Source organism: Haplochromis burtoni, unplaced genomic scaffold (assembly GCF_018398535.1).
Source record: "Haplochromis burtoni strain Fernald_Lab_line unplaced genomic scaffold, NCSU_Asbu1 Contig_10, whole genome shotgun sequence".
Classification (NCBI taxonomy): domain Eukaryota; kingdom Metazoa; phylum Chordata; class Actinopteri; order Cichliformes; family Cichlidae; genus Haplochromis; species Haplochromis burtoni.
Genome location: NW_024582371.1, coordinates 4,277,562 through 4,494,137, shown reverse-complemented (window position 1 = coordinate 4,494,137; position 216,576 = coordinate 4,277,562). Strand labels below are relative to the sequence as shown.

The 216,576-nt window shown below is 40.8% G+C and overlaps 16 protein-coding genes and 2 long non-coding RNA genes across 28 annotated transcripts in view; 8 read left to right on the top strand and 10 right to left on the bottom strand.

Annotated features, from left to right (window-relative positions):
- Positions 1–6: 6 nt before the first annotated feature.
- LOC102291818 lies at positions 7–1,827 on the bottom strand. Its single transcript, XM_042213406.1, has 5 exons — positions 1,823–1,827; positions 1,383–1,634; positions 1,093–1,293; positions 858–974; positions 7–524 (listed from the first exon to the last, which is right to left on the bottom strand). Exons 2-5 carry the CDS (start codon positions 1,582–1,584, stop codon positions 334–336), a joined length of 711 nt encoding a protein of 236 aa, XP_042069340.1. The 5' UTR covers positions 1,585–1,634; positions 1,823–1,827; the 3' UTR covers positions 7–333.
- A 3,384-nt stretch (positions 1,828–5,211) lies between these two features.
- Positions 5,212–11,072, bottom strand: LOC102293922 (homeobox protein CDX-1). Its single transcript, XM_005921127.3, has 3 exons — positions 10,489–11,072; positions 9,201–9,349; positions 5,212–7,052 (listed from the first exon to the last, which is right to left on the bottom strand). The coding sequence occupies exons 1-3, from the start codon at positions 10,946–10,948 to the stop codon at positions 6,867–6,869; spliced, it is 795 nt and encodes a 264-aa protein (XP_005921189.1). The 5' UTR covers positions 10,949–11,072; the 3' UTR covers positions 5,212–6,866.
- A 4,425-nt stretch (positions 11,073–15,497) lies between these two features.
- Positions 15,498–44,953, top strand: pdgfrb (platelet-derived growth factor receptor, beta polypeptide). The gene is made up of 23 exons (XM_005921128.3): positions 15,498–16,080; positions 26,861–26,935; positions 27,532–27,849; positions 28,102–28,359; positions 28,508–28,638; positions 29,020–29,185; positions 31,071–31,251; positions 32,470–32,585; positions 32,770–32,893; positions 33,031–33,242; positions 33,526–33,620; positions 33,698–33,830; positions 34,834–34,938; positions 35,273–35,383; positions 36,612–36,768; positions 37,024–37,190; positions 37,520–37,632; positions 37,959–38,081; positions 38,306–38,417; positions 40,593–40,692; positions 40,789–40,894; positions 42,086–42,375; positions 43,183–44,953. Exons 2-23 carry the CDS (start codon positions 26,887–26,889, stop codon positions 43,328–43,330), a joined length of 3,315 nt encoding a protein of 1,104 aa, XP_005921190.1. The 5' UTR covers positions 15,498–16,080; positions 26,861–26,886; the 3' UTR covers positions 43,331–44,953.
- A 385-nt stretch (positions 44,954–45,338) lies between these two features.
- Positions 45,339–56,595, top strand: csf1ra (colony stimulating factor 1 receptor, a). Of its 3 annotated transcripts, none has more exons than XM_014333269.2 (22): positions 45,339–45,651; positions 45,901–45,963; positions 47,391–47,669; positions 47,783–48,070; positions 48,419–48,555; positions 48,652–48,817; positions 48,949–49,150; positions 49,484–49,599; positions 49,721–49,832; positions 49,978–50,177; positions 50,451–50,542; positions 50,674–50,800; positions 50,935–51,060; positions 51,206–51,316; positions 51,455–51,617; positions 51,697–51,788; positions 51,883–51,986; positions 53,222–53,344; positions 53,435–53,546; positions 53,628–53,727; positions 54,753–54,864; positions 55,166–56,595. In XM_014333269.2, exons 2-22 carry the CDS (start codon positions 45,918–45,920, stop codon positions 55,304–55,306), a joined length of 2,949 nt encoding a protein of 982 aa, XP_014188755.1. In that variant the 5' UTR covers positions 45,339–45,651; positions 45,901–45,917; the 3' UTR covers positions 55,307–56,595. The 3 variants fall into 3 exon arrangements, with proteins under 3 accessions (XP_014188755.1, XP_005921191.1, XP_014188754.1); XM_005921129.3 differs by having other exon boundaries at positions 45,340–45,540; positions 50,935–51,039; XM_014333268.2 differs by having other exon boundaries at positions 45,340–45,540.
- Positions 56,596–61,529: 4,934 nt separating this feature from the next.
- Positions 61,530–75,384, bottom strand: hmgxb3 (HMG box domain containing 3). Of its 4 annotated transcripts, XM_014333272.2 has the most exons (22): positions 75,187–75,384; positions 74,475–74,488; positions 74,234–74,385; positions 73,938–74,112; positions 72,298–72,804; positions 72,072–72,179; positions 71,827–71,961; positions 71,496–71,740; positions 70,298–70,407; positions 70,130–70,210; positions 69,846–69,928; positions 69,634–69,741; positions 69,379–69,519; positions 68,838–69,145; positions 68,051–68,178; positions 66,478–66,609; positions 66,202–66,386; positions 65,853–66,075; positions 64,015–64,148; positions 63,682–63,801; positions 63,278–63,487; positions 61,530–63,151 (listed from the first exon to the last, which is right to left on the bottom strand). In XM_014333272.2, the coding sequence occupies exons 3-22, from the start codon at positions 74,371–74,373 to the stop codon at positions 62,558–62,560; spliced, it is 3,867 nt and encodes a 1,288-aa protein (XP_014188758.1). In that variant the 5' UTR covers positions 74,374–74,385; positions 74,475–74,488; positions 75,187–75,384; the 3' UTR covers positions 61,530–62,557. The 4 variants fall into 4 exon arrangements, with proteins under 4 accessions (XP_014188758.1, XP_014188757.1, XP_014188756.1 ...); XM_014333271.2 differs by having other exon boundaries at positions 74,475–75,384; XM_014333270.2 differs by lacking the exon at positions 74,475–74,488.
- Positions 75,385–75,525: 141 nt separating this feature from the next.
- LOC121811813 (SLC35A4 upstream open reading frame protein-like) lies at positions 75,526–78,720 on the top strand. The gene is made up of 3 exons (XM_042213252.1): positions 75,526–75,916; positions 76,259–76,357; positions 78,428–78,720. Exons 1-3 carry the CDS (start codon positions 75,902–75,904, stop codon positions 78,623–78,625), a joined length of 312 nt encoding a protein of 103 aa, XP_042069186.1. The 5' UTR covers positions 75,526–75,901; the 3' UTR covers positions 78,626–78,720.
- A 154-nt stretch (positions 78,721–78,874) lies between these two features.
- slc35a4 (solute carrier family 35 member A4) lies at positions 78,875–80,510 on the top strand. The gene has a single exon (XM_005921131.3). It carries the CDS (start codon positions 79,149–79,151, stop codon positions 80,124–80,126), a length of 978 nt encoding a protein of 325 aa, XP_005921193.1. The 5' UTR covers positions 78,875–79,148; the 3' UTR covers positions 80,127–80,510.
- A 26-nt stretch (positions 80,511–80,536) lies between these two features.
- On the bottom strand, positions 80,537–87,117 carry LOC106633169 (uncharacterized protein At1g10890). Its single transcript, XM_014333273.2, has 7 exons — positions 83,803–87,117; positions 83,657–83,722; positions 83,219–83,551; positions 82,420–82,539; positions 82,083–82,250; positions 80,740–80,890; positions 80,537–80,655 (listed from the first exon to the last, which is right to left on the bottom strand). Exons 1-7 carry the CDS (start codon positions 83,866–83,868, stop codon positions 80,579–80,581), a joined length of 981 nt encoding a protein of 326 aa, XP_014188759.2. The 5' UTR covers positions 83,869–87,117; the 3' UTR covers positions 80,537–80,578.
- Positions 87,118–87,937: 820 nt separating this feature from the next.
- LOC121812096 lies at positions 87,938–88,745 on the bottom strand. Its single transcript, XR_006052867.1, has 3 exons — positions 88,222–88,745; positions 88,070–88,137; positions 87,938–87,988 (listed from the first exon to the last, which is right to left on the bottom strand). It is a non-coding gene; the product is annotated as an uncharacterized LOC121812096 (long non-coding RNA).
- Positions 88,746–90,764: 2,019 nt separating this feature from the next.
- Positions 90,765–95,607, bottom strand: cd74a (CD74 molecule, major histocompatibility complex, class II invariant chain a). The gene is made up of 9 exons (XM_005921138.3): positions 95,414–95,607; positions 93,568–93,737; positions 93,014–93,108; positions 92,820–92,876; positions 92,648–92,731; positions 92,463–92,541; positions 91,915–92,115; positions 91,755–91,817; positions 90,765–91,637 (listed from the first exon to the last, which is right to left on the bottom strand). The coding sequence occupies exons 1-9, from the start codon at positions 95,500–95,502 to the stop codon at positions 91,621–91,623; spliced, it is 855 nt and encodes a 284-aa protein (XP_005921200.1). The 5' UTR covers positions 95,503–95,607; the 3' UTR covers positions 90,765–91,620.
- A 2,714-nt stretch (positions 95,608–98,321) lies between these two features.
- ndst1a (N-deacetylase/N-sulfotransferase (heparan glucosaminyl) 1a) lies at positions 98,322–151,829 on the bottom strand. Of its 2 annotated transcripts, none has more exons than XM_042213200.1 (15): positions 151,484–151,829; positions 114,043–115,060; positions 111,065–111,547; positions 110,222–110,309; positions 109,674–109,828; positions 108,658–108,843; positions 107,369–107,497; positions 105,178–105,360; positions 104,636–104,732; positions 104,193–104,316; positions 103,152–103,326; positions 102,862–103,032; positions 100,938–101,047; positions 100,294–100,396; positions 98,322–100,207 (listed from the first exon to the last, which is right to left on the bottom strand). In XM_042213200.1, the coding sequence occupies exons 2-15, from the start codon at positions 114,586–114,588 to the stop codon at positions 100,088–100,090; spliced, it is 2,670 nt and encodes an 889-aa protein (XP_042069134.1). In that variant the 5' UTR covers positions 114,589–115,060; positions 151,484–151,829; the 3' UTR covers positions 98,322–100,087. The 2 variants fall into 2 exon arrangements, with proteins under 2 accessions (XP_042069134.1, XP_005921199.1); XM_005921137.3 differs by lacking the exon at positions 151,484–151,829 and adding an exon at positions 148,624–151,019.
- rbm22 (RNA binding motif protein 22) lies at positions 151,112–156,861 on the top strand. The gene is made up of 11 exons (XM_005921136.3): positions 151,112–151,236; positions 152,355–152,408; positions 152,515–152,544; positions 152,684–152,816; positions 152,915–153,015; positions 153,215–153,387; positions 153,523–153,723; positions 154,564–154,728; positions 155,103–155,191; positions 155,884–156,012; positions 156,166–156,861. The coding sequence occupies exons 1-11, from the start codon at positions 151,183–151,185 to the stop codon at positions 156,318–156,320; spliced, it is 1,284 nt and encodes a 427-aa protein (XP_005921198.1). The 5' UTR covers positions 151,112–151,182; the 3' UTR covers positions 156,321–156,861.
- Positions 156,862–156,981: 120 nt separating this feature from the next.
- On the bottom strand, positions 156,982–163,481 carry LOC102296145 (myozenin-2). 3 transcript variants are annotated; one of them, XM_005921134.3, is made up of 6 exons: positions 163,352–163,481; positions 161,503–161,596; positions 159,409–159,557; positions 159,010–159,163; positions 158,239–158,422; positions 156,982–157,467 (listed from the first exon to the last, which is right to left on the bottom strand). In XM_005921134.3, the coding sequence occupies exons 2-6, from the start codon at positions 161,582–161,584 to the stop codon at positions 157,284–157,286; spliced, it is 753 nt and encodes a 250-aa protein (XP_005921196.1). In that variant the 5' UTR covers positions 161,585–161,596; positions 163,352–163,481; the 3' UTR covers positions 156,982–157,283. The 3 variants fall into 3 exon arrangements, with proteins under 3 accessions (XP_005921196.1, XP_005921197.1, XP_042069151.1); XM_005921135.2 differs by having other exon boundaries at positions 159,082–159,163; XM_042213217.1 differs by having other exon boundaries at positions 161,503–161,590.
- A 12,120-nt stretch (positions 163,482–175,601) lies between these two features.
- Positions 175,602–179,607, bottom strand: arl3l1 (ADP ribosylation factor like GTPase 3, like 1). Its single transcript, XM_005921146.2, has 6 exons — positions 179,327–179,607; positions 178,095–178,238; positions 176,891–177,007; positions 176,584–176,634; positions 176,299–176,484; positions 175,602–176,076 (listed from the first exon to the last, which is right to left on the bottom strand). The coding sequence occupies exons 1-6, from the start codon at positions 179,342–179,344 to the stop codon at positions 176,029–176,031; spliced, it is 564 nt and encodes a 187-aa protein (XP_005921208.1). The 5' UTR covers positions 179,345–179,607; the 3' UTR covers positions 175,602–176,028.
- A 75-nt stretch (positions 179,608–179,682) lies between these two features.
- LOC102299029 lies at positions 179,683–182,406 on the bottom strand. Its single transcript, XM_014333276.2, has 6 exons — positions 182,324–182,406; positions 182,088–182,193; positions 181,732–181,770; positions 181,048–181,296; positions 180,814–180,912; positions 179,683–180,439 (listed from the first exon to the last, which is right to left on the bottom strand). The coding sequence occupies exons 2-6, from the start codon at positions 182,125–182,127 to the stop codon at positions 180,357–180,359; spliced, it is 510 nt and encodes a 169-aa protein (XP_014188762.1). The 5' UTR covers positions 182,128–182,193; positions 182,324–182,406; the 3' UTR covers positions 179,683–180,356.
- Positions 182,407–184,510: 2,104 nt separating this feature from the next.
- Positions 184,511–198,618, top strand: rgs14b (regulator of G protein signaling 14b). Of its 2 annotated transcripts, none has more exons than XM_005921140.2 (15): positions 184,511–184,708; positions 187,829–187,850; positions 188,010–188,161; positions 188,280–188,372; positions 189,794–189,937; positions 190,034–190,207; positions 191,324–191,405; positions 191,536–191,600; positions 191,782–192,000; positions 192,238–192,314; positions 192,672–192,798; positions 193,761–193,842; positions 194,665–194,714; positions 196,653–196,752; positions 197,472–198,618. In XM_005921140.2, exons 1-15 carry the CDS (start codon positions 184,583–184,585, stop codon positions 197,744–197,746), a joined length of 1,788 nt encoding a protein of 595 aa, XP_005921202.1. In that variant the 5' UTR covers positions 184,511–184,582; the 3' UTR covers positions 197,747–198,618. The 2 variants fall into 2 exon arrangements, with proteins under 2 accessions (XP_005921202.1, XP_005921204.1); XM_005921142.3 differs by lacking the exon at positions 184,511–184,708 and adding an exon at positions 185,316–185,453.
- Positions 198,619–198,685: 67 nt separating this feature from the next.
- On the top strand, positions 198,686–204,306 carry LOC106633170. Its single transcript, XR_001336254.2, has 5 exons — positions 198,686–199,537; positions 203,557–203,667; positions 203,744–203,821; positions 203,907–203,960; positions 204,045–204,306. It is a non-coding gene; the product is annotated as an uncharacterized LOC106633170 (long non-coding RNA).
- A 2,464-nt stretch (positions 204,307–206,770) lies between these two features.
- slc34a1b (solute carrier family 34 member 1b) overlaps positions 206,771–216,576 on the top strand; it is a 22,404-nt gene continuing 12,598 nt past the window's right edge. The window contains exons 1-11 of one of the 2 annotated variants that reach the window (XM_005921147.2): positions 206,771–206,877; positions 207,924–207,997; positions 208,072–208,257; positions 208,613–208,759; positions 209,039–209,182; positions 211,821–211,932; positions 212,400–212,595; positions 213,267–213,362; positions 213,810–213,873; positions 214,251–214,418; positions 216,189–216,305. In XM_005921147.2, the coding sequence (XP_005921209.1) occupies positions 207,937–207,997; positions 208,072–208,257; positions 208,613–208,759; positions 209,039–209,182; positions 211,821–211,932; positions 212,400–212,595; positions 213,267–213,362; positions 213,810–213,873; positions 214,251–214,418; positions 216,189–216,305 (1,291 nt within the window). In that variant the 5' untranslated portion in view covers positions 206,771–206,877; positions 207,924–207,936. Of the gene's footprint in view, positions 206,878–207,835; positions 207,998–208,071; positions 208,258–208,612; positions 208,760–209,038; positions 209,183–211,820; positions 211,933–212,399; positions 212,596–213,266; positions 213,363–213,809; positions 213,874–214,250; positions 214,419–216,188; positions 216,306–216,576 lie in introns of both variants that reach the window. The other variant, XM_014333277.2, reaches the window with a different exon arrangement.

Below are 216,576 nucleotides of genomic sequence, written 5' to 3'. Positions count from 1 at the left end.
CGAATAAAACTATTACAACATCCTATAAATATAAAAGCTAATAGAAAAATATGAATAATTATGTTTAGAAATGTTAAATAGCTTCAAAACTACCGCAGCTTGTGTAGCGTCATATGAAATGATAACCCAGATGTCACCTAAGTCTGAGTGTGCTGATGCTCTTTTATATAACAGAATCACAGTGAAAGCAAAGAAAATCAATACGTATGAAATCTGAAGGTTTTTTTATTTTTCTGATGGGAAATTGAATTAAATAAAAGACCTTTTGGCATCTTGACATCATCTCCTCTCTCCATGGACCTTCAGTCTGTGTGAACACACCAATAACCTAAATCACCGGAATCTTTGGACCTTTGCATACATACAATCATCTCCTGTTGGTTCAGTGTGCCGAGATCGCCTCGAAAACTTGACTTGGCCATACTCCACGTCCACCTCCGCCTCTGTTGTTTGCACCGCTGGCTTCCCCTGTTGCTTCATGATCCTGACATCAGCATAGGTTACATCTTGGTCACATTCATCCTCTGCAGAGTAGCAAGAAGATTGTTACAAGCAGAGTATTACAGATGGTTAACTTTTAAAGGTTTTAATTTTTGTGAAGTCTTTTTGCTTTCTTTATAAGAGTTTCAAAAAATATTTTCACAGTGATATCTGCTGCAGAAAGACCTGGTTAGCTTCAGCTCATGGACTGGAGAAAATGAGTCAGATACAAAAATCGGTTTTAAAATGAGTTCTTTGGCAATGCTTTAAGACAGACTTTGTTACCTTTGCACACAGCGGTCTTCTCGGCTTTTGTGTTGAAGCTTATTAGTTAACAATACCCACAGATTTTATATGTGACAGAAGAATTTTTGTACCTTTTGGTTTTGTAGGTTTGTTGTTTTGTTTTTTCCTCTGAGCACAGATGACTGCCACACCCACAAGTAAGAAAAATACCAGTGCTGAGAGAACACCACCGATCAGTGGCAAATTGGCTGTTTCAAAAGTAAAATATATAAAAACAGATGTTTCAGTTATCAAAGGTATGTTTTTTGTAAAGGAACATAAAGAAAGAGAAAGTGACATCAGTGGATCTAGTTAGTTTTCACTTACTAATGTACCATTGGTCATCACTGTTGGAAGTCACAGTTTCATTGTTGAATTGTGTAATTGACACTGTGCCAGTCTCCTTACCCACAGAAGTTGGTGTGACTGGGGTAGGTTCTGTTGTTGGTTCAATACACAGGCCGTTACTGTCCACAGGCACCCACCCTAATATCTGTGTCCCATTGATTGACGTGCAGTTAATGAAGCCTGGCAGAAAAAAAACAAATAATTCGAGAAAGATGTTCGAAGTGAAATAGTTGTTATTATTGACTTTCATTCATAATGTTGTTACTCACGACAGGTCTTCTGTTCTTTGGAGACATTACTGACGTTGTTCCTGACTGAGCAGACCAGATGTCCTGACACGTGCTGTTTCAGAGTGATGTTGTTAGTCTCATTATTTCCAGAAAGGAGCTCAGCATCTGTCAGTGTGCGTCCATCCAGAGTCCAGCTGTACTGAGGACTGTCCCCTCCCTTAGAGGAGCAGGACACCCTCATCTCTCTCTGGGACAGACACTCAGAGACCAGCAGGACAGAGGACACAGGAGCTGAGAGAAACACACACAGATGACTTAGATTTCAAATTTAAATCTTTGTCATTGTTGATACTCTCTAATGGAGAACAGGGAAAGCATAAAATACATGTAGCTTGTGTATTTTGTGCTATATCACTAAAGTTATCAAAACAATGTTAAATTGATATCTATTCATCTGTTATGAACAGAGAAAAAAATACCTTGAATAACACTGTAAAGTCGCTCGCCTGATGATTTTCCATCTGAATCAAAGGTTTAAGGGTATAATACCACTGTCATTCCTGCTCAGGTTATTGATCCTAAATGTTCCATTACTGGGAAAAAGTAGATCTATGTCTATGGTATTAGAAATACCTTATTATTTCTCACATTAGTATTTTAATGAATTCTTAACAGTTGGTATCTAGGTATTTCTGGGTGCTGTCCATCAGCTGGATGTCCACAGTTCCTCCAAAGCTCCATAACACTGAGCTCCATCCTGTCTGCCATCACAGTAAGTTTCCACACCTGCAAATTGAAACAAAAGCAAAAACTAAAAAACATTGTATTTCAGCTAACAGCTCCATCTGACAATTAAGTTTAAATGTTTTAGAAGAACATTTAACAAATCATCTTAAATCAGTTATATCAGTAGAAGTACAGATAATTAACTGTATGTCTGAGTTTTGAATTTTGCAAGTCGCCCAGTGTTTTTCTAAAAACAAATCCTTTAGTGAATTTTTCAATTTTAGCGTTTTAAAAATATATTTAACTCACCCTATAATTATGATATTGTGTTGTTTATGAAAATGATTGATGTTAAAGCTAGAATGTTTTCATTTTTTAGTTTTTGTTTGCATACTGTCTGTATAATACATTTTACTGTAGTAAAATAACCCTAAAAATTTGTTAGAGTGCACATTCATGTTAAAATGTTGAAATGATATTAGAACGTAGCATTATTGTAAAGTTAAAGACTTCAGAAAATAGCACTGTTATTATGTTCGACATGTCAGAATGAATTTATTTAATAATTTCTTTTTTAAAATGTCTGTCATTGACAGTCTTGGATCCTGTAATTGCAAAACATGCTATTTATGCACAGAAACGAAGTATGATGAATTACAACATGAAAAGCTCACCATGAGAGAATCCGAGCACATCTAGTTATAATTTATGGATATGTTTTATCTTATTTATTGTCTAAACACTGATAAACTGCATTATTACTATAGTTTTAACAATACATGATGCACTCATTTATCCTAAAACGGCCAATTTCAATCTAATGCCACAAAAAAAATTCCATTTAATTAAAGTGTGATTATTAAACACATGTGGTTAATGACTTGTGGTTTACACAAACCTAATTACTAACAGTTCAGTGTAGTTTGTAGGTGGAGGTTGTCTTCCTTTGGCTCTTCAGTCCAAAGATAAATTTACAGCAAAGTGTTTCAGGAAGTTCACAGTAAGCAGACGAGAGAGGGGATTTGTTTCCATGATGCAAATACTTCTGCTTTTTTCTCAGACGTTGGTTTTCATTCTTTCTTCTTTTGTTTTCTGCTCAAACCGTTTGGATAAGATCAAAGTTCAATAACCACTTAGAGCAATAATACAGTGGAGTGGGCTGTGTAGGTTTAATCGTGACACTGGTTGTAAAAAAAAAAAAGGAATATGTTTTGTTTCAGTGTATCAAGACCAGCAATCTTATAAATACTGTCTCCTAATTGCCTTCAAATGTAAAATTGATTCAGAAATTCAATTTTAAAATGTAAATACTCCTCTACTTTTCATATTTAAACAGTACTTTAAATGTTTGTGTTGATGATTTGTGACTACACTAAAAGGAGTTCAGTGAACTAGCTGTAGTTTGAGGAAGAAAGTTGTTTTACTGCATGTGAAATTCTGAGCTGAAGCCACCTGTTTATCATTTAACAGCATCAACTTATGTTTTCTATATTTAGTTCAATTACACTTCCTACATGTTTGCGGTTCGAGTTTAAGTTGTACCTGTCAAAAAAACAGAGATTATATCATCAGTCTCTTCAAACAGTGCATGGTTTTTAATCAAATATAAGGTTCTAACTTAGAGGTTTGAAGAACTGCTGTTATCCATTCAAATGATTTTAAATTAATAAAAGGTCAGCTGAACAAAAATCAGCTGAAGCAGATGTTTCAGCGTTAATCAGGAGGTAGAGTGAGAGTCATGGATGGAAAATTATTTTAGCCTGTGTTAAAACTAAAACTAAGTAATTATGTTTAAGATGAATAGCTGTTAAAAGGAGAATCACAGTTGAAAACAGGATAATGCACATGTTTAGACCAAGTCATTAATCAGAGATTACAGAGATTCAAGATTCAAACGTTTCATTGCTGTTTGAGTCTCAGACAGATGCACGTGCAGAGCACTGCACGGTGAACCTTTTCTTACAGATGCAGAGTAATTCTAAATAGGGTCATTCACAGTACCGGCATCCTTGGTGTGGGTGTGAACACGGTCAGACCGACTATCGCGTCTATTTGAAGCACAGGAAGGCCGATAACACATTTGTATAAACCATATTTAAAATGAAATGGCGCCGAATGAGTTTGGTCCCGTTCGGTTTACTGTAATGTTTGCCCATTTCAGTTCCTCTTTTCTGCATTTAGACTGTTATATAAAAAGAAGAAAATACCTTTCATGGTTGAGTGTTTGCTCCAAAATACTGGTAATATTTTTGTCACCTGACAAATGCAGAAGTTGCAACTGTTGGCACAAAACAGATGAAATACATTTGGTTAGATATGGGGTTAAAGGTTGATAACCATGCACTGACTTTATGCTGATTCATACTGCCATAAAATTGGTGTTTATGGTCCATTACAGTTGTAGTTTCCTCAGAGTTTATTTTTTGATCATGTGATCAGTCAGCAAATGCTGCTTTATACATCAGAGCGCGCCAGTATGAGCAACGTTGTTTTTACCTTTTAATGCGTGTGTGGCATAGGAAATGCAAACGAGTGAACTGTTGCACATTCACTATAGAGAAGCTGAAGCACATACACACCAGGGGATTTTATAATTGTCGTGACATGATCATGTGATGCTGCCTCGCAATGCCAAAGCTGTTAAACTATAAAACCAGACTGGCGCCAGTTCTCTGGTCTTTAGCACTTCAGTTTTTAAATTGATAAAAGCCTTGAACTATAAATACTTTTCAAACAGAATATCATTTATATTTTTAATGCAAGAGAATGAAAACATTTTTACATGTTTTTTTCTTTAGTATTGTACAGTACAGATTTTGTAGTTTAAAATTGGTACTTGTGTCTTACATACAAAGTGTGTATGTAAAGACTTTGTTTTTCCACAGACAGTTATAGACACATGCACACAGACACTCAGCCATACATACAAACCGCATTCACGCATGCATGCACAAACAGCACAAAACAAACACACACACTTGTGCCTTAAAGTGGCAACTGCCTAATAAATAATGCAAATTACAAAACCGAAAACCAAAATAGTCCTGTGTCTTTCCTCTCTTTCTGTAACCTTTAATACACCTTGTACAAATTGAAAATTGTTTTCCTTTTTTCACACAATAAAAAAAGAAGAAAAAAGATTGTTAAGGAATGTAAATGTGTTTATTTATTGTTATTTTTTTGTAATTTAAGGATATACAATTGAGGTCATCTTAGGCTTTATTGTGATGAATTTCATGTCAAGGTCAAGGTCAAGTTTATTTATATAGCACCTTTAAAACAACCGGAGTTGACCAAAGTGCTTCACAGGCAGCCAATAATAAAACATAACAAAAAGGAAATGTCAAGGTTTAGATCGAATTAAAGGCCAGAGAGTAGAAATGAGGCTGGAGCAAAGACTCAAATCTAGAAACAGATTCTGCAGTTCTAGTGTGAAATCGTAAGTCACCTTTATTTTTAAGTCTAGTTTATGGAAGTCACATCTGATTGGAAGACCTCTGACAGGAGTGTGAACATAAAAAAAGATCCAACAAATAAAGCGTTGTAGGCTCATTTAGAGTCTTAAAAGTGATGACAGGAAGCCAATGTATTAGTTTTGCGCATTTATAGATAGAACTTCATACTAATGTTATATTTCTTCATCAAGAAGCCTTTTCCTGTAGAAACTGTGTTGTATGAAAAGCAAATTGACCCACGTGAATGTGGCTAGAGCAAATTAACAGAAAATACAACTCTAAATCAATAAAACCTCAGTGCTGAGGAGAGGGTTTAAGCTGCAAAGCCAACATAAACTCCACTTGAAACACACAAAAGCATGCACAAACACACTGAAGAGCTAAATTAGAAAACAGTGACTTTCTTACACTCTAAACATTTGTGATTACACAACTGCACTGTTGATAAGTCAGTCATTTATTTAGAAATGGAAAAACCTTTAATCGTTAGATGACTCATACCTACTGAATTTCCACATCTTTTGTTTCTCCTTTCTTTTCTTTAACATTACAGTGAAGAAGTATCAAAGTGTGTCAGCATTTCTTGCTTGTACAGCACATCCTTTAACATTTCATATATACAGACATTGGGTTCTAAAAAAATAGAGAAGTGTAGACATTTTTTAAAATAAAACGAATATATCCAGCTCCATGCCAGAGCTGAATGTCTGTGCCACAGCGACTGTAAATCACGAGTCATGCAGTTGAGCAATCTTCAGCAGTTTTTCAGGATGTGGCTAAACTCTCCCGTCTGAATGTCTAAAACCAGTGACACTTTTAATAATGCTGCCCTTGCTTTGCTGCAGCTAAAATGTAGAGTAAATGCATGTTTTCAGAAAAACAAAAAGAACAATTTAACCACCTTTCGAATTAGATATCTGCTTTCCCCATCTGATTTCCTGTAACTTCAAGTTGTCATAAAAAAGGCGTGTTAGTGTCACGGTACTGCCTTGGAAACAAGAAGAAGGGCTGTCAGTTTTTTTTCTTTTTTATATCTGCATTTGCATTATATTCCTGTTAATGGATACATATACAAGGAAAAGACAACAAGAAAGACACTAATCCTCTTTCTTGGGCACGCACTGTTAAAACGCTATCTTGACGTTGATAATGATTAACACAAGCAAGTGGAATAAATGCCCACTCGACTCGATCCATGTGACAAACGTGTGGTGGTGACATTGTAAAATAGAGGTGATCTTCAAGTGAATCTTTTTCATTCGTTCTGTGGTGAACTTGTACAACTATTAAAAACATTATTTACACACACAGATACAGTGCCAGTCTTTCACATAGACTTCACCTAGTACTCCTCCGATACTGCATCTGACAAAATGTTCCTGCTGGGGCTCACGGGGTTGTGGGTGTCACTGTGTGCACACAGTACAGGTGGAGTGGGTGTGGTTGTTGAGGCCTGCTGGGAATGCTGCAACTTCTTCCTGTTGATCTTCCTCTCCTTGGCACGTCTGTTCTGAAACCAGATCTTCACCTGAGACACACATGCATGAGATATCAGCATCAAGAACGTTTCTCAGTTAGGGAGCATTATGGCTTGTTCCCTAAACAACATCAAAAGAAACAGCACATCATTATCGTTTTCATTTCTTCTATAAATCGCTTATTTGCTGCATTAAAAGGAAGTTGAAAACTGCAGCGACTTTGCTTTCTGTGGTAACGTTCCCTTGCCTTGCTTCATCTACTTGAAATTTAGTAATCTCTGACTTTCCCAGAATTACTCTGGGAGCTACAACAATTGCACTCAGCTGTGGTTTTAAGAAGCTGCAAGGGCAAGCAGAAGAAACAACAAGAACAGCATAATAACAGTAAGATTGAGGGTTTCACCATTAACACTACTTATGCGTTTGGCCACATATGTTAACATTACGGTTTGCAGAATTTGTTTTTTTCTCTGGAGCTCGTTTCTCCAGAGGGGATTGTTTGAGAACATTGTGCTCACATGTGCTGCATTAGTAGAAACCCTACACTTAACCATGGGAATAAGTAAAATACAGCACAGTGGTAATAGATGGCCTGCAGATGCAGGGTTTTTTTTCTAATGCACAATAACATCAACAAAATAAATCCAAGCTCCACCTTCCCTGTTATCTCACTTCACATAAGAAAAAAAAAGAAACCCACAAATGAGATAATAACCCCGTAACACAAAGTTAATGCCATATTTGAGATCTGTGCATCATCAGTGGTACACTGTTTACAATCAGATATCTGCAGTATATGCAGATTTATGCGGTGAGCATGAAATTCCACAAAAATGCCAAGATCATTTTTGTTATACCCCATGTGTGTTTATACACATGGGGTATAATAAGTATTGAACACATCACCAGTTTTCAAAGCAAAATATATTTCACATGGTATGAAATTCTGACCAGATGTCAGTAACAACCCAACCAGTCCGCACATGCAAAGACAAATTAAACTGCGGATGTCCATAAACGATGTGTAATAATAAGAAGTGACACAGGGAAAAAGTATTGAACACATTTACTGACATTTATTTAATACTTCGCACAAAAGCTTTTGTTGGTGATGACAGCTTCAAGATGCCTCCTGTGTGGAGAAACTAGTCAGAAATTCAAATCCTGAAGGCTCTGTGGGCCTCTTCTATGAACTCTGGGGTTTAGTTCTTTCTATAGATTTTCAACTGGATTCGGGTCATGTGATTGGCTGGGCTATTTTTAGCAGCTTTATTTTCTGTTTCTGAAACCAGTCAAGAGTTTCCTTGGCTTTGTGTTTGGGATCATTGTCTTTCTGAAACGTCCACCCCTCGTTTCATCATCATCATCCTGGTAGACGGCAGAAGATTTTCATCAAAAAAGTCTTGGTACATTTTTCTATTCATCCTTCCCACCTCTTAACTTCCCTGTTGGTGTTTTGGGGTGATATGCATTGCCCTATTGACCTCCTAACATGGCGTGTATTTTGCCATCCAAAGAGTTCATTTCAGTCTTATCTGACCAGACTATATTCCCCCCAGTATTTCACAGGCATGTCTAAATATTGTTCAGCAAACTTTAAACATACTTCAGCATTTTTGGCAGTTAAGTGGATTTCTTTGAGATAATGATAGAGATAAAGGTTACGGTAAACTCCGGTAACTAAAAAAAATTTAATTATTTTGTGGTTCTGGCTTTACAAGGTTAAAAAAAATTAGGGCATATTTTTTATACCCCTAACATAAACATGTTAAATTTGCAGTGACCTTCCTTATTATTGTCACTCACAAAAGGGGGTATCAAATATATACTTCTTGGCCTTGGCCTATAGATTTGTTCATGCAAACCATGGGGGGTTTGCACTAACAAATCCCACATTCTGTTTCCTAACTGAGTTTCAACAGTAACGAAACACACTCTGTCTCATTGCTTCATGGGGGTTTTCTGCTGTGAGTTTAGTTTATCTCATTTGTTCCTCCTAAGGAGGAACCTAAAAAAAGAAAAACAGAACATGTGGTTGGCTACTTTGAAAGGGTTAGGCGTTTGTAATTCTTTGAATGTGAAGAGAGAACGCAAAAGTTACACAGTCTCACTGTCCTAGACAGTTTCTATATATTTTCTACATTCAGTTTTTCTATATAATTTCTACATTGACCGTTTATTTACTCTAATCTTCTCACCTGCCTCTCGGAAAGGCTGAGTGCCATTGACAGCTCTGACTTCCTTCTCATTGTGATATAGCGGTTGAACTGAAACTCTTTCTCAAGCTCCATCCTTTGGTGGTCAGTGTACACCACCCTGTACTTGTCCTTAGTGCGAGTCTTCCCACCTAAATCAGACAAAACAATTGCTTTTTAGTAAAAAATCAATAAATATTAAGAATAGTAAACATAAGCACAAAAATAAAGACAGTGAATGTAAGTAAATAGAGTCAGTTTTTATTCATGTGTATGGCCCACATCTTTTTCAGGAACTAATAATTTTGTGTCAGTGAGTCACGAAATGTGTGTGTCGTGACCAAACAGTCTGGTGCCACGTTCAAGTTCAGGCGCCACTTAAAACCTCATCAATTCTACTAATCGTGCTCACACTATAACGAAGGCAAAGACTCCCCACTGCATTGCATCAGTGCTTCTCCTTATCACCGTGAGTGCTGTCTACACAGCTCTTTACATAGGCAGCTATTCATTGACACGCATGTTCACATACACACTCAAGAAACTAGGAGTCACAGTTATTGATCAGAAAACTAGCTCATGTGACAGCATTGATCCAGCCACACCCACACACACAGATACACACAAGAGGGTTAAGAGAGGGTTAGCCTCTAGAGGAGACTTCGTTTAACTTCTGCAGACTTCCTGCACTTCCAGTGTTATCTATCCAGTTTGTCACCATCTCACACCCACCCAGTGGACAGAGAGGGTGGGGTGTGAGACTTGTGTAGACTTCATGGCCTCCACTGTTAGCTTTGCATTGACATCTCACAGCATGATTGTCCAAAGAGAGGCGAACACCTTGATGAATGTGCGCCTGCTGAAGTTGGGTTTGTTTTTCACTTAAAACAGGTTTGCATGTGTTTCTCATGTGTTACCCATACTTGTACGGTTTTTTTAGGTTTAGTTAGTCATGCAACCACAGTGACAGCTACAAAGGTAACCCAGGAGGTTGTGTAATCTCCTTCCCCTATAGGATGTGTCTTATCAAGATGCTGCATTTCCTGTTTGTGTCACTTGTTAACATTTAAGACAGCTAATATGTGATCAGTCGCGAGAATGAAGAAGAAGAAGAAAAAAAACAGAGACAAGTGCGTTTGAAGTACTCCAGATAACAGATATTTGTATGCACGAAGCAACTTTAGATGAAGATGTTACAAATGTTCTTTATATCTGTATAATTCACTGAATACATTATGCAGACCAAAATAAGCCTATGATTAAGAATAAGTATGACAAAGTAAAGTCCCACCTGAAGTTGTTTGTTTAACGGGCTCCTGTGGTCTTTTCCTGGGAATGAGGGGATCCTGTCCAGAGATGAAGTTGTAAGGGGTGAGCGATCCCCCTCCAGCGGCGGAAGGAACGTTGCTCAGATCCGGGTAGGTGAAGTTGACCTGCGCGGTGTTGGGGCTTGACCCCGGGAAGCTGTAGGGATACTCCTCCCGGGGCGCGTAAAGGGGGTTCCAGGTACTTGCCGACAAATCACCGACTCCCGTGACGTGATGGTGGTAGCTGGGGAAGTCATACGGAGGCGGAATGTACTGACTGTTCAGTGACAGAGCCTGAGCCGTTTGTCTGATAGAAGCAGAGCTCGGGTACATCCCGGTATCCTCGCTCGACAAGTAGGGTGAATCTCTGGAAGACCTGGAAAAATCAAACCTCCAAGAGCATGTTAGGCCCCCGAGTTTATCTTCAGCAAGCTCTGTTTTCATTTCAGTCTAAGGTTCAGGCTACCTGTGCAGTAAGACTACACACCTTTATAGATTTACTGGCAAGGAGTTCGAAAGTATCATCCTGACGTCACGCTTTACCTGAGACTCACCTGCCTGCTGGTCTTTGCGACGTCAGGGCAATGACCCCGATTTGCCAGGTTTGCCCTGATGAATCATTTTGATAAGGCGGTACAATGTGTGGAATGCGTGGGAAGTCCATGTGCCTCCGCGTGCATGTATATAGGGGCTTAGATTCAACGCAGAGACTACAGGCCAACACCAATAATAATAATAATAATAATAATAATAAAACGGACAGAGGTGGAAGGAAACAAATACACAAACAAACAAGCAGGAAAACATACCACTATATGTTTTTGTTTTTTTCAAAGCAAGGAAAATTTTAAAATATAAAATTACATATGTTGAAAAATAATCAGGTCAGGATTTCCGGTTACCCATAAAGACCTCGCCATGCCGAAGATTAAAAAAAATGCACATTCATTTATTAATTTATATTTTTATTTTGATATAGTTTAGCTTCTTATTTTAAAGCTTAAATATTGTTTTTCTTCACTGTCAACTTAATCTTCATACACTAAAAATAACTTAATTATTCAACCCCAATAAACATGCAAGTAAAACATTTGAGTAAGATACAACTTAAATATATAAAATTAAAGGTTTATTTACTCAAATAAGAAATCGTGAGGAAAAACGTGCATTGTATGAACTAAATGTAAACCAATCAAGCAAATTACATTTGCATACTGTATTGAAAAAAACATGGAAAATGTACATGTAATTAAATTAGTTAAAGTCCATATTTTAATTCTATACATCACAGGAACATTAGAACATGTAGAAAACATAGCTGTAGAAATGGGCTGCTTCCCTTCAGTGGCAGCTATGGCTCTGACCAGATAATACACTTCAGTATCATCATTATGGCAAATATAAAGAATTTTTTATTCTCTTAAGCTGTTTAATATACATTTGTAGTCCTTCAGACTACATAGGTTTTTCTCCTATTTTGTCTTTTTCTTTTTTAGTTTCTCACAAAACAAAATCGAACATGGTTCTCCTTTGTAACTCTTTGTGTTGTGAGCTTGATTAACCAGAAAAACACATGATAAAAATCCTGAAATACCACTCCAGTGCTCTTTATCATTTATAGTCTGCTCTGATGTAAGACCAATAGTGACATAGGTCAAGCAAAAGCAAAGTTGCTTTGCTCCCCGCTATGTCATTCCTCAAAACGTCCATATGAGGGCAGCAAAAAGCTGAATAATAGCAGATAACTTTCCTGGTTTGGAGTCTTTCAAGTTCAGTCATACAACTGACCTGTCGTTAACAAGATGCACACAGTTTATTTGTCATCATCATTCTCACTGTTAGCTTTTTATTCTTTCCATCTTCTGTTGACACTGTGCCTTATGCTATATATTGCACTTATCAAGTCCGTGCATGAGGTCCTCTATATAAAACGATCATAAAAGATTCATGTCACTATCAAGATAATCATTCTCAGCTACAGTGCCTATCAGCTGTTAGCAGGAAGCTGGCTGAAGTTAATGGAAATGGCCTGATCATTAAGGAAATTGCAACATAAACATGAAAACATATCATCCAACGCTTGAAATACATTGATGGCGACCACAATGCAAGCCAGCTTGCCTGAAAATAAATAAATGTGGTAAAAGCACTTATGAGGGTATGTCTTAATGTACAAAGTAAAGTTTGACCTCGATAAACCCTAAACATTTCTATTACTGTATAGTTATAATTCCATATATAGAGATTTAGTTTAAATCTGTTTAACCTTAAGATGCCTGTTTCCTATTTTAATCTATTCAAAAATCACCGCTCCAAAAAGAGAGCTGGTATAAGGAATGTTTTACCCTTTACAGTCAGCATCGTGGTAAGTTATATATTTAGTTTAAATTTAAGCCAACCACACTCCCTAAATGCAAAATAGATAGCAATGCATTGTTGTTTTGTTGTCTGTCCCACTTTGTCTTCTCTTTTTTGACAATGTGTTAGACACCATGCAACTAAATTGCACTAAGATGTGAGTGTAGAGAGAGGGCGCGGATGCAGTTTCTGTCATTTCTCCTCCAGTAATCTCATTCATTCCCATAGCTAGTTCTTGAAGTAACAGATCAAACAAATCGTTCCATTTGAACAGTAGCCCTAAACTAAATATCTGTAAATTGATCACAACATTTGGCTAAGACAAGCAGAAACTCTTTTGCACTGGAGAAGCTGGAACCATAGAAGGTTTTCTGTTTTTGGTTTAGTTTATAAACTAGTTGATTAACCAGTGTTCAGTGTTGTTGATAACAATATTGCTTCACGGAAGGAAACTCTGGGTTTGAATCCAGCACCCAGCTGGGGCCTTTCTTTGTGGTGTTTGTAGGTTTTCCTGTCGTTGCATCATGGGTTCTCTGTGGGTACACAGTTCCACAATCTAAAGTCATGCATCTCATGTTAACTGATGATTCTAAACCGGCTTTAGGTGTGAATGTGAGCTGTCTGTTTCTGTGTCTTAGCGAGTGATAGCAGCTTCACCAAGTTGTATGTCGTCTTTTGGTGTATATTAGCTGGGATAGGCTCCAGGGCCCCTAACACCCCAAACTAGATAAGGAGAAGAAAGTGGATGGGTGTGTGTTTGCGGCGGGGTGTAGTTTGCAGATCAGCTGCAGTGGGGGTGGGGGGTGGAGTAAAGGGTTCAGGAAATGGCGTTAGGGGGAGGTTGACCAACACAGCTAGCCGTCCCTATTTCAGTAGGTTGCTGAGACTTGACAGGAGTTGTTGTGTGTGGTGTGGAGCAACAAAGGCAACTGGAAGGCTGCGCTAATAAAAGCCCTGCAAATAAATATCAGCTGACTTGTAAGGCTGTGTTCTTCGGGTCCTTTTGTTATCGTGTTTTATTATCTCATATGTGATGATGCTGTTATGATGATGTTTTATGTTATATTGCTTCTTCTTGATTTTTGCTATCTCGTCTATCTCGAATGTCTATCTCGAATGTCTTATAACTGTGGTTCATTCTCAGATTTAGTCCCATCACATTGCCGAAATCAAGCTTTAAGGTGCCCCAAAGTCATATATCCTTTATCGGGACAACTTGAAATAGAGGCAGCCGTAGTTCAAACATTTCCGTCAGTCTTCATCTATCAGAGGTCCAGCAGGTTCAGCTCCAGGTCTAGAGTATATATGCTCCCTGCCTCTCCAGGTCTTTGTCTCAACTCTTGTATGGCCTGTGCTTGACAAACACAGCGGTGTAACTTTTACCTTTTCCTGAAACCCAGCAGGAAAACAAGCATATAGTGTGTTTGCACTGCTTTGCACTCAAGCTATAACACTAATTCAGATCAGCAGTGAGAGAAACTACTTGTTAGCTGCTGACAGGCTGAAGAGACTCAGTATTGTTGAGGCAGAATATTTTGGAATCCCACTTGTTAAGAGCTGCTCCACTCTGTGGGGGTAAACAAGGACTGCTGCCATATATAGAGCAGTAGACATCCCGTTGTGGACTCTCTCCAGCACTGCTTTGTAAAAAGATGCTAAAATTATACATCTCATGCTGATAAAGAATCGTGTGTTCATGAGTGTTTACATACGTGACTGACGAGCACGTTATTGCTGTATTACTGCCTTTTTATCTTTTGGGTCTGCAGTTTTATTGACATTACAAGCAATGAAACACCTACAAATAGATTCAAGAGTTCAAATAAGTGGATTTAGAGCAGGTTTATTGCAAGTAGGTGCTAATTACATAGGTAGAATTAGAAAGATGTAAAAGGAGGAACTGTCCCTGTGTGGTGTTGCTCCCCTCCTATCTAATAACTGGAGGGGGCTTGCTGGCACTCTAATTAGTGCGAGCAGGTCTTTTAGATTTGCCCTCTCAATTAAAGGAGAACATGTTAGTTTCCAATTTAGCTCCTGTTCCCCTCCCCTCCCCCCATCTGCCCCAACCTGCTTGTTAGATAGAACAGGTCTTTATTCAGCTGCAGTGTTGCGTAGCGAATCTCAGATCATCCTCTCATATCCTGGGAAAGGATTGAATTAGGAAGAAAGCTAGTATTGAGAGCAGACATATTTACATGGTTTTGCTTGTGTTTATAAAAGAGAGGATAAAAGGCCAAGGGAAAAAAAGGGAGAAAGAGGGAGTGGGGATGGTGGGAGGTGTTGAGTTATTTCATGCAGGGGAAAAAGAAAACACGTGAAAAAAATATGATATAAAAAGTGATGTAAAAAAAAAAGTTGGTTCACTAAAGCTAAAGTCCCCACTTTTAACCACTTTTATACCTGTTTTTAAGAGTGTGATTATGTAAGGGAAGTTATTTTTCCTGAGAAACTGAGACTTCCATGTTTGTTTCCAAAGCAGGGTGCAATCAGCGCTGCCAAAACCTTTTTTTTTTCTCCTGGCTGGACCACTCACTCACTCTCTCACTCTTTCTCCTCCTTTTTATTGTGTTTGTTGTTTTATGGAGGGGGTTAGATGCGGTCCAGATTGCCGTTGCCAATAGAGACAGTCTCAGTTCACCTCCACTCCATTCATAAACAAATCGCTCCGGCTCAGACCTCTGAGCCTCTACCTTAGAACAACAAGCAGAACTGGATTTGTATTTTGAAGTTTCGTCGCCCTGCTAGAAACTTCTTGCTTTCTGCTTCAGCTCTGTTTCACTGCTCCCTCCCTCCTCTCCCTCGTCCTGCTCTCTCTCAGCTTCAGCAGGGGTGGACACTGGCGCTCTGCTTAGTGTGGATCTGTCAGGGGTGGAGTGTGCACAGTTTGTGTGTGCGTGTGTGTGCATGTTTCTGTTGGGAACTTTTTTTTTCTTAGAACACTCTTTCTGAGTGTGAGAGTGGAGAGAGAGAGAGAGAGACACCCGCGGTGATGTGATTTGACTAAACAAACAGCCGGGCTCACTGCAGTACCTCCTCCAACGGACTCCTGGGACAGGAGAGATTAACCTCAGAGTGAACATCAGAGGGATCTATACATTTGAAGCAGCAGCCCCTGTAGAGACATCTCACTGGAAGTCTCTCCAATTTCCTTCTGCTGGCCGGCAACCTTCTTGGTCAAAGAGGAAAGATTCTTCTGTGTTTCTGGGGTTCGTCTAAAGGTAAGAAGCATACTTCTCTGTCACCGTCAAGTATTTTAGTATAAGTTCCAGCTGCTCGACAGCTGCTGGCAGAAGTAAAAAAGGGCTGTGCAAAGTGGTGAAAATTCACTTATCCTGTACGGGAAGCCCACTGTGACAGATTGACTTTCACAGCCATCTGACATAGACGCACTTCATCCTGAACACTGGACCCAAGTTTCTTATAGCTTTTTTAAACAAAAAATCTAATTCGATTTGACAAGAGAACAACTGTATGTCTTTGTGATGTTGTTGCTGTCTCTTGGTGGTGTTCGTTACCCACATACTTGTGTGTGTGTGTGTGTGTGTGTCTGTGTATACACAACAGCCATTGCAACGCTGCGTGAAAGAGCGTAAGCAACCTGTTCAAACATCAGCAAAGTGATGGCTTGCATCTCTGTACACAGCAACTGTTTGACACTTTGACATTGGACAACTTTAACATTGTTTATTTTCCCACTAACAGAATGCATTTGACAAGGTGTCCCGGGGTCTAGCGTACACACAAACACAGTAGGGTTTATAGTACAAGCTGTTTGTACGCTCTCCACTTTGTGCTTCGCTGCTAAAGGGCTTGTTTGTACAGCCCTCTTCAGTCACCCAGAGTGAACCGGGGGTCCTCTACACCAAACCATTGGTCACTTTCCTCCTTTTTCAATCTTCTCTGCATTGATTCATGGAGAAGCTCATTGAAGAGCAATGGCTGTGAACCGATATCAGCATCTATCACTGTCAACAGCATCCTCTTTGGAGGAATTCCTTTTAAGTGTTAACACATACCACCCTAAATTTATAGTTGTGTTACTCAGTCTCCCTTTTGTAATGTAGATATGTCGTAAAACCAGCAACCTGGTCTCATCTCAAGAATGCCGAGTCCAGCCGACATAATTAGTTGAATCATCGCTTCCTGTTCATCAGAAGATTTTAGTAGCTGGAACGAGTTATATTATAGCACTGTGAGCCATTTTAATGGCTGTGACACATGTGGCATACATGTCTTTTTAGTATATTCCAACACATGTTTTGCACCTGAAAGCCTTCCCGCCTGACTGTTGTGTATGGTGACTTTGGTATTTGTTGTTGGGTTCGTTAGCTGCACATTCATCTTCTGCATACAGGGGACCTTTTTGACATCTGCTGTAATCAAAATGTTGTTGGCATGTGTTTTGTGGATGCTCTTCTCCTCCTCTACAGACAGGAGTGTCCTTTTGAAGTTTTTGATCTTCTCTGGCGCTGTGGATGTTTCACTCCAGGCACTGTCTGGCATTGTTTTTGTAGATGAACCGCTGGAAGACTGCATGCATGTCATACTTTTACCATCAATGGTGCTAGACTGCATTGCATTCGTTTCATAGCTTTAAAGTCGGCTTCTACTTTCACGGCACCAACTTATAAAACACTTGATCAGCTGTGACAAATCTTTATTGTAAGATTTGCAAAACTTAGTTTAGTTTTGACTCTGACAAGTGGGGATTTTCCTGTCTTGCGTCAGGCTGCTGGTATGTACTCCAGCGGAGTGCTCCTCTCCGGCCCCGATGAAGTGCAGCCCAGCCGGCTCCATTCCCCCTGGCCCGGACCTAATCCGTCGACATCAGCTGTTTCCTGGCTCTCTAGGCCTTCTGCATGCCAGCAGCTTTGAGAAAATGTGCTTCACATTATGACCATGCAGAAAGCATGCCAGGAGTCTGATTTAACTCACATGTGCAGATATGTAACATTTTGAGCTCAACAGCAACTTTTGAAAAATACTGATCCCATTCTGTCCTGTTTTCATTTATCCTCTGTGACTTCAACTCAAAGTTGAGCAACCCTCATCTAAAAAAACTTGTTTACAGAGGAAACACTGAGTTAAAATACTTACACACTCTCACATCATGTTGTCGTGACACGGATTGGTTCGTTTTTCAGATTCACAGAACAAACTCTGACTCATCCCCTGGTGGACACTCATTGGCTTACTCATTATCCACCACCAATATTTTTTGAATGAGCTGTTGCTTTTCTTAACACTATCAGTCTAGAGCCTCTTTTTACGTTGCTGGTTCTTTCATGCTGTACTTAGATTTTATACTTGAGTCACACAGCTTTAATGAAAAGCACCAAGTGGTGCTGCAGTAAAGCATCCTGTATGGCTGTCCATCTGGCCTCCCCCTCATTGTTTCCCTCCCACTCGCACAGAGCTGTCAGGCAGCTGCATCTCATCTTAAGACAGGAAGTGAGTTTGTTCATTGAGGAAACATTCATTTGATTTATTATATATATACTCTTGTCGCACAATAACAAACTTTTGAAAGGGGATCAGCCTAAAATCGCAAAGAAAGGTGTCATAATCATGCAAAAAAAACCATTGCACTGTGAATACAGTACGGAAAAATACTAGAAGACTATTAAGAGACTACTTCCTCCATAATGACTTATCTTGTTGTAAACACCCAGTCACGTTCTAGGTTTCCTCAGATCAAGATTTAGTAACATTTTAACTAAGATCTAATAACAGCTGCTGAGTTGTCGCTAAAGGGAAATAACAGCCCGACACAAATGAGCTTGTTGTATCTGTTGTAGCAAAAAGAAAATTTATATCATTCATTTACATAAAACCACAATACACTTTGAATGCGAAACTACACTAAATCCACATATTACAAAAATATAGTGTAAAAAAAGATAAATAAAGCTTAAATAAGTGTAAAACCAAGAAACTGATGAGAAAGGTCCACTACATCTTTCCCTTGTTTTCAGTCTATGTGCTAAGCTAAGCTAATCAGTACCCCCAGAGTTGCATTAATGTTTTCACTGAACTCTTTGCAAAAGATGAAAAATATTTATTTCACAAAATATTGAGCTTTTATTTAAAGTGTAGGACTTTGACTTGTAATGTGGTCTTTTTTATTGATTTTCCTGCCTTCACTCAAGTAAATGACTTGACAGCTGTGTCCAACCTTGTATGAGTATAACATTAGTAAGGTGTTATTATGAGTTCCTCTCTGGATTTATTGCATAAGGATTAATACAGGCTTACTTTCAACAGGAAGTTTTGGTCTCCATCAGATTCGTTTAAAGCACCAGGCTTTCTCCCTGGAGTTTGTTCTGTCCTCTTTCCAACAAAAACATGTTGGAAATGGTGATACAGTGCAATGAGAAAGGAGGATAAAGGAAAACAGTCTTTTGTGAGATAAGAATATTTTGCACAGTTAAAAATGAAGGAGCATTTTGTTAAGTTATTCTGCACAGTTTAGCTTCACTGAAAGCAAGACACAAAAATGTGGGAAACTGCACAGCAGTTAAAATTACAGAATTTATGCACAAATAGCATAAGTTATCCACTAAAAAGAAATTTCCTGTGACTGTTATTCTTCCTTCTCCGTCTCCTTGGTTTTTTTTTTTTTTTTAGGTAAACAGATGGAATTTAAAGTCAGTCAGTCAGTCCTAATTGTATTCAGCTGTTTCAATTTCTTTCTTTTTAGGAGGGAGTGCAGGGACTGGAAGTGTGTGTAGGCGTATTTCATTTCTCATGAGGCAGGGGGTCTCATATCGTGCAGCAAAAAAGGAGGGTACCACAATGAACATGGGTGGAGACGTTTTTGGAGGAAAATCTTTGAAGGATGTTGTGTCGCTTATGCTAGCAAATGTATCTGCATGAGCTGCATGTATCTGTATACCCTATAAGCAATTTTATTGAGTTGACTGGCAGTGACAAAATCACATCCAGCTGATTTGAAAGAGGAAAACTGACTTCAATGACAGAGGCTGCTTAAGTTTGTAAATTGTAATCCCTTTTTCCTTCATTTTGGTTCCTGAAAAGTCATTAAATTGATCTCAAACGCTAGCCACATCTAAGGCTGTCATTCTACATCCATGGGTTTCACACAGAAGCTCTTTACATCTCCCCCGACTGCCACTACACACAGCATTTACAACTCTGTTTAAAAGGCACTGAACCAAAATCCGCAGTCTCCCAAACATGTGTTGCCTCAGCATGAGTATAGAGTTACTTTGGTTTCTGTGATAAGACCTCACAAGCACTGTGTCCAAATACCGAACAGAAGGAAACCTGTTACAGGAGTACTAGGCAGATTTTTCAGTGCTGATAATGCAAACTTGAGATGGTTTCAGTGCAGCTGTAGCTTTTTAAGTTTCAGCGTACAAGCACTTTTTGTCCAGCAGAGACTTTTCTAATAGTCTAACAGTTTTCTAATAGTGTCCTGCTGCATAATAGGTTATGCAGCAGGTCAGAACAAGTGAGTCACACATCTGAAGAAACCTTTTTAGTCATGACCACAAAAACATAAAAAAATGCTCTTTATACAAGTTGGCTGGCATGAAAATACATCATGACACCAAAGGCTCTGGAGTGGAAAGACATGTGGGGTATGACATGTGCATTATTGGCAAATGGCAACTGTTAGATCATCAGTGAGTGAGAGGTTAGAGATTAAATTTGTTTAGTTTGTTAAAGATGCTAAAATTAGATAGATGAGATCAACTGGAAGGACACTCAAAAAGTGCAGTTATATCTTTAAAGAAAGTGACCCTGATTCAGACCAACGTTTAAGAGCTGCTCCCTGTGTGCTCTAAGCTTTCTGCCGAGGCTGAGGAGGGTGTGCAAATTTTCCGGGCAGTAAAACCGCTTTATTCACACGTGGACTCAGTAGGAGATTATATGGACTTTAACCTGGGGAATGATAAGGTAAAGTCTTCTCGTGTCATTTTTATGCAGATGATCTGCATTTACATTTCAGTAAAAAGAAATGATATCAGGACATAAAAGCATCGATATGCTTGATTTATTTTAATATTTCAGTGAAAGTAAAACTAAGGCTATTGTGTTCAGACCCAGTGGTGATTGTGCTGATCCTCTCTTGGACTTGGGCCATATGTAAAACCCACAATAACCAACCTTAAGTGTCAAACCTGAGTCTGATCTTAAACTAGATAAGGAGATGAATTCTCTCACAGAGGCTTTTATCCAAGGTGAAATCTTATCAGTTTTACAACTCATTTGAAGAGTTACACTTCCTTAACAACATTTTATTTGCACAATTGTCAAAATGCTGCTAATCTTTAATCAAATACTTATAAAGAGGAGCGACTTTTCCACTCAGCCTCCTTCCCCTGACTCCCCAGTCGTTTTAGGATTCTTTTAACATTTTTATTTATTTTAAATCAGCACCAAGATATATGGCTGAGCTATTGACTACACATTTCACATCAAGGTCATTGAGATTTGTGGAGTCTCTAAGATTAAACTGAATACCAGTTGCAACTGTGCTTTTTTTCTCTGGAGTCATCTCTGCCCATATTAGGTTGAGAATTAGCTGTTTGATGTTTTGGTGTAATGTACAAAGTGCTGTATGAATAAAACTGGATTGGATTCAGACATCATTATTCTTAGTGGTCTTCCAATGTCTTGAGGAGTTCAGGGGTGCAGTGCATGAATGAAACACTTCTGGAATAACTGAGTAAACATCATGAGTCGCAGCCAGTATGTTTGATCAACGTGCACTGCAAAGTGCAGATCAGACAACTTGAAGCCTTTCAGTGAAGAGTCTTGGCAAAGAGAGTCTTGATAGAGAGACGGGTCCCCACATTTGAAGGGAATCACTGATTACAGGCCAAAGTATTAACTCTGTGTCATTCTAGTATGCCACTTTTAAGCATGTTATGGTATTTTTTCAAGTGCTTTCTGAGACATGAGGACTCTCCTCCCAGTTAAGAACAGGTCACTGACCACCAGATACCCTGGTGGTCAGTGTCCTCTGTGATCCCTGAAAGAAGAGTCTCGTTTCCTTTTTCGGTAATTTGACCCTGGATCTAATGCCTGTAGCATTACAATATCTTTCTCTTTCTTTTTTTTCTTTTTCTTTTTTGCTAGAAGATGATCTCAGAGTTTAAAAATAATATTTTTCCTGCTACTTTGAACTTAAACATTTATTTTTGATAGCATAATGCGACCCCTGTAGACTTTGGTAATCTTTTATTTACAAATGTAGATATAAGATGCACATTTCACTAGAAATTAAGAAAAAAAATTGTTGTATTTTTGTAGCATTTTAATTTGTGTCTTAAGATTAGTTGCACTGCACTGATTTTCTTTTACGTAATCATCAAAGGACATCCTAGCTGCTTGTGTCTAGCTGCTTTTTTCTGCTGGTCCCTGGTTGCCAATAACATTAATTAATGTTACTTTAAATGCAATATATTGTTCCAAGATTATACTACAAATCAAAGAAAAGAACAATTTCCATTGCAGTTGTATTTGTAAATCAAAAAGTATTCAGTTTCACACAATCTCCAAAAGCAGTTCCTGCTAAAAATCAGTTGTATGAGATGTACCCGAACCTTTCATAGGGCTTCACTGTGCTATCATTTTTACAGCTCCTGTAATGTACAAAGTGTGCATTAGTAGAGTTATTGGAGTTGATGGACAATGAGGCCGCCTGGGGTGGGAACAGTGCATCATGGGTCTGCTACAGAGAGACCAAAAGGTTTTCCTCAGGGGGGATGATCAGTTCAAGATGAGTGATAAAAATGGAGGTTTATTTTAACAAAGAATCACTGGGTCAGTTTTTTCCCACAGAGCTTGCCAAGTCCTGCTGTTCAGAGAAACGTCAGGAAAACGTCGCATCCTTCAAAAAACAAAAACTAAAAAAGACAAATGTGGCATGTGCATTTATTCTGCACTGTAGATAGTCTAATGATACACTGCATGCCCTATAAAAATCTTGATTGTCAGCAATAGTTCACATTCTGAGCTATAATTGTTTTCATTGGAAAGATGTGACTGCTAAATTGGAGAAGTTTGTTTTTTTTGTATGGTGGCTTCCTGGGCACTTCAGCAGAGTAAACATCACAGTCTGTGATGCAAGTCTGCGTGTGTGCGCCTTCTGCTGGCTCACTCCGTTCTTTGATGTGGTTTTACCCATAAGGTATATTCCGTATGTTTGCGTGCTCCCTTTGCTGTTTATCCCACCGTCTGGTCTGGTGATGTGTGCAGTTTTTTTTGTGGTGTGTTAATGGTTTGTCATGCTTTGTCATTGGTTTAATTGGTCTATTCTTGCCTGCCGTTGTTTTGTTTCTGTTTCTCTGTTGTTTTTCATATCTGGTGATGAGTTTACATGTTTCGTCTGTGAAGCTTGTGAATCAAAGATGTTTTTTTTCCTCCTTGTAGAAGTCTTATTGCTGTTAGATTTCTACTGATTGTTGTTTCTGAGCCTATTTGGATTGGTGGTTGTGATGGTCTGCTGTGTCCATGACACACATTTGGTTAACACCCACACAGGACCGCAAAATTTCCCAGAAACAGGAAGTCGGAGCCTTCCAGCTGCACTTTGGGAGGCTTTTCGAAAATCCTTCTCTTTTGTTAGAGATTACACTTTCCCCCCCTCCCTTTTTTCCAAGTGCAAGCTTACCCCCGCTCGGGAGACGCTCAAGCAAACAGTTTGCTACAAATGTGGTTCTGACAGTCGTTCCCACCTCATCGAGGACTGCTTTATCATTGCCAGATGTTTAACTGAAACATGGAGCTACAGTATATATAGATAATCCCTGGAGTGGGATTACAGGGTGCTGGGGACTGGCGTTTACACACTTAGCTGAATCCTGAGGCTGAGCGTGGGCTGCGTGCATCCCAAGGAGGTTGACTTTAGCATTCTTCCTCATTAGCTGGTGACACTTTGAGTGTAGCAGGATTGTTTATGAAAACTGGGAAGGGTCAATCAGCCACCAAATTCCCAAGCATCTGTGGGAAACCTCATGCAGAGTGATAAGAATTTATCCCCCATTGTGATTACTATGCCATCACTAACACAAATATCACTTGTGGTTTTTTGTTTGTTTTTTTTATTGTTGTTGTTTTTTCCAGACCTCCAAGATTACTACAGGAATGCAGTATACCATTTCAAAGATTCAAAAGACACCAATAAACATCTGGGTTAGAAAAATGCTTTCGAGATCCTTTAAGATCCTCTACACGTTCTAATTCTCAGATTGAGAAGCCCTTCACTTCGTTTATGGACCTTTCTTACTGTAAATGACTCTTTTGCCTCTGTGGTGCAGACAAAGAGCTGTCCTGTGGTTCAGGGATCAAACTGTTACCAAGTGCTTTATTAACATCTCTGAAAGGTTGCCAAGCATTCTTGGCAGATTCACTAGTGGCCTGACCCTTTTAAGGCTTCATAACACTGTTTGTTCCCATCTCGCACAAAGATCTGACCAAGGCAAAGATGAGCATTAATCTCAGTGTTAAAAGTATCCCTCCTGTGGTAATGTTCACTCTCCTAACTCCTGTGTAAGTGGTCTTCTGACTCCTTTGGGCCATGATCCTTGAGAGCACATCCCACTTTGAGGTCAGTGGCTCCACAGTGTAGTGCTTTACACGTTTGCTTAACAAGCAAAAGATAATTGGTTTGAACCTGGAAGAAAGCACAAAAGGGTTCAGGAAGAGGATCCAGCATAAGAACTTTAACCAATCAAGCACCCACTGTACTGACTCCTGTGAGTATGGGGGCAGCTGAAAGTAGCTTTTCCCTCTCAGTGTTCTCTGGTCATGTTGTCCCAATGCCCATCAACCAGTGTTGGAACAACCAAACATTGTTTTTCTGTCCCTTCTCAAGCCTAATGAAAACACCTCGACTCTTGTTAATCTCAGCATGATCTCTGTTGTTTGATTTTTAGATGTGAATTCACATCCTGTAGTAGCCCTTAATGTACCAGTTTGGCTTGTTTTAGCAAACATATCATCAGCAGCCAGTCACAGAGCTATTTGTTTTGTTTTCATATTGCCAAATGACACATGCCTTTGGCATCTCTGCGTTTGGCTGTTGTCGCTATCGTTGACACTGAGGTTACTAGTACTTGTAGAGTGCTGATGTATGTCTTCCTTGGCGGACCGGACCTTGTCGCATGTTGGCGGGGTCCCCCGGGGATGAGGTGACCCCTCCTCTTCTGCCGTCATCACCAGCAGGGTCCCCGGTGTATCAGCAGCCCTGGGAAAGTTTCAGTTTTTCTGTGGGAACGTGAACTGTACACCCAAATCAGTGACAAAAAGGGGAAAAGGCGGGAGAGGTCTGGGGAGTGTTTCTGTGTGTGTGTGTAAGTTGTATGTATGACAGGACTCTTGTACAGCATGTGTCTGTGTGTACATTATATGCATCCAGTATCCATTATGTGCCACTAAGAATGTTTACGTGCACATCTGAATGAACTACGACACAATAAAAACATAACATCTCTTTCACTCGCTCTTGCTCTCTCTGTCTGTTTCTCCTTCACCCTTTTTTATTGGAAGCAGGAGGCAGGGGAGGAAATGGACCAGTCATGTTTTTGGAGCAACTCAAGAGCTGTGAGCTTTTCGTTTTGGGAGCGGAAGTGCCAGAGGCAGTTAATTTAGAGAGACAACATGTATCTGGTTTGAGTAAATGTCCTTGGGTTAGTCACAGAACTTTTTGTGCTTCACCACCACTATCAAACTAATCAGCTGTGTTGTCTTGTTTAAACCTCAAAACACCACCTTTAGTAACGTTGTGCAGCTCGATGGATACAGCAAAGGAGGTCTTGCCAAAGATATTTAGTTGATGAATGAAGCGTGAAGCCTTTTTGTTCGTGATTAGATGGAGAGATGTAATCTTCAAAACATGTGTTCTATTATGTAATGTAGGAAAATGGCCCAGTTTCTTAAAATAGAGGTGGTGCAATTGGTGTACATTATCTTATAAAAATGTTAAATTGGGGAGCGATTTCTAGAGATACATTTCACAATTTTTCCATTGGCTCACTCCCTCTCTTCCTTCTCCACCCTCGCTCTTCCCAAGAATCAGTCTTCCGCCCTCTCTTTTTCCCACCCTCGTATAGGCCTGTGATCCATCCTTAACTGTTTCCAGACGCCTCTGTGCTGCAGGCCTTAACCCCTATCCTAAACATAACAGCAAACCACCCCTCCCCACTTTCCTTTGGCCTCTCACTGTGCTGTACAATTAGAACTTCAAGGTCTTTGATAACAGTCTCGATGATGGTAAGCATGGGTCAACTTTGACCCCCCCAAGTGCTGAATCCATTGATGCTGACATTGCTTTGCTGTACAACACGATACCCTATTAGTAATGCCAAACCATAGCAACCTTTCAAAACTCCAAGTGCACTCCTTTGTCAGCAGCTTTTGTGACTGCCCTCATTTTTACTTTTGTTTTTAGCAAAACCAATTAATGGCTCAGCATGGCTGTGGAATAGCTCGGACGCAGCATTGTTGCCAGCAAGCGCGTTGCAAAGCCGAACACAGTGACCCGTTTGTTAGCGGGCAGAATGCTGGTGAACCGGGAACAAAAAGAGCCAGACATTGTTGCTCTGTCCTGGTGCAGCGAGGCATCAAATACCTGATGAGTTGCATCGGTACCTCAGTTTCTCTGTGAGGGCCAGTCGCTATTAAAGAAAGCAGCCTGATAACAAACTCAATACTTTTTGTTTCTATTTAGTGGGAGAAAAGCATAGTTTGGTATCATTCTCTTTCATTTGACGCAGTTTGTTCTGAGACACACGATTTATTTTCTCACTTAACCTGACCTTGTGGAGCCTGCGAGAGCAGAAACCAATCCATCATGATATGAAGCTCATCCTCACATGGACAGATATTAAGTCTGTTCAAGATTTGTCTTCATTGATTTGAATAGAAAACAGAATTTTGCTGTTGTGTTCATTTTCACTTAACTGTTGAGGCAAAATACTTCTGAAAAGGATCACTCTTGTTGTTTGTTTGTTTTTCTTTTTGCAGAACAAAGTGACTTGAAGGCCTCCGTGATGAGGAAGGTGACAGCATCCCCACTCCACCTGACAGTCACATTTACAGGTGAGGCCTAAATTTTACTTCAGCAACAAAAAGTGAAACTGTGTAAGAAGAAGCAAAAGTCATTTGCAGGGAAGCAAGAAGCTTGAAGCTAAGTTTGGATGGAGTATTTTACAATTAGGGGAAATAGATACTGCAAGACTAGGACTCTTTTATAACAAATCACAGTTAATATGATTTGGATATCTAATATAACAATTTAATATAAAAAATGGATATAATTGAATGGGTTATAACTTATATCTTATTAAATTTGCAAAACATGTGGTCAGGATTATGGGGACAACATGTTTCAGGTTTTATTAAGTAAGTATGAAGTCATTCTGTTCAGAATGTTTAAAGAATACAGCAACTTCTTCTGTGATTCATTAGCTGTGGGATTTCACAACACAACTGATGCATTCACTCACCTCTTTCAATTTAAATGTATTTATCAGTGACAAGGCGTCGTCGCCCTCCCACTAAATTGCTGCAGACAACTCACATCCTTCATCATTTAAAGATAGCGCAGGACTAACACTGTTGATTTAACCTTTCACCTCCTGCTGCAGTCTCTGTGACCATCCTGACCTTTTTTTGTCTTGCTGTGCAAACTGCAGCTCTGCTGTGTTTCTGCACTGAGCTGCGCTGCCTGGAGATCACGCCCGGTGACAAAGAGTTTGTTCTGGCCAAGGGCTCCTCTCTTACCCTTACCTGCAGCGGCTCAGGGGAGACCACGTGGAAGTTTAAGATGGACGACGTGCCGTACTTTCAGCTGGAACCATCTAAACCGGGTCACCAGAGTTACGAGATCGTGCAAAGCGGAGCCACATCCAGCGTTCTGACGTTGTTCAATGTGAGCTGGAAGCACACAGGCGTGTATCAGTGCATTGATCAGCGCACGCGAGACACCGAGGAGGTGGCTGTGTTTGTCCCAGGTGGGGCCTGGTTTGCTTACCTTTGGTTTACCTTCCTGATTCAGAGCTTGCAAAGCTAACTGTACAGTACAATTGAAAAAAAAACTGTCTAAGTTCCATGCTGCATGTAAATAAAGAGCTTCTGAAAACACTGTGATTTTGAAAGCGCTCTGAAGAAGAGTAAGGTGAAAAACCTCCAGGAAGTTCTTTGAGGAAGACGCAGTAAATCAATAGAAAAATATTTTTTGTCATAAAAAATGTGTCTGCCTGCAGATCCTGACGTGTGGTTCATAGAGAGCTCTCACGGCATGGTAACAAAGACCAGTGAAGAAAGCACCATCCCCTGTGTGGTCACCAATCCAAAAATCACTGTCACCTTGCACGAGAGGGACACTGACATACCCGTAAGTGGGGTGTATGTTCCTAGTGAGGGCTACAAGGCGCCGGTGGAGGACAGGAATTATGTGTGTCGAGGAGAGCTGAACGAGGAAGTGCGAGAGTCTCAGGCTTTCTATGTCTTCAGCATTGTGGGTAGGTGTTCAGGTTGAAGAGCTTGTTTTAGAAATAGTTCTTTCCAACTTAATAACTTGATCAGCCTTAGTGCAGACATTATTGTTTAGTTACATTACATTACCACACCCTTTTCACTTCTCCCCTGTGTTTTCTCTTCTTGTCCCAGTCCCAGAGGCCATTGACGCCTACATCAATGCCTCGAAGACGGTCCTGAAGCAGGGCGAACCACTGACAGTAAACTGCACAGTGCACGGAGTGGAGCTGGTGAATTTTTCTTGGGATATTCCCAATAGAGGGGTGAGTAGGAGTGGAGCAGAACAAGCGCTATTGTTCCGTTTTCCCTTTGTGATCACTCTAAGGCCTCTGGACCAAGCCCAAATTATATCAAGATGTGGAGACACACCTCATAGTTTTTATTCTGCTGTGAAACTTTACTCACAGCTCACATTAGGCTGGTATTGTAATAACTGGGTCTCTGTAGGTCCTTGTTTGGATAACAGCGAAGCTGAAATGTTTCCGTTTTATCTTTGATGATGAAGTTTTATTTTTATGGCTTTATTAGAACATGTTTTAAAACAAACTCACAGCTTTTCCTAATAAGTCTGACTGCAAAAATAAGAGCTCACTGAAAGTCCGATTTCAATAAATTCATATCTTATTCTTGTACTTGTCTCTAAGCTTGACTTCTATGAGCCACTGACTGATGTCCTGTCCCCCACGAGCATGCGCTCCTGCCTGGTCTTCTCACAGGCCACGGTGGACCACAGTGGAAAATATGTCTGCCACGTCCATGAGGGCATACAAGACCAGAGCGCCTCTGCCAGCGTCAACATCACTGTGCTTGGTAAGATAAAACCCCCCTTGCACACCCCCAACCTTTCTCCCACCTTCTTCCCACACACACACATAGACATAGACACAAAAGTAAAACAAACTGATGCTGTGCAGATTATTATTACCTTTTGCTGACATAGGAAAGACTGCTTATTATGTCAACCTCTGGATGTTACGGTGGGAGAGGAGTTACTTTTAAAGGAAATGAAGATCACTTCTATTTGTTTTTCTTCAAAGTGTGAAATAAACTTTTGACACGGTGTGGATCCCTCGAGTGATACATTGAGAAACAGAGCTGTAAATCAGTGGGTACAGCAACTTTATATTTAGACTCACAGTGTTTATGTAACTGGGGTTTGACTTCAAATGTTAACATACAGTAAGTCAGCATCTTAGCTGCTAAGGTAAGCGGGATTCATCATATGTACTCTTAATGCTCTGTCTCCTGACCGTCACTGCATGCCGTATAGGTCAGTTAATGCTTATTCCACCTGCACTGAGGTGTGTTATATTTATACAAGCTCGAAGCTCCATGTTTAGTAGAGACAGGAGGCCAGGACAGTTTAATGGTGGACACTGGACATCTCAGTGGAAAAGATGCATAGTGTCTGACCACAGAGGTTCAAGAATGTAGAGCAGCAGTACTGAAGCAGCTTAATAAATGGTTTTGTACAGAGAAATGGTCACATCAAAAAGCCTTAGACCAAGAAAAGCAGTCTGAATAGAAACACAGGGGAAAGTAGTGCCCAGCTATGTGACACTAGAAAGTATCTTTTAGGATTTTTCTTTTTATTCTCTGGCCTGCAGAGTTTTGGTTTTGGTTCAGTCTCACTGCTCTCCTGGACAAAATCTTTGGTTGCAAAAATATTAGTGGAGTGGAGAGTAGGTATTGTGCAAAAGTCTTGTGCCACCTCTTATTTCTTTATATTTTGCTTCCTAGGAGACAGACTTGCTTTGAATTTCTTTTAAAGTGGTCTTGAGTAATAGTTTTCCAGGCTTCCTTAAGATGAAAATTAAGAAGTTTTTGTTTTGATACTGACTGCTTTTCCAACTCATTTTCTGTCCAATTTTAAATTGTATTTTGAAGCATCATCCTGTTGTTGTTGTTGTTATTGTTGTTGTTGTTGTTGTTGTTGTTTTCTTGTTAAAGCTATGAAAAATTCCAAAGATAAGACAGTTTGACAGACATAAAATAGTATTTTTGCACTGACAAGGTGATTCCCAAAGAGGCTTTAGCCAAAAACTGGGAATACCTAAGCAGGATGTGCAGCATGTCCTTAAAAAAATTGAGGAAACCTGAATAAGAGAAGAATAAAAGAGAAGTCACAGGCCTAAAAAATAACCTAGAGCAGATGAACAGGACCTGAAAGTCATGTCTTTAAGAAATAGGAAAACAATCCAACAAAGACCTGAAGCAGGATCTGAGAGATGCATCTTTGCCTTTATTTGATCCATCTATTGTTCTCTGATGCCTCATCATAATGGTCTCAGTGGTAGAAGCCATTCTTTAGGAAAGGAAATGAGGAAAAGACTCAAGTATGCCAATTTACACACAAACTGGACTGAAAATCAGTGGCAACGGGACTTAAGCAGTGAGAGTCTACAGCCATCTGTAGAATACAGCTGATACTCTGTCATGAAACAAAAAGCGCCAATATCTAAAGAAGAACCTTGAATGTTCATTAAGTAGTCTGAGAGAACTATTCCTGAAGAATACTTGTTGTACCTCTTGGAATGTTTGCACGTGCATCAATGTGTTTTCTATTTTCCTAGGAAAATGTAAAAAAATGAGCTTTGGCAACAGACTTTTTGACAGTACTGTAGTTAAGCTAAAGAGAAATATAATTTACTACATTTAGTGCATTGCATATATACGTTGCTCTTTTTCTTGTTAGAAAACGGCTTTGTGGACATCAAACCGCCTCAGCAACGAAACATTTCAGTCAAGCTACAAGAGAACGTGGAGCTGAGAGTGGCGATGGAGGCGTACCCTCCCCCACAGGTTTACTGGACCAAGGATGGCGCCACCATCAAGGGAGACAAAATCATCAACACAAGACAAGAGCATGAAATAAGGTAGAACATCCAACCAGTATTTAGTTTCACGCACACCACAAAGCACCCAAACACGTCTACGGCCTTGATACATTTAAACAATTAGCACAGGACCTATGATAGGGCGACAGCCTCCACAGGTCAGTCTGCTCTTGTCAGTCATCGCCAGATAAGGGTCTCCACAGAGAGAAACACGATATCCTCTGGAGGGCTGGACGCCATCGTTCATCACACAGGAACCATAAACACCAAATGCTTGTCACAACTTACTGAGTTGTGTCTTTCAAACGGATGTCAAATAAAGCTTAAATTTGAAGGCTATGTTTTCACATTCCTGCCAACACACATTAAATATCTAAGTGAGATATCAACCACAGGGATGATGATAGGTAGCTAGAAAGAAACAACCCATGTTAACGAGTTCCATGAAGTCTCCGGCGTGTAATAAATAAGAAAGAGAAACATCAAGATGTTTTTTTTTTCTAGTAGTTCACAAATAGAGAGAAAAAGTCACCACCTCCATGCTGACAGCTATGTACAACACATGAGACAAAACTGTCATGTCCCCTGATAATGAGGTACATCATAAACTTTATATCTTCTTTTGTGTTGTTTAAAAAATCAAACAACAAACACGATAAAAAAGAAAGTTTAATTCCACTATAGTGTAGTGCAAACTCATCAGCTGGTGCCATCACAGAGTTTCTACCCGATATTTTCATTTAAACCCGTCCTTCTTGTGCACAGTGTTTTTAACCCGGGGTGCTTCTTAATATTTTCATATCTCACAAAGTCTCTTGAAGACTTTAGAAATGAGTTTGCTCTCATATCTAAAGAACAGTTCATTTAGTGTTCAGCCCCATTTCCACAAAAGCTGGAACACTGTATGAAATGTAAATACAAACAGAATTCACTGATTTAGAAATTTTATATAACCACATTTTTTCACAACAGAACATGAAAAACATAATTAATATTTAAATTTACTATATTTTTACATAACAGTGAAATTTAAAAAATGATTTTGCATGATCATTGCATTTTGTTTTTATTTACATTTTAAACAGTGTTGCTGCTTTTTGGTTTAAGAGTGTTGTGTCTCTTATTAAAGTAGATCTGATTAAATTTGTAACTTTTTGCCAGTCAGCTTTGATTTCTCCAGACAAATAGTCAACATTTTCAGTACTGGAAGAAAAAGTGTATATTTTATTTTTTAAAAATGAATTTTTTGTACCTCAGGTATGTCAGTGTCCTCACCTTGGTGAGGGTGAGGACAGACCAGAAGGGCCTCTACACTGTCCTTGTTACCAATGGAGATGACTTAAAGGAAATGACCTTTGACCTGGAGGTCCAAGGTGAGCCTTTTTTTTAAGCTGAAATGTTCCCACGTGTTTTGTGTGCTGTGGGGTTTTGTGTGGTGTTTTATATTTTTTGACCGACTGTCTGAAAGTGGTGTTTGTGAATGGAAAAAAGCTGAGGACAGATTGTGTTTTTCTCCGAGTCAGCAATGATTAATGGCTGCTGCCACCCTGTGTTTAGTTCCCGCTCAGATTAAAGACCTGACCGACCACAGTCTCCCAGGGAAAAAACACTTGGTGACCTGTGTTGCAGAAGGGGTGCCAGCCCCAACCATACAGTGGTACAGCTGTGGCAGCATGCTCAAGTGAGTCCCTACCACCCATTTCTCCATTGAACTGTCACAGAAGGAACACTAGGTGGCTGACCAAAACACGCTTTGCTTTCAGTGCGTCTGTTTTTGACTGGAAATATTTCACCCTCCGATCTAATGTTCTTCTGCAGGTGTAGCAACCAGACAGAGGTGTGGAAGCCGCTGACACCAGAGCCAGAGGTGCTGAGCATCCATACGAACGTGAGTTACAATGAGACAAGAAAGGTCAGTCAGGTTCGCAGCCAGCTGACCTTCCAGACACCTCAGCAGGCCACAGTTCGGTGTGAGACCAGCAATCAAGAGGGGCTCATCAGCAGGCGGGACATCAAACTGGTATTCAGCTGTAGGTGTCATGGGATTATTTATATACACTATGCCACTTTACTATTAAATGGGTGATTGATAATATAGGATTAAATTAAATTGTATTTGGCTTAAACTGCATAAACACTATAGGAAAGTCTGATAAGTTTATAGAGACACAAAGCAAACTTTGTATCCTTTAGTAGACTGCATGTCTTAGACAAAACATAGCTTCATTTATACTTATAAATTAATTTCCAGCATGTGGAGATTCATGTTATTTATATTGTGTTTAATGTTCTGTGTACTCTTGCCTATTGCAGCCCTTTTCTCCCAGGTGGCAGTGTTGGCTGCTGTTTTAGCCTTAGTGGTCATTGTTATCATGTCTTTCATCATCCTCATTGCAATCTGGAGGAAGGTAAGAGAAACTCAAACATTTTTTAGTTTCCATTTTTCAATTTTCCTTTCTTCAAAAGCAATGCTGTTTGTTCTCAGAAACCTCGCTATGAGATCAGATGGAAGGTGATAGAATCTGTGAGCCAGGATGGACATGAGTATATCTACGTGGACCCCATCCACCTGCCGTATGACCTGGCCTGGGAAATGCGTCGTGACCACCTAGTGCTGGGTGAGTCCTCAGTTAAGAGAGATGATGAGCTAAGCTCAGCTAAAAAAAACTAGTCCTGATGGAAATCCTAATATCTTGCATGTGTGCAGTTTAACTTAAATCTGCTCCCGTTCATGCAAATTAGGGAAACCCAACTTAATGAAGATCAGAAATTGCAGTGTTACAAATGATGCTGAAAACAAAGGCAACAACAACATAAAAATATGAATCATATTTTTATGTTGTGAAGCATAATAACAAATTTAAATGGCATAACCAAATTAAATTAGATTAAACTATTAAAAAAAAAAAATTTTTTTTAAAAAGGGAAAATTGTATTAAATTTTCTCCCACTACATTAAACCTTTTTAATAGAGGTTTTCCATAAATGGTAAAATATTATGTGTGGTTAAAAAAATATGAAAAAAAATTATGTGGCACAAAAAACAGAGTTTTAAATCTATTAAAGCATCAACACACTGAGGATTGAACAAATATTTATTATCTTAGGCATTAAAATTAGCCTAGTCAACTGAGGACACTAATTCGTTGTTAGCTGCAGCTAAATTTTCAGCTTGTCACTTTTTATTTGTCTTAATAGACGCATTTGCTTCTAGACATTTTAAACTGGAGCTTTTGCCCGGTAGTGCTGTGGGTGGTTTGTGTTGTCTGGGCACAGTCGACACTGGAATACTAAACAAACCTTGTTAAACGTCTCTTATCGGCTCCAGTGGCACTTCATTTTTAAAGCCCTATTCACAGAGAGCTTTTAAACCTTCATGTCTAACGACTGACATGTTCATAGTCAGCTGCTCACCTACAAATAGGACACATCTCAACATCGAGAAAAACATCATATGCTCTTAATAAATACTATTTATCTGCAATAATCTTCCCTTCTTCAGAAAATAACATACATTTGCTGACACCAATATTTTAGTTAAAAATGGTCTCCCTTACTTTTGCAGGTCCAATGTGGGCCCCATTCAGACTCTGTCCTTCTGAGCTCCTCTTTGTGTTTCAGGTCGCACTCTTGGATCAGGAGCGTTTGGCAGGGTGGTCGAGGCAACTGCATATGGTCTCACGCATTCGCAGTCCAGCACAAAGGTGGCAGTGAAAATGCTGAAATGTAAGCCCTACAATATAAAAACAAAGCAGAAAGCCATGTGCGTAATTTGTGTGAACAGTATATGGACCCCCGCATAGCTGTCAGATGTTGTGACACCAGTGCCATATTCCTGTGGGCTCAGAGAGAGCAGCAGCCCGCTGAGCTTTAGTTTGCTTGCCAGCCTGATTCAAGTCGTAGCTCACAGGTCATTGAGCAGTTTGGCAAAGGCACAGTGTGTCCTGCTCTCAGGGTTCTTAGTTCTCTTGTTCTTGTATCTACTTCCAACTACCCTAAGTTTATGCATCTAATTTTTCCATCTTTTTCTTCCCTTCTTTTTCCCTCTTCTGACATCTAGCTACAGCCAGAAGGAGTGAAACTCAGGCCCTGATGTCAGAGTTAAAGATCATGAGTCATCTGGGTCCTCACCTCAACATCGTAAACTTGCTAGGGGCTTGTACCAAACATGGTGAGCATGCATCACAATGACAAACTGTGGAAAACTGCTTTGATACACATGTCTGTCTGCTCATTTTAGCTTTGTTCAATGCAAAAGGTACCGGATAATAGTGGTGAAGATTTGTTTAAGTCAAAGGCGGGAAGTTCAGTGGCATTTGGTGCTGGATTGGCCTATATTTTTTTTAACATTAAAGTCACAATACATTTACCATCAAAATAATCAGTACAAAAGGTTACAAGTAAGGAAATGTGCTTTTAAGTAAGAAAATGTGACTAATAGGAAATGATTTTTTAAATATAGAAAAGTACAATTTATCATTTTGGAAGTTTGCTTTTCTTGCCCAGAAACAAGTTTATTTCACTGGTCAAAGGAATAGAAAAGCCTTCTTGGCTTTCTTACACATGATTAAAAACAAAACTACTGGAAACTGAAAGCATAATAAAATGGACAAAATTAGTCAACCAAGTAAAAATAAGGTTTTGAACCAGCCTGTTTGTTAGAAATTTGATGTAACCCATTTACCATAGCATGCTTTCTAAATGGACCTTTCTAAATGGCTCTTTATACTACCTCACCAGACTTCCTAAACCCTTGTCTAACTTCTTAAAACAGTGCTTTGATTTACCCTAAAATGGCATGCAATGCTTCTGACTGTGACTCTACCATTCATAGCAAGAGGGTTCTCAGAATAATACCCTAGGAAATGTAAAAGTTTGCTACATCTAATAGTGAATATACTCACATCACTACTGACTACTGACTCTACTGACTCTACAACAGAAAAAAGTATCCATTATTCTACTCCCACCCCACTTTTTTTGGGTAACGATGTGAGAACTCCTGCTCTAGATTATATAATTCACATTACATTGCACTTTGGATAATGAGTTAATGAGTGTTGGCATGTCTTGCACTTTAAATAGCTGTGGAATTTCTTTAAAGAATGCTGAATGAAAGAAAACAGCCAAGTGCATTAACTGTAACACATCAGAGCTTACAAGTGTTTTTTTTTACATCTAGAACAGCTGCTTTTGCAAAGAGAAGCAGCAAAAGAGAGTCCCTCAGTTAAATATGCTCAAAGCATAGAGTCAACCACACAGTGAAAAAAGTACTGTATAAAAGCTGTATATTTTTGAAAGTTTTAGTTGATTTTATGAGGCATATATCATACATACAAGTATAAAGAACATATTGTATTAATATTGTTATTGTTTTACTTCTTGTTCTCTGATCACAGGCCCTCTGTACCTGGTGACTGAGTACTGTCGCTATGGCGACCTGGTGGACTACCTGCACAGGAACAAGCACACGTTCCTGCAGTACTATGCTGAGAAAAACCAGGACTACAGTTGTCTCATCTCCAGAGGAAGCACCCCTCTCAGCCAGAGGAAAGGGTGAGCGAAGCAGACTGGAGCTTTCAGAGCTGCACAAAGGGCGTTTTTGTATGATGTGGGAGGTTCTTTTTATTAAAACCTCCTCTTATGTACTTTGAAACATTAGATAAATATACTTTATGATTCCTAAGGGGATATTTTTCTGTTGTAAAGTTTCAGATGATGAAGGAGCATAAATAAACAAATATACCTTTAAGCTCAGTTTAGTGCACTTTCTCAGACACAATAAATATATATATATCTCCATCCCTCCAGCTATGTGTCTTTCGGAAGTGAGAGTGATGGAGGATACATGGACATGAGCAAAGATGAGCCCTCAGTCTACGTTCCCATGCAAGAGCAGATAGATTCCATCAAATATGCAGATATCCAGCCTTCTCCGTACGAGGCTCTCTACCAACACGGCTTCTACCAGGAACAAGGTTTGATTTGAGCCAGTTTACCACTGTTTTAAAATCACTTTAACCATGATGGATGATGAACTCTGCCACTATAAGCTGTACTTCTGGTTGAAAAGCACAGTGCTTTACATATAATAGACTAATGAATACTTGTTTTCTTAACTGATCAAATGCTGGAGATAATGTACAGACAAATGTGGCAACATATAAAGAGCCTGATCTCTTTTTACCCAGGCAGTCACAGGACAGCCAGAGTTCCCCCATCACAAAAGACAATGTCTTCATTCATGTTCATCACCTTCCTTTTTTTTTTTCTCCTGCTGATCCTTTCACCTTGTCACTGTGTTCAGGAGTCAACAGATTAGACCTGGTGATCAGCGACTCTCCCAGTCTCACCTACGAAGATCTTTTAGGATTCAGCTACCAAGTGGCGAAGGGGATGGAGTTCCTTGCCTCTAAGAACGTATGATATTTTATAAAATACTCACCTCAACCTTCTAGATAACTGCCATTTTGTGCCCATTTAAACAAAGATGAAATTAGAAAATTAGTCTTAATTTTCCGATTATGTAGAGAAGAATTGGAAGCTTAGTTTAGCGTAAAAAAATTTTGAAACAGAGAAAAGAAACTGGAGAAAGCAGGTAGCCTGACTGTGTCAAAAGAAGACAGAAGAAATAGAGATCAGCTAATCAGCATCCAAATTTGCAGCAATATGTAAAAGGAAAAATTGTGCTTATGGGGCAACCTCATGATGATTACAACAGGTATATTCGTTTTCCTCCTCCGCAGTGTGTCCATCGTGACCTGGCTGCCAGGAATGTCCTGATCTGTGAGGGCAAGCTGGTGAAGATTTGTGACTTCGGCCTGGCCAGAGACATCATGCATGACTCCAACTACATCTCTAAAGGCAACGTAAGTATAAAAAAAAAAAACAGTGGTTTATGGAAAAACTTGTGGAAAGTTATTCTATTCTGTTCTGACAAGTTTTCACCTGTTTTGGCTTTTTATCCGCATATAACAGAAATTTAATAGCAGCAAATAAATTCTAGCTGGACTCTTTTAACCCTCCTGACTGTTGCATGTTTCAAATTAGGAACAGTGGTTCTTTAATAAGATGTGTTTCTTCTTTCATTCAGACGTTCCTTCCCTTGAAGTGGATGGCACCTGAAAGCATTTTCCATAATTTGTATACCACCCTAAGCGATGTGTGGTCATACGGCATTCTTCTTTGGGAAATTTTCACACTGGGTCAGTTCAGGCACACTCACATCAACACACAAAAAGCTTTTAGTCCTACTACTGAAGTGCTGTATTCATATTGTAGAAGAGAATCACCTTATTTGTAAGTGATAATATAGGACACTTTGTTCCAATGTTCCCACTAAATTTTCATGTGTCTGAGCGAACACACAAACTCCCTGAGCGATCCCTTGGACCACTGTGAGCAACACCAGACGTGTGCACTGTGGTCATGCCAGCATCCAAGTTACATGGTTTATTATTATATTTATTATTTATTATTAAAATAATCAAATTACAGCATTTACATTTTTGTTAGACTACTTTTAATTAACTGCTTTAACCCACTTCCAATGAAAATTAAAAAAAATCTTGTTCATTTCCTGTGTAGTATGTTAACACTATTGGAAGTAAAAATAACTTGAACTCCAATTTTGAAAGCAAAACTTTTTTTTTTCTTTTTGTACAGTGTATAATGACCAATGTTGGGCAATTAATTATATAGTTACTTCTTCAAAAAAGTAACTGAGTTATGCAAACAGAAAAGTTTTTTGCAGCTATTTACTTAAAAATGCAGCCAAGGTGTTTTTTTAAATATACATTTCAAACTATTTACAGAACAATCAGCTCTTCTGCATGAAATTTGATGCCACACAAATTATTTGTGCCACTCCAAAAAATAATTTCTGTCCACTATGAGATAAAGGAGAACAACAGCCTGATACCTGCAGGCCTGACAACAGGAGATGTATCACTCCTGTAACACCTGTAGCATTCAGTATTCGCCTCATTGTTCTGACACACACAACAAAACTATTGACTACACTACACACTAACTACACAAGATTTGCGCTAAACGTTGCAAATCTCTCACATCTCAAAACACCTCCGTCACTCCTAAAACTTCCCTCTTCCTAAACATCTAAATGCCATGTTGCCATATCATTTTTTGATTTGTCGACATGGTACATTTTTCCACCAATAGGAAAGGGTGGGGGTTTTTGGTGTTGTTTTTGCTCACAGGCGGAGAGCGCTTTCGAGCGTTTTCCTAATAAAACGCTGTTTTTACCGTTTCTTCCTGCAGTAAATATAAACAATGATAATATTCAGGAAGAAAACCAAACATTGCAGATATTTTTATCATAACTCTGGTTTTACGTGGCCTATCAACACAATTTAAAAACTAGTATAAAGTCCACACTTTTTCCGTCAATTGTTCCGTCTGTCCTGCTCACATCTCCAATGATTGTACACGTTGTCATTAAAGTGGCTTCACTCCACATCAGCCACGCCGCTTTGCTAGCTAAAACACAGGTGTCGGCACATAAGGACGCTGTCATAGCCTGTCAACGACGTTGATTAGCTGCGTATATACAAGTGTGAATTGCATTATAGGCTGGACTATGGGATAAGGGGGCATCGTTCTAATCCCATACGGGAGCAGCCAGTCACTTACTGACTAACACTGCAAAACAGAATTGTTAGTGTATTAATCTTAATTTCAATTCAGGTTAGAACTCTCCTGGACTCTTTACACACTTCTCTATCCTAAAGTGTAACCAATAAAGAGACATACAATTTCCATGTGACAGTAAAGGAGAGTATAGGAGGCCACGGCAAATCTTCTGTTCTATGTCTGATTGCAAGTACGTACCAGTTTCTTTGAAGCTTCATATGAGGTCAGTCTTCCAATTAGGCACAGTCAAGCTTTGAAATCAGCATTTCCTTACTCAGAGTATTGTGAGTTTTTTGTTGTTTGTTTTTAAGCATCCTTTCACCATTTTTTTGAAAGTACCATAAAAACAAAGTTGACAGTTTGTAGGATATGCACTTGTAAGCAAGAGTGGTGAAAACATACAATCCACTTTTGGAAGCGAGACGCTTACAAAATTCTCTGTATTTCCTTGTCTAAATGTGAAATAAACTGGACTTTATGGGTCAATTTTTCTCACAGATCTGGGTCAGAATAAATACTTTACTTTACTGAAGTTGAAATAATAAGTCAGTGTTCTGCTTCTTGGAAAACCCATTAAATTCACTCAATGTCTCAGTGTCTCATAGGCTGAAACAATGTAATTCTGTGTGCAAGGTTGCATTATGTTAGATACAGATCTCAATTAGATTCCTAGCCTTTGCTTCCGATTTCTAAGTCAGCTTTTGAATGATCTCAAATGTTCTCTGCAGGAGGGACCCCCTACCCTGATTTGCCCATGAATGAATTATTCTACAGTGCTTTGAAGAGAGGCTACCGAATGGCCAAACCCACCCATGCCTCCGATGACGTGTGAGTCTCACTGTCACCTTGACATTTTCTTGCCTTTTCAACAACTTTTGAAAAGAAACACACTTATTTCCTTATTTCATGTTGCTCATGTTGCAGTTATGAGATTATGAAGAAATGCTGGGATGAAAAGTATGAGAAAAGGCCCGAGTTCTCATTTCTGGTCCACAGCGTGGGGAATATGCTGACAGACAGCTATAAAAAGGTACATAATAACACTTCCTAGTAGCTGGATGAGATATTGGCAAGCATTCAAGTACTTTACATTGGTGCAATTTCACAGTAATTTCACTTTAACCTTAAAATTGTACTGTAAAAAAATTGTAAAAAAAAATTGTACTTCAGTTTTATGGTTCTATTTTTATGCTTCTGCTTCAGCCAAACTCAGATGTAAATCTGGTGTTTTTTAAGTTCTTTTTCAGTCACCTTATGACATTAGCAATAATAGTTACTTGTTTTTTATTCTTTAAAATAAAGCAGTTCCACACTAAACCCTAACCCCTTCTTTTATTCAGTATTTGTATTACCTCCCACCAATACAGTGATTTAAAAATATTTTTACAGTCTTTTACAGTCATTTACCATTAATACATATTTTATAAATAACACATTTTACATATTGACTCCCTCTCCGTATTTAAGACACAGCTCAAAACACATCTGTTTAAACTGGCTTATTCGCTTTAATGCTGATTTTATCTGTTGTCACGCTCTGTTTTGTAATTTTAACTTATTTTATGTATTTTATGACCATTGTTCCTTTTATTAATTGTGTTTTTTGTAAGGTGACCTTGGGTTTCTGAAAGGCGCCCTCAAATAAAATGTATTATTATTATTATTATTATATGTTGCAAGTGTTTTCAGAAAGTGTTGGCAATATAACCTCAAAATAAAATCACAATATTTAAAAATCTTTCTAACAATTTTGATATTTTTGACAAACAGAAAACAGAATAGAAATACTGAATGATTTATTTAGTAATATTTTATTTATTTAAGTAAGTAATAATAAGTAAATGAATGACATTTTCCATGTTTTTATTGCACTCATTATTATAATGAGCTAATGTCATCAATGCCACACTACCTACCTTGAAGTGTGAAGCAAGGTGCCAAAAGCAGCAGCATCATAGCGCAGTAGTTGCACTCCATATAACAGCTCTTCCTGTCATATGGAGTGCAACTAGTGACTTGGAGACTATTGATGTAGCTCTCTTTTGAATATATTAAATCATCATCAGAGGTTGAAGAAATTACCCCTTCCTGAGTTTAGGTTTGTCACAGTCAATAAAAAACACAAGTAATTTCACTAAAATGCTCATCATCATTCTTCTTACAAGCTCATCAGACTGCTCCTACGCTGTTAAGGTAATCAAACTCTCTGTCCTGACAACAGAGATACAACCAAGCCAATGAAAACTTCACGAAGAGTGACCACCCGGCAGTCGCCCGCACCAAACCTCGGCTGACCTCACCCTTTCCAATCGCCAACCCAGCATTTGGCACCCCATCTCCTGTCACACTCCAATCTCCACTGGATGCCTACAACCAAAACTCAAGGCCTAGACAAGACTTCAGACAAGAGGCACAGGAAGTCATACCGTCATACAACGAGTACATCATTCCCATTCCGGACCCGAAGCCAGAAGACGCTTTCACTGACGTGCCATCGGAAAGTCCTGGAAGGTACAGAGTCACTGAAAGGATGCTGCAAATGTGTGCCAAGAGCACGGATTGAGCAGGGATTGAAACTTGATTGAATTCGTGTTTGCTTAACCCAAGCAGTTTTTTCATCCAAACACCCACTCATCCAGATGTTGAGCTGAAACAATAGCCGTACTATGGAGAAGTGTTTTTACTGCTTAGATAAACACACTCAGCATTAATGAGAAAATGAATGTTTGAACCACCAAAGTTTTAGTTTTAGTCACATTTAACTTGAACATAGATTTTTTTTTCCCAGTTTGGGAGTGATCCAAACCAGTGATGGAAATGTTTTTGTTTTATATTTGAAGTCTTACCTTGTAACCTTTGTCCAAGATCACTGACACAGATCACTGATTTTTTTTAGATCATATTTGGTAATAAAAACCAAATAAACATCCACCATTTAGCTGGCATATGAAAATAATATATACGGATATAATAAGACAGCTAGCACCTTGGGCTTTTATACCACCAATATATGTTTTGGTGGTTTTTATGAACCTTTGTCAGTGCGCCCCAGGGTGGCTGTGGCTACAACGTAGCTTGCCATCACCAGTGTGTGAATGTGTGTGTGAATGGGTGGATAACTGGATATGTAAAGCACTTTGGGGTCCTTAGGGACTAGTAAAGCGCTATATAAATACAGGCCATTTACCATTTACTTTTTATGAACAAGTTCATGTTGAAATACTTCATCTAGAACAACACCTCAAAAAGAGCCGTCTGTGTACGACTTTCTGATTAAATGCACTGTGTGAACTTGTGAATGGTTTTTTTCACCTTCAGCTCTGTAGTTGTGGGGGAGGAGACCGACTCCATGTCTCAGGACACTGCTGACACCCTTCCAGAGGAGGACCGGCTGGAAGAGACCAGCGAGAGAGACGCTCTGTTGGGCTCCTCCGGGACACCCGAGGTAGAAGACAGCTTCCTGTAGCCAGATGTAGGAGCCCAGAGGAAACAGATTTCCTTTCTGGGGCTGAAAAGGGAACGTGAATAAACTAAAATGTAGCAAAGTAGAGACTGAGATGGAAATCTCTGTATTTTCACTAAGCACACAGAAAGTTTCTTCTTTTGTTTTTTAACTACAAGTAGTTAACTACAAAATTGTCTTCTGTCATTCGGTTGTATTAGGAAATTTGCTACAAATTAATGCAGTACCCTCCTCACAATTTATACTTAGTTTACAACGTGTAGTGAGGCTTATGAGGCCTTATTAAATAAGTGCTTTATCTTTTAGATAACTAATCAACAACTGTTCCCCATATTCACTGTTCAAAAGTAGGCTGCATTTCCTTTTTTTAAAAAGTACGAAATCATTGACACAATATTGTGAGAAAACCTAGAATCCATTTTTCTGTGTAGAATTCGTCCACGTTGCAACAGGCTTAAGTGGCCGATTGAAGCCAACTAGACTTCTATTTAGGTTTCCGAAGACATTTCACCTCTCATCTGAAAGGCTCCTTGGAGGTAGTCCTAAGAGTTGCTCACCCACCCTGTTATCATGTGAGTTCTTAGGATCACCAGACCCAAGGCATGGGTCAAAGTGTGAGTTTCACCCATGTTTCCCTAATGACTCACATGATGAGGACCACCTACAGGTGACAATCAGGTGTGAGGTTAAAGACCTGCTAGCCCACATCAGGGTTTTTAGAGCTAAAGAGGCTTTTCGGGTAAGAGGTTAAACATCCTCAAGAACCTGAAAAGAAGTTAATTTGCCTTTAAATGACAAGTTTGACAACATGACAACATTTTGTCCTAAAGCATGATCAGATGTGAAATGGCGATATATAAATGAAAACCTTACCTTGGGTACAGTCAAGAGGACTAATCGTAGTAAATACAAACAGGTTCCACATGCACTGTTTTAATGTGAGATATACTTTATTTTTTAGTTTAATATGCCACAGAGTCTGTGTTTTTATTTGTGTATTTTGAATATTATCTTGTATGTGATGTGTGTGTATGAAAACTTTTGGGAGTTTTTTTTGTCCTGTATGCTTAACTCATAGTTCTGTGCCAGATTTGCACTTTATGTAGAAAATGTGGATATTCATAACAAAAAAATAATTTCAATTATGTGAAAGTTACATCGCAGCAACTGGGGATCTAATGTTAGAGTGATTAGGATATGCAGTTTCTGTGACTCTCAAGTGAAAACAATAAATACAGCATATCACTGCCTTAGCACAAGATGGCACAGATGAGTGCCTTTGTATAGACTGATTGTTGTCTCGGGCTGTTGTTGCTTGCATATGAAGGGCTGCTGCTCAAGAAATAGATAGCCATAAATATGTACACATGAAAAAAATCGAAAAAAAAAAAATACCTGTAGTCTTCTGTTGCTTTGGATAACACTAACTGTGTTTCAACGTAATTCACCACTTAAAGGAAGAACACGTCTTTTTATGTCCTGTAGCCTTTCTTACTCTATGTAAAATGCACAAGATCACTGTTATCACAAGCTATGGTACCAAAGCTCTTCTTAACGTTTACAAATGTATTTTTTATATGTGTCATTTTCTATGTTGTAAATGTGACAATAAAGTGTATAATCGTAGTATTGCTTGGATAACTGGTGTTTTCTTTGGTGTCTCTCACTGTCATTACTGCTGTTAATGCAACTCAAGCACATTAAAAAAAGGAAAACTTTCTGTAATATTTCTGTGATTTAATTTTCTCACTGTCCATTTTCACAGTTTATTACCGAGCTGAATTTCTAAGCCTGACGCATGTCCAAAGTTCAGCGGAAATGAAGATGATTGGTCTCACCTCTGCGGATGTTTCGATATTATTGTGCCTTTCAGAGGCCAATTGACACTGCCTCATTAATTTGTTGAGCATGATATGCTGACTGCCCCCCCACCCCCAACACGTCGCCTCTCTCTCTCACACACACACACACACACACACACACACACACACACACACACACACACACACATTGTTCCTCCACCCCTCTACCACTTGCTCTCCAGACGACTTTCTGTTTGCTGTGTGACTTGTGGCAAAAAGCCTGTAAACAAGAAAGAAGAAGGAGAGCGGAGACGCACAGAAAGGGAACGAGGAACTCAGCTGTGTCAGCTCTGGATGCTGGAAACTTCTGACTCAGGGAAGTTATTAGACCCAAGCTGAAGACATCTGCAGGTGAAAACACTGGAAAGAAATATGGGCTGCTTCTATAATTCATAATTCTGTGTTTCAAGTTAGAGTGACTCTTTACTTTTAATACATGCACCAATGAAATTCTTTCTCGGGGTATGTCATTCTTTAATTGTTTTTATGATCTCAAGTTTTAATATTTCAATTCTGGTTTTATTACACTGGTAATAATAATGGAAACAGTTTGTTCAGTGTTTTTCTTGATCATTCAGAAAGAAGTAAAAGATGAAATTCAGTGATAGCAACAGTTGCTTCTTTGGGGGGTTTTGTTTTTAAGCTCGCACCCATCACTACAAATCAGGTTTTTTCTTCCTGCGCTAATAAGTAACAATGTTTAAACTCCAGGTCTGAGTTGATCAAGGATGTTGTCCTACCTTATGCTGTGGCTTGTGGCCTCCACTGCTTCAGGTAAGCTCTGAAAAGCAACAATTTCAATTGCTGTGATTTTGCCCCCTTATATCAGATGTTTGCTTTTCGTTTTTGTCTTGTTTTTGAAAACTAATGTGGACTTACATGTTAAAACCACAATTTGTTAGATGTGAAAGATGACTGGGTAAAGCACGTAACTGTCACATTCCCCGATAGACTTAAAGAATGAAAAGTACTGTGTGAGTAAAGTTTGTGTAACACTAAAAGATTAAGTTAGTGAAATCAAATTAAATGTGATTACAGAAAATAGCATTCATCTGTTTATGTTTTTAAATGTGAGATGTAAACATGTCAACAACATACTCATCATATTTGGAGTGATGCACTCGTACTCACAGCAGAGAAGAGCTGACAGCCTTCTCAGCTGTTGATTGTCTTCAGTTTTGGGGGTTTAGGGTTGTTCTTGTGATAATATTTAACATCACAAATATAAGTATCACCCGACAGCCATCCAATTGCAATTTCATTTATTTGCATTTTAATAGATAAAAGCATCTCTTGTTTCGCTGAGTTAGGTCTGAATGAATTAGCTTTGCTTTCTGGTTGATTATTGTATAACGTTTATATTGGGTCATATTGAGGTTGCATGAATAGCTCTTTTAAACAGCTGAAGGACTTTGGGGCAAAGGTAGCTGTTTACACTGCTGAGCAGGACATCAGAAATAAAATGCTGGCTTCACATGACATTTAATTTTCAGTGTCTTACATTGTGCTATGTGGCGAATACAAAATGCTGAACGTGGAATCTCAGTTCTGCTTCAAGATTCAACACGCACTGTAAGAAAGGCCGAATGGAAAATTTTCTAACTGGAAAGACGTCTCAGCTTCTCCAGTGTCGGTAATTTGGCGTAATGCACTATCCAGTTTTTAAAAACGTCCAGATTCTCACCAAAGTAATCAAAGAAATCAGTGTTCTTTGTTGCAAAAAATATGCTTTATTAACCCCTCAGGGTTTGGCCCATTACACGAAATCCCTTCCTCAGAAATGGCTAATAAATATTTCTCCGCTCTCATGTGTTTAAAATTCTTAAATGTGTCTCTAGTTTTATTTTTGGTGTCAAAGGCAAAGGGTCTAAGCAAAAATTACAGCAGTAATATTTGAAGTTTCCCATAGTAACTGTTTTTTTACCCCCACTGTTGAGATATAACAACAATGTGAAAAGCAGAAGTATCAAGTATAGATGGAGCCAAGAGTCTTCAATCTGTTTCCTGAATCATACTCTTAAAATAATTCTGAGTCACAGAGCAGATGAGATAATGAAATGGCGAGAACAAAAATAATATGCAACACAAAAAAATAAATAAATAAAAACCCTCAGAGACCATCAGGAACAAATTCAGTTCATTAAATCGTTTTACCCTATTTTTCTATGTCATTTTAATTTGTGCCATTTTCTTATTTTTAGCTGAGTGGAGGCGTCCAGTGATCAAGTTAAACTCCAAGGTGGTTAAGAGCGCTGAGGTGGTGGTCAGAGCTGGAAGACCTCTGGATCTGAGGTGTGAGGGTGAAGCGCCTGTAATCTGGCAAACCAGACTACCCAAACACAGACGCTACATATCCAGGGGCAATGGGACTGTCCGTACTTTTAAAGTCGAACGTCCCACCGCAGAATTCACTGGAACGTACAAGTGTTATTACACCAGCGGGTCCCATCGTGACTCCTCGGTGTATGTGTATGTAAAAGGTGAGCTTCTGTTGTTCTGCTGTAAGCTTCCTGAAGTTTGTGCTTAGCTGGATGTTTATTAGTGTTCAGGCTAAGTTTCGCATTAGTTAATTGTTTGAAAATCCTTCTTCCAGATCCAATTCATGTTTTCTGGACCAGCAGCACATCCCTGCAGGTGGTAGCGAAGGAGGGTGAGAGCTACCTGCTGCCCTGCCTACTGACCAACCCAGAAGCTACAGACATAAGCCTGCGCATGAACAATGGCACTTCTGTGCCACCAGGAATGAACTTTACCATCTTCAGAGACCGTGGCATTCTCATCCACAGCCTTCACCCCAGCTTTAATGCTGACTACATCTGCACGGCCAGGGTCAACGGAGTGGAGATGACCTCTAAGGCCTTTTCCATCAATGTCATTCAGAGTGAGAAAAATAATTTCCCAAAGCTTTTTTTTTTTTTTTTAGAATTCCTCTAAACTGAAACTTGTCTGGGGTGGCTGTAACTCAGGAGGTAGAGCAGGTGGTTCAGTCACTGGCTGCTTCTGTCTCTGGTCTGCATGCCTAAGTATCCTTGGGCAAGATGCTCAACCCAAGTTGCTCTCTGATGCGTTTATTGGATTTGAATATGTGTGAATATTAGATAGAAAGCACTTAGGTGTAGAAAAATGTGCTTTGAGTGCTCAAGTAGGCACTCAAAACACAAATATAAGAATCAGCCCATTACCACTTGTGTCTATTTTGACATTTGGGTATGATTTTTCTCTTTTCTAGAGCTGCGTTTCCCTCCATACGTCTTCTTGGAGACAGAGGAATATGTACGCATAGTTGGGGAAGAACTCAAGATCCCATGCACAACACACAATCCCAACTTCTACTACAACGTCACCTGGAAATACACAACCAAATCAGTCAGTACAAGATATTTCTACGTTTTACAGTGATACTAATCAAAATTTTAATTTTTTCTTTTTCTTCTTTAAACATCTTCATGTATTTGTCTTCAGGTCCCAAAAATCACTGAGATAGTTCGCTCCAATGGTGAAAATCGCCTGGACATAGAGAGCACACTGACTATCGCTGCTGTGAACCTGGCAGACACAGGAAACATCTCCTGCATCGGTTCTAACGAAGCAGGGGTGAACACTTCGACCACATACCTGCTAGTTGTGGGTAAGCCACAAAAAAACACCCAACAGCTAAAACCTCTTGGAATTTATAAAGAAGAGCCTAAAGTATTCACTTTATAAACTGTTTAATGATTTCAATAAACTAAAATGTTTGTCTCTTCATTGTTTGAGCAGACAAGCCTTACATCAGACTATCACCCCAGCTGTCGCCTAAGCTGGCCCACAAGGGCCTCTCGGTCGAGGTGAACGAGGGAGACGATCTGGAGCTCAGCGTGCTCATCGAAGCATACCCCCACATCACAAAGCACAGATGGGACACGCCGACATCTCTCAACACAGCCACACAGGAGAACAAGCTCATCCGATACAACAACAGGTGGACCAAAATAGCTTCATGGGAAAGAAACATGCAATACCCCTACTCATCATTCTGGTATCTCAGCAGTACAGTTAGAAAAGTGCGAAAATCAAGTGTACTACAGGAAGAGGAAGTTTTACTAAATTTGAGATTTGCTGTCCTTGCATTCTGTGTAAATCTGACCAGGTCATTATATTTCCTCAGGTCATGAAACTCAAAGAGGGAAGAGTGCTGTTCTCTTTTTATTTCACCAATGATGCATAGGAGCTGTCTGAATTCAAGACACCAAATTAGTCACTTCTGGTTCTGTAGATATTCCTCTTTTTCACCATTTATTTATTTTTGTTTTAGATACCATGCTATTCTGCAGCTGAAAAGAATGAATATACAGGAGCAGGGCCAGTACACCTTCTATGCTCAGAGTGAAATGACCAACGCATCCATCACATTTCAAGTCCAGATGTATCGTACGTGACAGAAACACAAACTAACATCGTTTAATTTTTTTCTTTGCCAACTGGTCGTATATCTCGATCATTCACTGTTGACTAATTATTGTTTTTCCCCCTCATTTCTTCCCACTGGCAGAGAGACCAATTGCTGTCGTGAAATGGGAAAATGTAACCACACTTACTTGCACTTCGCATGGCTATCCTCCTCCCAGAATCCTCTGGTATCAGTGTTTTGGAATCCGACCCACGTAAGTATAACTGCGCATAAAAGACCTCACCCAGTCTCTGACCCTGTGAATGAACACAAACTGTAGTGATTTTAGTGATTTCTCTCTGAGATAAGGTGAAGCACTGACGTTTCTGTCAGTTTATTGCCTTTCTCTATCTGGGCAGGTGCAATGAAAACAATACTGGACTGCAGCTGGCAATCCCTCTCCGAGCTCCTACAGTGGAGGTCCAGAGGGAGGAGTACGGGGCTGTGGAAGTGGAAAGCGTCCTCACTGTGGCGTTTTCCAACAGGAGGATGACGGTTGAGTGTGTGGCTTTCAACCTCGCTGGCGTCAGCAGTGACACTCTTGCTGTGAACGTTAACGGTGAGCACTCGATCATATGTCCATTTTAAGGCTGCTCTCTAAATTTCTAATTTCTCTAGAGTACCATTACTGGATGTGGTTCAGATCTAATCTAATGTTTCTTTCATGGAAAGAAAAAAAAATGTTATTTCTCTTCTTTTCTGAGCATGGTTATTAATTATCCTCAATAAATATGCAAGTGCTAGATAAATTCTGTTTAAGGACTTCAGCTTGTATGTCACACAGCCAGTCTTAATGAGGTTAACTCACATTGAAATCTCTCTCTATGAACAGACTGGCCCTTTACTTCCCTTCTGATTGGAGCGGCAGCGATTTTGACCATCCTTCTTGTGCTCCTCATTTTTCTGTTTTACAAATACAAGCAGGTAGGTTGAGTCAATTCTTAAAAAATAACATCGCAAAATAAACTGTAAGAAGCATCTCCAACATCCAAATATGACGCCCAAAAACATTTATGAAAGCAGTTACTCCATTCTTTACTGACTTTATTTTTAAGAAACCGAGGTATGAGATCCGCTGGAAGATCATTGAGGCGAGAGATGGGAACAATTACACCTTCATTGACCCCACGCAGCTGCCCTACAATGAAAAGTGGGAGTTCCCTAGAGACAAGCTCAAACTAGGTGTGCAACGTGTTTGTCAAATTGACTAAATTCTCATTATATTACATCAAAATAATAATAATTGAATATTTGATTGTAAATTGCAGACTAGGTTGAAGTCAAAATGCTCCTCTGTGTATTTTCTCTACAAACAGGGAAGATCCTGGGTGCAGGCGCATTTGGAAAAGTTGTTGAGGCCACTGCTTATGGAATGGGAAAGGAAGACAATGTGATGCGTGTAGCTGTGAAAATGTTAAAAGGTTTGGATCCACTGTTGCACAGTGAGTTTTTTTTGAGTTGAGCGTGACAGATCTTTCATGGAAAATAGGACCTAACTGAGAGGTTATTGTCCACATGAGGAAGTCAGACTGACTCTGTGTAAAAGACATTATATTTAGACCTCTGAAAAAAAACCTGTTTCTGCAGCCCGTGCCCATTCAGATGAGAGGGAGGCTCTAATGTCTGAACTGAAGATCTTGAGTCACCTGGGTCACCACCAGAACATCGTCAACCTACTTGGAGCCTGCACCTATGGAGGTCAGAGAACGCAGATGAAACGGAAATACTGCAAAAACTTGTGTTAAAATTAGAAGTCATCCATATCATGGAAAATCCTGTTTAACTAAGCATGCAAGCTCATTTCAACGGTCATAAGATAGCGGGTTTCCTCATCAGGTCCAGTGCTTGTGATCACTGAGTACTGCAGCCTCGGCGACCTCCTGAACTTCCTTCGCCAGAAGGCAGAGACATTTGTGAACTTTGTCATGAATATTCCCGACATCATGGAAAATTCTACCGACTACAAGAACATCTGCAATCAGAAGCAGTTCATTCGAAGGTACATCAGCAAACACACTTAATGAAAGAGGACATGTGAAATGTATCCAAGCACTGATATCTCTGTTTACTTTTAACAGCGATAGCGGGATCTCCAGTGAAACCTCGAGCACCTACTTGGAGATGAGACCCAGCCGCTTAGCAGAGTTGCCAACTGTGGAATCATCTGAAGGTAAGCTCGTCATCAGCCTGAGGTTTAAATTGTTGAAAACGATCAGATCAGTGTGCTGATCGCAGGATTTTATTCCTATCTGATTCTTTTCTAGACCTTGTCTGTGAGGAGAGTGGTGACTGGCCGCTGGATATTGATGACCTGCTCAGATTTTCCTTCCAAGTAGCTCAGGGCCTCGACTTTTTGGCCAGGAAAAATGTGAGTTTAACACTCCATTAACAAATTAGAAATTTGACGCTTTCTGGTTTGTGAATAAGAACAGAATGTGATTCACAAATTGTTACAGCACCGCATTTAATTTGAAATAGTACAACACAACAATGCTGAAACTTTGTTGTTTTTTTATATGACAAATTATTTCATGATTTCAATTTCATACCAGAGACAAAAAAAATCATGCATTGGAAAGCAGGATGGGTGTGAGGTTAACTGGTCAGAGGGCCCGGTGGCGCCAGTGTCCGGCAGCCTCGCCTCTGTCAGTGCGCCCCAGGGTCGCGCTGGCTACAATGTAGCTTGCCATCACCAGTGTGTGAATGTGTGTGTGAATGGGTGGATGACTGGATATGTAAAGCGCTTTGGGGTCCTTAGGGACTAGTAAAGCGCTATATAAATACAGGCCATTTAACTGACCGCAGGTGTAACATGATTTCATTAAGAAGCTTCCAGGAAAGGCTCGGACTTTTAGAAGTAACAATGTGGAGAGCGTCACCCCGGGCAAACAGTTTAGGATAATGTTTCTCTGTTTAATATTGCAGATGATGTAGATAGTAGATTATCTAAGATACATAATATCATTATAAAAATCATACAAGGAGCAATGGCTGATCTTTAATCCGTAAGTGACATTCCAATAAAAATAGACAACGAAGAGGAACTGTGGTTTGGCTAATTTAAAAATCTTTATGGGAACAGGGGGAGCTTTAAAATGTACATAAAAATGCAAACCCACATTATGCATGTATTGCTGGAGTATGGCTCCATAGCAAGAATTATGAATATGGGGCATTATCTGATTTAAAAAAAAATGTGACAAAGAAGGCATTTGAAATCTTTTATCTCATAAGGTGAGACAACCTGCTGTGACCAGTCCCCTTTCCATGTTTTTAAAGCTGATATCAAAATCATATATTTCTTTCAGTTTTAAAATCTTTTTTATTTCCTTTTTGCTGTTTAAAAAAAAAGGGGGGGTCTTAATGTCTTACAAAAACATTGCTTTCAGCTTTCATTTGTTTTTACACAGCGTCCCTGTGTGTTAAACCACTCCTCTGGGCTTATGATGGGTATTTCCCATCACATATTTAGTCATAGTTTGACGTTGTACATTTCTTGATGGAGATCTTTCGTTCTAAATTAAGCCTTCCACTGATCTTATTGTCTTTCACTGGGCAAAGCTCTACAAGCAGAAACAAACTGTGTGAAATGTGTGTGTGCAGTGTATTCACAGAGATGTGGCTGCGAGGAATGTGCTCCTGACCAGTCGCAGAGAGGCAAAGATCTGTGACTTCGGTCTGGCACGGGACATCATGAATGACTCCAACTATGTGGTGAAAGGCAATGTAAGCATTTGATCTGATAAGAGCTAAATATTGCTTACATGGTATCCACTGCAAATCACTTAATTTGTTTGTGTGTTGTTTTGTGCAAAGGCACGTCTGCCAGTGAAGTGGATGGCTCCCGAGAGCATCTTTGACTGCGTGTACACCGTTCAGAGTGACGTCTGGTCCTATGGCATCCTCTTGTGGGAGATCTTTTCTTTAGGTAAGAATGCGTAAACATGTGATCTGTGCTTGTATTTATTTCATGGGTTGGTGCTGAAAATCACATGTTATTCACTACTAGGCAAAAGCCCCTACCCCAGCATGGCTGTGGACACTAGGTTCTACAAGATGGTGAAGCGTGGCTACCAGATGTCCCAACCAGACTTTGCTCCACCTGAAATGTAAGTTTGACACTTCAGCAGCATGGCTCATTCAGGGATGAGTCACTGCTTCCCCTTTTTCTCAAACACTTTATTTTGTCTGAGGCTCTTATCTTGCTAACCATCACCTGATTATCAGTTGAGTTTTACGGGCGTATCAAGTGACTATCAGCAGAGTTTTTACGACTGATACAATGACAAATAATCCAATTAAAGGCCTTCGTATCAGCTCCTGACACGTAGTTAAGCAATAGTAGGAGTAATACTATGGTTATGCTTACTAACCAGTGAGATCAGCTGATAACATGCGGTGACTTTTGACTAGTAACAAGTTAATTTAAGATAACAGACTTATTAATGTAGCTGATTGTGAATAGGCGCTAGCCTCCCAAAGTTCAAACAGTCTGCTTTCTAAATGGTCTTTATGAATGAACAAAGATCCTATTTTTTCCCCTTCCTGCAGTCTCGCGGGCTATCTGACATCTGAAATAACCGACAGATGAGATAACCTCATAATGCACTTCCATTATTCATGAATTTCATTTGCTTTTGGGTTCTCCCTTGACCTCAAACCTAAAACTAAATAAGTCCAAACTCCAAACTTTGCAAGCCATCGAAATTAAAAAAAAATAAAGATTTTATTTTTTTGCGATACAGCCCTAACATCTGTGTTTGCTGATTTGCCATGGCATGTCACACTAGCCAGGAATAAATGTGCTGTGGAAATAGACTGAATCTGAGTCAGGGCCAATTCATTTCTTGTTCTGCTGTGAGTCAGGCCTCAGTTCTGCCTGTTAGCCACATGATCTCAAAGCTAGAGAGCCATGTAACTGCTATTTCATGGCAACTAAATGGAACTGGAGGGGCAGGGGTCCTTATAAACAAGTCTGTCTTTTTTTTTAACTGCGTCACCGCCTCCATAAGCCTCTCCTTATTCATCTAACTCGGCTTTACACCACACAGTCTGAGGAGTGAAAATAAGGGTGCAAAACCCCTTTAATGTACACCATGAATTGTTTCTATGAAAGAACTCTTTTTGATTTCAGCTACGGTATCATGAAGATGTGCTGGAATCTGGAGCCGACAGAGCGTCCCACCTTCAGCAAAATCTGTCACATGATTCAAAGGCTACTTGGGGACCAACCTGAGCAGGGACAGGTGAGTTAGTCTGCATGAGCAGTGTGGGAGAAAGCACCCAGGGAGAAAAACATGTGGCGGCCCGGCCAAGATGACCTCGGGAAACCCTGTTTCTTTTAATTTAATGCTCCTTAAGAGACAGCAAATTTAGTTGTGAAGTCCAAGACCAATTACACGATTTAGATTCTTTGCGATAATGTCTGTTTGGGTGTTGTTCCAACTGAAGATACTCACAATGCCACTATTTATGTCAGTCTAAAATATAAACTCTGTAATCATGTTTTGTATAACTCTCACCATCTTGATGATACCTCTTCCGCAGTTAATGTACCAGAATGTGCAGGAGCAGGTCACGGAGGGTGAAGGGTGTGACGAGTGCTTCGACAGCCCCTGTGACCAGTCTTGTGACCACCAAGAAGAAGAGCAGCCTCTGATGAAGACCAACAACTACCAGTTTTGTTGAAAGGCCTTACGCTCAAATCAATCAGCAAACCAATCACTCTTCAACAAGGATCAGAAAACTGGCATGATCTCTAGTTTGCAGCTTGTTTCAATCGCCGGAGAGTCGTCTTATCAGCTATTTTTTGCCTGTCGTGCCTGCTCTCCAGACAGACGAGCAGCTGCGGCAAGCATGTGACCTGCCTCTTTTGCATGCGATCCATGACTAGAAATTGCCACGTCTAAAATGAAAGGAGGAAACAATGTCAACAAGTCACACAAGGTATCAAAGGGTAGTTTATTCTAAAGATTGCTCCATGGCAGACTGTTTATTAGCCCTTCTTCTGTTCTCTATTTGAGGTCAAATCTGTCAGTTTTTCCAAGCAAGAATCCGCCTGATTCTTTTGTTTTATTCTTGTGAGTGTGCTCTTAATTATCTATTGCACACCATGTTCATTATACTTTTTATTACCGCCAAAGGAGACTCAGAATTATGTGTTCTTCCATCAGGATCACTGTCTTTCATTATTTTGGGGGTACAACAGTCGGAAACACAGAATTAAAACAATGAGAGCCTTTCTTCTCTCCAGACAACTTGTGTTATATTAATTATAATCAAAAAATATAAAGCGCTCAAGTTTTTCCCTTGATTAAAACATGCTAAAGGAGCCAAAGAGGAGGCAGATAATGAGTCCAGTGTTTTCCTCGCTGGGCTTTGGTCACAGCTGTATTTCTTGTGACACACTTGCAGTAGCTGTTAGTGGGTTGCAGCATGTGATTGTTCGACTTCAATCTAATTAGTCAGCGTGATTTTAGAACAAGGAGTACGACTGAGCTGAGCAGGGAAATCGGTAGATGTCTTATGGAGCAAAAGAACAATGTTTGGTGTTTGGGGTTGATGGGGTTAGCAGGGTGCAGCTGAATCTTGTACTTTCCTGTAGCATTAGATGATAAGTTTCGTGCACGTGTATGTAGCAGTCAGCCTACACTGCCAAATGTATGAAGATTATATGATCATATAAATATATATATATATAAGCTATACGAGAGACACAGACTGCCAATTTCTGTGACTTTGGCTACTTTAAATGTGCTTGTATCTGAATGAAACAGAAGTGAGATGTCGAATAATGTACATATAACACATGAATCAAGAATGATCTTTATTTTCACTGAGAAGAGAAACATGAATATCTCATAGATGTGTTATGTCTCGTTTTTTTCTTTTGTGCAGATGAGACAATCAACAAAAAAGCTGCAAATTAAGTTGTTGCATAACTGCAGAGGCGTTCATTAAAAGATTTATCACCGAAACTCTGTGTTTCAATGTAAAGTTTTATATTATCCAACTGAAATGTTGTATTTTACACCATTTTTTTTCTTAGTTGTTCCTAACTGTGCCAACAGAAACTGTTTCCTTCGTGTTCTTCTCTCCTCGCTTCCTGTTTTTATTGGATAACATCCAGTCCACATTTCCCACAGTGTCTGTCAACAATTGCGCAACTCTAAAATCGTTATAGGGAAGTAATAATCCGGCTTCAGTTTCTATGTCAGTCTGGACTCTTTTCCTTCTCCGTGTGGGTTCAGTTAGAAACCTATTTCATTCTCTATCAGTTTCAGACACTTTTCAGGAACTATCTTGCTCTACTTTATCAGGTGCTGAAATTTGCTCTATCAAGAAGCTGAGATATTACTGATTTTGAGCAAAGCATGATCATCGTCACTATCGTCACTGGGTTGTACTCTTTTTGTCAGCTGCTGTGTGTAAAACTTTAAAAGAATCTACTCTCATATATGTGACGTGCGTTCTTACTGTGGCTTGAAACATATGACAAACTGTAAAGTATCTGTTTTGTCCACTCAAATTGTTCCTACTTTATTTTAAATGAATATAAATGTTTTATCAAGAAGCTGGTTCAGATTTGAATCTTATTTCTCATGAAAAACGTGAAAGTCGTGGAGTAAATAACAGTACTTCTGTTTACATTTTAGCTTTTAAACATTTGCTGGGACTTCATAGATGCTTCTCTTCATGCCTTGATTACAACAGGAAGTTCATGCGCGTAATGAGGTTCATAATTTGCTGGAAAAAATTGCGGCAATTTTTCTACACAGTCACCCATTTTCTCAGAATTAACTGGATAATTTATTGACAGGGTGTTATTTAAAAAAAAATGAAGCAGACTTAATATCTGTTGATTCCAAGTGTCAAATTTGAATTTTATAGTTTTTCATTGTAATTTTAAATGTGATACTCAAAGAGATCTCAGTGTGAAGAACGACATCATTATACTGGAAAAAAAATGAAGAGAAAGAGTAAAAGGTTTAGGAGTGTCCAAAGCAACAGGAATGAATGCAATGACCAGCTCAGCAACACCAACAGGCCTGAAAGACCTCAGAGGACAACTCAAGTGCATGAAGATCTTCACAACATCTAACTAAAGGAAGTCCTGAGTCAGAAGAAGTCACATTGTTTTCAAGCTCTGCTATTATGAGGGGAAATAGAGGTTTTACACCAACATACAGTATACTTAAAAAAGTTTAAGGTCGAGATATATTTGTTCGTTCATTTTTTAATTGCACTTTCATGAACTTTAACGTCTAATGTGTTAACTGTGCCTGTAGAGTTTGACATTTCACGCTTTTTATTCTTGCAGTTTCTCTGACCTTGGGGTGAACTGACTCTTGGGAATACTGCCAACTGTTTTAAAGCTTCTTTTTTTTCATGATCTTTCTCACTGTAGAATGATGAACTTCAAATTGGTCCCAGATTACAATTATAATCATTCTCTGATGAATAGCAACAGCTGCTCCTTTAACATCATTGCTGAAGTCTAAAGCCTGATGTCCTTAATGGCATTGCGTTAACACTTGAATGTGTCAACCAAGCCAATACTTTTATAAAAGTGCTCACACTAATGCTAATGAGGTGAATCAGGTGCATCTGATCATCAGCACCTTACTGCTAATAAATAAATAAATAAATAAATGAATAATAAATAAATTAAATGAATGTAAATTTTTTAAAAAGACAATAAAGGTCAGGTTATACCAGGGGTGTCAAACACAAGTTCCTGGGGCCAGAATCGGCCCGGCAAAGGCTCCGATCTAGCCCCCTGGATAACTTTGGAAAATGTGAGGGAAGGCGTTAATTTTGGACTTCTAACTACATTTATGTATATGTAATATCTTATACAGCTTTGGATATTTATTTAAAAAAAAAAAAACTTCCTCATGGCTTCCTCAAACTTCCTCATATTACATTAAAGTAATTTTGTAATAGATAAAAAAGGAAATCACAAAAAAGTTCATTTTTTTCCCCAGAAATCTATCGAAATGTGTGTTTTTTAATGAATCCATAATAATAATACTAAAAAATTAATTCACATTATCTGTGAATTAACAAAATCTTTCAATTTTATAGTTTCTGGGCATTCTTGAAAATAAGCTAGCACAACTTTTTTCTGTAATTTTATACATTTATTTCTTGCAATTTAACTCCAAAGAGTCATGCAGATGGAGGTCATTTACTTCAGCAGCATTTCTTTATCATGCAGGGAAAAAAAATATATGGTTGAACTTGCACTTCTTTTTCTAATGTTAAAGAGGACATGAAACACTACACATATCGAGGCTAACACACATTGTGGAGCGCTGCTCTCAAAAACTGAAATAGTTGTAAGTAAGTAAGTAAGTACAAGTAAACTTTATTTATTAAGCACTTTTCACAGACAGACAATCACAAAGCGCTGTACACAAATATTAAAATATTAAAATAAACAATAAAATCAATAGACATTATATACAATGTAAAAGATCAAATGTAAATAATGTAAAAAATATAAAATATGTAGATCAACAAAAGGTTTGTTTGAACAGAAGAGTTTTTAACTGTTTTTTAAAAGAATCCACAGAGTCAAGCAAACGTAATTGTAGTGGTAAACTGTTCCACAGCCTTGGTGCAACAGACTGAAAGGCTCTGTCCCCTTTTGTCTTCAGTCGTGTACGGGGAACAACTAAGAGACTCTGAGTCTGTGAGCGGAGATGACGAGCAGCAGTGTATTTTAAAAGAAGCTTGGATAAGTAATCTGGAGCCTGGCCATTTAGTGCTCTGTATGTTAAAACAAGAATTTTAAAGCGAATTCTAAACTCTATTGGGAGCCAATGTAAAGAATATAAGATGGGAGTGATGTGAACACGCTTGGTAGAGCGAGTTAGTAGTCTGGCTGCTGCGTTTTGTATTGTCTGGAGGCGAGAGAGAGATGATTTATCCAAGCTAGTAAACAGGGAATTACAGTAATCTAAGCGTGATGACACAAATGCATGAATGAGTTTTTCCAGTTCAGCTGAGGAAACCATATGTCGCAGTTTAGATATGTTTCTTAAATGATAGAAACAGGAACGAGACAAAGATTTTACATGAGAGTCAAGGCTCAGAGAAGAGTCAAATATTACTCCAAGATTTCGAATATTTGACTTGACAGATGGACAGAAAGAGGCAAGAACCTGACTGATTTTAGAATGTAGCTCAGGAGGAGCTATGATCATGGTCTCAGTCTTGTTAGTATTTAGAACGAGGTAGTTGCTTGAAAGCCAATCAGAAACCTCGGTTAAGCACTGGACTAGGGTGGACAGCCTATCCAGCTGATGAGGCTTAAAGGACATATGGAGCTGAATGTCATCAGCATAAAAATGATAAGACAGGTTGCTAAAAGATTGAATGATACCAGCTAAAGGAAGCATATAAAAAGTTGTAACACTGTCTGTGACACTGGATTGAAGAAATGCTTAAGTGGTTAAAGTGTAAGATTTGAGAGCATGTGTAGCACCTTCTTATGCCTGTATAAAACATTATGTCACTGGGATGGTCTGTTGGTTGTTGCCGCTAATACATTTAAATTAGTTTATTTTAGCTAATTAGTGACAGAATTGTTGTAACGTTTGGGTTAGTACGGAGCATCTATTCAGTTACTGAAGGCAAATCATCTCAAGGTAGAAGACAGAATTTGTTGATGTCCATGGATTCTAGAGTTAAGGTAGTTATTCACTACAAAGGATTTTCAAGTAAATTCACAACTTTTTTAAACCCCTTCAATTAAAGCTGAATGCTTGCCGTCTAATTGTATACTTAATATTTGATTAAAAATCCAGTGTTGCAAAAAAACAACAGAAACTTGCTTTTTTTCCCTTCACATCTATTCTATTCTAATCATCTAATTATATATTAATTAATCATAATTATATATTAATTCATTAATCCCCCAAAGTACACCCAACATTGACTGAATTAATAACTTAATTAGTAATTTGCTTACTTGTAAACCTCTCTTCATTTCCTCAAGCAATGAATGATGTCAGAAACTATATCCTGGAGCTGTTTCACTTCTTTTACCTTTGTGGGACTTCAAAAACCATCCTGATGTTTGCAGCCCTCTTTCATGTGATGACTTCTTGTAATTCTGAATGTCAGTGTTGCTTGTGGGTGGCTTTGATGTAGAACTGAGTAAGGAAACTTCACAGACAACAGATTTACAGTAGCAGACATTAAACCGTTACAAAGTTTTAGATTTCCTGTTGTCAAGTCTAAGTTTATCAGTTTATACACATGTTATTTATACACAGTGTTGGGGAGTAACGGAATACATGTACCGCCGTTACGTATTTAAAATACAAAATATGAGTAACTGTATTCCGTTACAGTTACCGTTTAAAAAGGTGGTATTCAGAATACAGTTACTTTGTTGAAATAAATGGATTACACTGCGGTACTTTCCTGTTTCAATTTGTCGCGGGTCAGGACTGTTTGGGTTTTGTTTGACAGCTAGTTCTGTTGTTCCAGGCGGCAGCGTTACGGTTGCCATGGTTACAGGGCGACGCTCTCTCTCCCTCTCTGCGACTGTGTTTCCTGGGTGAGAGAGCGCCTTTTCGTTGTTGTTGTTGTTGTTGTGCTAAGCTAACAGGCAGAATGCTACAAGCATAGCTCTAAAGAATGTAGCATCATGGGCAGTGTAGTCCGTGCTGCAGGGAGAATGGACTGCCATACACGTTATGGGTCTGTGAGCGCGAGGAGGGAGAAAAAGGGGAGTGGAAAGGTACGAGTTGTCATCGAGGAAAAACGGGAGCTGGAAGCATGTAAATATAATAATAACCACTTCAGCCAAGAAGAGTGCCTGACGAGTCCAGTTGTAAGTAAGCTATTAAGACTCGACTGTACACCGTGTTCGTGTTTTCCTCCGAAAACAATAAGTTCCGTTGGAGCAGTCTTTCAACGCCTCTCTCTGTCTCTCGCAAGAAAAGTTGACTCACACATTTATTTGTGACAGAGGCAGTTTAATTTACAGACTACTTTTGCATATTACCACTATACACGGCTGCTTCGGTGCCACTTGATCAACAGGTGTCCCTACTAACAACTCTGCAGCCCCAATACTTCCATAGAGATTCTGTTCATCCATTGTTCATTTTAACTGCCAGGCAAAGTCTACGTTATCTTTATCAACACCAGAAAAAATGAAAAAAAAAAACAACTAATACTTCACATAGACAGATATATTACATATCTTTTATGCAGCTGTTTCTTTAAAGGTTGGCTACTTCACTTGATTCAACCCAACTCATTCAGTGTGGCACAAATTAAAGCAAAAACTACCAACAAGGGTCTATCACCACATTATCATATATTACAATTAACATTTTATAATCGCTTCCCAAAATAAACATCAGTCCAAAAGGCAGCGGGTGGCAGTTGAGAGGTAAGAGTGTAAAAATGTAAAGCAGGAACGCCAAAGGGTTATAAATATACCAAATAATTCAAAGCTAAATATTTACTTTCATGTTTGAAGTCGTAGCTGAGTGAATAAAACCCTGCTTACATTCTTTCAGTCAGAGGAAAGCACTCATTTATGAGCAGGACTCAAGGTTACTTACATACATTACATATATGTTCTGTTCTTTTTTCAATCTTTATTTCCTGTTGCTAAAAAAACATATATATATACATAGGTTACATTCATTTAGTCAACTGAGAAGGACAGCTTTGACATTTCATTACCATCAATCTGATCTACTTGTTCTCACACTTAAACATCTCTAAAACTGTTTCAACAACTTGATACAAGATCACCATCTTAAAAATACTACTATTGTCAGGGTTAACCCTACAATCACTACAATCACTAGTAGAACTTGCATGTTTCTAAATTTTTGCAGCCATTATACATTCAGTCCACCTCCCTGCCTGCTTGCTCACATATCTCGCTTTCTAAGCCAAATTAGCTTATTCATCCAGAACAACCTCAAACGTCTCTATTCCTTCCTCCTGTGCCTGTCCCTCCACCCCACTTCCTTCATCTTCCTCTCCATCCGTTTTTATCTGCGCCACTCCCAGTCGGTACAGAGAATCCCTGATCACGACCTCTCCAGGCTGGCAGGCCTTTACAACTTGACTGATCTGCTGGCTCACGATGTCTCTGCTGGTGAGAAAATCCACCAGACGGTTGTACAGGTAATAATAAGCTGTGTTGTTGAAAACAATAGGTTGTTTCAGCGCACGGCTCACAGAAGGAACGCTAGAAGAACTTTCTGTGGAGTCACTCTTGAGTGTATCTGACTGTTCTTTATCCGGAGCACTCTTGTCATCTTCCTCGCCCTTCTCCATCTCTATCTCACCTACCAGGCTAACATAGGGCTCGAGGTCTTTGCAGATGACCATAGAATGATGTTCTGGAGCAGCAGGCTTCTGGGTTTCCTGTGGAGGATGAACCAGCCAGCAGGAAGAGGACTTGGTGATGGGGTGGACCTGCTGGTTCTCTGCTCCGGAGGACAGGTCAGCACTGTACAGCTGGTCCTGGAGCTCCGGACATGACACGAGCTAAAGAAGACAAAGGACAGTTTGTCTGAGGAAGGCACCACACAGAGTGTTTACCTCGTAACTTTTGAATGCAAACTACTATAATAACAGCTTATTTCAATCACACTAAACACTGGAATCACACACCACTGGTTTTTCAAAAGGGTCAGAGAAGCAGCCTTGATTTCTGCCCCACATTTGTTTCGCCAGCTGTGGGTACTGCAGGTCAGTGCAAAGGGCCACCTGACGAGCACTGTCACAAACATAGACTGGAGGCCAGTAGCGAGATGACAGCAGCAGATCAACATGGTCACGAGCCGTCTCTCCTTTCACCAAGTACTTAGACGCGCACATGACCTGGGCACAGGCATCACAGAGAAAACAATTATACTTTTTAAAGTGTGTAAAATCACTTTTGTTTGTTACTTCTTTAAAATACTTTGGTGTGTTTGCGCCAAATGACACTTGCAGATGGATGCATGTGATACAAGTTGATCCATTTAATTCATTTGTTTTGACACATCTGGATAACATCTGGCTGCTGTTTTTACCTTGTGGGGGCAGACTTTGGACAGCTTGCCAGCAGTGAGGTGTGCAGGGGGTTGTGTGGCAGTGGAGAGGCCGCTATGAACGACTGCGTACAAGGAGATCAGAGAGGCCAGCAGCTCATTCTAATTCATTCAAATGGAGACAGAAAGCAGGGTTTTATTATTACAAACTCTCACACAAATATGAGAAAATGAACGAATTAACAAAGCAAATTAATGATCAAGAAAACAGATTTTTGAAGATTTTGCTTCGTAAGTAGTAAATTTAGTTCCAGTTCCAGTTATATAGTAGGAAAAAAGTGACACACACACACACACACACACACACACACGTACCTTAGTGGAACCTGGGGCGATGTTTGCCCCACAGCAGTCCAGGACTTTTCTCAACTCGTCCTCAGTGTGATCTTCAATTTTGTCGAGTCTCAGCTGACTGTCGTGAATGAGGCGTACCAAAACTGATGGATCTCCTGAAGCACATGATGAACAATGCTGTCTTAAAAAATGGCTACATCCCTACTCCATCATCTTAAAGCAAGTTAACATATATTTCAGATCCACACTACTCCAACTTTTGCAAATGCTGCCTTCAGTTTTCATTTGAAATCTGTAGGTCTGTATTCAAGTCTGGCGAGACAAAACTGAGACTTTCCAAAATGATGATGCAGACAACCTTGATTTCTTCTCAGTCATATACAGTCACTAGTAACATTATTAGATACATTTTCCTAGTACTGGGTTGGACTTTATTGTCCAAATGGTGACAGATTCAACAAAGTGCTGGAAACATTCCTCAGAGATTTTAGTCCATACTGACATGAATGATGTGACTCTCCGGTTCAACCACATCCCAGAGGTGCTCTATCACACTGAGATTTTTTACTGCTAAGGCCATTTGAGTGCAGTGAACTCACTGTCATGTTCAATAAAGATGTTTAAGATGATTTGAGCTTTTTGACATGGTATGCTATACATTAGAAGATGGGTACACTGGATGGATCCATGCTTCCATGTTGTTTATGTCAGATTCTCACCCTAAAATCTAAACGTGGCAGCAAAAGTCCAGACTCCTCAGACCAGTCTTCTGTGGTCTAATTGTAGCCTTGGTTTCCTGTTGTTAACTAACAGGCATGAAAACCATGTGCTCTCCTACTAAAGTGGCCCATCTGCTCACATTCACTCCTGCATTCACACCTATGGGCAATTTGGATTAACCAATTAACCTATCCCCACTAACTGCATGTCTTTGGACTGTGGGAGGAAGCCGGAGTACCCGGAGGGAACCCACGCAAACACGGGGAGAACCTGCAAACTTCACACAGAAAGACCCCGGCCTGATGGTGGAATTGAACAGGACCTTCTTGCTGTGCGGCAAGATGATGATGATGGATTTTTCCTCTTCTTCAAATTATTCTCTGTAAACCATCTCTGTGAGATGCTGTTGTTTGGGAAAATCCCAGTACATTACCAGTTTGCAAATTACCACCCCACGTGGCAACAATGCCCCAGTCAAAGTCACTTAAATCATAATTCTAATGATGTGTTTGATCTTCAGCAGGTTGTCTTGGCCACGTCTACATGCTTAAATGCATCGAGTTGCTGTCATATGATTGGTTTAGACATGTATTAATGACCAGTTGAACCAGTATATCTAATAAAGTGGCCAGTGAGGGTATATTAAGCTCAAATATTATGGCTAGGCTACCTGTGAGATTTCATAGTTTTATTTTTTTTTTTTGCAATGACTTCTTCTAGCAGTGGATACCGCTCTAATACCCGTTACTAAATCACCATATTGGTGCAACAATCCCCTAATCTATGTTCTCCCGCCGCTCCTGTGGTTCTGTAACATTTCCATGTTATCGGCAGTCCGAGTAAAGAAATCCTTGATCTCACTTTTAGTATGTTTTTAATCCTCCGTTTCCTGTTTACAGCATCTTACGCACATACAGTGCACATGAATGGTCATGTGAGATGTGTTTACTACAAAACTATTTTTTTTAAACACTATTACGCATTTATGTTCTTTTAGCCTTAAAAATCTCCATTATATTTGCTTGAATATAGTACTTATAGCACTAGAATTTAATCACTGGAACATCGGACACCCCTTAATAAAAATGATTTATGCATGTGGAGATTAAAATCAGCAGTAATTTACAGGAAGAACATACCCGAGGACTGCTCAGGGTGTGGCAAGACCTTGTCCTTCTCTGTGTTGATAACAGTGGGGCTCCTCATCAAAGGTGGAATGAAGGGAGCAATTATGGAAGCATCTACCCGTGTGATAGGGATGTCTGTGGGGAAAGCTGCTTGCTCAATAGCCTCACTCTCCATGGTCAGCCAGAAGTCATCCACATGTACCTCATCTGACACTGAAAACTCAGGCCAGGTAAACTGCAGAAAGGTCACAAGAGGACACAACAAAAGAGCACACAGTCAAACACATATCTAAACAAAGCAGCCATTGCCAAAACAAAAGTTATGTGGCATTAATTACAGTTGTTATCACCAAACTCTCACTTCTACATTCTTGAGCTCCAGGACATTGTTTGTGTGTCTCTGTGCAATTTCTATCTTTGGAGCAACGCCGCAAATTCCACAGATCATATCGTTGTAATCTCGTACGGTGAGGCACTCAAAGGCCCAGTAGCCACTCAGGAGAAGCTCTTGAATTTGAGATGATTCATCTGGATTAAGAGAATGGACTGGGGACCAAAACCAAAGGAGAAAACAGACTGTCAAAGCCATTTTTAAAAATGTAGACCCTTACAAACTGAGTGTAACAGAGGATTTTACCAGGATGACTGGGGACGTGGTCCACTATAGTCTTGGCTGCCTGATAGGGTGACTGGCCTAGTTTGATGCTGGCCCTGATCTTCAGAAAGAGGTCGATGCTCACCAGCAGTCTGTTCCCAATGTTGAACAGACCTGTTAGAATAAAGAAAGATTCATCAACTTGACGCCAGAGAATATGGCTACAGGCTAAACCACACCTTATAAAAAAGATTCCTCAGTAAGAGCTGTTTATATCCACTCAATGCTTTTGGCATGAATACACAAGGAAAATATTGTTTCTCCATGGTCAGCCAGAAGTCATCAACATCATCAACAACCCCATCTGATACTTTGACCATATTGAGGCAGGTTGAAACGTTAACCTGTCCTTATATTATTAAAGGTTAGTATGGAGCTGAAAGACGATGACAACAGTTTTTGAAAATACTGATAGATTTGCATTCACTGGAGTCTTATATGCTATATAAAAGGCTTTTAACCAATCAGTAAAATAATTGCTGCAACTGGTAAATGCAACATTTTACTGCAGAAGCTGACCTTTAAGGGCACTTTTTGAAGAAGAGCTATTCCAGGGCAGGTACCGATGGAGTTAACATTTGAACAAGCACCAATTTCTTTTTTGAAAAAGGAGTGACTGATGAGTAGCAAGGCTAAAAGTAGTGGACTGCTGTCTTTTCTAACATTTTAAGCAAACAGAATTGCAGCACCCTTCTTAGTTTTACTGTTTTGGTCTCACAGAGCCACCGTTACTCATAATAACATTGCTGTTTTGGTAACACTGGAATTTCCATCACGACTGAAGACTTTGCCAACTTATTTTCTGTCCAGTGTACTAAAAACTGGATAAGTCAAATTGGGAGCATGGGCCTATAAATGTACAGATGTTGTCAGAAGTTTACATACAGCATAAATGTCATGGTAGTTTGGGGTATTGTTGATTTTTTAGCTGTTTTTCAGGGTGTAATGATTGTGAAGCATACATCTTTAACAACTTTAGAAAACAAGAACTGGTGCATAGGATTGAATTTATTTTTAATTTTCTCTAATCCACATAGAGTCAAAGGTTTTATGCATTTTAAGCATAAGGTTAGTTCATTCATTTTTAAAAATGTTTAAGCTGGGGCTTTAGGAAGACCATTCCAGAAGTCTAATGTCAGCTTGTTTTATCCTTTCAAAACCAGTTTTGATGTTGTTTGGGATCACCAGCGAGAATTTAATAGGCTTTGGCCTCATCACGTTAAAAAACACAGTAGAACCTCAGCACCACTTATTGAAAGATTTAGATGAGTCTGTGTATGTTTTTGACCCTGTCTGGATTAGAGAAAATCCAGAATAAATTCAGAACCAATACTTCTTTGAAAAAGAACAGTTCAAATAAATAATTAAAATTACCATGGCATTCATGCCTATGATAACTGAATGTAAATTTCTGGTCATTACTACGTATGTGCCAGCTTGTGCCTACTGAGAGCTTCTGCAGACAAAAGGTAGCCAGTCTCCTGAAGAATCTTTATTTAATTCAAACAAATCCCATAATTATATGTGCAATATACCTTCAATTGGCTCTGCTTACCTGGATGAAGGTCAGTGAAGCTGTGCAGGGCCAGACACTGAACATTGAGACAAACCTTGAGCTGCAGAGAGACTGTCTGCATTAGAGTTTCAGTGAGCAGCCAGCAGTTCTCCTGTCCTGCAACAGTGCTAAAATGTACAGATACAGATAATGTAAGATACCAGATATTACAATAATAACTTTTTTAGCATTTTTCAAAACACAGAGTTACAAAGTGCTTAACAGTTTGAATAAAAGCCACAGAGTGATGATAACCACACAGAAACAAAATCAACCATATACGGTCAGACACTCATTCCAACATACAAGCAAATAGTTGCAAATTACGGTCAAAGTCAAGGGGGAAAATATTAAGGGAAAGCTAACCTATAAAAATAACTTTTCAGCAGTTAAAACCAGTAACAGTGAAGTTGACCTGATGAGTGTGGAAGGCTAATCCACAGTTTAGATGCAACAACCTCAAATGCACAATCACCTCTATTTTTAAAACCCTGGTTTAAGGATCGGAGAGGCCGGCTGCAGTGACGAGGTTTCAGAAGCTCTGCTATTTAAGCAGAGGTCAGAATTTTAAAGTGGATTCTCAAATTCACTGAAAGCCAGTGAAGGAATCAGAGAATAGGTGTAATATGTGACTGCTGACTAGTTTTTGTAAGCAGCCTTGCTGCTGTCCTGCTGTAACTGGGGGTTAGATATGGAGGACTGGGAGACACGTGAAAAGTGAACTACAATAATCAAGGTGGGAGAATACTAAAGATATTAAAACTAATCTTGTCATGCATCTTCTTACCTCTGATCACCTTTGAAGAGAGGGTAGTTACACAGGCCACAGTGAGTAGCTGCTGACTCGTAGTACTGAGGCCACCTAGACTGAAGCATGGTCTCTGCCTCGGCGCTGTTTTCCTGCTCCTGATCAGCCACTTGAACAAAGACAACCTGGAAAGTGTTGAGCTCCTGGATGAGGGTTAATGTTTCCTGAAGCTCAGTCTCATTCTCAGGAATCTGCAAAGAGCTGCGCAGCAGCTGCACCGTATTTTGACGCTGGATGTCTTTTTGGGCAGGACTAAGGGGATTGTATGGATACAGCAGAGTCTCAGACTGAAAAGGGGAAATTAAGAAATCAATGGAGACAAATGGATCCGTATTGAAAAATACAAAAATGTTGGTTTTAAAGTAAAAGTAAAGCATTTAATACATTTGTGTTAAGAAGTTGCTATAGGTTTCTGCAATAATTATAGTGAAGACAAGTAAACGAAAGTGTTACAGCTGTAACAGCACCTTACAGCACCTGCACTTTGGAGAAAAATTGGAGGAAGGAAGGTTTTGTGTACCTTTGTTGCCTTGGCATTCTTCTGGGTCAGCTCGCAGCCACATTTCGGGCACACTGCAGGTTTGTGCCTGTTCTTATAAATATAGTCGCAAGATGGGTTCTTACACCGACCCCTGCCTCGTGCTGTGGACAGTCCCAAATCCTTAAAGAATAAAGAAGTAAATTACCTAAATATCAACAAACAAGCAATATAGAGGGACAAAAGTACAGGTTTGTACACAATTACAGCAAAATAAACTGCAAAGAAGATACTCACAAAACTGGAAACTGTTTGCTGTTTGAAAGGCACAACTGACAGGATATTCACTCTCCTGTCAGTCAGAGAAGACGTGGGCTGGCCTCTGTCAGCTGCGCCCGGAAAATCCTATGGAAATGCATGCAGACAGTTAGAAAGAAGAATTAACTCTGCTGTTTTGCAGTTCTGTGTGAGGTTTTTCTCTGTGTGTGTAACCATATGTATGTGTTAACCTGGTTAGCTGTGGTCGTTGGGACAGCGTGGCCGAGCTGCTTTAAAGTGCTGGGTTTGAGACCTGAGAAACTCTCTGGTGGCACTGTGGTTAAAAAAGAACCACATCAACTGAGAGCTAAAACCTCAGAAAATACAGTCACATCGAGACACTTCATGATAAAATTGGTCTGCATGTGTCAAGAACAAGTACAGAGCATACATGTAATAAAACCAGACAGAAGCCACAAATGTGGAAATTGCACAGAATGAAGAATAATTAGAAATACAGTCAAATGATCATTACCATTCGGTGAATTATTGTTGTGTGAATACTGACATTTCTCTTTGTCAGGTGGAACAGTTATGATCTGAAACACAGCACGACCTAAAACACAAACACATATGTTGACGCTGTAAGAGCCCAATTAAACACAGGCACCAAAACATTACTGCTGGCTCTGTTTCATTTCACCTGTGTTGTAGCAGGCAGGAAGGATGGGCCTCACAGGCCTCTTCTGCACAGTGGTACTGCTCTTTTCCTGGCCTTGGATTGAGGCACTTTTAGGATTGTCTTTCACTTGTCTAGAAATAAAAGAGTAAGTATGTCAAGTCAGATACAGCCTAGTGTCAAAACACAGAGGGCAGCAGGCAGCTGTTTTAACAGCACAAAGAGGAAATGAGTATAATTCAACTTCATCCACATTTTCAAAATGGCCTTTTTTTCCACACATTTTTGGCAGTTCTTGTACAGTAAGTTAAAAGAGAAAAAAACAAGATAAGTGTGCATTTTTAAAAATAAACAAATTCACTAATGCACATACAGTGCTGTGAAAAAGCATTGAGCCACCTCAAATTTCTTGACATTTGGTAGGAAAATGACAAATATGGGCATACAATACAATACAAACAAATCTACAAATACAGGTACATGCCACTGATTTTAGTGCCTTTTTATGCTTCAGTTATTCTGATATTATTGTTACATGGCTTAACAAATATTAAAAAAAATTCAAGTAGAAGATTAAAATGAGTTAACGAAAAATGTTGATAGTCCTTCAGAAAGCCCTGAGAATTAATGCTCAAAATGACTTTGAACATTAAAAGAAAGTATTGAAGAAAAATGTAAATATAAATGACAGACTACAAGAAGCAATCTTGAGACTTTTGCATTGTACTTTTCATACTGCCTTCTGCAGCTAAAGCATAAAAGCTTCCATCTGTAAATAACCACCACTTAAACCATGTAATCCAGCGGTCCCCAACCCCCGGGCCTCGGACCGGTACCGGCCCGTGAGTCGTTTGGTACCGGGCCGCGAGAGTTGAGGCTCAGTGTGAAATGTATGGTTTTCAGGGTTTTTATCATTTTTCAGCGTTATTTTGTTATCGTTTTTATCGTTAACTCGGTTTTCCTGGGTCTTTTCACATGTGTTATGAATAAATCTTCTTTTTTTCGGTACCGGTACTAGTTTTATTTTGTTGTATTTTTCCACGACACCTTAAAGGCCGGCCCGTGAAAATGTTGTCGGGCATAAACCAGTCCGTGGCGCAAAAAAGGTTGGGGACCGCTGATGTAATCAACTTGCTTCTTTAAAAGAACGAACACACTTAATATCTGATTTAATGGCCTTGTGAACTCTCAGACAGTAATAATCTGCAGAAATGACACGCACCTTGTTTGAGCCGGTTGTTTGGTGCTGCTGCCCTCTTGTGGCAATCCAGCTGAACGAACAGGCTGCTTTCTGGCACGCCTCAGAACTTGTCCTTCTTTGTTGACTGCAGTAGTATTTATTTTGCTGACAGCAGCACCTGCCTTCTGAGTTGTTGGTTGTGTGGTTTGACAGCTTTTATTAGCTTTTTTTTTAGCTTTTTGTTGCAACTGCCTTGAAGCAGCTTGCTTCTCGTGTGACTTTTTTGCCTATTAAGAAAATGTCAGCCAAAACTAACTGATTAGAATCACAAGTAAATAGTGAATATTTTTTCTTAGGTTTCATTAACACTTACAGCAGGTATCCATTTACCACCCAAGTGGCTCCCACACTCGGGGCATGTTGGTGGCTTGTGGCGGGTAACGTAGACAAATGAACAGCCAGGATTCAGACACCTCCCTCGACCTCTCCGAGTGTATGTCTTCACAGACTGATGAGAAGAAGAAAATATGTAACTTCAGGTCTTTCAAGTCCTAAAAATTAAATGTGTACTCTTCCAGATACAAGATTTTTCTTTATTTGACTAATATGCATGCTTACCATTTTATATGAAGGTTTGACACTTTGCTCTATGCTTGCTCCAACAGGGACCATCACCACCGGGCCCACAGAGCTCACAGTTGCCAAAGACTTGGGCTCCAGTAGGTTCTAGGGTAAGGCAAGAAGTAAGCAAAATACATGTGCTGTTATTAAAATTAGGTGATTATATAAGTTAATGAATATCAGTCTACAACCTGGCAGAAGATGGAGGACATTTAGGTCGTACCTGGGTGGGTATGATGGCCACCACCTGTGTGGTTTCCCCCTGTGTTTGCCGCACCATCGATGCACTGTAACTACTACTGCCAGCTTTTGCCTCATTTCCTTTCAGTATGACCCGATTTGCCGTACAGTCACCAGAGCTCTGTGAGACACTGGAGTCTCCAGAAGCTGTTGCTTTCGGTGAGACAGAGGAGGAGGAAGAGGCGGGTGGAATTCCTTGGAGGGCAGGTGACACTACTGCTGTTTCCCCTGTTATTTCATCAACAACAATGGGGTGTTCAGAGAGTTCAACCTTACCAGCCAACCCTAAAGGTGTCAACCGGGCTTCTTGAATAAGGGAGACTGAGGGCAAGCCATTTTCAGGTGGATTCTCAGTAGACTCAATGCTGAGCTCTGATTGAGAGCTTCCCGGCTGGAGACTTGAGGAGCAGCCTTTGGACAATACAAAGTAACTGGTTCTTGGTAGGATTTTGCGGAAGCCTGGCAGATCTTTGGAGGGACTAACAGATGACTGAGGAAAAAGCACAATCGAGACATTTTTTATGGCCAAAAGAATTCATGATAAAGGAAATAAATTAATCTCACTGGAGGAAGGGCTTTTTAATCAGCTGTCTACCAGTGGCAATGTTTTTAAAAAGACGGGTTGACTTTGTGGAATAATGATTAATTTACTACTAGAGTGTCTACTAGTACAGTATTTATTATAATAAAAATACTTTTTACTGTTAAGTTTTTACTGAACTTTTTAACTCAGAGATGAGGGAAAATCTGGATGTTTTGTTCAGAAAACAGGAGTAATTTAAAATCTGAATCAGTTACCATAGTAACAAATTCTGACTCTTCACGTCCAGCTAAACACAGTTACAGTTGATATTTCAAAGAAGATAATGGAATGCATTTATTTGCTAAAGTTTAGGTATTCAATTCATATTTACCTGGAACATCAAAGTCCCAGGTAAATATTAATTGATGCTGCTGCCCTCTTGTGGCACTCCAGCCAACTAATAAATATTAGTTGACGACTGCCTTAACAAGCTGTTATCCTTGTAAGAGAAAGAGATCTAGCATATCTGTGGACATGCTAGATTTATTCTCAGATCTTCACTGAAAATGTTAACATTACTCACTGTTTAGAAGTTATAAAAAGTGACTGTTTTTCATGATGTGATTGGCTGCAGTGATGGGGCCCTCCTATTATATTTATAAAATCATATTCTACGATCATAGTAAGTCGTCCCTTGGAAATGACTTGTATACTTCTAAGGATGACTGCATGTTCACATATAACAAAAGTAAGGTTATGTACCTGCGTTTATGAAGGCTGCAGACATTTTTCAACGTTCTGACACTATTGTTCACTATGTAGGAATATATACATATTTTGAAAGATAGTCAAACACTATTGAGGAAGGTCTTAAATGTAAATTAAATCTTTTTTCCCATATATTGAACTAAGTATTTTTCTAATTTATTTGTAACAGACTCATATTGCCAGGTGAAAGTGCGCCAGTTTTGAATTCTAGCATAAGTGTTTAAGAAGGTTTAATCTACAGATTAATGGATTTAAATAATATGGTCTTCTCAGCTAATCCGATACGCTGGTTTGTTTACATTTAAAAAAAAAAAAATGAGACTGCAGCTTACTGTATCTATGCCCTCCTTCTCCAACTTGGCTTTTTCCAGGTAGTAGCTTTTCTCAGCCACGCTGAGTCGTTTCCAGCTCTCACTGATACGCTTGTTGATCTCAGACTGTGGCATATTAGAGACTCCGAGTTGCATAATCTGGTGAACATCAAAGTAGTATAGCAGATAGGCAGACCTAAGGCAGACAACACATTCCAAGTCTACAATTAGAACATGACATTTTTAAGACATCTTTAATGCCTTTGAAGCTCAGCCAGTGATGAACGAAGGGTTGAAAACCATTTTATTCATGTTACCTAGGCTTCTTAGGTTTCTCCACACTGTCATCTTGAGGTTTGCTCTTCCTCTTTTTAAAGGATGTGACCTCCATTTGGCTGTAGGCACTCTCCACCTCTTCTGTCACTTTAACAACCTCAAAAAGCTCCACTTTGTCCATGTTTCCAAAGATCTAGGACAAAAATGACACACAGCAGGGGATCCATGTTTGAACTGTCAAGAAGATGGAATTTATTGCAGGGGTGTTGTGTCAAAGCGTACCCATCTCCACTTCACTTCAAAAAGGGAAGCACCAAAAATAGAAGCATTTAGGCTTTATTTAACCAAGTAAAAGTCTCAGGGAGAATAAAGATCTCTTATTCGGTAGTTAACTTGCCAAGAGAGCAATAAAATAGTTGTAAATAAAAACACAAACGGTAAGAACAGACAAAAACACACATTAGACGAGTAAATACAATATCTCGTTCACATGCAGTAAATTCTAAAGCTCAAATTGGAAACAACTTGCAAATTTGTTTTTATGAAATTCCATGTTTGGACATCTTAGCTATTTCATGCCTAATAACACAATAACATGCAACTAAGGCACAAATCATTAGCGGGCACAATGTTTGAACAGTATGACAAGGGTGATTTTACATAGTAACTGCAGTGCTTTTGACATAAAGTTTATTTAACCTCCTTTCCTCGGATGATGAGAGGCAAGCAGAGGTGCTCATAAAGGCTATAACTAATGAAAAATAATACTAATAAAAGTACTGGAGTGTGACTAAAGGTTATTATTTGAATATATCGCTGCAAAAATGCCATGCACTTTTATCCACATTGCTCAGGGAGAGAGATACTAAACCAAACAAACATGTAAAAACCACCGCTCCTTCCTCGTTTTAAAGGTAGGTTTAATGGCGTGTGTTAATACTGCCCGCACGGTCAGTCAGTTATCCAATGAAATGCCTTCTTATTGAAGTCTTACCTACGACGGCCCAAGGTACTACAAACTACTCTGAACAACGTTTAGAAGTCGCCGAAAATGTCCATGCATTGTGTTACTATGCTAAGTAATGCTACGTGTTGCCTGTTCTTTACATTAGATAAAGAATTTCACGACGCCAGTAAAGGCGTAAAGTAGCCTCGTTGCTAGTCGTCTCATGAAAAAAGATGGCGGTTTGTTGCCATTGTCATTAACCAATCACATGCCAGAATGTATACATTAAACCAATCACGTAAGACGTTTTTGCCACGTGAAAGTGCAGTGTGCGTCCTACGGAGTAGTGCTTGTGGACACAAGCAAGCGCAATTGTTTTCCGGTTAAATGCCTCTAGAGGGGCTACAGTAGAATAACAGGGTAGAGAGTGGCTTTGAGTGGGATACATAAATCGGACGCATTTAAAAATTAAATATTCCCCATAAATCCCAAAGCCAAAGAAATGCATTTGAAAAGTTTAAATGACGTGCATCCTGACAATGATTTTCATAACTTTGCACGACAGCGATATGGAAGGGAAACTCCAAACTTTTTCTAACCGTACTTTCTCATACGCCTGCCAACAGCACCAAATTTCCATTTGTATAACTAACGTATTGCAAAGCATTGATTTCCAGGCTATACCAATCGAGCGAAAATCGAGCGGACAAACAGCTGCAGCACAGACTTATGAGCCGAATGCCGATTAACGCACCGAGCAAAAATGGCGGATGACAAGGTTAGTGAGAGTGTGGTCAGGCTTAATATGTTTATGTTGTGCGCTTCATCGTATGTTAGCGACTGCTAGGACAATAAAATATATTTTTCTGTTAACAGCGTTTATTTTGGCGTTTATTTTAACAGGGTAGGGATCACTTTTACATGAAATTGTTCGGCTTTAGTAGTACCGCTTGTAGCTGTGATAACTTCGACAGAAGTGTGGAGTTTGTTGGAAAAAAACAGATGTGCTCTTCGTAAAACCGCTGTAGACAAGTTTAGGCTGTCACCTGTCCTCGGGTAGATTAATTTCGAACTATCATATCATTTCTAATGGGAATTTGATTAACTGCTTTTATTACAGGATCCTCTGAAACAGTTAAGAGATCTAACACAGCTCAAAAATCAGCTGGATGAGATCCAGAGGCGAGTAGAGCACGAAGTATCTGCAGGAATTCCCCAGGTAAGTTATACAGGTGTCCCAGATAAGTGGTCAGTACCTTGAAGCACGTTCTCATTTTCTAATCTTGCTGTAGGAATATACAGTCGGTGGCCACTTTATAAGGTATATGATGCTATTACCGAGTTGGATCTTTTCTGTCTCCATTCTTTATGGCACAGATTAAACAAGCTACTGGAAACATTACTGACAGCTTTTTTTTTTTTCCCCATCTTGACATGTAAGCATCAGATTTGTTGATCAAATGTCACACCACGTCCCAAAGGTGCTCTATTCCATTGAGATCAGCTGACATTTAAGTGGCATGAACATATTGTGGCTTTCAAAAAACCAGTTTGACATGATTTGAGCTTTGTGACATCAGGTTTGAGATACTTTGTCTACCTGTAGGTAGATTTTGTCTGTAATAAGTCATCCATTCCCCACATTTTCATCAGAGACACAACAGATAAGTATAGTTCAAAATACCGAAAACAAAACTGACAATAATTTTGAGAACAAACAGCTTGTCGGACTGGGGGAACCCAAATAGGTGAGAACCGAAAGGAGCGTGTATAGAGGCGTGGTCCCGCTTCTGAAATTCCGATACTTAATCTCCAAGACAAGCTCACCTAGCACCAACAATCATGCCACATTCAAAGTTACTTAAAATCACCTTTCTTCCTTACGCTGATGCTCTGTTTGAACTTCATATATTTGTGTTCATGAGCAGTTGAGTGGGTATACCTAATAAAGTGACCGGAGAGTGTATATGATTGTAAATGTAAAGCATTTCCGTTAGCAGTTGTATTACGACCAGAGATGGGCAGTAACGCGTTACTTGTAACGCGTTACTGTAATCTGATTACTTTTTTCGAGTAACGAGTAAAGTAAGGGATTACTATTGCAAAAACGGTAATTAGATTACCGTTACTTTCCCGTAGGAACACTGCGTTACTGCGTTACTAAAACCGTGATTTCTTTGCGAGAATGTCTCACGACAGTGACGTAAGCGAGTGCGCCGTTAGTGACAACAGCTGTGTGCAGATCAACAATGGATCATATATCGACTTGTGGGAGAGAGTATGAGCGTGCAGCGTTTAAAGCGTGGAAGTACTGACCTTACTTTGAGTTTGATTCCATAAAAAGTGACAAAAACATTAGGTCCGTTGTGCGTGGGAAGAAAACTTCTTTTTACAGCGAAAAAAACCCCTAAACTTCCAAGCAAGCACCGAGTGCGCAACGACGTAATGGGAAATCACAGAGAAACTCGCGGATTCTTCAACTGACCGCGGCACACCTGCACCAGGGTAAACCTCCGCCTACCGCAGTCCTGCTTTACAGGTGAAAATAGAGCAACAGGACCGCTGAGTCTTTGACTTTATTTATTTTCTGCTGTGTTTTACTTGCATCTATTTGAAAGAGTGAGTGTAAACACAAAAAATATTTTATTTTATGTGCTGGAATGTGCAGAAAATAGGTTTAAATGTTAAACTAATTTATTCAACTCAGAGAATGTTGCATATAATTAAATTTTTGCTTGATGCATAAAGTTAAAAGATTAAAACTGATAAAACAAGTTAAAAAAGAGATTTTTTCCATTTGATTACATTTTGTATGATGGATTATGTAGAAAAAGTAGAATTGGGCTGAAAGATCTATCACTTTATCACCTCTTCAGGTTGTAAATCGTGTTTTTAAAAAGTAACTAAGTAACTAAGTAATTACTTATTTTCAAAAAAAACCCCTAAACTTCCAAGCAAGCACCGAGTGCGCAACGACGTAATGAGAAATTCACAGAGAAAGTCGCACGCAAGCAAGCACTCGGTGCTTGCTTGGAAGTTTAGGGGTTTTTTTTTGAAAATAGGTAATCAGTAAAGTAATGGGCTTACTTTTTTGGGAAGTAATCAGTAATTAGTTACTGATTACTTTTTTCAAGTAACTTGACCAACACTGATTACGACTGATGAATAAAAGTGAATACTGGTCACTCATTCAGACTAACGGAAGCTAAATTGTGATTGTGGTCTATGCAGAATATATATTTACCCTTAATGAAATATCTTCATTTGTGTATATTGTTTTGCCTTGTAGGGTGGTTCGGTGTTGGGATCGCCATTTTTGAAAGGCTTTTTGGCCGGTTATGTGGTGGCCAGACTACGTTCATCTGCCTTCCTGGGAGTACTGCTGGGAACAGTCACTGGCATGTATGCAGCGCAGAATTATCAAGTGCCCAACATTGAAAGGACCTTTAAGGAGTACATGAACAACTTGAAGAAAGGACCAAAGTAATCTGGGATGACTGTTTGTCTTTCCAGTGACTTTACAGAAGTACTACTCTTGGAGCTCCCGGCTCGTGATAGATCAGGACTTTTGCGTAGACTGGATTATGGATGTAAACATTTAACTCAAATTTTACTGGGGACTGAATTCTTGCTTCTTCTTTTTTTTCTTGCATTTTTGTTGTGAGGGAAGTTACATGCTACTGTTCCACTTGCATCTGTCCAATGTTAACCCTGACCTTGAGCCTTTAGATTTCATGACCTGTCTTAGTTTTGTTCCAGCTGTTTACACCTGTCAGATTTTGAAGTAGTCATATAAAAAAAAATTGAAAATATTTCCTACATCATTATTGTTCAGCTAAAACACGTAGCTACATAGAGAAATATCTATCTATTGTGCAATTACCATTTAAATGGCTGTAATTTGTTGCTTGTCATTTCAAAGTAACCTTAAGTGGGGGGGGTTGATGCACTTTAGCAAAGCTTGAGGTTCAGATTGTTGGAAAATAAGTATTTATTGTGTGTCATCGATTATGATTGTGATTGATAATGTGGGGCCCAGTCCCCCAGCAAGGATTAAGAGGCAGTTGGTGAAAAGAATTAGGTGGGGGTTTCTCCTGGGGCTTATGGTTCTCATCTATGGTTCTCATGCACCACTCATCACTCTCACTAAGGTAGATGGTAAAGTCCCTTTTAACTCTTCCTCATGTGTTGTAATGATTGAGTTAGCTAAACTGCTCATCTCTCTGATGACTCTTGTTCTCACTGGTGGTACATCAAACTTGTGTGCTTTTCCACGCCTTGCCTTCGTGGCCCCCTATGCAGTCCCTGCTATACTTTACGCCCTCAACAACAACCTGGTTGTTCTGATGCAGGCCTACATGGACCCAAGTTCATTCCAGGTACTGTCAAATCTTAAAATTGCCTCCACTGCCCTGCTTTACTCCCTCTGTTTGGGCAAGAGGTTCCGGCCTGCTCAGTGGTTAGGCCTGGGGCTCCTCATGTTTGCAGGCGTGTTCCACAGTTACAGTAACCTGGATTTGGAGGAACCTGAAAAGGGTGAAGCTGAGGAAGTTGAAAGGCTTCATATCACAGCCTGGGGGCTTTTCCTTGTGCTGGTGTACTGCTGTGTTTCAGGGCTGGCAGCAGTTTACACAGAGGGGATACTGAAGAGCCAGCAGCTTCCCCTGAGCCTACAGAACCTCTACCTCTATATATTTGGTGTGGTAATCAATGGACTGTCATCTTTTTCCTCTGCGGCAAGTGACAAAGGCTTTCTGGAAGGCTACTCGTGGGTGGTTTGGGTCATCATAGCAGGACAAGCAGCAAATGGACTCCTGATGTCTGTGGTTCTCAAACATGGCAGTGGGATCACCAGACTGTTTGTCATTTCCTGCTCCATGCTGGTTAATGCTCTGTTGTCTTGGTCCACCTTAGGTTTGCAGCTGACTGCTTTATTCCCAGTACCCGTTGCTATGATTGGATTGGCAGCTTACCTTTACTACAGATAGTGCAGTCTTTAATAAAAGAACCACCAGCACAGTTTGACCCCACAAAAGCTCTCAGTGGAAGCTACCTAAACTTTTGTTTTTTAGGGTTTTTTATTGCCTTATCTTCCACCTGAAACTTGAAACTCTTCTTTTTTTATTTGGATTCAACACGTGTTTGTGACCATATTACTCATACCTGTTAAGTCATGTTACCTAATTTGACTTTACGATTGTGTTACACTGCAGTAAATTCAGATCAAACAGTAAACAAATGTTATATGGAGTGAATTATTTCCGATGACTGCTGCTATTTTTTTCATTTTTTTATCACCTTCTCTGCCAAGAACAACATCAGAGATAAAGTGTTATGCAGTGTTTTAATAACCAATAAACTGTCAAAAAATAGTTTTTTTTATTTGACATTTATTTCTCATGATTTACAGTCCGCACACTGCTGCATAAAGACATTCAAGTCACACATTCAGTGTTGACGGGGGATCAGCCACGGGATCACCTTGTGCAGCTAGCATATCCTTCAGTTCTCCTGCTGCTGTTTAAATAAAAAAAACATTTTTTTTAAGCATTTAGTTATACAACCACACATCTAGCAAAGGTTACATAATTTCAAACTGACATTTACGGAGTTGCTTATTCTCTGCCTGCAGCTGCTGGTTCTGTGCAGACAAGTAGATGGCATCCTGCACCGCTTCCAGCAGCACACTTCTGTATCTGCCCTCTGAAATCTTTCTCTGCTCTTCGCCTACCTGACGAAACACTCTGAACACCTAGGGAGATAACAGCAGGGGGGCAATGTAGAAAGGATATCATTTAGTAAAGCTTTATACAAGTATTTTGATGAAGCAGCTAACAAAGTAATTTTATATAGAGCATAGTCTTCTCTTTAAAGTCAAAACTGGTATTTGCTTACTATGATCAATATCAAACTGTGGTCTTGTAAGCTGCCTTACAAGCTGTTAACTTCAAAAGCTCATCTTCTGAGTATGTGTGGCTTTCTTTCTGTGGATTTCTCTGTAGGAATAACCTACTCTTTTAAATGTCACGATGGTCTGTCTCTCTTGCATTCTTAATTGCCATGTTTATAGCAACACACCGCTTAGATCTAGGCGAAATGCTTAGTAATTTTAATGTAAGTCTGAAGTACTAAGAGCAGGAAAAGATGCAAAATATGAACTTTATATACGTGACTCCTCCCTCATACAGCTGAATCAGCAAATATCATCACTCGGGGGGGGATGTGTCAGCGCTGCATTATCCATCATCAGAGCATTACGGTCTATGGCAGTGCTTCCAAATATAAATATGTGATGTTTACTGTACATAAATCCTAATGGATACAGGAATATAGTAATCAACCATACAAGGATACATATTTTTAATAAAGTTATACAGTAAATTTAATTGCTGTTAATTTGATTAACTTTCCATAAAACGTTTTCAGGCAAGTTCATACGCATGTTTACAATAACTTGTCATCACTATGTGTTGTCATGCCCTGTGATGACCTGGCTGCCTGTCCTGAGTGTATCCCCCACCTTTCATCAAAAGTTAGCTAACAGGCGCTAGGATATAGATACTGTCTTTTGAGCTCAAGGGAAATCTTGTATTTGATAGCTCAGCTACTATAAAACTTGTTGCACATTTTTAAATCAAAGAGTTAAATGTCAGCTTGTGTTTTACGCAATTGTAGTTATTGAGAAGAACAATATTTACATGCATAGCTACGACCTCTCTTAAATAATCTGGAAATCCAGACGAATTGATGACAGCTAAAAATTTACACATGGCATTGATTTCCAAGACTGAGTCACAAATTCTGATCGTCCTTATGAAGATAGAAATGTAACTTTGGTGTTTTTAATTTCAGAGGCAGTTCGGGCAGACATGAGTTTGTTGAAAGTAACAAACTGATTAAATGTGAATAAGTCCTGTTATTTGAATCATGGTTATTTCTCCCACCTGCAGGCTCTCCTCCCTGAGACAGTGCAGCTCTGCTCGGTGTCTGTCATATTGATCCTGTAGGTCTTTTTCAGCTTGCTGGGCCTCGGCACGCAAGGCCTCTATCTGCAGTACTAGGACCTGTCTCTCTCTGGTCAGTACCAGCAAGTCCCTCTGAGGACCTTCTTTCTAATACAGGAATGCACAAACCATAAAATTATTCAAGAAAATAACATAATTATACAGTGAATTCCACTGCCTGCCATAAATCCAGCCGTGCATTAATTCAAACTGACTCAGCAACCTCAGCTAAGATGGATCACAAACAGAATAGTGTTAGTGTATCTCATTATCTCACCGGTAGGTTTTCCTGTGCCAAGTCTCTCTCCATCTTCTCCACCTCCTGCTGAATTAATCTCCCATGATCCTCCTTAAGTTGCCTCCTCCGTTCCTCTGCTTTGTTGTATTCCAACTGAGACTAATCATTAAATTGGCAAAACAAATGCCGTTGTGTGGGCTGCCCACTCTTGTGCACATAAATAATTTTTAGATGGTGAAAAGATTATTGATTCAGCCTTGCTACTGCATTATCCAACCACATGCATGGTTTTGGAAAATGCCCAAACCCCTTTTGTTCTTGCACATTTTAACATGTTGTCGGAAAACCAAATCTGGACGTCAAGTTAAAACCTAGAAGTCCAAGAAATTCACTGTAGACTTGCGTCGATCAGGGCAGGAGTGTTGAACATCTTCCAACATTTCAACTGTTACCAGGAGCCAAATTGAAGTGGAAGCTTAAAACTTCGATGAGTTGGTGTTTCAACCGAAGTGAGCTGAAGGTCAGCATTACTCCAACATCATGCCTATAGAGAGGCTAGATGGAAGCTGGTCGTGCATAAAAGACAAACACCTACTTGCTTGGAGCTCACTGAAAGGGCTAAGTTCAGATGTTTCAAAAAAAAGAGTAACACTGCTCATCTCATCCCCAAGGAAAAGCATTTCAGTGGCAGAATCGTGCTATGCATATGCTTCACTGCAGCATATGTGGGACTATATTCCCCATCTACATCATAGGGTATTCAAGTAGTGAAAGGGTCTGAGTATTTTCTAAATGATCTGTAATAAATTAGTTTGTAATGCCAGATGATGTGCTTTACTTGTTGACAGGCAGGGGAATTCCCAGTAGCAGCTCCACTCTTAAGTGTCTCCTCCCTGAGAGCCTCCTTCAGCTGCTGGATTCTCGCTACTCTCTCCTGGACCTTTTCTGCATTCTCTTTACCTTCTGGGAATATGAGAAACAAACAGAATACGCCGGCTGTGGTTAGCCATATGGAACCGTGACTTTTGAATCTGAGTATTTTACCTGTAATATGTTCTTCCATTTCCTGCCTCAGCTGGTCCTGTAGACATTTCATTGTATCTGTACCCTGCCTGCTGTTGGGGTGATGATCTCCAGAAAACAGCAGATTGCTATTTGAGGTCTTGCAAGTCTGCCAAGTAATATAAAACATGGAGCTCATTTTATTGTGTTGAAGACACTTTGTGTTCTAGTTTTTGCTACACTTGTGAATAAATGTAATAATTCGGATATAAACCTTTATTTTGACTTTTATCTTTTCTGATTCTTCCCGTCTCTTCTCCCATGATTGCTTTTTCACCATCTGTTGTGGTGATCACAGCACAGACTCAAACTCATTATTTGGGAAGCATTATTTTCCATGAGGCTGATTTTATGAATTACCTGCAGGTTTTGCGTGAGCTCGGCCAGCTCGTAGATGCTGTGAACTTCACTGTCCCCTTGTGACATTATCGCGCTTCTTAGATCAGTGATGCTGTCACGAATCTTTTGCTCAGTTGCCCTTGGACTCCAGCAACCAGTGGTGGGCTTAGTTGCAAAACCTCTCACTTTCTGGGCCAGATTTAAAGCAGAAGGTGTCTCGTTATCTAGAAGACCTGAAAGAAGGAGGGTTATTTTTGTTTTGTAAATCACACATGCATATTTATTTCTTTGTATGTTGATGTGGTGTAGCTCAGTACCTTGAGGGTTAATGCAGTAAATGACGACAGTCCTGCTATTTCCTTTTAAGGCATCATTAAGCAAATGAGGCAGGAGGCTCACACTGATATTAGCAGCAGGATTTGGGATTTGGTCCAGGACCTTCAGCAGTGGGTTCACTCTGAAAATATATATCAAATATCACAAAGTGGATATGCTATCCAACCATCCAGTTATTTATTTATTTATTTATTTGCCATTAATCTGGGTTCAGGTCCCAAAGATGCCCAGACCTCCCTCTCCCCATCCACTTCCTCCACTTCCTTCAGGGGAACACCAACACATTCCCAAGCCAGCTGAGACACATAATGGGCCTGGATCTGGGTCTTCTCCTGGTAGGACATGCCTGAAACACCTCATTCAGAAGGGATCCTAGTCAGAAACCTAAACAACCTTAGCTGGCTCTTTTTAATATGAAGGATTAGCAGCTCTACTCGGAGCTCTTCACCCTGTCTCTAAGATATCAGGACATAATATAATATAGTAATAGCACATAATATCATATCAGAAATTAATCTGGGTATAAAATCAATACATAAAGATATCTAGGCCTTTACAGGTCTTTTAAAATGAGGTAAAAACAACTTGAGCTGAATTACAACACATGACAAATTACATCGTATTATTATTATTTTATCAAAAAACTAAGGCAAAATGCAAAGGAAGTATCTGAAAAACTAAGTACACCATCCACCCATCTTCATGTTGCAGGGGGAGAAGACTTAGCAGAGAAGCCCACACCTCCCTCTCCCCAGCTTATCTGAAAGAACACTGAGCCAACAGAGAGACATCATCTCTCTGGCATGTCCTGGTCTGCCCCGGGGCCTTCCCCTGGTAGGACATGCCTGAAGCATCTCACCTGGGAGGCATCCAGGAGGCCTCTTAGTCAGATACCTGACTAACCTCAGCCAGCTCTCTTTGATGTGGAGGAGTAGCGGCTCTACTCTGAGCCCCTCCCAAATGACTGAACTCTGCACCTTACCTCTAAGGGAGAGAGCAGCCATGCTAAAAGCCAATTCCAAATGACCTGCTGAGATCGAAAAGGCGGTTTGTGTTGTGTTCATGCTCTAGCACACCGACATAAGAAACCATGCTGTAAAATGTAGAATTAATAATTTTTAGCTTGAATAAAGCTTCTACTCATAAAGAGAACTGATATCAAAAAATTACATTTCTGAGGCAAATGCTGTCCTCCCTGTTGATCTGACCTAATTAACAGGACCATATAACTGCAGACATTTTTGACTCATCGCAGCCAGAAAAGTACAGGTTTTACTAATGAGGTGAAGGCTGCAAGATACTTCAGGCAATCACTCTAGTGTACTGCGGCACTCGCATTGGCATACTCCCCTCACATACCCAACACCCTTTTAATCATGCTGGTATAAGCTGTCAGTTCCCTGCTCATTCTTTCACTGCCTGCCTGTGAACACTGCTTTCCCCAAAAGCTATGCCGCTACTTCCTTCCATTGTTACTGAACATATTTCAAAAGGCCATCCCCCACCCCAGCATCTACCTGTAGGCTCTGAGTCAAATTCACTCCCTGTTGAGTTGGATATGTTTTCTTGTAGAGATGAAGATCTGAAGCTGGTTTGCTGAGTGAAATAACATTAGTGTCATATAGATTTTTGTTTGCAATGATGATGGACAGGCTGACAGATGAGGTCAGGCAGGAGTGTCCTTGGACTATAGTGTTTGTAGGCAACATTGTGGTCTTTAGTGAGAGTAGAGAGCACGCTGGATGAGGTAGGGTTAGAAGCAAGACAGAATACATGTGTGTGAATAAGAGGGACACCGGTGGAAAGGTGAAGCTGTAAGGAGCAGAGGTGGTGAAAGCAGATGAGTTAAAAAAATTAATAAAAAAACTTGGTTTGTTTCAACCATCCAAAGAGGTGAAGAAGAGGCAAGTGGAGTGAGCGGAGACAAGGTTCAGGGGTGGTAAAGAAGTGAAAGGGAAGGTTTACAAGATGGTAATGAGACCTGCTGTGATGTATGGTTTGGAGGTGCTGGCACTGACATAAAAAAGACAGGAAACAGAGGTTTAGAGTCTCAGATTTTCAATAGAAGTGACCAGAACGGACAGGATTAGAAATGAGAACATCAGAGGGACAGCTCAGGTTGAGTGGTTTGGAGACAAAGTTAATGAGGCAAGGCTGAGAGGGTTTCAATATGTGCAGAGGAGGGATTCTGCATAAATTGGACAAAGGATGTTGAACATTGAGCTCCCAGATGGGAGGGAAAGAGGAAGACCTTAGATAAGATTACAATCCAAGGGATAGTGTGAGACGGGGGGCAGATGATACACTTTGGCTACCTTAAAGTTGTTTATAGGACAGATATAGAATCACTTTTGACTGGTGTAGATTTGGCCCCAACATCACTCTATTACAAAAACACCTACTCAGAAAGTCACAAGAGGTACATTCCTCAACTACAAGAATCCATCAAGAAAAGCAGTTGTTCCTACAAGAGGATTTTGTTCAGGAATAGCAATATATACTACTTATCTCCTATAATCTATGCCTACAGCCAGAGGTAAAATAAATAAATAAATAAATAAATATAGCACATCTCCCTCCAGATGATGACCACAATCAGAATAATGCTTTATCAGTTTGTGGTAGATCATTTCAAGTTCCACTTGCCCATGTAATAGAGATCTCACTGGCTATGTCACTGACCCTCTGAGGTCAGTCCTACTGGCTCCTCCTGCCAGGCTGAACAGCTGAAATCTGCTGCGGCAGACATCTGACTCCACCTCCTCTGGATGGAGTTTCCACTCAACAGTCACCATGAACAGGGAGCTACATCTGAGAGAAACACAGCATAAACATTTGACAAGTTCATATGGAAATTTATGAAAAAAAGGGTAAGCTGACTGACACCGTGCAGAACAACTCAATCATAAAAGCCAGAAGTAAATTTTTTATCGCTCAGGCACTTGGATTTATTGCAATTAACCAATTTAATGAATGGATCCAAAGTGATTTTGTAAATGGATTAGAGTTCATAAAAGTTGTGCTTTGTATGACCTACCGGCTGGAAATGGAGCCTGTGTTCGCCTTCAGTGTTTCCCTGCATGTTTCGTACAGGTTATAAGCTTCTTCAGCTGAACGCACACACACCTCACATAATCCTCCTATGAGACTGAGAGAGAAAAGCAGGCATGATCATATATAATACAGCTTCAGTGTGTATATGTTTTATATGAAGTCTTTTTTATCATTAAAATGCAAAATTGTGACACACCTTCCAAGCGCTGGATGTGTTACAGGTTGTAGAGTCTGTCTGTTGAGGCTCAAGAGATCCACTGCACTGCCGTCTGGATAAAACTGACATTGAAAAACATTAGCTGTCATCATGTGTTTTATTGCATCTATTATCATTTGGGGCTCTGCTACTGAATACAAGGACAAACCTGAAGGGATGACACAGAGATGAATAACTCGCCTTTCACTCTTGACTCCATACAGCTGAACAGGTTAGCCACGACCTACAAGCGAATCAAGGGTATGATTGAAAATATAAACACATAAAATCTGCAAGTATTAAATGCAGTTTTGTTTAGAGCTCCACCTGTCTGATGACACTGCTGTCAATAAGAGCTCTCGTCGTCTCTGTGGAGGCTCCACATATCAGCAGTGCTCCGTTACACCCACTGGACATGTACTCGGTGAGAGGCTGCAGGAGCTCAGGGTGAAAACTCTGCAGATTTACACTCAAGTCTTTCAGTTTCCAGCCATCAAAATATCAGGTAGTGAAAATATGTGCAGTGGAGCAGAAAAAGGTTAAAATAAGAGGTCAGGAGCTGTTTTGTACCTTTATGCTGTCAACAGTCACGACTTGGTCGAAAGAGAAGGCCTTGGCTGCCTGTTTGAAAGAATGTAAGCAATCTTGAAAGCAAATTAACAAATACTTTCTGAAGCATGTGTGTGAAGTCAAATGACTTACCTCATTATTTGATGATTTGTAGTAAACACTATGTCCTTCTTCATCAATAACAACAGATTCTTTACTCTCTGTGCATTCAAAACCGAGTTACAGTCATTCTCCAGTGACAGTATAGCAAATATTCAGGTATACTCTCACTGTCCCAGCCTTACCTGGTTTTGTTGTAAGTACAACTCCCACTCTCACTGCGTCAGCTCCCTAAAACATTAAAGATCAATGACAGAGACTCCAACAAGAGTGTCTTTAAATTCTGCATTATTCTGATGTAAATATACCCCTGCTTTAAAAAGATGCTATTTATATACTGTGTAGAATATGAATACTCACAGGTGCATCCATGTTAACAGTGGCCATCCTGCGTCTGACAGCCACTGGCGCACCTGGATTTCATTTCAGATGGATGAATTATTAATGATCCAGAGGCTACTTCCACTGGTGAAAGTGAGCAGGGTTCTGTTACCAAGACGGACAGAGCGGTCAGAAATGGGGTCACTGATCAGCAGTACTATCCTTTTAAGCAGGGAAACATAAAATTTTTCTGCTATTGCCCTTTTTATGAGAAGGCACACTTTATACAAGGGTTGTACGTTAAATAATGGCTATACAATGGTTATACCATGGTTAATTATTAATTGCAAGAACATGCTGCTTGTGTTTTACTGACTTAACCTTGTAAGAAACATAAGGGTGATAGCCATTATTTATTTGAAAATATTGCATTTTATATATATATTATATATTATTATATTAGATATATTATATATATATAATGTTATATATATATGTATTATATATATATAATATATATTATAATTATATATATATAAAGATAATTGTTTAACTTAATTTAACTTATATTTCTCTGTGTGTGTTCCAGGAGGACAACTTCACCATTAGTGGTTTCTCTTATATAATACAAAAGACGAGACAGTGAGCACAATGGGGGGGACACTGGTATTATGGTTAGCACTGTTGCCTCATAGCAAGAAGGCTCCTGGTCTGGACTCCATCTGGGGCCTTACTGTGGAGTTTCCCCATGCATTCTGGCTTCCTCCCAAAGACATTCACTTAATAATTTAAGAATCAATTGGGAGAGCAAAAAAGATCCACAAACTCTTTTAATAAATAGTTAATAAGTTGTCAATAGACTTCTCCTCTACTCTGGATGGATTCAAAAGACTTCCTCACAGCCCTGAAACTTTTTGTTATAGATTATTATTATTATGAAACCTCTAATTAGACTCTTTATAAAAGTTGAAAGTAGAACCCAACAAAGATGGATGCTGTAAATGTGGGCAAAAATAAATAGTGTCAAAAATCAAGTGTGATGTTGCATCCCGCTGCTCGGCTTCACATGCTTCAAGACACAAATTCATTATCAGAGTCTCCCGCTGGGCTGCTGGTGTGTCGCATACAAGTTCTCAGGCAAGTCCTCCACTACACACTTGTCTGTGTTATCCAGGAAGATGATGGCATCCCACTAATGGGGCTACTGCTGGCATAAAGAATATCATTCTGCTCCATCATTCTGCTTACACTTTGTGGGTTTCACGACTAAACTTAAAGCAAATCTTATCCTTGCTTAAAAAGCAAACTGAAGTGGCTGCTCTTAAAGTGGTAATGAGCCTCAAATGAAACGGATGACTCAGTGAGTCAGCAGAAGATAAAAAGTATCAGATCTAGAGAAGATAATATGTCATGGTTTCAGCGTTTAAATTTACGGCTTCAAATACAACAAAAAATGTTTTAATAAAGGAAAAGAATTCCTGTTAATATTAAAAAAGGAACTGGAACTAAGAGAAACTTTAATCTCAGAGAATCCTCACATAAAATTTCATTATAATACGTGTTTGCTTTATTTGAGAGTTTGAAATGGTTGTTTAAGTACACATTTTGGTTTTTTATTTATATTTTTTTAAGGGTTTCCTTGTCGTACAGTGAAGCCAAGCAGAGTTATAAACTCTTAACATCCACTTTTTACAGCTTGAGACCTTTTGGTTGCCAGAAGAATATCTCTGTAATAGACTGGCGCCGTGTCCGGGTATATCCTGCGTCTCACTGCATGCCAGCTGGGACAGGCTCCAGCCAGTGGTTAAGATAATGGATGGATGGATATGGGAGAACAAATCTGTAGCTAAACGTGGATCTTATGTGTTTTCATGTCCAGCCAGTTTAGACATGGATGAGTATTTTTTGTGTGAGCTGTTCACCAAGTTGGAGCAGGTATGTGTAACTGGCTTAATCCATCAGTTATTTTCCTTTTCTTCACATCTTTTTTTTTTTTAAAGAGGACTCACTGAGAAAAAACCTAATGTTTTGTACATCTTCACCACTAATGACGAAGAAAATAAATTCACACTTTTGCACCAGTCGTCCCAGATATGCGAGCCTCAAGTGGGCAAATTTGCACTCTTAACATGATCTTGGGTAACTGTCAAAACAGAAGGGACAGAAGCGAGCACCGTGGTTTTCACCTTTGCCTGTTAGATCGTGTTAATTTGATGACTGATAGTGAGAGTGGTGCTTAAAAAAAGATGGGGGCACTCTTTTTTTTTTAGAAAATGTGAGAGAACTCAATTTCTAAAAGAACTAAAAGGATGAGTCGGTGCACTCATGCACATTTCAGGTTCTTTAACGGCAAATGTATTGAGTGTCAAAGTGTCTAATTTTTAAAAAATGCCACAAAATCCAGGACTGAGTGAGCAGCGTCACTGCATCTAATCAGGTTAAAGTTTATTCAGACCTTATTTTGATTACAGCTTAAGCAATGATTTCTCTTAACTGTAGATAATGTGAAAGATGTAATGCAAGCGGTGTTAATAGGAAAACTTTATTCATCAACCTTATTAAAACAAACATGTCATAAAAGAGTAACTTTATCATATTCACATCCTGTGAAGGATAGGTTCGCCCACAGTTTATGGTATGTATTTATGGTATGTAGATTTATACTAGCTAGATTTCTAGTTGGAAATGCAAATTATTCATTTATTTATATGTAAAATAGCAACATCTCTTTCCAGATTGTTCCTAGTTGCTTTGTTTTTTTTTCCTGACACTACTTTCTAGCAAAATATTAGAATCTATTTAAACTGCCCTCTGTGAGGTTTGGATTATCAGACCAGCACGGGAAGAAATTAGGCTGGTTTACATTAATAAATGCAATTTTTCAATGTTCAGAGCATCACAACCAAGCTTCCATTTTCCTGCATTGAGTTTAAGAGAAGGAGATGCAGTAAACCTACCCTTTAAGCATTCATCAGAACCAAACATATTAAACACTCACATAGTTTAATGTACTTATTGTAGATTATACAAATATACCCCAAAACAAATCTGACGTAAAGGCAATTTTTTTTTCAAAATTAAATGCACTAAGGTGTAACAGGCCTCTATTGATCCGATTTCAAGCAGCCACAAAAAAATGGTTAAAATCACGAGATTCCACGCAAAACGAGCTCATCAGGGATAGAAGCGTTAATAATTGAAGTGCGGCATGACGTCTGTCATTTGCAGAGATTGCTGGATGAAATCTTTCTTCAAGATTTGCTTCACTTTTGTTTTTCATCTGGAAAAAGAGATGAAAACAGCAAACAACAAAGTGATCATGATGATGATGAATCCAGTGAAAAATCTCACAAATGAAAAATCATCAAAAACAAAGAAACTAATCTGAAGCGCTCACCATCCATGTCGTATGTCTTCTGCATCAGCCTGGGTGCAACCATCATGCGACGAGGAAATGCAGCTAAAGTTAACAGGAAAAAAACCCATCTGGTGTCATTCACAACAGCCTCACCAAAACTACACATGTAAGAAAAGATCCTTTAATCTGTGTCCTCTACCTCTCTGGCACTCGGGACGGCCACGCATGGTGGTTCCCTCGATGGGATGGCCCTCGCTATCCACGCACCAGCAGTAGCCGGTGGCGTGCCAGCACTGCATTGGCTTGTAGCGGCCCTGCTCGTCACACTGGGGCTTGTATGAACCAATCTTGCTGGGTCCGGGTGCTGCCTCCACCTGGCATTTGGTCTTGATGGTAGTGGCTGAGCGGAGAATATTCAGACATTCATTTTGGTTTTATTTACCAGTTAAAAATTAAAAAGTCGTTAATAAAGACTGTAAAAAAAAGACATTTTGTTGAGAGTTTAATGGGAATACAGATCTCAGATAGCTTAGCACAGCTCACAAACATGAAACACGCATGAACAACATCCAATAATTTTTCAACATTTTGTATTTCTTTCTTTTTTTTAATATAAATCTCTAAAAAAAATGACTTAAATGCCAAACTAGTGCATACTAGTAAAACAGGAAAATCTGTATTTGCTGTTATAGCAACTATTTGGGTAATAAAACACTTAAAAGTGAAGGAAAGAAAAGTTGAGCTAACCTGACTGAGGTGTGGGGGTTGCAGGCTGCTGCTGGGCCATGTTGAAGATAAGCCAGTAGCGCATCCAGGTCTCAAAGCTCTACAATACAGAAAGTGTTAGATAAGCATGGCTAAAAGGACAGTCGCCATTTTTCATTTCTATTTTAGCTACGTTAGCAATGTGATCACTGCGTGTGACGCTTCACCTTCCACTCGCTATCGTTCATCTGCTGCTTCAGGGTTTGCAGGTTGGCCAGGAAGGTCTCGTTGAACTGAGGCAGCTCGGAGTCCTGTTCAGAGCACGTTCGAGAGCTTACCGTCAGCAACACATCAACACGCAGGTAAGGAATGTGAGGCTAGACAGTGTTTGCAACCTACCTGCATGAGATCCATCAGCTGTTTCTCCACACTGACAATGGCAGTGTTCTGCAGTTTCTGGAGGAAGGGAGCATTCAAGTTGAAATTAATTATTCAACTTTTAAATCCAAGCATTAGCAATTAATTTGAAGCCTTAAATGAATCCCAGCTGCACGCAAATATGAACTTTTTCCCAGAAGATGGTGTGCACTTACAGTCAAGGGGGTCTTGGGTGCTGTGGAGTCCTCGGTGAAGTCCATGAGGAGGGGCAGGCTGTTCATGGGCATGGCCATCCTCACTGGAGCCACAGCTGAAAAAAAAAATTAAAAAGAAGAAAAAAAATCAGCGACAACAACAAAAAACTTAAATAAATGCAAGTACAAGAAAAAGTAGCTCTTTTTATGTCTAAATTATTAATGCTCAGCAGAAACAAATTGAAAAGTTGGACTACATAATAAATAGAGAATTAAAAAAGGAATGTGTTTTTGTTTCTTTGTTTAACAGTATCTCTCGAGACGCCTCTGTTTGAAATCTTGTTTTAATGCTATTAACATAAAAATATCACACAGTTAACCTTTTTCTCCCCATGAGTCACAATAAACTTTCCATTTCTCCATCCACCTTCAAACTCAGCTTCTGTAAAGTAAACTCTCACTTCCCTCCTCAGCGTTCCAGCCCGCGTCCGCCTGTCTAATTAAAACTATCACTCAAAATGACACATCCCCTTAGGGCTCTGTGTGGCCATTAAGGTTTTAGCGCTCGACTTTACCGTGAGATGAGCGGGTCAGCTGTTTGTTAATTCTGTCCGAGTTCTTCTGTAGAGTGTGGATCTGCTGCTTTTGGCTAAACACCGTGTAGGCAGTGAAGACCTGGCTGGCCACCAGCAGGCAAGCCAAGGTTGTCAGACCCGCAATTTTCAAGGCACGACTGTTGGAGCCTCTGTAAGAAATAGAAAAGTATGTGTCACTAAAAGGTTGGAGGTAAATCAGGAGGTTTGGGGGAAGAAATGAAGGACATAAAAAATGGTAAAACAAAACATGGGATTCCAATAAAAAAATTCTTGGTATGAAAGTGACGTGAGGGGATTTCTATAAGTGTGTGACATTTTTAAGGCCTGGGTGAGTCATTTGGATTTTGGACAGTCCACACACAAAAATACAATAACAAAAAAAAGGAAAGCCACAGTTTCCTTTAGTCAAACCTGTAGATGATGAAAAATGATCATGATTAGTGTGTAAAATGTTAATTTACCGCACATTACGGGATGTAAAGGAAGGGACAAATCTGTGAAGAAAACAAGGAGGGGGAGGGGGGGGATTGGCCTTTGTCTCTCCTTTGTTTGCCGTTGAATTTCCTTAAGATTTATTTTCTTTTGTTCCTTTTTTTAATTTGAATCTTTAAAGATATTTGTTTGGTTTTTCAGTGTGGGGGGCAGGAGTTGAAAATGGGTAGGATATGTTGGGGAGGAGAGATATAACACACAGCTGTGATCCAGCTGTCTGGGAATCAAATCAGTAAACCATTAAAAAAACAATTATTTTCCATCATGTAAAGAGCAGCAAATCTGGAAAATATATAATTTTTTAAAAAAAAGTTAGATTAGATAAAAAAAAGAGTGATCTCAGATCTAATTACGGCTCCTTCTTTTATTTCAGCCAATAGAATGTGAGTATCACTAGTTACTAGGCAGATACATTCTTCTGGCTTCAGCAGGAAGTCATATTCAACTATGATTCAAGTTCAACTTGCAAATTAAACAAAGGTAGATAGGTGTAAAATGATTTTTCTCAAATACAAACGTATAAGGACAATGTTACTTTTTCATTATTGCTGGAAAACATTAAAAGTGAAAGTCAGAAAGTCATATGTTTACATATCCGCTTTTTAAATTGCGACATTAGTCTGTTCGATGCAATTTATTTTTTTATTTGTTTATCATAAATTCATGTATACCGCCAATATAATCTGTGTCGTAAAGGAAAATATAAAGTTTGTTTATCTATTATTTCCAATCAACAGTCCACACAAAACGTTTATTCATAAATCAGATTCTAATCGATTATTAAGTTGTAATTCTTGTAGACTGTATTTATTTCTAACTTGAATTGTTCCCAAAAAAAGGCATTTTCTTTTCTCTATTAGCCAATAACAACTGCTGCGTCACCAGTTACTAGGCAGACGCCTTGTCCTGGCTGAAAGGGGAAGTGCGGTTCAGTGAAATTAAGAAGTAAAACGAAATGTTTTAAAAGCATTATTTGTTGTAAACATGAATACATACATAAATAATATTATAATATATAATTATAAAAGATAAAAACGAAATAATTTTACTGCTCTTTTAACTAAAAAGGAATAAGTGCAAATCTGAAACAGATGGGCCTACCTTCAAAGTTAAATGTCATAAAATGTATCTTTGCTATTGCTAAATGAAATTAAAGGAAATGTGATACTGCTGCATGTAAGCAACTAACCTTTGGTGAAAAACTTCAGTTTTTTTAATTTATTCTGCTCTATCTGTGTGAGCCAATTTAAAAAGGTGCACTTTATTGAAAATAATAATAATTTTTAAAGATACAGCAAAAACAGCTGCTATGGATAAAGTACACTCTTCTCACCCTCTTGGTGCTGCAAGGGGAAGAAGCGTCTCCTCACTGCCTGCCAGGTTTCCCCTGGCCAGGGGTGCATCGTCTGGAGAGTGGGCCATCTGTGTTAGGAGTTCTTTCCGTTCCTTCAAGCAACAGACTGAACAATGAACAACACGTCTAGAGCATAAATTGCCTACAAAATGAGGAAAAGAAAACCAGACGGGTTCCACAGAAAGCCTCTCTATTACAAAAAAAAAGAACAAGAAGTTGTGGGACGGATCACTAGCGCCAGCTCTGATTGGCTGATTTAATAGCATCATCTGTTGACAGAGGCAGACAGCAGCGACATAAGCGACGGTTTAAGATCTAGAATTTACCATTATTGTTTGATAGTATAGTATTTTCAGTTGCCTCTGCTAATTCTAGCAAGTAAACATTAATTATTTGTAAATATAGATAATGCTGCTAGTAATAATACTACAGTAGTTTATTAGATGACTGAATTACTACATCAATGAAAATACATACTTTAGGTTTCATTACTAAATACTGCACATTATGACATTTAGGTAGTTGTATTAGTAAATAAAATACATGTTATATAATTGAAAATAATATAATAATATTCCCATAATTACAAATAAAGGCTAATATTACTATTATAGCTTAAAGAATAAAGAAACAGTGAATCAAATCATAGTAATATGCAGTGTTCTTTTAAAACAAAGTTTTAGACATTACAATTACAACAATGTTAAGGGAAATGTGGTGAGTACATTTGTCTACTTTTTATGTTGGCCTCTTTTAGGAATAAAATGAGACTTCTTTGTACACTTTAAGGTGTTTTCCCCAATGAGGAAACGAAAAGAAGAAATATGAATTACTTGTAAATCTGGTGGACTTTAGAGTAAAAGACTTATGTAAGTAAGTAAAAGTTTTTACTTAATAAAAGTTAGTGCTGAATGTGCTATCAAGGGATTTGGTTTGTCTGCTTCACGTCTCCATAAAGTGAAACAAAAAGAAAAACAGTTTGTTTTTCAATCCAAACCAGGAGACTGGGAAGCTTCTAGAAATCTCTGCATAATGGTCATCATCACGTTGAATGCTTTTAATTTACAGCTACCCCTAAAATAATAGTTCATACAAACTCCCACCTGTGGACTGTAATATATTTAAGGACTTATTTAGGACTGCAAAATGTACTACCACTCGTTAACATTTTTACAGTCACATGACCTCGGTGCTTATAAGGCTGGGTCAAAATTAGGAGGTCTTTAAGCCAACTAATTATAACCAAAAGATTTTTAGGCTTCTTATACCCATAATAATATTTTCAGGGCTGAAAAACATATTTACGCTCTGTTAAAAACTGCATGCACTTCGTGTCACAATTTAACACTCAAGTCTTTATAATTCACTGGAAAAAAATACTTTCAAATGTACATTTTGGTTAAGAAAGAGTTAGTGGAGTGGAAGTAGAGTGGAAGTGAGCAGCTAGTTAAAACAAGCCAGCATCAGAAAGATGTCCTTTTATAGTAATGCAAAAAAGAAAGTACAGAGTACAGGCCACCTTTGGTAGCACTAACCGTCCGTTGATGTTTGCAGGTGTTAGTTTATGCACAGCTCTCTTGAGGTCCCACCCCAGCAATTCAATCAGATTGAGATCTGAACTTTGATTAGGACATTTCTTTTTTGCCATTCTGTTGTAGATTTGCTGCTGTGCTTGGGATCACTGCGATGTTGCATGACCTAGTTTTGTCCGAGCTTTAGCTGCCGGACAGATGGCCTCTCATTTGACTGGAATACTTCAGTATACAGAGGAGTTTATGGTTGACTCAGTAACTGTAGGTGACCAGGTATTGTGGCTCCAAACCAAGCCCAAATCCTCTTGCCAACTATGCTTGACAGCTGCTATGAGGTGTTTGTGCTAATATGCTACGTTTGCTTTTCACCAAATGTGACTCTGGTGAAACATTTCTACTTTGTCCTTTAGACAGACAAGACCGTTCAAAACAATCTTGTGGTTTGTTCAACTTTCCAAACTTAAGCTGTGGTGACATGTTCATTTTAGAGAGAAGAGGCTTTTGGCTGGCAAAACCTTAAACAAGCCATACTTGTTCAGTCTTTTTCCAATTATACCGTCATGAACATTTAACATGCTAACAGAGGCCTGAAGAGTCTGACATGTAGCTGTTGGCCTTTTGTTGTGTGCAGTTTCTGAGCATTGTACTGACTGACCTTTAGGGTGTCTTTGACGGGACTTTCACACCTGGGAAATTTGTAGTATTGTGTTACAAGACACAAACGAATGCTATAAAACCATCAAAACTGCTGTTCTAGAGGTGATCAGACTGTTTTCAAGCAATTAGCTTTTAGCTAGCAGCAACACAAAGCTGCTTACACTCCTTAATTCCTATGGATGGACTTCACAGGACTGCATCCAACCCTGGAAGAAACGTCCCTTTTCACAAGACTCTGTGAGCATTTTGACACTAGGCTCATCTTCTAATCTCAGGGGTGGATCTACAGGGAGGCAAAGGGGGGCAACTGACCCACTGCTGTAGATCCATGCTCCCCCCACCCCAATTTTCTGTCCCCAACTACTTTTCTCAACCTAATTGTCTGTTTTCTTAGAAGAGATCATGCAATTAATAATTTAAAGTGTTTTGTGGATATTTTGTTGACATATTCATATAAGGGATTTTCACAACCTTCACTGAAGAGGTATGTGCCACCCTGCCCTCTTGCCCCCACCCAAATGTAGAGTTTTCTAGATCCGCCACTGTCTAATCTTGTTTCCATATTCTTATATAATCATAGCATGAGGTAGGCTTTTGCATGACTTTATTAAATGAAAGAGCTGTTTATGTAAAACAAACAAACAAAAACAGCTGGAAGCCAAACAGCAAAGAAAGGAGAGGAAAAAAGATCCAACTACTGAAAAATACAGTGGTGTTTTATTTGCAAATTAAAAAGCACCGACAATATTAGTTACACTGTAAAAATTATTGACAACAATTACAAATCTTTATCATACAGTCCAGGAGATTAGTACCATCGTTGCTGTTATGTGTTATCATTTAATACTTTATATGGAGAGACTCAGTACCTTTGTACAACAGTTGGCAGTGAGAGGACATGAGAGGAAAGAATCTCAGCGACACACCTCTGCACAGTGAGGAGAAAAATAAAATAAAATAAAAATTTCCACACTCCCCCTCAGTAGAGCACTGACATTTCACACAATGGGCTGATGGAGAGTGTAAACCCAAACACATTCAATAATTTAGGTCTACAGAGGGTTTTCGCATTATTTACATTATAAAGTCACCGTCATGTGCATTGTTATAACATCAGAACATCGTACAAAACTATTGCAAGAAGAGCAGCTTTTTGTTACCTACGTTTGACATCTAGTTGCAGTGGTAACACCTTGACCGACAACCAAAATGTCTGAGCGGTCTCTCTGGGCGAACTGTTGGTTTGCCGGGTGACTTTACGTGTTTGTTCTGTTTTTAAATAAGCAGAGTCAGCTTTTAATCTCCCAAACGAAACCTTTTCTATTGAGTGACATGAAACAGAACATAAGAAAACATAAACAGCTGTGATTAAAAAAACAAAACAAAACAAACAAACAAAAAACAACAACAATGCTGACACCAGATTTTGAGATGCACAATCTTCTGAATCTTGTGGGACCAGAGTGTGGCGTTAACATACAGTAGCTAGCTTATGATCTTCTTCTTCACAGATTGTAGTAGGAACAATTTCGTGAGTGTGCTTTCCAGTAACCTTTTATCTTCAAACAATGTGCTTTCATCACCCGTCCTATGTTCCTGCTGTAGCCAATCAAATGGTTGTAAAACTGGCTACAGAGCATGCTAAGCTGAAAACAGTGTACGCAACTGTACTGTACATCTGGCCTATATGAAACCAATGGCGCTAAAGTGTTTAATTTTGGTACATTCTACAGCAATGCATTGCCATCCGCATTACAGAGACGTTAAAATCAAAGTAAAGAAAAAAAAACACTTTAAAAAAAAGAGCCATGAAAAGTCCATGTGGTAATAGTTTAAGGAAGATTCTTGTCCTGGCACTTGTAACGTGATAACTAGATTCTACCAAGGCCTATCAAATAAGGCTACAACATGCAGCCTAAGTCAAGACTTCAGACGTCCCATTCTCCCTTCATACAAACACGTGCATCAAAGGCATTTGGAACCAATGTCTCTCAGGCGATCGGGATATCATCCATTAAGCCTGCTTTAATGTGCTCCTTACGTGAAAATTCATTGGCGGGGACACAGGTGATGCTCTCCATCACCTGTGTCCCACAACTGAAATTTCAGACTTTATTCCCTTCCTCTGATTTCCAGGAAGAAGTTCATGTGATGATAAGTTTGATTGAGGAGAACGGCCATGTGATTATCAAACACCGACAATTCCTCGTGTGCGTCCTCTTGACTCTTCCCCGGTCTCTTCTTCAGTGCACACCGTTAAGGCTTCCATGTTCCTGGTTTGCCCACTGTTGCCTTATTTGGGAAGATCACAGCTGAGTCTTGAGTTGTATGCGGATGTCTCATCCTCAAATCTCAGTCAAAACAAATTGGGATCTTCAACATTTCAGGCCATGAGGCCAGTGAGCCCCAGCAGGGAATATTAGTGGTTCAGTATGAGGAGGTGTGGTTTTCCCCTGTGGTGCTGCTACCTGGTGTGGACCAGCTCTTCTCGGAGCCAGCTTGGTAGAGGCTGTCCCATCCTGTAGAGCAGCTTAGACAGCTCAATGTTATGATCCCTATAGTACTCCCTGAGGAACGCCTGGGACTGGAGAACGCAAAAATAGAGCAAATATTAAACTAAAATATAGCAATTAAAAAAAGATCATACTATAATGTGATAATTCTTCCTACCTCAGGGTCCATATCAGGGTACCTGCGTCCTTTACTCTTTCCTAAACACTTTGTCTTCCCCCCCTCCAGCAGCTGACACCAAAAACCTTTTTTAGGGTCGAACCTGGACGTAAAAAACACAAGAATACACTGAGAAATAAGAAACGACTATTTAGAATTTCAATTCTAATATTGAAAATCTAAAATCTCCCCCCAGTTACTGTGTTTCCGTCATATTTTCTTTGCTCATATGTCCACGTGCTGTTTTCTAGCGCGTGGACATATGAGCATGTTTGACGGCTCCACAAATAATCCCATTCCAATAAGCAACTTAAAGAAGTGTGATGTTCACACTTAGAACTTTCAGCATGTATTTTAGGAGGGTGGGAGAAATCTTTTTTTGAGCTGACAAACCTTCAAATTAACCATGAGACAAACACATTTTTAAAAGCCAAGTGATTTAGATTTTTTTTAATGTAATGATTTTTTAAATGTCTTAATTCTTTACTAGCGGGAGCTGTTGATAGCTAAGGTTTTTTAATAAGCTAATGACTCAAATCCCATCTTTGTATTTACATTTGAAGGCAGGAAAGCTATTAATGCAGCTGCAAGTTCATTTGTAAACTTGGCAGCTGAAAGCAACATGCTGGGATGAAGATACTTACGCTAAGATCTTGTGGTAGTTGATAATGTTAGTGAGGCCAAGAAACTTCTGGATTTTGTCCATGACTGAAGCAGGCTCGGTTTTCAGCATCTGTCCATCCAAAACTAACACCTGGGAAACAGTATGTGAACAGGAAGAGGATAGTTGGGTATGCAGAAAGCTATAAGACACTCTCAATGATGAGCAGAGCTGATAAAGGAGTTTTTAAGACTGATACCAGTTTATTTGCTCATTTAAGAATCAGGTTTATCGTCCGATATTTCCTTTCATATGACGCATAAACAGATTTCCATAAAGTTTGATATGCGTAGTTAATTATGAGTCTTTACTAGGATAATATGGCAATGAAATAAAAAACATATCTTATTTAAACATCACATGAAATTGTGCTTTACGATCTGCCCAACTCTGCTTGGACCAGCTGGTTGTTTGGCGTGTGGAAACATGTCACGGACAGGAAAGTTGTGTAGTTCCCTCTAGTGAGCAAACTATGAACACGAACACTATAAACATGGTTGAAGAGAGATCCTCCAGCCACTTCTTTATTTTTTAAATTCTAATTTCTCAATAGGACTAACATATTGGCCAATATATTAGTCAAGCTTTAGAAGTATTATTTATTATAAATGATCATATTTTAGACCTGCAAGTCTGAATATAATGATCTGTTAGCCAGAATCCACCAGAGCTGACTCTTATGGACGTTCTTGTTCAGTAATGACGCTCACAGTTAATCCCGACTCATTGTGCAGCTTAGAGATTTTGAGCAACAAGTGTTCACTTTGCTGTTGAGTGTCCCCAAAGAGCAGCTCTCTTTCTTCAAGGTCACCCGCATTTGAAACACTATGAGGAATACCAAAGAGAGAACAAGCCACCCTTACCACAAGTGATTTACCATACCTACATTTATACAACCTGAGTGTTAAATTCATTTAAATTCAACTATTAAATTAGTTGTATACTTTGTAATTGTCATGGTCCTGAGTCTGAGGACTCAGTGTTTTGTGTTTCCTTATGCTTTTGTTAATTCCGAGTGTGTTTTCTGTTGTGATTTTGCCATTTGTTAGGTTTTTGTTCTTTGCCTGCCTGATCCCACTTCTCTGCGTTCCCTCTGTCTGTCCATGGTGTTATTGTGTCTGCTCAGGAGTCTGCCTGTCAAGTTCAGTGTCCTGTCTGGTTCTCTGTGTCTGTTAGTTTCCTGTTTTATTCTGAAGGTTCATGTCTGATGTGAGTGTGTTCAGTTTACATTTCCCCTGTCCCGTCAGCTCAAATTCCTCCCAGCTGTGTTGCCCTCCTGTCTCTCATCCCCTGATTACTGGTGTGTGTATTTAAGCCCTGTGTGTTCTCCTGCCTGTTGCCGGTTTGTCTGTATTACTCAGTGTCAGTCTGTGTATCCACCGTGTCTTCTCCCTGCTGTTCATCGTCATCCTCCTCTGCTCGTTTTTCATTCAGGTTTGTGCTCTGTAGTTTAGTCGTTTCCCAGTTTAGTTTAGTTCGAGCCCCGTTTGCTGTTTGTTCACATTCTTTTGTGTTCAATAAATCACCTTCACTCCTCTACGACTGCCTGCGCTTGGATCCTCATTTATTCCACACGGCTCGCCTCGGCAGCCGTGACAGTAATTAGTTTAGCATTTTTATTCTTTGATTTTATTTCAGTTTAGTTTAAGTGTGTTTGCTTGTTTTAGTTTAAAGTTTTGCCAAATTAATAAATAATAGAAGGACAGAAATATTCAATTCTTCTGTATTCTTATTTTATTTTTGTTAGTGTTCAAAGTCCACAAAACCTTTTCAGGTAGTTTTCTTTATTTTTTTTCATAGTAGTGGTAAAGTTTTTTCACATCTAGCATTGTTTTAGTTTGTTATAATGACTTTGGGTGCATCTGCACATTTCCCCCCCACTAAACAAAGCATCCTCCCCTCGGTACCTGGCTGGAGTGGTAGAAATTAAGCCAGCGCTCCAGATGGATGGCATACCAGCCTGGCACCAGACAGCGATTCTGGAGGACCCGTAGTTTGACAGGAGCATCACGCCCTGCAGTGATGACGTCTTTGAAAGAATATTTCAATGCCACTGGGTCATCGTGGGCTCTTTGGTGCTGCATACAGACACAAAAGGTGAAGAGAGTATTTTAATTGGGATGAAATAATTCTCTAACTATAATACAGCAGCGTTTATTCAAAAGTTTGGAGATTAGTGGAGTAGCAGGTCACCAACCTGGTACCACGAGTAAGCTCTGTCTGCTGGGCTGATGAGGATGGTGATGATCTTGGCTTTGGGTAGGAGAGCTGCAGCCCTCTGAGCTGCCACCTCAGAGTCAAAGTAGTTAGCACTCTTCTCAAAGTAGTAGTCTGAGCTAGTATTGGAAGGCAGAGGGAAGTATTCCATATACCTAATGCATTAAAAAAACACAGCAAAAAAATTACAAGCAGCCAGAGTTGATCTGGTCCAATTTGCAACCTGCAGATAAGGATTATTTCTCTGTTCACTGTGTGGGTGATTGACCATGCACAACAGCTTGGCACCCGGAGTACAAAAAAACCATCTAACACTCTATAGTGTTATACAATGTTAATATTTGGACAGCCCACTCATAGAAATTTCCAGCCTGCCAAGTAAATTTTGTGTTGGATTGTTTTCAGATTGTCTGCAGTGGCGCGTGAAGCTTCACTTTAATGCTGCTCGAAGTCAATTAAACCTGCAGGAAACTCAAAACAGTGACATTTTTTTTTTTTTAGATGAATGGGTGTTAATTGCGTTGCTGGTCTTGCTCTCGGCAATGTCACAAATGAGTGGATTTGTTGTTGTGAGGTGGCGTCGTTTGATTTTTTTTTTTTTTTGCTTTTTACTAACAAAGTGAAAATAAATTGTTCACTGCCGTTGCCACTTTGTGTTTTTTTTTTTTTCTTTTGATTTCACTGCAAATGATCTAACCTGTGCTCCTACCTAAACATATGGGAGAATGTAACTCCAGATGCAGGTGCAGCAAAGTTGTGAAGCAACTGTGACTATAATTACAAGTGAAAACTGCCTTTTTCCACTCACAGTCCGGCGTATATGCCAACACGCCGAAGAGGGATGTTAAATTAAGAGCACTGTGAACAGTTGCTGTCAGTTGCTTCGATGCTGCAGCATCACACCAGACAAGGGGGGGTGGGGTGAAAAAATGTGAACATTAATTATATTATGGGGATATTTCTGACTCGTGAAGTGTTACTTCCCACTGCACAAAAAAGAGACGAGTGTAAAAATACATACCAGTCAATGCCTCTGTGGTAGTTATGCCCATTGAAGAACTGGATCTCCTCAAAAGTCTCCTTGCTGGGGTAGTTACTGGTCAGATCAGGGTGCATGCCAAGAAACAGGTAGAGGGCTGTTGTCCCTGAGTGAAGAACAGCACAGCAAGCGTCACTGACATGATGAAGATGGTGAGAGGAAGAAAGAGGAAGTCTCTAACAATATAATTAGAAAGCAGATTTAAGTGTAATGTAAAAGACATCTACAGTCAACCACGGTGACAACCTCTCATAAGATAACTTCTGCTTTTGAACTGAATGGCTGAATGTACTGAGTAAAGCTAAACATGTATATATTGTTTTTTCTGTATATGTCTGAAATAAAGATACAATAACAATGGCAATCGTCACATTTAATCACTTCTAGCTATGTCCTGTAGAGGGTGTTGAAGTACTGCTTCTCACCTGTCTTCTGAGGACCAATGACGAGCAGTTTGGGGAAGCGGTCACATGTTTTCTCTTTGGACCAGATGTCCTTGTGCCTTTTGTCCTCGCAAGGATCCTGTAGCCAACAGAAAACACATTGAAAAAACATCCAGTGTTACAAATTTTTAACAGATATGAGAGCAACCAAATGGTGAAGTGGCCATCATTAAGGTATTACGCACAGGCTTTGCTTGATTTATGACACGGCCTAACTTGGGAAAATCTAACTACACGTTGCAGTGTTGCAAATCTCAACAATTGCGATAGGCCTGTGCGGTGGTGATATATGGTGTATACTGACTACAGCAAGGATGATACCCCCGTAATGGGCTGTAATTGTATCTAGCCTGCTCATTAAGCTATGCAATAGCTGCCACTGTGAACATATGCTGTTTTTCTCATTTTCATAGCTCTAAGAATACGTGCGCAGACTTGGAGCAGGTTCTGGAATCGTCCCTCCTTTGTGAGTTTCAGTAAAATATAAAAAATAAGGAATATTACACTCAGTATGTTCTTTTCACCTGCCAGAGGGGATCTCTCTCAGATGGGAACAGGCTGAAGTACTTCTGAGCCAGCTGGACAGGCGGCAGGGTCTGCATTTTCAGGTTGGTCCATGTTTTGACAAACATGACCAGGCTTTTGAAGGTGTATAGGCCGAGGCGGTCGTTCCCATAGTTGGACAAATGGGTCATGAAGATGCTGATCTGCGAACGGAGAGGGAAACGTGGAGAGAGAGTTATAAAAGGGGAAGAAGACAAACAAAATATGGTCTGAACTGAAAACGTGGTAAACTGTGTACATTATGTAACTGTCTGTGATTATGTGAATTTGACAGGAAATAAAACAATTAGTTGATTAATTGATTAGTTCATGAACAGAAAATGACAAACATTTAGTGAGTCCAGCTTTTCAAGTGAGAAATGTCTGCCTATGTCAAACAAAAGCAAATCCTAACTCTGGTACATTATTATGAGCACACTTTGCCAACAGTACTACAGTACTGTGAAAAAGTCTTGAGCCACCTGTCTTTTAGAAAAATATTTTGCTTCCAAGTAGCCAGATTTCATTGCAAGGTTTTATGAAGGTCTTTCACTTTTTCTTACCATTATCAGAGGAATGACACTAAACACTGACCTATGAATCATTCAAGCACAAAAAGGCCCCGAACTCAAGTGATGAACCAGTCGAGCCTACACATAACATAAGGCAACTTAGCAGTTTTGAAGTGCATCTTCAGGCACTTTGTTACTTTGTGCAAAAATGTGCAAGATAAAAGAGTTTTACAGATGTAAAATAGTATTCTTGCAACACAAATGTGATTTCCAAAGAGCTATCGGCATACCTCACCACAGTGTACAGTGTGTTCTTTGAAAAACCCAAAGCAAAACATAACAAAACAGTTTAAGGAAACTAGATAACTGAAAGACAAAAGAAGAAGTGGTAAGCAAAAATGGTAAGCAAAATTACCCAAGAACTGAACTGAAAAAAGGTGACAAAAGGTCTTATAGGGTGATGAAGTGAAACATAATTTTTTTTAATTTCAAATCACTCTTGAGACGTACGGAGGGGGTCAGGAGCCCAACACAATGGAGACTCTGTCATGGTTCGAGGGGCTGGGCTCTTGTCAAAAGTGAACTATGAACACAGAAATGTATCGACAGATTTGGATCCACCATGTGATAGCATCCAGAAAGCATCTGATTGGCAACAGCTTCCCTTTTCAGCATGACAAGAAACGCAAACGAATGGACCAATGCAGTAAACGGTCAGAAAAACCAAAACAAAAAATGCAGCACTATCAGTCATGGATTGGTCCAGACCTCAATATTATTGAAACAGTGTGGGAACATCTTAACAAAGGACATAGCAAAACACAGCCAACACCCCAAAATGAGCTTTGAATGCCTTTCGAGAAGCCTGGAGAGCTTTTCCTGAAAACTACATAAAAAAAAAAGATGACAACAGAGCTTGCCTAACAATGTTTTGCCTGATGTGGTCAGTCTAAAATTTGACCTCGGCATGTTTTCAAATTGTACAAACTGTGGTTTTGCCCCGGATACTATTTTCCATTTATGCTTTACTGCATTTTCCTAGCAAAATATAAAGAAATGAGGGGTGGCTGGAGACTTTTGCACTACATTATTAAAAAAAAATAAACATATTAATCACAGATGAATGACTCTGACATTCATTACTATCACTATACAGTATAATAGACTTTAAATATTAGAGCATGCTGCCCCAGTTCTCAATAAGCCACTAAAACCTTCAGATGAACTTTTCCTAGATCACAGTTAATTATACGCAGTATGAGGGAAAAGGTTTCGAGCAAAAGAGGAAGTGGCAGTTTAAAAAAAGAAAAAAAAAATGTTGAAACAACACTTTATAATTATGTGACACAAACAAGTCTCACTTAAAAAGTAAAGCCTTGCAAAAATTATCTTCAGACCAGACTAACCCATTTATATCATCTCAAACAAAACATGCTGACAAACACAACGAATTCTCAACACTGTTTTTGCTCCAGCGACAGAAGCTTTCGCAGCAGAGTAAAAAAAAAGAAGAGTGCGCTTGATGCAGACATCCCTGTGTGACTCACCGACTAGTCGTTGTCCCGTCCCTCGTTTAAATTTCAATTTACACCATCAGTAAAACGGTTTTTCCAAGCTCGCAAGACTATCGAGGTGTTGTGCGGATGTGTAATTGACTCACGGGGTTCAGAAGAACAGTGAGGAAGAGCTCTCCACCATTGATGAGCTTGTCCAGCTCATTCGGACTGCCCGGGTAGTCTTTGTAGAAGATAGTGTGCGTGAAAAGACCACAGGTCTGTCTGGGCAGCACCTGCGACACGAACAAAAACACAAAGTCACCAAACCAAGAGCGAGGAAACAAAAAGGGAATGAAGTTACACACTCACGTTAAAAAAAAAAAAAAGGATCATGAGAAGTGCATTGTCACAAATAAATACACACCATCAGCCCTCCGCTGAGAGCAGAGCGAAGCTGTCAGTACTCCAAGCAGTTACCCCACACATTGTTTGCTTCCAATAACATTCATATTATGCAGCTCATCTAGCCAAAGCAAACCTCTTATTCACTCCGAGTCTATATGGAAATTCATGGAAATGCGTTTACAGTTTGGAGTGTCAGGGGAACTGAATATCAATCATCAGTAAGCAGTGGAGACTGTCCATTCAGACTGCTCTATCTCAAGGACAGGAACAGAACTGTGGGACCACACAGGCTGACTGAATGCCAGCACTACAAAGCAACTGGACTGAGGCTGCACTGCTTCTTATCAGCAGTGAAGGTCAACCTGGGAAAGAAATGGATAAGATCCCCCCTTCACCCACCCACCTTTTAAAACCTCCTGAATGTATTCTATTCATCTTTAATTTTGCTCTCTTCAGCTCCAACTCGGATCCGAAGCTGAATAAAGTCAAGTGTATTTTTCTTTCTGGTTTTTTTTTTTTGAGGAGGGAGTGCTGACATTTCAATGATTGCTGTATGCAGACACTCGCTATGCTGTTGCCAAGGATGTCAGTCTCCATTATGCTGCTGAGGCCTCCTAGGCAGCGCAACCTAGACAGGTGTCTCATGCAAGACTGGTTCACTTGACTACATTATCATTTGGCACTCGATAGGAAATACAACCAAGCAGGACTGGCCTTTTGCAGGACTCCTGATTCCAAAGATGGAAAATAATAACACTGTCATCACAATTATCATCTAGGAAAAGCGGGCATGCTGAGAGCAGTAGATGAGGGGCAAAAGAACAGGTTGAAAAGAGAGTTGGTCATAAGAGAGGAATAAATATAAAAGAACTGAAGGAGGAGGGGGGAGTGATAAAATATGTAAATGGTAGAAGAGCCCCCTGAAAGGGATTATTGGCTCAGAAGGTAATGGATGTTGAGAAGCCAAGTGGAGAGAAAGCTAACAAGCCAGAGGTAAGAAGATAACGAGGCTTTTTCGAATGCCTGGGTGTATGAAAAGTTGCCTTACACTGATGCCGCTATGGATGAAACCTCGCCGGAAGCGAGCAGGCTTTAGATGCGGATATTCTTCTGTGCTGGTCACCTTGATGCCCCACACCTTCTTCCAGGCGTCGTACAGCTGTATGTGCACAGGGTAAACGCCCGAGTGGTGAGGAGCCACCGCGTAGCCCATGTTAGTGGGGATCCCCTGCTCCTGGGGATGAAAAAGAAAACGAGGCGAGGTTTAACGACACCCGTCAAGCTCTGGGGATATTGAGAATTGTCTGAATTTGAAAAGGGGGTCTGCGTTTTCTTTGCTGTATTCACACTGACTGTATAAGCAGAAGGAATTCACAGGAAAACAATGCAGCGTTTGCAAATTTATGCAACTAATAACGGGCTCGCTGTTCTGTTGCTCATATTACACCATTTAAGAGCTCTACCAAACCTATAATTTCCCGTTGCTGCTGTGCAGTTAAATCTTAGACTTGTTTTTTAACTGTTAAAGGGGTCATAGAAGATGCGTCGCACGTGCTAACATTGTTAGTGGAGATGGAAATCATTCTTTTTTGAACAAGTTCATTTTTATGCGTCTCTGTTTGAGGAGTGAGTGAGCGAGCAGTGAGGAAGGAAAGAGCAGCCACAGCGAGATATTAGATAAGAGCCGAACGACGCCTCAGCAAGCCTACTTCCACAGCGTCTTCTTGCACAGAAGACATGCAGGTCCGAATCTTCACATCTGATTAAAATTGCACTAGTTTTGCATTCTTAATCAAAACAACGCAAGACTTTTTTTTGGCTACAGGCACAGATGCACCAGATGCCCTTTTGTATTACAGACAAAACAGCTGCTCGAAGCACGTGTGCCGCTAACTGAAGTGAGCTTCAATCTTTATTGTTTTTGTTTTTTTTTACTTGCGAAAACGTCACCAGCTCGTCCGAGACTGCCTATTTAAATCAAAACAGCAGGATATGCAAAAGATAAGGCCGATCACTGTGTTTACTCAAAACAGCGATGTGACCTTTACCCCTAAACTGACTCACCATGGCAAATTTCTTGTTGAGCAACATCTGCTCGGCCAGCACGGACTGGTTATGAAATAGATGGGGCTGCATGTGGCTCCACATGTGAGGAAACCACCAGAAATCCTTCACATAGGAAAGCAGCAGGTCATCTCCCAGGTCCTCCTCATCAGATCCTGGACATAAGAGAGAATAGCATGGGAAAGGAAGAGGGGGAGATGGAGGGAGATGAACGGGGTTAGCGCAAAAATGAGGGGCGGTGGGTTATGAGGAAATTGAAGATATAAAAATGGGAGATGACAATGAAGAGGCAAAGGTAAAATGGAGCCAGTGATGACAGGGAGAGGAAATGAAAGTCAGCGAGGCAAAGGGAGAGACAGAGTTCAAATATTAGAAGGAAGCATTTGAGAAATGAGAAGCAGGAAATGGACAAAGTCAGGGCATGACAGAGAGGACGGAGAGGAGAAGCAAAATTAAAGAATATGAATCACGACTTCACCAGCTTGAAGTTTTATTTATTTTAGTTTATCTCAGCAACTGGCAAAAGTTCTCGTCGGGTTGCATCTCACCAGCGTGAAAGAATTTCCCTGAGAAGCCCAGATTGAAGGTGAAGTTGGGCACATGGGTGCGCAGCTCCCTCTGTGTCTCCAGCAGGGCCTGAAACAGTAGGAGGAGAGGAGGGTGAGTCAATACACGATGCGCTGAAACCGGTGCACGAGCGCATTAATGAGAAAGCGCGAACACCCGTTCGGTCTTGTGCCCACATGCATATTTTATTCTGAAAGTTTCTTTCGGTAAACATCCAGCATCCACTCCCAGTTGCCTCACTCCTCTCCTCCATTCTGTTTGATATTTTGCTCTCCTCTGATTCGGGTGTTTGTTTCATTTGATCTCCGTGCTGGATGAGGCTCCCAGTGCACACCCCCTCTCTCTCGCTCAGATTTCTCCATCATGTCAGGGTGTGATGCGTCTCTAAAAGCTAGCTGCTGCGCTGCCAGTGAGGGGGGCCTTGATGCCTCTTCCATAACTTTTTCTCATACCCTCTGCCTCCACATGTGAGGCGAGCCTGTTCTGCTCTGAGGGGACGCAAGCAAGGAGCTTTTCAACATTCTTTGTATGTCTCTGGGCCCCTGAAATATTCATTGCTGTGGAGCTTCTGTGACAGTGTGAGCAGTGGGGCCTGTCAGCTTTGAGCAGCCTACTGGGACGAATGCATTCAAAAGGAGTAGAGGAGTGAGAAGAAGGGGTTTCTGTATGACTGGCAGAGGGTAGAACATGCTATGTGTGAGGCAATTTTTTATTTTCCAGCAAAGGGCTGTTGAAAAACAGCGGCTGATGAATAGATAAGTGGGTTCAGTTACTATTCTGAGAAGATGTTTTTCTTTTTTTAGCACTTTGAAACACAAACTCACCTTTACGTCAGGCACCTTCATGCGGGTACCCTCTCTGCCCACAAAGATGTCATCTATATCCACAAGGATGTAGCGCTCCAGAGAAAGCGAGAGCCGCTTCCCTGTCAAAAAGGCCACAGCGTCCACAAACACCAGCTTGTGCAGCCAGAAAGCCAGATTGTTGCCGAACAAGACCCTCTGGATGCCGTCGTGAAGCCCCAGGTCCTGCACCACTGACGGCAACAGAGCAGCATTCTGCCCCATCGACGCGACGCTCTCAGCTGATTGGGTCTTGGCCAGTAACACGGGTTCGTATGTCGAGTGGTTGGACTGAAAGACGGTCCAGTCATCTCCGGGGAGAGGACCTGGCAGCGGCTGCCCAGATCGAGTGATAAAGAGAAGCGGGGACTTGGGGTTGACCGTGCAGTCCTTCAGACCCAGGTTAGAGTGAAGAAAGAGGGGGAAGCCTTTCAGCTGTGCACTGAGCAGGCTGTTTTCATTGGCCTGGTCAACACAGAGAGACAGAGACGAGAGAGAAATCACACAGATTCATCATACACTGGAGTGATGAAGACAGAAATGCATTGGAAATAATTCCCCAATTTCTCCAGTCATGTGTGAAATAAGGAATGTCAGGCCTGCTCAAACGTGAAGGCATGAGGCAGCTTCTACCTGCTATGCTCAATCTGCTATGCCCTGAGATTGCAGTCAAAATGAATAACCTCCTGCTGTGTTCTCAAAGACTCTGAGACTGAGACTTCAGCAAAGGCTTAATGAAATTTCCCCGCCAAAACTTGCCATTCCCTGATTCTCTCTTACTTCATCTTGCACTTCAACATAACTCTTCCTTAGAATTTCAACACAGTGTTTGGATGTTAGTTAGAAACATTAACACTAATATACACTGTGCAGTGTCCACATGATGGTGATTATATCTAAAGAAACGTTCATTTGTTACACTCGTTTACCTCGAGGCTGCGGATGTAAATAAAGTGATTACCCATGTCATCTAATTGATTTTTCTTTTCATCACATCTTATCAGAAACTAATATGAAGAAAGTGATACAAATACTAATTACAAATTAGGCCTGCTCTGTGAGGTAGACTGCATTTAGAGCCTGTCTGACATTCGATTTTTGAGATTGACAAAATTACAAATATTTGGTGATTTAAAAGTCAGATTTTTTTTTTCTTTTAGATGCACAAAATATAAACGCCTTTCCCTAACGTTTGGTATGTGCAGTCATTTATGAGTCCCTATTAACAAACCATAAGGAAACCATTTAAATATAATCTTGTTTATGTCGTGGATTACTCGTTTACGCTCCGCCCGACTCTGCTCCAATCAGCCGTTTGCCGTTGTGTTCGTGGCCGATGCCGACAGGGCAGAAAACTTGGCCAACGTTTCAGTCAAGCTCGAATTTCATTGAAAAGGAGCATTTTATTCTCCGCAGACTACACGTGACAAAAAGTGTATTCGCTTGATTTGCTGTATGATTACTTACAGTCACTTCATGTTGCACAACTTAAGTCTTCCTTAGAAATACAAAACAGCGCGTGGGTGTTAGCGAGAAAAGTTGACACTAACACAAACTGCGTGGTGTCATGTCACTGTTTTTCCCATTCATGTGTGCAAACTATACGTTACATCTCTGATCATATTTAGTAGTTTTAAAAATCTAATATAAAACAAATCAGCTGATTTTCTTTAACCATTCGTTCATTCTGGCTTCTTTTCCCCCGCATCATTTAGAGTTAAATTACCCCGAGGCTGTAGTGTAGATAACAACTATTGCAATGCTTAACTATCTAATTGTATTTATTTTTCTTTGTATTTTATCTTATCAGCACCTAATATGTAGAAAAATGAACAAGCACACATGCAACATCAATTTCCTTTTCCATATATCAGGCGTGCTTTACGAAGGAGATGAAGCCTCACTAATACACAGGATTTTTATGATTTCCCTAACAGTTGTTAGATGTAGTTATTTATGAGTCTTTATTAATATGAGAAAACTATATCGATATATTGGGAAAATATCAGCCACTATATCAGTCGAAATATTTTATTTCATTTAAAAAAACAACTATTTTATTCTGCACAGACTACACATGACCAAAAACATACCATATCATGTTTGCTATACGGGAAATTCTACAGTGTGCAAAACTCTGGAGACATGCTACTCGTGTTCACGATCACGTGAACCCTGTAGAGTTTTAACTGTAAACAACACAGAGTTGTAAATCACAAATAATCCAAATAAACTTTGTAGGGCTACATGAAAAAAGTAGCCAAAGCTAATTACAGATGCAGAGCAGATGCAAGTCCACTGCTGTACAGCTGGAGTCTAATTAGAAGCAATGCATCTGCGTCTGTAGTGGACTTCATGTGTATGTAACAAACTCGCTGATATCCATCAAGGAAAGGCCAAAACGGGACAACGACATCAATCATGCAGATGTGTAAGTGTACTGGTTGCTTTCTCTTTCTCCTTGTGGTAAATTCTGCCAGGAAACCATGACCTGCCTAAAATTTCTTCTACATCTCTAGATCTTCTGTACATGGCTCAGAAATGGTGATTAAAACCATAACACCTTAGAAGAAAAAAAAAAAAAAGCTGGCCTTGGGCAAACATAAGCATCTACGGATTTACTGATCTAGAGGAAAAAGGAGAGAGCATGAGAGAAACACAGAGGGAGAAGGAGGCTGGGGAATGCATGTGTAGATTAAAACAAAGCAGAGAAATAAGACACTGAGGAAGAAAAGAGAAGAAGGCCAGATTGCAGAATAAAGAAAAACATTGATACAGAGAACATAAGAGAGACAGAAGACACTGCCGTGGGACAGAGTGATATTGAACCAGGCAGGTCTTTCCAACTCTGTGAATCCCATCTCCTTAGAGACGGTGGAGCCAGATGGACAGGGCAGAAGGTGTGAGTGAGAGAGGGGAGAGAAAGGGGGGAGGCAGAAGGAGTGTGGTGTTGTCCTAACCTTGAAGAAGCCAATGATGCCTACTCCATATTCCACACAGTATTTGTCCAGCAGCTCTCGGTTCCAGGCGTCCAAGTTGACATACTTGAGAATGTTCTCATAAATAACAAGTGTAAAACGCCCCTTTTCTTTGTCCGTCAATGTGGGCATGTCCCCTTTGCCAGGAGAGATTTCAGTCCGGTACCTGAATCGGCCAGACTCCAAAATGGCCACAATCTCCTGCCCCAGTTGAGAATATTGGCTTTCCACAAACACCAGGACAACAGGTTCTGTCCTTGTCCCTCCGGGATCTGCCCCAGGGCCCCCTGAGACAGGCCGCAAAGGCAGCAGTCGGGATGGAGTGACCCTTGGGTCATCGGTGTCGGCGGATGCTCCCTCGGCTCCGGACACACCCCCTCCTGATGGCTCCAGCTCCCGCTTGACGCCATATAGGAAGTAGGCTGAGATGAAGACGCTGACGGTGCAGAAGAGGAAGAGAAGTATCAGCGAGGTCTGCAGGGGGAGGAGACGGACCTGCCGACGGAGGCGGGTCACACATCCCAGCATCGTCTCACGCCACACCGCTCTGCCGCGCCGGCTCAGCAGCACACCTTGGGGGACAGTCTCTCTCTCGGTGTGGATAGAGGACAGCGAGCAGGGGATTCTCAGAGCAAGGTCAGCCTTGTTATGGAGCTAAATATAAGAAGCATTAAGATAGCAGCTGCAGGAGCTACTGGAGAAAGAAATGAGGCGGTTTTGGTTCTCCCTCATATTGCAGCACTGCTTATGTCACCATGGCAAACAAATAAGGGGCCTTGGACTGCTGGTACACACTTATGCCTCGCGGGGAGAGCTGGCAGGCCGAGTCACTGGTGGAGAAAGATGATGGAAGACTCCATCACCTGTCCATCATGTAAACCTGTCAAGCATGTCCTGGCTCGATTTTGCTCCACTCTTTTGATTGGAGAATAATCTCTTGAGGAAACAAAGGCCACGCAGGTCATCTCAACAGCATTCCCCCAGGATTAAATCTCCTGACCTAGAAAAACGGCAAGACAGAAGGAAATAGCGTTAAAATCTAACAGCACAAGCATCAGCTCCTATAGAACAAACAGCATATCACGTTCTTTTGTTGAGTGGGATTAGCCGTGTGTGGGAGATGTTGCATACTGGCAGTGCCAGCACTCCAAAAGTTCGCTCCAAAGTAGTCCTTGCATTCACCTACACAAAGTAAGAGCTGCCAGTTTTCCCCTACACACACACACACGCCTAACCCCTGTGTGTGCCACACAGAAACCATAATAACCAACACACACACACACACACACACACACACACACACACACACACACACACACACAAATCACCCGCTCACGCAGCCTCCACACAATCAATAGGCAAAATTTGAGTGACAAAGCTTCAGGGTGAGCCAATTCCCAGTTCAGCTCAGAATTGTGTGACTGCGTGCAAGTGAAGCCATCACCCATGGGGACATTCGCCTTCTATTTCTCCCAAATCCGCACAGTATCGGAACCAAAACGGAGAGAAGAAAGGAAAAACAAGCCGATGGAAGGGAAGCGATCCAAGAGCAGAGGAGTGGATGGGAGTGACAGACAGACCTGGCAACAAAAGGATCCTTTACTCTTGGAAAAAATCCCTTATCACACTCTATATACATTTCCATACCCTCAGCAGACCTAACATAATATACCAGCCCTTTAGGCAACCTCCATCAAGCCAAGTGTGAAAAGTAAAGCATCCAGCATGAGAATGGTATGAGCGAGTCACTTACAAAAACATCATTTCTCCATTAAGTCTCCTGGTGGAGAAATGAGATGGAGCATCATTACCTTTGCATGGAAAATGGTCTGACCATTAAGCGGGAAGAGCTATTGCAGCGTGCACACATCCCTGTGTAAAAACCATAGATGCTGCATTAGAGACACATACCCATCAACCCGAAGACATTAAACAGTGACCACGAAACCCAGCAAGACACAAAGGGGACATAAAGTAGATGTAATAATGCCATTAAAGGGTTTATTGGTAACCCGATAAACCTAGGTTTAATTAAAAGTAAGCAGTAACGTCAAAAATACACAAGTGGCCGCGCTGAGCTCGGCTCAAACGGAATTCCAAAGTGGAGAAAATCAAGTGCATCCGGTGTCCTTTTAATGAGAATCAAGGTCTGGCAAGTGTCTCTGCCCCGGCTATCCTTCCAGCTAAGCTTAACAGGATGCCTTAAATCTGCCTCCTGCAAGATCTGTGGAAGAAATTGCACGTCTTTTTTCTCTGAGTCGTGTCCAACTTCTCCCTTCATGGGGATGCAGAGACTAATGTAAAGAGAGGCCGTGAAAGAAAACAGTGGGTGTTCAGAGAATATATATCACAGCGGTGCAGACAAAAACCAACAGAGCTGGTTGCTTGAAGATCCCCGGGTACCTTGTTTGTTCCTTTCTTATGGAGCCAGGGTTCGTGCCACAGCATATCAAAGTATGATTAGCCACAGGAAGTGACTCCTGATGGAAACAGTGAAGCAGAGGACATGACCAGGGTGACAACTATTACCACTGTAAAGAAGCACAGTTTTCTTTTTAGGTTTCTCAGCGTCAAGCTGCTTCAGAAATCTACATGGCTCCAATAATGAGGACCAGAATATTAATCAACAAACCTTGTTCACTTGATCTTAAAATTGTATCACGATGATCGTGTTATGGTTTTATGGTCATGGGTTTGTTTTCCCAGCATTTGAGTTTTTGGACTTTCTAGTTTTGTTTATTTACTCGATATATATTGAGATCTCAGGGTTGTGTGAGGTTTAGATTATGTCTTGTATTCCTTCTCCTAGCGAATTTAGTCTAGTTCTCTTTTCCTCCCTCCCGTGTCAAGCCTCTTGCAATTAGTTTATTCATGTCTCGTGTATGATGTTTTCCTCATTAAGTCATCAGTTCCTGTTTTACTTTGAGAGTTTGTAGTCCTGGTGCTTTGTTTTTACTTTTGCTTCCTTTGTCTTGTTCACTGTGATTTGGTTTAACGGTGTCTCGTTCTCCGCAGCTGTTTCCACTCCCCCCAATCACCCTCCTGTGTAGATATACTTGCTGTCCCCCCTTGTCCTCTGTTGTAGTATCTTTTCACCTCACCACAGTGAGTTCCTAGTTTTAGATTACAGTAAGTTTATAGTTTTTCTCCTTTTAAATGCTGTATTTCGCCTTTTGGCATATGCTCACCTTATTTAGTTTAATGTACTATTGGACATTAAACTAAATAAGCAGCTAGCTCTAAGTTGTTTTGTTCAATGAGCATAGAGGCATGATTGCGAATACCGGCTGAAGTTCAAACTTACTATTGAAATGGAGAAGAAAGGTGATTTAAGTTACTTTAAATGTGGTATGGTTGTTGGTGCCAGATGGGCTGGTCTGAGTATTTCAGAAACTGCTGATCTACTGGAAATTTCCCTCACAACCATCGCTAGAGTTTACAGAGAATATATCCAGTGAGTGGCAGCTCTCTGGGAGAAAAATGCCATGATGCCAGAGGTCAGAGGAGAATGGCCAGGCTGCTGTGAGCTGATAAGATGGGAACAGCAACTTAAATAACTGCTTGTTACAACAAAGGTATGCAGAGGAAGATCGATGAATACACAACACATCCAACCTGGAAGCAGATGGGCGACAGCAGCAGAAGACCACAACGGGTATCAATCATATCAGACAAGAACAGAAAAAAATGAGTCTTGATTTCTGCAGCAGCATTCAGATTGTGGGGTCAGAATTTGGCATAAACAACATAAAAGCACGGATATATGCCTTGTATTGGTTCAGGCTGCTGATTGCAGTAAAAGTGTGGGATTATTTTCTTGGCAGTATTGTTGCCAACCATGTCCATCCCTTTATGCATAGTGAAGCAGTCTACTTATGGCTGCTTTAAGCAAGATAAGACACCATTTCACAAAGTTCAAATCATCTCAAACTGCTTTCTTGAACATGACAATGAGTTCACTGTACTGAAATGACCTCTACAATCACCAGATTGTCAATCCAATAAAGCACCTCTGGGATGTGGAGGAATCTACATTACATGATTTATACCGCGGACGTGCAGCTGACAATTCAGCAGCAGCTGTGTGATGCTGTCATGTCAATATGGACCAAAATCTCTGAGGACTGCTTCCAGTTTTAAAGGCAAAAGGGGGTCCAACGTGTACCTAATGAACTGGCCGGTGAGCGTATGTCAGCAGATATGCAGGAAGAAACATTGAAATACACAAGAATATTTGTGATAAGAGAAACAACAATGTAGATTTGACAACAAAGTAACACATTTATAGTGGTCTATTAAGAACATGGACACTAAAGATTTATTTTGTTCTGACGAATAGTCAAATGCCAAAAGATTTGTTTTTAAAACAGGAAGAAACAAAAAAGAGAAACAAATTAATTCTAACCGGTTTGGTTGAACGCTAATTAGTAAAATGTTTCCTCCCCAAATGATAAACCTTCTAATGATGTATATATTTTCAGATTTCTCCATTTCCAGCCATAGTGGCCTGCCCCAATCAGAGCTATATTAAAGTCAATTCCTGTTAATGTGTAATCAGACTGAAGACATGCTATCTTTGGCTGTGTCTGCAGGGAGACAATAAGCACTGCTGTGACTTTAATGACACTGTTAACATGGCTTGGAAGCAGATCTAATGGCAGCGCAGAAAGACTGAGCAGACTCACAGGAAACCACATTTCTTGCCCAAATCACAGTAGAGATGACCGCCTCCCAATGTTGACCTTCACACTGCGATGCAGTGAGCTACAGCTGAAGAAAGGAAGAAGGCAGAGAGAAAGAGAAGGCCTGAGAGGCGGAGTGAGAGAAGCAGACACAAATAAAGGGAAATCTCAAGGCCTTGAGTGCGAAGCAGTGAGGTCAGACCCGTTAAATAGAGAGTACAATACATTAGACCATGATGGGGCTGAAGATAAAGCACCTAAACCGAATAATGGCTAATGGATCTCAAAATGTCTGCATGCCCATCTCACCTAATGTGCTACGTATACCTTGGAAGAGGCCGAGATAGAGCTGGAAACGTGCCTGTGCTCCTTTCTTCAAAATAATAGATTCAAAAATGCAGAGGGAGAAAGCAAGGGGGACATGAATATTTCATGCTTTGCAGAAGCTGATGAGAGGTATAGCCAGCAGACATATTGGGTAAGGTGAAGAGAAGCCAAAAGGGTTCACAGACACCACGGTGTTCCAGTCTGCCAGAGAGTCAGAGTCCTAACTCATGCATAAAGGAGCGGCAGTAGGAGACTAACGCAGATCCCATAGCCAACCTTTTCATTCTTGGTGATGGAAAGAGCTCAGACCAAATATGAACTCTGTAATTGCACATGTGGACTAAAGCCTCCCTAAATAGAGGTGGCAGACCAGAGTAGTAAGAAAGGAAAAAATGAAAGACAATAGCAAATGAAAGGACAAGTTGATCAACTCGTCCAAGACAAGAGAAATTAGCGAGAGATTCATCCCAAAGTATAACCATCAATCCCGACGCTTCGAAAACTACAATTAAAGCACTTTGCTCATTATTTTAGAGCGGCTGATCAACACGAGGCGACAGAGTGAAATGTAGGCAGAAACACTAGCAGGTGACACCGGGGGCAGACTGATGCTTTTCCTCAGGGTGGGTGGTCACTTAAACCTGCTCGCTCTACATCGCTGGAAACAAGCCAGAGCCATAGTGCTAGATTAATGAGAGACAAAGAGGAGCAGGGGGATGGAGGCTAGTCCTCAGCTGTAACAACTCTCTGGAAAAACAACGCTACGGTCGACCATATGCGGCTTCACACGTCTCCCCCCCTTTTTTGCCCCCTCCCCTCCCTCCCCGACACTGCTGCTGCACTTCTTTTAAAGTGTGAATACGACTAAGTGTCTGAGGGATTTGTGAGGACAGTCGGTACATTAACACCAACAAACCAGTGTCAGACTCCGCCGTAGGTGATCCCTTGGACAAATAAACTTTTAAAGGAGATTTAGGCCCTCCACATCCCCTCAGGACCCAACAGTTCCCCCTCTTCTCCCCCCCTGCTGTCCCCTCTCCAATCTGCCCCCTTTGCTCCTGTCAGACAGAAATAAACGATGACCCTCAGCGCTCAATCGCCACAGGACTTGGCAACTGCACATTTCCCATGGAAACGCTGGAGTTGGGTTGCGTTCAGAGGCATGGAAGCTGTGCCGAAGGAAAAACAGTGAGGGCGCTAATCCATAGGACCCTCATCGAAGGGCTGCTGGTGTGACCACATACGCAAACACACACAAGACACTCCAATAGTAGATAGGCTTGTTTGCGTTCAGTCCTGGACAACACTGCCAAGTATTGTGTTCAAACACTAACACTGAAGTTGGTCTTGTGTTTGCAAAGGCCTGAAATTTTTCAGCGGGGCATGCGTCAAGGTTAAATGGGTAAGAATGACGCTAGTGTAATCCATAATCTGTAATCCTGTTAATCTGCAAACAGCACCAAATGTGCTTATGGCAGCTCTGTTACTGTGTGAGATACCTTGAAGGGATTAAGAAACGAGACACAATAGAGCCACTATGGTGAAGTTTTGACAGTACATTGGGAGGGAGGCTGGGATGGCAGCCATGTTTTTGATTTGAGAACTGAGATGTACACGACGCTCGCTCAGAAGGCTCACTCAAAAGCCTGACATTTTCGAAATGCTGACTGTCCGCGGCTACAAGATGCCCAAGTCTCAAGCAGTAAATAGCAAAGCCGGAGCAAATTTCCACATTTGCATTCTGCCTCCTACCCTTTCTTAAGAGAGATTAAACTTCAAAAAGCAAGAATTTTTCATATTTCTTTTGAAGCACATCTAAAAGCAACAAACGGGCACATGAGAGCAGCAAGGACTCGCCTTCTTAAAGAGGTTACGTTTAAAAAAAAGCCACAGTCACAGTTCTTTTTCCCCTTAAGCCAGCCTTGGCATTCGTCAATATAAAATCAATCAATCTGAAATTTGAATTCCATTTTATGCATTCATTGTAGCTGCTGCGATTAAAGGCTTAGGCCGTGAAATAGTGTGGAGCGGAGTACCGTATCCTCGCTCGGGCTACCGCCTCTCACCCTTCAGCCAATCTGAATGCGCGAGCAGGCAGCTTCATTTTAGCTGCAAACATTTACACCGACACTTCCCTCTCCCTCCGTCTCATCAATTCATTTCATGCCACTGCGTGAAGGACAGAGGACTCGGGAGGGAAATGTAGTTTTGCCTTCTAATTCTCCAGAAAGTGCCTTTCAGACAATTTCCCCTTACCAAACCATGTGGCTGAATTATCACATCATTTTTCAGCACCTCAATTTACTGTCCCCAAGACTGAGGCAATTTCGCAGAAGAAAAATGCCTTTCCTCAGTTCGCCCATGCCCTTCCAATTACTTCTCAAGGCCCCACTCGATGACCTCGATCCCAGCGCTGTCATAATTGAAATGATTGCAATGCTATTCTTTGACATAGTAACGGGACAAGGAGGGAATTATCTTCAAATGCGCACGAGGTAGTGGAATCTTTACCTAGGAGCAATTATCGAGAGAATGGGAAGACGGTAACCCTGCCCTCAGACTTCTATATTTAAGAGATCACATCAGATCCCATCAACACAAACATCATCGTCAAGGGAGACAACCTAAGTAGGCGTTGGCATAATGGCATGATTACACATTTATAATATGTGAGAATGATTAAGACCGAAATGAATAAGAAACAGGAGGAGCAGGGAATAAATTATACATGGCACTCGTGAGTCATTTTCATCTTGGAGGCTCACAAACCTGGCTGCCACCTTCCTTTAGTTTTCCAGTGGGTATCTGAGAGCAGAGGGAAGTGTAAAATAGATCACCTCACAGTGGGAAAAGCAGTGCGGAGTTGGGAGCCATGGGAAAACTGTGGCTGAGTGGAGAAGGATCATTAGGGAAGGGTCTAAGTGAGATGTGAAATGGTATTGCACCCCTGGGCAGCAGGATGGAGGGGCCGAGAGTGGAACCGGCATCCTCATCAATGGCCTCGATCACTTCCACGGAACATGTGAAAAGCAGTACACACACGCGCACACACCAGCAGCTCGGTGCCACAGTATATCTATTTATAGACGCTCTGTGTCCCATTTACAGGCATAGGGGGACACTGGATCAGAAAAAGAATATGTATAAAAAGCTGAACGTGTATTAAGATGGACAGTCGAACCACAAACTCGATCGTGCGATTTACACAGGGGACAAATTAACCAGATAATAATTACATAATGAGACGACGGTCTGATTAAGCCAAAGAGAAGAAAATAATTGACATCATTTTGGAAACTGTGCATATGATTACTTCTTTAAGTGACACAGCAGACTATCAGAGGCATTAGCCGCAGGGTAAAGCGATCCTACGGCGTCTGCCATTGAAAATGCATATTAATTTCCTTCATTTGTCTTCCTTAATGCTCTGACATCACGGATATGGGCGTCCTGCAGGGTTGAAATTATACCCAGTGACATGTTTATGTGTGGAAATTACTGCAAAGGTGGTGAACAACCCGCACACCGGCAAAAACTACACTTCAGAGAAAGGGGAAAAAAGGCAAGCACACTCTATTGGATTTCTGAGGGTAGAAAATAGGTTTGTAGAGCCTCGGACAGCCAACGTGAGGCAGAGGGAGGTGGCGGAAGAGGGAGGAAGGGGTTGGTCATTTATCATTTTTGTCAGTCCTGGTAGAAAAGGGAGGTGGGCTGGGAGGGGGGGGGGCTTTCATATAAATTGAGTGTAGGTGGAATCAATGTGGCGTTGTTGGTGAAAGCAGGGAGGGGTGAGCCAGCCAGATCAATGCTGGTGGGAGTGCCTGTTTGTTCCCATTGTTTATCTACTGTCATCTCAGGATGCTAGTGAAGGACAAGAGAGCATGGCGGGCAGCCTGATGTCTCCATCGGGAACTGAAGATCCCTGACGGGTCTCTCTTTATGCAGACAATACACATCACTCAGAGGTGAAAGTCGCACTGTTCGCGAATAACGCACGTCTCCGTGAATGTGAGTGTGGGAGTCGGGGGTTCCTGAGTGGAAGGGGAACGTAGAGACAACAGCACTTAAGTGTCAGCGTGGTTTGATGCTGCAGGGTCTGCTGATCAAATGCCCATTCAGCTGAGAAAACCCTACGTAGTGCCCCGCAGAATGTCTGACTGAAGCACAACGGTTTTATTAGGACCTCCCCACCTGCAGCAGAACAGCAATAAGAGATCTGCTGACCTGACATGAACCAGAGATGCTATCAAACGGCAACAACGCGCATGATGGCCGCAGACGAATAGAAAAGAAAGCGATCAAACTAATAACAAAATCCCCAGGCAGGCTGTTACACGAGTCGTGGCACTCGCATAAACAATATAACTGTCTAATCTGCTCAATCTGAGGGGAAACAGAGGGAAAGCAGCCGAGGTGAGCTTGCATCCCGGCCTGCAAAAAAAGGGGGGCAAGTAAAATACCTGCTTATGAAATGATGATGGGCTAGATTCAAGAGCCGCCGCCCTCCCACCCAAATTTCAGGTATTATGATTCCCAGAGGATCTCTTCCTCTCTCTCGTCTCCTTTCCTCTCCCTCACTTTTACACCTTCCCTCTTCCATCTTCCCGTCCTTCATGTCCAGATAAGAACCGGCCCGCACTGATCTGTCTGTGATTCGCGCAGCAGAAACGCGTTCCCATGAGAATATCGCAGCGCGGAAGAATAGCTGACACAAGAGATGAGATTCTGTTGTGCTGCCCATATTTTTGCCTGCGAGATCAAACAGATATGATCCCACCCACACCCCCGTAAGAAAACACACTCATAATCATCAGCTTGCTTTCAGCGCACAATCAAGAACAGCAGATAAATGGAGGGAAGTGGAAATTTGTCTACAGTATGTTTTACATAAACAAACAGCGCACACTTGACACATCCAACTGCAGAGAAATACTCAGCCTCGTGATTGGCTTATCGCAGTAACAATAACTACACACCGGATTGTAGGCCCAGTCGTGAATCTTATTACAAATCCTATGTGTTGCTTGAAACTGAGCCTGAGACTTTTTTTTTCCTCTCCTCTCTCTTTCTCTCTAATTCTTTCTTCCACGGCCGCGGTTTGAAAAAACACGACCGCAGTCAAGCTCAGCGATACTTCCAGCTTTTCCAACGTGGCAGCACGAGTGTCTCCGCTTGTTTCTTAATTGAAAGAAGAAGAAAAAAGGACCAAATGTGAGCAGTTCATTTGAATGCAATTCCATGACCTTTTTTTTGCATTAGCTCCATATGTCAATATTAACGTAAAAGCTCTCACAATGGTTACATGTTTTGGACCGGGGAGAAAAAATCCAGGCAGTGTTACATCCTAAATGGTAAGCAGCAGTGGAAATACTAAACACGTCTATATAAGCCATCCAGTGATTGAAAAACTTTAATTCAGGGCCATCTTCAAAAACTGAGCATCTCTACATTGGAGGACACTACTTTGAAGCCAAGCGAGAGGTCTGCAGCAACTTTGAAGAACCTACAAGCCTCCATGGCTGAGAGATGAGAGACAATGTACAGTTGCCCGGGTGATTTACCAGCTAGTTTTCTGGTAGACTGAAAAAGAGAGAAATCACTGTTAAAAAAACTGATGCCATCTCAGCTAGCGTTTGCCAGAAGGCATGTGGGAGAATTTGGAACAAAGCTGAAATAGTTTTTGGAATAAGGAGAAAAATGAGCTTTGCTTTCCCCCCCCCTTCTATCACACTAAATGCTATGTTTGGTGTAAACCAAACAGTGTGATGTCATCATAACTCATCCTTCATCCACAAAGCCTGGTTCCTGCAGAATCATGCTTGGAGGGGCTTCCTTGCAGCATAATTTGGTAAAGGTAAAATAAATTCAACAACAAAAGAAGGGGAAAAACGAACTATGGGAATCTCTGTTATGAAACTATAAAGAGAAGGTTTTGATTTCAGCAAGACATAAATCCCAAACACAGGCCAACAGCTACACAGGAGTGGCTTTAACACAGCTATGTTATTCTATTAAAGTGGCTAAGCCAGCTTCCAGACCTCTGTGCAACGCAGAATTAGTTGCAGGACTTCAAAATTTGCGGTAGCTGTGCAACTTACTGTTCACAGCTATATGTGCAGTCCCAACATTAGCTTGTAACCGCTGACTGCAGACTTAAGCTAAAAATATTTAGCACTCATGTAGTTAAACCCTTCTTATTTTTGTGAATCTGTTGATCTGTGTGAACAAAAGGGAGGAAGAATTTACGCAGCGCGTACCACACCTCTGCCGTGGCTTTACGGCTCTACCTGCACCCTGTCATGCTTCCTTTCCCTTGCTCTGGTCTCATCCCAGAGGAGAGCCTGAGCCATGTGTGGGTGTCACAGAGCTGACAGGTCTATCTGGGCTCTGTCTACTGTGCTGGCTATTCCCATTTCCCCTCTTCACCGCCTCCTCCACAGCTGCTGTGTATCCGACTGTGACACCACGCCTGCACGCGCACGCACACATGAGGTATATCAGTTTACAAAAGGGGGAGGCTTGAGGCTACGCACGAGGTCAATCCCAGAACACCTTTAAAAATCCAAACTATATTTTAGCATCTGTTAGATAAAAGAAGAGAATCAGAGAAAAGTAGACATATGTAAGTGGGAAGAGAGACACTGCCAGACCTGTGGATAAACAGCATCCTATATAGACATGCATATCTACTGTTTGACCATTTAATGGAGTGTATATTGCTGTTGTTGTTTATGGGTGTAAAAGTGTGCACGTTTCTGCACGAGTGCGTGGATGTTAATCGGCAGTGGGTTATGGGTTCTAGCACTCAATCGGAAAAGCAGACTGTCATATAGTGTGTTAGCCCTGTAAAAATCTCTCCTGCACGGATCCATAATAAGGCCCAGCAGCTGCTCAAGTCAATGCGGTTCAAGCACACGCCGCCACCATAAACCCTATGTAACACATTTCTCATTTAATACGCCTCTCAGACGTGTGCTCTCCTGAGCACACAAGCAGCCTCTTGCACTGACACACGAGGATTTGCACGCGCAGATGGGCCGTTTGTGTGTGTTCTTGCTAGCTGTGGCAGGTGTGGTGACGGAAGTGGGGGTAAGAAGGAGTAAGCTGATCCATCCACTTGTAGTCCCACTGCTATACTATAGCTCCTAAAGGAAAACTTCCAATCAGCTGGGCAGATCAATACACCCAAGCTTCAAGATATGGTGCTCAAAAGTTAAGTAGAAGCACTTAAGGTGAGAGGAATCGTATTGATTACAAAGGGTTAACGTGACCATATGTTCTTAATACTTTCTCTTTCTGAATTAGAAACATATGACTTGGTCAGCTGATTGATAAAAATTGGTAATGCTTCACTTTTCACTCCGTGGCCTTGTTTTGAAACCTAAAAGTACATCCATCCATCTACAGCCAGCCATGCATTCAGCTGTCATAGGTCGAGAGGCAGGGTACACTTGTGGTAGGTTGTCAATCTGTCTCTTAAATGTACAAATGAACAAATTTAAGCTGAATGAAAAAAGAAAAAAAAAAATATATATATATATATATATAAAACACCCAGCACGCCCCTGCGGGCGGTTTATCCTTCAAGCTCGGGTCCTCTACCAGAGGCCTGGGAGCTTGAGGGTCCTGCGCAGTATCTTAGCTGTTCCCAGGACTGCGCTCTTCTGGACAGAGATCTCCGATGTTATTCCCGGGATCTGCTGGAGCCACTCGCCTAGCTTGGGAGTCACCGCACCTAGTGCTCCGATTACCACGGGGACCACCGTTACCTTCACCCTCCACATCCTCTCGAGCTCTTCTCTGAGCCCTTGGTATTTCTCCAGCTTCTCGTGTTCCTTCTTCCTGATATTGCTGTCATTCGGAACCGCTACATCGATCACTACGGCCGTCTTCTTCTGTTTGTCTACCACCACTATGTCCGGTTGGTTAGCCACCACCATTTTGTCCGTCTGTATCTGGAAGTCCCACAGGATCTTAGCTCGGTCATTCTCCACCACCCTTGGGGGCATCTCCCATTTTGACCTCGGGACTTCCAGGTTATACTCGGCACAGATGTTCCTGTACACTATGCCGGCCACTTGGTTATGGCGTTCCATGTATGCCTTGCCTGCTAGCATCTTGCACCCTGCTGTTATGTGCTGGATTGTCTCTGGGGCATCTTTACACAGCCTGCACCTGGGGTCTTGCCTGGTGTGATAGACCCCAGCCTCTATGGATCTTGTACTCAGAGCTTGTTCTTGTGCTGCCATGATTAGTGCCTCTGTGCTGTCTTTCAGTCCAGCTTTGTCCAGCCACTGGTAGGATTTCTGGATATCAGCCACCTCCTCTATCTGCCGGTGGTACATACCGTGCAGGGGCCTGTCCTTCCATGATGGTTCCTCGTCTCCCTCCTCTTTCTTGGGTTTCTGCTGCCTGAGGTATTCACTGAGCACTCGGTCAGTTGGGGCCATCTTCCCAATGTATTCTTGGATGTTCGTTGTCTCATCCTGGACTGTGGTGCTGACACTCACCAGTCCCCGGCCCCCTTCCTTCCGCTTAGCGTACAGCCTCAGGGTGCTGGACTTGGGGTGAAACCCTCCATGCATGGTAAGGAGCTTTCTTGTCTTTATGTCAGTGGCTTCTATCTCCTCCTTTGGCCAGCCTATTACCCCAGCAGGGTACCTGATCACGGGCAGGGCGTACGTGTTGATGGCCCGGATCTTGTTCTTACCATTCAGCTGACTCCTCAGGACTTGCCTGACCCTCTGCAGGTACTTGGTGGTTGCAGCTTTTCTAGCGGCCTCTTCATGGTTCCCATTCGCCTGCGGGATCCCCAGGTACTTGTAACTGTCCTCTATGTCTGCAATGTTGCCTTCTGGTAGTTCAATCCCCTCAGTTCTGACTACCTTCCCTCTCTTTGTTACCATCCGACTACACTTCTCCAGTCCGAACGACATTCCAATGTCATTGCTGTATAGCCTGGTAGTGTGGATCAGTGAATCGATGTCTCGTTCACTCTTGGCATACAGCTTGATGTCATCCATGTACAGGAGGTGGCTGACAACTGCTCCGTTCCGTAGTCGGTATCCGTAGCCAGTCTTGTTAATGATCTCACTGAGGGGGTTCAGGCCTATGCAGAACAGCAGTGGGGACAGAGCATCTCCTTGGTAGATCCCGCACTTGATGGTGACTTGTGCTATGGGCTTGGAGTTGGCCTCTAGTGTTGCAATTGAGTCATAGGCCTTCTTGTAATCAATCCAGGCAGTGCACAGGTATATCATATCTTATCTAAGATATATATATATATATATAATAATATATATATAATATATATATATATATAAATATATATATATATATATATATATTTATATATATATATATATATATATATATATATATATATATATATATGTAGCTCCTCAGTCACAGTGTAGCATTGACCGCTATGAAACACTGCTAGCTGAAGTAGATGACCAGAAAGCAAACTGGTAAATCTTTTATCTGCACTGCAAGTTAAAACACTGAGCACAATGAGGTTCAGGATGCCACGACATCTTTGCTCCAATATCAATTATTCAGCATTGCCTTTTCTAACCCTTTAATTATACATCAATGTTAAGATAACTAAGGCTAAGGACGCTCACTGTGTTTCTGCTTACAAAGACACTGCCAATGAAACCCGGATGGGGAAACTTTAGCCTTCAGTTAAGGGCTGAAGGAAGACAGAAGCAAAACGGCCTCCAGGATGCTTTTCCCTGCTGTCGAGCTGTCATTTACGATGTGTCCACCTCACCCACTGTGTGATCAGAGATCAAAGGGTTAAATGAAACTCTGGCCTATAGCCCTGTGCTTACATTATTCAACAGCTTGTTACAACAGCCTGTTCACTGATCTCACACACAGGGAGATAGAGCTGGAAACTCCAGGGAGGGGAACACTGGGGACGAACAGCCAGATTTAACAAAAAAGGGATGACAGAGAGACTGCGAGGCTGGAGAGAAGAAAGAATAGAAAGAGGGGTGGACCTCAGGGATGTTTTTTTTAAAGGGTGAGCTGCGGTGAAAAAAGGAGGACTTACTAGGATGAAAAGAGGTATTGAGAAAAGGGGAAGGATGAGAAAGTGGTGAAAGATTGTGAGCACAGGTGGATGACCTGCCAGTGCTCACAAGGTTGCCAGGGGGAGAACTCCTGAATATGGATTTTTAACCTTTGCCCAGAATTTGTTAGCTTTGTGCTCAACGTCCATTTATGCACGTCTCAAATACGGTGAAACATAATGGCGATGAAGGCATTCCGGGTTTTCCTGACAAAAAAAAACAAAAACGTTCCAAATTCTTCCCCATCTTTCACTTCTCATTCTCAATAATAGACAGCAGAGTTTTGTCTGTCTGGCAGTGTGTTCAAACAGATAACAGTATCCATTTGCTTTGGACTGCTCTGAAATAGTCCTCTCAGACGCGCACTTACACACGCGCAAAGCAACAAAGCAAAACAACATCCATCAGTTGAGCACTGAACTGACAGTGACCATGTTTTGGGAGCGCCCTGTTTATAGTCCCAGACTTGCGCTGCTGCTCAGTGAGCGGTCTCCTTTGTTCATTAATTGATTGGCCTCCCCTGCTGGGCCCTCAGTAACTAGGTTACACAGATCCATGAAAAGAAGAGGACTGCCCCCCCCTCGGTGAAAGGCGGAGGATAGACAGACAACTCCGGGGCAGGAATCCGAGTGTTAATATAACTAATGGAGTGAGGACGACGGTAACTTTATTGAAATCACCCTCATCTAATTAGAGCGAGCAGCTGATGAGAGTGAAGAGGGACTGGAAGGAAGACAGGATTCCATTATGCAAAGGGTGATCTCACCATCAATCGAAAGGGTGAGGCTGGGGGAAAGGTAAAGTGATGGCTGGGAGAGAGACGGAGAAAGCACTGACAGGACCTCTAACATCCTATCACTTTGCTCACTGGCACTTCTGCTCCCGACAAAAAGGAAGAGCGGCTTTCTCTAAAACAATACAAGGGTTTTTGGGAAGAACGCATTGGGTGATGTTTTGAACTTTCCTCCCACATCATTAGCTCTGACTAAAGCACCAGATCTTTGGTGGTGCTATTTGAAAGCGAGTGACCTCTGTGGCAAGATGAAAATCTGCGCACGGTGTACTGGCTTTGGGCAGGAAAGGCAGCTAAATGTTAACATTTTGCTTCTCTGTCCTGAGGTCAATGAATTAAAAAGGCACTGGAGAAGCATTCCTCTTTGGAAGTCCTTCGAATATTCACAGACTTTAAAAAGAAAAGGATGCAGTGCCAATAAGTCGCAGATTGCATTCCTGTAACTCACTCTGTATACTTTATACTGTCACACAGAGGACGAAATGTATCAGTGTGATCTCTACTCATAAGGGGCTCATTCTGTGTTATATCTGCGTTAAAAATATATTCTTGGTATTTTGGTCAAAATATAAGCAAGTCTACAGTTTAAGGTAGTTAAAAAAAATAAAAAAAGATGAAGGAAAAACTGTCACCCTGCCGTCAGCAGCACAAGCAGGCTGACCTCAGACCAGCCGCTATAGCCATCAACTAACCACTAACAAATGTTTTTTGAAAAAACTCAGTCATAAGACACTAAAGCCTGGGCTGCTTAGCGCTAGCAGATTTCTTTTTAATTTTTTAACAGGGGAATAAAAGACAACTTAACTTGGACATTTCTTTGCATAAAAACAATGCAAATGAAATAATGCACAAAAAAAAGGGGAAAAAAGGACCGCCATGACCCGAATTTAGATTTAAAGAGGCGTGAAAACCTTCTCGCAAACAGTAAATGTCTCGCCCAGCCCCGTAACTCCTCCAATAACAGAGACGGAGGCCTGCTGTGCCTTCCCCGCCTGTACGAGGCACGACAGCTGAACCAAATGAGGGTCTGCATCTACCCCGCATACCTCAGAGGATACAAGTTTCCACCACACAGTTTATCCCTCAGGTGACAGGCCTGAGCTCTCTCCACAAACGAAGAGGAGCGCAGACAGATGGGGTGGTGGGGAATGTGGCAAACACTGCCGCTATCAGCCTAATGAATATGGGCGCTGTGTGCGCTAGTGGCGGTCAATAACTGGGGGAGGGCGGGGATAAGTGGTGTGGATGACACTGGCAAAAGGTTGGAATCTAAAATAAAATCAAACCGGGCCTAAGGCAGCTTTTGAAATGAGGGCTCATCAGAGCATGACTCTACAGAAATTTTTTTGCCAGCGTAGCGCTTCTCAACCCAAGTGTGGCGTGACAACTCGCAACATAATATTAATATAATATTTGATCCGCCCACCCCCGAGCGATGCAGTCACAATGCATTATGAGCTTCAGAGGTTCAAGACCCTGAGCAGCAGAACAGTTGACCGCTTCTCACGAGAGACGACTTCCAGGTCACATGATTCCCATGCAGCGGAGAGGAGGTTAATATTACTGTCACTAGTAGCTGGAGGGAGAAAGACAGGGGGAAGAAGCAGAGAAAGGGAAATACAAAGCATGCTGCTGGTATTTCTTTAGACTTCAAATTACCTGCTTGGCAAATTGAAAGGAGAGGGAAAAAATGTCCAACTTCTCCTCAGAGCTCCTCTAACGGTGTTGTCTTTAAAACCTTTATCACTAATTCATTGCTTCTGATTTCCCAGCAGAAAGGGTTGAAGCTTTGTCTTCTGTCTAATTGAGAGCCTGAGGCTTCAGGCTCTAATCAGTCAAAGGTACTAACAGCTTTTCTTGGGCGAGGATGAAGTCAAACACGGAATTATTGTACCAGTGTGTGCAACTTCAAATTACTTTAGTTTCAAGCTCTCCAAAATGGTGATGTGGCAAGAGGTAAAAGTGTCAAGCTGTAACAAATGTTGGGGTTTGCTGCTTGTCAGGATGTGAATTCTATCACCGAGCGGCATTCAAAGAATGTGCCACACATTCAAGACATGAGTTTGGAGCAACTTTAAGCACACGTAATGAATAAAAACTTCCAAAACCAACCCTCCCCACCCCTCTGTTTTTGCTAGATCTCACTACACCCCCACCTTTCCCCTCACTTATGGAAGAGTACACTAGTCTAATTAGCTGAGCCGTATCCCTTGATGACTCCGCCATTTCCTCTCACTGGGAAGATTAACCACCACAGCACTCCTATCAGCCTCCACATCAACACAATTAGGTGAAGAGTGAAATGTGAGGCATGTCGTCACATTTCCCCAGCTTCATTAGGGCACACGAAAGACAGCTTGACGACAGACAGACTGCTGCATCTGCAGACCAGGGAGGCTCTCGAGCAGGTATACTTAGCAACCATATCGGCATGGGATGCGGTTAGAACTTGTCCTACATTTGACTGGCCAGATTTATTGTTGATAGCAGAGATTACAACAGGAGCTCAAAGGCCACTTAACATTATAGTCAGCTGCTTTAAGTTTTCACCTGTGTTGCAGCTGATTAGAGCTCAGCAGTACCAGGATGTCAGCCCATTATTAAAATCTACCCATGGGCTTAAAAAGGTATCATTTCCTCAAGAGGCCTATCGGACGACCGGCCAGGGACAGGAGTCTCGTGGTCGGCTGGGAAGCCTCACATATGTCCAATTACAAGCCGGTCTATTTCATGTGTGCGGCGGCACAGGCAAACAGTCATGTACACAATCAGAGCCACACACTAGCATGTGGTTAGTATGGGAGCTCCTCGCTGTGAGTGAAGGCACAAAGTTTGCCAACGGAAATAACTGGGAGACCACCATGCATCGTTAATAACAACAAACCTGGACAGACACTTAAATCACCCTCACCAAGCTGAAAATGCCCATTTTACAGAAGCTGACAAAGGTGAAGCTACTGAGAGCTAGCCAGCCACAATCCAGCAGCCTCGGTATGAACAAATGATCATACCGAGCCATCGTAGTAGATGGCTGTCCCTACCCAAGCCTGGCTCAGCAGGCTTCTTCCTGTTAAGAGTTTTTCCTCCACACTGTCTCCAAGTACTCGTTCATGGTTATTGGGGATTTCTTTCTAATACTGTGATATCTTTGCCCTATAATAAAGAGCCTTGAGGTAACTGTTATTATGAACTGGCAGTATATAAATAAACTGAATTGAACTGCACTGAAAATCAGAATGTCTCTCTCTCTCGAGGAGAGTTCACATAAATGCATATTTTCAAATCAACTTCTGGTACTTCCTGATAACCTTCACAGGGGTGTCTCAATCTGGGATGCACCTATATTATATATATCTGAAGCTTTGTAGATGCTGAAGTAGTTTTTAGTAGTTTGTCAGATCATTTAAACGCACAATTTAAACGCACGCTTAAATAGCACAAGGCTGGAAAGTGCATCTGGTTTTACGCTGTCAGGTTTGGGTAAAATCTGGAAAGATTCCTATCTGTCAAACCACCAAAACTATTCCGGCATGCATGAGGATGATGATTTTTGCGATGAATATAAAATCGAAGCATAATAAATCAATCACTGGCATCAACTAAGATAGTTGTCTGAAGAGGCCTAAAGTCAGGAAAGAGAAGCATTTATTCAGTCTGACAAGGAGCCTCCTAAAGACAATCCATTGTTTCAAACTGCTTCCAGATGCTCTCGTACTTTAAACTGTTGCATTTTCTGGCTATGATTTGTCATTCTTCCAGTCAATGCTGGGGCTTCCTGTTAGCCAAGCCACCACCCAAAGCATCCGCAGAGAGCAAGTGAACTTCAGGAACACTTGGGTGCATTTCTATTCGCTTTTGCAACGAGACATGTTTCAATTAAATGCAACGAACACAACAACGCGAGTCTGAAACAGGAGGAGAGGAATGCCCCGTTCCCCACAGTCGACATGCTGTTAAACAGACAGCTTTATCAACACCAAGAAAACATTTTTAGGAGGAAACTGACTATTTTATCATTTCATGGCAGGTTCACTGTCAAAACAACATGAGGTTTAGAAACAAAAGTCTGCAAATCAAAAAGAAACTTAGCCTTTGTAATATTACTCCACAGCCAGCAAGCTATACTACAAAATGCAGCCAGTTCTACTAATGATACCATTAATTAAAGGCTCCATTTGTCATCCGAATGTAAACCAAGCCCATCATTAAAGCTCAAAACACTGAACGGGAGCCTACCATAATTCATTAACTAACAAGACACACAAAAATATCCAAGGCAGCAATTCAATCTCACAACGTTCAGTGTGTACTAAAAGATTTGCTTTTCTTTGTCACGTGGTAGATGTTTGGGACACAATGAAAAGAGCTCTGAACTGTGAGGCTGCAGTGCAACACCACGTTTCAGATGTACTGACTTCATAATTGCAAGGTTAAGTATTTTGTGAATACCGATCCACACCAGGTGGCCAACACACACTGACCTTTTAGTAAAGAAAAGACCATCTGGATAAGAGGCTGGCCGTGAAGAACTGCACTAATAAATCACACAATCAGAATCTGAATTTCATACAGGGTGAAGATTGTTTAGTACTCTTCAAAGTTAATGCAATTACTCTAACTACCACAATTTTTTCACAATTTGACGATGGCTTCAAGTTATCCTCAAACACCTTTCACTGCTTTTTTTGTTAAACCAAAAATCCTCAGTTGTAGCTCAGTGGGCAAAGGATAGGAGTCAGTGGTTTGGCAAAGAATGAACAGCCCGCGGTAGACGCCAAAATAAAAATGCCACCCCTTCTTTCAGTGAATCAAAATTTGTTTTGAAATAAGAATAAATTCTGAATTGGAGTCAAATCGGTAGACTGCCAATGATTACCATCCTTATGTAACAGGCATTTGTGACTCTTTTGTAATGCTTTATGCACCAAGTAAGAAAAAAGCAGAAAGATGAAACGAAAATAACAGTTACTCACTGCTGTGATATTATCCTTTGAGTCACAAACAGTCTTTTGTTTTATTGAGGGCTCTAAAGTCAAGACGATTTATGAAGAGGTTGATTTTATGCTGGATTTTCTTTTTTTTTTTCACATTTCAAAATGACCCAGGCACATGGTATAATGGCAATATACAGTGACCAGCCACTTTGTTAGGTATACCTGCTCAACTGCTACCAGCAGTAATCAGTGGATAGACTGCTGATGCTGGTCTATAAAGCTCTGAATGGTTTAGGACCAAAATACATCAGTGACCTCCTGACCTGAACCTTCCAGATCCCTCAGGTCTAGGGATGGGTACCGGTAATGGCATCAGTTCTGACATAAACGGTAGTAACCAGACCGAAAAGCAGCGCACATTTCGGTGCTTTTTTTTCCTGAGATGTCATACACTTTGGATTCTAGCCAATCATTTCACCTTTGCAAGCGTAGTAGGCGGGCCCAGGTACGTACGTTCTATTAGAGCAGAGCTACAGATTAAAAATGCCCAAGGCGAAGCGGTCAAAAGTCTGGCTGTACTTCACAGCAAAAGATGCAAACTCAGCAGCCTGCAACAAGTGCTTTAAGCTGATACTGTGCAAAGGAGGTAACACCTCGAATCTGATGAAGCACCTGGCGACGCATAGCATTTTGTTAAAAGCCGAGAAATGCACCGTATTTGATAGCTTGCTGCGAGACCTCACACCATGCACATCTACTGCGGGTGGGTTGCCTGTTATTGGACGCGGAGTTAGCAACATCCCCCAAGAACCCGAGGAGTACAGTCCTGGCCCCTAGCCCTGCCAGTATAGCAGAAATGATGATGGATGATGGCAGCAGCAGCTGTTCTTCTCTGAGTGAGTAGCTTAATGTTGTTCGTGTGTAATTTACGTTGAGTAGGCTAACCACGTTATTAAATTAATGCACGTAAGGTGAACTAGCAAACACCGTCGTAGTTACATGCAGCTGTCTTCTTGTTTGACGGCAGATACTCCCTTCACCCTGGCCAAAAAGCCTAAAATGACCAAAGAAAAAGTGGAAAACAGCTAAACATGAGAGGTTTTTGGACAAAGTTTGTGTTTTCCCATTGATTAAGCACTGCTTCCAGCCAAGAGTGTTACCATATATGCCCTATAGCTGCAGAAAAGGCTAGCATTGTTATCTTTTTTGCAAAAAAACAGCTAAACATGAGAGGTTTTTGGACAAATTGTGTGTTCTCCATTCTTTAAGCACCGGTTCGAGCACCGTTTAAGCACCAGCACCGTTTCAAAAGTACCGGTTTGGTACTGGTGTCGGATAAAACCTAAACGATACCCATCCCTCCTCAGGTCATCTGGATCTGTTTTTTTTTTTATCAGTTCCCAGAGTCAGAACCAGACACGGAGAAGCTGAATTCATTTATTTGAATAAAGCACCAAATTTGCAATGTTTCATTTTTAAGTTTAAATTCTAAAACTTACATTTTAACTACTGATTTTATCCATCTATTTTAAATCATCCTTTCTTATACGTTTTTATTTTTTTTATGTCTTTATAAAGCACTTTGAATCACCTTGTTGTTGAATTGTGCTATATAAATAAACTTGCCTTGCCTAATTAGAAAGTCACATGACAGCAGCTCAGTACATTAAGGCAAGTAGACGTGGTCAAGACGACTTGCTGAAGATCAAGCTCAGCATTAGAATAGATATGAAACGTGATTTAAGCGACTACGGACACACGACCTGGCACCAACAACCATGCCATTTCACAAGCATTTCAGAAACCTCTGATGTACGAGGGTTAGGGAAACACCCCCAAAACAAATCGAAAGAAAAATTGGTGCAACATAGCATCATGATATTTTGCGTGTTGATGTTGTATTGATACACCAAACATCAATGTTTTATTAAATAAATAAAAATACTTATCTCCTGCACCACCATCCTGAGAGAATATCAGCAGAGCAAACTGATTAATTACATTAAATTAAAATCCATCCAACACAATTAAGCTGCCTCTTAATTCAGAGCAAGTGAATGGCTCAGTCGCATGAGGGGTAAATGGGACAGCAACCTGCTTGCACTAAAAAAAATAATTAAAAAAATATAAAAAGTGGATGTCTGGTGATTATATTGATTGTTTCCCCACATTCTCCGACTGATTGCAAATTGTGGTGATTGAACGGTTACCCAGACCTTAAGGGTGCTGCACAATTACAGCCACGTTTAATCGCAAAATGATTGCAGAGGTCGCCTGATAAGAGGCAACCTTTCTGCAAAAAGTTGCATATTGCAGATTGCCAACATGTTGCAATCGGTCTGAATGAGCCTTTGTCAATGACCACAAATCGAGAGGACTCAACACAATTGGTTGTAACGTATAAAACAGGAAGTTTGCTGAGCGCAAATATAACCCATCTTCAAATAACTGCTTCCAGCAGTATAACGCACCACTTTACAAATCTCAAATCATGTCAAACTGGTTTCTTGAACACAATAACGGATTCACTGTACTCAAACAGCGTTATAGTCACTAGATCTCAATCCAATAGAGCACCTTTGGGACGTGGCAGAACAGGAGATTAGCATCAAGGATGTGCAGCCAATAGTGATGGGATTTCCGGCTCTTTTTAGAGAACTGGCTCTTTTGGCTCGGCTCACTAAAAAGAGCTGGCTCTTTCGGCTCCGAACCGGCTCTTCAGGTTGTTTTGTTGCTTTAATTAACTTATTATTAACAATAATATAAAATTATGCACAAAAGGAATTACTAATGTAAAAAAAAGTGGTTTTATATGTGGTGGCCCCTAGAGACAAAGCACGTACAAACTCCAAAACACATTCCTAGAGTTAACTGAACTTCCAAATCAGAGCTACCTAGATCACTTAAATTACACAATTGAAAGCATATGTGTATGGTTTGTGTATTTATACACAAGCACTCATATATATTCAAATAATTTAAAAAAAATGTTCATTTACCTGTTACTTCCACACACCAAATCCGGTCGTTGGTACTTCCTGGCTTGTGTAGCCACCAGGTAACAAAAGCTCAACACTGCCCATAGCATCCTGGAACACTTCTGTTGTGTTTTGTACGTGCTTCAGAGTTTGTACGTGCTTCTGGAGTATTTACGTGTTTTGGAGTTTTTACGTGTTTTGGAGTTTGTACGTGCTTCAGAGTTCGTATGTGATTTGAAGTTTGTATGTGCTTTGTCTGTAGGGGCCACCATAAATATACTTTTATTTATTCACTCCACATAAAATGTAATAAATAAATCATATAATACAAAAACCAACAAGTCACAGTTCAACTTTTAACTATATAAATGTTCCGCTTTTTCCTTTTAAACCAATTTAAAGTGAAACAACACAAAACACTGCAAACCACAACACAATTAAATATAAATTAAAATATGAAAACAAAAAGAACATGCATATTCTCTGTCATATGGGCCTGCATGAATAAACTTTCTGAATCCTTTATCATCCGCAACTGAAAATAGCTGTGGATGATTACTATACCTTTCTAATGTGATGTTGTCCCTGGTTCTCTTTCTCTCTCTCTCTCCCTCCCGCTCTGTTCCTGTGCTACTGCCAGTGTAACTACCGTCCCTCCCCCCTCTGCCCAGCGCAAAGCACAAGACTGGCGTGCGGAGTGAAGCGGAAAAAAGTGCGAGAGAGAGGGTGAGAGAAAGAAGAAGAAAAAACCCCATGGCTCGCGATAAGGAGCCGACTCGCGTCGTTTACGTCAAAGAGCCGGCTCTAAGAGCTATTTCGTTCGCGACCGACACATCACTAGCAGCCAACAAATTTGCAGCAATTGCGTGATGTTATCATGTCAATATGGAACATCTCTGAGGAAAGTTCCAGCACCTTGTTGAATCTGTGTCATGAAGAACTGAAGCAATTCTGAAAGAAAAAAAGGGGTCCCGACCTGGTAATAAAGGGGCCAGTGAGCATAAATAAGCAAAAATATCCGTGCACAATGTTTTTTATGAAACATTTGGACCTTCTGAAAAACTTTTTCCCTGCATGGAAAACAGTCAAGGACAAAAAGACTGAGGCATCCTCATGATCAGACATGCTTCCAACTGACATAAGAGTACACAGAACACATGTCGGGCTTTTTGAAAACATCTGTAGGCTCAGAGAAGTCTGTCAGGCAGGCAGGGTAAACAACATGGTTACTAGCATCTCACTCCCCCATGCTAGCCAGGCCTGTCAATCACATGAATCAAGCTAGTGGCTGCAATTCAAGTGGTTAAAGGAAGCCCGAGACACGGAAGACACGAGCTACACCGCACAAACAAAAACATGGCAATTTATTTAAAAAGGAAAACAGACACAGAAAGACAAATTTGAGTTTAAGGCTCAATGAAACAAAACACAACAAATGTGTAGCTAATTGAGATGTTCAGCTCAAAGAACTGCTGTGGTGACAACTTGAGCAGCAGGTTCAAAAATATGTAACAGAAGAAGAAAGAAAATGCGAAATCTGCCACTGAACAGGATGGGACAGAAAAGAGCAGAGAAGCGAAAACATGCAAAGGGAGGAAGACGAGCGCATCGGAACAGAGGAAATCTAACAAAAGACAACAGAACTCAGTCGGAACACAGCGAAGCCGAGCACAACACACCAGAACAGGCTGTAATTGTGTTGTGCGGGACTGACCCCAGCGCATCCCAGCAGGCACTGCATGATGAATGGGCCTGGCGATGACTACATCCCACTCCCCTCCTCCTCCTCCTTCTCACATGCTCTCTTCTCTCCCTCTCTTCTCTGTCGCCACTGTTAGCCCTTCTTCTGTCCCTCCCTTCCCCAAAACCACACTCTATTCAGCTGCTGCCATCCCACAAGATTAATTTGCATTCAGTGCACTTAGTCCTCGTATTGTGCTCTGACACAATGACATATTACAGTGCACAGCACACCTATTAAACATATAGTCTAGCTTGAGGGACGATGCTTTTTTTTTTTTGCTCGATGGTTATGATAAAGTACAAATGTGTGCAAGCAAGAACCGTGAGGGTAGAGCTTGATTGGTTACAAACACAGAGAGGCTCTGACACGCGAGTCCAGGCGGAATCATTACAGGAACAGTTAGATAACCTCGATTAATGATTTACTAGACCCAAACTAATAAACTGGGTCAGATTGTGTTAGCGGCGGTAGCGAGAGCAGAGAGACCTTCAGGTTAGGCCGCATGAGAGCGAACACCAGCAGTAAGAGCGAACTAAAAAAGGAAAATTAAAGAGAGAGAAAGAAAAAAAAGTGATAGAGGTGTTGGTGTTACTCCATCCTTGACCCTAAGGACAGAGACAGTAATGCATGGGAAATGGGCTTTTTCCTCTAGCTTTTTAAGCTGTTGTTTCTCTTTCTACTGTTCCATCCTAACAATGTCCTGGGAGAAAAAAAAATAGGGATACAAAATTTAATTTGCTACACTTTCTCTAGCCATCATCCACTGTGCCCGGGGGCAAAAGAAATGGATTCTGGAATTTATAAAGATGAGTGAAATAAAGAAATAAAACAGGGCACTCAGGAGAAGGCACCAGAGACAATGGCACAGAGGGTGGCAGGGAGAAACGAGAGCAGAGTTGGAGGAAAGCGGAGGGGCGGGCAAGAAACTGGGAGACTGTTATGTAGGCCAGACATGAACTCTATGGTTATCATAAACCAGCGCTGGGGCGCGGCCAACTAAAGACCAAGGGGTTACTCAAACAATCAGATGAGGGTGATGATAGCTGCCACTCCTGACGCTATCACGGCTAAACACGGAGGTGACTGAGGGGTTAACAAGTCATTACCTCACCCTGTTGCACTCCCAGGGGAGACACAGCATAGAGTTGTGGCAGCAGTTTATATGTGTGTGTGTGTTTTCCTCAAAGCCTGAACTGCACCTTTGGGCTAGCACTCAACAAAGGGAAGCTCAGCAAAGTGACGTCAGTACGGGGATGAAGCCAGCGTGCGGGAAGAAAATGGGAAACAAGGGTGTGGAAGATGGCGAATGGGGAGGTTTTGGACCGTATAGTGGAGTCACATTACTCCCCTGCAGCTCTGCTCTACCTGTCACATAAGCACTTTGAGGACTCGACACAAAAGCCTGAGCCTTCACAACTTCAAATGCCTGCTTTGCTGGGGCAGATCAGAGGCATTGGAGGGATAAAGGAAAGAATAAAGGTGAAAAAAAAGTGCCAGGCTTGCTCAATGTATATTCACAGGATCCCCGTCATGAATATCATTATCAGATTTGTGACTCTATTTCATCCACTACTCAGTCCTACAGTTTAGGGGGGGAAAAAGGGAAAGGGGGAGGTTCCATCTCGGCCCACTGAGAGCCAATGAGCTCGGTCAAGCTGCAGCAGAGAGTTGGAGGCCATTACTAAGAGAAAACAAACACAGACCTCTGGCCAGGCACATACAGCCCGGCCCAGACACCTGTGTCCCATTCACCAAACGTATCCGGGCACTTAACACTCCACAGAGGGGGTAGGGTTGTGTTTGTGTTTTCAGGCTCGCACACCCCACTAAAGTTCCTTCAGTTTGGTTTCTTTACTCAAACAAGCCTCCCAGCCTCTCTGCAAGGACCGAACGCTCGCTGCCGTACGCTTTCCGCTGAGAGCGGCCAGCCGTTACGCCGCCTGACTGTCACAACTGACCCCTCTCGAAGCTGCGCCCTTTGAATAAAAACTGGCCAAAAACCTGGCAAAACAAAGCTCATTCATCCTGCTGTCATTTGCAGTCTCCAGCCGTCCTTCTGTCTAGGTACCCCAGCTGTGTCTGGACCAACCTCCGCCAACACCTGTCCTGCACAGACAGGGACAGCTACACACACACAGACAGACGCATATCTCTCTGCCACCCAGGATGAATGAGAGACAGCAGGCTAGGCAGACGTGGCACCGCCTCGGATCAGTGGAGGGGTACGCGTGGAGCTGCCAGAAGCTAAACCTGGGGTCGGCACCGTCACAATTCTTTCCACCTCAGCAATTCAAAATGGAAAAGAGGCGTGTCATCAGCTGCGGTCACTTTGTAGCGCTGTTTTCTCAGTGTCTCGGTATGATTTTATGAACTGATATGGAGATGACCCATAACCCTGAGGATGACTCACAGTTTCCAAACAAAGATGAAGGGGGAGGAAGAAAGCGGGACCGAGCTGTTTAGATGTATTAGCGGCCGTTTGCATGCTAGAATGTTTTGTTTGCTCTGAAGTCAAATACACTCGCAGATGGGAGCCGACTGGACACCAGATGACTTGCTGTGATGTGGTAAAATCGTCTGCTTTGGGGCCAAGAGACGGGGGAGAGGGAAAGAGAAGAGAACAGGGGCACTGGGCACCAGATGCCCTACAAAAGTCAATGCAGTCCTGGTGGGATGCCACCACTCTGGCGCGGTCGACTCTCAAGCAACTGGACGGAGAACAGAAAAGAGCGTGCCACAGATCTGCCTGCTCTTATGTTGTATTGCCGTCCCAACGAACAACAACTATCATTACAGGCTAACAAAGGAAAACTAAAACCTCTACCTGACTTTGCGTAGGTGTTCACTGCCTGCTTTTTTTTTTTTCCCACAGTATCACGGCTCATCGTGACAGCGCTGTAAACATAAACTCGAGTTGGCAAACAGAGAACACGGGTTGCCTGACAGCGTGAGGTCAAAGCTGTGATCTTGTTTAGGCTCGAGGAAGAGCCGTCAAACAGCATGAACACAGGCCTGAGCACTGCAAAATACAGTACAGACACTGATTACACTGTCAGTTATCTGTAAATTGGTACGCTTAAGTACATCTAATGCAACCTGCTACACCTCCTTTTGTGAAGGTCACAATTTGTGCGCATGTTAGCAGCTGTAGTCCGTAGTGCTCCCGAATTTGGAAAGGTTATTCTAAATTTATTCTCACTTCATGATTAAGAAAAAAATGATGGAGCTTGTACTTGTGTGACACGTGTGGTCATTGCTTTTTGTGAAAGCTACTTCATTGAGTCTGTTTCACACTTGGTGGGTGGATTACTGGGACCCAAAACAATGCAGTGCAGAGACTGAAGTAGTTTCCATGGCCTGTAGTCAGACAAACATAAAAGGGAAGTACTTTATAATGACAGCATGAGACTACATTAGGGGTGGTGCAAGTAATCAACGCAATCAAAGCCCGGACAATGCATTCCAGTGGAGAACAAGCTGCAGCTTAAACTCACCCATGATCACTTATAGTGAGTACTAAGACAGAGACCCAACAACGTGACGCTCTACAAGCACTGCAAATTGAAAATGGCTTATCACAAGTACGACTGCTACGCGCAGGCACTTGAAGAAAAAGCATCCAAGAGTGCTTTGTCAAGACTGCAGCAAGCGCAAGACACAGTATTGTTTACTTTGTGTCCTCATCCAAGCACGGTACATTACGATTATAAACACGAGAAACCCTTCTGTTAGTAGCAGACGCGTTAAAATTGATTTCGAGAAAATGGCCTGAATGAACGACTGTTGGTAGAGGATGTAAATCATTTCTGTTATTTCCCTTGCCCACAGATTATTTTAACTGCACATTACTCCGACTAATGAAATTAATCTATGTCATAACAATTTGGTTATGACAACAATCATCCGAGTCAAAAAAAAATTTAAATATAAATCAAGGAGAGGGCTGCTGTAACGTAAAGTAATTCAATTAATCAATGTGTCACAGCAATACTTTGAATTTCAGGACCAGTACTTTTCTAATTAGGCGTGCTATTTATTAGGGCTAATATAATAGTATTATTATTAATGTGCTAACAGGGCAGGTAGTGAAATTAGGTGAAGATTAAATAACTGACATGCAGTATTCCGGTGGGGAAATACATATTAACCTTTGGAACAACTGTTATATTAATTGACTTATTAAAAAACAATCATTAGATTAATTTTAAAAAAGTGTAATTATTAAGTGGTGCCCCATATTATATTCACATGCATGAAAAGCAGTGGTCAAATGTATATTTGGTATATGGCACTGCTTAACAATTTACTAGTTATTAGTTATGCAATTTTGCAAATCTTGCAAAATTCCGCTTAAACCTTAAATTCTCCTACTGCCTGTTCCTCAGTGACATACATGCAAATAGATGAACTTTTCTATTTAGAGTAAGGGATGGATGCTATTTGCAACTAAACTGTATACAGACTGAGACATGCATGCGTGAGAGCGTGCACACATGCCAGTTCGACAGTAGGTGAGAGTATGTTTGTGGTATGCGTAGTGCAGTCACACACGGCCGGGGCCACGGCAACTGAATAAACACAACCACCCTCATCCCCGCATCCACCACCACGCCAACTACCGTTACCTATCTTCCCTCAAAGTTCATGTAAATGAGCTTTAAGCACCAAACCTATAGTTTAAAATATAATCATCATTGATTTCTAGTGTAATATGTAAGACGGGCTTAAAATTTAAAATACCTGGATGCGTTAAAAGCATTTCTTAAAGCAACACCAAGACAAATCACTGACAGATCTCTAACTCAGTTGGAAAAAAAAAGAGCAAACCAAACATCTAAATGGACAAAGGAGGGAAAAAAATCTAATCATATCCGATGACTGATAGCACTTATGATGAGGATGGGGGGGTTAAAATATCCGGCGGTGAAGTGGTGCGTTCCCATTACAGCATCTCTCCATCTCTGAAAATGGCTTCATTAACAGGCCTGTGCCGAGAGCTCCCTCGCCGAGCGTACGAACGCGCAGTACCCCGAGGGTCCACCGGAAAGGCTGAGGTGAAGTCCATTAACACCCGACAGCTTGTTTTTTGACCACTAAATAAAACAAGATACTTTTTCTCTGTCTGCAGTATAAATAGCCTTTAGCTTAGGGGCTGGAGAGCACGAAAACTCTCCACTCGAAGTAGAAAATTAAACCCATTGATTTAGTGCTGTTGATCTGGAGGAAAGTGAAGATGTAAAAACCCGTACGAAGAGCAAGGTCACGCAATATTCAGAAGCCCGTGGACCTGAGAAACAGCTTCTTATCAAAATTTATACAGAGAGTAGCCAAACGAGGCTCTTTTGTTATTCATTAGAAGCAATTTAACAGCCAATCTTTGTTCAGTGTAACTCCCGCTGTGGGCCTAATCAGAGCACAATTGAGTTTAATGTACTAAAGACAACTGATGTTTTTCCTACTACGTCATTCATTCATTGTATTTTTTTCTGGATGAGCATGTCAACTAAATGGCCTAAAGAGATGTAAATGTCTCTATCTTAGCAGTGGTAAGGGGAAATGGGTGTGATAAAAAAAAAACCCTGTTCCCTGCCATATCTCATGACCTGTCTTGCTTTTCTGGCATACATTCTGACCCCTCAGGCAACCAGAGCCGGCTACCTCGAAGCCCATGACATAGGTCTTAATTTCCCAGCACTTACACTCCAGTCATGTGTCATTTGATGAAACACAACACCCCAGTTACCATTATTTGTCTGGATACAGGATCCTCTGGAATGTATCGGATTCCTGCCTCAGGGGGTATGCACCTCGGAAACATGGTCCTACCTCCACCAGCGACTCTCTTCCACCCTCCTCCCCCAACCCCCTCCGCTTTCCATTCAGTAAAATTCCACTAGAGGCCTGCTTGATTCGCACTGCCTCATCGCCGATCAGCCTAGCACGCATCACAATAGAGGAACAGTTTATTGTATTGAGGGCAGTTTTCCTCCTTTGCGTCACGCTGCCAGCTAAAGAGTAAACACCACGCTGAACTCTACCTTTTGTGCAACCAAAGTTGAAGCCAGGTCACACTGCCATCTGTGCATGAAAGCAGGCCCGGAGCTCTTAATGAAATTCAAATAGAAAAAAAAAACTATTTTGTGCTCTGGTGCAACAAGGGTCACAACATATCTCCCCCTCCCCAGAGAGCAACAGTTATACCATGCGGTACTTGGGCTGGTAGTACGGAGTATCTCTGAGTCACTGGCCTGCGTAATTCAGTCTAGGGAATTATGACAGTGGAAAATCATTTCCCCGGGCCGAGGATAGGAGGCCATGGCTAATCGTTCAGTAATCTGATCTGCCTGCATACTGTAGCATTCAGCTAGCCTCGCCAGCCACTCGCACATGTGGACACCCCTACCGCCTGCCAACTGTCTGGATGGACGCTAGCGCCATTCAAAGACAACTCTCCAGGTTTTCCCGAGGATTACAGATGATATCGGATCATTTGCTAATACTCGGTTGTGCTGCGCTGTCTGAAATGTATTTACTTTTCTCCTGCTCTCCAATACGCCTCATGGTAGCCCAGCCTAAGCCCAAAAATGCCACCTCCACATTCCGGGACAGAAAAGACACTTAAACGCAATCTACTTTTTAGAGGCTACAGTGGCGCAATCTGCCTCTCGAACTCTGGCTTATTAATCCAAAAGCTTCATTTTAATGAGGGAACATCTGACTTTGTCTGTCAGACAGCAGGCTCTAGCTGGGTTTACGTCCAGTTGCAGATTCCAGTATCTTGTGGAGCTAGTGGTGTTGTAGTAATATGTGAATAAAAACCATAGGGAGCAGCTCTGTGGCACAAAGCAGTGCTTATAACCAGCAGAGAAGGTTGAGGGTTGTTGGGGGGGGGGAGTTGAGTTTGGAAAGATGCCTGGCTTCGGCCTCACACTAAAGAGAGGTCTGCCCCCCACACACAGAGTGGAGCTACAAGGAGCAGTGACATGGAAAAATACAAGCGCTGGCAAGTTGTTGGGCCCTGCAGCTCCCAACAATTACTGCACATAGCTTTAAATGTGATGATAGTTACTGCTTACAATTAAATTTACATCCACCTCTACAAGGAGATAAGCAACGACGAAGGGCTGGAGCCTCTGATCGACAGCCAATCTCCCTCTGTTCCCTGTTAAAACCTTAAAATCTACAATGACATACTGCCTGTGATCATGCCTCATTCTGATAAACGCTCAAGACGCGCCTCGGTGACGCGATCTGTCATACAGCATCATACCCGCGCTATTTTATCAACCTGCGTGTATGTGTGTGTGTGTGCGCGCGTGTAGGCATTGTAGCCCTGCTGCGCTGTTTCACAGGTATATCTAAGTGAAAAGATGTTGATATATGATCAAATGGATGCGGCAGCAGTGGCAGCCTTCATCAGCTGAAAGCGCTAGATCACAGCATGGTTGGCAGCCAGTGGGAGCAGTCAGATGGAGGGTTAGAACAACCAGACAAACAGTTGGCACGGATAAATAGAACACAACTTAGGATCCGGCTTTCCACAAAATTTTGACAAACAAATGACAGCAACCTCACTCCTTAAAAAAATATAATCTGAAAATGGAATAAGCCCCACTTTTTTTCCTCTCTCTCTCTCCACAGATGCAGGGTGGGACATTTGATAAACAACACATGGCTTGGGAATAGCAAAAAAGGAAAAGAAAAAAAAGTTAAGCAATGGTCAAATGAATCTCTTGATACATACAATCAGCAGGGCACTGCTTTTCACTTGCAAAAATTTGCTCTGCAGCTGAGGCAAAATGCAGGGAAAGTCCTTGTGACTTTGCCAAATACATTCTGAGCGTGAGTCACTGTTCTTTAGTAATCTCTTAGTCACTTGAGGTGCACACTTCCATGCTCCAACGCCCCAAGGCAACAGATTTCAGGCAGGTCTGGACTGCCTACCCCCCTTTTTTCTCTCTTTTCTTTTTTTTTTTAAGTGTTTATAGTTTTTAACGGATGCGGTGCTTGGTGGAGGCATGCATTTGCTCTATTTTACGCCAGACAAGAGCAACAAAGCAGGCTCACAGAGAGAAGACACAAATCGTATCTGAGCCTTCCTTCTGTGCATGGCTGGAGCCCTTTTACAACAACCACCAAGCCACATGTAAACATATCAGAACCGGGTGCCTTTCTCGTGCATTTGAAAATGTCCCACTTTCTCGGAATACAAAAAACCCCTCATCTGGTTAATAATTTGACCTAATCAGCTTCACATTATTAGTTGTAAACAGTTAGTAAATTAGAAAAATCAATAAACAAACACCAGCATTTAGATGACTCCTACAGGTATCTGATAAATCCCATAATAACAGCTTTTAACAAGCAAGTTTCAAGAAAAAAATATGATCACCTAAATCAAATGAAGTCATATTAAAGCACTAGTTACACTCCCGTGCTAATCTTTTGTCCACCTCTGCCACGCGCAGCAGACACTCGCATAAATCTGTTATTTTACGCACACTATCATTCGCCTTTTTAACCACAGCACTGTAACAGGTCTGCTGTTAACACTGCGGCCGGATAGCGCAAACTTATGGGAGGGCGATAATTTCCTAACACCGTGCACACTGAGCCACAAAGTTGTAGAAAGCAGTTCTGCTCGGTGCCGAACTGTGCCGTCTGGTCCCCTCGATAAAGGAATTCCCGTGAAAATCACGGAGCGGTTCTATCCTGAGCACAAACTTCCACCCGACGCGCTCCACGACAATAACGTTAGCCCCTCGATCACCGCTGCTACGTGGACGAGCGTGAAATCTGTGCCGAGGGGCCGCCACCATAATAACAACGCCGGGGCTTTATGTTCCCAGCTAGTGGGCAGAGAGAGAAAGAGAGGGAGATCAGGCCGGAAAAAAAAACTGGCCTCATCTCCGTCTGCGCCAGACAACTAGCCTGGCCTGGGGAGACCGAGCGACGAGGCTTTCGGTCGCCTACCAAATAGCAAAAACACCGCGACGCTCCGTGCGGTCGTGTCGATTTTCACTCACCTTGTCCGTATGTGACGACGCACGGATGTTGTGCACACGAGGCCGGCCGGGTTGAATGTGGTGATTTAAGCGCGCCGTGCTCACGTCGTCTCGGTTTGCTGTCGGCCGTGATGTGGAAGCGGGCAGAGCGGACTCGGCTGGGAGAAATCGGGAAATGTGAGAAAGACCCTCTCTCCTGCAGCTCTGTGCACAGGCAGTAGCCCATAACTGTCGTCAGGAGGCGCCAGCGCGGCGCATTTTTCCTCCTTCTGATATGCGCATGCATGCATGCAAGCTACAGAACTCCTCAAAGAAATCACTGTGCGATCTTGTTCCTGCAGGAGATTACTGCGGGAGCGTCCCTGATCGACAATGCGGAGATTATTTGTCTTCTTGTGCTTCCACGTTTGTCGAAAACTATTACAATTGCACTTAAAAGTTTTTGATATTTTTTTGGAAAATGGGTAGTTGAGGGAAAGGAATGCTATGTGCACAAGGAGCCAACATTTAGGTCATTTAACCGGTTTTGCATCAGTCTCTGTTTCCTTATAAGAATCACTTACAGTGTTGAGTCATAGTGGCTTTATCACTGCATTACTACAGTTATCCTTTCACACTACAGTATTTTCATTATCTTGTGAAGGATATGTCTAATGGAATACTTGTATTTGCAACCATATTCTTGGTGATGCTTAATAATACAAAACATTTCACAGCAAACATCAATATCTTTGAATCATCTGCAATAAAACTGGTGATGACGGTCCATAATAGCCTAAATAACAACCAACTGTCTGTCGTGTCATGTGCCAAACAGATTCACACAGTATCAAGGCGATGACTTCTTGAAGCAGCTCTGTAACACGAAGCATCTGAGATGCGGCAGCACACCTACACGTCCTCTGACCTTGTGACTCTTGCAGTTGGTGATTTTAATTACAGGCCGGTTAATCCGAGACAAAGCCGTCCTTCAAAACAACTGGCTCACATGATCAAGGAGAAAGGGTCAGAAAACTCATTAGGACAAAAGGGCTGTGCCCAAAAGGTTTGCTTTGTTGTGCTATAGGGCAAGAGACTGCCTGTTCACCCCATTTGAAGAAAAACAACAGGACAAGGCCAGTGGAAATTTCTGCTCCCCTATTATGTAAATATGATTACTCAAACCCTCAATCATTAACAAACGGAGCCACCTATCTGATAGAATTCAACCAGTTTATACTTGAAATCCTAAATCTAAGTAAGAGATCAAAAGAAAAAGGACAACATGGGGATTTTCCACTTGGAGGTGATCATAAAGAATCCCAGACGCTTCATCTTGACTTGCTAAAGGGCAGCTGCATGCTGCCAGTGCTCCAGACCTCCATCTAATCCCTGCCCTCTGACTCCGCAACCTCTCTGACCTTAAATAAACATTAGGGACTTAGTTGCCATCTGTAATCTTCAACATCCTTTGGCCCACTAATTGGAGTTTCACACCGCAAAGACACCCTGACCTGAATCAGAGCAGGTGGATAGACAAACTATGTGTGCGTGCGTGCGTGCGTGTGTGTGTGTGTCGAGGACACAATTGGCTTACACAAGCTCTCAAACATCAACCAAGCAGTCTGTCTGTCTCCTGTTTTCCCCTGTCTCCGGAAATAGCACTTTACAGCCTTTGTTTACAACAAATATCTCTGTATTAGCACCTCAGTTAAGCAAATAAAGCATTAAAGTCATTTTAAACCTCCCCACAGGCTGTAAGCGATATCATATTAGGTCACTGATTTTTTAAGACATACTCAAAAAAAACACCAGTTGCGTTTTCTGTTTTTGGGGTAAATTAATATTATACACCTTCACAATTAACAGTTCGTGTCATAGAGCCAAAGGGAAAAGCACACAACAAAAACACACTCAGGTTTACACCCAAGGTGCAGATGGACGAGTCGGGGTTAGTATTTCTACTATACACACGGTTATTCTCTGATATTTACGTTCCCATTTTATTTTATCGTAAACCTGATAGTTTCTTGAAATAGAGCGACATCCTTAGGTGAAACGTGGCTATCTGGCCCGCGGTGCATTGTGGGCTTTTGTAGTCTCGCAGACTACACAAGATTCCCACATCCCGCTAAACTAAACACATCCTCAAACTGACTCCTGATAGAACACATCCTAGACTTAAAAGTAAAAACAATAGTCAATTTAAAAATGTGTCGCCTTTCGCCCAGTGTAGAGCGAGGTCTGCAGGGTTGCCAGTTCTGCAGTTTTCCCGGAAATGGGCTACAGTTAAAATGCTGCAGGGTAAAAATTATTGGTTAAGTAGACACATTTCGAAGGAACTTACAGGTACATCTATAAATACAAATTCATTTTTGAAATGAAACAATGCATACATGAATAAGCAGTTATATACATGTTTACATATCCCAGCAAACTGGTTCTAGTTCACATGTCATCCACTTACAGGTACTCTCTGCCAGCCGCTGCCTGTACCGCTACCAGCGTTGGCTGATGTGGGCGCCAGTTTTGATTGGCTATTGGGGTGGTTTTTCACGCACAGACCTGGCAACCCGTTCCGGTTGATCCACAGTCTGCAAAATGGCGACTTCCCTAGGCTCCAACACTTACAACAGACAGAACTGGGAAGACGCGGTACGTTTTATTGGGGTTATATGTTGCCGAGTGGTTTCAATGATTTAAGCACATTATGTTACGTTTCATTTCACGAGTTAATATAATCGCGAAACACGCTAGCTTTTTATTAAAATAGTCAGTTTTCTTGATAGTTAGCCTTCCGCTAGCTAGCGGTAGCTAGTTGTAGAAGCGTGGCTGCTAGCTTCATTAGCTCACCTGTGTACATTATTGCTTTCGATATTTTACATTAGTTCATGGAACATACCTTTTTCCACTGGATCCAACGAGACCATATTATAGAGTGTAGTAAAAACGACAGTGACTGAGCTTACAGCTATCATTGCTAACGTAACCTAACCCTGCGCTGTGTGATAGTTAACTGGCTGCACCTATAAAGGCCAGCACTAGCAGGCTAACAATGCTAAAACGATGGTAGGCGGGTGAAAATTTGCTTATATAAATGAATATGAGGAAACGAAAAAAGCCACATCATCCTGGGTGGAACCGCTCTAAGTGACACTGAAAAAACTAACCTTCTTGTTAGGCAGGTTTGACAGCGGCGAAAATATTAGAGAAAATTTAGTCTAAAAATAAATTCTTTACACTACTGGGTAAATTCAACAGCGACTGATTGTTATATAAGGTCACAAACAGACCAGTCCTTAGTTGGAAACAAAAAACGTGTTTGTGACCTACCTAAACATTACTTACCCTATAAGGCAACAAATCAGTTTCCCTTATTGAGCTATGACACCACAGGACATTTATCCAATGTTGGTTTTGTTAAGATGCTAGACTATAAACTTTGCAACCCTAGATTATGTAGATGTCGCTTCAGCCATAAGATCTGCCTATATTTAGATGTTTGGCTGATGCTGTCTGTGAGACGGATTAGGGCAAGGCCGTTTTCAGCACCCAGCACTTGGACTGAAACAGCATCCTTTAACAGATGGCAAAATAGGTCCCATAGCACGTCTTGTATTCAGTCTTACCTGTACGTGTGCCAAGGTGCTCACAGCAGAAGGTGAAGCAGAGATGGGGAGCCAAGTCGGTCTGTTGAATAACTTAATTCAAGGGATTGTTGGATAAACCGAAGATTACAGTGCTTGATTTTCACGGTTCTTCTTTCTCCTCAGGATTTTCCAATTTTGTGTCAGACATGTTTAGGAGAAAATCCTTACATTCGTATGGTGAGTGAGCATCCCTGTGCTTTCATAGCAAATTCAAAACTATTTGCTTGTAGTGTTAATACCAGCAAATGTGCAAGTCCAAATATGGTCATGCTTTGTTTTACAGACCAAGGAAAAATATGGGAAAGAATGCAAGGTATGTTTTTTTGTTTTTGTTTGGGGGGGGGTGCCTTAACTGTTTAAATTGTACATATTTAGCCCACATTGTACAGGCCTTTTTGATGCATGACAATAAAGGGCTATTCTATTCTAATACGTCGCTCTCCGCCTATCAGATCTGTGCTCGGCCCTTTACAGTGTTCCGATGGTGTCCAGGAACACGGATGCGTTTCAAAAAGACAGAAGTCTGTCAGACCTGCAGTAAAATGAAAAATGTTTGTCAGACATGTCTGCTGGACCTGGAGTATGGTGAGTCTCCTCTGGGTTTTGTCGCTGTGCAGATTTCATGAGCCCCTCATTTATATAGTTCTGAGCGTAACCCTCCTGTCATATCTTGTGTTTGACAGGTTTGCCTATCCAAGTCCGAGACACTGGACTCTCCGTTAAAGATGAGGTTCCTCGGTCAGATGTGAATAAAGAGTACTACACACAGAACATGGAGAGAGAGGTAAGCTCCTTTCTCATGACTGCAGTATGATTTTTTTTTGTTTGTTTGTTTTGGGTTTGTTTATTTTTTAAGTTGTTATGCTTGCACAGTGATAACAGTCTTTACTGGTCCAATGTCTGATCCAGTGTTTTTTTTTTTTCAAGCAAACATAAGAGAGATTTTCCATCCATCATGCCTCTCTGGACTTCTTTGTTTACAGATAGCCAATTCCGATGGCACTCGGCCAGTGGGCCAGCTTGGTAAGGCTCCAAGTTCTAGTGATATGTTGCTGAAGTTGGCTCGGACCACACCATATTACAAGAGGAACCGGCCACACATCTGCTCCTTCTGGGTCAAGGGAGAGTGTAAGAGAGGGGAGGAATGTCCCTACAGGTGAGTGCCATGATGCTAGTCTCCATGGAGCTGATTCTTTCTTTTGATATCAGCTCACATATATTAAGACATCGCTATGGGTTAGTTGAAGTTTCATATCATATTTATTGTTTTTCTGTTGCCCTCTTTACACAGGCATGAGAAGCCCACAGATCCTGATGACCCTCTAGCAGACCAAAACATAAAGGATCGTTACTATGGCATCAATGACCCAGTGGCTGACAAATTACTAAAGCGGGCTTCAACTATGCCCCGACTGGACCCACCAGAGGACAAATCCATCACCACTCTCTACATTGGGGGGTTGGGAGACACTGTTACAGATGGAGACCTCAAGTAAGCATTTCTGTTTCATAATGACCTCTTTTACAGCTTGCTGTGATAATTTATTGTTATGCCTCGATGCTCGGGACAGCTGTGGCTGGAGGCATTGTGTTTTTGGCTGTCTGTTCATCCATCTGTTCCATTCCTATCTTATCTCTCTCATCACTATTTAAATCAGGCACAAACAAAGATGAGCTGGTTAGAATAATACAAAATACAAATGTCTAATTATACTAAAATGATCATAGCGTATGTATCTTTGCATGCTCCTTATCGCCTCCAACACAAGTGCACTAATCTTGATGAAACTTTGTATAAACATTGCCTAGGGCCCTGTGAGTGCCGACATTTATATGGCCTATAGGAATATTTTATAGAAATCCCACAGTCGTTTATTGTTGTACATTTGACAGTTTAATTGAGCGGTGCAGTGTCAGAATAGAATGTTGCCACAATATAATGTATCATAGCATTACACTGTAATGATCGTAGCATATGTATATTTGTTCCTTCTCCGCGATGCATAGCAAGGGCGTTTGGCAGTAATACAAAATGCTGATGGGATGTTCTACGAGAGCAATTTGCTGACTTTTACTCAAAGAAATAAGTCAGGAAAAGAAGAAGAGATTGTGGTCATATGTCACGTTTGGTCAGATTCTAAATTGGTAACACTTATCATTCGTGTCTGCTTAATAAACTCTTCTAAAGCTTCCGCTACATGTATTATTAGGCTAGACAGCTGTTGTTGCCGGCTAGAGGGTTACAGCAACAAGCGGATATTGTTATTTCTACTTACTTTGTAAATTTTGCTGTGTTGCAGTATTTTTATTTCACTATTTTGTGTCATTGCAGGAGTCACTTCTACCAGTTTGGTGAAATCCGAACCATTACCATAGTCCAAAGGCAGCAGTGCGCTTTCATCCAGTTTGCCACGCGGCAGTCAGCTGAAACGGCTGCTGAAAAGTCCTTCAACAAACTCATTATTAACGGACGAAGACTCACTGTCAAGTGGGGAAGGTAAGAATCCGATCAAAAGTTAAACATTGTCCAGCTTTGTGAATATTAAGAGCAACACCAGAAGGCACTGAATCCATTAAAGGGGGCTCATAACAATGTAAATTACAAAACATCATTTTGCAATCTGATTTATAAGCTTAACTCCCATAAACCCCCACCAAGGAGAGCCATTTAGGTAAAGATGTCAATTTTAAAAGTGATAATTTGCCATGTTTAAAGGTAATGCCCTGACATAATGCTTGACTCAAAGTGGAAATGTAGAAAGAGTTTAATCAAATTATGTCAGGCAGGAGACTTAAAATTGTTTTGGTCCTGGATGGTGAATGTTGCAGTGTCATTAGTCATTGTTTGACTTGTGCTGTGTGCCCATTTAGGTCCCAGGCAGCAAGAGGAAAGGAGGGAATCAAAGATGGTGTCAGTGAGATGGGTACCAGACTTGATCCTGTGCCTGGACTGCCTGGAGGTGAGTCTGGAAGAGTGTGAGGATGTGTGTGTGTGCATGAAGAACATTTAGAGTTGTTCTTGTGGCGCTGAGCATTTGTGGTAGGTGTGTATGGGCAGGATTTCAGCTGTGCTTGATTTAGGGTTGAAAATGTTCCTTATTTATCTTATACTGAGCTATTCAGTTCATCATCTGTCCCACACCAGTCATTTTAGCTTTTCTCCCTTAAACCTTCAGTTCTGTACTGACACTGGTGGGGAATAGAGTCACTGCAGAGGGGAAAAAAAGCTGAGTGAATGTGACTTTTGGAGTAAAGCAAAGAGTCTGCCATTCCTTTTTTCAGTGTTTCAAGGTAGTTGCACTTTAGAGCACAAATAAGATTGTGTGCAGCTCCACACAACCTTGGAGGAAGTTGCCACATTTGCAGATTTCATGTGAATCCAAGTGGAACGGACACTTCATCTGCTGTGACTGCGTATGTACTGCAGCTCAGGTTCAGCTGTCAGACACAGCGAGCAGAGGAGAAAGCGAGCTGTTGCATGCTGTTTGATGTCTGCATCTAATTCTTATTTGTTGTTTTACAAACTCTCAATTAATATGAAATCTGTGCATGTAGAATTGGGCTAATTTGGCAAAATCGGACATAAAAACATCTTGCTGGCCTGTTGCCATTTCCTGTTTAGTTTCTAAAACTTTGCTCTTCTTTGCACTAGCTCTGCCCCCACCGCCAGCTCTAGATGAAGAGCCTCCTGCTAACTACTTCAACCTTGACCCCAGCTCCTCTCCTGCTGTCATGAACATTGCATTACCCCCACCTCCAGGCATCAATCCACCTCCTCCAGGTAAAATTATGACTTATTAATGTGTATTTTATAGTATAGTTTATGAATTTTTTTTTTTTTAAAAAGGCATCAGTCTTGGTTTAGTCACTTACATAGGTGTACACAGTTTGTAATTGTAGATACTTAGCATGCTTATTTCCTTTGCTCCCTTAGGCTTTGGCCCTCCAATGTTTCACCACATGGGTCCCATGGCCCCGCCTATGCCCCCTCCAATGAGCATGAGACCTCCAGGTCAAATCCACTACCCCTCTCAGGATCCTCAGCGCATGGGTGCCCATGCTGCACATGGAGCACGTCATGGCGATTAGCAGTCAGAAGGAAGTCGTGCTGTTATTAGATGTCGCTCTTCTCCTTGTATTCAACCTGGTCAGGACACATTGCAAACTGGCGGTGAACCCAAAGGCAACGTCTGGGAGCAGGACATCGCATAGAAAACAGTTGGGTTTTTTTGTTATGTTTTTTTTAAATACTCCACCTGCAGAGCAGTGAATGATGTGAAGAAACACCATCTGTGTCTGGAGAGACGACAACCAGGATCTTGCAAGTTGTCAAAAAGTAGCCAAAACGGCATCTGAACACCGGAGCCTAACGTTTTAAAAGACTTTAAAAACAAGAGCGCTGACCACACGGGTTTCAAAGCCTCCTGTGGTAGGAACCATTGTGTGTATATATAAAATGTTTTTCCTTAGGTTAAACTTGTATTTGTCACATTGTGTGTAGTATAACGTGCAGTTAGATTCTGTTAATTTCAGTTGACTTTTTTATTTGACATCATCTGACTTACTTTATTGTAAGGCTTTCTTTGAATATTGTTTTCATTTGTCATTAAAACGGCTAACTTTTTCCATCCATCGTCTCTGTGTGCATTATTCATCATTACTTGTATAACGGCGTCTGGCAGCTTCTGATTAATAGAGAAGATGTAAAGCTGCAGAGTGAAGGGAAAGGAGAGGGCAGGCAGACATTGAGACATTGATGGGATCAGATACTGCTCGAGGTGACAAACAGGAACAATAGGTAGGACTGATCAGCCTGTGGCAGCATTGTCCTGGACTTGACTGAGTGTGTAATGAACTTGGGAGTTCGCCTCAGCTCATCAATCCACTCAGCAGTAGAAAACCACTTTGTATATCATGCAGGAGTACTTTTTTTCTTCTTCTTCTCCCCTGCGGTGCTTTAGGATTAACAGAGGGTTCGTCTTTGTAGGAGGAGAAGAGCGATCATAGGCCAGAGTTTCAGTCTTTAGCTTCTTTTAGTCTGTCAGCTTCTCTTCATAGTTCATTAGATTCAGGGCAGTAATCGGGTCCCCATCCCCTGGGTGCTCTGTTGAAGTTGGGGCGACGGCACATGCGGTCCAGAGCAATGCCAGGAAGTTGCTGGGATTCTACAGCCTCAAAGCTGATCACCGGGATCACCCGTTTGCTTGCCACAGCGCCCCCAAATGGCATTGGAGATCTGAGAAACAAAGAAGAGTCTTTAGTGGTTAAGTAAACACTTTATGGTGGAACATTACCTAGAAGTGTTAGCTTACACTCCTTCCCTTAAAGCGGGTGTCTTTCACATGATACCTAATATGAATTTGGAAGTCCCTGCTCTAAACAGAAGGCTCTTTTAACGGTTAAAAAAAAACAAAACCCTAACAGGCATTGGGGGTGAACTTGACCTCCTTTACTAACACTGCTGCTCTCACTGTTAGAGTTCAGATTTAATTAAGGCTTCATAATAACTGTAAGTGTGTAAAAAGATCCTTCCACATTGGCTTCAGTTTCAACCTGGCTGTCAGAATTTATTTATCTGACAGCTTCAAGTGAGTAAAGCCAGTTGGTCTTTCATATATTCTCCGTTTATCCGTCTGCCCAAGCGTAACCTTTGTCCTGCCCTCGCTCGTGTGATGCAATTCCTTGTGTGCCATGAGAGACGTGCTTCTCTTTCGTGTGCTGGTTTGTCCTGTGGGGCCATTTAAAAGCTTGCAACCCCTCAGTAGATCGTTTTTCAAGAGCCAGTGTTCAAAATAGCCATCACAGATACGTCACTCCTAAGGAAGTGCAAGCCAGACACTGGATTAATTTTCAAACCATGGAAACATGGAGCGGAGCCGACGGGAAGATATGATAGTGATGGATAAGGTGGTGAGGTCATCTGTGGGACTATTTGTAGAACTGTGGGCTTCTAACAGACTAAGATTTACCACTTTTTGATTTATTTGGGGTGAAAGGGCAGATTTACCTGTTGAAGCACCTGTAGTTGGAAGCCTGTAGTCTTTGTGGGGGCTGGGGCAGCTGAGTATTGAGGGTGTTCAGGAGCTCCTCATTGTCTCCCAAAGCTTCCATCCATGGTGAGCAGTAGGATTTGGGGATTACCGTCGTGTTGAACTTCTCACGAGGAATTTCCTTCAGAGGGCCGGAATACCCTGACATGAGCAAAAATGTAGTATCAGCGGCTAAAAATAGCACACCGCTTTGGGCAAAGAGAAAAGTTTGACTTCAGTTGTGAGTGTGTGCTAAATTCTATGTAAATGAGCTCAACTAAAAAAAACTCAAAACCCACTAGATAAAAATCATAAAAGCTCTCCTTATTAAAGCAGACACAGATCTAATATGAATATGTTTGATATCACCCCTGTCAATAGGAAATAGGAACTACAGTAATTAGATCTCAGTGTGAATCCCTGATAATAAACAGTGCTTATCTCACTGTCAGTCAGAGTGTAAGCGGTGCCTTCTGTTGGGGCAAATACACAACAGCACTCGGCAAAGATGCTCACACTTAATTGCTTTCTACAAACTGCCAACTCTCCTGGCACCAATAACCATCAAACAAATCCATGTGCCCGATGCATTTCCAAAACAAAGGTGAGCACTTGCAAACCAGAGTGTGCTACAATGACCATGCATTGCTCAAGCATTTCCTCTATCCAGGCACTGGCATTGCAACGAGCAAGTCTCATGGCTTGTGCTTTTGGCAGTCCTTGGCAATCCTTTCATTGTCGTGTATTACCTGGAGCCAGGACATCAGGACTGCCCTTCTTTGCTACAGTCTTCTGAAGGTTCATGACCAGGCTATGCTTACCAGGGATGGAGAAAGCCTGGTTCTCTTTTCCTGCCTGCACCTCTTGGATGACTTGCTGGGTAGGAATGGGCTCCCCATAAACCTAGGAAAGATACTGGGTTAATTTACTTATTACTTTCCTAACAAGTTTCCTTGTTGTGATGCTGATATGGCAGTAATTCTTCATGATGTGAGGTAAAGTGACCTCTTGCTGTACTACAAATTGCACAAGGGCCAAGAAAATGCTTTTTTGCTATTAATCGTAACTGTTCGATCCATGTAGCACACTAAGCTGTTACAAGAGAGTATACACATGAGAAACAGTTTCCTAATCTCTCACTTTCTTACATTACTGGTGTTGGCAGCACTCTCTACTGTGAATCTCTCAGCCCTCTTCTGTCTCTCCTGAAACATGCGAGAACCCCGATTAGAGAGAAGGTTGAGCTCCTCCATCATCACGTCTTTTGGAACGCTGATCTTCTTCCCCAGGTTCAAACCTTGTGCAAAACAGGATACACAAAGAGATACTCATGTTTTAAAAACTGATTACACGTGGCATTTTTTAAGTTACAGCTCATACTACAGAAAATAATTTGCTTCAAGATTTTGTGCAGTGAGGCAGCGTGGATTTGACCCTCCATAAATACTTTTAGCTGTTGGTGCTAATTAATGATGGCAGCAACTTGCAGACGTTTGGAAGGAGAAGGGCAGTAACAACAGGCTATTAAGGACCTTTGGCAAATCATAAAGTTCCCTCTGGTCCTCTTATTTCTGTCAACATTAAACAGCTGAGAGGGACTTATATATAAAAGTAAAAGCATGGGAAGCCTCACTTAGTTGGTATCCTCAGAGCTTTTGCTCAGGGTCTCTTCTTGTGTGATATCCCGGCACTGTGGAGGGTCTCAAATAGCCTCAAGGTGATGTCAAGAGGTGTGTAATGTCTGTTGTGGTCCAAGGTTGCATGGGTAACCGGCATATAAATAGGCTCTTTGGATGAAAGACTTGTGTAAGAGCGGCTCTCTTACTTGCACATGATAAGTGTTCGGGGAGGTTTGGGCATGTGCCATCCTGGAGGAGCTGTCTTTGATCAGCTTGTGTAAAATTCAGTGGTGGGAGTCACATTTTGCTGAGTTTAGGAGACTTAGTTTCAAAGTGTAGCTGGCGGCCAAAACTGGAAAACAAACAGTGCAAATGGGATGGTCCCCACTGGAATGTGCAGAGAATTTCAACAGCACTTTGGCCTTCCGGGAATTTCAGTATACTACAGTTCATTTCTCTCCAGGCAGTGGGCCAGCATGTGCTGATGTTTGGCTCAGTTCAATCTGTTGGTCCCAGATATGCTATATGTCACACGGGACATGGGCTCATATCATCACACATTATTTTATGGAATATGAGGAACTGTGATCCTGCATGAGGAAGTTAAGAGTAGAAGGTATGTGAGGGTGATACAAGACCTGCATGAGAACAGTGAGAGATTGGTGAAGTGTGTGGTAGGAGTGACAGAAGGGTTCAAGGTGGGAGTGGGATTACTTTCAGCCCCTTCCTTTTTGCAATGATTGATGGAAAAAAAATGGCGCTGGCAAAGGTCGGCAGCCTTAACCCAATTTCCTTCGGGGTCAACCTTCAGGATCAATAGAGTTTTATTGAATTGAATTGAATGGACGGGCTGACAAATGAGATCGGACACAAGTTTTTGTGGACTATGATGTTTGCAGAAGATATCTGTAGTGAGAATAGCAAACAGATGGGAGAGAGCCTGGAGATGCGGAGGTATGCTCTGGAGAGAAGAGGAATGAAAGTCAGTAGAAGCAAGACAGAAATCATGAGTGTGAATGAGAGGGACAGAGGTGGAAAGGTGAAGATGCAAGGAGTGTATGCAGTAAAGGTGGATGAGTTTAAATATCTGGGGTGATCCAAAGCAATGGACAGTGCACAAGAGAGGTGAAGAAAGAGAGTGCAGACAGGGTGGAGTGGGTGGAGATGAGTGTTAGGGGTGGATTTGTGACAGAAGGGAAAGGGAAGGTTTTTAAGATGGTAGTGAGACCTGCTATGAGGTATGGTTTGGAGATGGTGTCTCTGACAAAAAGACAGAAGGTGGTGCTGAAGATGTTAAGACTTTCATTGGGAGTGACCAGGATGTACAAGATTCGAATGAGTCGTATAGAAGAGGGATAGTGGAGAAATGATGCTGAATATAGAGGCACGAGAAAAAAAAACACAGAGAAGATGGATGTAGTGAAGGAGGACATGCAGAGAGCCTCTGTGAGAGATAATGGGATAAAGGTAGATGATCTAAAGGGACCAACTAAAAGAAGAAGTAGACCAACGTGCATAAAAGCATTGAAACTAATATGCAAATGTTTTGTACACATATGTCAATCTATTTCCTGATGCCCTGACATATGCAGTAATAAAACAAAGCATCTAAAATACACTTACCTCCCCTGACTTCCTTAGACAGACCCTTAGTCTGCAACAACCTCTGCTTAGTCATGTGATTCACGTCTGACTGCATCATCATTCACAGCTTCCTCTAAGGAACACATACATTTTCATCATCAGTATAAGGGCTAATGTGTAATTTCTCCCATATAACATAAACACAGAATCTTTCTAATCTTTCTTTCTTTCTGATTTAGTGACATTTTATAATTAGATATTTTTATATCACTGATGTTGATAAAACTTAGCTATGCCACCCCTCACCCATATGCCACAAATCCTTAGTAATGTAACCCAGTACTTAAAGAAAAATGTTTGGATTCTGTGTAAAATGTAAGAAATACAGATTGCAAAAAATTACAAAAGATCGAAAACCAATTTCTTAAACGAGAAACTTAAGATTAATCCATACAGAATATGTTAAGTAGAGAATTATCTTTTGGTCAGATGGATTATAAACAACTTCTTGCACAAATTCTCTGCATCCTGTGGACTAAAAAAGAAAGGGACCATCCAGCTTAGAGCTGGAAAGCACCTACCTGCAATTTGCAGAGACTATCCATATTATGCAAATCTGGAGAGGCATTATTGATGCTGAACGTTATACACAGGCATCGGAACATACAGTTGGGTTCATAAATATTTGGACAATCACACAACGCTTGTAGCTGTGTCTCTGTACACCAAAATAGATTTGAAATCACACAGTCAAGATGTGATTGAAGTGCAACTTTAATTCAAGGGGTTCTATAAAAGTATGGCATTAACTTTCAAGGAATCGCAGCCAATTTTATAAACAGTCCTCAAAAATAATTGGGCAAAGTAACATACATACAAATATAAGGATTGTCTATTTTAAGAAAATACCAATTGTACTGATTTGGCTACTTCAGATCTTTAATATTTAATTTGCCACAGAATAACAACAGAGATAGGCCTCACCTGGTCAAGAACCTGCTTGTAAATCAAAATCCAATTACTTATGATCCTCTGAAAATGCGGGACTGTGTTTAAAAACGCCTGTGATTCCCAAAGAGTTCATGTATTTTTTTAAACCCCTCAAATTAAAGCCTAAAGGCTACACTATAGTCACATGACTGTCTGATCATAAATCCACTGTGGTGGTGCACAGAGGCAAAATTATGAAAAGAGAAGGTCTTAATTATTTTACTAAAACTAAACCATATTCATAAGATCATGACTGTAAAGTTAAAGACTCTGGGCTCTAAACTTGGGTGCCTGCAGTCCGGGCCTGTCAGTCACTGAGAGCGTTTGGTGCACCATGAAACCCAAATTATGACAAGGGAGACCGCAAACCGTTAAGTAGCTGAAATCGTATATCAAGTGAGTACAAAAAAATAATAAACTTGGTCAATAAAGTCCTCAAACCCTTACAGGCTGTCTGTCGCCTGTAGAAAAGTAAAAAAAAAAAACCCAGCCAACCAAAAAAACAAAAAACTGTATAAAAACAGTATAAAAAACAGTTTTTGTCAAAACAAAGTTAAAAATGAATAAAATCATGTCAGTGTTTACATTTAATCTGCACTCATTTCACACACATATAGTCAATGATGATTTGCACTGCATCACCATACTCTTTTTTTAAAAAGGTGGCCCAACTTTCTTTGAAAAAAATGTATATTCTGCAGATTTTTTTTGGTACACACGTACTCCGGTCATGGGTCTAAACAAAACGGGCAGATTACTTCTTTACAATGAAAATAAAAATAGTCACTTAGCTGTTCAGTCATGCTTCTGATAAACAGTCATTTATGAATCCTGTGTCTTATGTCACTCCTTATTTGGATGATACAAAGGTTTGCACTCCCCTTATATTAGTCCTTACCTGCTTCTCTTGCTTCTGCTGCCTGCCTGTTTGCCGGGTGTTGGAGCTGGTTGGGGTGTTTGTGTGGTTTGTTCTTTTACTGTTGCTGGGATGCTTCCACGCTCCACTCTGACACTCCTCAGCACAGAGGGAGCAGTCTGTATAAAACTCATCCCAAGATGCCTCCAGTGCTTACCTCACTGAGTTTATTTTAGCAGAGGGGTAAGAGGGCGAGGATGGATCGAGGGAGTATTTGAGGAGGAGGGGTGGCACTAGCGATTTAGGGAAAGGGACGAGCACAAAGATTTACATCCTGACCTCAAGCTTCTGTGATGATAAAAATCGGATCCCTTCAGCGTGTGTGTTTGATGACAGCAGCTGTCCAGACACTTGCGCACTGAGGCCAAGCACCCAGCCTCCCCCGTTGCAAACTTGGACACTAGAACGCGGTTTTGGAGAAAGAGCTTCAGGACTGATCTGAGGTTGTGACTCTGAATCTAGTTTGGTTGTTCTTTGAGTTTCTAGAGGTGGGAGACCTTTAGCTGAGTTATCGGCTGTGTAAATGATCACAGTAAGCAACCATGCAATACTTTTACTATCTGGATTTAATTTATTTGTTGGTTTACCAACTGCAGAGAAACTCCAATAGTGACTTCTGCATAAATACTTTTTGCCTTGCACAATGCGTAATGACCTTTAACTTTATTTTTGGATGCCCTTTTTGAACTAAAGTTAATTTTATCATGCAGTTTTTCTTCCCCCCACAAATTGATTCATTGAGCTCAGCAGGAGTCTGGAGGGGGGGAAAACCATTTTCTTTATCCCTGCTGAGATTGGATATCGATTTTGCACCTGCCCTGCTCCACAATACCACTATCTCCCAGTGGGAAGCCTCCCAGCCTGAAAGAAAATGTGAAGTCATCCCGAGTCACAGAAAATCAGCTGCAAACAAACAATAAAAGCTGAAGAGTTTCTGCCCATTAAAGGTTTATTTAAGAGTGTTTGTTTAGTAGAAAAAGCAATTTTGCTTTTTTTAAAGACACCCCCCCCCCCACCCCCCATAAAGGTTTAAACATTAAAAGAAAAAATAAATCTGCTTTGTGTGGTTCAGTCACATGTTGGGAACAGTGAAAACAGTTCATAACTCAAGTCTACTCTGAGCTAGATAAAGGAATAAATAAATAACACACACATACACATTCAGATTTTGTGCATTGATAATTTTATTGCAAACAAGAGGATGATGAAATGAAGGCAGAAGTTTCTCAAATTGGTCTCATCTGTGTTCGAGAGGCTTCTTCCGCAGGGAGTTTGTGTCACATCGAGAGGTGCACAGCCACCAGGCACTGACAGCTGACACAAGAACAAAAGAGTCCCATTCAGACTCAAGGGTTTTGTGCAATTAGGGCGCCTTTAAAATCGTTTGCCCCGCTGGCCTTCAGATGAATCCTTATTGGCAGAGTGAAGAGCTGGAGAAAGCAAAAGCAGCAGTATAAGTACACGTCTTTTTATAGCTTCCCGCTAAAAGCTAAATGCATTAATATTCAGCTTGCAGCCCTGAAAAAGTCATCATTCTGAACTTTTCTTATCGCTTGCAGGTGCCTTGGGGAGGACTGTTGCAAGTCAGTCAGCTGGGGAGGCGTCTTGCTATATAGTGCTAGTCAGTCTGAGCTTCAATCCAGTGAGAAATAATGTATGGGCTTCTGTGTGAGAGTCATGACTTCATCAAGGAGTCTTACGGAGACGATGTGTGGAAGCTGGTCAGAGAGAGCAGATGTCAGGTGGGTACACTGACATGGCTTTATGCTTTATAGTCATCCATGGACTAATAATATATTTTAGGTCTGTAGTGTGTGACTGCATCCAAGTCAACATGATAGGACTTTTATTCATTGCTCTGTCACTTTTGTCTGAAAGGTCATAGTCAACAGGCCAGAACAGCTTCTTCACCTAAGTCAGAGCGTTTGCATTTGCAGGTCTATATTGAGAGTTTCATTCCCCGGATTGCAAAGGCAGCATGTAGAGTGACAGCAACACCCCACAAGAGGCTGATGAACTCCTGGGGTGTCTGCTTCCTGGGTTTTGTTGAGAAATATGGTTATGACAGGATCCTTGAGGTGAGAAAAGATACAGATGACAAAACTGTCACGGCTGTTGTTCTGCTAGTGGGTGTTACATGAGTGTAATACCATGCAGCTTCTTCCATATCCAGAAGATATTGGTGGGTTTGTTAGGCTTTGTTTCATCATTTTACGATTATTTAGGGATGCAACTTTGATGATTTGTTTTTTCTTGTAAGGCGGTGAGGGAGAACAATCCTCAGCGGGTTTATATTCATATGATAAAGGGACAATCCATCATGCACATCAACATAGTCAAGATTAAATAAAGCTAAAAAATAAAGATGTAAAAAGGCTAAATTAATCCAGTGCATAATACGGCCTGTGCTCTGAGAATTACAGCTGACTTATGATGTACAATGAGGAAATATTGTTTTTCAGCAAAATTACCATGAAATTATGCATCACTTAAAACAACCTAGAATGTACTTAAATGTAATTACACTCTAATTTGTTTCCAGAAAAACCTGACTTGTCACCCCCTTATTCTAGTGTACCTACCTTAAAGTATTTGTAGGTAAATATAATTACATTAAAATTCAAATAAAATACAATGAATTTCCAGTTACTTACAAAGGGATTACACGCTTTGTTGCAGGGCACATTAAAAAGGGTTTCCAAAGTCATTCTCTCTCCATCCAAGTGCTGTGCCGACACATACGTGACTTTGTCAATGGCCTTGATAACTTTCACGAATACCTGCTACCCCAAGGTGCAGCCGCCGACCTTCTTCTGCCAGGAGGAGGAGTGACCCTCCACTACAGGTCTGCTACAGCAGGGGTGGGGAGGTGGTCGGGGACTGACTGCAGCGTTGGGCTGGGGCAGACAGGAGACATAACAACAGACATAAAAGCTGGAGTAGAGACAAGGAAAAGCCGCGTGGTTAATCTCTTTAGAAAGACATTAGATTTTCTTTGTCTGTCCCCTGCAGGAGTAAGCGATAGGACACTTTGCTAGGGGTCAGCTGAGGCAGATGTGGAAACAATTTTATGACACTGACATCCATGTGGAGGTGCTCTGTGAGCAGATGATTGGGGACTACTCCCATATTACAATGAGGTGTGGAAACAGAGAAAAACATAGAAGATCAAGTGGTGGGAAGAACTCTTTATTTTCATTTATTGCAACTGGATACTTTTTTTTTATGCATGTATTTTGAAAGCGACAGTTAAGATATAATATAAAAACATGAAATCAGTGGTTACCAAATCCTTTCGGCTCATGCCCCGCTGCCTTTTTCTAAAGTTAAGATCTTCATGCTTCTTTCAACACAGTTTTTTGAAAACTTAACTTTAAACTTTTAAAAGAAGCACTCATCTGCTTCACTACACAGGCTGAACTTTGATAACTCAGCCTACCGGCACATCATGAAAGAGGATGAGGAAAAGCAGAAAACCTTTCCCATTACTTCTGACTTCTTCTTTGAGGTCTTCCCCTTTAACAGACAGGTAATTATTTTAAATTGCCCCCTCTTTATATAACCGCTGGCAGTCTGGAATGAAATGAAGACACACTCACTGATCCTTTAAATGATTTAGGACATGGTGGTGCAAAATGTTGGCTCGAGCCTGGCTACAGTCTTCCCTGATCTGGATGGAAAGAAGTTCAATGAAACCTTCTCGGTGGCTCGCCCCCTTGTGGAGTTCACCTGGAACATGGTGAGAAATTTCAGACGGCAACAATGTTCTTGTTAACAGCAAATAAAGTTCAGACTAGACACTAGTTAGATTACAATGTAGTCTTTAAAATATGAGCTATTCAGAATACTGATCTAGTATTGTGTAAACAGATAATCTCCAATCCCAAAAATCTGTTTCAGATCATATCCAAGCAGCTAGCTAAGCGAGAGGAACCATCAAACCAAGACCGAAGCTTGTAAACAGTCACAGGGGTGTGTGTCTGATTTAGAGGACTTGTGGTTTAATCAGATATACTGTAGTCAGACACAAAGTAGTGCCTGGCTATTTAAATTTCATTCTTTTAAAGAAGTGTGCAGTTAAACTGTTAAACTGTCTGTTCTTGTGCAAGGGAATGAATATTTCACCTAGAGTGGAATCAAATTTTTGAGGTCCTGCAGTTGCAGAAACTCTTTGATGTTTTCAATTGACTGAATTTATTTGACCTGATCCAAGCCCGGGTAAAATACGTTCATGAGTCCCAGTGCTTCAGCTTGTTTATCCGCAGATTCTGACTATGAAAATGTCAGCTGCTCTGCTGATGTACATGTGGAGATCATGGCCTACCAGTCTGTCATCGGAGATGATTATAAAGGTCAAGTCCTCTCTGTTATTCGCAAAAATGTATGGCGAGACTCGTTGGGTTCTTCAAAATATTTATATATATTTTCAATACCTCTTTCTTTTCTTTTCAACATGAAACTGGAGCCAGTAGAAAGTTTCTGAAGTCCAAAGGCAGCTCAGAACAAAAGCTGAGACAGAGTCAGGCAAGCTTTCTCTCAGTTAGCGCTTCCTATGCCAAGCTGTTGTATCCAGCTTCACTCTGAACACACAGATATGAGGGTATTATCTGTTTTCATCAAACTGCCATCAAGAAAATGAATAAAACTACTTCCCCAAATGTCAAACTACTCTTTTAAAAAATGCTAAGTCCATTAAATTAAGATGACATTGTTATCACAGTGTGCAAACCATTATCCCCCGCTGAAATGTACTGCTGAGTATCTACAGTTAAAATCTAACCTAAAACACCTCTCTGAATGTTTGCCTTCTCACCGTTTGATTGCCCCTCTTTTAGGCGGTAACAGTGCTAATGCAATGGAGAGCTGGAGTGATGGGAGCTGCTGCCTCAAACTAAAAGGACAAATGAGATACATGCCAGAGTGGGAGTCCATCATCTTCCTGGGAACCCCTGTATAAAGCCTCACGTTCACCTCCAAAGACACAAACATGCACACACACCTACACACACACACACACACACATCTACACACACACAGAAAGAGAACTTTATTAAAAGGCTGCAGTTGAAAAGTAAAACATTCTAAAAAGCAGCAAGAGCTAAAGTGAATTACGAGTGAGAAATAAAAGCCTGGGCAGTGAATCAAATCAGAGGCCCATTCTAACAGCACTTACCATGCATGAAATGAGCTGCTAATTAGCTTGTAATCAGACAGTGCAGCTCTTGTGAGCCTAATGGGAACCCATTTGCAATTGAGAGTGTTTTCCACTGGTACATTACAAAAACATCCCCCTCCTCTTCTAAAACATTTTGTTTTCCAAGCAAAATGCCCTTATCCCTGTATTGACAAAGCTAGTGAAATATCAAATGCCACACCACACTGCTTACATTATTAATGTTGCAGGAAACTGAAAAAAATAAAAAATAATAATGCATCCCATGATCACAGTTTTTATATCCTACAATTTTATAAGTAATGATAGTATAATTTGATTTTATTACACATAACTACCACTATCATTGTTAATTAATGTATTTTTCCACCTCCACTGTCTTTCACTGCATGTGGAGGTTGGACAGCCTCAATGCGATGTTTAAGACCGGCTTGTACATCAGCGACCTGAGGCTGCACGACTCGAGCAGAGACCTGGTGCTGGAGGGAACGCAACAACAGTGAGAGGAGCTAAAGAGAGCTCTCATACAGGTACTTGGTGCTAAAGTGCAGCTGTATTCTGTATGAGTGATCGGCTCGCTTGTCAACCTGTATTATGCAAAGTTGCTCTAAAGTCCAGCTTTCAGTCTAGCAGAACCAGTTTACCAACCTTTTGCACAAACTAATACTTTTTCTCTCTTTCTTCTCACTGGGGAAAACCAGGAGCAAAGGCAGTCGAGTAAGTTGGAGGAGAGCGTGAAGTTGCTGGACTATGAGATGAAGAAGACTGAAGACCTTCTTTACAGGATGATGCAGAAAGGAGAGCTAGCTCTGAACACTTCGGCTGTTAGAAAATGCTGTTTTTCTACTGTCTGTACCAAGCTAAGCTAACTATTATTGCACACAGGTGGTACTGTCTTTGTACAACATGCTGGGAAAGAAACCTTGAAGGTAATAAAAGGTCATTTGTTTACAAATGTTCTGGTGAAAAATGTGGCTCCATGTCAAAGAAATGTTTCTTCTTCTTCCACAGAAAAAGTCAAGTGAATATATATTACCAGCATAACTTTGATAAATTTTATAATATCTTCAGCGGACTCAGTTTGCCTCATCAATATTAGGATACAGACGCTGCCCTTAAATACTTGCCTTTAATTGGCTCTAATTAACTCTAAAAGAAATTGAGATGAAAGAAAATGGTCCATCTATAATGAAGAGGGGAGTACTGAGGGTAGCTGTCATAACAGCATGATTTGCTGTGGCTGCACTAGGGAGTGAAGAAGGCCCAGAGACATGTGTGCTTTGTGCACTTACTCTAACTCACACGCACGTATGAAGCACTTAAAAAAGTCGCATTTTTTTCATTACATCTCCAATCTAGCATTTACTAAAGCATAAACTGAACTGTTTATATTGTGAAGAGTTCCCAGACACTTTGTGTCTTTTCTCCCAGGTTTTCCGTGATGTGACCTTCCTCTTCAGTGATGCAGGGATTTACTCGCATTTGCAGCCACATCACACTGAGGCAGGTGGTCTCCATGCTCAACACCATGTACACCCTATTTGACACGCTCAGTGTGACACAACACATCTTTAACTTTTTTCTTTCTTATTGTAAAGCACTTTATGCCCAAGTGTGTTTGGGTAAGAACACTTGTCCTTTATTATGCAGGTTGAGTACAGTGGAGATCCAGACACGGTAGTTGCTGTGACATGGCCTTAGACATGGTGCACTCCATAGATCACCTCAAAGACCAATCTAAGAGCAAAAACATACCATTTTTTCTTGGTCGGTAGAAGCTGCGTAAACTCCGGTGACAACAATCAAATACAATTTAATACAAGTTATGCTAACTTAAAATAAAGAAATTCTGTAATATTAATTATGGTAGTAGACATATTTATTTATTAATTTTAGGAAGCTTAGGGTAGGTAAAGGAAATATTATTGGAAAATTAAGGGAGAGGCGATAGAATCCCTCTTACATACACCGCACAGCTTTCTAAAGAATGCTTTAATGAATGTATGACAAGCAACTGGAAATGGGTCATTGGCTAGAAGCTATTCATCACTGCAGGTGTCTCAGTCATGGTGGATTGTTGCTAGCCAACTCTTGCAAAAAAAAAGATCCACAAAAATAAAAGTCTGTGCATGATAATAATAACTGAAAAAAATACACAAATCAGGTTTAGACTGTACCAGTCCCACAACTTGTCAGTGTGGAAATGTTCCTTGCTCAGTATGTATGTATAGTCAGAATGTCTTTATTTAGTTATTGTTGGTAATTTGGGGGATTTTCTGGGGACTGATGACTCTGTCAATCAGGAGCTGCACATTCAGTGAAATACCTGAAAGGAAGCCACCTCATGTCTGAAAGGAGGGGCATCGTTAGCATCAAGGTCAGCGATCGAAACTCTCCCCATAGCAACGACACCTACTTCATTTGTTGCGCATAACGAGCCATTACAGAAACATGTAATCAATTATTTATTGCTGTGGAACAAATACGCATCATAGTTTAAATCAATTCAGTACAATTTACCTCAAGAAATTGTTTAAAGTAGCAAAGGACAGAAATAAGAACACAGGTCTCAAAAAACAGAGGATGAGGCAACGACGTAACAGTATTAAATAGTCTGAATGTTTAGAAAAGTATAACGTGCATGCCTGGATATTGTGGACGGGCCTTATGAGACCCAAAGACTGAGGGTTTCATTTGTGTTAATGGATGCCTACCAGCAAACAGAAAGGATAAACATTTATGAACCTCAGAAACACATGAAATAATAATAACTGACAATGTTTTGGCTCTGGGGAGTCAGCACACTCAGTATTCACAGCTGGTAATTGCAGTTTGCTTCTTGATTTACTGCTTTATCAGTGAGCCCGACTTTGAGGCTGTACATTCAGCGATAATACCGGCAAAGTGACTCCCAGAGGTTTCTGAGGCACCTGATTACACACACCAATCTCAAGAAAGCAACAGCAATTCATTTTTCATCAGGGAACTAAGAATCTGGCAGCTGCCATTTTACTTCCAAAGCAGAAATTGTGCCTGTGAATCTCTGTCTTTGAATATAAGTTTGTATGTTAGGCACATTTATGCAACCCCCCCCCCCCAAAAAAAACCCCTAACAAAAACCATCAAATTTCTCTTCTTTTTTCTTCCCTTTGTACATTTACAAGGCAGTGTTGAAATAGAAACATAGTGGCTGAAAGGCAAAATGGACAAGCATTGTAATGCTCAGGCAGCGTGTCCTCAGTTTGAGACAAGGACCATCAGTAAAGCCATCAGCAAGGCCACCATATTGGACCCTGAGGCCACAGGGGATGAGCAGGGACCGGTAAAGGTTCGGCTGAGACACGCTTGAATGGTGCGCACTCTCATTTGCTTTATTGCCACAGTCATTATCTCTGATTCCTCGAGGCTCTTTCTGTCTCTGCGCTCAGGTTTTCCCACTGGTACCAAGGGAAGACGAGGATGATGTCAAGTATGTTCGCTCTCATCGTATGAAAATAGAGATTTCAGGCCATTTTCTGGGGACTCGGTGGAGGAAAGCAGGATGGAGGAGATAACTGTTCATGAGTTGAGAGAAAAACTGTGGTGCAGGAATTTTTAAATTGCTGAATTAAATAAAAAGATTTTTTTCTTTTGCTTTTCATATATACACAGTTGAGTCAACCTTGCTGTTTTGTTATAAGGATGATTAAATAACGTCTTCCTTCTCCAGTCTTACTATGATGATGGTCTCCAGGACTCTCACCTTGATTGGGACTCGCGTGGGTCAGAGGACAGAGACGACACTGTGGTTCCCGCTGCTCCAAAAGTGCCATGTGCTCTTTATCATGAATCATAAGATAGTAATGCAATCGAAGCTAAAATGCAGTCACGTAGAATTCAGAATGCTGAATATTAGCCTATAAATGACAAATAATGAAGATCATCTTGTGTTGATGTCTGTATATAAGCTTTAATGCTCAGAATTACTAGTGACCTCATGTGGTGTTGAATTTCCAATATGGAAATAATTCATTAAGCTCCAAAAGTGCACAAATTGATTTTATTATTAGTGTTAATTTGCTTCACGACTGAACAGACAAGTCTCAGTTTCAGCCACTAAAGCTCTGTAAGCTTGTGTCTTCCAGCCAGACACAAGCTCAGTAATTTCCTGCACTCCTTGTTTTTGCTGCATCCAAATGTGATGTCTTGATTCACCCTTTAAACAACCTCTCTCCCCCCACCCTGTCCCTTCTCCTTTCTCTCTTTCATTTGTTAGAAACACACAGCAGTGGCACAATAAAATCACCTGTCACCGCAGTGAAAATAAAGCGCGATGGCTGCTGGGCTGGGTGCCAATGCATTTATTATTGTTTTTCTTGTGATTCAGTGGCATTCAGACTCATGTGCACATATATTATACATATATTCAACAGATTTTTATTGGACACAATAGCTATGGATCTATGACATTTAAGTGCATTTGGATTCGTCTTACCTAAACTCATGTGAGCTTAGGAGGAATCCTACTAACAATACTGTTTTGGAATTATGCTTTCATTGCACTGCTACTGCAGGAAATTCCCAAGAAAGCTAAATCACAACCACATGACAATTATCTTGGTCTGGCATCACAGTCAGACAACATTCCCTACTGACTGGTTATCAGATGAGCTGCACTTATATGTGGCGTCCTCATGATCTAGGCTGCATCCGTTATCTGCATGCGAGTCTTTAAGCGACGTACCGATGGAGCAATGGAAGCAGAAGGCGTAGAAAAAGGCTGAAAGGAGCAGGACAAAGACCACGCAAAAAATGACCACAATCAGGAGGGTGGATCCTTCTATGTGAAAGCGCTCACGTGGCAGAAGTGCTGTGGTGGTCAGGAGGCTGAAAGCTGTCGGGCTCGCGTCAAAACTGGGATGGGCAGTGAGTGTTGGGAAGGGCGGCTTCATGGAAGACAGGTAGGCGTCTTCTGGCATGATGGATATGTTCCGTCAGTGGGTTTTGGAAGGTTTTGTTGTGGCCTTAAACAAACCAACCAACAAACAAACAACAAGACATTTTAACTAGCGTAAAATGAATCCAAGTGGAGTTTAAAAGCAAGATAAGCGTACAGTATAGCCAACCTGTTGAAAAGACAACATTTGGCAATAGAAACAGTTATTTTGAATCTCTATTAATGTAATGACATTTTGTAAATTGTTAACCCTTTCAAATGTAAACATTAGCTTTGTGTTCTGTATTTTTAAACTGGCAGGTTAATGAACACACAGACAACCAAACACAGAAAAAGTTTTTTGATTCCTACCTGCAGTGTGTAGTTGCAGTGTTGTGGTCCAGTTTCTGTGCAGGATTCAGGATTTCCTTGGTAAAGGAGGTAAGGCAAGCTTTGGGGAAATGAAAGAAATGAAGGACGGGAGAGAGAGAAAGAGAGAAAGGGCTATACCGAGGAAGAGCGGTGGCTGCTTCTGGACCAGGGATAACAGGGATGGTTGCTATGGCAACACTTGCCAAGGGGCTACTTGCATGAGAGTGACATCATGTCTCTTGAAGATTAAAACACGTTTTATTGTATAGAAATTAGGAGATTTTTACATTTTAAACAATCCAGAGGTAAAGCCACTAAATTGTTGCCCAGTAACCTGAATGAAATACATAATTTATTTTGTATTTACAGAAAGCAATAAAAGCATATGCTCAATCACACTTGACCTTTCAAACAGCAAACAAAATCAGAGGAATTAGAGAGTGTCAGATCACTTCTGTGCAAATAGAGGACTCCCCGTCTGCCACAAGAGTGATCCGACCCTCTAATGCTGCCACCTGTGGGCGAAAGAAGGAACACTGAAAAGTCCATTGCAAACCTCATTTCTCCACCAAAGACTGTACATGAAAAGAACTCAACGCCCTCCCAGCCCCTGCACTGTCTGGTCCCTTTCAGACTGCCATAAGGTTCTTTAGTACAACTTGTAATTGGTCCCACACACCCCTGCTGTGCTCCCTCAAAAGACATTGAATGTTTTAAGGCTTGCTCCAGTATTAGTCACCATGGAGATGACTCACTTAATCAGCCAACATCTAGCGTTTTGTTAACACTTACCAAGTAAACAAACATACATTTAATTTTTCAGAACTACTCAAAAATGTCAGACTAAAAAAAAAAAAAAAAAAAAAAGGGGTGGGTGGGGGATATTAATTTGCATAATTTAATGCAGAGCAGAACACACGGAGTAAAGCCTGCCAGCTGATGTGATTTTAGAGTGCTTTCAGATGGCTAATTGCAGCTCCAAACAATAGAAACAAAAGATCCATTAAATCCAACTGCAGCAAAAGCGGGGCCAAAATGGCTGAATAGAGGACTTAGCTTACACCAAGGTCAGCGTAAAGGACAAATATGTGGAGAATGACCACAGGGGCAACTGCTCGAGTACCAGGACAGATTAACTGATTCAGGAAGTACCTTTTTTTTACACATCTCAAGACAGAACTTGAATAGTAGATGAGACTATATGCATTTCTGCTTGAACGCCGTGCATTCACAGCTGGATGTGAGATGTGTCATATGACCAACCACCACCGTTAGAGCAGCTAGACAGGTCGCACGCTAATGCAAAAGTCTTGGAATTAACATAGAAAACATCTGAAGAAAAAGAATCCCTGCTGAAAATGTAGACAACCCCTCTCTGTGTAATTTCCTTCTCTCTGTTGTTCCGCTGTGACTCAAAGATTTGATATCTTCTTCTGCCACGCAATGTGAGTGTGTAATTGTAAACCCTCTTCCCTCCAACTTCTCGCTTTTCAATGAGCCCCTCACTCACTGTACGGTGTAAGTGCTTGTCATCGTAGAGTGGAAATAAAAGCAAGATGACAGCTGAGCAGGGGCAGATCAGCTCGTTATTGTTCCTCTTGTCACTCAGGAGATGATTTACAGTCACATTTGTGTGTTTCTGTCACTGACAGCTATTATCTGACCCGTAAATGCGGCTGCCTTTATTGTCTGTGCATGCATGTATTCGTGCTTGGACAATCTGATTACTGATGGCTACATTTGATTTGAAAACAAGGAAACACAATGGCAGAAATGACTAATTGTTTTATTTGTTAAAAATCTCATGACACATACATTACACTCACACTGAGCTGGTGTTTGTGTAACTGACAGACCACTACATAACTACACACTCAGCTTTTCCTTCCCCCAAGAAAGCACACAGTTTGAAGAGACGAGGATAAAAGAGGGAACAAAAATATATTTTTTAAGGACGGAAGAATGACCAATGTATGCCTAATTGACTTACTGGGGCTAAAATGTGTCTTTATATTGGCTAATTTTGCATAAAAATGTCAGAAATTGTAAAAACAAACTTGTTTTTTAAATCTGTAAGGGGAGCTGAATCTGTTATAAGTGAAGTCTGGAGATATTACATGAAACATATATATTTTTTAAAATTCCCTTATGTGATCTCTGCACTGTTTCACTCCGATCGGTTTTGCTTGGGATGATGATTCACTTCTTCTTATTCACAATGTTGTTACAAATCCAGTCCATCCCATCCTAATGGAGAAATGAAGACAAAAGAAAATGATCCAAACGATCCAAGCATGGAAAACAACACAAAACCATCAAATTAATCACGTTAAAGACTTCACTGAAAGAAACAGGGTCTCTGTTTCAATTGATTGTGGGCCCAGTGAATAAAGGAGGGACATGCAAAGCATTTGTTGCCAATTAGATTCCATCTGAGGGAGAAATCAATAAATCAAAGTCAGGTCTGACCTGAACTCCCTCGCCAGAAACAGCAGAGCAGGCCTGAATCTGCCACTCGCGGTCCCGGTACGTGTGCAGGTTGAGCCCCTCGGCGATCTCGCTGGCCGGTGATGCTGTGGCCAGATCCTGCTTATTGGCAAAGATGAGCAGCGGAACGCCTTTCAAATTATCCTCGTCAGTCAGCTCGGACAGCTCCTGCACATACACACATGGGTGCAACTTTTGATTCTATTTTGTGCACAATAGCATTACCGTTAGTAATAAGGCTGTTAGTAAAAGGGTTTAGACACTCACCAGCCCCGTCTCTTCAAAACGCTTCTTGTCCGCACTGTCAATAACATAAATCTAAAAGAAGAGACATGTTACAGTGTTAGCACATCCACATTTTCTGAAAGTTTACATTTTATTATCTGCAAATTATTGTTAAAAAATACTAGAGAAGAATGTGGTCACATCATGTCCAAAACATCTTTAAAGAAGTGTTTAATCTCTGCTTATATGTGGGATAGTGTCCTGAGGGTTAAAAAGATATTAAAATAACATAAAACTTCTCTACTTTACTGTGTTATTGATTTAAAATGGCTTAAAGTGACCTACTCACCAACAAGTCTGTGTTTTCCAGATACTTTTTCCAGAAGGGCCTGATCTTTCTTTGTCCTCCGATGTCCCAAACGTTAAGTTTCATCCCATGGGAGGCAACACTCTTTATGTTGAAGCCCTTAAGAAAAAACACAGCACCTAGAGTCACTGCCCTGCCTTCAATTTAAAAGCTGTTTCCACCTGATAAGGTAATTCATGAAGTGTCACTGTACTTGATCAGTGGTTACACTCAGTTGTTTATAAGGATATGGTTGCTCTTCATAACACAACACCTCTGTTTCAGTTGGCAAAGTTGTATAACAACTTTATCCCGAGGGCCATCCGAGGAGCAAATCTGAGGATAAGACTCGAAGGATCAAGGTAAGTGTATGTGTTCATGTGTCACGTCTGATTTAGCTTTGTGTCGACTATTGCCATACTGGACTGCGTCCTCCCTCCCTGGTGTCTGATGAGCTTTCACACTTGCCCAGGACTGGACCTGGCAGTACATCAACTCAGTGTTGGCTTGTCTCGGTAGAGTAATACAAGGTCATTAGATAACGACATTAGAGCTTAGATAAATACATCAGAGGGAGATGAGAGAAAAAAAGAGAAAAGGAGAGAGAGAAGCAGTCATAACGACAACCAGGATGTTCTCAGAAAATGTGTGGAGAGCATGCAAATCAACAAGGTCATGTCGGGCTACAGTTTATCTCGCGATGAAGGGTTATTTAACAGTGTAACAGCGTGATCTGACAAATCTGGTTAAAGCATGTGTGGTGTGAGGCCAATGATTGCATTTTACTGTGTGGGTCAGGAAAACAAGGGTCATCTGAGTCTCATTACTTCAAATGTGCTCTGATTTAGCAGATATTGCAAGGTTAGACACGATCCTCTCACCTGTTATGATGCTTGGCTACAGTATCATGAAAATACAAACCATCTTCCAATGTTTTGTATTTTTAATTACATTTTATTACATTTATTACATTATATTTAGTATTCAGAAGAGCTTTAATGGTAAACTGCTTATTAACAAAGTATTGATGGAAAACTGCTCACAGATGGACCTTTTTTCACTTGATATACATATAATAATGAACATTGACTGTTTATGTTAAAATTGAATTGATTTAAACAAGGAGATGAAAACACAATGATCAGCATGTGTTCTAATGTTATAGAGCGGATGCACACTGCTTTTTGAACACATAACTTCCTCTCACCTGCGTTGGCGTGATAGTGTTCACATCCTCAGAGGCGAGGCTTTTCAGCAGGGTGGTCTTGCCAGCGTTGTCCAATCCTAGAAGCACTATCCTGACCTCCTGCTCTGTGGATCCCTTCAGTTTCTCTATGACAGAGAGTAAGCCCTGTGGAGAGGCATGGGGGCAGGAGGGGCAGGCAGAGCAATAAGGCAAAGAAACTGTCAAGCATCGACTCCTTCAGAACTGAATAATAATTAAATGAAAGCATAAAGCCAGCCAACTTTGTATGTAAATGTGAGTAATTAATACAGTCAGGTTATTGAGAACTAAACACAATCTGAGAGTGCATCTTTAGCCTGGGCCAATGAACTGCTTTGTAATTTAAAAGAAAGTAATCCAGACTAAAGTCTAATGGCTTATTCCTTATTCTCCTTTTTCTTCTTTATTTTTACGAAGTTTGTGAAAATTCAGCTCTGTAGTCTTTACATAATCCTTCTGAAAAACAGGAACCAAATGGCAGCCGTCACATTATTTTGTCCCAGCCCTAACCTTTGGAGGCAAACAGAAAATACTTATGTACAATGCATCCTTTTTTCTTGGGTGCATTGTTTCTCTCATAAAAAACAACAACACTAATCACACTATTACTATCCAAAAAACAAAATTACATGAATAGACAAAAATAGCTTTAGCCTCTCAAAACAAAATCCCACTGACCTCTTTCTGATTTGAGGTCAAAGTTCCCCTCACAGAGGCCTACTTGTTTTTGTTCCTGAGTTTTTGAAAAGACTGTATTGCTACCACAGACACCCTGTGAGGATCACTGTGTTGCTTTATTTAGAGAAGCACTGGTGTAAAAAATAGCTCCATTCATATAGCTGTACATTAATGTGATTAGTCTGCAGGGTTGCACAACTGCAGACAGTGCAGCAAGGCTGCCATATTGTTGACTACAGGCACCATAGTTTTCAACATTTCATTTGCATTTCTGGTTAACTGTACAATAAAGAGATTCCATTCCATTCCAAGAGATTCAGGAGTAAAATTTTAGTTACTGTTCTGTATTAACACAAGGAGTTCAGATAATCCATCGTGTCTGTGAGCTGCAAAGACACACAACACAACCGCAAAATACTTTATGTCTCATAGCCCACTGTTCAGGTCACAGCTACTTGTAAAACCTCTTTTTATGCAGACTCATAAGGTTAGCATTTGCGTTTGTAAGTCTTGCTGCTCCAAATCAGGTCACCTACCTTTTGAGCTTCTCCCATGTTGGTGTGTTTCCTGTGGCGTGGCTGGAGGGCTACAGCTCCATTCTCCAGTGAAGCTCACACACAGGTGTGTTAGCTATCCAGTCACCCAGCTATCCAGGAAAGGGACCAGCAGCCTCTGTCTTTTTCCCTTCCTTCTCAGAAAACCTGGGTGGGTTACGTGATGCGTTTATGTGATAGTAATGTCTACCTGGACATGAACTGCTCCTCAATGTAACTGTAGAGTTACAAGAAGGAAGAGAGGCAGGGCGTATGGGACTGGGATTAAGAGGCCAGAATTAGCCCTAGGCATCCATGCAAAGGCAACCCCATCCCCCTCCTCCCCCTTCCTCTGTCCATCCCTCCGTCTCCACTTTGCAGTGGCTTTACCTGGATTATCCCTTAGCCACCTGTTATAGAAGGAAACTGAATAAACAGTCCTTCCTGACCCACTCATACATGCGGATAAATAAGTTTTTGCCATATGGCCGGGAGGGGAACCCCCCCAAAACACTGCTAATGCCAGGCACTCTGGCAGCATGAAGACCGAGCTTAACACTTAAACTTCAAATCATTGCATCCTGACATTGAATCGAGGCACCTAACGCTATTACTATGTTCATAAGTCAATCTTCAAATCCCACATTCATCCCTCTCATGGATAGGAGTAGACAGCATTACACTCCCATATATCCATTACATGCAAGCCACTGTAAAGCTGAGCAGTGTGCGCCACTGTGAGTGGAGCATTCAGCAGGATTAGTGCGAGGATGCCAATCCTGTGTGTGGATTAAAACATTTCTAGGTTCTTTTTTTTAAAAACTGAGCAAACTAACAGAAATGCAACACTACATTGTGGAAAAGTGTGACTTTAACTGATTAAACACGCACACATGCACTCAAAAACAGAGATTAAAGAGTATTTATTCAATTTGTGAGCATTCAAAAGTCTGAAATATCAAAAAGATAAATATATATTATGTTGCATAAGATCAGAATTTATTATATTAAAATATGATAGAATGTTTTATTTTTAGGACTCTCTGGGTGTGACAGGATATGGCCCACCAGCAGCCTGTCCAGCCTGTCTCTGTCTCACCCTCTCCCTGTGTTTATCTGCAGAGAGAGAGCATTCAAATCAGTCAGATGTGTCATTCTGAGTTCTGATGTGTAGATAGATTCAAGATCATCAACAATATTGTTCAAAGTTGTAACTGAAGGCACCAGCCTGTTAGCTTAGCCTCGCACAATTACTTGTAATGCGGCAAAAACAGCCTGTTTTCACCCAGACATTCATAATAAGCATCAAAATGTCTTGTATTTTATTGATAGTCATGTCATGATAGTTAAGTTAGTTAAAACTAGAAAAACTTCTTTCTTTCTTTCTTTCTTTCTTTCTTTCTTTCTTTCTTTCTTTCTTTCTTTCTTTCTTTCTTTCTTTCTTTCTTATTGTTGTCTAATACCACAGACATCTTAAAATGAGCTCTTACCACTGTCTCTTTTCAGTTTACACTTCATAATCAGTCCCATAATCAAAACAAGGGCCAAAGCTGCAACACCACAGACCACCAAGATGATCACAGTGTTGTCTGGACAATGACACACACATAGACAAATACACAGGAAGTGAAGACACATGGTATCAAGGGCTGTTGATAGCATGCCATTATACACATTTCTAAAATCATAACATATAACAGAAGTATACAGATGGATGGACTTACTTTTTACAGACAGTTTGTATGGTTTAGAATCACAACAGTAATGGGAGCAGTTTACTGAGCAGATGTATGTGTCAGAAATTGAAAGGGCACTTTGGATAAGAAAGGTCTTATTATTTTCTTTTTGTTCGACCGCATTATTTTTCTTCCACTCAAATGTCACAGTTGAATTTCCACATTTTTCATTGCATGTGAGAGTGACGTCGTCACCCTCATTTGGGCTGGATGGCTCGCTGCTGATGAACACTTCATCTGATGGGCAGAGTAAACATGAAAAGCGAGGAAAGCAACAATAAATAATGTTAGGTAATTAGAGTGTGCTCTGTTGTAATCCATTGCTTCAGACAAAGGTATTCTCAAATGTTACATTCAGTGCATTGTTTAAATGTTGCTCCTAAAGAGAAAAAAAATGAAGAAGAATGAACACTGTCACATTCAGCATTATTAAAAAAATGAAATTTAAACGTAATCTGGTCGACTTTCTTTACTCTTAAAGATTTAATTTTAGAGATACACAATTATCAAAGAAAAAAAAAAGCTTATCAATATTTAATTTATATTTCATTTTAGTGTCAGACACAACCTTAGGCTGTTATCACACCTCTCTACCAGTTGCAGTCTATTCAAGTTCACAGGATTTATAAAAAACAAACAAACAAAACAAATAAAAACAAAGTGAGGACTAACCATTACACAAAGTGCTGTTTTCACATTTCGCATAAGTATCTATGAGAAAAACAGATGAAAAAAAATAACGTCAGGAACATTTTTCCAATGCATCTCATTTTGCATTTTATTGGCAGGCAATGTTCAGGCACATTAGCTGCGACATGACATTTCCAGATGTACAATTTTCCTTTTCCCCCATCTGCCATAGTTTACCCTGTGATGGTACATTTCAAAAACTCAACAGTAACACAGGCAGTCAGTACCAGCTACGATATCAGAATATAGAGCGAATTATTTAGAGCTAAACTGGCACATATACAAACAGAGAACAAGAAAATATAGACATATATACATAAATGTAGGTGAGTGCTTACCAGAGAGGAGATAACCAAGCATGAGATAAATGATAAGCATTCTCTACTAGAACAGACTGGATTCACAACCGTTAAGAACAGTCTGAGAAATTAATGTCATTAATATCTAAAAAAAAAAAAAGAGCATATAGAAAAATAGGAAGAACAAGTTTCATAGCAATGAAATACTTTAAAACTTTTAGACAAAGCATTAAATATATTTTTAAAGTTATACATATAATATGTAATGCTCTTACCTGGATTGCCTCTGACACACAGACCAGAGTGATGACCCGCTCTGCTTTGCTTAACTGAATAGTCTTTGCATCAGAAGAGGCACGGCAAAACTGATTCTAAACACTGATAGCAATGCAAATATATTCATCCCTGGAATATTATAGCATGAACAAAGCAGCTGTTTGTTGTGAAGGTGCATGTGACGACAGCGATGACGGTAAAGCCGCCGCCGCTGCTTTCATGTAACATTGAGTGACGTTTAGGTCAAAATGATGAGATTTCTTCAGCTCTGATCAAAACACCCAAAACATAAGGACACATGCTGAGAGATGGAGCTGTGCTCTAATATAGCCTGTTATCAGGGAAACATTGGTTTACTTAGGCAAACTACCCTCTGCCTCTGTGCACACAGTTTATTATGACACATACTAAGATGAACTTTTCTAAGAATTTGGAAGAATAAATCCAAAATGATTTAGTTTAAAAGGCACCTCAAAAATACATTACTGCCTTTTACTGAAATCATGCATTACTTTAAACAGTGACTTATTCAAACAGTGGCCACTAGAGAGTGCTGCTCATCACCAAATCGTATTCATTTTTTTCTGAAGGGCTCCCGTGCAGCTAAATGGTCTACCATTGCCAAAACATGTTACACACTGCTAAAGCTAAATGCTTTACAGCACATTCAGAGACTGAATTGAATAAAACCTCTGTTTTGGAAAATGCATGCATACAAACCCACACACACACACACTGGACATGCAAACTCCACACAGAAATAGAATGACTGGCTTTGCATTCAAATTCTCTCTGGGCCACCTTAACCAAAGTGACCAGATGGTAAATAAGATGAATATGGTTGAGTAATGTGGCCCGTTGCTGTTTACATTCAATTTGTTTAGTCAGCTTAACGTTAATCAAAAATTTCCCTTACTGTGGCCAGTCTCGATAGATACCTAAACTCATCAAACACAACAACAGAAAACAATAGTTCACGGAATGATGACACAAGGCTGCAATTTTGCTATTCCATTTGCCATCAAGCTCTTTATAGTTGCTGATAAGAAATAACAATGAAACGGATTAAGCCACACTCTAATTTTCTTGGCCTTGTACCAAGTGATTAAAGAGAAAACTGACTTGTTAAAAGGAAGCGATGTAGGAGAATGTGAGCAAACTGGTATTTTCCCAGATGTGCTCAGGCTGCTATTTGTGCAAAGTGAGTCCATTCTACATGGACCTCAACAACCTTTCAAATCAAACAGCTTTGGAAATAGTTTTAAATGAATTTACAACTGTTTTTGAGGCAAATATCAGCCTGCAATCTGTGCTCATTAAAGCACTTAAGCAGCTCTAGTTAAAGTCGTAACTTTCTGTTTTTGAGTGTAAATTCAGGAAGCGTTACAAACTAACCTTTGTTTCCTCTGCTTATAAATTGCATAGTGAGACCACTTGGCTTTAGAAATGTGTACGTTTCCTTTCAGTTTTAATTCTTCCACCAATCAGTTTCACTTAATACATCTCTACTGAAGTTGATCCTTTGCTTTTTATATACTACACATTCACTTAACATGCTTAACGTGATCAAGCTACTGTATAATCCTCAACATTAACATGGTACTTCGGGAAAATTATCTATCTATCTATCTATCTATCTATCTATCTATCTATCTATCACTGGCTGCCTAATGATTCATACACTGACGGCCTACGACATCCTGTAGCGTTTCACAAAAATGCCCTGTGGGACCAGGAGGTGCCAAATGCATGAAATATGCATGAAATTCTCGTGCTAGTTAGTGTAGCATGTTTTTTTTTTTTGTATCAATATTGTCTCTTTTATTATATAGCATATATGCTAACATGTTGAGTTGTTTTTCGATAAACCACTCTCATGAGTTTTGCAAAACACTTAAGTGAATAGTTTTTTTCATGTTATTGTAGCATTTAATGTGTTAATTTAACAGCACTACTAAAACATTACAACTCAAATGTACTATTAGCTACTAAGTACTAATAATTAGTATAGCTAAGTACTATCAATTAGTATGGCTAATGTGATATCATAGCTAAGTAAAACAAATTCCAAGCTGCCAAAAAACTATCCCGGGGTAGAGGGCCGCCGATTGTCCAGGGCTGCTTGTGAGCATGTCAGGGCTTAATTAGTTGTTAAGTAGCACCCAATTGGCTGTAGAAAACATTTATACAGTCACGGTAGCGCCTGGCTAATATTGTCTACACTGTGTTCTGTTCTGTATTTTCTAGTATCGTGAACCATGGTTACTTTCAGCGGAGTGTATAACAGGTTTTCTCGCCTGGCAAAAGTTGCAGCCCAAAAGCAGCAACGGAAATATAACAAACTGTGCGCCATAGCCAGCAACATCTTGGGCAACAACAAGAAGGTATGCCACATACAGTGTGAGCTTTCGGTGCATGTGTGACTGTGCAGTTTTAGCCTGAGCGTTATCTTGAGTCATCTGTTTGCAATAGCGAGAGAGTGGTACTGTGATGATTTTTATCTCTTATCATTTCATTTGAATCTGCGCAAAGCCATGTAACGAGTTTTGCTTTCAGATGATCCAGAAACGTGTTAAATGATACCATATAGCAAAATTGGGCTTATAGCAAAGAAAGGCTTCTTTCACGAGGCCCGTTTGAAGGGTAAGACTTGAAATGTGTGTGCTTTAGGCCGCAATGAGTTAAAAGTAAAACCGACAGATTCTGAAACTAAGGTCTAACACTAAATCTGCAAAATTGTCATGTTTATTTAGAAAGATAGAAAGCCAAAATAACCAAGCGTTTCATTGACTGCGCATAAAAAAGCAGAATGACAGTCTGGCTGCCTGTGTACCCACATCACAGTGTTTCTCAAGATGTAGGCTGAGAGCAGTTTGATCATAGTAACCATACTTCCTCTTTTGTGGCTTGTTGCTATGGTAAGACTTCCCTTCCAGGCAGGAAGTGACAGGAAGACCCAAGTGATGAGTTTTGTGTGTGAGTGTGTAAGGAGTGTGCATCAAGTTTGGGTGGAGCACTCTGCTGCGTCCCCTGACAGTGTGCACATCGTAGGACTTCAGCTCTGAAACTGGTGTCTGGGCCATCATGGCGAAGAACAGCAATTCTTTAGAGATCCCTATTGGCCACATGGTGAGTTGGCACCATTCTTGTTAGGTCTTACTTGGTTCTGTGGCCGTCCTTTGGGTAGTAGTTCTTTGATACGCTTGTTACGTATACGATAGGAGGCTTTGACCGGCCTCCCACAGTGACTAGTCAAGGCATTTTAGTGTTGAGTGTGTTGACTACGCTTCTTGTAGCTGTGCAGGCACTCTAAATCTCCCTGTATGCTGTTTTGATCTGCTTTTTAACGGTGCTGTTACTATTAAGCTGACTTCCAATCCAGAGTATCAAGAGTACGGTTTGAGCAGTTGTCTCGTGCTGGCTTGTGTTTTGCCTCCAGTCTTTGATAGTGCCAGAATCAGCCTGTGTGGCTACACTTGGTTGCTACTGAGAACAGGCTGGGCCATTCTGAGCCAGAAGGAGAAACTGAGCCATGCCTGTTGTCCAATCTGTCATGTGTAGGCTGAGTTGGCTTCAGTGTTCTCGGTGTGAGACCATTGCATTTCTTGAAATGGTTCAGTTCTGCCAAAAAAAGGTGTGAAAATGTATCAACGGATATTAAGTCACAAGAGCAGGATGTTGCCGTAGTCTTAAAAGAAGGGGCTTTCTGTGGCTTGCGTTTGATGTCTGCATTTTGATATCGCTCCTTTAATAGATTTTTCAGAGTTAAAAGTGCATTTTACGAGAATGCAAGGTTTACAGCTAAGACAGTGACGAATCGATTGTTTTCATTAGTGTTTAGAAAATGTACTATTGACTATGAAAGCAGTATTTGCATAGCAGAGCAAATAACTGAAGAGGTGGAGTCAGAGAGACTCACACCTGCAGAGATAGACAGCCCATTTCAACCGTATATGGTCAAAATGTAACAATAGACAGGGGCTGTTGTCAAGATCAGTTATTTTTGGTTACAACAATGCACTCTCTGCTTAGAGTGCGTCGATTTATAGATATATCTATATAGATGTATAGATTTATCTCAAATGTAAGCTTGTAGCAAATGTCAAGCATAAAAGGATACAGTGACGTATTAGGAAAAATAAAATGCTAATTTTTTATTGTATCGACACATGAGGAGCTCTACAGCGAAACCCATTGATTCTGTTTTGGGAATTGAGCAAACTGACCTTTGATTAGTGGATGATTTTCTCCTCTTCCTCAGCCTGTGTTGCCTTGGTTATGTATCTGAATTTCACTTTAACTATACAATGTAGATGACCAGTTTGGTTTGTGTTGCACTAATGTAGCTGGGTTACTTTGCAAATTGTGCCTTGCAGGACTTCCTAATCAGAGCTAGTTTTAGGATGACAAATAACTTTATCTAGTTATCTATATCCAGTTATATCCAAAGTAATCTATTCATAAAAAGTTAAATGCTCTACTTTAAAAGCAACAGTTACTGTGCAGGGTTGTGAAGATATTTGCCTTTTTCTGTAATGTAAAGGATTCCGTTACATTAGTATTATCAGTTAAAAACAATGTGTACTGTTGCTTAATCTTGCATTGATTAAAATGGCACTCACAGCTGTCAGTTCTGAAAATGGTACTTTATTTATAAGACCTATATCCTCCACACACTCTGGGCAAGTTGCTACCACACAGACTATACAGACATGTAGACACACACACATTCACACCTTTGGGCAATTTTAGAATCAGAGCCCACACGTCTGTGAACTGTGGGAGGAAACCAGAGCATGAAGAGGAAACCTTGACAAAGCTCATAAATGTATCCATTGACGGTCTCCTATGGATTAAAACCAAAAATTCTGCTGTGAGCTAATTTGCTGCTGTTTAAACAATATTTCCATAAGCTGAAGCTTTTCTGTGTATACGTCAGATCAGTATCTTGGTGACTTGAAAACATGTTTGTGATCACAGCTTGTAGGTTACAGGTGTTTAAATAGTCTGCAGATTTCATTCAGTTTCTGTAAAAAAAAAAATGTGTCGGTTGAAGCGAACATTTACAAGATGTGCATTTTGTGTGCTCTGAAAGCTGAATGAGGCTTATTGTCACCAGTTTTGCAACCACTTCCTGTAAAAACAGCCTTGGCTGATTGCGCTACAGAGTTACAGGTTGGAAAAAAAAACAAGAAGAGAAAAATAATGTGCAGCTGCTGTTCGTGTTTCCCTTCCTAAAGGCTTTTATCGTAGTGCTGTATAGTTGTTGCAGTAATATTGAGCTGTAGTGAGAATCTCCACAATCCTGTGTAAACGGGGCCAAAGAAAACTTTCTTCTTTCCTTTTGACTGTGCAGCCTGAAGAAAATATACGTAGGATAAATTTGAATAATATTATCAGTATTATACAGACAATAACAGAGTATTCAGTATTAGGCTTTTTCTCAGTTTTAGTTTTAACTGTTGAAGTAAAGTTCTTTGACAGATTGCTCTCTCTGTTCACAGAGCCAGGCAGTGTCAGATGGAGGTAAGCATGAGCAGCCAACTTGCATGCTGCTAATCCTGTACATATCTCAGTTCTACAACGTGAACATGTCTGTGCATGAAAATATCTGATTCAGTCTCACTCTTGGTCATGCTTTTCTGTGCTGATAAATGGGTGTGTTTGTGCCTGGATATGCTTTAGATTTGAACATGTCCGCACGCGGCTGTGGCGGCAGCAGCACCAGCCTTCCTGGGACTCCAGCCGGAGAGCATGGCCCAGCCAACAGTGTCATGAGCTGGGCCGTGTCATTTGAGAAACTGCTGGAGGACCCTTTTGGGGTCCGTTACTTTACGGTGAGGCAAACTAATGTTGGAATTTTTCAGTTAGGAAAAAGTTCAGGCAGAGTTCAAGTGTTGACATTAACTAATCATTACCCATACCTAATAATGCTGTGTGTGTGTTTGTCTGCAGGACTTCTTAAAGTCTGAGGTGAGTGCGGAGAACATTTTATTCTGGCAGGCTTGTGAAAAGTTCAAGAAGATTCCGGCCACTTCCTTGGATGAGGTACAAACTCTCTCTAAACTTTTCTTTTATGTATTTATCTTTAATTAATACTTTATTGCAGTAGTTCTTGTACTATGGGAGACAGAACTACTGCAGGACCAGATGTAAAGTATGGAGTGAAGTAAATATGATTCTTAAAGGGAAAATTAACAAGAGTTTGATCATGAAGTTGTGATGGCCTTCAACTTGGATCATATTTGATGGGTGTGGAGTGTGAATTTTCCTGCCTTCTGAAGTGGGATATGGCAGGAAAAATATTTGTAAACCATTACCCTGATAGCACACATTTGTTAAAACATATGTTTTGTAGAAAAGAAGTGGACTGTTTAGTGGGAATAGGGTTGCCTTGTTGCTGTAACCGTGGGTGTCTCCAGCAATCGGAGGATGGCAGTGCATCAGTAATTCTGTAATATTTTAGTTGCTTTTCAAGTAACCCAAGCATTTTTCTGTTGTAATTTTGAGATGATCCCTCCAATAAGTCATTTGGTGCACTTTAACTGCTGACACTAACTTTTAATTGCATCAACCACAGTCAAACAGCCAGAAGCTGTGCATTGTTGGCAAAAAATAGATCTGCTATATGATAATTTTTATGGCTGTTTTTGGAGATTTACCTTGTGAAACAATGTGCAGAAATTGTAAGTATTCAGTTATTAAAAATGAAGAACAGGTTTGGTGGGAACTACTTAATTTTCCATTTTATAGAATGGTTGTTACAGTTACCAGCTGTTGCAGTTTGCTCTATAAGCTTCTTTTGGCAAATATATTGGAAAGCAAAGTTATGTAATGCAAATGCATCATAATTTGGAGGACATTTGTATTCCTCTATAACAGTTTATATTTAGTGGTTACAATGAAAACCTGTTTAAACCCCATCACCAGGACCAATGTGTTAATATCCACAGTAGCTCATAATTTAGAGTATTCAATATAGTATTGTGTTACACAAGTAAACTAACTTTTACCATTTGACTGTGGCTGACCTGAATCTATCTTTCACCTCCTGTGGAGATTATTTCCATTGGAGATTGACTGAGGAAATAGAAAAAGTATTGAAAGGATCCAAATAGATCATACATCAGCCATAATTATGTAGGTGAAAGGTTTACCTTATCCTTTAGAAATCTGTATGATTTACATCAGAGAGCCACAGAAAGGTTTCCTTTAATTTATGCTACATAGAGTGTGCTTAACGCTTAAAGTAATACCACCATGTAATTTAGGAGCTTTGCAAACAATAAGTGACTTACTAGAGGATTTAAGAAGGTGAACATTCAAATGAAATCCACAGGGAAATTAACAGAGTGTCTGATCTTACTTGTGCCTCAGCACTTCATGAACTGTAATTAAGAAACAAAGTTTAGCTGATTGCTGACCTTCAGAATAGTTCAATCTGACAGAGCTCTTGCTGTTTTTTCCAGCTGAAAGCAGAAGCTCGCTCAATCTACAGCACCTACCTGTCTGAGAGTGCTCCCTACTCGGTGAACATTGATGACACAGCAAAGACGGAGGAGAAGGACCTTCAGCAGCCTACACCTGACATGTTTAACAAAGCTCAAGCGCAGGTTGGTATGAATCAACCCTACTACTTCTGCTCAGTAATTGTGACTCATTTTTGACACACAGATGACTGGGTGCCCCCTCTTGTTGCTTTGCTTCAGATATTTAAGCTGATGAAAATGGACAGCTACAGGCGCTTTGTACGGTCCCCTCTTTATCAGAGCTGCACTTTGGCAACAGTAGAAGGCAAAGGCCTACCTCGGCTCTCCAATGAGTCTCCGCGCATGGGATCCTGGGAGGATATGGCCTCCAAAGTCCCCTTAAGGGAAAAGAAGGTACCGTATTTTCCACACTATAAGGCGCACCTAAAATCCTTTAATTTTCTCAAAAATTGACAGTGTGCCTTATAATCATGGTGTGCCTTATGTATGAATTCTGGTTGTGTTTACTGACCTAGAACCGAATTTATGTGGTCAAAAATCTGTCAAATGTTTTAGTACGACTTTGGTAAGCTATGAAGTCAGGAGCCTCATGGACTCGGAGTAATCTGGGTCCAAAACTCCGTCCGCTTCAGGTCCCAAAGTCAAACGATCACTGTGGCATCACTGAGAGTTAAACTGTCCAAATTATTTTATTTTTAATAAAATGATCAGAGTTGCTGCTTTACCAGGTGTAACAATTAAGTTTAACATTCAGGCATCCATGAAAACAGAATTTATTAAATTTAACAGAGTTAGAAGTTAGCAGGAAGTTAGCTCGCTAGTTTCCACCTAAACATGATATAGCATGTTCTGACTGAGAGATTTCTGAAAAAATAAAATGTACAGCTCTGCTATCACTTCTAACAAAAATGAAAACACAAAACTAAACAGCAGTGACTTTTATAGGGTTGCTGAAGTTGGGCTAGCTGGTATATAATGCTGTGCTACATGATCGCTAGCGACACAGCTATGTTAGCATAACATAAACACAGTGAAGCTGGAGGATGAACGCTAACTGTTTTCCGATTGATAAAAGTTAATGTGAGAGTTCTCGATGGTTGGGGACAAATGCAATCGCATGGCAGGATGCTGTAAACGGACCAAACTTCAGTCAGGAGAACAACTCAGATAATCCATCCACAGTACGAGGTTAGTCATTAGTATACTGCAACAACATGGGGATAGAGCAGCTGCAAGAGAATTCAACATTAATGAATCAATGGTACGGAAGTGGAGGATCAAGAAGGATGAGTTGAGTAAAGTTTGACTTATCGGACTGTTTTGTTTCGCTTAATGCGCCTTATAATCCAGTGTGCCTTATGTATGAAAACGGACCCATTCATTGACAGTGCACCTTATAATCCAGTATTCCTTATGGTCCGAAAAATACGGTAGATGGACTGAAGATCGAGATGAAGAATACCTGTTTTATTATTCGTTTGACATTTATTTAATCGCTGCCTCCAACAGAGCAAGAAGTCAGACCCTAACAGCTTTCTAGGTGGTAAGAGTGCCTCAGAGAAACAGCGACAGAAACGAGGATCCTGGGGAGGTAATGTGTGCCAAATGACACATCTCATGCTTCTGTGATATCTTATGTACATCTTCTGACTTTATTTATTTATTTTTAAATCTCATCAATAACAATGATTCCAACTCCTATGGCGTGGTTTCCTGGAAAGAGTCCCATTTGTCCATCAAGTCGACCAGTAGTGTGGAGCTTGGCTCCATCTGCAGGCATATGGAGGTCAGTACATTTATAAAGCATTTAGAGTTGGTTGGAATTATGGGAAATGAATGTTAATTTACAATTTATATGATTGGAGGTATACAGTTAACAAAACTAATATTCGAGGTGACAAGTATTAGTATAGAGGAAAATGTGTGATTGGGATTACACTTTTCTCATTTCTCTGTCTGTGATGTAGAATGGTCGCTCGAGTCCCCGCTCCCCTGAGCTGGGGGGTGGAGGTGGGAGTCGTGTAGGGTTGGAGGGGGGATACTGCTGTGTCTACTTGCCTGATGGCAGTGCCTCCTTGGCACCCACGCCTAATGGCCAGCCAATCAAAGACTTGCTGACTAGCCTTTGTGAGAAAAGAGGCTTCCCACTGAAAGATGTTATCATTTACCTTCATGGCAAGGACAAGGTGAGCACGTTTGCTGTGCTTCAGCTGCAACTTTAAATCAGGAGGCATTTTTGAGGAACTTGAGCCACACTGTAAAGTTGTTTACAACAGTGAGCATGACAGACGACTGCCTCCTTCCTGTTCTGACATTTTCGTGCTGTGTTATCTCACCCCCTCAAAGTAACCCATGTTGATGTTCACATCTATAGAAATCCCTCTTGTTTCTTTCTGTTTGAAACATAATTTCTCTCTCTGCAGCAACCATTATCGCTGGACCAAGACTGCTCCGTACTGAGAAATCAGCAGGTCTCTTTAGAGCTCAGAGTGACGTTTGCGTGAGTCAACTGAATGACTTCCTTCACTTCCTATTTTCTCCTGTCTTTGACACCATAGCAGGCTTGCACACCCCCACTACATGTCCTTTCTTACCATATTAGAGGGAAGTCCTTGTGTTAATATGCACACAAAGTCTAGCTCTCTGAGCATTAATCTTTGTACTCTTCCTTTACATTGACTAAATAAAATTCAAAATGTAATCAGAAATGGGTTTCCTGCTAAGATATCCCTTGCCAGCTGCCCTCGTGACTACAGACATTGTCTGACAGTAATTCTGTACTTCTGTTCCATTGCATTTGATTCAGTGTGAGTCACAGTGTGAGAGGAAAAGTTATAGAAATAAGTGTGTGTTTCAGGGTGGAGATTGCCTTCTCTGGTAAAACTGTGGGGATCATGGTGAAGTCTAGTAAGACACTGCAGGAAGCTCTCTCTGTGGTGCTGCAGAAGCACAATATTAAGCCACAAGAGGCCTTGGTCACCATGGTGAGTGTTGCATACGAGTAGGATTATAATATGTTACCTTTTCTTTGAGTCATTTCCATATAAAGATTATCAATATTGTCACTTTTAAATGAATGATTGATTTTCTGTGGTTGAATTCTACCGACAAAAATATGTGAAATGCCTTTTAACCTTTAATCTATTAGGAAAAATCAATGTGCATATTTACCTATGTAAACATGTAATTTCAAAGTGTTACACCAGTGATTCTTTTCAATATTATAATATCAATATCTATTTTACATATTTTTCAGCCATGTATAGTCTAGGATTATTTTGAACTATAGGTCTTGCAAAGATACTCAGTAGAGCAAAAAAGCTGGAAATGAGCGTCACTTTTAAGGATGGATTTCAAAATCTGTCACTAAATGAATGGCACACCCTTGTTGGCATTGTCATTGTAGCTGCATTGAAATGAGTCACACACTTGAATGTTTCTCACGTTTCAAAGTTTCACATTACATTTTTTGAAAACTTGCTTTACTTAAAACCTTTATCTTTCTCAGTAATGGGAAGCCAGCTGCACAGAAAACATTTTCCAGCCACGGTTTCTTTCATTTCTTATTACAGGAAAGAAGGCCTCTGTTTGCAAAGCTGCTACATTTTAATGAGTCATCTTCTTTATTTGTCAACTTTCACAGACACAAGTTTAGCTTATTGTTTTAATGAAATTGCTTTAGTAAAATTACTCATTTTAGAAATAATGCATGGTTCAGATTATTAAGATATCATTTTGAAACTAATGTAAGCAGCTTCTGTGTGTCCTTAAGATGCTGGTTCTACTTTTAATAAACGTTACACTAGTTTGTAGTGAGTAATGAGATTATTTTAGTAATGCATTGTCTTTTCTAAGTTATGCACAACCCATTTACTGCAGAGATGATTGATTCTCATAGTACTGTTCAGCTAAGTATGTCTGCATGTGTGTATGCTTTGTGTTTCAGGTTGGAAGTGATGAACCTCTGAATGTGAGCACCAATGTGTTTAGTCTGGCCAATAAGACGCTCCGACTTGACAAAATCAAAGGTTAATATACTTGACCTTTTTAGAAACCCATAAATTTACCTCAATGTGAAACAGGCTGATTAATGTTTATAACATTTATTGTAATACAGCATGCAGCTACCAGAGGAGCACAATAAGCCACAGGATGAAAACAAACCTACTTAGCTGATAAGTAAATGAAAACAGTCTTCAGTGAAATCAGATAACAGCACATTTCATCTCTCCATCAGCTGATTATGTTGGCGATACATTGGCCATTATTGTGTGTTCTCTGGTGCTGTCTGTGGCTCCTTATTGATTTAATCGTTTCTTAATGGCTCGTACAAAGTGTTTTTCAGCTCGTGGTGCTCTCTCCCTTGAGGCTGTCTGAAGAGTCTTTTCACTGTCCATTTTGCGGTCATGTTTTTTCTGCATCACTGTTTGCATGTTTCTTTCTTTACTTTGCTTTCTCTTTGTGCATTTCTCTTTTAGCCACTTTTTTTTTTTTCTTTTAAATTGAAGTTAAAATGTCTGAGTCCATTTGGTTTGTTGAATGCTGTGCCACTTTCAGTTCACTCACCTCTTTTCCTGACTGCTGAGGCTAGATCTGACTTCAGTTTGGATCAGTGCTCTCGGCCTCAGATTCTTTTTATTTTGTTCAGGAGGAACTAAGTAGATTCAATTAGAGTGGTTGTATCCCAGGAGGACCATTTTAATACTTAAGATGTTTTATCTGCCTAATGTCAGTGTTTAACGTAATGGGTATGCTAAAGTTCTGTAGCATCGTCAGCTTTTTGTTGACTACTTGTACACTGAAAATAAGAGTACTGTTAGAAACTCATTTCCATCTTTGTATGTATACAGGCAAAGAGCAGACCAGCATTTCCAGAGGCGGCAGTTCTGCAGCCAACCAGGTGAGGCAGTGTTTATTGAAGCGTCAATAAAACGCAAACAAAAATAATTTTACCATCATGAAGAAACTTTGAATTGCTGCTTTGTGATTCTTAGGCATAAATATTCTTTTGTGACTTTTGGGTAACTTATTTTGGAAAAATAACAACTCAAATGAGAATTTTTGTATGAAGCCAAGGCTGAACATGAATAGTGTTAAACAACCTTCATTACCTTCTTAGACAAGTCCCTATGTTGCCCTTTTTTGACTATTTTATGGGACCAGTCATTTCCCTTTAACAGTATCTATATAAACATACATTATATAAATCTATGAAAAGTGGTATGTTGCAGTGTGTAAATGGGCCTCATTCACAAACTACATTATGTCAAATCTATATAATCTTTCTGTACAAATGTTTAATGGACTAGTGTAAGCATATACATGCTGGTACTCTGCAAAGAAGACTTAAAACCTCCTGATCACCAGATGGTTTTGGGTAATTTTAACAGACATCTTTGTATTCAAGGTAAAATAAGAATATTGTCAGAAATGATCGTTTATAGTTTTCCAACTTGGTATCACAAAATGTTTACAAAATTAAATGACTATAAGGAATATGTTAGCTAAAATGATTTAGGCCTTAGCCTACATTTTTATCCTTTCAATATGAGGTCTCACCAGTTCAAAAACAATACAGAAGGCAAAGTCTGAGACATTTCAGGCTATATTGCTTTAATGATTTATTTATTCTTATAACTTTTATCCAGCGCACTCCTTCTGGGAAGGCTTTCTACAAGTTTTAGGAGTGTGTTCATTGGAATTTTTGATCATTCTTCCAGAAGCGCGTTTGTGAGGTCAGACGGTAATATTGGACGAGAAAGCCTGGCTCACAGTCTCTGCTCTAATTCATCCCAAAGGTGTTCTATCAGGTTGAGGTCAGGACTCTGTGCAGGCCAGTCAAGTTCTTCCACACCAAACACGCTCAACCGCTGTCTTTATAGACCTTGATTTGTGTACTGGTGCGCAAGTCATGTTGGAACAAGAAGGGGCCGTCCCCAAACTGTTCCTACAAAGTTGGGAGCATGAAATAGTCCAAAATGTCTTGGTATGCTGGAGCATAAAGAGTTCCTTTTACTGGAACTAAGGGGCTGAGCCCAAGTCCTGTAAAGCAATATGCCAAAACCCCCTCCCCCAGACTGTACAATGCAGTCAGACTACCACTCCTCTGGCAACCAGCAAACCCAGACTTGTTCAACAGATTGCCAGATGGAGAAGTGCGATTTGTCATGTTTCCACTTCTCTAGTCCAGTGGCAGCGTGCTTTAAGACTCTGGCGTTTGAATTGCACTTGTTGATGTAAGGGTTGAATGCAGCTACTTTGCCATGGGAACCACTCCATGAAGCTCTTTACACACTCACTCTTGAGCTACTCTAAAGGGTACAAAAGTTAGAAGGGGTGTGTGACCTCTATGCGCTATGCTGCTGAGGTCTCAATAAACAAAAAACATGTCTTTTTATTTGCCATTCTGCCCTTCAGGTGTTGGTCTTGTGCACTTTTGAATTATTTTTGGCACTGCTGCAATTTTAAATTGCTCCCTAGATGTCTTTTTCTAGCCACCTGTATGCTTCAAATATGCCATAAATATACCTCAAACTCCAGCTGATCTAATCCTTATGTTGAGGAGCATCCCTAGTAATAAGAGTTGGGTCTCTGACTGTGAGCCACACACCTTTTCTTCAAGATAAAATGCAAGTTGAAGTGAGACACACTAAAGGAGGTTCGTTTGTACTGCAAGGAGGAGCGATCTCAAACTAAGTCTGGAAATGGTATATGGCTGCACAAGACGCCGTCAGATTCAATGATTAAAACTAGAAATGAAAACTTACTAAGTGTTACTGAGATTTTAAACCTTGTGAGCTGAGAAATGGTTTGTTGATGATGCTGAAATCTGTTTTAGTCCCAGGGAGGAGCAGCAAGTACAGGTCCAGAAGCCAGATCACTGAGCCAAGACGGAGCTAAGGCTCAGCCAAGGTCTACCAAGAACCGCGAGATGGACGGTAGGATGACTTGGCAATATCTAGTGTGGTTTGGTTTAAGGTTATTGAATTAGCTGAGTTGTTTTCAATGTGGGGAAATAATTTTGTTATATCAGTCTTTATCTGCATGCCAAAATATATACATGTAGGTAATACTTCATTAGAATATACATGATTGTTGCATCGTGAAGTTGTATGACTATCTTTATTAGCCAACCCATCTAAAAAGGATGGGCATTTTGAGGCATATGCGTTTTAGCTTTTTACCCCTCAGCTTTAAAAGGCTGATGGGGTATTGTCGTCACTTGCTGGATGGGTGGCATGGACACAGGTTTGGGATTCTGATATCTTGAAAACAATGCCTTGTAGAACTTTTATAACTGATACCATAGATGCATCCGCTAAAAGTCTTGGATGAGTTTGAATCGGTGACCTCGACCAATGGAATGCAATGGGTACTTCTGCCAGGAGGCTTGGGGGGGGGGTAGGTAGCACCACTGGCAGGTAACAGTATTGAGTTTTTTTTTTTTTGTTTTTTTTCTCAGATGTTTTATATTATTATTGAAATTCTGTTCAATATCAAGATTATTGTCAATATATCAACTATTTAGATTACAAATTAGATTGGATGAAACTTTATTAATCCCTTGAGTGGGTTCCTCCGGGAAATTCAGATTATATTACATTTATCTGTTTATCAGAACAAGAGGGCAACAATAACAATGATTTGTCCATGCCAGGGTTCCTTGACATGCTGACGAGGGCTCAGAACTCCAGGGTGGATGATCAGCGAGGTCTTCTCACCAAAGAGCAGCTGGAGGTTCCTTCCTTCCTCCAGCTGCCCACAGAGCAGGTGCAGGAACCAGAGGATCCCAGTATAGCCAGCTCTTCCACTACTGACTCCAAAGCAAAATCTGAGGATAAGAATTCAGCTGAAAATTCAGCCGAAGCAGCGAAGGAAGCCCCCGACTCTGCTAAATCGAAATCCCCAGACATGAGGGAAACAACAGTTTGAAAGACAATCATGTGTTGGATGAACGAAGATGTGATCAAAAAAACTACGACGAACATTTCACAAAACTGTGATATGATTAATTTAAGAAAATTAATGCAAGAAAAAATTAGTCCTATAGCACTTTTTTCTAATTGTTCGCAGTATAAGCTCTGAGAAAGCGGTGTGCTACCACACGCTGCTCTATACTTTTGAATGACCTTTTAAGCCAATTTGTAAATAAGGCAGATCATGGCAAGCATTTATGGTGTCGTTCTAAAACACTACACATCCTTATGGGGAAAATGTTTGCTATGAAATGATTAATTCAACCTTATATGAAAAAGTTATAGGTCAGAATGTCACCCTGAAACTTTAAATGTTTTAGTATACATTTTATTCATCCTCTGATTTGTAATACTGTACAGATTTTGATATATCGTTCACATTTCTTCTGTTTTTTCACAGCCGTACTTTGCAGTAATGTTTTCTTTAAACTAAGCACAGGAAGGAGTGACTGTCCAAAATGGGTTTTAATGTTTTTGCACGGTTTCTTTGCTTCAACATGCATGGAATATTTGATGCAGATTTAGTATTTAATATATTCTTTTTAAATTTGTGTGTTGCATGCTTTAGGTGTGTGTGGTGTGTTGTGTGTGGTTTTTTTATTTTTATTTTTATTTTTTTTATTTTTTATTTTTAAATTATCCTTATGTTTGCTGTGACTGCACTTTGCAAAGCCCTGGTCATGTCCTGTATTCCTGTTCTCTACATCTCAGACTACAGATCAAGATCTAGTTCATTAAATGAGTAATGTGATAATAAAAATGAAATGGTTGCAATGATTCTAATGATAATCCACAGGGTGTATTGAAAAAAATTAAAGTGTTTTATAAGAACATTGTTATCCTGTCCGTCTGCATTTTTTTTTTTCTTTTTTTTGGGGGGGGGGTGATGAATCACTGAGGTCAGTTTCTGGCTTGAGAAATGCTACGTGATTGGGTTTTATATGCAGTGCAGTCAGACCCCACAACCCCTGTGGACCAACTGTGTGATTCATACAGGGTAAAGCAAGTCTTTACACATGTAACTAGCATTGATTACATTATTCATTCCTGAGTCTTCTGGTGTATCTTGGTTAAAGGAAAGCTCTTCGAAAATGCTGTCACATAATGATGTCTTTTTTCTTTTTTTTTAAAGAACCAATCACAGCACTGCAATGCTATGATTGGCTCTTTAAGTTGGTTCTGTGGCCAATGACCAGCTTAATCTGCCTGCAGACTTGTTGCTGGAAGGTGGCTTCCTGTTGTATTTGGCTATTGTATGGGTTACAAAACAATCTGGATGAGTCATAGATGGTCTCATCAACATGAATGATGTCAGCGTTATGCATATTTCAGAGTACATGTTTTGAAAGTATCTCAGTCAAGCCACCTTACATGCATCATCATCTGGTATAATGTGATTGTCATTGAAATAACCTAAAGTAATGATGAGAGCTGTGGACGTCAGCATGGATGTGCAGTGTACAATACCTGTCTGTCACATCCACAGCTTCCCACTGCCAGCCTGGAGACATTAGCACACAAAGCTTTGAGTGACACACCTGGTGGTAGTCTTGGATGTGCGTGTGTGAGGGGGGAGGGGGGGAGCTGGCTGGCTGGCTACTGACTCCATCCGTGAGTGGTGCGTCGGCGGAGCTATGAATGGGCAGAGAGGGGTGTACTCTCACAGACACCATAGCAGCAGTGAGATGAGTGTCATTTACCCCACTGCACGCCTACTGTACTGAGAGGAGAAAAGAGAGGGAAGGAGGTGAGTGTATGAATTAACCCCAGGCATTTCATTTGTCTCATTTGTGATGATTGCAGGGCTCGTTCAGTCAGTAGATGTGGGTGCCTTTTTTTCTCCTCTTTCCATCACCCGCATCATTCATCGTCCACTCCCTTCTGTCACTCAGTGCTTTACTGTGCATGATGAAAAGTACTATGCCTCCTTCATTTCCTCATTCATGGAAAAGCACGTTTTCATTCAGACTGTGCTAGCGCTCTGTCTTGTCTCTGTTTTGTTGTTTACAGCTTTCAGTTTGAGCTAAGCTTCATGTCCATTGTACATCTGGATGAATAACAAGCAGGTTCTGGATTTCTAAAATAGTTCTTCTAATGGGAGCTCACACCGCCTTAGAGAGTCCTGCAAAATATGTGTAAGTGCTGTAAAACAAAACCTGTCCAGCCGATCAATGCAGGCACATTAATGTGGATTGAAAGATTGTGCACAGTTGAAGGGCAGTCTTCAATCAGTCTTCAGTGGGTTAAGAATGAAAAGATTATGGAGTCATAACCATGACTCGGGTATCAGGTGAGATACACATGGCTCAGCTGTGATTCCGACAGAGGGCAGTTGTGCTGGTCAGCTACTGACTTAATACATCCAGCTGGGTGTAGTTGGGATGTGTGCATGTCCCACCTGAGTGTGACAAAACAGACAGCACATCATCATCAATTACACGGCATAATGTCCTTGACACTGAGCCATTTTCATGTGCTCTCTTCCATCACTGCTCACATGCTGACCTTGGTGCTCCAGCCATCTCGCTGTGTGTTGTCTGTGGTAAAACAGCCCATTTTATTACACAAATCCTGGCCACGTGAAGATTTGCGATCAGCATGTTTGCAGACACTTGTGTGGTGGCTGAGAAATGTCAGACACTGATTTTTAACTCCTGGTTTGAATTCCTCCCAAAAGACTTGAAACCATCAACACATGGCTGAAGCGATACAGGCATCCAGTGTCATCACTGTTTGACTAAATCAGCAAATGAAACTAATGACTTCTTATTGTGTTTCCAGGAGGGAGTGATTTGGCAGACCTTTAGGTTGAGCAGGAAGAAGGCAGGAGTGACAGTGTAGAGGCAGAACACACATCCACAGGAAACTTATGCTTAAGGAGCTCTTGTCATGTTCTGTTTCTCAGTTAGGGAGTTAATTAGTGTTGACCCGGACGCAAAGATAGGCTCTGTGTGAGGTTCTTTCAGGGTTATGGATTCAAACCTCCGGAATAGATTTGCTTCTTACGTAACGCAGATGTGAACAGCAGCCTTTATTAAGGATCGTAAAGGCTACGTAGTCATTAAACTTTTCTGCCTTATCTTCTTCCTTCTGCTGCATCTCAAATTGAGTCTGTTTGCCCATCCCTGCAGAACAAAACTTATTCAGTAGCTTTAAATGGTAAAGATTGCTTTGCACGTGTATGCTTCCGTCTGTAGGGGCATGTAAAAGCTTTATGCATGTACATTTCTTTTTATCTATATCAAAAAAAGAGACGTGATGATTTCGATGTGCCACCTTGATTGTTGCTCATGTGGACTAATCGTTGGCGAAGTGTTTCTCAAAGCCACAGGGGTTTTTATCTCTGCTACAAAGGAGCTGAACTTCCACCCGCCTCAGTCTAACCTATACGATCCTCCACTTCTTGGCTTCGTCTGCAGTGGAAGAATTTCTCTTCTACACAAAGATGAAAAGACGGTAACAGAGGAAAGCGGGGGATAGACAGAGTGAGGCAAGCAAGCAAATCATTCACATTTAGGTCATTTCCTTCAGCGAGTTGGTCAGAAAGAGCACTCAGGACTCTTTGAATGCCTGCCCTGCCATGAAGCCTCAGATTATCCTCAGCTGTCCCTCAAAGGGCTATAATGCAGATTTTAAAGTAAGTGCAGAGAGTTCATCATCCCTCCTGGCTGTACCTACCGAACAAACATACATGTTCTGTGGTAATGGAACTTGTATAAAAGAAAGCAGAAACTCCACTGGTACTGACCAAGTGGAGTATTTCTGGCCTCACTGAATATCACATATATTCCACTTCAGGTAGGACTTTGTACCAGAGTTCCCTGCAGCATCAAAAGTGATGCCACCATGATGTCAGCCATCACAGCGAGTGAGTGCGCTCCCGTTGATCATTTCCTATTCATTCTTTATGAGCCCTGGGCTAAATGCTTCCTGTAAGATTAGGCAGATAATCTTACAGGAAGATTAGGCACACACACACACACACACACACACATATATATATATGTGTGTGTGTGTGTGTGTGTGTGTGTGTGTGTGTGTGTGTGTGTGTGTGTGTGTGTGTGTGTGTGTGTGTTTGGCATTCTAGCCTCATCAGTAAGTAATAAGTAAATTGTAATCGCATGCATCTTGGAAAGAGATAAGCTGTCTGTTAGATGTGCTACATTTTGAAAACTCAGCAATGATTGACGCTTTAAAGGCTCTGAAAAAAAAAACAGCTTTTTGTGAAATGACTCAGTTGCCTCAGTTACATAATGGTAATGTTGCATATGTCTCTGCACCAATCAGGATTTAGAAACAGGTATTTTTTTTTAATGTAGAAACATCAAGGATATGAAGTTATTTCTGTTACTATCACATCATTTTTCATATTTATTAGGTTGCAATATGCCAAATTACATTATTAATGCAATTTACAGTTATTTTTATACTATTCATTCACAACAGCAGTCACCTCAAGTTCATTTATATTATAAGGTAAAGACCCTACAATATTAAAGAAACCCCAAGAATTACACAACCTCCTCCGAGCAAGCACCTGGTGACAGTGGGAAGGAAAAACTCCCTATTAACAGGAACAGACCTTCAGCAGAACCAGGCTCAGGGTGGGACACCCATCTGCGGTGACTGGTTGGGGGAGAGGAGAAGGAGAATAGAGGACAGAGAGACAGAACAAATGGCAAATCATAGGAAAAAGACCCAGAAAAAAAATACTGGCAAAAGTGATAGATCCACTTAGATGGTGTTTCTGCTATTCTCTGCAGGATGTAGACAAAAGCATCAGAAAACTACAATAACTTCCTAATTTTAAAGTTTCCGCTTTCAATAATGTTGGTTCCCATGTTCAACCAAGAGCTTTTAAGCTCAAGTCTTTTGTTTGAAATACCTATGACATATTTTATTTCTTCTTTTTGAACAGCAGCACTGAACCACCCCTTCATACCATTAGAATCTCATCGGTGTGCCTGACAGAGAGAAGCAGACATCAAAAGGGAGGCTGATGGACTGTTAAAAAAAGAAAGGGGAAAAAAAGTCTCTTGTTCACTGAACCAGACCCAGTGGTGTTTTGTCCCTCAGCCAACAGGGCTCATGACTCCAGCTGTGGCCCTGGCTGTGACTGTTGCCTAGTGTTCTCTGTGGTCTTTCAGTTCTCGAGGAATCACTGTTTGAGTAACTGTGTGTGTCCTTGTTCAGAGCAGTCCTTCTTTTCACGATTTTATTTGCTGTGACTTGCTGTTTTGCTTTCGTCCTCTCAGCTAAAGTTGAGCTTCTGTTATGTCAACCGTTAGGGCTCCAACAAGCAATGTTTACATACTGAAATACAATTTAAAAAAAAATATTTGGTGGATTTATGTATAATCAAACAAGGTCAGAAGAATTACCACCCTTCTCCCCCCCCCCCCCGTTCTTTTTTTTTTTTTTTAAAGTATGCCTGTTTTGCCAGTAGAGAAAATTGAGCCAAGCTAACCTGTAATCAGTCATAATTTTTGCTTCTAGTGAATCCCAAAGCTAAAAACAAACAACAGGACACTGAAATCTGCAGCAGTGTATCTCTGAGTCAGAGACACCCTCTAGTGAGAAGAGCTCATAACTGCACACTCTCTTGCTCTAGCTTCACTTGGATCTCTTGCAGTGGATCAGACCGCTTAGGGCAAGATTAATTGTTTGCATTTTACTGGATATATTAATGACTTTCCCTTGTCTGTTGTTGTTGCGTGCAGTCACGCTTTTTGAAAGTTTCTCTCGTTTTTTCTCCTAACCTTTTAGTTGCACAGCCAAAGTTTGCAAGAAAAACAGAGTGATCCATCCTAAGTCCCCACAGCCCCGAACATCTGAGGAAAAACTTTCAAGTCAGCCATGGAGCAGAAGACAAATGAGGTACTTAAGAACCCGATACTCTGATACACTAAATTTTAATCATTCGCCGTCTAATGCGACCCTTCCCTCTGCCTAGTGTCCCACCAACACCTCTCCTCAGAAACACATGAAAAATAGGTCTAAGTCCACAGAGGAGGTACAGCAGTCAAAGAAGGTGAGCCTGCAGCAGCCTGATGTTCACCCTAGCACACTATTTCTTCCCTCACCCTATGAGTCAACCTTACTGTCTTTCCTCACAGGCCTTTTCCTCACAAAAATCACTCCCAGGCAGACCAGAGCTGGAGAGAGTGAAGGTGAGATGTATCACTGTTCTACTGTATTGGCATTAAAGCCTAAAGCTATGTTTAAAACCAGAGTTTTATTTTTATTTGTTGCAGGAATGTCCTGATGGCTCTGAGACACCGTCATCCTCCAGCGAAGAACTGAAATGATGAACAAAGCCAAAAAAAGATGCCATAAAGCTACATCATCATAAACCTGAGACATAAAATGTGCAGATGTACACAGAGGAACATGCAGAATAGTATATGAAAAAAATGCAAGCCGTGAATTGATTAAAAGGAGAGAATTGGACTAAAACACACACACACACACACACACACACACACACACACACACACACACACACACACACAAAAATTCACCCTACCGCTGAAACAACATGTATGTGAACAGAAGGACACCTGTGATGATATTGTTTCATTGTACTGTGAGTGGTGTATACATGCCACCTGAATGTGTAGTAACAATAAAGTGATGTTGCTGAGTGAATCTGTGTTTACTAACCTCCACTAAGCCAACTGCCAAATAATAAGGCTGTCGGAAACAATACAGATAGATGATGGTGTGCAGCAGAGGATGAAAGAAGCACAGCTCAAAATCGAAATCTTTATGAAATCACCCAATAATATGTAAGATTATCCCATCGATGCATTCAATGGCAGTCTCAGTGTATTTTTAAATAAAAATAAATAAAGGTGCTGATTTTTAAGGATGGAAGAGCTGCTTCATCACACATAAATATATGTATCATTAGTTTCAAATGTTCTTTTCACCCTGCAACGTCTCCTGCAGTTTTTTTTTTTTTTTTTTTTACAAACTTGGAAGGTCCGAAGCCCAATTTGAAATCTGGCAACCTTCTGCCACCCACGCAATCCTTTAATCATAACTCTGATTACTGCATGAAACTACGATGGAGTGTTTTCTTCTCGGTGATTTATTTTGATTTGCTTGTTGAAGTTCTGTTGATTGATTTGCTCGTTAAAGCCGATTCTCTCTTATGAGCTTTACGTCTGCCACCTACGATAAGAAGTCATTTAAATTCCATGGGTTCCTCTCGCCCTATGACAGCTGGGATAGGCTCCAGCGCCCCCCGTGACCCTGAAAAGGATAAGCGAAAGCGAATGGATGGATGGGTTTTATTTTAATAGTTGTGATTGCTTTTTGTTTTTAATTGTAAAATGCACCTTCTTGGCCAGCAAGCCTGCAGGCCTAACTTCAGCACCCACTAGGGGGCTGCAGCAACCACTTTGGGAATCGCATAATCTGAAACGGAGGCCGTACATGTGGCAGGATTGACGCTTGTTCCTAAACCAGCAGTTTATGTGCTCAAATCATGAAATCAAGTTGATTATTTGAGTCTGATTGTTTCAGTTCTGTGAATGTGAAGCTCCAGTTAAGGTTTTATCTCTTGTGTTAACAACAGACATGAAAAACACACAGATCTATATAAAATATCAGAGTGCTTTTTCTTTTTCTCAAAGCATCATTACTCCCTTCGTGTAGATGACAACAGTGATCAAGGTAGAAGAGATTAGTATTAATCTGAATGACTTGTGCTGATTAGTGTCACCTAGCCAGTCAAAACAAGAACAGAGTCTTTAGAATAAGACACACACCTGTGTAGAGATAATTAACTGACGTTTTGTTCATAGTGTTATGGGCCCCTTTGTTAAAAACCCAGAGGCTTTGCTTTATTTATTTTTTAATATTAGATAAACCAAGCAGGACGCCTTGCGTGGCAGAATTTAGCCCCCGTCTGGTTCATCGGCGTGCTGTGCAGTAGCAGCAGCCACCCTGTGACTCGCACATCTGGAGATGGGATTAACTGCAACGTGGAGTGTTTTTTAACCAAAGAGCTCTAGAGCCGCTCAGTGTGTGTTTACGTGATTACACGTGTGTGTGCGCGCGCGCGTCCATGTGCGCTGGTACATCTGTGCTTCGTTTTTTTTCTCTCTCTCTGTATAATTCTGCTCCAAATCTCAAGGATTTCTCCTCCAGTCGCCACCTACAGCAGCAAACCCAGCTCCCTGAAAAACAACAAGGCTGTTATTTCTCTCAGGCTCCCAGATCTCATAACAGATTGGAAAGCAACAACTTAGTCTAAAGGGTTTATTAAGTTCATAGATGCAAGTCTGGCGTCAGCAGGCTTGGGAGATTTGGTTGAGAGCACTGCTGATATGACAGAACCGCGGCTGCACTAATTATTAACAATTACCCCCACAACAACACAGGCGGGCGCTGCGTGTGGATAGCGGTGCATGCGTGTCAAGAGGCTCTCAGAAAATCTCCTTGATAGTCTATTTCCAATCAAAACAGGCTTGATGCTGAGTGCTGGCAAAGTACCTAAGTACCTGAACATTCTGTACAAGTCAAACAGATTACGCTTTGCGTGTCTGAAATACTTCCACTGACTTATCTCGTGGAAGAAGTGATCATTTAATACCCCGGCTTTAATCTTTGCCAAGACTACGAAACGTGATGGAAACAGCCGCATGAGAATGTGAGCGGACTTAAGAAAACAGGAGCAATCTCCCAGGTTTATCTAAAACACGCCACTAGATGTCAGGTTTCTCCTGCATTGCTACCTAAAAACCTCAAGTGAGAAGGGTTGATAAATCACATCAAACAGGCCACTTCATCTTGCAAGCTTTATCTGGGGCCCAAATCAGGTAAAATAGCTGGCTGAACAAACATAATTTATTACCTAATACACAACAGGCATTTAAGACCTATGCATCATTAACTTAAGACATTGTGTAACTGATTAACAATGCTGTCTCTGATGAGAGAGCAAGTTAATAACCGAGAGATCACGTAGATGTTTCCCCCCTGATACCTCCACACTCGGTCTATTTAAAGATGTTTTAGTCTTCAGTTTGATACCTTCCTTTAGCGGGGTCATGAGCAACACCTAAGCCTTTGGACAAGGTAAGAGGCAACACTATTTTACTATATACACTTTTTTTTTTAAATTCCAGCTTTTATTTCGATGTCTCATACATACTTTTAGAAAATCTTGCCAAGTAAGCTGACTCACACTGACAACATTGGCTAAATGCTTGAGAAAAGCCTGCATTTTTCTACAAAGCAAAACAAAATTGCAGCAACACTAATCGAGAAATTATCCATGTGAGTCACAGAGACAGCCTTAAACACAAACTTGCACGTAACGGCACAAGAGCTGAGACGGGAACGGTGGCAGACTGACAAACAGACGAGCGGGGCAGTTAGATTAGAGGATAACATTCAGTACACACGCTCACAAAATCAGCTCAGATACATTCAGAGTTTATCCTGCTGCAGTGGGCTGTTTCTCCCACATACAGACAGATGTACATATGTTAACGCAGGCCTCCGCGCGCATCTGAAACCTGCAGCAGGATGACACGCGCGGTAAGGATGATGCAGTGACTGTAATTACTGTAATTTTGGCTGCTGTAATTACTTCCATCCTCTTTGCTTTTAAGAGACATTAGTACTCCCTCCTCCACTGGAGTCCCCAAAGTGGAAGACAGAAAAAAAAGAAGGGTGGGATGGGGGTGGGGGTTTGGGATCTCTTCAAATCAAGAGCATGAAACCCTTTGAAGAGACTTGCTCTATAGATGCTGGAGAGTCCCTTGAAGAGCTGGCTCGCAGCTGTAGGAAATGGAAGACAGGATAAGCTACACGGATCCTAATGTGTTCTTCATGATCTGATGAGGTTGTTTAGTTGTTTGGGAGGTGAGACGCCTGACCTCACATCATGGATAGCTGCCAATTACATAACCACGTGGGCTGCCTTCGCTCTCTTCTAATTGCTTGTCTGTTGATCCCTGTACCTCTGTGAGAGATGGGCTCATATACACACTTGTTGGTCTCTGTTGGCTTCTTTTTCTTACTGCTGCAGGTGGCTGATAAATACATCCACTATCAGATCTGTTCCCTCCACGGTGGTAACATCCTGCGATTTTAATTGCTTGCATATCTCCACACAGCACTCACAGCGCCATGTCCTCTCGATCTATAACCATAGTGTCCTCTGGACGGAGCACGGAGCTCGGCTTCAGTGGTAACTCATTAGTTTAAATTCCCACCATTCTTGTTTTATGTCTTTGAATTGCCTGACTCCTCTTCTGCTACCAGGGGTGAGAATACACTCGGCTCAGCTTCCCTCACATCCCAAACTCCCACTGGCGGAGGAGGACAGGGAGTCTGGCATCGGCTCCACCCTTGACCTCACTGGCAGCTTTGAGGGCTGTAACCAACATACCAATCACCACTCCGACAAACCCTCACTGATGGAGGCAGGCACATTCCCCGGGGAGAAAGGTACAAGAGAGGCATAAAGAGGAGAGTGACACATACATCTCCCACGCTGGCAGCAGGTTTAACCTCTTTGAGGCGGTAAATTACAACAGCAGAAGCAAGCCACAGGCTCATTAGATAAGGACATGCTCAGGAGACACACAGTGCCAGTGGGATCATGTGGCCTCTCACTCAGCAGTGTTTGGCTGAATATGGGTTATGAATGTACTTTGTCAGATGGCTTCTATCTCTACATGTGAGAGGACACAGCTATCAGAGAGTTGAGCAGTGGCCAAAAACATGCTGCCGTTTTGTTTCATCAGATAAAATCCCTTAAAAAAAGATTTCAGTCTAACCGTCTCTTTGCTGTTTTCTCCAGACAGATCTCCTCAGACCTCAGCAGCGAGTCCAAACAAGATCAAGAAGGTCCTTATCAATCTATCCAAGATCCCTCTCCTCTTCCTCCTCCTCTTCCTCTTTGTTTGCTCCTTGGACACTCTGAGCTCTGCCTTCCAGTTAGCAGGGGGTAAGCGCTCTGACCCTCACTGCCCCATCAGCAGGTTCATAGTGACTCAGTCTGTTGATGTTTGACAAATAAGTGAGTCACCGAGCACCAGTTCACACCATCCTACTGGGCCCTGCTGCTGTATAATTTACTGCCGAGTTTGATCTGTGACCTTCTTGAAATTGGGGAAACAAACAGTTTGATTTTTGTTTAACATTGCTCTTGGCAACCTTGTGATTCCTAAGACTGGTATTTTTTTATGTGTGTGTTTCTGTGTATGTGGGCGGCATATCTAACCAGGTAAAGTGGCAGGGGACATTTTCCAGGACAATGCAGTGCTGTCTAACCCCGTGGCAGGGCTCGTGGTGGGGATCTTGGTTACTGTGCTGGTTCAGAGCTCATCAACCTCCACCTCCATTGTAGTCAGTCTGGTGGCCTCCGGACGTGAGTAGGCACATAAACGCATGTGCAAATGTGTGAGTGCCAGAATTCAGGTGTGTGCGCGTGTGTGTTTATTGTACTGTCTGCACAGTAGGCTTATGTCTCTGCAGGTTATTATTTTGAATATATAGATAAGTTAACAAACAGAAAACAAAATCCATTACCGTAGCAATAAAACCAGAGAAAATAACACCCCCATGGCGCCTTATTGGCAGCAAAATCAATTTGCAGTCTATAGTTCAAATCGAAATTTTCTGCCTCAAAGTTACAACCCGTATTCCCTGTGGAGGGTTGAATCCATTATGATCAGTTTGTTATTTAGCATTAAGGATTAAATTAGCAAATAAAGTTTGGGTTACATTAACAAACTATACCAGAGGATTGTTTTTTAGAGAACAGGAAGATTTGCTTGCACACATTTCTCCAGCACTCTAATGTAACTAAACTAGCAGATGAACAGCTAAGAGTGATGTTTCCAGTCATCTAGCATCTAAACAACCCCTTGAAAAATATTAAAACGAGCATTGTGCTAACTTTTCGCTCCATAACTCACATTCACAGTTTTATTAATCTCCTGAAAGTGCTAGGAAACCATACAAGTCTATTGTAAATGATTTATCTGTTGCGTGCTACTTTTGGCTGCAGATTAATGCACCGTTGTTGCTTTTCTTTTCTTTTCTTTTCTTTTTAGCTTTCCACTATTTAGATGTTTATGTCAGTTTTCAAACTTGTATAATGAAAGAATGATTAATGTATAGTACTGTACACAAGTCTTGAGTTGCCCCTCATTTCATTACATTTTGATTCCAAAGATCTACATGTGGTCTTGAGCAATAGTTCTCCAGGCTTTCTGAAGGTCTCTCAAAGCATTTCATTGACTTTTCACTTACTTTCAGGTCAGTCCCCATACCTGACTGTTCTCAAAAGGACATTTTTTTGAACCACTGAACACTGACCTATGAATCATTCAAGTTTAAAAAACACCACCTAACTGAAGGGGTGAACCAGTGTTATGTCTACGCAAATAGAAAGAAACAAATTGCACTTTGTTACAGACTGTTGCAAAAATATTTGTTCTTTTCATTTTTGAATCCACAAAAAACAAAAAATGCCAAAGATAATACAGCTGGACAGGATAAAATAGTAGTTTTCTGCCAACAAAGTAGTTTCCAAAGAGCTGTTAGCTGAAAACTCAGTGTGTCCTTAAAAATTGAGTAACCTGGACACGTGAAGGACAAAAGAATAAGGCATACCTAAAAAAAACCCCCAAAAAAACCTATATACAGCAGACAAACAGTATCTGAAAATCATGGCCTTAAGAAATAGGAATGTAATCAATCAAAGATCTGACACAGGACCCGAGAGATGAATCTGGCCCTTCACCTGATCCAGCTACTGTTCAATGATGCCTCATCAGTAATGGTCTCAGTGGAAGGGTGGCTGTCAAGAAGCCATTTCAGAAGAAAGGAAAACAAGAAGAAAAGGCTGAGGTATGCAAGATTACACAAGAACTGGACTAAAAATGAGTGGCAACAGCTCGTACAGAGTGATTAATCCAAATTTGACATTTTTGGTTCAAATCATCATCATTATATCCAGATGAGGTCAGGAGAGAAGCACAAAGAGATTAAAACACAGTAAATGCTATGTGATGGTTTGGGGCTGCTGGAGATCTTTTTTTAAAAACTGATGCAATAATAAACCAAGTATTGTTGATTTTGATCCAACTCAACATTATTGAAGCAGTCTGAGAACATCATGATAGACCAACATCCAAAGAAGAGCTTTAAATGTCCTGCAAGAGCCCAGGAACTATTCCTGAAGACTGCTTAAAGAAAGAAACTCTGTTTTTGCCTTATATGTGTATATTTGCATGTTTCAATTAAACACTGCACCCATTTTCTATTTTCCTTGCAAAATATAAATAAATGAGAGGTGGCTCAAGACGCTAACTGAGACCCATTTCGAGATTCCAGTACTGCAGTTGCAATTTGTAAAAATGATGTAAAATAAGTGTAGTCTGACAGGGTGAAGCAAGATTAGAGGGGCAATCAAATCCAACCTTTCTTACTCTGGGTAATGTCTCATCATCTCAGTCAGCCTTGTGTAAGACCATTATGTGGTAAGGTTACAAGAAAATGTTCAGGCTTCTGCATGTAGGTCTTCCACCTTTGCTCTGGGTAGTTAAAGTGAATTACATCAGTATGCAGGAGTTGCTGCTCTGCTTCCAAAGATTTGTTTTAAATAAGAGAGCCATGAGGATGATTAGAGGTAATTATTGGAGACTGAAAGATATGGAAAGGCATAAATGTTTGTCTTCCTGATGTCTGCCCTCTGGGTCATCACCATTAAAGGCGTATTCAAAAATAACCCATCTCCAAAGCCGTGTCACTTAGCCTAGAATTACAATCACCTCTCATTTCCATTAAAACACATGTTGCATCAAAAAAGTACAAGGCCATTTTCTGTAATTATATATATATATATATATATATATATATAATATATATATATATATATATATATATATATTATATATACTATATATATTATATATATATGCATTTACAGTGTTTAGTTTTAGTTTAGTTTAGTTTAGTTTTTTTGTAACATGCTTCTTCATTTTCGTCTCATCTCATAGTTTTAGAAGTCAGGTCGGCTGTTCCAGTCATCATGGGGACCAATATTGGGACTTCGGTTACAAATACCATAGTGGCCATGATGCAAGCGGCAGAACGAACTGAGTTTCAACGGTGAGTGACAAAACACAGCAAGACCGAGGAGGAGAGTGGAGGTAGAATAGGGTGGGGGTTGAGGCAAGAAGACACTGAAATGGAAAAGTGAAGTGGATAAGTGGTTAGATGGAGGGAAGAGGGAAAAAGTGTTAAGAGAGCAGAGGAGAAAGTAGAGGAGGATGATGAGAAAGCATCGGCAGCTGTAGCTGCAGCTTCACACTATAATAATGGCACCAGTCCACACTAATCCTATACCAGTAACCAGTGCGCCAGACAGATGGTGCGTTAATCTATTACCACTAAAATAAATATCATTTAACCTTTCATAATATACACACGTCAAAACTCAAATGCTTATTACATCACTGCCAAAGACCAAAAAAGCAAAAGTTGAGCTGTGAAAAGGAGATTAACAAGCAATCACTCTGAGTAGTTTATGATGCTCCTGGATAGCTAACACAGAAAATGACTGTGATCCACGATAGTGCTTTTGCCGGAGCAACAATCCATGACTGCTTCAACTGGCTGTCAGTCCTGGTTCTGTTGCCCCTGGAGGTGGCGAGCGGGTTCATGACTCGGCTGTCTCACCTGCTGGTCACCACTCTGAGGCTCGAGCCAGGGGAGGAAGCACCCGAGCTACTCAAGGTCATCACGGAGCCAGTCACCAAGCTTATCATACAGGTAAAACCATCAGACGCCATTTTTTCTAATTTACTGTTTACTATGCCCCTTCATTGGACTGCAGCCCTCTATGATCTCAGCTTAGTAACTGTGATGTTACTCACAGCAGGTCAGCAATGTTGTGATTTATTTGTAATTTATATTTATTTTCTTTTTCTGTCCAAAACCAAACATCACAGAAACCAAAATGTAAGAAATAGATTAAACACAACATGGTAGAAGGCAATTCTGAGCACATAATTGATGGGTGTCTCTGTCGAAACACCATAACTCAAAAATCTTCAAATAAATTTTGATTAAGCTTTGTAGGGGTGTAGAGTCGGGTCATCAGCAACCCGTTAAAATTTGGCTTATCACAATTTTTCTTCTACTTATAATGCCTGAACTTGACACTACACAGCAAAATCATGGTAAGGTTATTTCAACATCATGAAAAAGTAAAGTATAAAATAAATGATGCACGTCATATTTAGAAATATCTGGAATATTTTTTCAAGTAAATAGTGAAAAATGTCACTTCAAAACCATCTCATGTATCATCTAACTCGTTAGCTGAGGTCACTGCTGAAAACTGATAAACTCGATCAGCAATTCAGCTGCCAAGGAAAAAACCCAAAACAAAACAAAAAAATTGTGGTGAAAAATGAATGTACATCTTCTTTCACCCTCAGCTGGACAAGTGTGTGATCACAGGGATCGCCATGGGGAAGGAGGGCATGAGGAACAGGAGCTTGGTGAAAGAATGGTGCCAGACCAACCTTGTTATGGTAATGTCTCATCTCTAGCCCTGTCTCCTTCACATCGTGGGGCGATCGTGGCTCAAGAGTTGGGAGTTCGCCTTGTAATCGGAAGGTTGCCGGTTCGAGCCCCTGCTTGGACAGTCTCGGTCGTTGTGTCCTTGGGCAAGACACTTCTTTGCCTACTGGTGGTGACAGAGGGCCCGGTGGCGCCAGGCAGCCTCGCCTCTATCAGTGCGCCCTAGGGTGGCTATGGCTACAATGTAGCTTGCCGTGTGTGTGAATGGGTGGATGACTGGTTGTGTAAAGCGCTTTGGGGTCCTTAGGGACTAGTAAAGCACTATACAAATACAGGCCATTTACCATACTGTGTCACTGTGTACTGGCGCCAAATGGAGCTTGTCACTGATGTCAGTAAAAATGGCCTGGCTAATGTCTTTCTTTCTTTCTTTCTTTTATCTATCCATAAATCCGTAGTCTCATCACAACGTGAGCACTGAAAGCTGTGACTCCAGCCATGACTTGCAAACACACGTGAAGTGTAAGTTAACCTAAAGTCCTATCTGAATCTGAATCAATCATATAGTAAGCCGGAACCAATCTGTACAACCTCATATCCAAAGAAGTTAACATAATGCCATAATGTTGGTATACAAGCAGTGTGTTCTGGATAAAAGGCTTCCCTTATTTCAACAAGAAAAGGCCAAAACTGAACTGGTCTTCTCAAGAAATTTTTATTTACATAGCAAAACAGTCGATACAAGTATAACTAAGCAGTAAGAGAACATTATCAAAAAATATGGCAAACTAAATGGTGGTAAATTGAACTTCAAGTTTTGTCACTTTGCATAGTGTCTCAACTCATTTGGTAAGGTATAAATGCAGTCAAATATCCTGTTATTGTGGCTTTCTTTGTAGGTAGACATTTGTTTGCATCTGCTGAGATGTCAGACCTCACAGTGGGCCTCATCCTACTCGCCACCTCGCTGGCTGTCCTGTGCACATGTTTGCTGCTTCTAGTCAAACTGCTCAACTCTCTTCTTAAAGGCCAAGTAGCAAAGGCCATCCATAAAGTCATCAACACAGGTTAGTCTAAATTTGAGCTACCAAATGAATAAATAAAAAATGAATATCTTGACTTGTTAGGAAACAAATAATGGATTGCATTTATATAGCGCTTTTCAAGATCCTCAAAGCACTTTACGATTCCACTATTCATTCACACACTGGTGGAAGGCAAACCACAGTTGTAGCCACAGCTGCCCTGAGGCAGACTGACAGAAGCAAGGCTGCCATATCGCGCCATCGGCCCCTCTGGCCAACACTAGTAGGTGGTAGGGTAAAGTGTCTTGCCCAAGGACACAACGACCGAGACTGTCTGAGCCGGGGCTCGAACCGGCAACCTTCCGATCACAAGATGAACTGCCAACTCTTGAGCCAGGATAAACCCATCAACCCATCAGCACTAAGTAATACAGTTAACCCATCGTGTGTGATTTGTATTACTTAGTGCTATGTGTAGCTCCAGGAAGTCACTGTACTGAACAAACAGCAAAACATCAACCAGTGTTGCTAAAGTTCTCAAAAAAGTAATGTATTACACAATACTTGTTATATTTTAAACTAATGCATTATGTTATTTGGAGAAAGTAATTCTCTATCCTACTCAGGAGATGAGATCTTTCTTTTAGTGTTTAAATTTGAATCAAAAGAAAGGTGAAAACTTGGCCACAGAGGACCTCACCACTGAGACTGTACTGCAAAAGCATTTACAGGTTGAAATGGAAGCTAAAAAGCTAGAAGAAAAATAAAATTACATCTATATTTCCTAGTGACAAAGGTTGCAGGTGCAACACCATTTCCCCCACACAGCAGAAAAGCTGACTGTAGTTGAAAAAAAGAAAAAGCTTTAATGCTCTTTTCTCTCTTTCCACCCACCTCTTTATAAAGTGAGAACCAACATAACTGTTACTGCAATGTTATTACTGAAATTAACACACTAATACATTCCATTATTGCATCACATAAAAATGTAATGTGATTGCATGAAGCTGTACTTTCCAACACTCATAATAACCCAGGTTAAACTGCTACAGTTACTAAAGGAGAAAAGGCCAGTGTAACTAAGCTGGAAGAAACTGGTGTGAGAAGGCACTTGGAAAAGGTGCAATGGGAGTGGAAACCTCTGCAGGGATATACTAACAATGGGCAAATTTACATATGCACATGGATCGTGTTCAATTCAGTAATGACCAAAATCTCTATCAAGAGAAGTGCAGATTGGAAGTGCAAATTTTCGCCCAGATTGCTGATGAATTTTTGAGAAACACCATCAGCAACCTGGGCAAGCATTGTGAGCTGTCCATGGTACTGAAATGCTAAACACAATGGTGAATTTAAGCTTTTTTTAATTTTATTTTTTTTTATTCTTATTATGTGTCAGTATATTATAATTATTTGTTTTATATGTGTGAGGGATGTTGTGAAGCCTTACAAAATTCACACAAAAATCATTTGAGAGTTTATTGAAGCCCTGCCTGACTTCTTGATTTGAAAAGCTTCAGAGCTCAAGTGAAACTTCCAGCTCATATTGGCCAGCTCCAAATATGCATGTTTCCTTGCCTTGTTAACCCATAAGAGGGAGTTCTCAGAATGAGCTTTCAGGGTCCTGGTAGGTGTTTATGACTGCCTTTGATCAGCAATTCTTCTTAGTTTTAGCATCAACGGGCAGATGAGTGTAGAACTGACATTTTAGCTTAACATAGATTTTTAACTGAAGGGGGTTACATGGAAAATGTAAGCACTTTATTCTTTAAAGTTAAAAATGATTCAAGTTTCTCTTGTGCATCACTGCAGACCTTCCCTATCCATTTGGGTGGCTGGCAGGATACATCGCCATGTTTGTGGGTGCAGGTGTGACATTTGTGGTGCAGAGTAGCTCTGTCTTTACTTCAGCCATGACTCCTCTTATAGGTGAGTGATGTATGTTTTTGCTCTTTTGAATGTCAAAGTCTGCACACCATGTGCACAAATCTTTGCCAAGCTTCGTGGATTTTATCTGTTTATTCTTTTTTAACTTTAGTCCCCTCAATCAATTCGGGCTGCATGATTATAGGCAAAAATCACAATTAATTTGTTCAATATTGGTATCTATCTATCTATCTATCTATCTATCTATCTATCTATCTATCTATCTATCTATCTATCTATCTATCTATCTATCTATCTATCTATCTATCTATCT

Coding starts and splice junctions, on each gene's coding strand:
- LOC102291818 (XM_042213406.1), bottom strand. CDS start 1,584: ATGAGGGTGTCCTGCTCCTCTAAGGGAGGGGACAGTCCTCAGTACAGC. Junction 975..1,092: donor TGATGACCAATGGTACATTA/GTAAGTGAAAAC, acceptor CTTTTGAAACAG/CCAATTTGCCACTGATCGGT. Junction 525..857: donor CAAACCTACAAAACCAAAAG/GTACAAAAATTC, acceptor GCTACTCTGCAG/AGGATGAATGTGACCAAGAT.
- LOC102293922 (XM_005921127.3), bottom strand. CDS start 10,948: ATGAAAACAGAGCTTGCTGAAGATAAACTCGGGGGCCTAACATGCTCT. Junction 9,350..10,488: donor CGTTAAACAAACAACTTCAG/GTGGGACTTTAC, acceptor TGTCTGATTTAG/GTGGGAAGACTCGCACTAAG. Junction 7,053..9,200: donor TCAGCCTTTCCGAGAGGCAG/GTGAGAAGATTA, acceptor TGTGTGTCTCAG/GTGAAGATCTGGTTTCAGAA.
- pdgfrb (XM_005921128.3), top strand. CDS start 26,887: ATGAGGAAGGTGACAGCATCCCCACTCCACCTGACAGTCACATTTACA. Junction 28,639..29,019: donor GGGATATTCCCAATAGAGGG/GTGAGTAGGAGT, acceptor CTTGTCTCTAAG/CTTGACTTCTATGAGCCACT. Junction 33,621..33,697: donor TCATTGCAATCTGGAGGAAG/GTAAGAGAAACT, acceptor GTTTGTTCTCAG/AAACCTCGCTATGAGATCAG.
- csf1ra (XM_014333269.2), top strand. CDS start 45,918: ATGTTGTCCTACCTTATGCTGTGGCTTGTGGCCTCCACTGCTTCAG. Junction 51,987..53,221: donor ACTTTTTGGCCAGGAAAAAT/GTGAGTTTAACA, acceptor GTGTGTGTGCAG/TGTATTCACAGAGATGTGGC. Junction 54,865..55,165: donor ACCAACCTGAGCAGGGACAG/GTGAGTTAGTCT, acceptor CCTCTTCCGCAG/TTAATGTACCAGAATGTGCA.
- hmgxb3 (XM_042213226.1), bottom strand. CDS start 74,373: ATGGACAAAGTGGAGCTTTTTGAGGTTGTTAAAGTGACAGAAGAGGTG. Junction 74,113..74,233: donor GAGAAACCTAAGAAGCCTAG/GTAACATGAATA, acceptor TGTCTGCCTTAG/GTCTGCCTATCTGCTATACT. Junction 69,929..70,129: donor CAACAATAATTCACCGAATG/GTAATGATCATT, acceptor TTTTAACCACAG/TGCCACCAGAGAGTTTCTCA.
- LOC121811813 (XM_042213252.1), top strand. Junction 76,358..78,427: donor TATCTGCAGGAATTCCCCAG/GTAAGTTATACA, acceptor TTTGCCTTGTAG/GGTGGTTCGGTGTTGGGATC.
- slc35a4 (XM_005921131.3), top strand. CDS start 79,149: ATGATTGTGATTGATAATGTGGGGCCCAGTCCCCCAGCAAGGATTAAG.
- LOC106633169 (XM_014333273.2), bottom strand. CDS start 83,868: ATGTCACAAGGGGACAGTGAAGTTCACAGCATCTACGAGCTGGCCGAG. Junction 83,723..83,802: donor AGCTCACGCAAAACCTGCAG/GTAATTCATAAA, acceptor TCACCACAACAG/ATGGTGAAAAAGCAATCATG. Junction 82,540..83,218: donor ATTCCCCTGCCTGTCAACAA/GTAAAGCACATC, acceptor TTTAATGATTAG/TCTCAGTTGGAATACAACAA.
- cd74a (XM_005921138.3), bottom strand. CDS start 95,502: ATGGCCCACTCTCCAGACGATGCACCCCTGGCCAGGGGAAACCTGGCA. Junction 93,109..93,567: donor GCTGACCCGCTCATCTCACG/GTAAAGTCGAGC, acceptor TTTTTTTTTCAG/CTGTGGCTCCAGTGAGGATG. Junction 92,542..92,647: donor TGAACGATAGCGAGTGGAAG/GTGAAGCGTCAC, acceptor TCTGTATTGTAG/AGCTTTGAGACCTGGATGCG.
- ndst1a (XM_042213200.1), bottom strand. CDS start 114,588: ATGCTGGGATGTGTGACCCGCCTCCGTCGGCAGGTCCGTCTCCTCCCC. Junction 110,310..111,064: donor TGAAGGTGCCTGACGTAAAG/GTGAGTTTGTGT, acceptor CTACTGTTTCAG/GCCCTGCTGGAGACACAGAG. Junction 103,327..104,192: donor TACCACAGAGGCATTGACTG/GTATGTATTTTT, acceptor TTAATGCATTAG/GTATATGGAATACTTCCCTC.
- rbm22 (XM_005921136.3), top strand. CDS start 151,183: ATGGCGACTTCCCTAGGCTCCAACACTTACAACAGACAGAACTGGGAA. Junction 155,192..155,883: donor TGTGCCTGGACTGCCTGGAG/GTGAGTCTGGAA, acceptor TCTTTGCACTAG/CTCTGCCCCCACCGCCAGCT. Junction 156,013..156,165: donor CATCAATCCACCTCCTCCAG/GTAAAATTATGA, acceptor TTGCTCCCTTAG/GCTTTGGCCCTCCAATGTTT.
- LOC102296145 (XM_005921134.3), bottom strand. CDS start 161,584: ATGATGATGCAGTCAGACGTGAATCACATGACTAAGCAGAGGTTGTTG. Junction 159,164..159,408: donor GTGCTGCCAACACCAGTAAT/GTAAGAAAGTGA, acceptor TATCTTTCCTAG/GTTTATGGGGAGCCCATTCC. Junction 158,423..159,009: donor TCCTGATGTCCTGGCTCCAG/GTAATACACGAC, acceptor TGCTCATGTCAG/GGTATTCCGGCCCTCTGAAG.
- arl3l1 (XM_005921146.2), bottom strand. Junction 176,635..176,890: donor TGGAAAACACAGACTTGTTG/GTGAGTAGGTCA, acceptor CTCTTCTTTTAG/ATTTATGTTATTGACAGTGC. Junction 176,485..176,583: donor GTTTTGAAGAGACGGGGCTG/GTGAGTGTCTAA, acceptor GTGTATGTGCAG/GAGCTGTCCGAGCTGACTGA.
- LOC102299029 (XM_014333276.2), bottom strand. CDS start 182,127: ATGCTTATCATTTATCTCATGCTTGGTTATCTCCTCTCTG. Junction 180,913..181,047: donor ATACAAACTGTCTGTAAAAA/GTAAGTCCATCC, acceptor GTCATTGTCCAG/ACAACACTGTGATCATCTTG. Junction 180,440..180,813: donor TAAACTGAAAAGAGACAGTG/GTAAGAGCTCAT, acceptor CTCTCTCTGCAG/ATAAACACAGGGAGAGGGTG.
- rgs14b (XM_005921140.2), top strand. CDS start 184,583: ATGGTTACTTTCAGCGGAGTGTATAACAGGTTTTCTCGCCTGGCAAAA. Junction 187,851..188,009: donor CCAGGCAGTGTCAGATGGAG/GTAAGCATGAGC, acceptor GATATGCTTTAG/ATTTGAACATGTCCGCACGC. Junction 188,162..188,279: donor TTGGGGTCCGTTACTTTACG/GTGAGGCAAACT, acceptor GTTTGTCTGCAG/GACTTCTTAAAGTCTGAGGT.